At 40.0% G+C, this 253,854-nt stretch overlaps 20 protein-coding genes and 3 long non-coding RNA genes across 32 annotated transcripts; 13 read left to right on the top strand and 10 right to left on the bottom strand.

Moving 5' to 3' along the window:
* The first annotated feature begins 15,658 nt into the window (after positions 1–15,658).
* LOC117901600 (60 kDa heat shock protein homolog 2, mitochondrial) lies at positions 15,659–17,673 on the top strand. Its single transcript, XM_034812412.1, has one exon. It carries the CDS (start codon positions 15,659–15,661, stop codon positions 17,378–17,380), a length of 1,722 nt encoding a protein of 573 aa, XP_034668303.1. The 3' UTR covers positions 17,381–17,673.
* A 6,978-nt stretch (positions 17,674–24,651) lies between these two features.
* On the top strand, positions 24,652–25,292 carry LOC117901012. The gene is made up of 2 exons (XM_034811611.1): positions 24,652–24,788; positions 24,850–25,292. The coding sequence occupies exons 1-2, from the start codon at positions 24,761–24,763 to the stop codon at positions 25,215–25,217; spliced, it is 396 nt and encodes a 131-aa protein (XP_034667502.1). The 5' UTR covers positions 24,652–24,760; the 3' UTR covers positions 25,218–25,292.
* Positions 25,293–30,134: 4,842 nt separating this feature from the next.
* Positions 30,135–30,726, top strand: LOC117900755. Its single transcript, XM_034811237.1, has 2 exons — positions 30,135–30,177; positions 30,236–30,726. The coding sequence occupies exons 1-2, from the start codon at positions 30,150–30,152 to the stop codon at positions 30,595–30,597; spliced, it is 390 nt and encodes a 129-aa protein (XP_034667128.1). The 5' UTR covers positions 30,135–30,149; the 3' UTR covers positions 30,598–30,726.
* Positions 30,727–56,089: 25,363 nt separating this feature from the next.
* On the top strand, positions 56,090–57,953 carry LOC117900570 (beta-1,4-glucuronyltransferase 1-like). Its single transcript, XM_034810977.1, has 3 exons — positions 56,090–56,815; positions 57,334–57,646; positions 57,743–57,953. The coding sequence occupies exons 1-3, from the start codon at positions 56,094–56,096 to the stop codon at positions 57,920–57,922; spliced, it is 1,215 nt and encodes a 404-aa protein (XP_034666868.1). The 5' UTR covers positions 56,090–56,093; the 3' UTR covers positions 57,923–57,953.
* A 1,390-nt stretch (positions 57,954–59,343) lies between these two features.
* Positions 59,344–59,651, bottom strand: LOC117901915. Its single transcript, XR_004649344.1, has 2 exons — positions 59,560–59,651; positions 59,344–59,422 (listed from the first exon to the last, which is right to left on the bottom strand). It is a non-coding gene; the product is annotated as an uncharacterized LOC117901915 (long non-coding RNA).
* Positions 59,652–74,764: 15,113 nt separating this feature from the next.
* On the top strand, positions 74,765–86,406 carry LOC117901914 (cyclin-dependent kinase-like 1). Of its 5 annotated transcripts, none has more exons than XM_034812882.1 (4): positions 74,765–75,172; positions 84,970–85,156; positions 85,220–86,092; positions 86,152–86,404. In XM_034812882.1, the coding sequence occupies exons 1-4, from the start codon at positions 75,105–75,107 to the stop codon at positions 86,287–86,289; spliced, it is 1,266 nt and encodes a 421-aa protein (XP_034668773.1). In that variant the 5' UTR covers positions 74,765–75,104; the 3' UTR covers positions 86,290–86,404. The 5 variants fall into 5 exon arrangements, with proteins under 5 accessions (XP_034668773.1, XP_034668770.1, XP_034668774.1 ...); XM_034812879.1 differs by lacking the exon at positions 74,765–75,172 and adding an exon at positions 78,564–78,704 and having other exon boundaries at positions 86,152–86,406; XM_034812883.1 differs by lacking the exon at positions 74,765–75,172 and adding an exon at positions 81,965–82,132.
* A 2,643-nt stretch (positions 86,407–89,049) lies between these two features.
* On the bottom strand, positions 89,050–90,210 carry LOC117901504. Its single transcript, XM_034812274.1, has 5 exons — positions 90,136–90,210; positions 89,939–90,077; positions 89,771–89,856; positions 89,562–89,715; positions 89,050–89,507 (listed from the first exon to the last, which is right to left on the bottom strand). The coding sequence occupies exons 1-5, from the start codon at positions 90,208–90,210 to the stop codon at positions 89,050–89,052; spliced, it is 912 nt and encodes a 303-aa protein (XP_034668165.1).
* Positions 90,211–90,515: 305 nt separating this feature from the next.
* On the top strand, positions 90,516–91,611 carry LOC117901093. The gene is made up of 5 exons (XM_034811720.1): positions 90,516–90,590; positions 90,652–90,790; positions 90,849–90,934; positions 90,989–91,142; positions 91,199–91,611. Exons 1-5 carry the CDS (start codon positions 90,516–90,518, stop codon positions 91,609–91,611), a joined length of 867 nt encoding a protein of 288 aa, XP_034667611.1.
* Positions 91,612–92,597: 986 nt separating this feature from the next.
* LOC117900853 (beta-1,4-glucuronyltransferase 1-like) lies at positions 92,598–94,105 on the top strand. Its single transcript, XM_034811373.1, has 4 exons — positions 92,598–93,366; positions 93,435–93,726; positions 93,780–93,955; positions 94,014–94,105. The coding sequence occupies exons 1-4, from the start codon at positions 92,651–92,653 to the stop codon at positions 94,099–94,101; spliced, it is 1,272 nt and encodes a 423-aa protein (XP_034667264.1). The 5' UTR covers positions 92,598–92,650; the 3' UTR covers positions 94,102–94,105.
* Positions 94,106–94,109: 4 nt separating this feature from the next.
* On the bottom strand, positions 94,110–100,509 carry LOC117900852 (beta-1,4-glucuronyltransferase 1). Its single transcript, XM_034811372.1, has 4 exons — positions 100,025–100,509; positions 96,180–96,672; positions 94,863–95,637; positions 94,110–94,447 (listed from the first exon to the last, which is right to left on the bottom strand). The coding sequence occupies exons 2-4, from the start codon at positions 96,599–96,601 to the stop codon at positions 94,247–94,249; spliced, it is 1,398 nt and encodes a 465-aa protein (XP_034667263.1). The 5' UTR covers positions 96,602–96,672; positions 100,025–100,509; the 3' UTR covers positions 94,110–94,246.
* A 142-nt stretch (positions 100,510–100,651) lies between these two features.
* Positions 100,652–103,737, bottom strand: LOC117900851 (septin-interacting protein 1). Its single transcript, XM_034811371.1, has 3 exons — positions 103,544–103,737; positions 101,220–103,486; positions 100,652–101,158 (listed from the first exon to the last, which is right to left on the bottom strand). The coding sequence occupies exons 1-3, from the start codon at positions 103,650–103,652 to the stop codon at positions 101,027–101,029; spliced, it is 2,508 nt and encodes an 835-aa protein (XP_034667262.1). The 5' UTR covers positions 103,653–103,737; the 3' UTR covers positions 100,652–101,026.
* Positions 103,738–105,190: 1,453 nt separating this feature from the next.
* LOC117902149 (neuroguidin) lies at positions 105,191–164,307 on the top strand. Its single transcript, XM_034813286.1, has 4 exons — positions 105,191–105,844; positions 162,986–163,665; positions 163,726–163,913; positions 163,973–164,307. Exons 1-4 carry the CDS (start codon positions 105,836–105,838, stop codon positions 164,110–164,112), a joined length of 1,017 nt encoding a protein of 338 aa, XP_034669177.1. The 5' UTR covers positions 105,191–105,835; the 3' UTR covers positions 164,113–164,307.
* LOC117902147 lies at positions 108,796–110,743 on the bottom strand. Its single transcript, XM_034813285.1, has one exon. It carries the CDS (start codon positions 110,711–110,713, stop codon positions 109,409–109,411), a length of 1,305 nt encoding a protein of 434 aa, XP_034669176.1. The 5' UTR covers positions 110,714–110,743; the 3' UTR covers positions 108,796–109,408.
* LOC117902143 (ABC transporter G family member 20) lies at positions 119,098–128,624 on the bottom strand. The gene is made up of 10 exons (XM_034813279.1): positions 128,361–128,624; positions 122,066–122,196; positions 121,575–121,997; positions 121,422–121,515; positions 121,001–121,356; positions 120,529–120,938; positions 120,278–120,464; positions 119,766–120,031; positions 119,620–119,706; positions 119,098–119,553 (listed from the first exon to the last, which is right to left on the bottom strand). Exons 2-10 carry the CDS (start codon positions 122,167–122,169, stop codon positions 119,342–119,344), a joined length of 2,139 nt encoding a protein of 712 aa, XP_034669170.1. The 5' UTR covers positions 122,170–122,196; positions 128,361–128,624; the 3' UTR covers positions 119,098–119,341.
* LOC117902146 (phospholipase B1, membrane-associated) lies at positions 136,635–138,902 on the top strand. Its single transcript, XM_034813283.1, has one exon. It carries the CDS (start codon positions 137,400–137,402, stop codon positions 138,744–138,746), a length of 1,347 nt encoding a protein of 448 aa, XP_034669174.1. The 5' UTR covers positions 136,635–137,399; the 3' UTR covers positions 138,747–138,902.
* Positions 142,455–157,735, bottom strand: LOC117902152. The gene is made up of 3 exons (XR_004649365.1): positions 157,585–157,735; positions 155,835–155,843; positions 142,455–142,472 (listed from the first exon to the last, which is right to left on the bottom strand). It is a non-coding gene; the product is annotated as an uncharacterized LOC117902152 (long non-coding RNA).
* A 2,310-nt stretch (positions 164,308–166,617) lies between the features above and the next one.
* On the top strand, positions 166,618–182,267 carry LOC117902153. The gene is made up of 3 exons (XR_004649366.1): positions 166,618–166,953; positions 172,735–172,745; positions 182,254–182,267. It is a non-coding gene; the product is annotated as an uncharacterized LOC117902153 (long non-coding RNA).
* LOC117902150 (protein obstructor-E) lies at positions 167,899–172,717 on the bottom strand. Of its 3 annotated transcripts, none has more exons than XM_034813289.1 (2): positions 172,514–172,717; positions 167,899–168,745 (listed from the first exon to the last, which is right to left on the bottom strand). In XM_034813289.1, the coding sequence occupies exons 1-2, from the start codon at positions 172,566–172,568 to the stop codon at positions 168,072–168,074; spliced, it is 729 nt and encodes a 242-aa protein (XP_034669180.1). In that variant the 5' UTR covers positions 172,569–172,717; the 3' UTR covers positions 167,899–168,071. The 3 variants fall into 3 exon arrangements, with proteins under 3 accessions (XP_034669180.1, XP_034669178.1, XP_034669179.1); XM_034813287.1 differs by lacking the exon at positions 167,899–168,745 and adding an exon at positions 168,823–169,675 and having other exon boundaries at positions 172,514–172,712; XM_034813288.1 differs by lacking the exon at positions 167,899–168,745 and adding an exon at positions 168,824–169,669 and having other exon boundaries at positions 172,514–172,711.
* Positions 174,845–239,657, bottom strand: LOC117902144 (beta-1,4-glucuronyltransferase 1). Of its 3 annotated transcripts, XM_034813281.1 has the most exons (8): positions 239,478–239,656; positions 232,308–232,365; positions 207,959–207,978; positions 177,830–178,082; positions 176,859–177,763; positions 176,605–176,801; positions 176,429–176,541; positions 174,845–176,372 (listed from the first exon to the last, which is right to left on the bottom strand). In XM_034813281.1, the coding sequence occupies exons 4-8, from the start codon at positions 178,073–178,075 to the stop codon at positions 176,175–176,177; spliced, it is 1,659 nt and encodes a 552-aa protein (XP_034669172.1). In that variant the 5' UTR covers positions 178,076–178,082; positions 207,959–207,978; positions 232,308–232,365; positions 239,478–239,656; the 3' UTR covers positions 174,845–176,174. The 3 variants fall into 3 exon arrangements, with proteins under 3 accessions (XP_034669172.1, XP_034669173.1, XP_034669171.1); XM_034813282.1 differs by lacking the exon at positions 207,959–207,978 and having other exon boundaries at positions 239,478–239,657; XM_034813280.1 differs by lacking the exons at positions 207,959–207,978; positions 232,308–232,365; positions 239,478–239,656 and adding an exon at positions 180,486–180,505.
* Positions 200,923–201,700, top strand: LOC117902151. Its single transcript, XM_034813290.1, has one exon. The coding sequence runs from the start codon at positions 200,981–200,983 to the stop codon at positions 201,692–201,694; it is 714 nt and encodes a 237-aa protein (XP_034669181.1). The 5' UTR covers positions 200,923–200,980; the 3' UTR covers positions 201,695–201,700.
* Positions 239,658–242,327: 2,670 nt separating the features above from the next.
* Positions 242,328–243,724, bottom strand: LOC117901901. Its single transcript, XM_034812865.1, has 2 exons — positions 243,445–243,724; positions 242,328–243,387 (listed from the first exon to the last, which is right to left on the bottom strand). The coding sequence occupies exons 1-2, from the start codon at positions 243,654–243,656 to the stop codon at positions 242,694–242,696; spliced, it is 906 nt and encodes a 301-aa protein (XP_034668756.1). The 5' UTR covers positions 243,657–243,724; the 3' UTR covers positions 242,328–242,693.
* A 664-nt stretch (positions 243,725–244,388) lies between these two features.
* On the top strand, positions 244,389–246,337 carry LOC117901659 (myb-like protein AA). Its single transcript, XM_034812498.1, has 2 exons — positions 244,389–244,887; positions 244,954–246,337. Exons 1-2 carry the CDS (start codon positions 244,568–244,570, stop codon positions 246,137–246,139), a joined length of 1,506 nt encoding a protein of 501 aa, XP_034668389.1. The 5' UTR covers positions 244,389–244,567; the 3' UTR covers positions 246,140–246,337.
* Positions 246,338–246,515: 178 nt separating this feature from the next.
* Positions 246,516–251,695, top strand: LOC117901408 (venom dipeptidyl peptidase 4). 2 transcript variants are annotated; one of them, XM_034812142.1, is made up of 6 exons: positions 246,516–246,693; positions 249,214–249,308; positions 249,369–250,285; positions 250,350–251,086; positions 251,147–251,358; positions 251,430–251,695. In XM_034812142.1, the coding sequence occupies exons 1-6, from the start codon at positions 246,531–246,533 to the stop codon at positions 251,547–251,549; spliced, it is 2,244 nt and encodes a 747-aa protein (XP_034668033.1). In that variant the 5' UTR covers positions 246,516–246,530; the 3' UTR covers positions 251,550–251,695. The 2 variants fall into 2 exon arrangements, with proteins under 2 accessions (XP_034668033.1, XP_034668032.1); XM_034812141.1 differs by lacking the exon at positions 246,516–246,693 and adding an exon at positions 247,041–247,360.
* Positions 251,696–253,854: the final 2,159 nt, after the last annotated feature.

Here is a 253,854-nt window from a genome sequence, read left to right as displayed (position 1 = left end):
GCAGGAATCTCCATGAGTTGCGGGTGAACCGCATGTTCCTGCATGCAGGCAGGCGCTTACTTTAACTATTACTAGAAGGGGATTTAGTATTTCCAAGAAAGAGGTTAAGTTCTAAATTATTATTTGTTTGAATTTTAGAATAAATAACAGCTTGATTAACAAGTTAACTAGGACCAACCTAGTAATTTTCTTAGCTTTCTTGACTCTCTTTTCAAAAGTTCAAGTTTAATTTATAGTGATTTATAGCTGCATTAATTTATCGATTTATATGCAAAAATTTCAACTCAAATTTTGACCATTCAATCATTTATGGTGCCACACACACTCGTGGCCTCTCATCAGTGCCGAAAATCAAACATTATTTATGCAAATTACAAGCCATTATTATTAAAGCCACCACAACAACAACAAATAGCATCGACAGTTATAGCAACAAGGACTAGAAGAACCACAGCCCAGCAATCATATCCGTCATCCGGCAGTACCAACACTAAAAGCGAAGAGAAGAAGGTCGAGTAAGGGGTGCGGAACGCAGACGGACTGCCAATACTTTGGGGGGAACCAATTTGGCAGCCGGCGTAACTACATTTTTACTTAATGTAGGTCAGTAATGCTAAAAGCGACTCTCTCTCGCACGCTTTCTGTTGCTATCTCTTTGGCATTGCGTGCGCTCTTTGTGGTCGCAGTGTGTTCTCTTAAGCGTTGCGCTCTCTTGTCGCCAGTTCATAAAATATGCTACAAAAGTTGCTGCTATTCCATCGAGTGTATTCGAGTGTGTGTGTTCTCTAAGGACTCCACTTGCATAATGCAAACAGCCAATGATATCTCCATGAATTCTATAGAAATCTCATTATTCAAGCAGCAACTCAAATGACACATTCCAGCAGTCTGGGCAAAGAAATTCGCGAACATTTAAAGACTGATATTTTGAGGTTTAAGCCTAAGATAAATGCAACTAGATCCATTGTTTAACATTTAAACAGCTTTAATATAAAGTATAAGGTAATGGAAGTATTTTTACCACAGTCTTTAAGCTTTAATTTTAAAATTATACCTTGAAATTCCACTCAAAATTATTTTGTTCCCCTTTAACATCGGCATATAGCCACTTCAACACTTGCTGCCTTCCCTCACCTACTATTAGTTGGCTTTTTCATTAGTCTCATCGCTTGTTTGCCGCACACCGGTCAGGAGAGTCCAAGCAAATTAAAACACGAAACCTCATAACAGGCCCTATCAGTCGGATCATACAAGGAACCATGCACGATCCTCCACACTTTCGTGGCTCACAAAAATAGGAACAATCCAGCCAGAGCGTAGGAAATTCCTTTACTAAACTGCAGCTAAATGTAAGATTTGTAACGCAATAAATCAACTATTTTGTTTTTAATTTTTTCATTTGATTATCCCCTGAGATTTTAGCATTTCGATTTCAATACTTTTTGGTAAATTGCTTCGTAAAAGTCTCTCCTTAATCAAGATCTAAAGCGACTAACGGTACTGGGTTAAAAGTTTCAAGAATGATTCCTATCACCAATCAACCGGGCAACCAGCTGGAAATGCACCAAAAACTTGACAACAAGTGGGAGGGGGAGATGGAGATGAGGATGTGGGGGGATAGACCATACACAAAGTCCGGTTACTGTTGCATTTGCCTCTGTGTGTGTTGTGTGTGTGTGTGTGTGGCTACATAAATAAAAGACGAAACCGAGACACACTCAAACTCAAACACATCTACACTTGGCTACCAATGGATTTCACTGCGTAAGTTGGCAGCTACTCTTGGGCTCCTCCTCCACAAAAACACCCTCCCACACACACCCACACACTCACATCCACACACATCTTGTTGTAACGCATCCTGCAACGCAAGTTCGGTCCAAAAATTTATGTACAAACTCACTTAGGCAAGAATGTTTATGCGTTTTGTACGTGTTGGCTGGTTGTTGGCTGTCTGTCGCTCATGTCCCCACTTCTTTATCCCCCCATCCCAGTACCCACCACCACCAAAGTCCTGTCGTTTATTTTGTCATTTCGTATTTGTGTTTTTTTTTTCCACATTTTTTAATGCTACGTTCCCTGCCGAGTGTAATGAAATTTTCTGCTCACTAATGACTTAAATGCAAAGGAATTTATTCCTCAACGTTCGCATTCGAGCGGCAACTAATTGCCATTGCATTTGATGAAGTTTCCAAAAGAATTAGATGAAAAGTTAAGGCCAGCTTAGGATAGAAGGAAAATCTACACTGAAATATACAAAAAAAATGTTATTCGTTTTTGGTGAAGTCTTTAAAAGTCGAAAGTTTCCAAAGAAGTGCCAGAAAAAATAACACTGAGTGAAAATGCATAGCTGAGTAAAGGCGTTGCCAAGAGTAAAATCCAGTCACGCTTTGACAACTTTTACTCTTTCCTTTTCCTGCACAGAACAGCTTATTATTCCCTTGATCACTTACTGTCTCTCAACACAGTGCCTCTCACTAGTCCCTCTGCTAGTATGAGGGCCAATTATCTGGGGGCACCTTCAATCCTCACTTCAGAAGTGGCAGATATTTACATATAATTAGAGCCCCCACGCCTATCCCAACACTAAACCCAAATGGCAGGCCACAGCAGCGGCGGCATCAGCGATGTTCTCTCTATTTGCACAACGCTTTTCCTTTCTTCATTTTTTTTCTCCTTCCTTTTGCGGATTTCTTTTGCAGTCTTTCCACTTTCCAGCGCCCCCCAAAAACTTTGACAATGAAGTTGCAATGATGGCGATGCCAAAAAAAAATAAATGGGAGCAAGCAATATCGTTGGCATGCAGAAAAAGTTGTTTGCCTGGAGATGGAAACATCGCGGCGTCAACTTAATAAGGCCACCAAAAGCCGCTCAGCGGGGGAGGTGTGACGGCGACAGGCATGCAAAGTGGCAGTGCAACAAAGGGAAAAATTATTCCCTTTGATGCAACATTTCACACTCAATTGATAAAGTTCCAGCATTGAATGCATTTTAAACAAAATTTTATGCGTAATGTGGCGCTAACCGGTGTTGGATCAACGCTTTTTGACACGTTAACTAGCGAGAGGCAGGATTCGGTAGCGCCGCTCATCAAATTGATGAGCGAAGCGATGAAGCGCCCGGCAGTCAGCCAGCCACCATTGAAGGTAACTCAGCCACGGACAAGGACGATGTTGCTGATGCTCCTGCTGCTGTTGTTTTCCCTCAATCCAATTATGCGAGAACAACCTGGCACGGTTAAGTGTACACTCTGAACCAAGTCCCGTCTAGGGTACACCTCGAGCCAAAATCTTTTTGGTTTGAAGTCAAAATAAGTTCCGACTTCGTTGCAAAACTTCCTACATACCCCACAAAAAAAACGTTCTATTAAATATCTCCGCTGCTTTTTACAAACCCTAAGCAATAGCCAAGCACACATTCAAATTGGTATTCGTAGGCGATGGTCAAACCGGCAAAACCTCGCTGATCAATCGCCAACTCAAAGGAACTTTCGATGAGACGATATGACGTCACGCTCCAGCTACGATGGCGATCGTTCAACAATTTTGGAACAAACAGTTTTAAAATTAGACAGAGATTGGCCATGAGCTCTACCAAAATCTCTCTTCGGAGCTCTTTCAAACCGATTTCCATGCCTGGATCTTCCTTTTCCAACTACATTTTCTACATATTCTTCATCTAGATCCTGCCTTCCTCCTCCTGTATCATTTTTAGACATGGACGCCCAATGGCACAAGACATGAGACTCTGCCCAATCAACTGATAGAAGAGACTGTGAAATGGCACCTTGCAGTTATTGTTGTAGTTACTCTTCACTGAAAATTGGAACTGCCACGGGCACACGGTATAGCTTTTGTAGACACGACGATCCGCGAAAATCTCTACCTTATTGCCGCACAGCCGCGATGCCAATAGGCAATATCGTAGCTGGAGCATGAATAAAATACAATTTGGAAAGTAAATTGAGGCTTTTTATTGATGAAATATTATTTTATTATTTTATATTTTTATGCATCAGAGACCTCTTCATCTTTTGTAGGAAGTAACTGAAGGCGAAGAGCCACAGGAAAGGGATTATTCCAATGAGTTTTTATATTTTTAAATGATGATTCCATTGCTCCAATAATTCAGAAACAATCAGTAAGTAAAGTACTCTCTTAACTCTCTTTAAAAGGGATTTTTTAAAGGGAATCTCCCTCATCATTAGTTCAATAACTTAATGAACAACTAAAAGTGATAATATTTATGTACATATGTACATACATATGTAAGAATGTATGTATATCAGTCCCCTCCCCTGTGCCGTGTGTTCTTTGTAGAGGCTAACGAGTCACCGTAAAAGTTTTCATTGATTGTTGGGATTTCTGTGGCTGTGTGTGGGGAGATTGAGTTGCAATTTATGTCCATTCCAAGTGCAACATGACGAATAAATATTACCTCTGGATTACCCTCTGTCCCTCTCTGACTTTCAGTCTCTCCCCCCAAAAGCCGCAAATGTTATTACAATTTTATGCGTGCTAAAAAATTAAATTTCACACCCCAGTGCCTGCAAATTGTGTGTGCTCTCTGCTACTTCTACTACTTTAACTCTACCATATGCATATTTGTATGGCCCAGTCTCTCGCGGGACAACGACCAAAAGCAAATTGTTGTCCGTTTGGTGTTTGTTCTAGTTTTCAGCTCGCAAAAGTTCGCAAAACCTGCACTAAAATACGCACCCAAAAATATTTGCTTAATGGCTTTTTATACTGATACATTTGCCCATACATACATATATCAAAAATTGTATCCATGCTTGCTTCATGGATAGATAACGCGTATCCTGTACAAATATTGCCAATTGTTTTAGTTTTTCATTCACACCCGGAGTGCCCATTGAAATGTATTAATCCGGTAAGAAAAATAAGATTTTGCTTATTTATGGATTTGGGGGAAAGTGGTTTTGAGAAGAGTTCAACTATGTGCGGTTTTTGGTTTAGAAGGAGATGCAGTGGTAAGACAAAAATGATAAAACTTATGGTTATTCATTAATCTAGAAGTCCGTATAATTTTTATGTTTTTTTAATTCAAACACTGTCGAGTAGAGGCTCTCGTGGCTCCACAAAATTATGATTATGGCCGTATAAATATAGTATTATGTGGCATGATATTACAGACAGAACAGTGATATCTCTTTTTCTCAGTGATATAGTCACGTTTCTTCCTAAAATGCATTACATTTCCCTAAACATTCATGTAAACTTATTTTAATTGCCATCAATTTGCACATTAATCAATTTTCACTTATGATTTCTTGCCCGACATTTGCCAACAAGTGAAAGGTGAAACACAAAATACACAAAATCTCAAGTAAGACATCTTACTCTCATTCCCCTCACCTCTTTACCACCCTGTTGTTGTTAGGTAAATATGTTTTTGTTTTTCGCCCATTTGCTATTTATATTTATATTACGATTAGGGCCAAAGCGAAACAGATTTGTTGACGCCATCCCAGAGTGCCGTAACATTAAATGAAAATTAATTGAAATGACATGGAAGGCCAAGGCGTCGTTTATTACGAAGCTGCCTGCTGGTTCTGCTGCCTGCCATAAAAGCCACAAACATAAAAGCTAAAGGAAGCAAGGATGGAAGCGCTTGCAACGGATGCGAATGTGAATGAGAATATGTGTGGGTGTTAGTTCCAGAGAAACCTTAGTCAATCAATCAATCAATCAATGCTGGGTTTATATGATTCTATAACCATAAAAACGGCACTTGTAAAACCAATCAGAAACAATCAATTCTCTGCATAAAATGTGATACTTTTTACACTAGAATGGGCAACAAAAAAAAATAGCGAAACTGAATATAAATTGCATTACGAAAATTGCCACAAATGTTGAGGCAAGCAGGTCGTTTTGCCACTCAAATGAAACCAATTAAATAGTGGCACATACCCGTGCACTATTTATAAGGGAAAATTCTTTTAAAATAGCATTTTTCCACATGAGCAGGGGACTAAGAGGCCTCTCTCTCTCTCTCTCTCTCTCTCGCTCTCGCTCTCTCTCTCTGAAAAACGTGTACAAAATGTCTGTCTAAAGGAGAAACGTGCTGTCAATAAAAGATTTGCATCGACAACGGATAGACATTGGCAGATGCCAGAAGGAGTTCGTTTTGGTTCCTTACCGATAGAGAGAGAGAGAGAGAACTTGGGATGTGGCAGGAATTTATTTTTTGCAACATTTTGCAAGCATTTACCGAACGTGATTTGAGTTACTTATCGAACATAAATCTTGCTTTTCCATGCACTCACCTTTTACGCCTCGCAGGATATGTACATATGTACATAAGATGTGTGCCACACACATCCCTCCATTGTTTGGCTTAGGTGTGTGCAACACATGTATTTTTTTCCGGGCCAGCAGCAATTCGTATAGAGAGAGCCTCTCGCTTATTGCTTCCATCTAAGGTCCAGTGGATATTTTGCATGCCATGCAAAATGAAGGATTCTCGGCAGCTGCACGAAAAACTGCAATAAAAAATATACAACAAAAATGAAATTCATGCTTAAATTGGGGAATCGGGAAATATTCAAAGCTCTTTGAATAACCAAAATATAGTTCATTCGTTTAGAATTACATATGAAATATGCATATGCATTTAAATAACGTTAGGCTAATGGATAGAAATGGTTCAAAAAATATGACTCATATAAATATTGCATACAATTATTTGATTTTAATAAGAAATCCAATTTCTTAAATGTTTCCACAGCTATGCAAAAATTTAACGTTTTGGTATGGGGCTGTGATCACCCGATCACTCCTCTCCAACTGACAGGCGTACAGGTGGAGTTTTGGGTACAGTGCAGGCGACTGCTTCATTGAATTGGACTGGAATAACGATGTCACAGCTCCAAGTGACACATGGTGGACTTAAAATGCAATGGGAAGTACATTAAAAGTGAAATTGATACATTTCTGATGACACAATTGGGCGACTTTACTGGAGCAAGACAGGGACGAAATAGGGTGCATTTTCGGTTCAACTGATTAATATTAAATGTTTCGTTATGTATACGGCTAAGTGTGAAATATATGTACAAAAAGGTAATTGTTAATTATTTAAATAAAAAAAGGTTTTACCATTTGCTTTGATTTGTTTGATGTTTAATTATATGTTTTACATTATATTTAAATGATGTTTAATTCAAAGTGAAATTAATTCATATAGAAATAATAGTTAATTATAAATATAAATAATTTATAAATTGCCACATACGAATATTCCTGTAATTTAATATTAAAATCCAAGTCTGAGTTTAGCCAGAAGCATAATATTAAGTAGGTAGCTTAATCTGAATTTATTTTTAGTAAATACTACGCTTCTCAGAAATATCTCCACTTGGAGTACATAAGGAACCTCAGCAGCAGTCTCAATACCCCAAAATACGCTTGTTCCAACATAGCTTGACTTTTTCTAATCCATAAATGACCCAAATGCTAAGCTAAAAAATGCTTTTTTGTTGTTGCTAAATGTCTAAAATATATTTCATAATTTTTGTAATGTGCCTCAAACTTAAGACAAGCTAAAAGGCATTTGTCATAATACTTAGTTTGTAAAAAAAAGAATTGTGTGCTGACTGAAATATGATAATCATCAAAAGAAAACAAAACGGATTACAACCTGTAAAAATATGTGAATAATCAAAAGGAAAAAGGAGTGAGTAAACACTACTATCTTCCCCCCTGAGCTTATGGTTTCTTCATTCGTTTTTTGGTGTACCTTAATACCATTTGTCTATACCCGTAGTTATCCAATTTATCACACATTGATTGAAGTCTCGACATTTTGCAATTGCAGTGCACTTTATTGACTTTTATTCCAACAACAGCTGCAGCAGCTACAACCCCTCCGAAAACCCTTCAATTCGTGGAGTTTCCACCCATTTCAGTGCTTTCTATCAATGTTAATTGCCTCAAATGTACCACTCCCATTTCTGTGCGTGTATTTTCGATTTTAAATTGCCCTCGAAATCGGTTGAGCAACCCCAAAAAATCATTGAATGCAGCCAAATTTTTACTGCAATCGAATCAACACCCACAACAACAGAGCTTCCTACTCCTACTCGTTTTTACCCGTGCCGCGGCATTCTTCCTTCTGATCCTTTTACATTTAATGGCAGTCAAGAGTCAAATTGAATTTTATTCCCCAGCAACCATAACTATTACCCAGCGAACCCAACGAACGACCCACACAGAGCCCATAAACAGAGCCAGCAGTCCTGGCCACCAGACCCACAGTCATACCCAGTCCGAGCGACAGTCATAGCCATAAGCAGACCCATCAATAGACCAAGAATTCAACCTAAAAAACACCCCCCGCCCTCGCACATCTACCAATCCAATGCTGACCCAAACAGTTTTTCAAATTGCCAGGCCTTCAATTAGCTGCATAAAGTTCAAGTTTCATTTTCAATTTATGCATTTTCATATTGCAAAGAAAATAGACCTGCAAAAAATATTTAGTATATCAAAAAAGGCAAAGAAAAATAAGTGAAAATCGCTGGGTAGAGAGGAACAGTATGAAAGAGGGAGGGAGAGAGAAAAATTATTCATAATCGCTGGAATGGCTTCCGAGTGTTTCCCAGTTCCAACTGTTTGGCTGTTGGCCAATGGATTATTGAATAGGAAGGAAGAACAGTAAAACGGCTTAGGCGAAGAGCGAAGAAGAAGCCCCCAGGGGAGGCAAGGGAGGAAGCTGAACTTGTTGCCATTTTGCAGTCTAAAATGTACACTGAAAGATATTTCTACGGGGAATAATAAAAATTCGTCTCTGATTACGAGACCGCTGCCCTGATTCGCTTGTTCCTGGGCAGCCGAATCGGACTCAGAATTTAACAACAAGGCACACGGTCTTTTGACGAATCTTTGAATCACACTCAATGCATTTATTTGATGGAGAATTTATAGTTTTTTAATTTGAAATCTCACCACAATATTCTTCTTTAATCATACTTTATTTTCATTTATTTTCCCCTCCCCATAAATCACTTCTTTTCCACCAAAAAAAACTCCTCTGTGTACTTCATAATTATGCAATGTGTTTTTGGTCCACACAAAAAGGAATTTCATGCCTCGCCTTGTGTTGCCACACACACACACAAAAGAAATGAAAGAAAGATGGCAAAAGAGAGTGTAAAGCGGAGAGAAATGGCACTGGCAACCGGCAAGCGGCATCAACAATTGCAATTGTTTCAATTATGTCAGACAACTTCTCGACTTTATATACCCGCCACCCAAAAAATATATACATACATATACTTGCATGCGCTTCAGTGCAGCTGGCAAAGTGCATATTGCCACTGCCAGCAGTGTGCAATTATGTCAGGATACGGCAAAGGACACCAAACCACATCACTCCATTTTGCAGACACACATTGCTGCTCCGCCTGTGAAAAGCCCACATCTTTTGCGCTGAAGAGACACAATATCCTCACAGAGCTACATCCCAGTGGCAAAGTCAGGATCAGAGTCAGAGTCAGAGCCACACTCCAGTCTCGAAAGCCAAAGAGCTACATACACACATCACAGTCGCAGGACAGCACCCAGAGCTACATACATCCACAGACTCCGTTCAGACTCCCCAAGAGCAGAATTACTCTTAACGCCATTGTTACTTTTCTTTGTTTGCTTTTGTTTTTCATATATTTTCACACATCTTCACTCCATCCCTCGGCCCCTTTCGCACTGCTTTGTTGTGTCTACTGTATAAGTCATATAACTTGTATATTTTGCGTATTATAATTTGCATAAATTTGCTACTCCAAAATGGCCACACACACAAAAAGAGCTGGCATTCGGTATGAGGTGGCGTCGGCTCACAAAACAATTTAATAACCAACAGATACAAGTGACAAAATGAATTATGTTGTTATTCCGAGACACAAGAAAACACACACACACTCACACTTATGAGATAGAGACCAAGAGTATCTATGTACTTGGCTGTAGAGTTTCTTTTTCAAGTGTGGCATGAAGAATGCAGTAAGCCATCTGGGATTTGTGTGGTATGTTTGTGCGACTGCAAGTTGATAGCAGATTGTTTAGATTTGTGTCTGCATTAGAATAGTGTATGTCTGGAGGAATTTGATTTAACTACAACCATTCCCTTTTATAATTTCTAATTTGATAACTTGTTTTAGCTCCACTTTTAAATGATTTACCGTGGCTTTATATCAAATTCATTGATGAGAGAAAGGGTAAGATAAGCCTCTAACTTGACTCACAATGATACTACAAAAGTCTTGCCACATCGATGATGTCAACAATTGTAAAACGATAAATATTAAAAATCCTGAGAAGAATAGGGCTTTACCAGGAGTGCAGAGCAAAGAGCAGCAGTGCAGAGCAGAGGGGTACAGGACAGCCCAAAGGACTTTCATTTTGTGCAATGACAAGTTGTTGTGATTTAATGTACATATTGGCAGGACCTTTTTCTCTGTGTTGTGGTCTCTTGTTCGCTCTCTCTGTGCAATATATATTTCTTATATTGCTTTCCATCTGCTTACTCCCCATCCCAGCCATTTTTTATGGCTGTCGCTGACGGATATATTAAAGCTTCGATTATGCCATCATCATCAGAGGGAGAAGCAGCACAGGGGACTCCGCTATGTGTTTTCCCATGTGTATGTCTGTGTGTCTGCTCGTCTGTCTCTAGATCGGTGGGGGGAGCGGTCCTGTGGCATTGAAGCAGACAACAAATTGTTAGACGCTACAATGAACATTCGATGCGATTGATTGAAAAGTCAGCCAGCAACAAAAAAACGAGATAAAATGCCATTGGTTTATGCTGTTATCAGGACTCTCTCTCTCTCTCTCACTCCTTTATGTTGTGTGTCAACAAGTTTTGAGGACAAACAATTTAAATTACAAAGCAAACTCAATAAAAATGTTAAAAACTTTTTCGGCCTGCAACAACAACAACAAACAACAACAGAGATTTTGTTTAGTTTTTTGTTGTTGTGGAGGTCCTTGACATGCATAAGTTATGGCACAAGACACAAGAAGGGATACAGGATGAGCAAGAAAGTTTTATAAGAAAAACAAATCGCATCGCTTATTTATAAGCCTATAAACAGATTTTATGAGCCAAAGGCCGTTGGACACCTTCCGCCCCGCTCCCACAAAAAAATTCCCAAAAAGCGGCAGAGCGGCAGGAAGTTACAGGACGAAGGAAGGAATAAAGTTGCAATCGTTTCGATCGATTTTTTGGGCTTCCCTTTCCACTGTTGTTTCCCCACCCTTTTTTGGCCAGTTTTCAATTTATTAAAATGACCGTCAAAAATCGTTTTTCACTGTGCAAAAAAAAAACAAAACCAAAAGTTTCTGCGCGCTTAACCTAAAACACTTTTTGGACACTTCCCACTTCGTATTTTTCTCGTTTGTTTTTTTTTTCTACTTTATTATACCCGGTACTCGAAGAGAAAGTAGGGTATATTGTATTTGTGCACAAAGTGGAGGATGTACATATATTCAAAGCCACAATCTTGAAGATAAAACGACATTCCGTAAGGAAGGACAATATCTATCAGATCACCGAATTGGGACCATTATTATAGCCAGAATGAAGAAAATAATTTGCTGTGCCACACCCGTCCAGCAGCTTTTTTTTGCCTGAGTACCGGGTATAAAAGTTGTGACGCGTAAGAAGCGGCTCACACGTCTTCTAGTTTTTTTTGTTTTTATTTATTTTGTGTTGCTTTTCTGGCCATTTGGCGGGAAAATGTTGACTGGGTTAAGGCAAAACTTTTGGCTTGGACAAAAGTTTATCCTCTCTCTTTTTGGTAAGTATGTGCCTGAGCTTATGATTGCCTTCGGGTCGCATCATCTTCTCTCCCCACCCACCCGGTAGTTGTTTTTCCACTCGCCCCAGACATCAGCAGCCACCAGACAGCAGCATAATTTTTGATTGGGTAACTTTTTCGTCTGTCTTGTGTGTGTGGGTGAGTGTGTGTTTGTCGAGAGTTGATATCCTTTTTTTCGGTTCATTTCTTATGCTGAAAAATCCCTCACACGCGGTTTGTGCGAGGCAGTGTGACCTTTTCCACCTGACTTCCGGCGCGGAAAATGCGTTAAATTTTTACTCAAACTATAAATAATAAATGGCGGCAGTCCAACGGGGTGGGGGTTCATTGGAGTGAATCAGTAGCTGTGAGGCCGCAAACCTAAATACCGGAAATGCCATTTATAATGCGCTACCGGCTCATGTGCGTCGGGGTCGCTGGGCCCTGACCAGACGACGGGTAGTGCTGCTTCTGTTCTTCCCGCAAAGAGTGGCGGCAAAATGTTAAAGACCAAAAACCACAGCCATAGCCAGAGAGCTAGCCAATGCCACAGCCAAACGTCCCACGGGCACACGGGCAAGCCGTTTTGGCTAATCAAAATGTGCAGCCAACTGCAAAACGCGCAATGCGAACAGAGCCGCGGGTGTGGTGGGTGTGTGCGCGTATAAGGGGGAGCATAGTGGGGAAGTTGTTTGACCGCACACACACACATTCGTACACGCTTTTGAGCTCCATTCAAGTTGCAGGATAAATAACAGATTTTTTTTTACTTTACTAAATTATAAGGAAAAGTTAGCTACTTTTAAATGAAATTTGGGAAATCGGTGATCCATTTCAAAGAATTTTTGACAAACGATTGTTCGATTAAAATTATTACTTTAGAAAGAGAATCCTTTTTGGATCATTTTTACATTAATTTTTTTGTTCCTAAAGTTGAACTGTTCTTTGAGCTCAGAAATGTTATTCAATTTTGTTAACTTTCCATAGATATGACAGTAGTAAGCACTTGTCACACCATTATTCTTGCGGATTAAATCTTAATTACTAAACTTATCCCTCCACCTCACATCTATCTTCATTGTTCCTCCCCAACTGTTGCATTTGTGCCGCTTCCTCATTATTTAGCTTCAATTTGTATAAAAATCCCCCACGCACCTATACATAATAATTTACCCTTTGTTTCTTTTTATTCTTTTCTTATGTGTTATTTTTTGTTCTTTATGGCCCAATCGACTAATCAAAACCTTCTCCGAAAATCCGCTTATAATTTTCCTTTCAACTTTCCACATCGGATTGCGCATCGAGTTTCACTTTAACCAAACAAAAGGCCGAGCAGCAGCAGCCAACGAGCACCAAAAGGCCGCGGCACGTATTTTTAATTAAACTTTGTGCCATACCATTAACCCCTTTATACTTTAGGCTCAGACAGAGACCCTCCTGTTTGACCCCTCACCCTCTGTCTCTCTCTCTCTCTCTCTCTGACCCGTTGCGTGCAAAGTTCTTGCGGTTAATTATCGATGAGAGCGAACGAGAGCGAGAGCTGGAGCATCGCTCGCATCTGGCAAAACGTCCTTGGGGCACGCCAAGGCGAAAAGTTAAATGAAGTGCAAAGTCGTCGGGGGCACATTGTTCCAAAAAAGAGAGTCGAGTCTATACAAAAGCCTGTTGGACAGGGAGGGGCACTGGGACCATCAATGGGTTAATAAGCAGCCGGCCAGCAGCTGCTTCATCAAAATAATGAATAATGCTTTTGAGCTATTGTTCTATGTTGAGTTTACAAGAGGAGTCAGCCATTCATTATGTTTATCAGATGCAAGAATATTTCCCATTCCATCTCTGCACTCTCTCTCTCTCTCTCTCTCTCTCTGAAGGACTTGAGGGGTAAAGCTACATTTATCCACAAAAATAATCATTACTCCCAAGTATCCTAAAGTCGCGGCACTTTTACTTCCATTAGTTACTCTTAAAGTCCTTTCTGGCAACTTTTACTCTGATTTATTCTTGAGTGTCATATGTTTGCCGCCTAAAATAATACTAATGAATCCCGTTTGCCTAATTTATTGAATTTCTTTTGCACGCAATCGCAGACAGTGGAGAAGGTCCTTTGCTTCTCTGTCCTTCTGTCGGGTCATTTATTAATTGCGGTCTGTGTGTGGTTGCGTGTGCTAATCTCTTCATTATGCGATATCATAATGGATTACATTCAAATAAATGTGTGCCTCATTTGCCAGCTTCTTCTACTTAGGCTTTTCCTTTCCTTTCCCTTGCCTTTGTTTCTCATACCATTGCCTGCCCGTCCCTTTGCTTCCCTTCCATTTGATTCCCTTCCTCGTGCTAGCCCTTCCTTTCCTTTAATTTCCTTCAATTTCGTTGCCAATTTGCCCCTAATGATGGCGTCATGAGTGGGCTGGGTGCTCAGGGTTAATAGGTCAGCGCGCATTCTGTTGTTCTTATATTAATGTCTACTAATTTTCGGGCGGCTTTTGTAATTGAATGAGATGCATCAGTCTCAGTCGTGTGAAGTTTTAGAGTTTTTGGGTGGTATATTTTTATGGCAAGTTTTGGTGGAGTCACAGCTAATATCTCTACAGAAACTAAGCTGCAAATGCCCTCAGCTAACCCACTCTGAATTCCAGATCCAAAGATATAAATCCTTTACCCTGAGCAATCCCATTCTAACTCTGCCCCACCCCTTTTACCTGTGCGACAATTTGTAACCCGAAAAGTGAAAGCCATTTAAATAGTCGTAAAAATGTGCGACGACAAGCGACAACCAAAGTACAATAAAAGCCAAAGTTGTGGAATGGGTTCCACATCCTTCTCAAGTAACATAAGCTCTCTCTTTGCCGGGGAGGGAGCCGAGCCTCCCTCGGAAGTATCTCTGTCAGCTGCTCTTACAAGCAAGCGGCGAAAATTGAAAACTGTTAACGCAAAATTGGGTCTGGGGTTGGGGGTTGGTTGTACTCAGCAGACATTGGAGCAAGACAAGCAAAAAACGACAGCGACAAATGGCGCGGGCGCTTGTTCATGAAAATTTAAATTGCAAAATGGCTTTGCGGGCTCCCTCTGCCACTAAAAGTAACGCCCACTTTTGCTAATATTTGTGTTTTAATTACCTGGGAAAAGTGTCAGGCCAAGCTCGGGGCGCGCTCCAATATCGAGAGAGAGAGAGAGAGAGAGAGAGAGAAAGAGGGGCTAAGGCTCTGGAGGTAGGAGTAAGGAGTGTGTCTCAGTTCCTGATATCCCCTCAAGTTGTGTGCAAATTTGTCCGCCATCCTGTGGCAACAGTTTGCTGAATGCCAGTCAATGATGTGACCAGACATTGTCTTCTTTTAATTATAATATTTGTTTATAAAAACGCCGCAGGAAATTTAAAGAAAATGTTGAGTTTATATGGAAAACTACATCAAAGTTAAATGGTTAAAGCATTCTTTTCTTTAGTCCGTTTTATGTCTACGATTGTAAACCCAAAACCTACTTGATTTGCCTTCAATCTATAAATTTGTTCCAACTATTGTTTACAGCTTCTCCAATCTAAATCGACAAGTAGGCTGTGACTGGCCTCCAACTGGCAGCTAACAAAATCTCGTGCTAACATTTCTCAGTTCGTTTTGGTTTCTCAACCCGTTAACAACTATAAAATATTATTGCCAAAATCAAAAAAATAAATAAACAAAAATCAAACAAAACAAAAGTGTAAAAAAAATTTGAAACCTAAAGCTAAATTAAAAAACAATTATATCAGAAACAAATTTTAAAAAAAACAAATGTGAGTTCGATTTATCTTTCGAAAAAAAAAACTTATATTTAAAATCCAAAAAATCCTTTCGGCAGATGGCAATGCTTCGCGTGTTCCAACGAGGTTCAAAGACCAACTCAATATTAACCGGTAAAGGCTGTCGTTACTATGCCAAGGATGTGAAGTTCGGCCCGGAGGTTCGTGCCATGATGTTGCAAGGAGTGGACGTCCTTGCCGATGCCGTAGCCGTGACCATGGGTCCCAAGGGACGCAACGTTATCATTGAACAGAGCTGGGGCTCGCCCAAGATCACCAAGGATGGTGTGACCGTAGCCAAATCCATCTCTTTGAAGGACAAATTCATGAATATAGGCGCCAAGCTGGTACAGGACGTCGCTAACAACACAAACGAGGAAGCTGGCGATGGCACCACCACCGCCACAGTGCTGGCCCGTGCCATTGCCAAGGAGGGCTTCGAGAAGATTTCGCGTGGCGCCAACCCCGTGGAGATACGTCGCGGCGTCATGCTGGCCATCGACACGGTCAAGGAGAACCTCAAGAAGATGTCACGCCCTGTGAGCACACCCGAGGAGATCCGTCAGGTGGCCACAATCTCCGCAAATGGCGACGAATCGGTGGGAAATCTCATCAGCGAAGCGATCAAAAAGGTGGGCCGTGACGGGGTCATCACGGTGAAGGATGGCAAGACCCTCAACGATGAGCTGGAGGTCATCGAGGGTATGAAATTCGATCGTGGCTACATTTCGCCATACTTCATCAACTCGACCAAGGGCGCCAAGGTGGAGTTCCAGGACGCCCTCCTGCTGTTCAGCGAAAAGAAGCTAAAGACGACACAGAGCATCCTGCCCGCTTTAGAGTTGGCCAACGCACAGCGCAAGCCGCTCGTTATTATAGCGGAGGATGTAGAGGGTGAGGCCCTGAGCACCTTGGTCCTCAATCGCCTCAAGTGCGGCCTTCAGGTCTGCGCTGTCAAGGCCCCAGGCTTTGGTGATAATCGCAAGGAAACTATTGAGGATATGGCCATTGCCACTGGCGGCATTGTTTTTGGGGATGAGGCGAATCTTGTGCGCCTCGAGGACATCAAAGTGAGTGACTTTGGGCGTGTGGGCGAGGTCGTGGTCACCAAGGATGACACTATGCTGCTCAAGGGTCAGGGCCAGCGTCCCATGATCGACCGTCGCATCCAGAACTTGCGCGAAGCCATTCAGGACACCAAGTCGGAGTACGAGAAGGAGAAATTTCAGGAGCGTCTGGCACGTCTCTCCTCAGGCGTGGCCCTGCTGCGTGTTGGCGGCTCCAGCGATGTCGAAGTCAACGAGAAAAAGGATCGCGTCAACGATGCACTCAATGCCACACGAGCTGCTGTCGAGGAGGGTATCGTGCCGGGCGGCGGCACCGCACTCCTGCGCTGCATCAGCCGCCTTAATGACATCAAGGGCGCCAATGAGGATCAGAACATGGGCATCGAAATCATTCGTCGTGCCCTGCGCATGCCCTGCCTCACCATTGCCAAGAACGCAGGCGTCGACGGGGCCATGGTGGTGGCGAAAGTGGAGATCCTCGACGGTGACTATGGCTACGATGCACTGAAGGGGGAGTATGCCAACATGATCGAGCGTGGCATCATTGATCCCACCAAGGTGGTGCGCACAGCTATCACGGATGCCGCCGGAGTGGCATCACTGCTCACCACAGCCGAGGCTGTCGTCACGGAGCTGCCCCTCGAGGATGCTGGCTCGGCCGCCATGGGCGCTGGCATGGGCGGTGGCATGGGTGGCCTCGGTGGCATGATGTAACTTACACTTTGTCCGGCGGTTAAGATTACACTACACATTACACCAAGCTACACCCAATTGTTGTTTCGGCAGGCATTTTCGGTAGGCTGCACACATTTTTATTGATTTTTCCCACACTATTAACTGGATTATTCATCTTAATTGGATTATTCGTCTGATATTTAGACTGCACACATCGCACTTGCACACATCACACTTGCACTCACATATTCGTCGTTTTTTCGTGCTATTATGAAGGATTATTCTACAAGGATTATAAATACACTATAGACAAGATGTTAGGTAGACTGAGAAAGGAACACACAAGAAGAAAAAAAAACACAAGAAAAACACATATTAAAGCGCTACGCCTTGTCCCAATAATCGTTTGTCCGATTAAAACAATTCAAACACAAATATTACCGAAAACATTAAGGAAATAAGTTTCCTTTTAATGTTTCGCAAAAAATGCCAAAAGAAACGCCGAAACAATTGATTGGCTTGATGCACACACTTTATTCCGGCGAAATTTGGCGTCTCCCAAATCTTGAATTTGGTGCTTGAAAATTTACACAAAAAGGACACAAAAACCAACTTTAGCTCCAACAAATTACGCCACTATAAAAATAATGCTATGTACGTAACTCAACACAAAATTGACACTAAACTTCACATACATATGTAAATAAACTAATATAAATCAATGCAAACATTTTTCCATATATGGGAGTGATAATGGTAATTTCGAGCGGGGTATATGCTAACAATATTCCTAGATAAACAAATCTCAAGAAACAGCTCACCCTTTTTCTTTGACCCAGCAAATGCTGGAATCTTAATCAACACGGAAAATTAAGCTTACGATCATAAAATGCCAAGAAACATTATTAATTCCGTGCATCTAACTATAATCAGAATAAATAGTATTCCTAAAATGTAGCAAGTAATAGCTAATAGTTTAGAAATATTTCCTCACTCAAGCTAGAATCCTATTCAGTTAATTGCCACATAAGAAGGTTAGTCCTAAAGGATGCTGTGGAAGGAAACAATGCCCGCAGAGGAAAACCGGACTCGACTTGTTTGTTAATGTTTCCTTTGCTCCTCTCCTCTCCTTTCCCCTCGTCTAACCTCTCTTCATGCTCTATTCATTTTTTCTATGTTTTTTCCATTGTTCTCCATCCTGGAGCGGTGCACACTCCCCAGCACTCTCTCCCTTTCTCTGACAGTCTGCTTTTGGCCAGGAAAGTGTACTTTTACACATGTCCTTGGCTGTTGTGTTAACCACTTGTTGTAGTTTGTTGCGTTGTCTCCTGTTTCCCGGTTCCTGTCTCTCTCTGTTTCCTCGGTTTTACGTTCTTGTTTTACGCTATGAAATATTACCGTGTCAGGTCACAATGTACCCCCAATGGACTGAGTTTTGGTCGCTTCTAATTGTTCTGAAGAGCCAACCGCCACTTGACTTTCGTGCATTTTCTGCTTAACATTTCGACATTTATAATGGGATTCTAGCAGAGCTCCCATTTGATATGATAGCCTTGCGCCTAAGCGTATGCAAAAAGGGACAAACACTTGAGGCATGGGGTGCAGGGAGCACTTCTCTGCCTCCTTTGGGCTCATCATCATCCACCCTAAAAAACGACGCAGGCGTTTGCAAAAATCTTCTGGGTAACAGAGCGTGCTTGGCAATCTCTTTCCTTCAGGGTGGCCACGCCCCTTTATCCCCTCTCAAGCTCTCTACTATATAAGGCTTTTCGTGCATAATACCCGCGGCTCATCCTTGACGCTTGCCTCAGCCACTCGAGTTGCAACATTGCTTACTGCATGCCCCTGCCTGCCTGCTTCGGCCTGCCTTATTCTTGACTCTGCTGCACGTCTGGTTGTTTATGTTGTCAACGCAAATTGCACTTTCAGCTTTCCGTGTGATGTTCAAGTGCCTGTTAAGCAGAAGATGATGATCCCCACACCCAAACTCCCCACGTGTCTTAATGATGCTACAAGAGATGTTGATGCCACAAGACGACAACGACGTACAAGCCCAAGGGCCCCCCTGAACAATGCTGCGCCACTTAATTATGAAAAAGGCCGCGTCGAGTGTCGGCCCAGAGTGTCTGTCCGGGGTCCTCTGTGTCCGGTGTCCTGTGTCCTGACACCATAACGCCCCATCTAACGGCAGATTTACGACACTGGCTAATCTCGCTCGCTTAGCGCATTAAATCAGCTCCGAAATGGCCATAAAATTGCCCTCGACCATCAACCCACTGCCCACAAGGCAAACATTTCAAAAAAATTGACAATTTATTGCAACAGTTGTGTTTCCACGGGGGAAGGGCTGTGGGAGGCATAACGCAGGGTTATAAAAAATATTTCCACGCCACACCACGGAAAGAGAAATTAAAGTAAGTCAAGTTTGCGCTTGTTTTCATCACGAATTTTTGATACTCTGCTGGTTTTGGTTGGTTAAAATTTGCGGGTGGGCAAGGGAGGTATGGATAAGAAGGATTAAATGTTGAACATCGAAACTTAAATGTAAATTATTGTTATAAAATGGAAGAAAATATAGTTACTGGGTTAAAAAAGAAATTAAAATGTTTAAAAGATTGAAACATATTAAAAGAAAATATCCTAAAGAAATATAGGGCTAAATATTGAACATATAAAATAAGGAATAAATTTCACATAAAAAAGTTTATAAATATCCTTCAAATTTTATGAATACGATTTGGTATTAAATACATATAAAAAGTTAATACTTCTGTGAAATTAATTACAATAAATAAATTTCTTTGCAACTAAAACTCTTTAAATTAGTTAATCTATAATTTTTTACCATATTTTCCTTTTCAGTTTATATCCTTTATTCATTTCTATAAACACTTTCCTTCCCTCCTAAGCTTTTAAAAACTCTTTAACTTTCCGTAAACCTTCACTGTCCTGCACCCTTACAATCCTTGTTTTACATCTATTAAGCACTCCACGACAAATGTACATGCATATCCTGAAAGATCGAACTTAACAAAGGTCCCCATAAAAATCTCTCTGGTCACTGCCATTCTCCTGACGACATAGTTCATACTAAAGTTGTCCTGTCCTGACCAGAAGTAGCTGGCATCTACCGTACCCTGCGCTTCGTTTTGGTTAGATTTATACTGCATTTGATTTTGATTTTGATTTTTGTTAGTACTGGTACTGTTATGTGGTGTGTGTATGCATGCAACATGCAGCCGTTGCAGTCGCCCCTTGCGCGTATGCAAAGTACATGTACAATATGGCCATTGTTATGATTTATGTGGCAGAAATATTTCAGGCGCGTTTCCTGCCAATGTTTGCCCATTTACAAACGCGAGGGACCATCTGAGAAGAGTCCTGGTTGTGGCGCAAAAATAAAAAGAGTAATGGATGGGAGTCGAGCCGCGACTACTACAACATTTTGTTTTAAGCCTGGCCAAATTCAATTTCAATTTGCACCCCATCAAAACATAAACAAAAGTCTTTGAACTCTAGCCATAAACATATTTTTCGGGGTGTATATATTTTGGGATATTTCTTTTGTTTTTTTGTTTGCAGTCCCGCAGTCTGCGACAACATGTGGAGCGAAAGCAAACTGTGAGACTTCGACTTTTCGTGTCAGTTGCAGCAGCTTTTAGGGGCGTACCCGTCTGTGGTGGCTCTGTCGAAAATGTTGTCGCTGTTTCGGTGTCTGCCCACCATACAAAATTCGCTTTATTCATTTACATGAAAGTGGTGTTGGGGTGTGTGAGAAATCGTAATTGAATTTCATGTTTCTGCGCCTTCAACTCTTTGATGTGCTCTTAAAGTAATCATTCAGTCGGGGTCTCCTAATGGACAGAATACCCGAAAAATAAGCTAAGTGAGTGCTTAAGAATGGCAACCAAAAGTGGCCTCTGGAGAATTGCTATTCATAAACGGAAATGACAGTCAAACGTGTTGTCCCAAGTCCCCCGATTCCCAAATGCAACTGTTGACCGCCCTCGCATTTTGGATTTTTGGTCTGCCATTGTACACGTCTGTATCCCTGTGCCTGCCCCTGTTTTTGTGTCCTGGTCACCAAATGGCATGCGTTTCTAATTTCCTGACTGGATGGCACACTCCCCCTTCTCCTTGTCCTGGCCATTCGAAATTGTAATTCAGTCAAATTTATACAACGATATTTTTGGGGCTTACCCCTGTTTTTAATGCGGGTTGCTGGGTTGCAAAGGGCTGCAGCTGCCCTCTCCTGCCCTGCCTGCCACTTGCATTACGATTAATTGAATTTGCGATGGCATTGCGAGCCAACTGACAGACAGACAGACAGTTTGCCTGACAGATACGAGTATTCGTTTGAGCGGACAAGAGAGACTGCTGACTGCTGCTGATGATGATGATGATGATGCATGAGAGGCAACAGAGCAGAAGCAGATGGATATTAGGATTATTAAAGAAAACATAGGCGCCCCGGGCAACGTGCAACGCGGGGCAATAGTACCATGGAAACTCGGACTCAGAAACATTGCCAATTACGCATTGTAACATACAAATAATACACAAATATTTTAATTAATTACTCTCTTTTAAATATAATCAGAGGAATACTTAGTAAAATTATATTAAAAACACTTGTATGTATAATTATTATTCAATTTTAAAATTATTCATTGAAAATATCAAAGGTAAATGGCATTTAACAAAGAAAATAGACTCATATTTTCATTAAATATTCGGTTTGAAAATACAAACTAAGTGAAATTAAAAAGAATTCACCATGAATTAAATAAAACTGTTTTTGTATGACCTTAACAAATATATATCCTCTTAAAGTACATAATAAATTTATTTATGGGAAATATATTTAATAGAAATATAAAAAATATTTAATTGCAGTTAGAAATATATTTGCATTTGTAAGTATAAATCACTTAAAAGTGAATATCGTATATTAAGGGATGTTAAATATATTTAATTTAAAAAAAAAAAAAAGCAATTACAATGGGAAAAGTATTTATTTAAAATATCAACCAAATGAGAAACATTTGTGCAAGCTTTTAAATCTATGTACATGTTTAAATATTTAATTTTCAGTAATTTTCCATCAGTCAATAAAGGTATTTGTTCTTTCGAACGCTGGAAATGGCTGAAATTATATTACAAATGTGATGAAAAATGATGAACGACTTTTTAGTAGTCTCTTAAAATCACATAACGATCTAGCCCCTTCAAAAAGTTCCTCTCCCAGCATTAATCCGGTGTAATCAACCACACTCGATATTCGTTGATCCCAAGCGTTGATCAAAAGCTTCACATACAATCAACTGCATTGATTGTATGGACAACAATTACCGCAGAGATTTCAGCGCTTCTTGTTTTTGTCGCCCACGCTGATTTTTATTAATTGCCGACTGCCGACGGCCATGATTTCTGTGGACTTTCGGTGGAAACCAAAATGACCGCCAACAGACAATTAGTCAATTTGCTGCTTAATAATGATGTTGAAGGCTGCAGTAGTCAAAGGTTAATGACAATCAAATTGAGTGCCTGCCAGGCCGAAAATTTACTTAAATTTCTACTTAAAGGAGGGCAGATTAAAATCGCATCACTCGTAGGTTTTGGAAAAGTGTTTTTCATTTTGGTTTGAGAAGCAGCAGTATGGCTGATGTCAGCTGCTGCTACGCAAAAGGCGACATGACAACTTAGGCGCTCCGTAGCCTGCCTTCATGTTGCATTCAGACCCAGTGGGGGCGTCAGCTGGCGCCACATATCACGATACAGCCGCACCCCAAGGACCAACCAGTTATGCCTCTACAGCCCAAACGAAAACCCAAACTGAACTCTGGCATTTTGCCTCATTCTGTATGCACTCAACGCATTAAGTGGCGACATGTGTTACACTGAAGACAGGCGACACTCATGGCAGCAACATCGAGGCAGCAACATACATTCATGCAACAGAAGCAGGAAAAAGAAAGCCTCATGTAGGCTGCATATGGTGTGTGTGTGTGTGTGTCCTACTGGGGTGTTAATAGAATCCATCTCTGTGCTGTGCTGCATTCTAATGCAATGCCACGCTCCCACATTAATCAACAGAAAAACAAAAAAAACCTCAGAAATCCAGAAAAAACTTCAGCCATGAAACTCTAATGATATCCGTAACTCTTTTGCCTGGAATTATTGTTGGGAATTTTGCTGTTGACTTTTCATGCTAATTAAGTGGCGGCATCATTTCCATGCCAACTGCAGGCAATGGACATGCCGCAGCAGGAGGACCGAAATCCTCAAATGAGAAATTAACTCGGATATTGGAACCGCAGCAGAAGCACTCCCACTGGATGCCACAGAGCTGTGTGAATCTCCCGCTGCGTGGCTATCAAAAATCCTGCTTTAGAAACAAACTTGTATCTCAGCTAAGCGCCAGAAATTCACAGTCCTCTTTTTGTGCGTAATTTATTTATTAAACAGGCAAAACAGAACCAAAAAAACAGGCAAACAACTTTTTTCCTTTTGCCAGCAAAAGTCACGTAGGAAATGCATAAAAATTCCGTAAAATAAAGTAAAGTCTTTGGCCATGCATTTATGCAGAATGTTGGAAGACATTCACCTTCAAGTGCTTTCTTTTGCCTCTCTGCTGCTGCTGCTGCTGTGCGTGTGCCACTAATTTGAAGCGAAAGGAAAATGTTTTGCCTTTTTTTCTCCCAGCACGCACCTCATATAAAAGTTTTTTTTTCCGTAGGGGAGAAAAAGATGGAATTGCATGTCCAAAATAGTTGGCCATGTTTGCTGCTTTGCATAATTTACAGGGCATGTGACTTGATGGGATAAAACGGAGCCAGCGAGAGACAGAAAGTAGACCAGCGACCCGAAGAGAGTTCTCCATTATTAAACTCCATTTAAAACCATTTTATAGGACAAGACACCGCAAACATTCCCATAACTAATTAAAACGAAAATTCCTAAGCAATCGAAATCCAAATTCTCTGGCACCGCAGACCACAGTCTTGCCATCTGTTGACAGATAAACTTTGCACTATTTAACCATTATTTTTCCCCAGTTCCTTGCACAACTATTTGGTTAACCACAAATTCTGTCCGAATCGATTTCAAGGGTTCGATTAGAAGTAACCATGAGTACTAAAAGTCAAGAAATTAACAAATTAAAGAAGTTTTAAGGCGCTAAATAAAGTAGAAATTGGCTGGAAAAGTTGCCAAGAAAATTCCATTAAAAGTTCCTCTGAAAAACAGTCCGAGAATCGCCGAAAATATTCCGAAAAAGAGGTAAAAACCATAGATCACAGTTTCCTTGAATTTTATTTCCCAGTAAACCTTTTCCAAAAACCCTTTTCATATTCCATTCAAACCCAACGAAACAATTAAACCAACAGCAAAAATTCTGTGCCCAAAAATCCGACAAAAATGTCTGACAATTTTGGTGCCAAAGGAGGTTTGTTAAAGTACTTAATTCAAATTGTTGCCATTGTCTCTCAATTAATAACTAATTTCAGCACTTGATGGCTTAGGCAGGCAATCACCCTACACTCAGATTTGTATTGCCGCTGGCACTGGCCTGTTCATTGGCTACGTTTTCTTCAAGGCCAGCAAATCCGTTGCCATTGCAGCTGGAGGATCAATACTGCTGGCACAGCTGGCCATTCAATCGGGATTGATCAAAATCGATGCACTGGAGACGATCTTGTTACATGGAAACCCAGGCATTCGTGGCAACATTCATGTGCTGCCAAATGTCGCTAATACAGAGACCATGGAGATAATAATGGAACGGTTGACCAAAGCCTATGATATTGTAGCTAGCAGTAGACGACTGTGCGTGGCCATGTTGGGCGGTTTCTTGATGGGTTTTGGCTTGGCCTAGACCCAAAATAAATATTGTTTAATATTGAAATTTGTAAATTAAAGTATGTAAATGTATGTCTTTTTTCTCCACCAATGTATTTCTGTTAGCTTTCATATGTAATTTGCATCTTAATTAGTTTTCCGAAACAGACAAACTATTAAGCTCGATGTGGACCCAACCCTGCGCCTTGTGTCAGTCAGAAAATTGCGTCCATCACTTGCAACTAACAACATGGCGTGCTCCTTGTACCCCTCTCTCACTCTGTCTATCCACTGTAGCGCACCGCAGTTAATTTGTTGGATCAGAACACACACACAAATAGTTCTCGGACTCGTTCTCGTACTCGTAAAGTGTGGTGGGAACATCGTTTGCTTTGAGCCAACTCTGAGCAAAACTCTTTATCCACTAACGGACACTGGGGCCACTGCACTGCACTGGTTACTGACTGTTTTCAAATTTACAACATGTCAACAAGGCATCAGAGGCGGGCTCCAGAGATGCTTCACAGAGTGCAGTGTCCATGGTCCAGCTCCCAGTGGATTTACATCACATTAACCATATGTTGGGTGTGTTCGGCTCTTGGTTTGCTTTTAGAATTGTGTGAATAAATATTACCCATACGTTCACGTTGGACGTGGCTTTCGTTGGTGTGTGTATTTTTCTTGGTCAAATTACATACGAAAAACCCTAAAACTACAATTTGCCAGCATGCAATCATGTAAAAGTTAACGCACAATTGACTCACAAAAGGGAGTGGAAAAGTGCTGTGGAACGTACAGTTGTCTGTACACTTGCAATGCTGTTGCAAGTTAAGCTATTCATGAATAATGCTGTGGTTGAAGTAGATGGATTCTATGGATGGATTCTATGAAACTATTCAGGGCTTTGCAAAAATGGGGATTAGGTCATTAGGATGAACATTTATAAACAAAACTATAAGCTAAATATCTTGTCCATTTATAGGTTTATTAGACCCAATTTATAATGGTTTTTATACCCCGTACTCGATGAGTAAATAGGGTATACTTATAAACGGTTGTATGTAACGCACAGAAGGAAACGTTTCCGACCCCATAAAGTATATATATTCTTGATCAGCATCAATAGCCGAGTCGATAGAGCCATGTCTGTCTGTCCGTCCGTCCGTCCGCCCGTCTTGTTGAGCGCCTGGATCTCAGAGACTATAAAAGCTAGAGCCACCAAATCTTGGATCCATACTTATATGCTCACACTGTTACAAGTGTTTTTCTAAAATGAGCCCCGCCCCTTCCGCCCCCGCAAAAGAGCAAAAACCTCCCAATTTTGAAGATAAAAGAAAACTAAAAACGCCATTCTGTAGGGAATGACCATATCTATTGGGATCCAATTGGATCATTATTATAGCCACAATGAAGAAATTAATTTGCAGTGGCTAAACCCACCCAGTCCCGCAGCTTATATTTGTTTTTTGCACATTCTCTCATTCACACTCTGCTTCTGCAGTCTGCAGTCTGCGGCCTCTGCCTCTGCCGTGAGTCTGCAGTGTGTGAGAAGTGTTGAAGATGTAGATGACAGATGAAAAAAATATTATAATTTGACAAATAACCGCTAAGGTACAGATGTAGTACTGAGTGTCGGGTATAAAAGTTGTGACGCGTAAAAAGCGTCTCACACGTCCCTTCTCGTTTGTGTTGTAATTGTTCCCCTATACCCAAATTCCCCCTAAATATCTTATAAAAACACAGTTCACTAGAATATGATTACCAAAATACAAATTTGATTCTCCCTCATGCAAAGTAAAGTTGTGTTCACTTACCTGTTGATACTAACTAAAGCTGCGCCCCGTATCATTATACATTCATTAATAACCCATCATTTGCGCTCACCTGGAAAACTCTTCAACTTTTGCATATAAAATGGTAAATTTACAGAGAGCTCACGTATTGTAAGTTGCAGGTAAAACACCGACATTAAACAAAAGCTATAAAATCAAAGTAAAAAAAAAACACACATCGAACTGAAGAAAAAGCGAAAAAGAATTGTTTAAAAGTAAGGTAAAGGAAATTTCCTGAAGCAAAAGATTTTACCGCATGGCAAACACGTTTCGCATTGAAATGTTACTCGTGTGTGTGTGCATGTGTTTGTGTGTATGTGAGTGCATAGGGGGTATGGAGGAGCTCTTGATCTCCAAACTTTATGGTCAAGTTGCAAGTTACTGTTTCATTTATATTTCATGTGTGTGGTGGTGTGGCGGTTCTTTGTTTTCCAGCAATACGATTGCCATGACCAGACAGTTTTCCCATTTTTCGTTTCCCATGAATGTCAATTTAAATGTTGCAAGACTTTAGTTTTCGTTTTTTTTTTTTTTTTCCCCTTTGTTTTTGTTTTTCCTTTTTATACCCGGTACTCGAAGAGTAAATAGGGTATACTTATTGTATTTGTGCGAATAACGGTTGTATGTAACGCACAGAAGGAAACGTTTCCGACCCCATAAAGTATATATATTCTTGATCAGCATCAATAGACTAGTCGATATAGCCATGTCTGTCTGTTCGTCTGTCCGTCCGTCCGTCCGTATTGTTGAGCGCCTGGATCTCATAGACTATAAAAGCTAGAGCCACCAAATTTTTAATCCAGACTTCTATATGCTCACACTGTTACAAGTGTATTTCAAAAATGAGCCCCGCCCCCTTCCGACCCAGCAAAAGGGCGAAAACCTCCCAAATCTACAATTTGGAAGATAAAAGAAAACTAAAAACTCCATTCCGTAGGGAATGACCTTATCTATCAAATTGGGATCCGAATTGAGCATTATTGTAGCCACAATGAAGAAATTAATTAGCAGTGACCAAACCCACCCCGTCCCGCAGCTTATATTTGTTTTTTGCACATTCTCTCATTCACACTCTGCTTCGCGCAGTGCCGCGTCGCTGCCTATGCCGGGAGTCTGCAGTGTCTGAGGGTTTAGGGAAGGGGAGCGAGCTAAAGGAGCGTGTTGGTGGTAGAAGTGTTGTAGATGTAGATGACAGATGAAGAAAAAATGTAAAATTTGACAAAACACCGCTAAGGTGCAGATGTCGTACTGAGTGCCGGGTATAAGTTGTGACACACGTTCCTTCTCGTTTTTATACCCGGTACTCGAAGAGTAAATAGGGTATATTGTATTTGTGCGGATAACGGTTGTATGTAACGCACAGAAGGAAACGTTTCCGACCCCATAAAGTATATATATTCTTGATCAGCATCAATAGCCGAGTCGATTGAGCCATGTCTGTCTGTCCGTCTGTCCGTCTGTCCGTCTGTCCGTCCGTCCGTCTTGTTTGTCGGCTAGTTCTCAGAGACTATAAGAGCTAGAGCCACCAAATTTTGGCACCAGACTGCTGTATGCTCACACTGAAACCAGTGTATTTCAAAAATGAGCCCCGCCCCCTTCCGCCCCCGCAAAAGAGCGAAAACCTCCCAAATCTACAATTTTGAAGATAACAGAAAACTAAAAACGCCATTCCGTAGGGAATGACCATATCTATCAGATCACCAAATTGGGATCCAATTGGATCATTATTATAGCCACAATAGAGAAATTAATTTTCAGTGGCCAAACCCACCCCGTCCCGCAGCATTCACACTCTGCTTCGCGCTGTTTATGGCCTGGCCCCTGACACGTCACTGCCTCTGCCTCTGCCGCTGCCGCTGCCTCTGCCATAACTCTGCAGTGTGTGTTTCTAGGGGAGAGTGGCGAGCTAAAGGAGCGTGTTGGCGTGAGTAGTGTTGTTGATGTAGATGACAGATGAAGAATAAATGTAAAATTTGACAAATAACCGCTAAGTTGCAGATGTAGTACTGAGTGCCGGGTATAAAAGTTGTGACGCGTAAGAAGCGTCTCACACGTCCCTTCTCGTTGTTTTTATTACAATGTAAAGGTCCAAGGTTGATATATTGTATTGGACAAAAGCACTTAAAGCTAACTGCATTACTAGATAATCGGTAGGTACCTTTGCCACTGCATTTCCCGCAGTCATTTGTGGCAATTTGCGTGCTCATTGTTAATTTGATTTTCAGTTTACGATAAGGAAAACACCTCGAGAGCCGTGCTATGAAGTACTTTGCTATTTGAAGGGGGTAGAAGCAGAGTCCACTGCTATTTGGAGAGTTCAAGGCGTGGCTTGAGCGCATAATTAAACAATAAATTAAAAGACCCCACTGTAAAAAGACCCCAAAAAACGAAATGCATTCAAGCGTAGCAAGTGAATTTTATAATCGAGAATTTAAGACAGTACACCTACAGGAGAGCACTTTGTGGTGCACAAAATAACACAAAATATTATCCGTTGCTGAACGTCCTTCAATGTTGGTCTAAATTAATAAGCAATAATTAAAATTAAATATTTACGCAACACATTAAATTCCAAGAAAGTCAATATGCCACTTATTTAATCCCATTTATTTTAGTATTTAAGCCAGCAATTTCCAATATGCATTACAACTCAATTTTATTGCGAAATTCTTGCATAAATAATTAAATATTTGTCCACCTCAGGCATACGAAAATTAATTAAAACATACGCAAATATCAAATCGCTTTGAAAACCCAAACCAAAAATATTGTTTTGATAATTTATACTCGTGAAATATCATAATATACCTATTTAAAAGCGTTTAATAGTTTTTCTCATTAATTTAAACCTCGTCAAATATCTAGCCATCGGCTTTTGGTTTTTTATCGGCACGGTTTGAAGGTAATTTTTACACTTAAATGAAAGCTGGGGGTGTGAGAAGGGAAAAGGAATATGCTAAGTACATGGAAAAGTGCTGAGAGGAGGCCCCCAACGAATCACTAAGTTCCTGAAAATATGAGAGCTCAATATGCCTGGAATTTTCATTCATTGGAAAGATATTCCTTGCGACAGCTACAAAGTAAAAAGTAAAAACCAAAAAGAAAATCAAAATTTGAGTATTCAAAAATTCATCTAAATGTCTGAAAGTTTGGATACAAAAGGAGGTTCGTAAACGTTAATGCGAAATCGTTATAATGTCCATCAATAATTGTTTGGTCTCAGCTCTTGATGGCTTAAGCAGACGTTCACCCTACACACAGATTGCCCTTGGTGCTGGCACGGGTTTCCTCACCGGCTACGTGCTGTTCAAGGCCAGCAAGGTCGCTGCCATTGTGGCAGGAGGAACGATATTGGTTTTCCAGCTGGCAGTGCAAACCGGAGTGATAAAAAGTAGCCCCCTCGAAACGATCGTGTTACAGGGGCACCCTCGCAATGCAGGCAATGTTCGTGCACAACCAACCGATACCACCAATTCACAGTCGCCCAGGGAACAATTGAACAAGGCCTATGATGTCATAGCTGGCAGTAGCCGGATCTGCGTGGCCATGTTTGGCGGTTTCTTGCTGGGTTTTGGACTGGCATAATATCATGTACATATATAGAAAGCTCTGGTTGATCGAATACCATAGAAACTCGAAAAGCTGTCCTCGTCTTCCGATGAATCGGACTGATATTCGTACGAGCTCAACATTTTACATGACAAACAAAAACAAAAACGATTTACACAAACTTAAAAATTTACAAAAATAAGAAAAACTAAAGAGAAAACTTAAAGTTGTAAATTCGGAGCAATGGATGATACTCGAACGGATGAAAACTTTGAACTCATATAAGTATATTGTAAATTGTATAAATTAAAGTATGTTAACGTGGCAGAAAACTGTATTCCGCCTTTTTGACCATAACCAAGGGAAATGCAACTGCAACTTTCCATAACAAAAGCCTTGAAAATTTTATGGAAATGCTCTTAACAAATAGGCGACTCACCTACACGCACACTTATACTTACATACATATATTAAAAAGCTTTCTCGCAAAAACTTGAAAGTTGTAATAACATTTTCATGCGCTTTTAAACATTTCAATTTTTTCACATCGAGAGAGAGAGAGAGAGAGTGGGGATGAAAATGTATGCATAAGCAAAAGTTTTTTATAAAACACAGGGCAATAGCTTAGGAATGAGATTATTGGCAGTGTCACAGAGGAAATTTCCTACATATATACATCCTTTAGTTTCCATTAATTTCTCAATTTATTGCTGGTGCCATATGAAATATTCTTGAAATTCATTTGAAATATATTTGTGTTTTGCATTAGCTTCTGTCTGTCATACAATATACATACATACAAAAGTAGTTCGAGGAATGCCTGACCGTCACGTTTGCCCAACTGTTTGACATGTGGCTGGCTCATGCCGCATTGGCGAGGATTTTTATCTGTTTTCTTGCATCGGGCGTACTGCATTCTGCATCCTACAGCCTCCTGCGTTTCCATGGAAAGAAACCAGAAATAACGCAAAACCCAATTTAAATCGAAACCGAAACTCCAAAAAATGCTGCACCCACACACACACAATCGAACTACGCAATCGAACACGTACCGTGCGGTAGACATACGGGGGGGGATTGGGTAACACATGTCGTATGAGAAATAAAATTTGCATTTCCAAAAAGCCACACAAAAATTTCATGTTCTATTCTTTTTTGTCCTTGCATTGGAAATCGAATTTAAATGTCTGAAATGGAAATTCCCACTGGAAGAGCCAAGTTAAATTTGACATTTTGATTATGCAAATGCAAATAGATAATCCCAATTAGGAAGGTCTTGAATTAATTGAAAGAGCTGGGGAGGAGGAGCAGCTCCTCTGTGTCCACCAGTCGGAAGATAAATGAAGTTGAAAGTTTGCCTTGTGATTAGCATTTGATTTCGGTTGCAGGGCAGAGTAGAGAGGGTGCAAGTGTGGCGAATGGAGAAGCTCCTGCAGCCCTGGCAAGTTTTTCAAATGAGGTCGAATGTAGGAGCTGCTGTTGGCTTGGACTTTTGGAAAGAGTTGAGAGTCAATTAATTCCAGCTTGCTAATTGGTTTGCTAATTGGCAAAGGTTTCACTTGTGGCCAGTTAGGGAGTTTCCCCTAAAAGAAATAACGAAGAGTGATTTTAATATGAAAATAATACTCGAAAAACAGGCCCCGCAAAACGCATCAGGCATCACTCCTTAAATCAAATCAAACATAATTGTTTATTCAACAAAGCAAACCAAAAACCCCAAAACCGAAATGCATAACCCAACCAAAACTCCACACAGAATATGATTACACGTATTGTAAGCACTTTGAATACAAATTTGTGCAACATTTCTAACAAGCTGAACCGAAACCTCTAACCGCAAATAGCGTAAATTGCAAATGATTGCCGAAATTATTAAATTGTTTTGCTGCTAGAGTCAAGAGGCGGTGCATTTAATTGCTGATATTCTGGGCAATAACTCGATTAAATCATAAACAGCTCAAAGCAGTTTCCCCCGGAAAAGCAGCAGCTCCAGCTCCAACTCTGTCTCGGAATCCGTTTTTCGAATTGAAACTTCAAAGGTTTTTGCAAAATGCTGTTGCCACGGCTGCTCATTAAATTTTCATGCTTGCCTGCAGTCAGTCCAAGGTAAAATACGAGCATCGGCATCGGCATTGCAATTGCATCGTCTCGCATAGCACAATGCCCTCTCCACTCACCACTCCACCATCGTTTCCCCATTTCCACGCTTTCCTTTATATTCCGCTCAGCCTCTTCATTTGCTGCCTGCCTGCCGCCGCTTTTGTTAACATACAAAACAAAAGCAAAAACAAGAACAACAAAAACAAGGACAGAAAAACGTGGCAAAAACACACAAAACGAAACGGGAGGGGGAGGGTAACTTCAGGGCAAAGGCATTTTCTATCTTCCTGGGCTTTGACCCATGGCGGAGACAGGAACAACGAAACTATTAAAGTGGAAAAGCACTTAAATTTAAATAATAAATAATAAAAAGAAATCTCTTTAGATGGAAATTTAATGAAAAAAGGTGGTGAGTTAAATGAATACGAAGGACTTTTGTGGGGTGCTAGTTATTAATTTTTGGGGATTTTAAGGGCTAAGAAATTTATGTATATATGTACATATGTATTTAGTTAAAGCTCTTAGTCTGTAGGAGTGCGGTAGGGAAGTAAAAAACAAGACTTTGACATATGAATGGGTGAATGTACGAATTCAGGTAATACGAGAGAATATTTATTTTCACTCTTTTGGTTTGTGAGGATTATGAATTACAGAGAAGAAAGAAAATATCACATTGAAGAAAGATTTATGTAGACTTTTACTGAGTTTTAAAGAACTATAATTATATTTACATTTAATTTTAAATCTTAGACCCCCTGCATTGGAGTCTTATAACCAAAGCTTTAAATATTGGAGATACAAAATTGTTAAATGAGCATAAGGACATAATATGTCACTTTAAAGTATCGTTGGTTTTTCAGTATGGTTAATGCGAGTATTTCATATTTGCCTTGCCGATCGCCAGCCTGCAGAGCGTTTGAGTGGTTCATCAAAGTCGAGGTGTGTATCGCATTGCTGCCGAGAGAGCCAGATAATGAAAGAAAGTATTGAAGCGCGAAAACATACGACGCCGTTAACTCTGCTCACTAATAAAAAAGGGTCGAACGGGCGACGCAATTGCGACTCTCCTGCACTGCTGGCAGAAACATCTGCAGCAATGCACCTGACAACAGCCACAAGCGATTGAGGTAACAGCAAAGTTACACATATCTAAACTCTCCATCATTATGTATGTGGTATGTAAATACGTATGTATGTAATTTGATGTATGTATGTATATACATATGTATGTATATATGCATTCATAAGCTTAGCTAAATAACTGCAAAACCCAAAATCAACTCTCGGCTTAGGCATACCATCAAAATATCAACATCAACAGCCATATCAATATCGAGTCGGTAACCACACATAATTTAATTTATATTTACACCAAACTGCACACGAATGGGAAGCCCCATTCACCGACAGAGAGAGAGAGACAGAGACAGGGAGACAGAGATAGGGAGAGAGTGAACAAAAGCAACCACAGGTTTCCCGGACGAGCGGAGGAAAATTCCGGTAAAATTGATTGATAGTTTTGATGGCAGAGAGCGTTGGCTATAGCTCCTCCTCCTCCTGCTGCTGCTGCTATGACAACCCACGCCAACGTTTTCGTCGCTTTCACACGCTTGATGCCACACACTCTCGTTGATTGTGCGTTTGCTTGGATTAATTTAATGAAGTTATTAAAATCATAGCCTACGGTCGGCTCGGTAAAGGCTGAAACTTTTGGGCAGCATTTTCAGCCACATTTTGGGGGGTCTTAAAGCTGAGATGGGTGGGTTGTTTCAACTTTGAGTGTAATTTTCTGGCCTGGTCACTTACTGGCGGATGTAATTTCCCACTTAAATTGGCACTGACTCATGCCACCAGCTCCATGCACATGAACTTCCTATAAATCTAAGCCCAAAGTGGGCGTGGCACAGCTTACTATCAGGAATGCCCCATCTGTCTGATGTCTGATTGTCTGAGTCTCACTGCCTGCGTGTCTGCCTGGTCTGTCTGTCTGTCTGCCAGAGGTTCTCTCTGTCTTTCTGTCTATCTGCCTTAGTCTGGTAGCGCATTACGTGCAAATAGCTATGTGAAATTATTTCCGGAATCGGTAACAAATATCACTTTGTTTGAGTTTCCACTCGCAATGAAGTTGCACCGAAGTTAGCTGCAAGTTTGCTCCACTCACACACACACTGCAGTTTTTAGGGCCCTTTTGTGGGTAGAGGTACAAAAAAACTCCGAGCTTAAAGTAAGTCGTAAAGACTTTGACATGTAGCAGTGCCAAAACTATTAAAGTTTTTCCCCTTCTCAAGGGAACAGCTATCTGAGTTGCATTTGCAGCGCGACCGAAAAAACTCTTTTTCTGACTGTCTGCTACGAGTGTTGCCACGGTAGCATGGCTCTCAAACTGTCGCCATAAATGTTAATTAAATTAAAACGCTAATAGGCGTGAAATATGATAACACACAGACGCACACACACAAGCAGCAATTCTGTCACAGAAACGAGAGCGTAAGAGAGCCCCGGAGAGCAGAGTGAGAGTGTGAGAGAGAGAAGAAAGCAGGAAGGGAAAGACCATGACAGGTGGCAAAAACAAGGAAGTGCCTGCTATTATGGTTACTAATTCGAATATAGTGTACCCTAACATTTCGATAAAACTATAGAAACTTTTTAGATTTATTTCTTCTGCTTTTAAAATGTAATCCAATGACAATGCATTTTGTAAATTATTTAAAGAAAATAAACGAAAACAATTCAAAGAAAATAAGGCTCTATTCCTTTGAAATTGTGGACATCAAACGATTGTGTATCAATGAGATAAATTAGCTCTTAGAAGCTCTCGGGACTTTCCACTTCCACATTCCAGCATACCCTTCTTGCCTAAAAACCCCCAGATATCACAAGTAAGAAGGTGGCAAAAAATGGCAACAGCTGCCACACAGAGAGTCGTCTCCAGGGCTTTTTCGATGGCGATGAAGAGATACGGAAAAGGGAGTATGGGAATTGCCAAAGTTCCAGAATAATACTCGTAATAATTTAAATGAAAATTAGAAATGGGCACAGTCGAAGCATCTGCCAAAAAGGAAGAGCAAACAGACAGCTAGAGGAGAGACGCAGAAAGAGAGAGAGGTAGAAAGAGAGACACAGAGAGGCAAAGGGAAAGGACCACCTAGGTGAAATTTGCCTTTTGGTGTGGCGTCTAATTAAAAGGGATAAGTGCCTGGGCAGGTGTGAATCTGTCGAGGGGGTGCTAAGAGAGGAGCAAGAAGTGGCATCAGAGTGGGCTGAGAGGGGCAAAGAGGGACCAAGAAGTGGTCTAAGAGAGCAGGGTAGGGCAAAGTAATTGCTAATTGCTGTGATTATGGGGGTCGAAAGGCAGAGCTGAAATTCGCTTGGGTTACTAGATAGATTTTCGGTTAGGGCAGAATATGTTTTATGGTGAGAAAATTTAATAGTTTCGACAGGAGTTTTTCCAAGTGGAGAAACTGTGATTTTTTTAATTTAATTTTGCTTACATTTGTGCTTTAAAATTTAATAAAGTGATTTGTGGGCCTTTTTTGGTCAATCGGGAGAGAAACCTAAAATCTAGAGATCTTTTAAATTTTAACTCTAGAAGGATTTAATTTAAAGTTCATTTCGAAATAATATTTACTGGCAATGAAAGCAAAAAACATTTTCATACCCGGTACTCAAAGAGTAAATAAAGTATTTGCCCCCACGTCCGTCCGTTCGTCTTGTTTGTCGGCAAGTACTCAGAGACTTTTCCTCGGAGAAATCGGATAAATTTAATGAATGATCAATTTAGATATTTTACTTAAAGGCAATGAAAGCGAAACTGATTTAGAAAATACCTAAAATTTTACAGACAACCTTTCCTAGGAATTCCATTAAAAACTTTTGAAACAACCCCCTCCTGTAGTACACTCTACAATAAGCTGTTGCTTAGCCGCACTCTTGAGTCACACCATACACAAATTCACATAGAACACACACACGAACACATAAAATACAGAGAAGACTCTACAGCGAGCTGCTCAGACTCAATACAGATAGATCTCTATCAAAAGCCAAACCACCTGCGGGCAGCCTCAGCTTCTTGCCCATCATTTGATGTTCCTTCCAAGACTCTCACCCTATCCCCTCTTGTAGCCATCCAATATGTGTGGTGTGTATCCTTCTGCTTAAGTGCTATTGACAGGCCACACCACAAATGTCAGGTGGTAAATGCAGAGAGAGAGAGGAAGTAGGGGCGGCCGCTTAGGCAAAAGGGCACATCCCGGCCTCCTCTCGAGGGCTTTCTAATTTGAGTGTCGCGTGTGTCACGGATTCGTTGTCCGTTGTTCCCGCTACCCGCCATTAAGATGATGAAATGTCCCTGAAGGTCACTAGGCAACACCACAGCAGCCCGGACAGCCCCACACTTGTTGCCTCCTTAATTGATATTAATATTTCACAATGTATTTTTTATTTGATTGCGGTCGAGTGGAGTACACTTTTGGGTCTACCAATGAAACAGCGGGGGAAGAGATTTTCTGGCAGAGTCTCGCCTGCTGTTTGTCCTTGTGTGTGTCTTAGTCCTGATAATGCTTAATTTGCTATTTAATTATGCAGAGAACGAACATTCATTGTCTCTACTAATTACAGTTGTTTGTTATCTGGCAGTGAACACTGTACACTGAGCACACCCCTTGCCCATGCCTTTAAAGCGGCTTACGATGGATTCTATACATAATTTTCCACTTCTTTTGCCACACACACACACTCCACACTCCACTCCACACTGACAATTTACCATTTTGGGGCAAACAACTTAATTTGGGTTACATTCCAGTTCTCAGCACTCCTACCCCTGCCTGCCTCTCATGTAAGTTTTTGTGTTGGGGGATTACAAATGGCCAAGCTGCGTGTAAATGTAACTGTCCTGACAGCCGAAACACGTTCGAAACACATAAACAGCTTTGGGCTCTATTTGTTTTTTTTTTGTGTTGCTCTCAGTATGTCTTGCTGAAGCTCTCTCCTTGTTTCTCATTTGAGAGAGAGAGAGGAGCCTCATAAATTTCAAATTTACTTTTGCCTCAAGGGACACAACAACAGCAGGACAAAAAGAGGCTTTCAATGTGTGCTTGAATATTGTATGCGAGAAATGAAACCATAAAAGATGGGTCATGTGCGATAGGTGGGATGATCACTTAATGAACTATAAATGAATTTGGAAGGATGTTTGCTTACAATATGAGAAGGAATTTAGATTGGATATATTTACATGCATTTGACAGTCAAATATTTAAGGTATAAAAAGATATGTAAAATCAATCGTGCAGCCATAGAGAAAATAGATACTATTAAAGATAGAGTGGTTATATAGAGATGAAAATAGTTTCCAACCGATTCGCAGACCCTTAATATGCAACAAAAACTTCATAAGAAGAAAACACGAGAATTTTATATAAAAAATATATATAATATACATATATATCAAGTATAGATCATACAGGTACAATATAAATACGAGTACATTTAATCAATTGTTGCATTGAATATGGCAATTGAAATAAACATGTTTCAGAACTCATAAACTTTAACTCATAAAATACTTTTTTTTCTTTACAATAAAATATCACAAAATCTACGAATATTTATCTCCAAAGCCCCCTTCAAAACCACTACAATGCCAGAATTTAGCTGCCCGCAGCTCAGCTCCACACTTTGTCAGCCTTATTTACGAGCATATTGATCAGATCTCTGGTAAAATGCCGCATCATTTGGCGACATAAAAACAGCCGCAAAAACGCAAAACTTATTTTTGGACCGCACATAAATCTCAACCATCTATAGAAATTATTTGTACTCTCCAAGGATAATAGGGATGTATCCACAAAACTGGCGCTTAAAAGCCGTTTAATAAGTCTGACCACATACAGAACACAACACATGAGAAATGTATCCTGCTGCCACTGCATTGTGGATGGTAAGACACGGAGCTACGAAAACTCCAGGCTGTTGGTCGATTGGAGCCTGCATTGGCCATAAATTTCCTGGGCCGTTTCGTTGGCGTATTGAAACGTTGACATGGCACAGATACAAGCACTCCATGCTCGTATTTTGTCGCATAATTTTTGATAAATTGTGGTAAACACCTAAAGCAAATGAATAAAGGGAAAGAGAGTGGTACTTACCAAAAAATTGGGCATACAGTGAAGGGTTGCATATCTTAAAATGTACATATGTACATATGTATGTACTTACATATGTATGTATGTATATGAATCTAAGATAATAAATAAATATAATACAAATATAATTAAATATAATATAAATTTAATACAATAAAAAATTAATTTCTAGAAATGAGCTATTCAAATAATATCTATTAAATATTATATTCTTAATTCTATCCCAAATTAACAAGATATACAAAAAAGCAAATTATTAAATGCAGAACCATTAAAAATATGCATTTCTACCAGGTTGCAGCATTTGGTTGCTATCGGTTCAGCCAGAATAAGCAAATACCACAAGTAAATTGGATGTTAGAAAACCTGGCCATTACTCATAATTAATGACAGAGCTTTGGCGCTTTTGACATGCATAATTTTTGGGAACTTTTTTGACTTCTATTATCTATAAATATTCAATTAAATATTCAACCAACTCTCAAACCATTAATTACATCGCCCTTGAGCATTTACCTTCCCAGATGAATTCTCTGAAATAATCCAAAAACCGAAAGCGTAAAACCAATCAAACACTTGAAGACTAACATCCCATAGATAAATAGGTAAACGTTGTGGCGCCGCAAATCCATTGAGCTCATTCACCTTTTCAACTGTGCCACAGAGCAACATGCCACACAGCCACTGGCTTCAGTGCATCACAGCTCCATGGAGTCCCACTCTCTCTCTCTTTCTATCTTTCTCTTTCTCTTCTGGGGGCCACAAGTTTATTTGCTCATTCAGCTCAATCACAGATCAAATAGCTGGGAAAAAGTGGTGCAATGAAAATACCTGGCAAACAATTTGAACTACGCTCAACCTTTAACCTGCACAAAGAAGGCGAGGCGAGGAGCCAGTAAATTGCCTTCCTGCTGCCACCAAGGAGCAGAAGATGAGGTGGAGAAGAGAATGTTCGAGTCAGACAATTGCCGCAGGTGGAGGAGGAAGCAGGGCAGGTCACGGACAGCCAGGCAGCATAAATTGCTCCGACACGAAAGCAACTTGGAAGGATTGTTGAGGGCTAAATCTAAGGCTAAGGCTAAGGCTAAGCAGCCTGCTCAGCTTCCTGTTTCTCACTCTCACCTTTTGTTTTTCCAGCAAACAATTTGCCAAATCCGGCTCAGAGAGATTGAACAAAATAAATGCATATGCATAACTTTGTGCCCCACTTCCTGGGATGGGAGGGATCCCCACTTCTATGGATGGTTGCGTGTCAGTTTTCGACAATTCCTAGAGGTGCATGGCAGCAAGTGAAGTCTCACTGGGGGAAAAAAACTCGCAAAAACCTTTATATGTTATTTTTTTTAAATATTCCCAAAATACCTGCCATCTCGCTACCATCTCCATCTGCTGCTCCCCCAGCCCATTGTCTAAAGCCCTAAATGGTAATGCAATTTTATGGAGGGCCTTTGATTTCCCAATTGGATTTTCACATATAACTCACATGCTTTCAACGCAGCGAGGAAGAATTGTTGAATGGGCTAGAGGGAAATGCATTTAGATCATTTTAGCAACGACATCAAATGTCCGGGATATTAACCCCCGAACCTACCATCAATTGGCGTGGCGTATTGGCGTATACACTCCCAAATGGAAAAGCAGCTAAGAAAATGATTAAAACAACTGTCAAAGTGATTGACAGTGGCGCCCAAAAATGGGAGCTCCGCTACCTGCACGTATTACCAAATAAATAACATACATATTATTTATTTTATATCCATCGTTGCCTGGTACTATCTATCACCCGCCAGCCCCCCTGGAAAATTATGCAGCGATAACTTGTCGAGGTGTCGCCTTGACAGCCCCGCCCATAATCAGCCCCAACACAAATAACAATAACTAAAGGATCCACCAACTGGCTGCTATCTATTAGATGCCCTTTGGATTTTGCTTCAAAGCATTTATCTCAAAAGAGTTTTAACAGCTGCTTCTGAATCTAAAAAGTATCTAAGCTTTACCATTGTTGATGGAGTTTCAAACAGGCAAAAAGAAAGCCTTTGCTGCTACAAAGCCGTGCAGAAAATATGTAAATATAAAGAAGAAGAACCTAATTCTGTGAAAGTTCGTGGGGCGCTGCAGCGTATTGCGGTGTAAAACTACTCGTAGTTGAAAGTGTGATAAATATTATCGAAAAAACTAGAATAAGTTATTAATTGGAAACTTATTATGGGACTAAAATAGAATAGAATATAATAGAATAGAGTAGAATATAAAGGAATATAAAGTAAAATATATATTTAAACTGACTTCAGTAAGGCATTCGATTCTGTAAACCACTCTCTTCTTGCACAAAAGCTCGACCTTCTAGGGTTTCCGCCCAATCTGTTGAGATGGATTTCTAGCTACCTGTGTTCTAGGTCTCAAAGGGTCCTTTTCAAAAACTCCTTATCTTTACCTGTTATGGTTACTTCTGGAGTACCACAGGGTAGCCATTAAGGCCCCTTACTTTTCACACTCTTTATTAATGACCTGCCTTCTGTCTTAACAAATTCTCGAATACTTATGTATGCGGATGATGTTAAGCTCTGAGTCCAATATAAGGACATTTCATTTCACTCTCGCTTGCAATCTGATCTCAATAGCTTTCAGTCATGGTGTTGTGCAAATATGTTACACCTCGAAGTGCAAAGTAATGACTTTTCATCGCTCCAGCCCCTTACTGGCACCTTACACCCTCTGCGGTAGTTCTATTGAGAGAATTACATAAGTTGATGATCTTGGTGTTAAACTAGACCCCAAGTTAAAGTTATCTGAACACATTTCTACCATGGTAAATAAAGCCATGGGTGTGCTTGGGTTTATAAAGAGGTGGTCAAAGGAATTTGATGACCCCTATATAACGAAGACTCTCTACATCTCGCTTGTTCGCTCCGATTTTAGAATACGGCTCATGTGTATTGTGCCCTCAGTACAACATACATCAGGACCGTATTGAATCAGTACAGAAAAACTTTTTATTATTTGCCCTACGGGGCCTCAACTGGGATGCAACTGTGAGACTGCCATCCTACCGTAGTAGACTTCTTTTAATAAGTCTTCCATCCTTAGTTAGTCGTAGAAAAATGCTTGGTGTAATTTTTATGCACAACTTGATCAAGGGGGATGTAGACAGCCCTGACTTGTTGAGCCGCGTAAACTTTACGATTCCCATTAGACCCACTAGAAACTATATTCCTTTGTTCCTTCCAATGTGTAGATCGAATTATGCCTTGCACGAGCCCTTTAGAGTGTTATGCTCGGATTATAATTCCCTCTATCACATTATATCCTCCCCTCACTCCCTTCCTCTTCTCAAATCTCTTATACTAGCCTACCTCTCCTGTAGTTAATTTAATTTTTGACTTTGATAATTTTGCTTGCATAGCTATAGTTGCTCTCGTTTAGTTGTGTTTAGTTCTAATTTTCCTCGAATATTAGCCTAACATCTATCTTTCCTGCATGCTCGCGACCGGTTCGGTTAATCGCGCCGCGCGGCATGCGGCAGCGCCCCTCGGTCGGTTGGGCGGGAGGAGGGCTGCGTTCTGCTGGGTTCCGCGCGTAACAGGCTTTGGCTTGGCGTCGCATGGGCACTTGATGGTGCAGTCATTGCATTTCAACGTCCAGACAAAAATATATTTGGTTTAAAAAATAAATGTAAATGTAACTTTAATATTTTAGATAAATACGAATAAACAAAAAAAAAACGAGAAGGGACGTGTGAGACGCTTCTTACGCGTTACAACTTTTATACCCGGCACTCATCTGTCATCTACATCAACAACACTACTCACGCCAACACGCTCCTTTAGCTCGCCACCCTCCCCTTAGAGCAACACACTGCCGAGTCAGGGCAGAGACGCGGTAGGGGCAGAGACGTGTCAGAGGCGGAGGCCTCTGCCACTGCGCGTAGCAGAGTGTGAATGAGAGAATGTGCACAAAACAAATATAATCTGCAAGACAGGGTGGGTTTAGCCACAGCAAATTAATTTCTTCTTTGTGGCCATAATAATGATCCAATCGGATCCTAATTTGGGATCTGATCTGATCTGATAGATATGGTCATTCCTTACGGAATGGCGTTTTTAGATTTCTTTTATATTCAATATTGTAGATTTGGGAGGTTTTCGCCCTTTTGCTGGGTCCGGAAGGGGGCGGGGCTCATTTTTGAAATACACTTGTACCATTGTGAGCATACAGAAGTCTGGAGCCACAATTTAGTGGCTCTAGCTCTTATAGTGTCTGAGTACTAGGCGCTCATCAGGACGGACAGACGGACAGACAGACAGACATATGTATGTAGACTCGGCTATTGATGCTGATCAAGAATATATATACTTTATGGGGTCGGAAACGTTTCCTTCTGTGCGGAACATACAACCGTTATTCGCACAAATACAATATACCCTATTTACTCTCCGAGTACCGGGTATAACGAGAAGGGACGTGTGAGACGCGTTCTCTGCGTTACAAACACCCGTTACCGGATATAATTAAAGCCCTGATAGACTATCAGCAAAAAGTCGGTTTGGATCAAAGCGTAAATAAAAAGTACATTTTTGTCGGGTAGTGTGGCTCGATATTCTCTCTGAAGCCTTGAACATAAGACACCTGTTCTCTGATAAAATATCAATTTATCTGACATACCCACTCTGCTTAGTGGTTTATCATCATCAGGTTTCTAATTTTTAATCATTTTAAAGTGCTTGACTACCTGAACCCCCCTATGCTTCCCTTGGCTGCCATTAGTTAATTCCATAATCGATTACCGCTTGACCGATTGATGCAATGGAATGAAGGAAGTTGCAACTCAATCAGCTTTTCACTTTCACCCGCACAAAAGGAAAGATAATAGCAGGAGAGAGGGAGAGAGTGGGAATGGACTGCCAAAGGAGCTGCTGTTCAGCACTTAATAAACGCAATTAATCCAATTAAAATGTCATGTCCCATTAATGCGAATTAAACACAGCACCCAGCAAATGTTGTGCAATTAAATAAATGCACTTAAACCAATGAAAAGCACAGACGGAGAGAGAAGCCAGGTGAAATGAGGCGTGCAAAATGCACATATCAATAGCATAAAGCCGCTTGACACTTGAAAGATGAAAGAGCGTTGGACAAAGGAGAGTGCGCGGGAGGGCCAAAGGCAAGCGGAAAATCAGCAACCGAATGAGCTTGGCAAAAATTCACACGCCACAATAAACATTGCACAATGTACAATTAAATGTGAAAGCAATGCAAATGCCAGTTTTGTGGCTCCTGTCATGAGATTCTACTGTAATTTTCCCATCCCATTTTCTCATTCCCATTCCCTGACTCTCATCAACATAATCGACTGTGTCAACGCTTTCTGGTCAATTTTCATCCCCTTTGGTGGGTTGTCCAACTAATTAAATGCGACAAATATATATACAATAAACTCCCAACAAATAATAAATGTGGCAGGGCTCCATTTCATACCATTCCCTTCTGTGGCTGTTGCTTGGGTTAAATTTTCCATTTTTCATATTTATTCATCATCATTGGTATTACAAACAGAGCCACAACAGCGACATGGAGGCATGCAGCATGAGGAAGGAGGCATGCAATTAATATGCTTAATTTACATGTTGCAAGGATACATTTTATTGTTTGCCATGTGCCAACAACAGTTTGCTGGTGGCATGCTGCCGAAGTAGAGTGTGGCATTTACAACAGGGGTACTCATTGTGGGAAAAGGATTCTTTAATGGAAATTACTTTTATTTGCATGAACATTTCTGAATATTTGATTATAATTATCATAATTATTATTAGAATCAGTGGAGAATTATTTAGGATTACAGCGACTCTCCAGAGTAGCTTTAGACTCACCTTGGACTTTATTTTACCTCTTTTTATATCCTTTTTGAACCTCTTTTAAAAAGCTTTCTACATATGGACATCCCCAAGAGACCACCACTGCATGACACGTAAAAACCTGGCCTAGCCTAGCTTCCAAAAGTTTCTTAAAATTCAGTAATCTATCTTCAAGGGTATTAAAAGGTTTGAAATCTTCATAGCTTTGTATCATCGATATACCAAACAAATAACAAATATTTAGTGTTATATAAAACACTTTATCAGACAAACGAAGAGCATTTTGATACACAAATTGGTTCTGGTGAAATATTATCGACTAAGATGTTTAATTGTTTTAAAAATAACAAAAGATTGGAACCCCATTTTCCTTCGAGCTACCAATAAAAAGAATGTTATATTAAGAATTTAAACAAGTCACTGCTCTTCATGTCTTTGCAACAGGTACAAATCTGTCAAATTATATAGATACAATATATTTTTATATATGTAAATACCCATAGTCAAATATCAGGCCCAAGCCATTCCCATGGCAACATTACCCCCTTGCTGGGAAAGACTCTGCAAAAGTTTTGTGATGCTTGTCTGCGGGCTTTTTGTGGCATAGTTTGTGGCATTCTTCATGGGTGTGGCCTTGGTGTTCGTTTTTGCTGTCAAATTATTGCATTACAAAATTCAGAACACAACAATTTCCTACTCCTGCCACCCCCCAATGGAAAACAGTTTTCCATTGTCACCTTGAAGAATTGCCGTTCGCCAAGACAAGCGCAGCGCAGAGCTCTCCATAAAATAATTTACTTTCAGTCAAGTTTTTCCCTTATTTTTTAATTAGTTGCTGTACATTTTCATGGCATTTTCATTGTCGTCTGCTTTTGGTGGCTGTGTGGGTGGGGTGGCACTTCTCTTAGGCTTTTCCTCGGAAAACCAGCTACTCCTTTCCCTCGACTGTCGTTTTCGAGTGCTAATTGCATTTTGTTTTTGGGTTTTTTTTGTGTTTGGTTGCCCATTTTCACTGCTTTGTTGCTTGGGCCATAAATGCAATTAGTAAGAAGTTTTTCCACAGTGTCAAATGTTGTATAGTCAAGCAGCTGTGTAGCCTGTAGACAGCTTTTCAGGCGATTGCTTAAGTCTGTTAAAAATAGCCCTTTAATTGAATTAGATTTCTATCAAGTCGAACCCTTTTTTTGTGTGTGCTTTTGTGTTTATCTCTGACCTACACAACAGAATAAACAATGTACAGTCCACACAGCACACACAGATACACAGTTACACACACAGAAACACAGTTATTCGCATCTACCACAACTTGTGTATACAAATATTTGTAAAACGTGTTCATCATCCTGTTGACAAGGTCGTTTACAGAATAAATTCACTAAGCAAAATGTTTTTATTGGGTTTAACTTTTGTTTGCAGTCTGTCTCTCTGCCTGCCTGTCCCTCTGTCAGGCTGTCTATACATAGGTGTGTCTGTTGGTTGCTTAACATATTATTGTTTATTTTTGTATGTGTATCTAAAGCATAGGCTACAAATACAAAATATGTTGTTGCCTTTTGATAGTTTGTTTGGCTTAATGGCTTTATTATGGCTTATTTATCCTGAGATTTAATATACAGGTTAGACAGGAGGAGCAGCTATAATTATGCTAAAAGTCACCAGATGTATAGAGCTATTAGATGTTCTTTGTTAAGTGTATTCTGTTTTTTGCGTAAATGGTAGAACTTTAGGGGTTTAATGGTGGATAGTTCCACCAGTGCAGTAGTGCAGTAGAAAAAAGTTATATAATTTTCTCTACATTTTCTTCCACAGATTGTAGGATATCCATAGCTACTCTCTCTCTACCTATCTATGTATCTCTGCACCTACCCACAACTACACAGCATCCCAACACACACACATTGGTCCCACATTCCATTCCCTAATTCCTTGTTCTGGTCATAATTCAAACAAAAAACAGAACCACTTGCTCCACCATATCCATCTTTTGGGGGCAGGTTAATAAAATATAAATAAGCATAAATCACGCACGAACAGCGCCGGAACACAGCAACGGAACATGATTAACAAGGTCATTTAACGGCACTTGTTTTTGCCAACAAACTCTCGACTCTCCCCTAAAAGTAGGCGTGTGCCTTACCAATAGAAAGAACATTAGGCCATGGCCCAAAGGCTTAACCACTACCGCAAAATAAATGCCCGCCAAACATATGTATGTAAGGAAATTCGATTATTGTGTGTTAAGCGTCCCTCCATTGACCCCACAAAAAGAATAGAAATAGAGAGAAAAAAAGGAAAACAGATTAGATAAATATATTATGCTCTGGGGAGACATTTGATAATAAGTTGCGGCTTGAGGCGGATGTTTGTCTATAATCAGCATAAGTTAGACAACTTTCGGATTGTTTTAGTTGTTTTTCCAACAAAAGCTAAAATATATATCAGCCAGAGGGTGGAGAGCGGGCTGCTGACTGGTTTTTTGTGGGCAGAACCATCTATATCGGAGAGTTGCAAACAGAAAACATATACATTTATTTTGCGGGGCAGTGTCCTGACACGGCAAAACATTAATCATTCGCATGCGGTTTGCCCTTTTTTTCGGGTGGCTTAAAACAAGTCAATTTTTGGGGCTGGAATATTGGCACACAACAGATTTTGGTTAGGCAAATTAATGCCAGAAAAAAAGGCAACACAATAATCAGCAGTAAATATTTTGAAAGCTTCAAGAAAATTTAATAATGAGTCTCTGAGAAAAACCAAAGAAAACTTGCAGCGACTCCAAAAGTCTCTCCAAAGAAAAGATATAAGCAGCATTAAATGATGGCTTTGTCATTGGTTTTTGGACATTTTTGCAGTTGGCAGTGTCAATTGTTCGTGGATTTTGAGCTGCCACATGCCACTGCTAATGGCACTGGCGCTGGCATCCACTGCCACATGCCAATCTCTATAGAACTTCAGTCTTTCATACGTTTTTGTGTGGCATGAAAATGCATTGACATGCGCATTTCTCAGCTTAGAGATTTTCCCTCCAGCATTGCAGCGACGCCTCAAAATGTTTGTTGGCAGCTCAACTTTTGTTTGGTTTGGTGCACTGGCAGCAGTGGTTTTTTGCCACCCGCTGAGTGCTTGGCGTTGCCTGCTGCTTGTGCTGCACATAAAAAATTATGTTGCATGCCACATGGCGCGTCTAATGTGCTGGCGTTTACTACTGCGGCAACAGAGAGAGATACTTACTCGTAAATTTAATTTTGGGAAAAGAATCATAAAACAAAGGAAAAGGCAGAAAAGTAAAACGAATTTAGGATGGTCTGACAGGAAATGATCTAGATTGTTCTGAGAGTTCTAAAATTGTAATTGTGAAGGCAAAGGCAACCGAATAAAATGTAAGTTTTTTTATCCACAGCTTCTGATACAAATCGAAGATCTTCCTTAGAGAGATTCCAGCCCATTCTTTGAAAGTTTTTCTCTTTTCGTCTGTATACTTGTCTTAAGCTTTCACCAATCCCATTACATAGCTCATATTACCCTCCGTACTTACGTTACAACAAAAAGGCCCACAATTTACGACTGGTTTCTGTCTGCTGGGCACACACGCTTCTCACCTGATCTTTATATCTGGCAGCGTGCTACACACATGCCACTTGTCCCCCGCCCAATATTTTGACACACGATTAGATGCCAGCAACAACAAAATTTAATGCATCAACAAAATATAAAATTTATTAAGCATAAGGCATAAAAAATTGTGCGGTGGTGCGTTGTCTGTGTGAAAATATAAGTTTATTAAGTTGTGCGCTGAAATGGAAATTTGTTAAGGTAAAACGAGAAGAGGAATGTTGCAGAGGAAGAACGGAATTCGTAATGGTGGGAAGAGAAGCAGTCCTACAGTGGGAAGTGGAAAAGAGAGTGGGAGATTGCGCAAGGGAGGGTAAGATTGGGTATGCATGAGCAAGAGTGAGCCAAGGGATCAATGGGAGTCCTAGTGGAGGAGGTAAAACCCCTCCCGTGCCTTTAGCTGTGCAAAGAAAAACATCTTTTTACCATTTTTCATTTCAAGCGGCGCAGCACACACAGGCATACTACTACACAAGGCGAAAAAAACCAAACACACCACCCACACACACACTTGCAAAAGGTAACTGGTGAAAAGTGAAAGCAGTTAAAACACACAAATATCAAACATGGGATAAGCGACGGCAAATACAGCTCTTTTCTATGTGTGCTCTGCAAGTGCATGTGTGGGAGAGTGCATATATGGATGTGTGTGTGCAGCAGTGTGCATCCATGTGTGGGGCAGGTCGGACGTCGGCTTGTTGCACTTGTTGCAAAATCGCCTTTTGCCCACAAAACGCTGGGCGTAAAAATGTTTCCAGCAAATAAAATGCACAGTTGAAAGAGTAAAAGAGATGGAACGAGTGAGAGGAAGAGCGAGATAGACTATAGATAATAGATACAGAGTGTGCTGGCAAGGCATGAGGTAGATAGTGTGCGACTGGCGGCGCACACTCCGCCAGCGGCAAATGAATTAACAAATTAAAAGCGTAACAAATTGGCTAAAGGCATAAAATGGGGCGGTGGATTGGCGGGTTGCGCTGCACCATGTTGCATGTTCCATGATGCTGCAAGTGGATGTGGCAGTAGCAGTGGTAGCTATCGCTTTAAGTTGATTTTAATTAAATTAGAAACGAGCGCAGGCAGCGGACAGGCAAGCAACACATGACAGTGATATGGAGATGTGAATGGCAGCAAATTGAAGTGTACTTTGCTGGAGAGGGAGCATAGAGACACATAGGGAGAGAGAAGCTTGAGAGAGAGAGAGAGAGAGAGTGCAGGTGTTGCGTTACGACTGAAGGAAGAGTTGGCATCTAGGAAATTTCCTATAAAATATGTGGGGTTATGGGAACTACGAATTATTTCTAGAAGCTCTGCTGACTCCTTTTGTTTCTGCGCTCTGGTGGCTCTTCCGAATTAGTTTATGTTCTTGATACTTTTTTCTACCCAGAAAATTGATTGATTTTAAGTATTTTGCCGATAATATTTCTAGAAAGAAAAAACACCGCATCTAGTGTCAACAACTAAATAACTACTAAAACTACTAACAACTAAATACAACTAAAATTAAAAATATGATCCCACGATCAGCTTTCAATCCTCCAACCAACTTTTCCTTCTTTTTTCCTACACATATCTTTTTCATTTCCCTGCCTTTACACACCCCCCTTATCAAACAGTGTACACCCTTTAGCGATTTTTGTTCACTCTTTTAGATTCTTAAGTCAACTGCTGCTAAGTGTGCCCCTGTTCCTATGCCCTGTTCCTGTGGCTTTTCCATTTACCACCCAGTTAATGGCTTGCCTTAATTTCCGGGCCCCTAAAAGCAAACACAAAAGTTGGACCGTTTCCCCATGGCCGAGTGCTGCACAAATTTAACTTTAGTTGACTGGCAACACTTGCACTTGCACTCAACACTTCATCAGAGGGACATCAATGAGCCGCCCAATACCAATCTGCCACGTTGTCAATGCGCCCTAGTGCCCCGTAAAAGTTCAGGCGTCCAAAAATTGCCGGCAGGCTGTCCGGCAAAACGGCAATTCCAATGTTTGGTCCAAAGCGCTTGAAGGACTGTTGGAATTGCCAGTTATCCATGCCCCTATGGTCGAGTGACTGCCTCACCGCTTCACTGGGGGTTTCCGCGACTGTATCCACATCCGGCATTCTGCTGATGTGCAAATCAAATAACAAATGATTGTCTCTACCAAACTGAAGAGGCGACTCCTCCAGCGGTGACTCCTGTAATCGGGAGAAAAGAGGCAACGAAGCGACTCCTGTGACTGGGACTGGGCCTCCTGTGACTGGTATTAAGGATGTGCTCCTGTGACTGTAGATAAGGCTGTGCGGCTTGACAGCTGAAAATCCTGGACTCTGCATGGAGTTATCCCCACACACCAATTCGAATATTCTATATTTTCACTCCCGTTGTATTTTTGGTTCGCAATCAAAACAGCTTGTATTCTCGCTTTTGTCCAGCAGCAGTTCAATCAAAAGTTAAGCTTTAATATGGATTGCATTTTTCAGGTGGTGCTTGTGCCCGAGAGATAAGCCGGATTTTCATTTCTAATTATTTAAAAACTTTGAGCTTTAGGGAAAATTTCTACACAAAAAATGCAGCTTTCTCTGTGGCTCATAAAATTGGACAAAACCAAACGAAAGAGCTCTAAGCAACACAGAAAAAACAAATAAAACACTCCTTCGCGCATATACAGAAAAAGAAATGTACATATGTATGTATGTATGTATATACATATGTATGTATGTGGCTATGTACATACAGATATAGCTAAGTACATATGTACGTATGTATGTACAAATAAAAACCAAAAGATAAAAATGCAATAAAATGCCGACGGCGTCTGGGCCAAGTTACAAATGTTCCCGTTGTGTATTGTAATCACTCAGTTGACTTCCCTCCCACTCTGGCATTCCTCCCCTTTGCCCTGGAAACCAAATTGTGGCTGCATTTATCTGAAGTGTTCTCCTCGCGTTCTGGTCTAGGCGGGTATGGGGGCAAGGGTTGCCGCCTGTGGTTTGGACCCCAGACAATCGCGCTAGACAACAAGTTCCAGGGAGGTACTGCCGCCTGACCATGAAACTGAAAGTGGGGTCCTTTTTTTGGGTGTGTGAGGAAGAGAACGAGAAACAGAATGGAATATTTTTGCGAACGACTTAGAAAAATGTAGCTGAGAAAAATACATAGAATGGGAAGGCAACTTTAAAGTACAAATTAATACAAAACAATTTTAGAACAATATTATGTCAAAATTAAAATCTCCTCTAGAAGACTCTTTATACCCTTAAACGACAAAAAGTCAAAATATGTTGATAAATATTGAAAGTAATACTTATCCCTTTAGAAGGGATTTGTTGTTGGCCGTAATCTTTTATTTAAATTTTCCTATTACCAAAAACCATTCATTAAAATTGTAAGTACATATTATCCATGCAATTTGTGCTGTTTCTATGCAATCGCAAAAGTTTAAAAATTTAATATTTCATTTTCCCATTTGTCTCGCTCTCTCTGCCTCTCTTTGCTTTCTCTTTCATTCAATTTTCAGACTGTTGCAATCTATGCAAAATGCTCGACTTTTCTTCTGCTGAAACAGTGTCCAAGGCTTAGATTTGCTTTCGCTTTCTGTTACGCTCTCCCCACTTTCGCAATCATCCATTCATTCCGCTTTTCTGTTATACCAAAAACTTTTGTTTTATTTTTAAATTTGCTGTTTTTTTGTGTTTTTGTTCTTTTGCCTGCAACCAAAAATCACAAGTAAAATGTCTTACACAAGTTGGAATTTAAGTTGAAAACTTTTCTAATTAAAATTAAATAGAAACTTCGTTTCAGTCGCCCCAGTGAAGTTTCTGATTATTATTTGGATTTTTGTTTTTTTCATTCATTTATACAATCTATTTATTCCGCTGCATTCTTTTAAAATTTTCATTCAGCACCTCCCTCCCACTTAAGAGTGTCACTGAGATCTTGCTAACCCTTGAATGGTTAGGGGTGCAAAACCAAGAAAGTTGAGCAGGCAAAAAAAGCGAAAAGAAAGTTGTGTGGACGTTGAGGTCTGTGAAGGTCAGAAGGTTCTTTGGGGATAAACTGAAAATGTTGAAAACTTCCGAAGGGAAAACTGCATTTCTTGGTCCGAAAGTTGAGAAAGAAAGTCTCGCAGCTTAGGGTGAAAATAACCAAGAGTCAAAGTGGAACTCTCATTATTAGAAATGGCTATCCATGCTTCTGTGTGCGTGTGTTCCATCAAGCTGCAGTGTTGATGAGCGTCTGAAGAAAGATATTTAGAGATTAGCAAGTGAATTAAAATTATTTAATTTAGGAATGGATTGCAGTATTATTTTATTTTTCATGGACTGGCCTTGTGACACTGCTAGATAGCAACTGACAGTCTTACATGAAGAACATTCAACTACAATTGAAAGTTATCTTTCCATATGTAACCGATCTTAAATGTCTAGAATTTTAAAATAGTTCCAGTATTGACTAACGCCTCAGAAATCCTTGACTCTTCCTTAGTGCTGTATAGTGGCCTTGAAAACAACTTAAAACCAGACCCTTCATAGACCCAGCTTATATTTTCAGCCTCATTTCATTCATTAATAATGCTAATTTGTATTTAATTTAATAAAAATCCTTGCGCATTCACGGCCATAAATAAATGTTGACTTCCAGACAGGCGCTCCAGACACACCATTCGCGCACACACCACCCCCAGGACTCTTTAATGAAGGCCCTTGAATAAATTTTCATTTTCCACACAGAGATTTTTGTGCGCCTACAATTTACATAATTTATTAACGAGAGTTTGAGCGTCAACTTCCGCCAAGGGAAAGCTCACTGGAGAGCGGGGAAGATAGGTGGGCAGGGCGATGTCTGAAGCGGCGTGAGAGATCCCATGCATAATTAAACACGTAATTAACCATTATTATCAACGTCTGATTCGAGTCCTGGCATCCTGGGCTCATTGGCCAGGCCGCCGCCGGACCTAATGAGTTTCGCAAAAGAATACTTGGGGAAAAGTTTTCCAACAGAGGCAGCAGAGTGTTAGCGGCAGTGGCTCTACTGTTGTTGTGGCAATCAGACAAAAGCCGCACGCATTTTGATTTGTATCTGAAAGTGTAACTCAGACCAGAGACTGTGCAAAAGTTACGGCTGCTAATGAACATTAATTAATTAAGGAGCGTCTCGAGTGGTTGGTCGGGAGGGTGGGGTACCTGCCAGGTAACAGTTTCTCCCCCAGCTACTAGGAACTCTCTGGCCAACAGGTCAATTACGAAGATACTTTGAGGCGTAGCTCTCCGCTCACGCTCTGTCGTCTTAGTGTCACGTCTAAAAGGGTTTTGCCACGTAATTGTTTTGGGATTGTTGGCAATAGATACTCGAATTGGTGAGTAACATTTAAGTGGCAAAAAATAGACTTCAATGGAATGAAAATCTGGTAGAAAATTGTGTTTCAACGAATGCTGGAAAATTGCTACTTATTTTTTATTATATTTAGTAATAGTTTTGTGGTGGATATTTCAGAGGGGATTTTCATTGGGAGAAGGTACCAAATATACAATTAAATAAATAATTATAATTAAAAAATATATTAACAAATAACAAATAAATGATAACTGTCGTTAATGTGTTATTTATATTCTTGAATTTAACTATTTATTTATTTTAAGTATCTATTATATATCTTTTTATTAATATTTATTTATTTATTTTTTGTATTTTGTATTTACAGCACTATTTATTATTATTTATTTCTTGTTTTATTTAATCAATATTTTTTTAAATATGAAAGTTCTAAAATCCTTTCTCTTACGGGAACATTTCTACATCAAAATTGAAGAGTAACAAAAATCCTGTCCAACCGAAAATCCATTCGATTCTATACATACATATGTACATATGTACATACATATATTTATATTAATTAAAAATATTATTCCCTGGTTTTTGTGTTTTAGAGCAAAATAACATTTTGTTTAGTGTACTATGGAGGCTGGCTAATGGCAGTTCAGTACCATTTTGCATTTGATAAAAGCCTATTTGGCGGGCCATTAATTAGGCCCCAGATTTGAACGAATTTGAAAATCCAACCAAAAACGAAAGCTCCAATACCCACACCAAAGCTACAAAAGTAGGCCAATAAATGGGACATTTGCACGGCTTGTGGAGTAATTAAATGGGGATTTAGCAAATGTTTCGTTTCCATTATTCGCATTTATTAAACGTATCCATAATTTAGGAATTACACACAGCCAGAAAAATACTAGAACTAAATTTAATATATGCAACGTGTTTTAGTAGCTACATTTTTCTTTAAATGTACACACAGTCGTAGTCTACATTTGTATTAATTTTCTCTCTCACATTCTTTTCAGCACATTTTTCACAGCTTCTGTTCGCGCGGCCTCCCATGGCGCACATCAAAGCAAATGCCAAGGCACACCTTGTCCGCCCCGCCCGCCTCTTGCTATTCTTCCCACTGGTTCTGTTGGCGCCCCTGCTGCCACCTTGGACTCATAATTTCCACAATTAGCGCTGCGACAAGCGCTGCCTAGGAATTTACATTTGGTTCTAGGTACAAAAAAATTTTAATTTAAAGCAATTTGTGAGCAAATAAATCACTCTAGCAGGTGGTGTACAGGGGAGTGAGAGGTGTTGTAGGTGAAGAAAAATGCAAATCTTTCACGAAAATTCTAAGTTATTGATGAAATATTATATATTTTTAAAGTAAAGAAATTTAGAATACTTTTAGTAGCTAAAATTCAAAACAAAAGCATTGAAAACTAAAAACATTTTATTACTTTACACCAAGAACATTTTTTGTGTTAATTCATGTGAGTGATGAAATTAACCGAAAACAATATTTCCATTTCCTTTTAATTTAAAAATGTAAACCCATTTCCCGAGGTAATTACCTTGCACACCTCGCCATACAATTGAAAGTAAACGTCGTTTTGCTATTCACTGAACAAATTTAATGAAAAATTGTCCGCGTGCTTCAAGTGCATACAATAGTTGCATGCCTCTTTGTCATCATTGTGGGTCATAAATCATGCCCTTTACTGGCTTTGCAACGCCTGACTGGCCTGGCCACAATTTATTTTAAATGCGTTTTGTGCGCGTAATTGCAATCTCACGGTGATTTGCATCTATTCTTTGGGGGTTTTTTCACCAGAAGATCAATGCGCAAATGTCAACATAAATCCGTTGGCAAAAGAAGAGGAATGCGCAAAGGAATTTTTCGTTGCATAACCTATTAGGAAATTTCTTGGGTCCCTCCCTATCCACTCTTTTTAGCCATTTTATGATTAACACTGGGCAAACATGCAAAGCTCGTTGTAACATTTCTGCTGTCATTAGGCGGGAAACGGAGGGAGGAGGCCTCAGGCCTTTTGCTCCTCCAGGAAATCCTGTCAGGAGGAGCTCTCTTACAGGCTTTCCCGGTCTGCCTGTCTAACGAACATTTGTCATTTTCCCTGCCACTGACATGCAGGCCCCCGCCCCCGGTTTACCCCCTTGAACATTGGCAAATAGTTGGCCCAGAAAGGCCACCTTTTTGGCGCTCGTTATGGCTGCCGTTTCGCTGTAGGTGTGAAATTATAAATTGTAGAGAATTTATGAGCCTATTTCGCTGTGTTACCACTATCGTAGGTGGTTATTGCTTCTGGCTAGTGCCTACTGACTGTGCCTCACCCTGTGGCCCTCTTTGAGGCAAGATTAATCGCAGCCTTCGTTGGAACAAGCTGCCAAAGGTAGCATTTATAAAAAAAATTAAATAAACACAACTGCTCTTCTAAATACTTCAAATATTATTCTGGAAAAGTTCCATAACAAGTTCCAGCTACAAATTTGTATAGAAACCAATTTAAAATGTTTTCTTTTTACTGGCGACGCATTTTCCTTGGAAAAATCATCATCTTTATAGCTCTCTTGGTACTGGGCTTCTATTTGTTGTTTTTGAGACTCACCGCACTACCGTTTATGCGACGCACCTTCCGGGATCGCAATCTCTTCGAGAGGCCGCGCTTTCGTTTGCAGCAGAATGGAGATTATTGGATCGTGCACGACTATATAGTGGCTGAGAGCTCGGAATTGCACGGCAATCAAAGTGTGACATTGATCAGCCATGGCAGATACGACGACTTAAAGGATCTAGAGTGGTTGATGCTACGCTGGCGCGCACCCATCAGTCTGGCGGTGTTCGTGGGTGCGGATGACTTTGAGCCCACTTTGTACAGTCTCCAGCACCTGAAGTATTGCTCGATTTATGCCTCTAGCTTCATCAAATGGGTATCCGTGCAACTGGTCCTGGACAATAATCATCTAACGGATGAGGTGCGCCGAATGGAAACGACTCGAACATGGGGTTTTAAATGTCTTTCACAAGCGGAAATGGATGCCAAATATATGCCATCCATTGATATCACTGACAAGTGCAAGTATCCCATTAATTTGCTCAAGAATGTGGCACGTCAGAATGCCCGAACACATTTTATATTTCCCTTGGAACTCAATTTGTTACCGACACGAAATTTTGCTAAAAGTTTTCTTCAATTTGCACAGGCGGCACAGCTGCGAAACCCCTTTCGAAGGTGAGTTTTTAAGAGTGTCATAAAACCTGAGTTAAGCTATATGGAGATATTTTAAAGGTAAGCGCTTGTAGGGTGTCAGAGTGAGGGGAGAGATAGGAGATGGCGCACAGATAGGAGTCAGATAAAGCAAAGAGAGCAGCGTGCTAAAGTTGGGAGTGAGCTTAAGCGAAGAGTGAAGGAAGTTAAGCTGCAGCTTGAGCGTTTGAGCGAAAAGAGCGAAACGATTTATAACGATGAGAGCCAAACAATTAACAGCGAAGAGAGCACAAGCAAGAGAGTGGAGTGTCTTCGGCTTCGCGCTTCGTCTTGAGCTTGTTTTGCTGTTGCATTCAAAGCTCAGCTGGCATTTGTTTTTGCGTTTCCTATCATTCATAAAACGAAAGAGCGAAGAGTTTCATCAAAAAATCGAACGCTTAATCGCTTGATCACACTTTAAGCGGATCACTGCTTATTATTACATTTCATTACACATTTTTTGTATCCCTTTCCTCTAATATTAGTTTAATTTCCACAACTAGCGTCTTTTGTGTGCCCATCTTTCCCTACAACAGTCACATCCGACCACCACTCACTCCACCCAAATGGAAATCAGATCTATTCAGTTATGTGCAGCCCTATCTCAATGGTACCGAAGCACTGCCCGCCATTGAGTATTACAAACGGAAAGGTCTTGAAGGTTGGCTTTACGCATCCGTCAATGAGGGCAAAATTAGTGTTTTTCAAGTCGGAAATTCACCCGAAAATTGTGCAGCCTATGTAAGCACGAGTTTCTATGAACCGATGTACGATCAGCGAGATTTGGATTCTCCTTACACAACGGATAGCGCAAGGGTGAGTCATAATAATCGGAGAAATCGAGTGAGATCTCTTAAATTCTACAAAAGTGTCTATATCCTCTCTGTTCTCGCAATTTTTTTTTCTTCACAGCTGCAAGTTCTCGTTGGCCTGGAATTTGATTTTGTCTTATTGGATGGTTCCTTTCTGCTGCATCGCCTCGGCATTAATAAATCGACGATGTTTAGGAGCAAACATGAGTATGTTCAACCGAATCAAAATCATATACGAGAAATAATCATGCTAAACAATCTTATAATAAAAGGAGTATAAGAATGACGAACTTTCTTCTCCACAATTTTGATCACAATAATTCTTAATGATAAGACTTTTATTTTCAAGTTTATACAAATATTTTACACTTTAGTAAGCAAGGAAATTAATTCGATTTGAAAGCAGAAAAGTTGACTTTCTGTTTTATTAGTCAAAAATGGAAATTTTTATACCCGGAGTAAATAGGGTATATTGTATTTGTGCAGAAATATAATGTATGTAACGCACAGAAGGAAACGTCTCCGATACGTCCCCATAAAGTATATATATTCTTGATCAGCATCAATAGCCGAGTCGATTGAGCCATGTCTGTCTGTCTGTCCGTCTTGTTTGTCGGCTAGTTCTCAGAGACTATAAAAACTAGAGCCACCAAATTTTGCATCCAGACTTCTGTATGCTCACACTGTTACAAGTGTATTTTAAAAATGAGCCTCGCCTCCTTCCGCCCCAGCAAAAGGGCGAAAGCCTCCCAAATCTACAATTTTGAAGATAAAAGAAAACTAAAAACGCCATTCCGTAGGGAATGCCCATATCTATCAGATCAGATCAGATCCCAAATTGGGATCCGATTGGATCATTATTATGGCCACAATGAAGAAATTAATTTGCAGTGGCTAAACCCACCCTGTCCCTCAGCTTATATTTCTCTCATTCACACTCTGCTACGCGCAGTGGCAGAGGCCTCCGCCTCTGACACGTCTCTGCCTCTACCGCGTCTCTGCCCTGACTCTGCAGTGTGTTGCTCTAAAAGAAGGGTGGCGAGCTAAAGGAGCGTGTTGGCGTGAGTAGTGTTGTTGATGTAGATGACAGATGAAGAAAAAATGTAACAAATAAATTTGACAAATAACCGCTAAGGTGCAGATGTAGTACTGAGTGCTGGGTATAAAAGTTGTGACGCGTAAGAAGCGTCTCACACGTCCTTTCTCGTTTAAAATCTAAGCGTGGAATTAGGAGATAGAAATTTGTATAATTAAATAGTCCCCTTTACAATAATTCTCATAAGAAGCGTTTAAGTTACTGGAAAAAATTGTAAAATCTGACCAAGGAGCATCCAATGGTCGCGCTTTTATTGTGGCTTTCTTATACCATTACTTTAGTTTTCATTTTGGCTGTCATTTTTCATTTTCCCTAGTGTTGTTGCTAGCTTTTCGCACACTTTACTGCAATTCTTTTTGCTATTCCCTTCACTGTACTCCTTCTCTTCAGCATTTCCCCACACTTTCCTCCTTTAATTTTCGGTTTTCGCACACTTTTCTCCAGCTTTTGCGGGGTGCTAAAGACGTTTTATAGATAAGCCGCGGCGGTTTTCCTGCTGGCATGACCCTTTTCTTATAACCTTGCACAATCAATAAGTAACCCCTTCCCGTAACCGATGCTCCCACAAATAGTTAATTGGCAAATGGGCACAAGGAAGGCTAACAGTGTTTGCTGTAAAATAATTCCGATTGAGAGATTTTGCCACCCATGGGCCATGACCACAGAGTAACAATCTAATTGCGACTGATATCCGAACCGAGTATTATTCCACAGATACAGACACATATACAATAAATCCAATCATTTAATGGCATCAATGGAAAAATCCAATTTCAATTAGCAACCTAACCAAATTGTCATAATTTTGACACTGAAATAACCCACGAAATAATCAGCTTAAATTTTATTTTACGCTTTCCCACACTTTCTGGCTTTTTAAATTGTAACCAAAAATCTGGTGAAAATTGTGGGGAAAAAACGAACATTAAAATAGTGAAAAATTGTGGGGAAAATCTCAGCTTTCAAACAGTGCAAAATTGATTATGAGAACTAACTGTTTAAACGATGCAAAATTGTGGATGTAAACTGACTCTGAAGAGTCTCTGAAATTGTGGTGAAAAGTCCAACCATGCTCGTATTTTCCAAGCTACTTTTGTTACACTTCATAACTAATAATTTAATATTTTATGCATGACTGGAAAAATAAACAGGAATTCTGTTTTCCGGCCAAAACTTTTCCTAAAAGAAAAAAAAAGGGCAAGAAACTGAGCAGAAAAGTTACAAAATATTAACGAAAGGCAACGCGGACGCATTTGGACTTAATTTTTTTTGCTTCTTTCGCTTTGCTGCTTCCTTTGGCCATTTTGACGCCAAACACGTAGACAGCTTTTCCACATTTTCCCCACTTTTGCACCATGGTTTTCCCTCTATCTTTTCTTTGGCCTGTGTTGTGCTGCAAAATCTTGTTAGGGGTACTTTCTGCTTTATTTGCATGAATCGTTTATCTCTTAAGTATATTTTGTTGTGTAAATTTTCAATGTGGCGGCCTCTGTGGCATACAAAACATTCGCCACGACTGTTCCCACAAAGGAATACACAAATACAATGGAATATCGAGGGCAATTAGAATGCCATTGTTGGATGGTTGCTGAAAATCGCTCATATTTGATTTCAAGGCTGTTTTTGAGCGGGTAAAAAACATTTTTCGGAGAAATGTGTGGGAGAACAAAAAATGGCCATTGAATTTATAATATGAGTAGGGAAATGTTATAAGCGGTGCCTTATTGAGTAGCTATTATTTATGTACCATACATTTGAAATATTGTAATAATTGGGTAATTTTTACAGGGCAGAATGGTGGAATATTTGTAGTAAAAGAATCAGAGGATATCAGAGATTATAAGAGCTAGAGTCGCCAAATTTTTGATGAAGACTCTCACTATTGATATCAGAAACGTTTCCTTCTGTGCGTTACGCACATTGCTCCGACCACAAATACAAAATACCCTATTTACTCTAGTCCCGGGTAAAAAAAGCTTATTTTTAGGCCGGATTCAGCATACTGATACCTTTAGCTCCCTTACCATCATTCAAACTGAAAATATTCACCGAATATTCAAAGTAACATTTAATCTGCTTTCGGCTAACTTTTTCGCCAACTCATTAAGATGGCAGGAAGGGGAGGCGACGCTCACGACTGCAGTGCGGCTTAATGAGAAATGCAAATGATGGAAGTAATGGCAGTAATGGGAAAAAAGAAAACCCCGAGGAGAGGCCGGGGCTAAAAGAAAATACATTGTTGGGGGTGATATTTTTTGCACTTGTAAACAAAGTGCAGCTCAAGGATATGTGAACTCTGTGTGTCTTCACGGCTCTGCTGTGCTCCGCTCTGCCTGTCTCTTGGCGAATATTTAATTATTCATACGCCCCGCCCCGTCTGCCCGCAAAAGCCAGGGGACACAGAGTCGACTCCAGTCGAGTTGTGTCAGAAACAGAGACCAAGTCGAAGACGACAACCAAAAGGGAAAAGTTTTTACCTCTGCTCTGTCCCCCGACTTAAAGTTGTTGTAAACAATATAAGTGGGCGTGGCCGGGAGTGGGTGGAAAGGAAAGTTAGCTGCAAGCAAAATTGGAAAGTGCATGCTGCAAGTGAAACAAATATGAAAATTTTCAACTTGTAATATAATTAACTTTTGTCTATGTGTGTGTCTTTTTTGTGCTACAACAACAACAACGGGTGTCCACGGCGGCTTCCAGGCAGAAGTGAAAGCTTATTTTGGTTGCTGAAAATAATGGTAAAAAGTGTTAAAAAATATAAGATAAAAGAGGGGCAGAGTGTTATGTTATTTTCGGAGTTTTCAGAGCGAAGTCTATAGTCCCTTAAAATTCCTTTAAATAATTACTGAATAGTCAAAATACATTTTAGCATTTTTAAAACCTTTCTATTTGGTTATATATTTTCAACTTTGTAAGGTTTTTCCCCAAAACTATTCATTCAAAATTTGTATTGCATTTTTATTACGCTTCTTTCATCATTTCTTGCCCCGCTTGATTGCACATTTTTAGCACTAATCCCCCACATGATCCGCACACACCCCCTTGGACAGGACTTTAAATTGTCAACACCAATCGACACTGTCGTCCCTGTAGTTACCATCGTTGCCTTTTGTATTATCAGCTATCAGCACGTTCATCAAGCAGAGTATTTGCTGCTCCCAGCTGTCTACTTTATATAAAATATATATTTTATATATATTTTTTATACATACATAGATATATTTAACAACCACCCGCACGCTTCACTCGTTGGCTGCATTTTGATGTCCTTCACACATCATTCAGCAACAAATTGCTGCAGGCGACCGAATGCTCACATAGCGGATGCTTGAAATCTATTTGAAAGACAACAACAAAAAACAGCAACGAAGACAAACAGGAGTGAAAATTAGAGTATGGAGTAACGACAAGGGGTGTTCCCTTTATTGACAGAGCGACTGATCGAACTCTGACTGTGCCTTGACTCGGACAAAGTTTTTAAATATTTTGTTTTTAATAAATAGGAACTCATCATATCACTCTTTATGGTCTTGCACAAGCCCCATATACCCTACCACTTCTCTGAAGCACCAAGGAGGGTATACGAAATGCTAGAAAGGAGTGTGGAATGTCAACAGGCAACGGAGAGAGTTGTCTGGGATGCGTGACCAGGCGCTGCGTGTCCATTGGAGTCAGCACGTGCCACGAGCTTTTTATTATCATGAGCTGCAAGCCCTGGCAACTTTTTATTATCTTTTTCTTTTCTTTCTCCCTTTCAGCGTATTCTCCCTTTTTCTCGGGTAACTTTAACACTTTCTATCCGAGAGACGGCGAATATTCCTCTAGCCTCTCGAGAACTTTTCTACCGTAAATGTGACCTAATGGGGGAGTTGAGTTTAAAGTTGTCCGAAAAGGCCATCGCCTGGAACTGGCCTGCAGTGACCTGTGCTGGTTTTAACGATCTGAGGTTCTTCATCTACATTATCGTAAAAATCTACTTTCGATATATTTGAGAGTAAAGTGTTGGATGGGTGGTGGCCTGAACATAAAATGCAACTGCTTTTAGCACAAATTTCCAACACGTTTGCTGCAAGTGCTGCCCGCCATTAACACAGCGCCCGATTGCGATTGAGCACTAAAATTAATGTTTATCTATGAATTCTAGTTAATAGCATTAAAAACGAGAAGGGACGTGTGAGACGCTTCTTACGCGTCACAACTTTTATACCCGGCACTCAGTACTACATCTGCAACTTAGCGGTTATTTGTCAAATTTTACATTTTTTCTTCATCTGTCATCTACATCAACAACACTGCTCACGCCAACACGCTCCTTTAGCTCGCCACCCTCCCCTATAGACACACACTGCAGAGTCGTGGCAGAGGCAGAGGCAGAGACGTGTCAGGGGGAGAGGCCATAAACAGCGCTTGAGCAGAGTGTGAATGCTGCGGGGCGGGGTGGGTTTGGCCACTGAAAATTAATTTATTCATTGCGGCTATAATAATGATAAAATCGGATCCCAATTTGGTGATCTGATAGATATGGTCATTCCCTAAGGAATGGCGTTTTTAGTTTTTTGCTAACTTTAAAATTGTAGATTTGGGAGGTTTTCGCCGTTTTGCGGAGGCGGAAGGGGGCGTGGCTCTTTTTTGAAATACACTTGTAACAGTGTAAGCATACAGAAGTCTGGATGCAAAATTTGGTGGCTCTAGCTCTTATAGTCTCTGAGTACTAGGCGCTCATCAGGACGGACAGACGGACAGACAGACATGGCTCAATCGACTCGGCTATTGATGCTGATCAAGAATATATATAATTTATGGGGTCGGAAACGTTTCCTTCTGTGCGTTACATACAACCGTTATCCGCACAAATACAATATACCCTATTTACTCTTCGAGTACCGGGTATAAAAAACGTAATACGTAATTTAATACGTAAAGGACAATAATTTGTAATGCATATTATTGGGTTGTTACCAACCAAACTTTCTTTTGGAAATATTTTCTTATAAGAAAATGATTTAAGCCTTTAAGCCATATTGTGTCCATAATTCTTTGGCTATTTTTTTTATAACAACGATATTTTCGTCTTGTTTTTGGCATGAGCGTAGCCACAAATAAATTGCAAAACAAAATTCAATTACTAAATGCAAATCCAAGCCGCTGCCTACTTCTCTCTTCCTCTCGCACTCACAGTGAACTCTGAACTGCAGGACACCCCTAAGAACCCTTCCTGCAAATGTATGTCAAAAGCCAAGAGAGCAAAAAGGCTCTTTCCCCCATTTACTTAGCATATTTTGTATTTTGTAACACATTTTCGCATTTTTTTATCCGCATCGTGGGCCAAGTGTTGGGCGTGTCGTCATCTTATTTATATGCTTATAAATACATATATCGTTTGAGTACGAGAACGATTACATATACGATACATACGAGTACTCCTTCAGATTATTGAAAAGAGTTCAAGCGGCTTTTGTAAGGAACTTGGCAACGCCTGGCGGAAATTTGTTCTTTGGCTGCGTTTTCTCTTCTTTTCTTTTTTGTTTTATTTTGGGCACCGGAAAACCCGACAAACGGGTGCTCAGAACTTTGGCAAATGCATCGAAGAGGCTTTCCTCACTCCTTAATAAATAAAAAATATATGTATGCATATACATACATTGTATGTGTATGTTCAATTGTATTTATACTTAATTGCAGCTACATTTCCTGTGTGTGTGCTCCATTTAGTTCTGGGAATAAATCATAGTTTAAATGGTTTTTTGTGTGCTTAACTGAAGCCATAAATTAAAGCATTTAATGAGCATAAAATGCAGCAAAAAAAGCGAGAAGAAAATAGATAGACGGAGTGAGAGAGGAATAATCGCTTTACTAAAATCCCAATCAACTCTTCTGTTTTTTTCCACTTTTCCTTTGCCTTTCCGCATTTTCGATCCAATTTTCGCCTGCTTTTCTTCCGTGTGTGTGTTAACTCGAGACCAAACATTGGCCAGAAAACCCCCGCTCGATCCCTGTCGATGCCGGGAACTTTACTTCTCTTGGTTTGTTGACCGCATATAAACAACACCCACAACAAAAACGACCAACAAACAACAGGCAACAAACGCCAAATGCTGTTTAAAAACTTTATCCAGAGCTGCTGCTGCTCCAAAGGGAAAAAATGAAATGAATGAGGGAAAATTTGCAGCTTAGAGTTTGAGTTTTTCCGACAGTCCGACTGGCCTCAATGCGCATTTCAATTGCTTTTTGGTCTGGCCTCCCCCATGTCCCTCAATCTAGCTTCGCACTTCCGCTCTCACTCTTTTACTCCTTTGGTAGCCCATTTAAAAAGTTAATCAAGTGCTAAATTAACTAAATTGCACTTAGAGCTAAACGGCAGTCATACAAATTGTTTGCTGCTTTTTGTTCATTGTTCATTGTGATGCGGTGGCGTTTGCGAAATGTGTGTGTGCAGGGCATACATTAAGTATACGTACAAAAAGTAAATAATTGAGGCGGGAAAATAAAAGCATAGGGACAAGGGGGAAATGTATGCAGAGTTTTTGCTGCATCCCAAAAGGAAATATTTGATTTCAACGGAGATAAATGGAACAAATACCATCCCAAAAGGAACGTTCCAAGAAAACACCTGGGCGTAGCTGTACCTTCTAAAAACCTACCAATATTTCCCTTAAAAATATATTTCACCATTTCCCCACTCCAATATTAAGTATACGTAATTTACAATAACGAAATAATGTAATCAAAAGCTCAGAATGCCAAAAGGTACACGAGTCTGAGTCTCCACCATGTCGATGTCCTGTCCCCCATGCATGAATGAATTTCCGCCCCGAAAACACCTCTTAGATCAACAGAGCGTGTCGTACGAAGGACAATTGCGATATTTATTCGCTTGACCGAAGCGCCACTCTTCAACTTGGAGTCATAACAACAGAGGAATGGCGACAACAATAAGCACAAACCAGACAACACCCCAAAACAAATACAGGCCGGCATTTTTTCCCAGATTTACCCCTCCTCTCCACACACACACAGAACAAAAGTTGTTTGCATTATAAGCTTGTCGAGATTGTGGGTGCGCTCGCCAGTATCCCATTTTCCTGCCGGAAAAGCAGGGGAAAAGCAGCTTACAAGTTACGGACTATCTAACACAGAGAAAGACACTCGGAAGATTACCGTTACCCTCCCTTAACAGCCATCGCTTACCACCCAGCCAGCCAGCAAATAGCTTAGTGCGTGCTAATTATTACATAATGATTATGTTTCATTAGCCTCTCACTCCTGCCAGTGCCTTCTTCCCGCTCTTTGGAAAATGTGAAAACTTTTCCCATATATATTTCATGGCAATTTTCCTGGATGGAAGAGAGAGCAAGCGAGGGAAAACAACATTTAAAGCGCTCTTCGTGAGAAAAGTGCAAGTAATAGTTGGCCAAGCGGAGGCGCCACCGCCGCAGCATACCGTGCGACACATTTTCATAAAAAACCTGTACAATTTTATGGAGACCTCACAACAATCGCGTAAAAAATCAGCAGACAGCAACAGAGTAAGAAGATCCACAGCAGTGCGAATAATAAGAGAATATGCGATGAAGATGAAGCAAAGTGCACAAAGCCTCAATGCACAAGAGACACTGAGAGAAATTGAAGAACAAGAAAGAACAAAAATTAAGCATAAAACCAAAGACAAAGAACAAACGAGGCAAATTTAATCCCGTTGGGTAATGCTCAGCCAGTGAGGCCTAAGAGAGCGAGAGCGTCATCTTAGATGAACGCACTCTAGTTGTTGCTGAGCGAGCAGTGAAAAGACGGTTGTACGTGTGGCGCTTACAATCTCATTTCACGCATACAATCTCAATGATTCACAGAATATCAAATCGATTAAGATATTTGCGCGAAGTCATGGGCTTGGTGCTTTTCAGCTATGTCTCTCTCGTTCCGCCCTCGCCTGTGATCCAAAATGCATGCCAAATGATTCCCCGTATGAACAAAGCGTGCATCCTCACATACATGAAAGCTCTACGTGAGTCCGACTAAATCGTCTAAAACCATCTTAAGAAATGCAAAGCATGCCAGCAGAGAAGATCATAAATTACTATATAGACAAAGAGAAGGATCCACAGGCGGAAATAATTGCGGCTCCGAAACTTTTCTGACGACTTTTCACGTGATGCTGGACTAGGCGGAACATAAATTTTAAATAATAATTGCTGGCAACTCAGCAGCAGTACTATCCCACTTTCTCTCAGTGCAACAACATTGAACACAAAACAACAACATTCCTCCCCCGCAGCAGCTGTAGCAGCAGCAGCGGCAAGAAGTCCAACCTCATGGTGCAGCACTTCGTAAGCAATTTTCGCCTGTGCATTGAGCTGCAAATAAAATGCCGAGCACTGCACATAAATGTCACTAAATGCACACTCACACATGAACACACAAACACATACATATGTATGTGTGAGGAGGGTAAGCATGACAAAATGGCGGACAAAAACAGGTGTCACATTGTTGTCGCGCGCTGACTGTTGCACTGCTGTTTCCTTGCTATTTCGTGTGTGTTTCGCTTGTCCTGGTTTTTTATGCCATTTTAACGTTTCCTAATGTATGGTGGCATATTATGGGGCCACAAAAATAACATCAGCGAAAGAGCAATAGCGAACAAAAAAACTATTCCAAAGACAAAACTTGGCCAAGAGTAACAAAAAGAGAATGAAAAACTAAAGCCACAGTTATGACAGCTATACAAAGCACTTGCAACACACACGAGTGGTGGTACTGCTGCTGCTACTCATCCCGGTACTCACACGAGTACTCATCCTGGCACTCGTACTCATACTTGTGCAAGAGATCTTAACTAAGTTCATCTTTGCCTTTTTTATGCCTCTCGAGTGGATGAGGATATTATTGAGCCATTTTGAAGATGACAAAGCGCCAAGAAAAAGCAAAGAGTCTTGGGTGCATGCCATGTGGCGGTGTCTTGACAATTGGTTACCCTGTGGTAAAAAAATAACTAAGGCAGGAAAATTGTCTCCTGTATTTTATTCTAATTTAAATAATTATGAAAAGAGCGATTGATATTTTTGCTAAGGTGGAGTTATTTCTGAGGGCACTGCTGCAGCTTTTTCACAAGATTTTAATAGAGTCTGAAACTAAATTATTTGCTTGGAAAAAGAGAATAAAATGGATATAAATGTTCTAAGATTTATCTACCATTTTTTCTAAACATCTAAATAATATAAATTCGAATTAAACCTCTACCTAACCCGCAAACAATATACCCCTACAAATTCCTGAAAAACCCACCACAAAAATGCAATTCAATCTCCGACTGGTTATACAAAAAAAGACTTTAAGACATGCTTCAGTGAGGAAAATTCAACTCATAAATATCCAAGAGGAGAGAACTACTCGTACTGCCAGAACTGCAAAACTATGCAGGAATATCAATGGAAAAAGACTCGATAAACTTTTGCCCAAAAGCCCACTCAATTAAACCAATAAATATTCAGTGCCTGCTCACAGAATTCAGTTTTCACATTCTGCTGGAAAAGTCAACAAGTGGCTAGGGCAAGTCGATGAAAGGATAGGCAAAAAGCTAAAAAAGAAAGACTCCAATTTTGAGACAATAAGAATGGCACACACACAGAGAGGCACAAACCCAGGCGCACACATAACGTAATGCAATTTAAGTCAAATTTAATCAATGCGCAACAAAAGCATTTCCAGCTAAAGGACTCTCGACTCGACTCCCAATTCCTCTCTCTCTCTCTCTCTCTCTCTCTGTGTGAAAGTTTTGCTTCCATGTTTCCGAAACTCGTATCGAGGCTCGTATGATGGCTTGAGGGATAGATTGGAGGATTGAATGGATTGGGGGAATGGGGGGCGACGTACTTCAATAGAGTCAAAAGTTATGCTTGACTGCCTCTGCTGCAAGCGCAATGAGTGGTGCTGCTGTGTGGCGTTGTGTGTGGTGCGGCTTCATTGTACTTGCAGCAGTAATCAAAAGTAGTTTTTGGGGCCGCAGCTCAAAATGCAGGAAACTAGCAAAACCCAAAGCGTAGTAGTGCCTGCCTCTTGAAACTTTTACAGCAGCAGCCAGTAGCAAGTATGTGTGGAGTGTGTGTGTTTTATAGGCTCCTCGATTCACCCCCCTAACATGTAATTTCTAGATTGCAAGCACAACAATGCATTGAGGAAATGTGCATTTGAAAAGCGGGGGGTGGGTGGTAGCTTATTGCACGCAGCTCTATCAAAATTGTTGTAAACTCTGTGACGCCTAATGAGTGAGTGCTTTTTATTTGCGGGTAAATTGTTTGCCAACCAATTTTGCGAAAGGTTTAAGCCTTTGGGGCAAAGCTTTCGACTTGGTAAAAGGCTCCCTCCTTGCAGGCACAAATGTTAACAAAAGTGGTAGCTTTCGTTGTTAACAGTCAAGCTTTATGGTAAAGGTAAAACCCAGAGCTTTTGTGGCATTTAAATCATTAAAAACTGTTTGGTAACAGCAGGATTTGGCTTTGCTTTTGCTGTAGCTCTCTGAGCTCTCCAACACTTCCAAAATGATTAGTTCGTTTACCAACAATATTATTTTCTCTTTCTGAACCCCTGCCTTTAATACATATCTTTATTGTTTCAAAAACCAAAACTCAAGTATCAAGCGGCATAAGTATCCCTAAAACTTTCTCGCTGGCAAAAACCTTGCTTGGAAAAAGTTCCATAACACAATTTATGCGCGTAACTGGGCGTAGTGAAAGGAAAACTGTTGAAAAAGAGCGGGCAAGGGGTCACCCCCAACCCTTGGTGCAACTTTTAAATAAATTTCTAAATACTCGAGTGGCGCTCCTCCGCCGCTGGGCGAACCAAACGATCGCGCAGGTAGTACGTGGCACAAGTTTAAATAGCTGCAAAAGCAAAATGCTCCACATTCTGGCCCAAAAGATGATGATGATGATGAGGTGGTAAGACCAACCAAGCCCACCCCAAGACTTTTGACTTTTGCGGTGGCAAAGTTTTCTTCATTTTTTTTCTGGGGGCCAAGAGTTTTCCTCGACACACAAAGTTCGAGTTTCGGTTTCGCCTTCGCTCGTTGCTGTTTGCACAAGAATTTATGTTAATAACTTTTCGTTTAAGTGTTGTGTGTGCTGTTGTTGTTGTTTCGGTATTTGTTGCTGTTCTTTGTTGCTGCCAAAGTTATGTTGCGTTGGGCTGATAATGGCATTGATAGCGTTGTAAATATTTGCACCGCACACACTGCGATATATACGAGTCGTGACTTTCAGTCGATGCCACAGAGATGTCTGGATGGCGTTTGGCTCTTAATAAATAAGTTAGTGCAGATGAGAGAGGCGTTTTTTTTGTTGGTAAAGTCAAAGGTAAAATATTGTCTAAAGTTGGCACTTTTTATTGGTGGAAATTTGAAAGCTTTTTAGGCGCTTGCTTCCAGTAGTCTCTTCCTCAGCATATTCCTCAAAGTAATTCCTATTCAGACCGACGGGATAACACTTGTACTCCCCCCTTTTAACCCCTTAAACAATCGAATCGGCTTAAACATAAAGACCCTCAGAGACCCCTCTAGAGACCCCGAGCTTCATTATACACAATTTGCACTTGCCCCAAAGTGCCTTCCAACTGATTCACCAACAGCATCGAAATCTGGTCTGGGGTGCTGACTGGCACGCCTACTACATCATGCTCCTACTCCTACACCCCCTGCTGCTGCTGCTGCTGCTGGCTGAGTGGTACTCCCCTTACCCATGGCCCTTGTTTATGGGCGGAAATTACATGGCTATCAAAACATAAGCGCCAGTTGACTCCTGTTTAGAGGCCCTATGCCTATGCCTATCCTATGCAAATGTCTGCGGTCAATGTGCAATACCCACACACCTACCCTTCGAAACAAACACACACAGAGCAGACGAGGGCAGACGAGACGTCCGAGATCCAAGGGCCCCAAAAACGATAACTGACTGTTGGAGATGGTTGCGTGATTTGCTGAAGGAATGGGAACTATTTGGGGATTAGCTGGTGATAGAATGCGGGCTCTATTTATAGGGATTGTCTGGTATTGAGAACTCGGATTTTAAACTATAGTATTAAAGGGAATTTAAGCTTAATTTTTGCCATTACATTCACTCAGATATTTTCTTTATTAATTAATTCCCTAAAGCCTCACTTTTCCCCCTATATTTACTTAGAATTTGATATATTAATTAGCCTCCTAAAGGCTCCATCATTCTCCATCACACTCTATGCACGTGCAGTCAGGACCCTTTTTCACGCTCATTTCAATTCGCCCATCTCTGACCAATGAAGAGCTATAGACAGCGAGTCCTCTGGAGAGCGGAGAGTTTGCACTGAATTCTCTTCATCCTAAAGCGTGTGGGCAGCATTTTGCATTAATTGCTTTGCCGTGTAGATGAGAGGGGGACAGATTGGGGGGCGAGGGACGCGAGCCAAGTGTTATGCTGCTATGACGTTATGGTTTATGTATCCCAATCGATGTTATTACCATTCCAGAGACCAACACGGAGCGACATAGAAAGAGTGAGTGCGAGCGATGGGCATACTTGTGTTGATGGCCAAGTGTGAAATGTGAAGAGCGTTGGATATGTTTGAATGCAGCTTATGCGAAAGGCAACAGCTGAGATACAGAGACTGATACGGATACAATTTAAATTGGTTTTCGTGTATTTGCCTCTTCGACACTCAATTAAGGAATGAAAAGTCGTAAGACAAAGGATGCAGTAAGACGATTTCTTAGCTATTTAATTGATGTGGAACTCTCAATGAAAGGAGCAGCACCTGAAAAGCAAGAGTTTTAACACAGCTTAAGGGAACTGTTCTCCTCCCACGTAATAAATCCACTTGCCACTGGAAACTGTCATCTCCAGGCAATCTACAGAAATGTTTCATCTTCATATAAGCTAGAAGGAGGGGGGACATTCCCCAGATAACTTTAACTTTTTATTTTTGTTGTGCAACGCCACCAATTTCAATGCAAATGCAAATTGTGTCATGGGGCAAGCATAAGCGCACTTTCCATTTCACATTACGACTGCGAGTATCTGTGGCAAAGTATAATTTTACGTTAAGTCGCCGCTGGCTCTCAGTCTCTCTCTCTCTTTGACTCTCTCTGCCATAAGTTGGGGGAAAATGCATTACAGCACACGAACAATTTCTGCGCCACGCAAAAAGCTTGTAAACAAACACAATAAATTCGAGGCTTGGCTGCCACACGGCCACATGGCCACTGTGCTGCACACAAAACAGGTGTTAATCCTGCTCTACTGAAGCTTTTCTTCTGCTGCCACTTCTGCCAGTGGCAGTGCCACTGCTGCCACCAGTGCTGCTTCCGTTGCAAATGCGGCTCCTTGCTGCTATTCCAAATGCCGCAAAGTACCCAACCCGACCCAAAACGTAAAGATCTTTAAGCTGCCGGCAAAGTGTGTGTGTGCCAGAGCCAAAAGCAACAAGAAAAACAAGAAATTAGAGAGAAAAATGTGCGAAAGTGGTCGAAGCCAGCAATATCCTTTAAATTTAACCATATTTAACCCCATAAACCAGTGATATAGCGCTCAGACCAATACTTTTTCGACCCTACTTCAACTATAAAAATTCAAGCCATACTTCCAAGTGTCAAAAGACATGCAAAATGAATCATACTCCATTTTAAAGCGCATCCAAAAGGGGGGCTACCAAACAAAGAGGATAATCATAAAAAATTTGTTGCACATGGAAAACAATTGCGCTCATTTGTAACACGTGAGTAAAAGAGACAGTACTCCAGAGAGAGAGAGAGAGAGAGAGAGAGATAGAGAGAGCGAGAGAGAGAGGAAGAAAAGGGAAGAGCTAGGTACAAGAGACATTGAGAGAGGGGAACATCTAGTAGAGAGTCGGACAGAGGGTACTCTGCGAGAGGGCAAGCGTAGAAATAGAGACATTGAAAGCATAGAGAAGAGAGAGAGAGAGAAGGCGCAACACACAATTTGCATTTGGTTTTTGGGTTTTTTGCAAGCGCCTTTTGTCGTTGTCCAGGGCAACGGTACTTTCCAGAGAGCGTAAGCCCCTGAAGCACACAAGAGCGAGAGCAGACTAAGCAGACGTCCAAGAGAGAGAGAGAGTGGGATAAGGCTACTGGAATTACCTTTACACACACACACATGTGAGGTAGAGAGCGGTGCACACGAACTTGCAGTTGAAGTTGGGCTTGGGGGTAGTATCCCTTGGTTGCACATTTGGCTCCTAATGCCATTATTTAGTTTTAGCATACGAGCAGCCAGCGTTTTAAAGGTTATCTCGTTTTGGCCCCTGCTTTTGTGTTGTGCCCGCTGTAAAATTGCTTTAAAAAAAGCAAAACAAAAGCTCAAGCATAAAAAAGGAGTACAAGCTTAAAATCTAGCATTCAACAAATAAAATAAAACAAAATAAAACAAAGATACAAATGTGTGCGGGCTGATCTCGGATACGTTGTCTTTTCCACCGACAGTTTTGTTGTGAGAGTGCAAAGAAAGGGGATCACAAAAGACTATATTCAGTGGCTTCAGCGCGGAAATTGCATAAACCATTTTCGTTATAATTTCAGTCAATAATTTTAGGTGGAAAATAAGTGTATCCAAAAGGCACCAAAGAAGCGTTAAGGCGCCTTTTAAAAGAAAACAATTGAAACTGAACAACAAATAAATAAATAAAATAAAACTAAATAAACATATGAAAAAGTAAGCTAAAAAATCTTTAAAATAATTAAATAAATAAATAATAGTGTAAATGGTGTCAGGGAATGTACGAAATTCAGTCACACGTGAATTTTGGATGTTATTTTTATTCCAAAAAAATCAGCAAAAACAAATTCCCGTCGCTGAAACACCGATCGTATTCCTGCCATTCCGTTAATGTTCTTATGTGAGAGTGTATCCAGCATAAAAGTTTTTTCTGCCATATGCTGACCGGCTTTTGGTTTCCCCGTCACCCGTGCAGCCCCTTCCTTACACGCATGTATTTGTTTCCTTTTCCTTTATCTGCATACCCGCTTTTTGGTTTGTTGTTGCCGGTGTAGCAGTTACCACTCTTGCCACTTAGCTATTTGCCGTTACTTTGACAACCGAAAAATGCTTCGGGGGGTAAAAGGCATTGCCAGGCTTAACAAATGTGTCACTATTGGCAGTACTTTAGTCTTGGTCTTTTGGTGAAAGCTTTTCCACCATTCGACGCTCTCTCTGATTGAGCAGAACAGACACAGAGCTCCCTGTCTCATGGTGGCTTCATAGATAAGCTTTGATTGTGGGGAATGCAGGGATTTTGAAAAATGAAATAGAGGATAAATGGAGATTGGGAATGTCTTGTGGGAGAGCAAGATATTATAAAGACAATAAATCAAGAAATTATAAGGAAAATAAGTCAAAGATCTCGGATTGCAAGCAATCTTTTAGTTAAATTTTCTCTTAGGTATTTAATATATTAATTATAAATTTCTGTACATATTTTGAAATCACTAGAGTTTCATTTATCTAACTCCCTCATTTATAAATCTTCTCATGTCAGAAGAGATCTGTAAAAAAAGGAAACGTTTCAATTTCAACAACAAAAACTTGAAGGTTAATACACTTCTTTTTACCAGATAATCTCCCACTGACCTTCACTTTGACACGCTTAAGAATTATCCCTGATTACACCTCCATTGAACATTAAATAAAAAACAAACGTAACCGCTTTCCGATTTAACCAATTCCATCAATCAATTCTAATTATAGACCCCTCGAAACGTGTGTGTAATGTAATTGCAATGTAATAGCTTTCCAAAATACCAGTCTGTATTCCATCACCATTCACGCAATTTTCCCGACACCCATTCCCAAAAAGGAACACCCATAGACACTGTATGAATATTCGAAATCAAAGCGTAAACTTTTCTACAAATTTTGTTGTTTGTTTTTAATGACAACAGGATTGACAACGAAACAGCAGCAACAACAGCAGCAATAATAACAACAACAACTATAACAACACTATTAATAACTTAAATATATGAAAAATAAGACCCCGCGCCGGGTTGCCGTTGCCAATGTCAACCGTCGCCAACACCCCAACAAACCCCCAGTCCTTCCCGCCCTAAAGCCCCACCATTGACTTCTTCTCGTGACTGTTGTCGGCTTTTTTCAATGCCGGCGCATGTAAAAAAATTCTACGTGCTACGGCTACGCCTCTCTGTGGCATATAAACAAAGTTTGTTAATATTTCTTGGCCAACGGACGCGTAATTTTCGCGTCTCGCATTACGCGTGTGAAAAATTAACTCAAGCTCCGTGTGAAATGCTGGAAAATTGGATGACAATTTCAAGAAGAACCGCTGACAATTAAAACAAATTTTAAGGAATTTTAAATTAGTGGATCGCTTGTCTATGGACAAATGGTTTGGAGAGAAACGTCTCTGGCTGTTTGGTAATCATCTTCCACTTCTGCCCAGAAGGTAAGTTCTATTTATTTTAACATTTCTTTTGATTACGCGCTGCTGTTAAACGATGCGTTTTTACCGACGGTGTGTTATCGGAAGAATATTTTGGCATTTAAATCAGAAATAGAAAGTGATTTAAATTTCATTTGGGAAACCGTTTGAACATACTATTTTCTACTCCAAAATTATTTAACTCCACATAACAAAACAAATACTATATCAAATTTTATAATAAATAATAAAATGTATCAAACAAATTGCACTAGCAAAAAAAGTTTTAAGGCAGAACTAAAAATTAAAAAACAAACGCCTAACAAAAATGTAAAGCAGAACCAAAAATTATTTCAAAAGTTAAAACGTGAAACTTAAAATAAATAAAAATACCATCCTATATGTACTTGAGAGTGTAACAATGGAGCCGGATATTTGTCTTTGTTATTTTTTTGAAATCCCGTCGGTAGAATTCATCCCTCAAAAATATTCCATTTAAATAGTATTTCTACAATCCTCATTTAAATCCCGGATCTTGTAACAGCAAATCGCAAATTTTTGTACGCTTCGCATTGCTTTGCATATGAAGGATATATTCATCACATCCTTCAAGAAAACCCTGAAATATTTATACATAATTTGTTTCCACCGAACTTGAACTTGAAGATTGGCGGGACTGATAACTCATAAGTTTTTGGCCCTGATATTGTTTTGATTTAACCTCAAGAGAGACCTTGTTTTGTACTGGCATTCAGTCGGTTAGAGGATACCGCTCCAGTTGTGTGCAAGAAGTTAGGGTATAAATTAACCTCAAGGCTAATACTTTATTATTCTTCTATTAAAGTCTTTGTCCTAAAGTTAATTAAGGTCCTTCCCCTGGAACCTCCCACAACTGACAGCTAAATGAGCTGCATTCAAAAACAAAGATACTCTTGTAGGAAAAGCCCCCAAAACCCCGACAACTATTCAACAAACACAAAAAACTCCATCATCGAAAAAAGGATGGGAAAAAAATGGGGGAGAAAAGCTCCAATCAAATTGAAATTCAATCAAAAGGAAAATGTGCAGGGTGGAAAAGGGGAAGATGAAAAAACAGAAGAAAAGCAAAGAGAAATGCGGGAAAAATAAAGAAAAGAGCTGGTACACAGACATCAAAATGCATTGATATGCACTTCGTCGCTTTGTTTGACTTTTTTGTTTGGGTTTCCCCATCCTCCAGGACACAGGATCAATACAGAAGCCCCGACAAGCAGCAAGGAAAATTGCATACTTATGGGCAGCGCTAGTAGCAGCAGCGAATGATTTAGCGGTTTTTAATGCTTCTCCGGACGGATAGACATTCGACAGACACAACAGACAGCGAAGGACTGGGATTGGGAGAGTTGGGAGAGTTATACCCCCTTCGGGCACATGTCAACGCCATTTGCACTGCAGCTGCAACAGAAAAATATGGAAAAATATCTAGAAAGTTGTACACGTTGTATTTGTGCTTGGCAATATTTATGTTTGATTGAAATCATTTTAAGCAGCAATACCCACAGCTTACAAGGGAAACTATTTATTGTGGTTTGGTTGCAGATGGAGACGGAATGTGATTCTGAAGAGTGCAGAGAACTGTGGTTTGGATGGCAGAATGTGTTTGTAAATGTAATATATATTCTGAAATGTAGATTAGTGGGTAGATGGACAGACCAAAGATATAAAAATCGATCTAATGTTGTATGAAATAATACCTCAACTACAAAAGAAGGTCCAAAATTGTAAACTAAAACTTGTGATAAGCCAGAGAAAAATCCATTCCCTAAAAGGAGCAAAAATTTAATATTCAAGAAATCTTTTATGTAAATTATAATGTAGAGTCTGGAGTATTATTAATTACCTTGCATTTAATGAATGCTCGAAAAGAAAAACACTCATTGAGGAAGAAATATCTGATTTTAATCTTTTTGGATCTTCTTTTCCCCTTACGAAATACAAATTTACAAAATATTGTATATTATACTTTATAAAATAATATATAATATCCACTGCATTTCTACTGCTTCTAATGCTCAACAGTATATACAAAGAGCGCCATGTTCCGTCGCTCTTAAATCCCTCTTTGTGATGTTACGGTTCTCCTTCCGCTGCGGAAAGTCGCTGCTTATGTATATTTTACATTACGTTTTTCACACTCGTTCTTACACTCACTTCTTGCCCTTGCACTCCCTCCCTTACTTGCACTCACTCGATCGCAGCACTTCGCTCACATTTTATTGGCTTTATTCACATGCGCTTACACTTCTCACTTTTACTCACTTTTCCTGCATCTCGCCTTCCTTTCCTCTATGGAATACCTTACCGTCTGATGCTGCGATCATTTATATCCGGTACTCAGTCAGTATATTTATATGTATTTATGTATCAATATACATATGTACATACATATTTGAGTTTATATGTATTTATGTATGTATCAAAAGGAATATGTACATACATACATAAATACGTACTATGTAACCTTATGATTATTTCGAATTTTACATCTTAAACTTTATATTTTTTCTACATCTCTCCCCTACATCCCTACTGTATACATCTCTTCCTAACTGCGCTAATAGTTTCCTCTTCTCTTTAAAATTGTGGATATAAGATATTTTCGCTCATTGTAGGGACGGAAGGGGCGTGGCTAAATTTTGAAAGAAACTTGATTCAGTGCGATAGGTATCACACGAGTCTTCACACAAACTTTGGTGACTCTAGCTCTAACGCTATAGTCTCTGTGAACAAGGTGTCAATCAAGACGGTACTCATCGAGTACCAGGTATAAAAACTGCCTTCCTGTAGCATAACTTTTATAGGAGATATTTCAGTATCGAATAATTCAAGATCATTTCCAAAACACTTTCCCGGAACCGCTCTTTAACAACTCCTGCCATAAGTAGCTTTGACTGTAGCTCCCATTCGTAGGGAAAGCCTTTCAATGGAACCTATTCCTCTTTTTCCTTTCTTTCAGCTGTGAGCTCATATTTGCATGTGGCGAATTCTGTTTTTTTCCTAGAATCTGTTTCGTGTGCCCTTCTTTCCGTTCTTGCTCTCAGTCTTCTCGCATAATGGGGGGTCAGGTCTTGGATTCATTTGCATGTGCCGGGCCTCAGACACCTTTGCATGGGCACCACTGCCGCTTGTTTGCTGACCCAAAAAGAAAGAAGGAAAAAAATGAAAGGAAAGACGGGCTTCCAGCACGACAGACACGACAGAATCAAAGCTGCTGCTACTGCACCTGTCTCTGGGGGGGACGGCAGGAATACAGCAATTCAGGCATAAAATATTCAGTATGTTCCGATGCATTTTAAATCATATTATTCCGTATATCGATAAAATAAAAGAACAGACAGCCGCAGGGAAGAGCCTTAGTCATCCGTAAGCCCTGCAGCCGAGCGTACCTCTGGCAGTCACGTGAAATGTTTCAGAATTATTACTTCCAGCAAACATTTCAAAAATCATTTCTATACCGCCTCATACAGAAGATTCAAGTGTGCAATGAGGAGGATCTAAATGAGGCACGGGAGTACAGGTGGGTCTGAAACTACAACTGAACCTGAAGCTACAAACTTTTATGGGGCCTCTAATTAGCCTTGCCCGAAACTTTATGCGGCTGCCAAATGAAAGTGAAAAATGTTGTGCTGAGACAGAAATAACAGAATGGGAAGTACGGAGCTTTGGAAGTCGAAGGTTTAAATACACTTTTCTTTTGTGTTATTTTTGGAAAAGCTAACTAGAAAAAAATATAAGACAAAATCAGATGTCCCCAAACTAATTTCACGATAATTTACCTTAGTCGTTCGGCAAACAACTCTTTTTTGAGTTCAAAATTTTCAGTAACATTTTTTTCTAATACTTATTCAACATAAACTGAAGTACCTGGTCAATGAGGACTCATCGTCTGCGACCAACCAATTTCACTGTGGCGATTAAATAACAAAATAATTTACCTTAGAAAATATTCGAAATAATCCAGGAAATACAATACAATTATTAGATATGGTGGTAAATAAAGGCACAAACAGAGGCACAGAAAGATCAACGCGAAAGTTCAGCTTTACCTTCTATAAATCCTGAACCACCTTCAGAGGGTATTTTTCAAAAAAAAAAAAGAGAGAGGATAAAGTTTTATCCAATGACATTTAAGTCGTGGTCGTGTTGCAGTGGCCTTGGCCTTTGTTTGCACACGCATATGCCTCTGCCACATACACAAACTGCTGTCTGCCACTTCTGCCACTGCCTCCGCAGGGCCCTTATTTCTCCTGCTGCTGCTCCTTTCAGGCCATGTGTTCTCCATAAGACCCATCTACTATGGTACCTCCCCGAGGGTCGTCGAGTCGCTTAGTGCGTGTGCAAGCATTTGGCATTAATAGCTTGTTATTTATTGCATTTTACGCTTGTTTGGCCACAAGGCCACGTCAACACAACACCGACCATAACCAATGCCCAGTTCCCCTGTATCCTCAACAGGCCCCCCTACCCTCTCACGTATCTGTTTTTACGCCTGGAAAATGCCAGCGTTTGCAATTTTTCTCGTACTCGTAAAACTTTTCATTGCCTGGCAAATATTTATTTCTATTTTTTGCCGCCAGCAAGGGAAAAGTTTCTCATTGCACTGCTTATATTTTGGAGCCCGGTTTGTGCTGTTTTTAGAGCAGTTTATGAAATGTGAGCGCTGCGGTTTTTCTCTGCTCTCCAAAGGGCAGTTTTGAGGCCAAGAGGTCAGATAATTGATACGGATAGAAGGTACTTCAGCAACATCTAGAAGTGCATAGAAAAAAAGGTTTTAAATTATTTACATTTGAGTTTAAGGGCTATTTACACAATTAACAATGCTAATATAATTTGTATGCTTTACATACCTTTGTATTTATGTAAGCAAGAAACAATTGAAATTCAAGCAAATTAAGAGAGCGTAGCCTTTTCCAGCTGCACTGCATTGTTGTTGTTTCTGAGAAAGATCTAGAACAAAGGAGAGTTTCGAAGCTCGCATGCATTGATGTTGTCTTTCAAATAACCTACGACGTTGTAGGCTCTGCTCTCGGGCCGGGCCGAGCTCAGGTTGCGATCGTTGCGATCGTTGCGGCCTATCTCTTCGACATCACCGCCTACCTAGTGCGTAATTCAAAGCGAAGCTTGGAAAAGAGGGTTGAACGGGCGACGGAGTTGCGAATCGCCTGCACTGCAGTTAGCAAAACCTACAGAAATGCACATGCAAATAGCAACAAGCAAAGAAGGCTCTATTCGAGCCCGTGGCTGTGTACAGCAAATGCAAGCATCGGAGCGCGCGTTTTATCTCATCTTATTTTAACACCAGACGTTATTTTTTCCTTGTTTTGACTATTTCTACTACTGAACGACCTTCTAGGGTTAAAATGGCACCAAACGTTGTTTTTAAAAAATTAATTTTACATCATTTCTGTCGCATCTAAAATATAATTTAAACACCAAAAAACTTTGAAAATCCAAACGAATTCCCACTAAAATGCACACTGCATTAGCTTTCATTTCCAAACATCAAAGTCCTTCACTCAATTTATTTATTTATGATTTCCCAGACACCGCGAATAACATTTGAGCAACTTTTATTTATTTCGCACTCTTCAATGTACCGTTTTCTGCCCCTTACAATTACTACGGCGGGGCAATCAATAGCACTACAATTGAGGCGCCACCAAACAACAATCGCAGCGTTCCGCCTACGAGCCAAAAGCCAGAAAGTTGAACAGCCGTTGACCCCAAAATAAAATCGAAATGCAAATATCACGCTTAATAGAACAATAAATACAACAAATACAAATGGCCTGCAACAAACAACAGCCAAAAATACAACAAATATCAAGAAAGAGGGCGAGGGCGAGAGAGAACAATAACGGTACAAAAAGAAGCATAATTAAAAGCAAAAAGAGCGCCAGCGGCAGCGTAGAGGACGTAGAGAAAATTTGAAAGTATTTACACGGCAAAACAAAAGCTGTCAAATATATGTACTATGTATAAATAGCCAGAACAAAAGGTACAACGAGAGACGAGCGAAAAGAGTGGGCGAGAAAAGGTGAAAAGTCGAGAAAGGAGTGGAAGAGAAGCAGAAAACTCAAGGAGGAGTGGAATATAATGGAGGAGGCGTTCTCGGTGGATACTTCACTGTAATTATGCAAATTAAATTGCAGAAACCCACTTGAATGGTGTGGCTTTTGATTGGATTAAGGGTCCGGCTCTCTTCATAGGTCACTCCATCAGAAAGGTCAAAAGATGAAGACAAACTTCACGAAGAAGAATTGCCTTTTGGTACCCTGTAAAGACTGCAGTAATGTAGAGAATTCCAGGGGTATCAAATGAGTCATCCCTTTACAGATAACCTCTGCACCTTCCTTTCTGTATATCTGACATGTTCTCCACTGCGTATGCGTGTTTTCCCCTCATATTTCATATTGCACTCCATCTTCATTGCATTTTTTTAATGCATTTATAATGCATCACGCGACAAGCAAAACAAACAAAAGAAAGAATTGGAAAATCAACATGAAATCAGAGTCGCCATCGTCCATATGCAATGTCCATCCGATGCATGCCCCGTGGCCCAGGCTCGTGTCACTCTTCCACTGCCACTGCCACTGCCGCACACTTACATTTCCGTTTACCATTTCGAAACTCCTTTTCGGGCCTTGAGCAAAGGCTGAACTGAAGCGAACTCTAGCTAAAAACACTACCTGCCTACTGCCTGCTGCCTTCAGTTGTTTGCCGGCTCTTGACGTTTCCACATCGTCGTGTGTTGTCGTTTTCAACAGTGAAACTCGCCTTTCGCGCAGGTCTTACTCCTTCGAGAAGGTCTTCCTCAGCGAGTGCTCAAGGGAGGCTCATAATAAATACAATCTCTATAACTAGAAATGTGCTGGAGTACTTACTCGTTTTTTTGTTAGCCATGAAAATGTTTGAGATATCCAAACTGTTTTCTTTAAGAAGGTAAGAAAAGGCAAGCTTTCTAAAGGTTAAATATGTTTGGGAGTACATTAAAAGAGTGAAATAAATTTTGAAAATGGTATAGGAAATGTATTTTAAATGGCAAAAGTTGTTTCTCATGGAATAGATATTAGACTGTATGCGAAAAGTTGTATAAATCAGAAAACAAACCAAGAAATTTGCTACTACTCGTATGAAACTTCTGTTCAATAGTACGTTGAAACACTGCAACCAGTTCACTTTTGATGAAGCTCTTTTCTGTTTAATACACAATCAATAATCTATGAAAAATACTAGTTAAAAAAAAGGGATGAAGAGTGCATAAATATATTATTTAAAAGATAAAGTTCGAATATCATATTTTACATAATTTTAATCAAACGTAAGCAATAATATATATGCATGTATGTACTTCCCATGTGCATTAAATACCACTTTTAAAATCACTTTTCAATCCGGCTTAATACTCGTAATCTTTAATTGACGCCCCTCACTTTCTTTCCCTAACAACCATCCTTCAGCAATTCCTTACCCAACAATCAAAAGTGAACAACAATTTGCATAATTAATGAAGCATTTTGAAAGAAATTGTCAAGTAGCTTCGAATAAGTAGCTTCCCTGCAATCATCAAGCAGAAAATGCACTTCTACCCCAATCACCATTAATTTCCAGTAACAAGTGCACCAAATCAACATTAATTTGTCTGTAATAACCGTCCCATAAAGGCAATGTCCAGTCAGTCGTAGAACCCTATAAAAGTAAGTAGAACCATTCCAAGTACAAGCAGTCCACCTGGAGCCCCCTTCTAAAACTAGAGCCCAAGAAAGTATTACCGAGGAAAAGTAACCTTAATTAGGGTATACATTTCCCTCACATTTAACCATTAATAAGTAATAAAAGCAATCCAATGAAAACACAGACAGACCTACAGACTGACACCCTAGTGCACTGCTGCACTAGTTCCTGCTTTTTACAAGAAAAGCCCAGTTTTCCTTCGAGAAAACTTCATTCCTACCATAGGTAACCTCAAAAAATACACAGAGAAATAACAGGGTCTGACTGGGGGGTGGAAGAAATGCAAAAGAAAGGCAAAGAGCTACGCCTCAAATTCCTTCCGGTTGTCGTTAACGAAAAAAAAACCACAAATGGGGAATGGTATGGGGGCACCGCCACCGACTCTCACTGAAGGGTGAAAACTTCTTGTAGAACTTTTGTGCGCATGGTTTTGGCTTTTGTTGTGGTTTTTTGTGCTTGTATTAACTTTGGTCGCATTGCTATGACATTGGCCAGCGGCAAAATGGAGAAAGACCTAGGGAACCCAGGACCCAGACCCAGGAACGATAGACAGTCGTTGGCTGTCACTCATAAAAAACAAACGTCCAACTATCCGCACACAGAAAAAAGTATTTATTCTCCATATTGATTGAAGAGACCAGAAAGGGAAGTTTAGAATTGGCGCATGGTGTGTATCGTAGATTTATTCCCTTAGAAAAATGTAATCAAAACTTAACTTCATTTGAAAAACCTGCAACAATTTAGTGGCAAATTCGTCAGATATTAGCCAGATGGGTTCCTAGGTAAGTCACCTGCTTGCCGCATACTCCCCTATCTCTCTGTCTTTGTTTGTTTGTTGTGTTGTGTGTTTTTTCCACCCTGCACCTGAATTCAATGTTTAATTGCATGTTTTGTTCTTTACTCTGTTTATGACCTACACACATGTTAGGAAAACTCGTTGCGGGAGAGCCTCTCATAAAGTTCACTTACCTTCCGCTTGACGGTTTTGGCATTGAACTGACATCAGAGGGGACTTATCAATCGGAAAAAGCTGCTCTCAAAAGCCATGTAGTAGTGACTTTTTGAAAGGAAAATTCTCTATTTTGGTAATCGATTTTGGTTCCGTGTTAATGTTTGCCAGGGGCGGAGCTATGTCAGTTATTAATTGGCTATGTATCTATTTGAAGTTTATACAGTAATAATATTGATTTTTTTCTGGGTGATAATAGAGTTAGAAAAGGAATAATAAGGGTTACACCCCCATATGTATACATGTATGTATCTACGTAGTTATTTGATATAATAATTGATAAGTTAAGGCTTACTGCAGTCATCAAGGTATTTAAAAATTGAGTCCTACGCTTAACTGAAGTTTTATGAGTTGATCATAAATACCTCTAAGAATATATCAATCCCCAAAGAAATATAAATCAACAAAATTCTAATCCCTGTCTACCACTTAACACAACGAACAAAAACATTTTTAGCCAGCAAAATATTCTTTTAAATTGCCTCAAAATATTCCTTTAAATATTCCCAAATTATTCCTTTAAATATTCCCAAAACATTATTTTAAATATTCCTTTGAATATTCTCATAATATATTTTTAAATGCCACAATAAATGCAACCAAATTTACTCATTCTAAAACTGTTTCTCATTTGTTACTTTTTTTCATTTCATACAAAACATAAACTAAAAATCATACAAAATTATGGGAAAAATCGTGTAAATATCCTGCAACAACAAACAACAACAACAGCAACAAAAATTCATCGTTTAAACCATAAACAAAACTCCATTCCATATATCCTCTCGTATATCCGTAACTCTGTGTGTTTCATGTGTTCGTGTCTGAGATATCAAACAGAAACATTTCTAAACATTTTATGTGGTCAATGCAAAGCAATGCGACGTGCAAACATCAAACGTGGGCAATGTTTGAGCCTAAGGTAAACGTAAAAAAACCCACTCAAAAACTCAAAAATCTAAATGTTAGAAATATGAAAAATCGCCAAATATCTACAATAATGTTTGATATTTGATTTTTTGCAACTTTTTTATAGACCACAAGGTAGCAGTAAGATGGATCGCTATGAGAAGCTGAGTCGTCTGGGCGAGGGTTCCTATGGTGTGGTCTACAAATGTCGGGATCGTGAGACGGGCGCTCTGGTGGCTGTGAAGCGTTTCGTAGAGTCCGAAGATGATCCGGCAATACGAAAAATTGCATTGAGAGAAATAAGGCTTTTGAAGGTAAGAGATTTCTCCAGATCTCTCTCATTTTATATCTATTTTCTTTTATATGTTTTTTATCAGAACCTCAAGCATCCAAATTTGGTTTCCTTGCTGGAAGTCTTTCGTCGCAAGCGTCGCCTGCATTTGGTCTTTGAGTTCTGCGAGCTGACGGTGCTCCATGAGCTGGAACGTCATCCACAGGGCTGTCCCGAGCATCTAACCAAACAGATCTGCTACCAGACGCTGCTGGGCGTGGCCTATTGCCATAAACAGGGCTGCCTGCATAGAGACATTAAGCCAGAGAATATTTTGCTGACGGCACAGGGACAGGTGAAGTTATGCGATTTTGGTTTTGCCCGAATGCTGAGTCCGGGTGAGAACTACACAGACTATGTGGCCACCAGATGGTATCGAGCGCCGGAGCTGCTCGTGGGCGACACACAATATGGCACACCCGTGGACGTGTGGGCCATTGGCTGCCTCTTTGCAGAACTAGTGCGCGGGGAGGCCCTGTGGCCGGGACGCAGCGATGTGGATCAACTGTATCTCATAAGGAAAACGCTCGGGGATCTCCTGCCACGACACATACAAATCTTCGGACAGAACGAATACTTTAAGGGCATAACGCTGCCGGTGCCACCAACGCTGGAGCCGCTGGAGGATAAAATGCCGCCTAAATCATTGCAGAATCCCCTAACCATTGACTTTCTGAAGAAATGCCTAGACAAGGACCCCGTGAAGCGTTGGTCCTGCGAAAAGTTGATCAAACATTCGTACTTTGATGACTACATAGCCAAGCAGCGGGAGCAGGAGCACGTGAACAGCTTGGAGGCGGCCACCCTGCGGCAACAGCAGCTTGCCTCACAGCAATTTATGCTTGCCACAGCCGCACAGCAGCTACAAACGGGCGCAGCACAAGCGGCGGCCATTGCAGCGGCGCGTGATAAATCAAAGGTGAGATTGCGAATGCAACTAAAAAATACACTTAATAATTTAATACTTTTTTTGGACAGACTTCAAACACCTCATTGCCGCTGTTGACCGGCTCCCAGCATCATCATCATCAGCATCAGGACTATATGAAGCTGCAGCCCTTGAATAAAAACGGGAATCTCTTACATCGTACAGAGCATCATCTGCCCACCATTTAGGCAGGGGGCAGAGTGGGTCTCTGATTACTAATGTTTCCTTTTATTTGTTTTTTTTTTCATGCTTTATTTGTGGTAATAACTGTGTAAAATGTGTAAGAGAGAACAATCATTTGGGAGGTGGAGGTTTTTAGAAGCAAAATTCAAGGAAAATTCCTAGAAATAAATTCAGCAAAATCTATGCTCATTGAAATTTCAACTACTTTTACTGCTATTTGCTTATCATTCTCACAAAGAGTTGCTAGTTGGTCCCAAGTTAATATCGAAATCACTTTGCATCAGAGCTTTGGGCGCCAAAAAATCCTTTTCAGCCTTGCACATACACGCACATTGAATTAAAAGTCCTTGCAAGTATTTTGCGAGGAATAAAAGGGGATGTCTACCAGGCCCCCTGCAGTACATCCACTTGTTGGCTCTCACCCCCCCTCCCCAAAGGTAAATGTCAAACATCGTCTTTGCACAGGAGCGGACTTGAAGGCTTTCCCTCAGGGGCGACAAAGCGACAAGAAAAGGCAACAAGCAAGATGGAGAGGGAAAGAAGAACGTGGACACCGAGAAGAAATAGAAACAGTGAAGAAACCGCAAAACATTCAACTCGTCTTTCTCTTACCTCTGCATTGCAATACCTCTGTTATTGAAACGATTAAGGATATTTAACAATATTTTGTTATTATTTTAATGTTTTTTGTTGTTGCTTTTTTCACACTCAAACGAGCGAACGATTCCGCAACATAACGGGACAAGCAGATGAGAAAAAAAACAAAACAAACAAAATCATTCACTTTGACACCTTTTTACGAAACTTGTTTTAATTGATTTTTCGAATTTTTATGAATTTAACTCCTGACTTGGAGCTAGTTTGTGGCACGCGCAAATTTCATTTAGGACCGTGGGAAATAAACTTAGGAAAAAGCGTTCAGCTGCGTAAGCGGCTTAATGCTCGCTCTCTCTGATTGCAAATTGCCATTAACTGGCTCTCTCAGTGCAAATCGTCATCGACTGCCTCGTTGCTAATTCGAAGGAGAGCGAGTACTTGTTGGCAAGGCGGAAAGAGGATTGCTGTAAACTTGCGTTGGCGACCTGCATTTCTTTTGGTTGCTCTTGCTAATCTCTCTCTCTATCTCTCTCTCTCTCTACAGCAAGGTGAATAATGAGAGAGCGCAACTGTAGCGTTAGTTCTCGTCACAATTAAAGGTGCTCATTATTAATGCCTCGCTCTCTCTGTTTTTCTCTCTTTTTCGCACTGAACGAATCGCGCTCTCATGGTATCCAGTTGTAGTTATTTTATGAGTGTGGAATCTACATGTATTATAATGTTTGCAGCTTGTGAAAAGTCGTTGCAACTTCTGTTTCTATTATTCCCCACCGGATTCCCCAAGTCCGCTACTGGTGAGTACAACTCCAACGCCCCATGGAACTTTCCTATTCAGTCTCTCTCGCTTTTGGCACGTTTTTTGCTTCTTCTTTTTGGCAACTTAATCCCCTGCTAAGCACACGACAGATAATCAGCGACACGTAGCGACTTACGTGTGTCCGTGTCTCCCCCCATCCACGTCCTGAAAAGTCCTAACGTGTGCTGGAGAATTGAAAAATGTTTGTCCCGATTTTGCCTTGATTATTCCATTAAATGATTAGGAAAATGGATGTTAGAGAATATTGAAATGGCAGGGCGAGAGAGCGGCTTTAGCTTAAACTTTAAAGCTATATTTTTAATTATTCGTAATAATTCCATTTATTTCACTCAACTTTTATTTGATTGCTTTCTGCACATTTCTGCATAGAAAAGGCAAGCAATTATTTTTTGACACAATTTTTGAAGTCTCAGTGGACCATAAAACGAAATCCCTCCACTGATTGACTTGGCTGTGTGTCATATATTGTTGTGGTCCTGTCCTTGTTGTTTTTTAAGTGAAAACTTTTAATTAAATTAGAGCAAAAGTTGTGCACAGCAACAGGGCCAAAACCGGCAGCCCGGCAGCCCGGCAGTCAACAAAACTGTCAGCACACAGCAGCTAGAAAATCTCCTGAGGACAAGTCGTGTCCATGTTGTTGCCCCTCACACACAGCCAGGGAGACCGAGAGATAGAGGTAGAGAGACAGAGAGTGAAAGAGAGAAATTGAGTGTATCGTTGGTATCCATCCCCCCACCCATGGCTTTATCCAAGAGAAGGCTCATGGTCCATTGCATCCGTCGCCAATTGTTAGACACTTTGATTTTTTGGTTGTGGTCTTTTTTTGGTTTTCTTTTTTCTTGCATCCAAAAACACAATGGTCCAGCGGCCATTTCTTATGGCTTCTCGGTCTACCTCTCTTCCTTCTTCCATCTCTTTCTTATTTCTTCCCTTTCTTCATTCCCTGAAGCTTTCTCTTTCTCTGTTTATTTGCTGCTTTCTCTACCGCTGCTGTGCATTTTGTTGGTTGAATGTAAAATAGCAAAAAGCATTTGTAAGTCGAATCCCAAACCATTGAAGGAACCCCCCGCAAAACCCCAAACACCACCACTTCCTGTTCGTCGTTGGATATGCAAAGTGTCCTTCCCAGACAGTTGCATAATCTGTAGTGTCGTTTATGCACAAAAAAAGAGTGAGAGAGAGAGGAGACCAGAAATCGTAAAAGTTTGGGGGAGTGGAAAACCAAGGATAATGTAGAGGAGCTTGTCTCACGATTGTTAAGTGCACAAAAGAGGAATCGATGGTTTTTATTGAATAAGTTGATAAAGGATACCCCTTACAATAGTTTAAGGTGACCACTGAGGATGGCGTCCTAGTACCATCGATGCATTTGACTTTCTGCATAGCGACGATTCAGTGCATTTTTTCGCTGCACTTCACCACCCACGCCATTGATTAGCTCCGACTGCTGCCAGTTACGATAGACAGCGGACGAGTCCAGCTGCAGCTTATCCTGGCCCGTGTCCATGGCCTGTAGTTGCCACCACTTGAGGGCTGGATACGGCGCCTGCACAGGTATTACGGAAACCACCTGTGGATGTCGACGCGGCCACAGGCCCAGCTTGGACAAACGCTTCTGCTCATCAATGTCCGTGTCATTGTCGGTGTCCATTTTGAGCACACGCAGCTGCTGCACAGAAGTGTCTCGTGGCCTCGTGGCAAGCGGATGAAACGGATCATCGCCATAGAGCTCTCGATACTGAGGGCTGCGCACCAGCGAAATGACTTGAAACATGGCTACACAGGTGATGGCGTTATATCCAACAAAAACTGGTAGTAACAAATGTTTAATTGAAGTGCTGGAAAAGATTATCGGACACTCACGTATATAGAAGCTGCCTATGAGGGTTAGAATTATAAGCAAACCCAAATTGATTTGTTTTTTCAGCATTATCATAAGAAAAATGTGTTGAATGGTAAACTGTAGAAAGTACATCAACTCAAAAGAGGCCAAGGGCATCACCAACCATTTTTGTAACTAAAAAAGGAAGTAGAAGAATTATTTATAGAAGGATTTGGGGCATAAGTAATACCTTTAAGGAACCCCAAATGCTCAAAATGGCTGCAGCAATGTGTGCATAAAACATGATCTGCATTGTCAGAAGAAAATCTTCAGGCGCTATAAAAGAAAATGCCTTAAAAATTATTAAAAGAAATACATGCCAAATAATTGGCATTCAAATATCAATTATAATACTTGCAATTTTCGATCCAATTGATTAGTTTGCGCACCAATTTGCGATCCTTATAGTCCGCATCGTGTTCGAATAAATCGATTAAAGGTTCAAAACATTTAACGCCCAACACAAACAGCACAATGCTCAAGGACATGCATCGTAGCTGTGGGCAAAATATATGTGAAAAATATGAAAAAGATACCTTTTAGGGGTAGCCTTACAATTGTTAGTACCGCCACAATGATGACACCCAAACGCACTGAGCAATAGCACATATACGATTCCATAAATAACATATTACTATTAATTTTGTCTGTAATATTCAAACATAAATCAAGCGTAAAATTAACCAATTTCCAGGACAGCAAACCAAACACTGACAGCTGAAAACAAAAGGTGTAGCAATTACCCCACACAAATGACAAAAACATGTTCAAGAGATGCCAATCTGGAATGGATACCCATATGTATATGCATGGGCGGTAATGGAGTTTATGGCTTATAAAATATAGCCCCACATTTATCATTCGTTGGCTGCAGCTCTGACTGAACAGTTGTCCCCAAAAAATGTCGGCGAAAACAATAATAGTTTGGAGCCAACATGGTGCTCATGAGGAGCTATTTCTTTTGCGCTTCAGTGCGTTTGGGTGTTCTGATTATATGTTTTTTTGCTATGGTAAACATGTGATTTAAGTGAGTATTAATAAATACATGTTTTTATATCTTCTATTTTGCAGTGCAAGAGCGTCATCCTTATGTATGTTATCTTTGACAATGGCACGGCTTTTATATTTTCCGTGATTCGGATTTTTGAAAATGATTCACATTATCGTACGAGTTTTATTGTACAGGAATCCATAAATTGGGTGGAGAAATGTAAGTGGGAATATCAAGTGGAAAATGTAAACTAAAACTACTATTTTTAACATTGCAGATCCCCGGGAAATTATGATGTTTGCACAGCTCTACAGCTTTTGCCATATATTGTCCTGCATTCTGGGCGCCTTCGGTGCTTATAGGGTGAGGTTTTTCCATTAATCTCCAACTTCTTTCTAATGTTTGCTTTTTCCATAGCTCAAAAAGTATCATGTTTTGCCTCTGGTTATCTTTGAATTCTTTTACACCATACAAATAGTTGTGGTAGCGGTGATTTCCCTGCGCATTGCGCGGCATGTAGTGCCCTTAACTACATTAATTTTATTAACACTGATGCTCACATTCTATGCAAGTATGTCACATAAATATAACTTAATGAGTCTTTACATATTTATGTCAATTTTTCAGTGCTTGTGGCCTATGATACTTTGGCCTTGATTTCGTTTATAGAGATTATGGTTGTGGTGCATAGCGAAAAATATCAACGACTTTATGGCACAGATCCACTAAATCCCATTGTATACAGAGAGCAATTAACTGACAAATCTACGTTAGAAAATCCCCCGCCACAGCCACCGATTATTATCTATGTAGTGCCCAAAGTTGGTCAAAAATTGTGGCACTTACAGCCACAGAAATGGTGGAAGGATGACAAAGCTCATTTAATGGATTCGGATTTTGATTCTTCGCAGCATTTTCACAGACAGGAACTTGTCTCAAATGTTTTGCTACGTAATGCGGCCAATGTTGAAGGATTTTTGTATGGAGAAAATGAACTAGTGACTTCCAGCACTTTTCATCGCTTTGGTAAAGATTCTTAGAAGAGATTTTTGTAGGTAAAGCCTGAAGGAAGAGGGCTAGAGAGGAAACAATTATATTTAGATTCCCCAATTAATGTAATTATACCCGGTACTCGAAGAGTAAATAGGGTATATTATATTTGTGCATTCACTCTGTAATGTATGTAACGCACAGAAGGAAAGGTTTCCGACCCCATAAAGTATATCTATTCTTGATCAGCATCAATAGCCGAGTCGATTGAGCCATGTCTGTCTGTCTGTCCGTCCGTCCGTCTGTCCGTTCGTCTGTCCGTCTTGTTTTTTTTATACCCGATACTCGAAGAGTAAATAGGGTATATGTATTGTATTTGTGCGAATAACGGTTGTATGTAACACACAGAAGGAAACGACTCCGACCCCATAAAGTATATATATTCTTGATCAGCATCTATAGCCGAGTCGATTGAGCCATGTCTGTCTGTCCGTCTGTCCGTCCGTCCGTCTGTCTGTCCGTTCGCCCGTCCGTCTTGTTCTTTTTCTGTATGCTCACACTGTTAAAAGTGTATTTCAAAATTTCGTCCCGCCTCCTTCCGCCCCCATAAAGATCGAAAATCTCCCACAGCCACTATTTTGAAGATAAAAGAAAAACGCCATTCCGTAGGGAAGGACTATACCTATCAGATCGCTGAATTGGGATCAGACTGGATCATTATTATAGTCAGAGTGAATAAATTAATTTGCAGTGGCTAAACCCACCCCGTCCAGCAGCATTTTTGTGTACGTCTCTGGAGGAGGGGGGCGAGCTAGAAGAGCGTGTTGGCGTGAGAAGTGATGTAGATGAAGATGACACATGACAGATGTACCACTGAGGACCGGGTATAAGAGTTGTGACGCGTAAGAAGCGTCTCACACGTTCCTCCTCGTTTTATTTACATTTGGCTTCACTATTTCCACTGCGACAACTCAAAAACGGCTGGTTGGGTCAATAAACAGTAAGTAAGAACTAAACAACCGTAGCCAAAAGTAGCCTTTTGCTACTCTGTATAAATATGAAGTTTTACTCAAAAAGCTCCAAAGGAAAATGTCTCCCTTTATTGGAAAAATCCTCTTGATACTCACTCTCGTACTCATTGGCTATGGCCTCAAGCTGTTGCTTCAAAATGTTCAAAACAATTTCGAGCGAGACAAGGCTGAAGCGCGCCATGATCCAGGGTATGTGCGTCAGCATGGGGAGTACTGGGTATGGCATAATTATATAGTGGCGGGCGAGGATTTAATTGCGAATGAAAGTGTGACCCTGGCCACACATGGCACCTATGCGGACCTGAAGCTGCTGCCAACTTTGCTGATCAGATGGCAGGCGCCCATTAGCCTCTCGATCTATGCCAATGGTGAGGATCTGGATAAGACCATCAAAGGTTTGGCCTACATCAATAGCTGCCTGCAGCTGGGCGTCCTTATGCGTCGCTTTGTCAGCATTCATTTGGTGTGGCATCAGCAGCACATGCCACGGAATATCCGACGCGGCAGCATGGGCGTCACAGCCGATCCCTTGATGTGTGATGCGGCCCCAATTTATCTAAATTCGTCACAGGATCAGACCTACTGGCATCGCAAGAATCTGAATTATCCCGTGAATCTGCTGAGGAATGTGGCACGTTTGAATGTCTTAACGTATTATGTTTTTTCCGTGGATATGCAAATGCTGCCGCCATATAATTTTCCCAAAAAGTTTGTGAATTTCGTTTTGAATCATGATGTGTGGCGTTATGCAGATATATCACTGCCCTACACAACGTGGGTTTGGATGGTCATTGAATTTTCTTTGGTTCTTTGTTAAAATATCTTTTGTATTTCCTTATCAGTGTCTTTTGTTTGCTGACATTCCCGCATGTGCTGGAGGCACCTTTGGCGCAGAATAAATTCCAATTGGTTATGATTTTGAGGGATTTCAATATCACGAGTCCTGTGTACGACAATATCGATGTGCAAATGAAATGGCTAAGCACTCGGCATAGCAGAGATGATTTATACATATTTAGTCGCTCAAAGAAAATGGATACGTGTGTGGCCTATGTGAGCATCAATGAGCTGGAACCGCTCTACGATGAGAACAATCAAATGGAGTCGATTTATAAACATGGTGCTAATTTAAAGGTGCATGAAGGTGCTTCTCCCATCCTTCATTTTTAACTAATTCTCTTCCCTAGGCCCAAGTGCTAATGGACTTGAATTACACTTTCATTATCCTGGATGGTGCCTTTCTCATACGTCGCACTCTGGACAGCTGGCAGAACATTAAGCCCGATGATCATGTAACTGTTGGCCAAGACAGAGGCTCACGTTTGTGGCACATCTGGCATTTGTTCTACCATCAAATGATAAGGTTCGTAAAGTGAAAAATCCCCCCTCTACCCCACTTAAAGTCCCTCCTTGAATCACAGCTTAGTGCCCAAGGATTTTGCACAGAACTGGTATACGCGTTCGCGTCATTCGCGTTATAGTCAGTTAATCAAACAACGCTACGATTAACACCTTAAATGGTTATATTTAAAATGTAAATAACAAAACGAACTTATGACAAAATTGCACTATTATAAACAGCAAAATAAATGGAGGAGAATATCACTTTCCGTAACTAAATTCCGTTCTAGTTGGAGCTTTTCCCCAGCTCGTGTCACGTTGTGCAGCTCTTTCGGCGGCCATACAAGACTCGATATTCGGGCTCGATTTTTGTTTTAATGAAACGCGTCATATCTCGGGCGTATATCTGGCGCGTTGATTGCGTGCCATTGTTCTTCTTGATGCCAGGACTGTGGACGAGGAAGGCGGGATGAAGTACGTGATATTCATAGCCCAAGAGGCACATGGCATAGTTCTGAAAGAGGGAGAGATAGTTTATCGATTTATCGATTATTTTTAAATATTTTTCGATTAGTTGTCGAACAGATTATGGAATCTTACTCGAATTGCGTTAGATTATTTATCGATAAGTTTATATTAATAATCGAAATGGTATCGATTCATTTAAGATTATTTTTTTAAAACAATCTATCTACAATTAATCGATTTTCTTGGCACATTTTTTTCCAACCGAATGTTTTTATATCGGTTAATCATAAATTCTGTCGATAACTAAATAATAAATCATTGATAAACCTTTGATCACTTATCGATCAATTGCGCATGACATTAAAATATTATCGACAAACTGTATATCCTTTATCAAACAATTTATCCACAATTAAACGATTAATTGTCGAAAATTCATCTAAAACTCTATCGATATTTACCTGTATCCGTTTGTTGGACTGCCCCTCCCACGTCACTCGCTCATCGAACATTGGCTCCTTGTTGTCGCTCACATAGAAGGGCTCCCAATACCTAAACTCCTTCTCCCGCAACGCTTCGCTCCACACGTGCAGCTCATCCGTGACGCTGGGCGCACGATTCAGCCATTCCTCTTGCCCCGGCACCTTGTGGCATGAGGCACACATCTTCTTGTGAAACGTTTGAGCCAAACCCTCACGATACAGGGCCAGCAGCTGCGTCTTGTCATTGGGTACGGGTACACCCGCTTGCAGCTCAAAGACGGGCAAAGGATAAACTCGAGCTGGCTGCTGGGGGTCCAGGGCCAGAATGCTCTGATTAGCAACTACCATATCGAGAAACTGGTCCACAAAACCCACACTGGGATACAGTTCGATGTCGCAAGCAAAGATAAAGTACGTATTGGCCGCCTTTCGTGCTATATTCCGTCCGACATTGATCGGATATGTGAGATTTGCGGCCACCTTGTACATAGCCTCGCGCGGCCTCAAGGTCCATGGCGGCGGTGCTTGGGTGCCATTTTTTAGCTCACAAACAAAGGGCCGTTGCAGCACCTCTGCCTCGTTGTGTGGCACATTTACGGGCATATGCAAGTTCGAAAAATACAAATGAAATGTGACAAAGTCATTGATGTACTCGCTGCCAGGCAGACAATTTTTCACATATTGTATGGAGTCAAGTGTGGTGTTTAGATCGTAGCCGGGTGCGTGGATTGCAAAGCTAATGGGTGCGCGCCAGCTGTAAGAGAGAGAAAAAGCGTATAAATAAATATAAATAATAGTTAGTAGCAGGGCAACAGATTGTGAATTATGGGAATAATTGTTCATGGATTGTTTAAATTTTAAATTGTCTTCCCTAGGCCCAAGTGCTAATGGACTTGAATTACACTTTCATTATCCTGGATGGTGCCCTTCTCATACGTCGCACTCTGGACAGCTGGCAGAACTGGCACAAGGCTGTTTCGAGGCTGTTTTTGAAACATTTTGTGTGTAATATTGGTCCGTTTGGCATTATTTTTGTGTAGCAAATAGCTAAGATTATTATTTATGATGCTACATATCGATATTACCAAAAGTATAACCTTTTACTGGTATTTACCTAACCTCTAGGTGGCGCATCTAAGAACGTCCACGTTCACTTTCATCACCGTCCATACCCCCAAAAAAATGAATATCAGCTTTTATATGCCTATCAGTCAGTCATAAATTCAGCACACATCGCAATAGACTGTGTACCTTTATCACTAAATAGTTTCAAGGACCCCAGCGATAAGCACTCACCGTTCTGCCACCACTTCCAGATTATCGAAGAACGTATAATCCCCATTGGTGGTGTATGTGATCGAATCAGTGCAACGTATCAGTCGACTTTTGCGGCCAACAATTAGATTCAGCAACAGCCAGTATTCGCCATGTTGCAGCCGCTCAAATGTCAGATTTCTCGTGCGGCATTTTAGCAATTGTTGCAACAACTGGCCGCGTGGGGTGAGCGGTGGTATGGGTGGCTGTTCCACTTGCTGATAATCCTCCGGATACTCCTCGGTTGTGTACAAAGATTCATCAAAGGTCAAATGGGATCTGCCTCGGCTGGATATCTGCGCTTGACTCAGATGCTTGGCCTGTTGCAAGTTGCGCCAAACGAGCACCAGGGCCACTGTGAGTAGCAGCAGAATGGGCCACATTCGGTTGCCACACTTGGCCATGGCGCTGCGATTTCTGTCCGAGCTTCTCCGATGTTCCTTAATTTATGGCCTCACAACGTTGTTTGTGAGCTCTAAAAAATAATGGAGAAAAAAACATTGACACACTCCGCAGGTTGATAAGGGCCAGGCCAGGGCGGATCTCATTACCAGCCACCCACAACCCTTTAATGGGGGAAAAACTACTCCCAATACGTGGCGCGGTGCCAAACGAGACTCGTAGCCAAAGGTCGTGCCCGGGCTTTGGTTGCCTAATTGTATGCCTTTATGTGCCATTATTATGCTATCGATAGAGTGCTAATTATTATGGATTCTCTCTCTCTCTCTCTCTGTCTCTCTCTCTCATTCCCTTTTCATACAAAAAAAACACAAAAATAAAAAAGAAAGGCCCGAAATAAAGAAAGGGCAGAGGGAAACCTGATATGTACACGTTTTCATAGATAGAACGAATTTATTTATGGCAGTTTTATATATAACTTATATTTTTTGTATTGGTTATTGAGCTGAGGTGAAGCAGACTTTCAATGGTTGCTCTAAAAAGGCTCTAAACAATTTCAAGTACTCACTAAAAACACTACATAGAATATAGCTAAAACATTTGTATCAAAGTCGTAAAATTGTAATAATTGAAGTTGAATTATTGTTTAAACCAGGATGTTTGAAAAATCTTAAAATAATATTACTAGATCTCAGCATAATTGAGTATAATTATCGTAAAGTCTTATTGGATTTATAGCAGCCAATTCCAGGAAACAACCTCTTCAGAAAACGTGAAAATAATTCGAATCAAAGTATTTCCCCGTTTTGTGGCTGCTTCTGAGAGCTATTCCAACATTTTTAGATGCCTGAAGGTCGATGAATAAATGAAATGAAATTTGATTTGCAATTTTTTATAAACTTCATTAATTTGTAAGGCTATAATATGTATGGTCTAGAAGAGTGGATAAGAGTGGCCGAGAGTGTTTGCCCCGATTACACTACCCGACACAATTTTTCCGCTTCGAACCAAACCAACTTCTTTCGAATTGGGGCTTCAGAGATGTTTTATAATACATTTTTTTTCTTAGGCAGAACTTTTGTTTGAAGCCAGAATACATCAACGTTCCAAAAGGTATTTTTGTGGGTTTTATATATTTTTATAGTTAGCTCAGCCGTCTCTACATAGATTATAGTCAGCAATATCTTAAACGATATCTTACATATACAAAAAACGAGAAGGGACGTGTGAGACGCTTCTTACGCGTCACAACTTTTATACCCGGCACTCAGTACTACATCTGCAACTTAGCGGTTATTTGTCAAATTTTACATTTTTTCTTCATCTGTCATCTACATCAATAACACTACTCACGCCAACATGCTCCTTTAGCTCGCCACTTTCCCCTAGAGCCAGACACTGCAGAGGCAGGGCAGAGACGCGGCAGAGACAGAGACGTGTCAGAGGCACAGGCCACAAACTGCGCGAAGCAGAGTGTGAATGAGAGAATGTGCACAAAACAAATATAAGCTGCGGGACAGGGTGGGTTTAGCCACAGCAAATTAATTTCTTCTTTGTGGCCATAATAATGATCCAATCGGATCCTAGTTTGGGATCTGATCTGATCTGATCTGATAGATATGGTCATTCCTTACGGAATGGCGTTTTTAGATTTCTTTTATATTCAATATTGTAGATTTGGGAGGTTTTCGCTCTTTTGCGGGGGCGGAAGGGGGCGGGGCTCATTTTTGAAATACACTTGTACCAGTGTGAGCATACAGAAGTATGGATGCAAAATTTGGTGGCTCTAGCTTTTATGGTCTCTGAGATCCAGGCGCTCAACAAGACGGACGGACGTACGGACAGACGGACGGACGGACAGACAGACATGGCTCAATTGACTCGGCTATTAATGCTGATCAAGAATATATATACTTTATGGGGTCGGAAACGTTTCCTTCTGTGCGTTACAAACAACCGTTATTCGCACAAATACAATATACCCTATTAACTCTTCGAGTACCGGGTATAATAAGTAGACACAGGAGTTTCCTGAGTTTTTAAAGTCAAAATTTCGTCAAAAATAACTCACAAAATCATCTTTTGCATTTTAAAGCTTAATATTTTCCAGACGGTAAACTAAAACTACAAAGTTTTTGGGTTCAATTTTTAGCTGCATCATTTAGCCTTTCAGCTTGGCAACGTTTTTTTACAACCAGATCTAAGACACATAAGTTATGTGAAAACGGAACCGTTACCTCTCAAAACAGCAAACCAAAAAAAAAAATACGTTTTGAAAAATTCTGAAAAAAAAGTTCTGTTAAAGAAAAAAACCGTAATTCAATAAACAATTTCAATGTCTCAAATCTATTAGAACAATTTGGTGAAATGTTGTCGAGTAGTGAGCAAATGTATGTACATACAAGCAGAAATGTACATATGTAGGTATGTATATGCCATTGGTTCATACATATTTACATACATGATTACATACAGTGATCTCTGCGTTTGATGCTTCAAATAACAATTATTTTTATGACTTTACAAACGTTTCCTTATGTATTTTTATTCGTTGGCAGATCTGCTCTAGATCTAGAATATCTTTCTATGGCATAATTATAAGCTCTAACGAGTGGCCTGCTTACTCGACACAGACTTGAAAGTAAGGTGAAAAATATGGGAATATTTCCACTGATCTTTCTATTTATGGAAATGGCAAAGAGGTATAAGAAGACTGGGGAAAAGTGGGTGTTTTCCCCAGTCTTCTTATACCTCTTTGCCATTTCCATGTCTTTTTTACAACCAGATCTAAGACACATAAGTTATGTGAAAACGGAACCGTTACCTCTCAAATATATGTCTACTTATATTCCTTTAAGACATATCTGTACAGTCACGATTGACACAGAACAACCGCGTTTGACACCCACTTTTCCCCAGTCTTCTTATACCTCTTTGCCATTTCCTTTAAGACATATCTGTACAGTCACGATTGACACAGAACAACCGCGTTTGACTTCTGAGTATTAGCCACAATCAAATGGGTTTTAACAGTCAGACAATCTGTGTTGATAAAGCAATCAAAAGTTGTAATTTTGATGCACTTATAGGGAAGTGTTTGATACGTTTTTATGACTGGAAGCTTATCAATGACGTCTACAAAGTGCAACAATTAATCAAACTGTGGCTGGATTTACACGCACTTTTTGTTTATTTTATGGATAATTAATTATACACTTTTGTGTCATATTTATCGCACTTTTCACCGCGTTCCAGGCCTGCACCTTGTCCAAAAATTAATATCAATAAATCATCTGATAGATTGCATTCATTTGTGACAACTTCCACTTTAATCTTATCAAAAATGTAGAAATAAACGACAACAACTTGGAACAAGACATAAGTAGTTTTACGTTGTAAGCACTTGAGTTTAAATAATTTGGAATTACCAGCGAGAAATCAATTGATGATTCAACGTTTGTGCGTTTTTATGATCGCTGTGATATACTGTGTGTAGATGGTGTTGAAAAATAGGTCCCATATGGTCCATAAATGAGCGAGCAAACGCGCCTCCAAACACCCTTTGTTATGAAGCTACGAAATCCAACTGAAATCGAAAGAAAAGCAGGTAAGAGGAGGCACCAAAACAGCACCAATCGAAGCAATCAGCAATCAGCATAAAGATTGGAGCTTCTATCAGCTATCAGTAAACAGTCTTTTCCTTTTAATCGTCGACTAAAATAGCAATCCAAATGGGTGCTGCATATCAGAACGCTGCTTATGGCTTATAGTAATTTGTAGCTGGTTTTTATCAGTAACAATCAAAAGGTATGGACAGCATATGGGTTGTTTGCATTTAAACTTTTGCTTACTCGAGTTATGGGCCTTAGTTTTCTTACTCTTGGTTTCGTTTTGGGGCTGATGGCAAGTGGCGTTTGGGCCTCTTTATGCTGCTTTTAATGCAGTTTACAATGAAAATAAAATGACTCTTCTTATAAGCTTAAGTTAATAATTGAATTTTTAACACAATTCACAGCATTTAATGACTGCATTTGGCTGCGTACTACACGTTTAAAGAGGTTTCAAATATTTAATTTCTAAAGCTAATTTGTAATTTCTTTGTCACTTTGTAATTTCTGCTTTAAGGAGCGTCTTCTAAGGGTCCAAAATCTGTTTTTTATCTAGTAATAAAGACAACTAGCATATAATCTGAGCAGCTCCGAACTTGCTGCAGATTCTAAAAGGTTTTCTGTGCATCTGAAGTGGGTTTTATTGGCAAGTTTTCTGCTCTTCCAATTTTGCGTTGTGGTTGCCACTTTCCTTTAGCTTTCCTCACGCTTTTATTTGCCATTATTTGTTCCGCGTTCCGAGCTCCAACCATTGCAGCAGCTGCCAGCCTCCAACATCCAACGATCTCTGGTATTACCGCCACTACATCCCACCGCTCTTGGCTAGAACAAACCCGTCTGTGTGCGTTCCAGCAGATGATTGAGCGCTACTGGCTGCCAGTTGCTGAAGGAACTATCGCTCAGCATGCAGACATTGCGATCGATGTAGCAAAAGAGCTTGCCCACGCGATAAATCTACAAAAATCGAAAGATAAGTCAAGGAAAAACTGAAAGTTCCAAACCCCCGCAGCCTTACCTGCTTGCCCATTTCTCTCCTCCCTGGTAGCGGAGCAAAGATGATGCCCAACTCTGCACATTTCTGCGAGACCAACTCCTTGAACTCCAGCTGGGTGGGCGGTGCCACATCCATCATCATGAGTGGCGGCAGCAGACCCGCCACAGTGGGCGGTGCTGGCGGCGTGGGTGGTGGCGGTGCTGCCGTGGGCTGCAGCAGCGCATCGCTGGCTCGATGCATCATTTCGAGCGCACGACGTAGATGCTCTTTGACGCTGGGCTCCCTGAGCAGCGACTCATTCAGCATGCTCTTCCAGCCGGTGTACCAGCGCGAGATCTCCGCATAGTCGGGCGACTGGTTAAGCCACATGACGAGCACCTGCATCCAGCGTGGGAAGAAATGCTTGTCCAGCAGCTTGGCCATGTGCATGGGCGGTATGAGCTCGTGCCACTCCCACACCTGGTTCCATTGCTCCAGGTCCTGGTGCAGCGGATTGATGATGAACTCGGAGAGCACACCCTGCAGCTTGGGCGTGATGTGATGCTGCAGAAAGTCAACCATTTCCTCCTCCGGAAAGGCCTTGGCCCAAGGTGTCAGCATGGCACGCGCGGATCGATCTTGTGGAGACCATGCCTGCAGCGCCACGCCCAGTTTGCTGCGTATCTGCGGGTAAACCGACTCCTCCAGCTTGCTGCCGAGAATTGCGTGCCAAGGCAGCACCCAGCTGTGGATGGGCACAGTGTCCGTGAGCGGATCCCAATCGTAGACGCCCGTGACGAGGCGCGGCAGCACCAGCTGCTCCAGCACAGAGTCCAGCACCCACGTGGGCAGCAGCGGCGCCCAGGCATCCAGTAGGGCAGCCATTGGCGGATGCTCCTTGGGCTGCCAGAGCGCGGCACAGGCGCGGAACGAGGGCATCACGCCCGCCCAAATCAGCGACGAATATGGATCGAAAACATTGCGTGGCTGCTGCTCTGCGGGCTCCTCGCGCTGCAGCATTCCACGCCATTTTTTGATCAGCTGCAGCGGCTGTGTGGGCGCCTCGAGGGGCTGCCACGAGACCAACTCTCGCTTCACCAGCGGCGCAATGACGCCAGCGGCGAGATCAGCCAGTCCGAATTCCTTGAACTCTGCGGCATAGTCCTCCAGCAGCTGCAGAAACAGCTGCTCCGCGGCATGCAGCGTAATGTCAGGATCCTCGCTCAGCCGCTCCACCCTCACGAGCACCGCCTCGAGAGTGCTGATGTGATTCCGCTCCAGGTGGACAATCTCCTCAAGCTTTTTGTACTCGCACTGGAGCGCCGTCTGCTGGCTCTCCGACTCCCGCTCCGACTTGTCAATGGCAATGATCTGCTGCTCGCACTGGCTCACCAGCAGCTGCAGGTTGTGCGTCAGCTCGGGCAGGGCGAACACGGGGACGGATGCACCGCTTGCCTCCGCATCGTAGAGCGACTCCTCGGGTGTGATTTTGGTCTGCCCGAGCGCATGGTAGCCGCTGAGCACACGTTTTTCCGGTCCCGTCATATCGATGACGGGCACGTTGCCCAACTGCTTGCTAAGCTTTTCAGAGAGTAGGTGCGTCGATTTCTTGCCCTTGGCTATTACCTCCTCCACGGATTTGTAGTAGTAGCGCTTGCCGGACTTCTCCTGCGGCTCTGCCACGCCTCCCTTGCGCCACTTGTTCATTTGCTCCTTGAACTCCTTCGCCTCACGCACATCCTCGTCCACTTTGATGGCCTGCGCCTTGCCGCCAATGCTGGCCGCGGTCTCGGGGCCATACGCGCCAATGGCGCCGCGTCCTTTGCGCACGTGCGCTTGCACCGGCTGCGAAATGCCTTGCAGATCCTTGCCCAGACCCTTGCCCGGCTCGTAGCCCATCTGCAGCAGCAATTTGGCGCCAATGCCGCGCGTATGCTGCTCCCAGGCGCCCACATTTCGCGTGCCAGCGATGTGCGAGTGATGCTGGAACGTGGGTTTCGCCCTCATTGAGGGTCGCTCCTGCTCCTGCTCCTCCTCGGAGCTGTTTGAACTCGGGTCACTCTGCCCAAAGGCCGGGCGTCCACTCTCCCCCGAGTCGTCGCTCTTCTCGGCTGCTTTGGCGTCGTCAGCCTCCTCCTTGCCGGCTTTTTCTTCACCCTTGATCAACTTTTTCTTCTTTTTGCCCGCCTGCTGTATGCCGCCGGCCACAAAATTCACGGGCATTGTGTAGTCCTTGGTTTGGCGGCCATGCCGCTTCTTGCCGCCACCTTCGCCGGGGCTCTCCTCGTCGCTGTCGTCCGCCCAAATGCCTAGAAAGAGGTTTTTTTTGATAATTTTCCTGCTACTGGCAGAAAGAAAATCTTTACCATAGATCTGCTGATGCTTGCTGTGCCGCCCGCGTGGTCTGTTCGTATTGAACTCATTGTCCAGATCGTAGTCGGTGATCTCAAAACGCTCGTACTCGTTGTCCGACATTGTTTAATCGCTTAATTTGGCTTAATAGATGATAGCAACAAAATGTAAACAAACAATTCGGCACGGCAAATTTTAGTGATGCGCAGGCAGTGAATTTCATCAGGACTAGAGATGCACTGGTTTCGATAGTTGGACGGGCATGCTGAAAAACAACTTGAATTTAAAAAAAATGGTATTATTATATTAATTCTTCAAGAAATCGATGCTGAATCTATTTTCGATTTTGATAGCAGCTGGAACATGCTTTTAGAAGATTTTTGGATCAGTCTTTTCTTTTTTTTCTGGTTGTGACATCGATAGCTGCAGTCCTTCTTCTTCGTTATGGTATCTATATATCGATACTTACACATTTTTTCTATCGATGGCTGCGTGGGCTTATTAGAATTCAAATGCCAAAGGAATAAAATCATATGATTTCATTTACCGGTCGATCGAAGATTTTGGGCATCTGAGTACTGGGCTTTAAGAAGAAATTCCATAAGAAATGTAAAATATCACAGTTCAATGCATGGATAATGTTCCATGAAGCATAAAATCAGCTGAAAAATCAGGTATATATACGCAGAGAATTTTACTGTTACTGATACTGTTCGTCTTCCTTGAATTCCTGTCGATTAGTCAAGCCATTTTTTTGCCCATTGCTGCTCGTCCCAAGCATAAAATCGGTGAAGCCAGCTCTCAATAACAAATTTCGAATTCAAATTCAAAAACGATAAGTGCCTATGACATATCGATAGCTGAAATCGCCGAAAGTCTCACTGCTATGACACTCCCACTCCGCTACTATTCTTCTATAAAACGAGGCAAATTTTGGGTGCGTTCACCAGGGCAAATTAAACACCGATCCATGATCAATTTGTTGTGGTCGTACTGGTGAACCCAAGCACTAACCAAATGGTATATACATATACTATTTGGTTAGTGGTAAAACTATTGAAATTTCAAAGAAAATCATAAAATTCATTGCTTAGGTAAACAAGTTCTTAGCGAAATGCATAGCATTTTGAAGCGATTTAAAGCCAATTACAATTAACCAATCAATCATTCAATCAATCAAAACTATTTTGTACTTTACTTACTAACTTACTTTACATACTTTTTGTGCTCATGTTTAAAGCGCAAAAATGAGTCCCAGTGTGAACGTATATTATTGCTGAGCTCATATTTGAAACGCAAACGTGAGGAGAGAAAGAAAGGAAATTGCAGACATAATCCTTTCTTTGGAGGTGACGTCGTAATAATCGGTATTTAAAGTATTTGATATCGAACTCTATAATTTAGAGCTAACTTAGGATGAAATCTTAAATCAACAACTTAAATGTTAATTAATCCTAGTCCTTAGGTGCTAGTCCCTGAGGTCCGTCAAGCTCCCCTACATCCTGAGCAGCTAGCTGAATAATTTGATGGCTGCCAACCTGTGCGGCATGTTTTTCTATCGATTCTACCGATACATTTTAAAAAAAATACATCGGAGGGTGAAACGCCGGGTGTAATTTACCTTGCAGCCTTAGAATTTATTGTGAAATTTTACTTGTGGTCGACACCTTACATTTTCTGAACCATTTCGCAGCTGATCACAGGGTTGTATCTGAAATCTGTTTTTAAAAATTTCCACAATCACGACGTTCAGTTCTCGCACGGAAAATCCAGCTCGCAGCCCGGAAAACGTGGAAGTCGCGTAAAAGTGCAGCAGCCCCAGCGAACGAACATCAAGATGCAATGAATTCGCGCAACAAAAGCAACAGCAAGCACACACAGAACCCCAGCGACAACAAGAATTAAATATAAAACGCAACAAAAGTTCTCGGGCCGCCGCGTGTTTTATTGCTGCATTTCTCCCGCTCTTTCCCGCTTCCCGCTACCAAACTGCAATGTGTGTGTGTGTGCGCGCGTGTGTTGATATTGAATAATAATCAAAAAGAATACGAATAAACGGGGAATATTAATAATAAAACAAAAGTGAAATTAGCACGTGCTACCCGTTCTTTCTCTTTCTATCGCTCGCGCTCTTTGCCCAATCTTCAAGTTGTGTGCGTTGTTGCTGTTGTTGTTGTAACTTTGCTTTTCCGTTTTTTGTTTTGTCCGCAATTCGTACGCTCGCTCTCTGTCGCTCCACTGACGTCGGTTTGCCGGTTAAGGCGCTTTGATTTACCGTTTCTGGATAATATTAACGTAGCAGAAAAATGGTGCAGGTCAGTAAATTATAGAGGATACAAAAACACCTAGTACGCGTACAGTGGGACTTGCAGTTGCTTGAAACAGAAAGAAGGAGAGAAAATATTCTCAATCTAAGACATTTTTGGACAACAAAAACTGAGGAACACTTATTTTTGATTGGGGAAATTCTTTGACACTAAGGTGCACTTTCTTTTGATCCCAAAAGAAGGGAAATTAGGAAAATTAAAAAATTTATAAAATTCATTAAAATATAATTACTCTTGAAAAATAGAAATATTGGAAAATATTAATGAATAAACGTTCCCAAAATAATATTAAATAACAGAAAATTATTCTTGGAAAGGCTTTTAGAACTTGTTCAAAAATTGTTTTCTTATTAAGTTAAAAATTGTCAGAAATGAAATTAAAATGAATAAAGTGTGTATAATTATAAGATTAGAAGCCAATAATATTATCTGTTGGATATGGAACTCCCGAAGCAGTGACCCCAAGAAAGACTAAGCGTTGGATTCTTTCCTCTAAAAATTGAGAAAAGCACACGAAATCTATTAGGAGAGTCATTTAAGAATAAATATGCGCCTACAAATATTAAGCAATATTTCTGTACATTTTCTATTTGTACAAAATATCCATCTAAGGATTTTAGCCGAGGAAAGGATGTATGATTGTATTTAAGTTAAGGGAACTTCCATAGCTCTTGCTTATTTTTGGCTCCATCTAAAAACTCTCCCAATTAAGGTACACTTCGATAGATTCTTTCTGGTCCCAACTTCCACAGTTACAAGTATCCTTAGGAGGACAATACAACTGAAACAAAGCTTGTCCTTTAATGTCGTTTTCCCTGCTTTGAACACTTTAAAAAATATTCAAAATACCACCAATAATTTCCTGCTTTTAAACCATAAATCCGCATTTTGACTCCTCAAATCACAGCGTAAAACCCCTCCAAAGTCAAGTTTTACAAAGTTTTCAAAATCCCTAAATCAAAAAATGGAAAACATATTTTTTTCCACCCCATGGAATAGGCCGCTGTCTCTGGCTGACCTTTTGACGTAACGTTGTGATACGGGGATACAACCCTCTGCAATTCCTGAATGGGATACAAGAACTGGAAAATGCACCACCACCCCCATCGTACCCGATACACGCCTCACCGCCACCCCAAACGGCTAGAGCGCCCCACTCCACACTCCTTGGCAATGCAGTGTCCCAAACGGGAATCAACCACCACCAAAACTGACAAAACAGGCGAAAAAAATTGAATATTCCTATCTGGAAAAATCCCAATTGGGTTCGGGAGTTGCCAGGGAAATTGCAGGACCATTAGAGCAGATATCCTGCCTGCTGCGCCTCTCTTTCGAAGCGTAATGAACACCCAAAAACGTTGCATTTAGTCAATTTTCCATCCACCAAAGCGGCGACACGGTAAAAGAAAAACATAAAATTTGCTTTTGCTAGCTTAACAAGGACGCGACTGTGGGGGTACCCTGGGAAAAAGTGGGGAGTAATGGGAAACAATTTATGGGAATTGTTAGTGTGGCGAAAAGAGGAACAGAAGGAACAGAAATTGTATTTCCCAAATTAATTTTTGCTTAATTTAATTATCGCAATGAAAATATTTATACAATTTCCAAAAATGTTGAATGCCGGAAATATTATTCTTGGATTTATAATTCCCATAAAAATATAATATTACGTTGCTCTCGATATTTGTTAAAACCAATTTTAAGGCTCTTCCCATTTGTTACCCTACAAAAACCAGTCCTCATCTAGAGATTCACTATAGTTAGAGATTTCAACTCGAGTCCTACCTGCCGCGCACCTGCCCCCTCCGCCGACGAATGACTGAAGTTCCAGTTTTCGATTTGAAGTGCGTTTTTGCGACCAACTGTTCTCCACGTTTCACGTCCACGTGTCCTGGCCGGGTGGAGTCCGTGTGGAGTCCGTGTGGGGCACACATAGAGAACCAGGTCCCGCTCTGTGCCGCCACCCCCAGTCACACACACACACAGCCGCCGCTGCCCGCTGCATCCACGTCAAAGCGCATTTTGCACATTTGCATTTGCCGAGGAGGCCTAGACCTAGAAGGGGGAGTGAGAGAGAGGGTGGATTGGGTGGTACAGTGGGGTGGTTCGGTTCGGTTCGGTTTTGGGTTGCGCTTTGGCCTCTGTTCAATAGCTAAAAACGAGGCATTTCTGACGTTTGACCGAACTTTGTTGCTGTTGTTCCAGTTGTGCCCAGCAAGGAGTACTCCACCCTCGAGTCTCCTGCCAATGCTGCGACTCTCTGCTCTGCCAGAGCCTCTGTTGCTAATGGCATAGCCAGAAACAGAGGGAGAGCATGGGGCAGGGTAATAGGCACATTTGTACACTGGACTTTGTCCTGTTCCCACTCTTCTAGGGAGTCTCTTATTTTGTAGCTGCATCCCCCGGTGGAACCCCCCCTCGGGACCGACAAAATTTCAACGAGGATAACAGACACGGGACCCATGCTAATCAGGACAATTAAGTTAATAGTGGTACTAGTGTGTATCCGTGTATCAGCTACATATGAGTGTTTGTATGGCTCCACAGACAGCGAGCTAAACTATTAAAAAAGATATATAGGAAAGAGATATGGAGAGTCTGAGCTATTTCATGCCCACTGTAACGTGGAAAGACGTTGAATCGCTGTACAAATGTGCCCATAAGCGAAAGGAGACATGCCATTGGCATGGAATCTAACTGAAAATAGTTTCTAAATTACGAGAAATCATTTAATAATAATCCCTTAATAATAAAAACATAATAAACCTTGTACCATTTGTGTTTATTTTGTTTATAAAATATAACAATTAATAATACATTTCCGCCTTTTTAACAACAATTTAGCATACACTTTTGAATCCCTTTGAGGCCTTCTTTCGCATTTTCGTACCCCTTTGACATTTCCTTGCCCATTTTCGTATCCCTTTGATGAGTTTCTCTCTCATTTTGCCCATAATTATTTCAATTGCCGCTGCCATTTGTATGCCACGGACTGTAGTTTTAGGCTTTTTCCTTGAACCCAGGACTCTACTTTGCTGTTCGCTTGTGCGGCGGGTCGGGCCAGTACTCCTGCTCGGACTCCGTTTTGTGGCTGCTCTCCTTGGACTCCACTTTGTGCTGCCTTTCAAATCACTTTGCCTGCCACGCCCCTGACCCCCACAGCCTGCCCCCTCGCTCGTGCAGTTTCCATGGCAAAATGTTGAAATGTTCCTTTTGGCTTCCGATTCGATTTCTCGTGTCCTGCCTCGTCCGTCCCGCTTCCTTGAGGGCATTTTCCACTCTGCATGAAAAGGTTTTTCCCTATGCACATGATGTGGGTTTTCCACGTGTGCTGCTGTTGCTGCTGCTGTTGCTGTTGCTGCTGCTGCGTTCTGTGCGTGTGTGGACTTTGCTTTTCAATTATCAAATGCATTTTCCTTTAGTTTTTTCATCTTTCTTTTGTTTAGCTTGTGCTTTGCACCCCTCAAGTTGTTCCTTTCTTGGTCTTCTTGGTGCATTTTTACCCGCAGTTTTCTTGTGGTTAAGGTGTAGAGGAGTTTCTTTTGAGCAGGATCACAATTGCTCGCGTGTATCCCCCATGGACTCGCGATAGTTCATGTTGTAGTACAGTGCAGTCGTCGAAGAAGTTTGACTCGGACGCTGACTCCCTACCGAAGTGAAGGTTTCCTCGTTGGGGTCAAAGCGACCCCGAAAGATGGTTCTGGACGTGTCTGCCATGTCGTGGCCCCTGAAGATAAAACCAGGTGGATGGGCTGCAGTGCCACGCTGAATTGTAGGCGTAGAAGTCGCGCCAGCTGCCTCAAAGTTGCGATATGAATTGGAGGGGCGCGGCGTGGCCAAAACAACATTCTCGCTGGCCACGTAGTTTCCTTGGGAGATTTTAAAGATTGCCTGCGACGCCTCCTGTTGGGCCTCGTTGAACTGGTGCCTGTTTGGTGGCGCCACTATGAGGCGCAACACTTTGCAGCAACCCCAAAAGGGATAACGTAAGAGCAACCAGATCTTGGTGTAGAAAAACAGGTACAACAGACAGTAGATTCCGACTTCCGAGTGATCCGAGGCGCTGTAGATCAACCAATAGGCAATGCCTCTGAGAATGAAACGATGGACTTGACGAAAGCGGCTGTGATGGAAAAAAATATGATCAAATCGTCTACAGCCCAAGGCAAGGGCATAAAAGCAACCAGTAAATGCCAGAGCCATGGTGGAAGGCCGCTCGTAGAGAATTTCCTGGAAGGCCGTCCACAGGGAGCCCTCGAGCACCAGGCGCAGATGTCCAGTGATGTAAATCATAATCCAGGTGGCCAGTTGGTAGCCCAAGAATGCCGTCACGCTGTATAGGCAGCAGTGAAAGTCCTCTAGGTGTGGTGCAGCCACCCAGAGAATAAATCCAAGCGAGAATTTGCTCAAACGCCACTTGTCGGTGGCGGTGGTCTCCAGTGTGAGATTGTAGGCCAGTTCCGTGTGGATGCCATAGCAGGTATTGGAATTTTTCTTCAAATCTATGTACTTATCCTTTCCCGACACGGCCTTGCCCTCGGTCCACTCCTTGCGCTGGCGATGTGCCTGGTAGATCTCATGCGCGGTCTGCTCCTTGTACTGGTTGTAATCCGCTCCATCTTCGATTTCCAAATGTAGGCGATTGCATTGAAAGATCTTCCAAAAAGAAATGTCCTCATGTGGCTGGCAAAAGATTTGCACGCGATTTGTGTGTGTGAACTTTTGCATCAGGCTCTGTGCCTCCTGGCTGTGCGTCTCACCCGGCAGCAGGAGCTTTGCCACATGATAGCTGAATCCCTTTTGCAGCGCTAAGATTGGCAGCAAAATCAAAAGAAAAGCTAAAAGTTTTTTCAACATTTTTTCGTTGTGATTTTACTTATTTATGAGCAAACATGTGTCATAGCAGAGATACATATGTACATATGTACATATTTACGTTTAGGTTTGACAGAAGAATCAATGATATTTTGTTTTTTATAATCCTTTAAAGCAAATCTGTAAAATGATATGTCTGAAAATTTGGTTTATGTTCTTTTGTGATTTTATCTACCATTCTGCCAAGTTTAATCAAAATCTGTTAATAAATACAAACTTCAATTTACATTCCATTTATTTTCCGCTTTGGTATTCAACGCTCCATCTATGTCAATGTCTTTCAGGACAAACAAGCGTGCATGTGCGTGTGTATGCGTGTGTGCCTTCCTTGAGAAACGCATACAAAAGCGAGAGAAATATTTGCCTACGAAATTGTGTCTCTGGCATTTCGAATGCTTCTTTTTGCTAGCTGTGCTTTTTTACTGTCCATTTCTCAGAGATCCTTTGTGCCACATTTGCCTTCAATACGCGCTGTGGCAGGACTTCCCTTTCATGAATCCTTCGTTCTATTTCCATTGCCACTTCTTTTTTTTGTTCTTTCTGTAGCTTTCTACGACTGATGACTGACTTGGAAATAGTACGCGGCGTACTATGGCTTAAAAAAAAGGACTGCTACGCGCCATGTACATGGCTACATACACATGGGAGAAGGCTTACGCTTACTCCTTCTTCAGGGACATGGCAAGCAAAAGTCAGGGGCGAAAAACCAACAGAAAAGTGGCAAAAAATTGAAAGGGAAAAGTGGTGTGAACCATTTACGAATTTCAGATGCCCTTTCAATAGGAGAAAGAGTTGAGAACATTTTATTTTAAACTCTTCTTAATATTCTGTTAACATCGGCCTTTAGGAGTTTTCAAAATATTGTGATTTTCGTTAAAAACCTTAAAACCTGCATAGTATGTGTGTATAAAAATATCATAGAACCGTCTTCAAAGGGTATTCTGAAAAGGAAAAAAATACATTTTCTTCAATACATTTATCAAAGTGAAAGGCTTGGCGGCGCAGGAGGAATGCAAAAACACGTACAGAAACGTTTCACTACAAAAAAAGAAAATAAAGAGAGCTCACAGAAGCGAAACGAAATTGAGAAAAATAAGGATGAAGAAAATCCACGCACAAAGTGGCAAACACAAAACATGCATTATGACCAAAAATCGAACTAGAATTTGTGCAAACTTTTGTTGTTGTTAGCTCGTACTCTAGTAGCCCAGTAGCTGGCAGAGGGTATGATGATTTTTAAATAGCAGAAAGCAAAGGCAGGAAACAAGTAGTAAAAACATTTGTAGGGTATTTAATATAAACTTAGTTTTTCCAAAGAAAATGTACTTTCATTTGTTTATTTTTTTAATTTTATAAAAACCGCAGTCAAATAAATATGTACATATGTACAATGATTTTGTAAATATCCACTTTGCAGGGTATCAATAGCTTTGTGCCACCGCAAAAAGCTCTAGCCTACGGTTTCTATTCTGCGCCTGAGTGCTTTGCTTGCTGCTGCACTGCCTCTCCACAGCTACACTTCTGCTTATCCCTATGCCACTCTCTTTGCCGCTCTCTCTGGTGCGCTCACTGCTCTGCTGTGGCTATCATTGCGTTTCGTTTGGAACGCATCGTTTTTTTTTGCTTGTGGGTATGTACTGGGAGGACGGCGAAGTAGTGCACAGGGGGAATAGTGTATGGCTGTGTGCGTGTGGGGTGTGGGGGTATGGTAGGCGGCAGGCAGGCCTGCAGCCAGCCTTTCCTCATGCATTTTCCGTGTTTCGTATTGTGCGCAAAATAAATTGGTAAACAAGTGAGAGAGAGGAAGAGAGGCAGGAAGACATGATGAGCGAGAAAGAGAGCGAGATAGCAAGAGTGTGGTGTGAGAGCAAGGTGGGAGGACAGGCCGGTCCGTCCTGGTCAATGGCAATACATGACATCCCATTTCGTACATAGTCCACTCTCTACCTCTCTCTGTCTTTCTGTGTGCGTGTGTGTTTTGCTCTCGTGTGTATTTCGTCCTGTTTTTCCCCCCGGACTGCATTTTAGTGTGTGCACGACTGTGCCTGTCCATTGTTCATTTCTCTTGCTGCCTGCCCTGCCGACTCCGCCACTCTATTGCTGACTCCCCAATCTGCTGCTTCCTCCACTGATGCTTCTGCTTCTGCCTAAGCCGCCTTCTCTGCACTTTAGCCTATGCCTCTGCCGCTGCTTCTCCCTCTCACGGGTATTGAATTTTGTGCGTCTGCTGCGTACTTGTCCCTGTCGGCTGCTGCCCTCTATACCCTTTCCACCCCTTTTTAATTTTGTTGGTGTTCCCGTTGCACGGGCAGCGAAATAGGCTGCGTCGCTGCCATCGCCGCCGCCGCCATGTCCCACCATGTTTGCCACGTCCCCATCACCATCCTTATCGTTACGCACCGCAACGCAGTCTCCACCCGCTGCTTCTCTCTCTCCCTCTCTCACCCCTCTCTCACTCACACTCTCCAGCCCACCTACTCTCCTGCTCCACGCATATATTGCTGTTGTTGTTTTTTCGGTCGCTGCATTGGCTGGCGCAATTTTTGCATTGCCTTTTGTGCACAGTGGCGCGAAATGGGTTGGTCGGTGTTAAATTGTACTGAAAGGAAATTTAATTAATTTTGATCACTAAAAGGGTGGAGGGGTTGAAGGTTACATAAAGAAGAAGAACATCAGATTGAATGCGCGAATATATTAGTTAAACTGTTCATAAATTTACCTAAAAATAATTTTCTTAATTGTATTGAAGATATTTTCTGATTTTTCCCCATAACTAATGTTCCCAAAATTCCTTCTCTTTTTTTCAGGTAAGCAATTCGATCAAAAAATCCACCGTTTCGTTCCATTGTGCGAACCCAATCAGCAGTTGCGCCATATAAAGCAGCGCCGCGATGCTGTCGCTGCCACTGCGACTACCCCTGTGTGTGCCAGGCAAAAGGCCAAACGCATGTGTGGCCAGGACCCCAGGACACTCTGTCAGCCCCTCTCACACACCCGAAAAGCTGCATGTACAACATGCAGCAGGACACAGAGGCAACAGTACATAATGCTAGAGCGAGATGGGTGAATGCAAATCGAAGAAAAAGCTTCACCGAGTGAATGAAACGAGCCTATGTACATATGTATGTGTATGTGGCTAAAGCATATACGTATGCACATACATACATATGTAAGAGAGCAAAAAAGAGTGTGCCCCCCCAGAGTGTGTGTGTGTGTGTGCGTATGTGTGAGAGACGTTGCATGTGCCTACGAAACGGTGGCTATCCCGTACACCTCCATTCACCCCACTGCCATGCAACCCCATCTCAAAAACGGCAAACGCATCGAATGCGCATCGAATCGAAGACCCAACGTTGATTGTATTATATTGGCAGAGTTCAGAGCGAGAGCGAGAGGAGTCAGTCCACCTGCAGCAGAGCCCCCATTACCCCACTCTCCCCTTCTATCGTACTGTTCTGCTTGTCTATCAGACATCAGTAGAACGTCGTGTGGATTGTGGATGTGCTACTGCTACTGATGCTGCTGCTGCCTGCAACCTCTGGGGGCGATACACATGCCAGCAAATTGAATAAACTCTCGAATCAAATTTTTCTCCCAGCCAGAAGAACTTTGACTGACACGCAAGAGCACCACCCAAACAGTACATATATCGCATCCCTATACTTATATCGGTATATAGGCGATGCGACCTGTCCGTGTGACGTAGTGCCATATGTATGTATCTGTGTGCTGGAGTGCCATCTGTATCTGTGTATCTTTGCTATTTAAAGGGTCAATGAAATGCAAAAGTCCTTTTTGGCCAGAGAAGCTCCTCAGATTGTGCAGCCGTATTGTGTCATCTTTCATTTTTGCATGGATGTCCTTCGGCTGCGTTTTCAGCTTTAGTTTTCGCCAACAAAATATGGGTGGGGTCCAAATAGATTTATAATTGTTTTTAATTTAGCTGCCAATATTTATTTTGTCGATCAGGGTAAATCGTTTCTGCAATTGTTTGCTATTTGCTGAAGAGTTTCTAACCGAAAAGGGGGTTTTCTTTGAAAAGAGGAAAACTGAAGACTTTTAGGTGAATATTTTGATAGTATATTTAGATAAAGGAGAACTGACAACTTGTAAGAAGATAATATTTAAATATTTAAAGGAAATTTAAGATGTTTTGTGGGGATATATTCTTATATTCCCCGATAGGTGAGCTAAAACTAGATGATTAATATAATTTTGATATGTTTCAGGTATAAATTAGCAGAATTTCATGGAATATATATCCAAATAGATGGATATTAGAAGGTTCCAACAAGATAAAAACACATTTAAGAAGATTTTCTTATATATTTCGCTTAAAATGAATAAATAAAAACATTTCCCTCTCGTACATTCACCTTTAACCCTTAAAATTATGAATTTTCCAAATCTGAACTCTATTCTGCAACTTCCTTTGTTACCACACCTTGTAAATCCGCCCCAAATGGCCACCCATTGCACCCATTATTCACACAATTTTTGGTCTAGAAAACACCTTTAGTCAATGAACCCGAAACGAATGCCAGTTAAAGCTGTAAACAGGAAACAGGATGCCGGAGTTCAGAGCAAACACAAAAGCAAAGACTTAGTACACGCACACACACTTATACAGACAGAGAGAGAGAGAGAGATATTTGTAGACAGACACACACAGATGGAGATTTTTGGGGAAAGCCCTGAAAATGTAAAGACAAAACGCAAACAAAACACACTTTTACCTTCATTAAAATTACGTTTAAATATTACACTTTTCGCCAGGAGACTCTCTAACTCGGATTGTACGAATGTGCAGCTGTATTTGTGTGTGTGTATCTGTGTGTGTTAAAGTCTGCTGTGTGCGGTTGTATCTGTCTGTTTGTGCTTGAGTTTGTTCAACTTGTTTGAAGGTCAAATTACGAAAGCAAGCCACAAAAATGTATCCAACTTTTCAAACTCCAATTCCTGTCTCTTTGTCGTTTTTCCTGGGAAAATTTTATATATGCAAGAAATGAAGCAAAAGTTGTAACACAATTTTCTCGTTAGACTAGACAAAAAAGAGTATGGCACATTGGGGGGGATTGGGGAGATTGACCTTCGGACTACCCACAAAATGTGTTTTTAATGTTCGTTGCTTTTATTCTGTTATTGTGCAAAAGGTCATAGAATTTTCACTTTTATGTTGGCCACAAAATTGTGTTTTTATAGTCGAGACAACACCGAGACCGAGAGTCGAGGTAAAACTTTTGCCTTTGCCTACATTTTGGGTGGTAAAAACTTGACCCACTGCTGGTGAAAACTCATGGCAAACTCTGTTCTGTTGTTTGTCTGCCTGCCGTCTGTCCCTGGGATACCCTGGAGATAGTTTTTATGCTGGTATTCCGTATGTGTGTGTGCGTGTGTGCCAGAAATTTAGCACAAACTTTTCTCAAGCAGAACTTTTGCATAAATTAATGTGGAATGAATATGAAACTTATTTAAGTTTAAGAGTCAAGGAAGGATGCAGGAATTTAGGTTGTTTTAAGAGGCTTTTATTGCAAAATGTAAACGAATTTGTTGTAATTAAATATTTATTAGGGTATTTCTGATTTAAAGAATGAAGGACAAAGCCATAAAATCAAAGTAAATGTATTTAAGGTAGAAGAAAATCACTTTAAAGAAAGAATCTTGCGAAAATTCGCACCCTTTTTTTCTTAGCTAAAAATTAAACATGTAATTTTCTATAAATATTCCGCTTTTTTAATTCACTAAAAAACTGCCGTACACTCTTAAATCCATTTATTTCCCCTCAAAAGAAAATCTCATTCGCTCTGTATCATTATGTTAGACATGTAAAACTCCCTTAAACATGATAAAGGTATTAGTTACAATGCTAAAAACTAATTTTTGCTTCTGGCTCTCACTTCCAACAGCAATTTGCATTTGTAAAAAGCTAAAAATATCCCCTTAATGGAAGGGTAACAAGTTCTCCTCCACACGAGTGCCTGCACTCCTTCAACTTGTACGCACACTTTCTGTGCCAACAACAATTTTCCAGTTTTGCACATTTTATGCAAGTTATATATAAAATGGCAAACGACACTTTGGCACCCAACCTAAAGAGCCACCCAGCCATCAGGCAGACAGGCAGTCACACAGATACACCACACAAACACACACCCACACACAAACAGTACATTGGCTTTTTATATATTTTTCCTCCTTCTCGTCGTCGTCATCATCGTCGTAGTCGTCGTCGTCGTCGACGTTGGTTTCGTATTTGGCAAAGATAAAGTTTTGTAATAAAAACGTCTGCTCGCAGACACCCGGCGGACGGAGTGGTCTGATGGGGAAAGCCGTGGGGACCAGCTGGGGACAACTACGGGGAAAACCCAGCCAACCGGAGCAGACTTTCTGTCTAGCATTTTTAAGGCCCGAAGTGTGTCAGCAACTTTGCCACGTCCTCGACATCGTCGTCGTCGTGTACGTGTCCTTGTCCTTGGCCCACACACACACACAGAGCGTACCAGAGACTATTTTATATATAAGATATATATGATGCATACATACATATATAAATCTGTGTGTTTTTTTTAAGGGGGTCAGAATGTTTAAGAAACTTTCGCTTTAGTTTTGCGCTGCTTTGAATTTCATATGAAAACAAATATTGAGAAAGCTTGTTGACTCAGTGGGGTGGGAGGGACATTAAATTACTTCTTTCTCTCTGTTCTTTTATGGGGTTTACTCTCTGCTTAACTTTAAGTTGAAATTTGTTAAGCTAAAAAGGGTTTCAGGCAGTTAAAGTAGATGTTCTGGTCTACAGAGGATGTCATTCAAATATGAAATAATTATGGAACACTGCATTTTGAGTGTAAAAGTTGTAATTAGTGTTGGAGAAAAACAACTAATTGAAACTTTATTGCGGAATAGTCTTAATAAAAAGACTTGTAGTACATGTTTTACCCTAGTCAAACATTTTAAGTAGATCAGTAACCCTAATCAAACAAATTTATTACATTTATTATAACAATAACACAGTTTCGGAACATCTTTCTGTACACTTTTATTGGGTAGCAGTTTACATTTATTTTTATACCCGGTACTCGAAGAGTAAATAGGGTATATTGTGTTTGTGCGAATAACGGTTGTATGTAACGCACAGAAGGAAACGTCTCCGACCCCATAAAGTATATATATTCTTGATCAGCATCAATAGACGAGTCGATAGAGACATGTCTGTCTGTCCGTCCGTCCGTCTTGTTTGTTCGGCTAGTTCTCAGAGACTATAAGAGCTAGAGCCCCCAAATTTTGAAACCAGTGTATTTCAAAAATTAGCCCCGCCCCCTTCCGCCCCCGCAAAAGGACGAAAACGTCCCAAAACAACAATTTTGAAGATAAAAGAAAACTAAAATCGCCATCCCGTAGGGAATGACCATATGTATCTATCAGATCACCAAATTAGGATCCGATTGGATCATTATTATGGCCACAATGAAGAAATTAATTTGCATTGGCTAAACCCACCCCGTCGCGCAGCTTATATTTGTTTTTTTACACATTCTCTCATTCACACTCTGCTTCGCGCAGTTTGTGGCCTGTGCCTCTGCCACGTCTCTGCCTCTGTCTCTGCCGCGACTCTGCCCTGACTCTGCAGTGTGTGTTTCTAGGGGAGGGTGGCGAGCTAAAGGAGCGTGTTGGCGTGAGTAGTGTTGTTGATGTAGATGACAGATGAAGAAAAAATTTAAAATTTGACAAATAACCGGTAAGGTGCAGATGTAGTACTGAGTGCCGGGTATAAAAGTTGTGACGCGTAAGAAGCGTCTCACACGTCCCTTCTCTTTCATTTTACAATAAAGTGTACTAAATGTACTAAATGTGAGTACACCCGAAAATAAATTATATGTACCTCAATTAACGTAGATTTTTTGTTTAGCACACCAATGGTAAAAATAACAGCTGTACTAAAATGTAGTACACACCAAATATTTAATTTTTCACTCAATTTATTTAGATTTGTATTTTTGGTTGATTTAAAATTTGCATTTAAATAATTATACATTTTAGTACACATTAATTTAGTGAATAGATTCGTAGGTTTCTGTTGTTTTCTAAATTCCCTTAGCAAAAATGTCTAATCTAATAATTGTGAACAATCATTATTCCTTAGTACATGTCTCGAATCGACTTGCATTCGAATTTTTATTGGTTTTGTTTTTTCTTTTAATGAATACGATTTTTGTTGTGCAGTGTAGTATAAATATTTTTTGTGAGACACCTTAAGACCTTATTTCAAGTTTATTTTGAGTACATTCTAACACTTTTATTTTGCACAACTTTTTCGCACAATCAAAGAGGTGCATTTCGATGGTATGAAAGTTTTTTCTTATGTTTTTTGTTTGTTTTTTTTTGTTTGATGAGAGGTCTACAACATGCGAGTGATATGCTTCCGATAATTATTAAATTACATAGATACTACAACGATACGATATATGTATGTATGTGTGTGTGGGTGTGTTTATGTGTGTTGTGTGTGTGTAATATCGCCTATAAAGAAATGCTAATACAATACGATCTAAAGTGTAGGCCCCCTGAATAAATTGTGTGATTTAAAAACCCAAAAACGAAACGATCCACACTCTACGCCTTGCGCCTGATGCCAATGAGGCAGAGAACGAAGAAAATGATCGTCCAGCCGGCCATCACAAGGAAACCATTATAGACCTTGGCATTGGTGATGGACCAGCCCTTTTCGATGACATTTCGTGCGGAAATGGAGGGTATGGTAAAGGGTAATACCATGACAAGATCCTGCAAAAACTGTGGCATGCTCTCCAGAGGCCACAAGAGACCTACAAAAATAAATTGAATATAATTTAAAATGTTAAAAATATTTATTATGCATTTTTTTTACTTACCGCAAAGTATAATCATGGGATAAAAGGCGCCAGTGGCCACAAAATTGGCCTCCGTATGTGATTTACAAAATACAGATATAAAGAGGCCTTTGAGGGAAGAGAATTTAAATAAATTTAACTTTCGTTTATTATAAATATTTGCTTACCAAACAACATGCCACAGAATGCCGTTAGTGTGAGTAACCCAATCAGTGTCGTTGTATCCCCATTGTTGTATGTATCGAAAACAATGCCAATATACATGATAACCTCAAACGACTGAAGGGCCATGATGATCAATTGGGTCAAAAGATGAGCCCACAGCATTTCCGTGGCCGAAACTCCAGCCAACAAAGTACGATCCCAAATGCCATCCATGCGCTCAGAAATGAAAACGGCAGCCGTCATCAAAGTGGCCAAAAAGAAGACCATGCTAAGGAGGGGATTTATGGATAGTTAACGCATTAAAATTATAGATTTTGGCAGAGTCTTGGAACCAACAGAATCGATCAGAGGGATCTTCATTAAGTGCTTCCTTTAGTTCCAAATAAAAACACTCAAAATACTCTTGGGAAAGCGGAAAACCAATGGAAAGGCAATGAATTGTAGAAAGTTGTAGAAAACATTAGAAATTGTCCAAGAAAAATGATCGTTAGAATCGTGCTGGATCTCTACTCACGTCATGACAACACCGGGGGCACAATACTGCTGGAATTCAATATCCGCACTGCCATAGATGGGTTCCTGGAATTGAACGGGTAATTGCGCCAGGGCGGCAGAAACATTACAATCCTTGACCACACTGCCCATAAAAGAAGCAAATTTATCACGAAGTTTGCGCTGAATGAAGTATGCCACTTGTTGATCTACAACAGAATTAAATAAACTTTAATTTAATGAAACAAAATCGAATTTAAATCAAACTCTCACCCGTCATATCGATGTGCACACTCAATTCGGCATGATCCACAGCACCATCGCTGGCGTAGCGTCCATCTTCGAGCACCGATGATATCGATTCACTAAAGTTGTGGAAAAAGTGAATGTAGCCCACAGTCAGTGTCTTTTTGGCATCCCTCAGGGCATCCGCCTCGCTGGTATAATACTTCCGCGTAGCCACATCATCGCCTAGTTCTCGTATGTAGCGACAGGAGAGTTTGTGGAATTTGCAGGTGTCATTCGCACCGTAAACGGTGATCAGATTATCATCAAAGCACTCGCTGTAGCTCTGGACTTCACCCGAGTATACGCCCAACTCGAGATTTTTTGGGGTTTTGCCGATGGCCAAATAAAAGCAAGACAATTGGATGATGGGAAACAAAAGCATAAAAATGATGCCGCTAAAAATGAAAGAAAAATGTGTTTGGAGAGGAAATCTTTTCCTTGTGTGCTGTACACTTACGATGGCTGTCGAAAGAGCTGCACAAAATTCTTGGTCATCAATGCCTTGAGCCTGCCTTTGGTCGTAAAAAATACCTTCTTTCGATTCTCATTCACAGGCTCGTCGTGGGGTATGGGTGGCTTTTCCAGGCTCAGGCCAGGGTCATGTGTATCGATCACTTCTGTGGGTAGCACAGCCGTGGGCAGTGCCTGCTGCTGATTCTTATTGCGATCCATTATTTGAGCCAATTCATCCTCATTGCCCTGCCGCTGGCTCAGTATGAGAAAGGCGTCTTCGATCGATTGTGTGCCAAATTTAATCATGATATTTGTGGGCGTATCCTCCGCCAAGAGAACGCCATTACGCATTAGACCAATCTGTAGGGGAGAAGAGAGAATCTTACGAACTATTTGCTGAAGGAATTTATGGGTATTTTGCTTACACAATTTGCCTGCTTGGCCTCTTCAATGTAATGGGTGGTTATAATCACAGCCAATTTGCTATTTCTGGTTGTCTCCACAAGAAAATCCCAGATTCTGCAAGATAATTAAATCATTAATGAACCGAAAAATATGGATTACCATCTGGCACTCACTTCTCACGCAACATGGGATCCAAACCCACTGTGGGCTCGTCTAAAATTAGCAGCTCGGGATCGTGTATCATGGCACAGGCAAAGGACAAACGTCTTTGTTGTCCTCCACTGCATTGTTTGATCATTTGTCGTGCTGGCGGAAGCTGAAGCAATTCCTTCAGAAGCTTGAATTTCTCCCTAATCCGTTCATCCGTCAGGCCGTAAATGCGACCAAAATAAAAGATGGTCTCTTTGACGGTCATCTCCTCCACCAAGGCAATTTCTTGGGGCATAAAGCCCACTCGAGAGCCGGGTACACCGCTGCCAGGTTCTCCTGGCTTAACGCCCAAAACATTGACCTCGCCGCCATTGAGACGCCGCTGGCCAACCAGGCAGGAGAGCAGCGTGGTCTTGCCACAGCCCGAGGCGCCTAGCAACCCATAGCTATGGGAAGAAAGTAATTGATTAAGTATCTGTTTAAATTGGGAATTGGAATTTCGTATGCCACTCACATGGAGCCTCGCATCACGTTCATATTCAGTTGATTGAGCACAATCTTGGGGTTCGATTTGGAGCCATAGTACTTATAGCCATTCCTCACTTCCACGGCCGCCATCTTGAGAGTTTTCGCTTATGTTTGTTGCTATCAAATAATTAATACAAAAAATTGTAGAATTATTTAATTATTTTTGAGACAGTGGCTGAGGGAATCGAAATTATTTGGGAGGTATTTTGTATTCATTTGAATTATTTTAGGCTTATTATTTGTTGTTTTTTTAATTTTAAATCATTTAAAAACTGTATTTTTATATGCGATTTGTATTTTTTTACATTTAATCTACATTTCTAGATCTTTCTTAATTTTTTACACTTTATGTGTATTTATATACCTCCATTTAAAAATTATCTTTTCTATATAAATTATTCCATCTTTTTTTGTGTAGTTATTTATATTTCAAAAATTACCCTCTACGCCCCTGTTCGCATCATCATAAATCACTTGCGTCAACACAATTCTCATTCACATTTTCTTGATTTGGTTATGTATTTTATTGATTTGCTGCTTCTGGTTGCCTCTTTATGACATACACGTGCCGCTCAGCTCAAACCACTTGCCCGATCCATAATTTATTTCAATTTTTAGATTTCAGATACAGATGCTATGTGCTATAGCATCTATGGGTGCTATGTGTAGGAGTGCTACGGCTAGTACCCTGCTAATTAACCAGCCCAACGCTTGACTGAAAGTGAAATAAAAATTTGTGTAAATTCTATAAGCCAACTAAATGGAAGTAGCTGGGCAGTTCAATAACCTCTTTCTGGGGGAGAATATACATAGAGTAAACATTTAGGTACCTTTCATGTCTAAACAATTTTGTGAGAATTATTATTGTGTAGATTATCCCTCGGAATATTCCTCATAAAAGTTATGATTTTCTGGAGTTTAAATTGAGATTGCTTTGAGAGTTCCGTAATGTTGCATGACACAAAGTTGTTTTTTGTGGCAAAGATTGATTCGAAAATTGCTCCATTAAGTTTGCGATTTAGTGGAAAGCATAGAAGAAAATCAGTGGAGAAAATAAACCAAACGATTTGCTAGAAAATGTAGAGGTTGTTCAAGTGACTTCCGCCTGTTGAAAACCCTCCATCGAATACTTCATTACAACCATAGGGTAATTTTAGAATAAACAAATATTTGTGGAAGAACAATAATGAATCATCTTCAAAGTTAGTAAAGATCGCACTTTAGCTTCAAAGTAAATTTCTCAATTTATCTCCAAAGTTTGTAAAGTTTTCACTTTATTCGCTGCACAAATTTATTAAGCAACAAAAGCGTTCCGTTCCTACTTGACAGATATTATTATACAAGTTCTATAAACAAGGAAAAAGTGCTGGAGAAAACTTGAGCTTTTTGTTAAGTGTATATTTGTAAATTGAGAGTTGAGACAGGCAGCACACACGCGGAACAATCACAGTGACATTTGAAGTGGCAGGGGAGACACAGAAATGTATTGAATAATAAGTTGAAGGGGGAATATACTATATAGTTGAATTTCAGTGTGTACATATATACTGCCTATATCTCAACGTCAGAATTAATGCATTCTGAATAAGCAAACACCTTGGAAGTGGAAGTGGACTGTAAAGTGGCTGCGGCGAAATGTAACTCGTGAATTGTGTTGAATGCGTCAGAGAAGTGGCAGCTGCTCTTGGCTATCCAAAAGAAAAAGAAGAATTGTGAGAAGAATTGTAAATAGTTATATGACTTCCAATACACTATATATAAATATGCATCAGGTGGCGCATTATACACTGGATATATAGTGGGTGAAGAAGTATGTGACGAATGGGAAAAATGGTATTCGTCTGATGACCTCTTTTATGGGTTATACCCAAGACAAAAGCACACACGAAAACGTTTGGTTTTTACAGTTTTTTTTCGATGTATTTTTATTTGAAATATTGGAAATTGTTTTGACGTTCTTTTTTGTGTACAAAAAACGATTCTGGAAAGGTTTTTGCGGTACCAAAACAATACAAGAAATTGTTGTGCTCTATTACGGGCAATAATATTTATTTTGGGAATTTAATTAGCGCTTTTACCCGATTATATGTCTATAAAATTGCATTTCTAAATATTGAAAATAAATAAATAAATAATGTAACACTCTTCCTTTAATACCCTCTAAAAACTACCCAAACCTTCTTCAATAATAACTGACTAATAACCCTTTCAATTATGGCGACTTCCTATTATGATATCGTATACGACTTTCGTTCAATGCTAATTTCTAGTTTTATTTAAACAATTTATTTTAATTTTGATGTTGACTCCTCAACATCTCTTGCTCTTTCTCACTCACTCTCGATCTGTTTATCTCTGTCTTTCTTGCTCGTTTGCAGTCTCGAAAAAATTCCCGTATACAATATGTATTTTTTTTCGTGTGACCTTGCTAATCAGACTTTGACCCACTTAGAGTGCCGACTCATGTTTTAGTCTCTCAAGCCCCCCAAAAAAATAAGCAAGCAACTTCATTGAATTCGTATCTAGCTGCTTAGCTCTCTCACACTATCTGTATCTGTATCTCATAGATACATTATCAAATGCGCCGGCAAAAAAAAATAAACGAAAGAAAAAAATCAAACACAGCTCATAAAAACGCGCTCGTTCGAAAGTTAAAAAGCCCGAAAAAAACGAAAAAATAAGTATACAAAAATTGAGTAAGGTTAGTAACACACCAACAATCTCCTGGTCATAACTTAATGTTGTTAACGTTTCTGCCTGGCCGGCCAAGTTGCCTTTTTGTTGGCATTTCTGGTATCTCTTTTGGCCTGTTGTTGCTGTTGTTGCCACTGTTTGCTTAACATTGCAGCGGATGACGCAAAGGACAACACAATTTTGTTTTATTCAACCTGATATCCAGGTGTGTGCTTATATTTTTTACACTTATATTTCTTTATGATGCGGTTTTTTAGTTAAAATTGAGAGACAGGCGTAAACAATTGTTGCCCTGGGGGTGCAACCTTACTAAAATATTCATATAAATTTAAATAGGTTTAATGTCTGAGTGTCTGTAAAGTGCGTCAGAGTTGGGAAAAAACATTGAAGACTTTCGGCGAAAAATATGTGCAAAAAGAAAAATATATAAGTTTGGAATTGAAGAGATTCAAAATGTATTTATAGAAAAAAAATAAAATTATATAATTCAATCTATAAAGATATGCACTTTATATCCATCTTTTCGTCAAAAATTTATTAGATTCCATCTATAAAAATCATATAAATAAATTCCTAAATGCGTCTTTTGGAAGCTCTTCTTCTGTCTATAAAATTAAAAAAACTATAAAACCTCCCACTAATTCTTAAATAAATTTCAAGACATGATTTCCCATGCTAAATTTCCTCTGCATTAATTTTCTCCCCGAAAAAACTTAACAAATCAAACCTATCAAAACTACAAAAAACCCAAAATAAATTAATAAAACAAAAAAATGCCGCCAAAAAAAACCGCAGCCACAGAGGAGACGCAGCTCGTCAGCAAGGTTGCTGGCGACTGGTTAACGGGGGCTGCCGTGGCAGCCGCTGCTGCTGACGTTGTAAAGTGGTTCCGAAAATTGTGTCTATATGGTTTATTGATGTCTTTTAGACGTATGTATTTTCAGTTCGTATGCAAGCTCCGCATTTTGTTTGCCATAGAGTTTTTCGCAATGTTTTTCGCAACGGCCCTGAGCTGCTTAGAAGAGTGGTGTGTGGTGCAGTGGTGTTGGTGCCCCCCAAAATGCGGTGGTGCAGAATATTCGGCTGAGCAATCTACAGCTCGTATATAAAAGGTGGCCAATGGGCGGCCACGCCCCCCCTTGAGCCCTGGCCAACACGTTTTCTTTTCTGTTTGCTGCCTACCTTGATGCAGTTTAACGGCTTATTTAACAGGCCAAGCATATCGGCCAAGTCACTAACTAAGATCCAGAGCTCACCGATCGAACGAATCGGCGTGTTGCAGTGTTAGTGGGTATTTAGTTCGTGCAACATGTGGTTGCATCGTCTCTCCAAAGCCGCTCTCTTTGCGGCTCTGACTGCCTGCTTCCTTCTCTCTCTCTTTTCGCGTCGTGTCTTTTGGTGCCGTCTTTCTCTTTCTTAAGGGGTTTTTTTTTCTTTTTTGTGGCATGGCCACTTCTTATATAATGGCACCGACAATCATTTCGGTCAAGCTGCAACAGTGGTGCGCCACTGTTACCCGTACCCAAAACAACAAACCCAACAACAGCTGTTTGCTTGGACAGTGTTTAATATCATTCACCTTTTCGGTGGCAAGTGGAAGTGAATTTAATTCCAACGCGTGGGTTCTTCGGCAAAGAAAGTTAATAGAAACTGTACGAGAGCTTTATCGGAGATTTTAGGTAGAAAGTAATTTAAGTGGAATTAATAGAGCTTGAAAATAGTTTAAAACAAGTAAGACAAAGGGCTGTGGAGCCAAAAACAGTTTTTTTTATTTTATATAGGACCTTTGGAGGAAATTATGGTTGGTAGGTCTACCAAAAATGATTACCCTATCTTATAAAGAAGGACAACTATAATACTATATAGATATTCCAACTGTTGTAGTTATCCAATCGTGATGATTTCAGGAATTTAGATAAATAATATCATCATCAATAAATCCACCGAAAATCCATCTCCCAATTCCACAACTCTAGGCTCCACAGCGCTTCCCTACATGAATGACTTATGCCAACACATCTCGTCGCGGAATGATTTTATTTGTTTTTTTTTTTGGTACTAATTTTAGTTGTCCTCATTGCATGGCATGTCTCCGTAGCTTGGGAAGTCTCTTTCTTTGATTATAATTTCTTCAAATTACTTTGCTTTTGTGTCGCTGTCTTTGCTGTTTGGTTATGCTAACACTTGGCTTTTACTTCTTATTCAAGTTTTTCCTTTAGTTTAAAGTTTTGTGTGTCATTTTTTTACTTGTTTTATTTTGCTTTTGTTTTTGCTGTGTATAATTATAGACGGTTGCATGGTAATAATTGCCTTGATAATGGGGCTAGGAGTGTGAAAAGTATATAAATTATGGGAAGTAGGGGAAGGAGTTGGTGTTGCATTCGAGAAATTACTCAATTGAGGAGAGTTGTACATGGCATTCAGGCATTTACCCAAATTATCTGCCTCTAGAGACAACAGCTTTTGGGCTCTCAAATTATATCGCTGATTTCTCAAACAATTTTCCCTAATGATCTACCATATGAAGACAATAGATATCCACTGAACGACTGGCGTGCCTTCATTTAATTGAATTTTCCGAAATTGATTGAACAAAATTGATTGACAGAGAGAGAGAGAGAGGGAGTGAGGGAGAGGCACCTGTTGCAATCTCTTGCATTGCCAAATACCCTGCGCTCCCCACTAAATTTTCTGTAGAAATACAAACAGAAATGGCTAAAAAAAAGTGTACAAAGTAATGCTCTATGGATTGCCATTTATGGTTTTTTTGTTGTTTCTGTTTCTCTGGCAATTCCTTTTCTGTTTTTGTCAAAAATTAACACGAAAGAAACATTTTGACTTTACTTCTGCTAGATAATACCCTACATTTAAAGCTGTACAATTTAGTTAACAGAGTGGATAGATAAATCCTATCTAACAGCCATATTCCGCTTCATGCTTCATGCGGCATGGCGCTCAAGTTTGTGTCTTGAGTCTTTCGTTTTTTTGTTTCGTATTTATTTCGTCTCTATTTTCCATCATTTACTGTGTGCTTTTCCACCATAAGATAACACTCGAGCAAAAGGAAATACCCCCAAAAAAATCTCATTTTCTGCTGACTTCACTTTGAATGCGGAAATTTGTGTGTTTTGGTGGCACATAAAAAACTGAGATGATTTTCAAGTTTTTCATAGCAAAGAAAATGTAATAAAAAATTTGTTTGCAGGATAATACAGTTTCCACAAACAAACATTGCAAACATTTTAAATTTCTGCAGTTACATATTGTTGATAAATAACTATGTTGTTTTTTGTACGTTTCAAATCATGTACAAATCCCTTTCTATATAATTAATATTTAAACATAAATTCCGTTTATCCTTTCTCAGTGTCCAATATTTTGAGAATATATGCCACATTTAGTTTTGTTTCACTTTTCATTTTCACAAGTCAGTTTTCATATCGAATTTCAACACAAGTCCAAAAATGAACATTTATTTCAACATTTCATTGGCTTTAGCTCGAAGCTTACACTCGAAAATCATGAATAATCCAACATACAATATTTGTGGGTAAACTAATGCTAAATGCATTAACCATTAACCGTACCGTATTCAGCGAGTGATTTTTCTTCTATTTTTCCCTCTTCTAGCTCTTTTTTTGTTTGGTTGCGCACGCGCGCTTTTTGTGTTGCAATTTTCGTGGCTCTTTTTCTTATGTCTTTTCGCTTGTTTTTTTTTAATTTTTGTTGGTCTCTCAAGAGTGTGCTGTGGCCTGGCCTTTTCCGTTTTTCTTATATATTTTAGCGGTTACTCGCGCGTTTTCACTTGGCCCCAAGTGCTGCTCGCAAGCTCCGGTTGACGACTGAACCAAACCATCGACGGATCGCGCACTTGCAAGCTTTACCTTAAGCGCCTGACTTTAGAGCTTTCCGACGGGACGGTCGTCGATCGTTGAGCGGCGTCAGTAGCAGCAGCGGCGACTGTGATGCTTTTTTTTTTGAGCGCGGCAAAAAAGAATTGAATAAAATGCAAAAAAAATGTATACAAAAAATACACAAGATAGATTGTCTTTGGAATGAAATTATTAATGCGGCACAACACAGCACTTTTTTGTGCACCTTTTTTTCTTTATGTGTGTCTGGGGAAGTTTTTTCTTTAGCAGATTTGTTTTCTGCCATCGGGAGGTTACTTTGTAATGATATTTCGTGGAATGCATGAGTGCTGTGACTAGTTTTAGTTGATTGATCAGTGGCTGGAGGGGAGCCATCGTGAGTAATAGAACATTTTGTAAGCATTTATTGAATGAAATTGCATATAAAAACAATGAAACAAGCATTGGAAATGTTAAAGTATTGATAAATATTACGATTTAATTCTAACCATTTTGAAACTTTTTTATTTTATGTTTATTTTATCTTGAAAAAAATAAGCAAAATTTAAAGATTTCGAAAAGCTTGACGAATAAATAGTACATCATTTATTTAAAAAGTAAAAACACTATTGATCTATGTGAAACTGAACTATTGAAATATCAAACTGGATCATTGATGCATTTTAACTTGATGTCCTTGATGCAAAACATTTATTTGTAAGTACGTATCCACTCAACTAAAAGATACTCTATGGTTCCCATAAATACTCGTAATTTTCCCACAATTTCCAGCCGCTTTATTCTCGCCTTCAGGTCTTGGCATTTAGTCAATAAGATTAATTGATTCCAATACTTGTACTAATGTGCGACTAGAACCAGTTTCGCAAGAAATAATTAGTCGATTTAATTCTAATCATTTTTAAACTTTTTTCCCTCTCCTTTCAGGTATGTAAATGTGGCTTAAATACAACGGTTTTCTATAATTATAACAATTATTATTCTGCGGTGAGTCTCCCATTTTGATAAAAGACGTCAACTAATGGCGCATTTCATTATGCCTTTTATAAGGTCTCATTGTTTCATTGATTTGGCAATCATTGTTTTATTTATGATATAAATTAATTATATCCATGTCATTTGGCATTTAAACAATTCAGGAGTAGATAGAATTTGTTTTCCTGGTTGCATGTTTTCTCATGTTCTCAATTACAACATGCAAAAACCTTTTCAATTAATTTTATGACCGATTATCATGTTAATTGGACTACCACGAAAATTACAGACTTTATGGAGAATCATTAGGTGGTTTTAGCGCAACGCGGGGCTAACCTTTGAACCTAGACTGTAGCCAAATGTGGAAATGATCTCTGGTCTGTCTCGTGATATCCAAAAGTTATGAAAATTGTTAGCCAGATTCAACAATTTTGACTTTCAACATAACTATTTTCGAGTGGCACAAACTTCCGCATGGAGAGTGTTTTAAGGCGTTTTTTTCCCTAAAAAAAAGGTCTACACTAGCTAATGTTGGAATAAGGAGTGTAACGAATAAAATAGTGGAGCTTTGGATGTAGTAATATTCGAGAAGAGCTTCTTATAGTCAAAGATCATCCAAATTGTTTTTACAAATTGTAAAAAATAGATGAAATTGAATTTAAGTTTCTCCCAAAAAAAGTATAGACAAAGTTAAGAAGAAAATTAATGAACTTTTGGATTGAGCTTAGATGTTAGAGAGCATACAATTTATAATGTTCCCATAAAACAAGAACAAAGTACAATCTCTACAGACAGACATATTTAGGGGTCTTTCAACTTTCAATTTAGCAGAAAATATAACTTGAAAAGTCTGAACTCTATAGGTTAAAAGTTGACAACAAAAACTGCTCAAAAAGCAACCAAAATAAATGTGCTCAGAAAAGATGACTTGTGGCTAATAAACTTCAACATTTACACTATCTTTTCCTGTATGTTCAAGGCCAAAGTCTGACACTCTTATTTGATTTAAACAATTGTGCAAAACTTCCTTTATTACCCCATCGAATCGAACCGAACCCTAAAACCTAAGCCTGAGCCACTTTTCTGATACAAATCTCCATACAATTAACCCATTTGCTAACCATTTAACCCCAATTTAACACATTTTTAACCATTTTTCTTATGTGTGCGCGTTTGTTTGGAGATGCTGTCGCCCTCTTGCACAAGATTTGTATTTTTTTGCAAACTAAATTTGGTTCGAAACATTTTGGCTTTTTCGTCTATTGCAGGGGTTTTCGTCTTTCATTCATAGTCTTACAAAAGCATAAAGTTTATGGCAATTCAAAATATAAAAAAGCTAGGAGGGACGTGTGAGACGCTTCGTACGCGTCGCTACTTTTATAACCGGTACTCCGGTGGTTTTTTCGAATTTTACATTTTTTCTACATCTGTCATTACATCACTTCTGCCGCCTAAACGCCCTTTTAGCACACTGACGCACACTGCCTGAGGCAGAGTTTGCAAGCGAGAAAGAATGAGAAACGAAAAACAAGCGTAAGCAAAGCTGCTGGACGAGGTGGGGGTAGCCACTTGAAAGTAATTTTTTCATTCTGGCTATAACGAAAATGCAATCTAATCCCAATTCGGTGATCTAATATATTAAGTAATTCCTTATGGAACCGCGTTTTTAGTTTTCATTTATCTTAAAATTGTGGATACAGTTTTCGCCATTTTAGGTGGCGTAAGGGGAATATACATAATTTGTGGGGTCGGAAACGTTTCGTTCTGTGCGTTACAAATGTAAGTCCACCTTCGAGCTCAAATACAATATACCCTATTTACTCTTCGAGTACCGGGTATAAAAGCACTCTGTTTTCTCACAGTTTTTGTGGATGTTTCGATGGGTTTTGGGGTTTGAAACAAAAGAGAGCATATCCAAAGTGGAGTTTCGGTCTTTTTTTTCTTCATCCCGAAACCATCTTTTCTGCTGCTTTGACGGCTGCTTCATTCACCATTTAGCCATTGGCTTTTAACATATTTTCGTTCGTGTTCAAGGCCATACAATGGCGCTTTCTTTTACAATAGGCGACCTTGACGCTGCTGCCGCGGCTGCGACTGCGCAAGAGCCCCCCAACGCGCTTCGTTGTCGTCGTCGCTTGGCTCTTTGGGCCTGGCTTGTGATTGATGGCGTCTCTGGGAGTTTGCACGCCGACTGCCTTTGGCCGTGTCGATTTTTGTTATCACAGAGAGTCGCTGCGGACAGACAGACAGACAGACAAATTAACCCACTTAGGGTATGTTGAACGCATTGACCACTTGCCTGGTCTGCTGTTCACCTGTGGGCTCTTCTGCTGTGGCTGCCTCGGTGGCTCACCTGTTTTCATGGCCCTCTCTCATTCTCTCTGCCAGTCTCTCTTTGTGTCTCTCTGTGATTTGGGATCCTCTCCTCGCCCCCTTTCGGGTTATTGATCAGGGCAGTCGTCTACAAATAGCAACGTTTAATTTTTTTTCTGGCTTAAACGCTGACCAAAAATGTCGCAAACATTGTTGTTGTTGCTGCTGTTGGGGTTGTGCAATTGTTAACTAGTTTCCCGCTCCAGTCTTGCCCTCCGCCTTGTAGCGCAACGATGGAACGCTCTTTAGGGTCTGGGTATCATGAATGCCCTTTGATTTCGCGGCATATGGAATATGACAGGTGGTTGGATTAAAGATAATATTTGAGCAGAATGTAGAAAGAAACTGAAATATCAGTAATGCCAAATATGCGAATTCCTTACAAAATTAAAATTTAATAGAAAGAGTAATGCTAATACGGAGTCTCTTTTAAAATAAAATAAATTTTTATATGCAAAATGAAAATGCCACTTTTGCTCCGCGCTCTCTGTCTGCGGTCTCTATTTCTTCAGCTCATCCAATCGCTCTATCTCTCTTTATCGCTTCTCCTCTCTCTGTCTTTTCCGCACTTTGCTGCTCCCTCTGGCGCTGGACAATTGCAGCGCGAGGTTATTGGAGTTTTGTAATAATTTATGGGTTTGTTGTGCCCCCCGCCCTGACGCGAAGTCTGCCTTTCAATTGCCTGCATTACGATTATTAAACCAATCAAATTCAAACAAAAATAATGGTGTATAAAATATAAAACATTATTTTAGTTTTATTATGACTACGCCCTGTGCCATACCTTCCATCATTTGTCGATTATAATTACAAGCCATTTTCTCCCCGAACTGACACGTTTTTCTTCTTTGTCGCTCTTTCGTTGCTTGTCTCTCCATCTCTTTCTCGCTTGCGCGTTCTTGTTTTCCCTGCGCTGATAAATCGCAATATTACAATAATTAAACTGCAATTAAAAGCTGCATTGGGTAAATAAATTTGTAATACTCGTAACACAACGTTTATTTATACAGGCTTTGAACAATAACTAATGCTCGTGTTTTGGTTTGGGTATTTTTGTTTGTGTAAATTGTTGACATTTGTTGAGGATTTTCGTTATGGTTCAAAGTTTTTTTTTCGCGTCGTATTTGTCAATTGTGTATGCTATGTGTAAAAATTTGCTATGGAATAGAGAGATTTGAGTAGGTTTAAATATGAATAAATATAAATAAATAGAAGATATGGAAAAGTAAAACGGAAAACTTGTCATTTGTCAATTTAAGAAATGGCATGGAACATAAAAATAATAAAAACTCATATAAAATGATGTATAATTAAAAAGTATTAAAGATAATAAAAACTATTTATTTATTTGAAATATTTAAAGCCTGTACCATTTTTATACCAATTATAATTATTGTCTTTTAAAAACAATTCTATTAATATTAAATCGTTTTCAAATACAATTTTTCCCGCTCTTCAAGCGATCTGGCAATGTTTTTAAGCTTTTTCCCCACGCTAACCGAAACAAAGCCGATCTTCAAAGCTTTCGCTCTTTAAAGCTTTTGTGTAAGCCCCAGAAACGACTCTCTTAAATCAGCTGCCAAAAGCTAACCGGAAATGGTGTTGATTTCTTGGACAAACACGGAGCCCACCAACAGAAGCTGACAATACGCCAGATAACAAGCTTGTTTTCTAATTAAACCACAATTAGCATTACAATATAATCACGTGGAGCTTTTGCCCTAGCAACAAAAGCTCTGCAACAATGTGGCCAGTGGCAATCCTCTTAATGATCCCTCAATTAAGGTTTAAATAAAATGAAACTGCTGCATTTTGATCCACAACGTAGACGACAGACAACTCCACTCAGCCAGCGAAGTGTCATTTATTTAATTGAGACTCATTTGACAGTAAAACTCGAACGGGGAAAAACTAGAGGAATGTTTATAGATCAGACACCGCTGTGATTAATTCTACAACTTGTGGAATATTTATATTCTTTAAATGAGAGAACTTTAAACCCTAATTGCTCATTTAATCTATGCATAATAATCCACTTGACTCGATTTAGTAGTAGTCTTATAAAAGAGCAGTTCGCATACAATTTAGTTCCATGCCATAAAAGTTCTCTGTCCAGTTTAACGCTCAGATATTGTTTGTGATAATTGATATTGCATTTGTATAATAAGTTAGTTGCTAGAAAGTGATTTAATCGATGATTGATTTAATCTACGAATATCTTAGACAGCCTGTAGCTTAAACCAATTCATGGAATTCCTTTTTCTTTATTTAATGACTTGATTTTATAGCAAAAGGTTGCAAACTTTTTAAATTATTATTTAAAGTAGAATAGTTACCGATTGACTCAGATTAAACGTATTTTACGTACGTTATCGTCTGGGGAAGAGTGGTAAAAAAGGCAACCTGACTGATACAGACATGAATTATCTTTACCATTAAATTTTAACCTGAAATACCCTTAGTTAAATATGTCCTGTTATACCGAAACTTTCAACACATTTCTTACTACCAATTCAATCCCTAAACTCTCTGACGGCTTTTTGTTTTATTTCTTGAGAACAACACTTTAGCACTCTAGTGACGACCATTAATTCATCTCGAAGAAAAGTCGTTTAGTTAAACAATCACTTGAGTTGAGACAAGTACTTGTACCTTAGACGTGTTTACTGACTCGTAAATTATATAAAACAAACACAGAACTGAGTGTAAATAACAACAATTTAAGTAGAAGTACAGGTAGAAGTTCTCGGCTACTTTGACGTTTGTGTCGCTTTGCTTTTTGTGTAGCGGAAGGAATGTAGAGAGGCCCGTACCTTTGGTTCAGGGTTCAAACTCTAAATAATAACTACAGAATATTTTTGTGAATGAACAACGAGGCAAAATAATTTAATTTCAATTAAGAGCAGAAACCTGATATAAATTTATGACAGAGCCCTTTCATTATCTTTATAGTTAAGATTGATAAAATGGAAGGAGACGCGATCGTTTTCAATCAGCTTATTTATTATTTAAGAGACCTTTTAGCCCTTTTAATGACGCACAACCTCTGTAGGACCTGCCAATGAGTGTTTTTCCATTCCATGTCTTCTGGAGGGTCTCATTACAATAAAGGCGTCACCACAGCACTCTGAGCAGCACTAGATCTGCGCAAACAATAATACGTAGGCAACGCACTGTACAAAACCCGTTACCCAGGCACTGGGGACAAGCGGAAGTCTCGAAATTCCGACACGCTCACGGGCCCCTCTGCTTCGTTGATGATCGAGGAGTCGCAACAGCAGCCTCAGGGTATATTTACTGCAGCCTTCATATGACACGCCTCGAAAAAACAAGAGACCCCTGCCGTTGAGTCATATATTTATAGATCACTTTACTTTATATTATTTTATTTCAATTATCTTCCCGGGCAATAACCTCCATCAAGTTCGTGCCAAATAAGAGTCACCGTCTCAAGTGTATCTCTCAAGAGTGTATCTCTGTATCTATCTCTCTTGAAAGATCTAAGCAAACAATTAGCTATTCATATTTCAGTCTATGAGTGCGAGCAAGCAACAATTACATTAGAAAACTTTAGTCAAAGCAAAGACTCAAATGTGTGCAAATATTTGGTAGGTTTTTGTTGTTTAAAAACTGATACTTTTTTTGGTTTTTGTTTGGCTTTAATGGAGATGAGATCTAAGGCGGTAGATGCGGGTAGACGACGCAAAGGCGTAGGGAATAGGAAAGAGGGGGACGATTAAAGATCTAAACAGTGGCGCTTTGACTGAGAATCGGGGGAATATTGGTAATAAAAGTCATCATATAAATGGGTGAACATTTCTTAAAAATGAATCATTCAACTCAAACCCCATTCATGACTTAAAGCTCTTAAAGTACTTCATTCAGAATATTATTTAATGTCAAAACTCAAATGTATTTGTAAATATTATAAACTAAACCTTGACAATGGAAATTAATTGTAATTTTGACCCATTCCTGACTCTTGGGGGAATCACCACTAGAAAGTGGTTCTCAAAGTTAATTTTCTAGCCTTATGATCCCTTTTAATACGGGTCTGTTTGTGGCTGAATCACACGACCAACAAACCCGAAATCATTTTGACCCAATAACCCAGCTAAATGGACATGAAAAACCCCCCTTCGGGATGAGTATTCCTTGTCAGCTCAAAGTCTACGCCTCTGCGCATGCGTGTCTGCGTTTTGCCTCTTGGTGGAGCTCCAATTTTTTAATATTTATTGTTTTATATAGAAATATAAGTGTACGTTGTCATGTTGTGGCGATGGCAGTAGCATCCAATGTTTTTTCCCCCCTCCTGCTTGCCATCAAGGTAATTATTTTGTTTAGTAAACTGTATATTTTTTCGGAGGTTTTCTGTGGTTTTTATCTTTGAACCCCAGAGGGCACTTTGTGTGCTGCTATCAGGCGGCTACTCTGGCATTTGTTGTTGCTGTTGTTGCTGTTTTATGATTGTTAATGTCTCGGTCAACGCTTTTAAGTCAAGTTCTGAGCCTGTATGTCCCCTCTCTCTCTCTCTGTGTACCCCTCTCTTTTTCTGAGTGAAGTTTTTGTTTTTGTAGTGGAGTGAAGTCTGTCTGGTTCCATGTTCAGAAAACAATTTATGCGGTGTACAAAAACGATCGACGTATACGCCTGGCGTATGAGAACGCGTTCAGAAGTCCATCGTGTGGGATGCGGAATAAAATCTCAAATAAAACGTTTTGAATAACCAGCTTCAGGGAAAATTGAAGAACAGAAGAAAGTGTTTGCTTCTTGGAAGAATTTTTCCTAGATTATTCCGAGAAAAGTGCTTAATGGAACTTAAGTTTCTTTCAAAAACTTTCAAAAATAATAAAACAAATTCTTTTGGCATAGACTTGGACAGTTTTAAGTGGATTTAATTTATTGTGAAGAAATAAAGTGTGAAAAAACCATGCTAATGAAAGTAAGAAATTGCCCAAAGTGGATTATAATGAACTAATTTCAAATGAAATTATCTTAAACTTGAAATTATCATGGTGGATAATCATGAGCAAAGTTCTAGCTACAAACTACGAGACTATTTGAACTCACAACTGAAGTTTAAAGTTCTTAAAGTTAATGATAACGAGCCGAATATTCATTTACAAACACTCACAAAACACCAACCACTATTTGAGTTATTTGAGTGAAAGATTTATCGACAAAAATTTGCAGTCCAAATCCAAAACTGAAGTTTAAATTTCGTTCTGTAAAGAAAAAGTTCTCCAATATAATACGATCCACAACTACAACGAAATAAAGGCGCCCAAAGTTTTTCCACTAAAAGACAATGAGCAAAGTTCTAACCACAAATCCCTAAAGATTCCGACATAAAAACCCTCCGAAACCCCTTAAAAAATCCTGAAAAAACCCTCCGAAACTGCACTCAAAATGACAACAATCGCCCCCTGTTTGTGGTTGTGCTCAATATTACTCCTGATGAGTCCAATTTCAACATCAAACAGTCGACGCACACGACGACAGAATCGCTCCGATCAACTCCTAGCGGATATAGGAGTCCATGCGCAGAGCTACGATCCCAGAAAACTCGAAAACGGTCTACAACAATACACAAACTTTGACAGAGATTTACGACAATTATTCCTGGGCACACGACGCGTAATGTTAAATTTTGCACTGCGAAATATTGAAGATTTAAAGAATCGAAACATGCGAGAGGGCAAGATACAGCTGCCTATCTCCAAGAGGAAACCATTTCCGTGTCCCATGAACAATACGAGATCGGAGAAAACACCCACCTCCGTGGAGAAGTTACGCCCCGGAGATATCGATATTATAGCGGCTTTTGGGGACTCACTATCAGCGGGTAATGGCATACTATCGAATAATGCCATGGATATGATCAATGAATTTCGAGCATTGAGTTTTTCCGGTGGGGGACTGGAAAATTGGCGTAGGTATCTGACGCTGCCGAATATTCTAAAGATATTTAATCCGAAATTGTATGGCTTTTCGGTGAGCAATAGTCTGGTGGTTAATCATCGAAATTCACGCTTCAACATTGCCGAACCGATGATCATGTCGAGGGATTTGCCATTTCAGGCCAGAGTCCTAATCGAACTGTTGCGTCGTGATCCGCATGTGGACATGAAGCGACACTGGAAGCTGCTGACAGTTTATGTAGGCAATAATGACATTTGCTCGGATCTGTGCCACTGGGATGAACCGCAGGCGTTGCTCGACCAACATGCCAGCGATCTGAGGCAGGCCTTTCGACTGCTCCGTGATAATGTGCCACGTTTGCTCATCAATTTGATTGTAGTGCCGAATATTTTGCTCACTCTGACGACCATGAAGGAGATACCCTTTCAGTGCTTTGTGGTGCATCGTGTGGGATGTCACTGTCTGATGAACGATCGTTTGAATCGCACGCAGCGGAGTCAACGCATGGATACCCTGCGACGCTGGCAACAGGTGGATCTGGATGTGGCACGTCTGCCCGAGTTTCATCGCGAAGACTTTGCCATTGTGGCGCATCCGATGCTGGCAAATATGACGGCACCTCGACTGGAGAATGGCCACACCGATTGGCGTTTCTTTTCGCACGATTGCTTTCATTTCAGTCAGCGTGGACATGCCATCGTCTCGAATATGCTGTGGAACAGCATGCTGCTCCCAGATGATCGCAAACCACGTCCCTTCACCATTCCAGGGCTATTCGAGAGCATTGTCTGTCCCAGCGAAGAGCAGCCCTACTTTGTGGTGAGACCGGGATAGGGTCCGCTTCGCTCCTGCCCGAAGGTTACTATGGGGTTTGGGTTACATTGTGGGGACTACTGTATCGAAAGTTAAAGCTGTGTCTGTGTCTGATATAAGGTCACGTCTTAAGGTTTTATTTGTAAGTTTTGTGATTATTAAAAAGAAAGAAAGGAAGAGGTTGTTTAATTATTTGAGATGGTTTGGGGGGGAAAGATTGATGTAATAATGAAAAGAAGAGTCTAATTTTTTTGGCCAGAAGAATCGATTTGTACTCCATGAAGTTTGTTGGAAGATTTAGATTACTTTTTGAGTTGAAGATCATGGAAACAGACCAGTTCTTTATAGCCAATAAAACCCTGGAAAATAGATTTCCGCTGGGTAACGTTCATATTCTCTGTACTCGGTACTCGACGAGTAAAGAGGGTATTTTGTATTTCTGTGCGTAACACACAAAAGGAAACTTTTCCGATGCTATTAAGTATATACATTCATACATATATTCTTGATCAGCATCAACATCCGAGTCTATATCTGTCCGTCCACCTGTCCGTCCACCTGTCCGTCCGTCTGTCCAACTTGATGTGTAGAGTAGAGTCGGCATTCATTCTGTGAGGAATGATCATATCTATCAAATCACAGAATTACTAGATTGGATCATTATTATATCCAGAATGATTAATTAATTGCCAGTGGCTACCCCCACCCCGTCCATCAGCTTTGCTTATGCTTGCCTATTGTTGTCCTCATGCAGTTACCTCATGCAGTACACGAAACTTGGAGAGCTAAAAGGGTGTGCTGGCGGCAGAAGATGACAGATGTATAAAAAATGTAAAATGTAAAATGTAAAATTCGAAAAAAAGGCACAGATATACTGACTGAGTTGTGGCGCGTACGAAGCGTCTCACAAGCGTTCCAACTCGTTATATTTATATCTATCAAACTTGATGGAAATTTGAGAACTTTACCATACCTCAAAGTTGCATAAAATCGGAGTTTTCATATCATACCTTTTAAAAATATTTTCCTTGATTTATCCAAAATGTTCAAAGTTCTCCAAAATATTTAAACCCCTTACTCAAATCCCAAAAAAGCTTAACCGTCTCGCCGGCGCTCTCTGCAGATATAATCCCCCATTTTTACTGCCCTTTCCCAAACTCATCTGCTTCCTTCCATTGCCATGTGCTCTTGTTTTAACTTCTCTCCCCTGCCCCATTTGCAATTAAAATATTATGCAATTTTTAATTTATATTTTTAATTAAGTAAAATGCACTAAAAAACAATATAAACCAACGCCCACCCCTCGAATCGGTAGTCGTACACATATAAAAATTCATTTAAAAATACAATTTTTGCTTACGGGGCAGAAAAAAATATGAATAAAAAATATTTACTGGGAAAAACACCTTCCATGAACCCATGACCCCCCTTAGCCATACTGAACACCCCTCCTGCCAGCATTTTATATGGGATATGCCCCTTGTCCTCATGCTGTATGGGATATCCCCTCTACCACGCCCTTGCTGCGTGGAATATCTTCCCTATCTTCTTCCCTACCCCGTTGTTGAATATACCCCTGGATCTCCCATTCTTATAGCTGGAATTTCCTCTTGGATCCCCGTACCATTCTGCATGGAATATCCTCCTTCTGCCGGACGCTATGCGTGACAACATCGCCTGCTTATTACGTACTTCACCCGTCCCACCCCACACACTGTCACACCCAGCAACCAGCCACTACCAGACCCGATTTTAAAAATTAAAAAGAAAAAATACAAATAAAAGCAGCGCAAAAAAGGAACAAAAAAAACATCTGCGAAAAAACACCATTCGCATATGCAACGGCAACGGCGGCGGTCCACAGGCCACCTGCAAACCGGACACTTGCCAATGGGCGGAGACCAACCCCCAAAAAGGAATCTCCGGAAACGGACAACACAATATAACAAAAAAAAAAAAAATAAAAAAGAGTACAAACAGCAAAAAATATATATATGAGAAACAGTGAAAAATGTATATACACACGCCCACTGCAAACAAGGCTGCGAAAGGGGAGATGGTGAGAGGGCGGTAACAAAAAAATGAAGGCAAAAAAACGAGAAATCTGAAAAAATTGCATGGTGAAAATGGTAAATGGGAGAAGAGCAGGAAGAACCGGGCAACGATATGGAGATGGAGAATGGGGTTGTAAAAATTATATTAAAAATGCACTGTCCGAAAAAAGGGCGTAACACAAGCGTACACATACACACAAACACATAACCACACATGCACGTGGCCGCAGAAAAAAAATGTAATAATAAAAGTTGCAGTTTTTTTATACCCGGTACTCGATGAGTAAATAGGGTATATTGTATTTGTGCACATAGTGAATGTATGAACGCACAGAAGGAAACGTCTCCGACCCCATAAAGTATATATATTCTTGATCAGCACCAATAGCCGAGTCGATTAAGCCATGTCTGTCTGTCCGTCCGTCCTTCCGTCCGTCTTGTTGAGCGCCTGGATCTCAGAGACCATAAAAGCTAGAGCCACCAAATTTTGCATCCATACTTCTTTATGCTCACACTGTTACAAGTTTATTTCAAAATTAGCTCCCTTCCGCCCCCGCAAAAGGCCGAAAATCTCCCAAATCTACCATTCCGTAGAGAATGACCATATCTATCAGATCACCAACTTGTGATTCGATTGGAGCATTATTATAGCCACAATGAATAAATTAATTTGCAGGGGCTAAACCCACCCCGTCCCGCAGCTTATATTTGTTTTTTACACATTCTCTCATTCACACTCTGCTTCGCACAGTTGGCCTCTGCCTCTGACACGTCTCTGCTTCTGCCGCGTCTCTGCCCTGACTCTGCAGTGTGTTGCTCTAGGGGAGGGTGGCGAGCTAAAGGAGCGTGTTGGCGTGAGCAGTGTTGTTGATGTAGATGACAGATGAAGAAAACATTTTAAATTTGACAAAACACCGCTTACGTGGAGATGTAGTACTGAGTGCCGGGTATAAAAGTTGTGACGCGTAAGGAGCGTCTCACACGTCCCTTCTCGTTTTTCATGGGGTTGGGCCGCCATGGCGTTGATACCTCTTCATGCCCCCCGTATGCATATATCATATATGGCATCATGATATATCTACATATTACTTACATATTAAAACATTTTAACGGCACAGCAGCAAACCAAAATCAGCGACAGAGCCCGAAAACCAAACCCCAGACCCAACCCAAACCCCAGACCCAACCCAAACCCCAAACCAAATGTCCCGTTGCCGAAAAATATGCACGGAAATGTGTGCTCAGAGAGTAAATAAACCAAATGAAATCGCAAACAAACGACGACGACACTCTCATTAAGGATATAAAAAACCCCAAACAAATCTGTGGATGGAAAATTAAAACCTGGAGTCTTGATTAACCAAAAATGAGAGGCATTAGTCAGGCGAAATGGCGGTTAGAAAATATTCAGCTAAGAGAAGTTTGAGGAGAGACAATCAAAATAATAGCACACACAAGGGGGTTAGGAGGAGGAAAGAGGATGGAATTGTTAGCGTTTGATAGAAAGAGAAAGTACGGAAAGTCAGCTAGAAAGTTAGGAAGATTGTTAAGAGTTAAATATAAAGAATAAAAGTTAAGAAAAATAGAAAGAAAGATAAAGTGTAAGTGGTGCTCCAGAAGGTAAACACGGAAAGGGACGTGTGAGACGCTTCTTACGCGTTACAACTTTTATACCCGGCACTCAGTACTACATCTGCACCTTAGCGGTGTTTTGTCAAATTTTACATATTTTCTTCATCTGTCATCTACATCAACAACACTACTCACGCCAACACGCTCCTTTAGCTCGTCCGCCTTTCCTAGAGCCACACACTGCAGAGTCCCGGCAGAGGCAGAGGAACGCGAGAGGCAGAGGCCGCACACTGCTGAAGCAGAGTGTGAATGAGAGAATGTGAAAAAAAAACAAATATAAGCTGCGGGACGGGGTGAGTTTAGCCACTGCAAATTGATTTCTTCATTGTGGCTATAATAATGATCCAATGAGATCCCAATTTGGTGATCTGTTAGATATGGCCATTCCCTACGGAATGGCGTTTTTAGTTTTCTTTTATCTTCAATTTCAAATATCTTCAATTGTAGATTTGGGAGGTTTTCGCCCTTTTGCGTGGGCGGAAGGGGGCGGGGCTCATTTTTGGAATACACTTGTAACAGTGTGAGCATACAGAAGTATGGATGCAAAATTTGGTGGCTCTAGCTTTTATGGTCTCTTAGATTCAGGCGCTCAACAAGACGGACGAACGGACAGACAGACATGGCTCAATCGACTCGGCTGTTGATGCTGATCAAGAATATATATACTTTATAGGGTCTGAAACGTTTCCTTCTGTGCTTTACATACAACCGTTATTCGCACAAATACAATATACCCTATTTACTCTTCGAGTACCGGGTATAATAAGAAATGGAGAATTTTTTTTCCCCTCAAACAACATTCACGTGTGACGGGCAATATTAATTACATTTAGTATCCAAATCAAAACAGTTCATTTTGAGCACTAGATATGTGTACCTCAAAAATCGAAGTACAGCAACTGATTATATTTATATCCATTACAGTGGAATATTTGCCATCCTCTTTAATTAACTATGTACATACTTATTTGTAGCCTATAAATAATCCTACATTACAACTACAAAGGGCTTTAGGCTGAAACACAAACGATTTTCTTAATTTTCCACAAATTATACAGATTTATTCGAATTTATTGTATCTATTCGTTTAGGATAACTTTTTTAACAAGGTACCAGTAGAAACGTGACATTAGAAAGCAGCATAGAAATGGAAAACGAAGAGCTACATACAGCGAAATCCAACAAGCATAAATAGAGTCCGCGAACTCCCGCGAATGCCATAAATATTATATGATTGCGAGAACAAAAACAAAATCCAATTTCTGTAGCCATTTGAGCTTGTCATTTGTACAGAGCAGCTGAATATTCTTTTGTTCTTTAGGTTTCTTTATTTTGTGTTCCGCTGTGCTCTGCTCGCGGCAACATTCTATCACTCCCCTCCATTGTATGTCCTGCAACCCTCCTGCTCTTTCTCAGAATTTTGGGGGCCCGTGCAGGATTATGCTGCCTGCGAGTCGAGCTGCCTGCTATCCAGATAAACCAGAAAAACATTTAGATACGCTCCATCCAAAAATAAAAGCATTTCTGATGTGTTTTTCTTTTTATTTGTTATAAATATTTCAGTGGCCAGCGTAGACGGCTTTAGAACTCAAACAAAATCTATGAAAATATAGATTGCCAAATGAAAGGAAATTGTGGAAAAATATTACTCGAAAGAGAGTATAGATAACAGAATATAGAAAATATCAAAAGAATTTATTTGGAGTGTTACAAAAAATACATTAAATGGGAACAATTTTGAAAAGAATTTTGGCTGCGCACACTGGTCTAAAATCTTCTCTAAGTGTCCGCATGCAACCAGAAATTACTCTTTGAACATAATCGTATGAAGGTTCACTTATACAGAGAGTTTCGGACACCCTAAAAATATGAGTATTTAATAAAAAAATATTTCCATAAAAGTTCCATAAAATGCACCCAAAATTCTGGAAAATCAATTTTATTACAACCTCTAACCTCCATCAAAAAACCACTTAATCCGCTTCAATCCGTAGTTGATATTCGCTATAATCTCATGCTATCATTTCGTGGCAATTCAATGCCATCAGCAGTCGCCAACGTCCGCTGCTGTCTGAAGCACTTCCTTCCTTTCCCCCAATGCTTCAAGTGACCACCAATTGAGGCTTAGACCAGACAAATCCATCAAGACAAGAGACGCGGGCAAGCCAGCAGATGCTTTCCCGTTTTTACCGCCAACGCAATGGGCATGAAAACGTGTCCTGCCCTGTCCTGCTGGTTAGAACCTGGACGCAAAAAAAAGACAGAAAAAAAGTCAACGTTTGACATTAAACAGCGACAACATTTTCGCTTTGCATGCAAAATGCCAGGACACACACACAAAAAGGGGACAGGGACAGGGGACCCACACAGAGGATGAACGACAGGCGGCGAAGACGGCAGAGGCAGCGGCAGCGACAGCGAAGGCGTCTCATAAAGCAACTGACAACCGCATTGGCGACTCCACCTCGCTTACAGGAAATCCTTGTACCCCTGCCACAATGCTAACGACCCGCGCGCTAAAACGTCAGCCAGCAGCAGGAGCCGCGACTGGAGAGCAGGGCAGCAGAAGGAGCGGCAGTGGCAGCACGGGACAGGAGCACCGCGACGTCAACGATGGCGGAAATAGAGCAAAAGTTTCCTCCCCGCCGAAACAAAAACGTCAAAAACGTTGGCGGTGGCAACAACACAAAAACAAAACAAAAAACGCCATGCCACACAAGCTACTTGAGCTTGAACCGGCGACGCTTTGCCACATCCCATGGCGGCTCCTCCCCCCAATGCCTATATATTTGCTGGTACTTTTTTTTTGCCGCGTCCAGGCATGTGGCTGACGGGTTAAGGCGGGACTCTTGACCACCACACTTGGCCAAGTGGATGATGGCTATGTGATGGCCATGGTCGGTCGTTCGGTCGTCTTTTCTATTGTTTGCTAGGATGATTGTGTGTCCTGCAGAGTCCTCCCCCCCATGCCACTCGTTTCTCCAGTGCAGTGGGACCCATCCTCTTGGATAATGGCAATGATTTTGACGTCTGTTTAGTTGGCCCTTTGGCCTTGCGCTGAACTTTAGCTAGAAGGCTGCGAGGCACTCCAACGCGAAGGATTGCATGCTCTTCATCGCGAATTCTGCTTAGGGACTCCACGCCATGCGAAGGCTGCTTGGAGGGACTCCACTTCATCCTGCAGGTTGCTTGGGACTCCACTCCATGGCGAATGCTGCTCTGCTAGTCCTCTGCACCATTGCGAAATCTGCTGCTTGTTCCTCCAGGCTTTGAGTGGGACTTCACTCCATATCGCGAAGCTCCGTGTCCGCCAGCTAATGGCCATTTCTGTCGGTGTCTATTTGGATCGGGGGCTACCTTCCAGTGGGAATCGAAACTTCCTCTGCGGCGGGATATGCGTCTGTCGTGCGTATGGAAATGGAAACGAATGGAAATGGAATCAAATCGTATCTATGTGGAGGTTTTTGTTATGTCCTTTTCCAACATACATATGTGGAAGGAGCAGGGAACATCTCGTGGACCATTTGCTTGTGCCTTTTTGCCATTGTTTACGCTACACTTCAACGCACTTTCGTCATTGATCCGAAGAGAGACGGAGAGGCATGCAACGAGCATGGGATGCTCTCTCTATGTGCACCCCCCACAGTCGCCTCCTCTACCCTGCAATCAAAAATGGAAAAAAATGCAAAACCCAACAGCGACAGAGCAAAGTTTTATTTTTCCTGCATTTTATTTTTTCATCTTTTATTGAATTTGCTTTTGCTGTCGCTCTCACTCGCTCCTCAGCGCTCTCTGCTATTCACTCCTTTACCCTCTCCCTCTTGACCAGGACACATGGTGGGGTAGTGGAGTGGACCCCTGGCGACCCCTGCCACCGATTTTGTTGCATTATGCTGGGACATACGTTTTGAAATTCCATTCCTGCGTAGGGATTTTTTTTCCATCTACCATTACTCATATGAATGTGTGTGGGGGCGAGGAGGGAGTGGTACTTGTATTCATAGATGAAGCGACGGGAGACTGATGCCAGGGAGGGTTGGGGGCGGTGGCACGTATGTTGCCAGGTTGCCCCAATGGTACTGGTTGCAGGGGAGGGACACGGCGCTAAGCTTTGACTTGGGATTTGCATTTTTTACGCGCCGAACGACCATCCCTCATTCCCCTTCTATAGCATCCCATGTGACGGACAGTGGACGAGGGGAAGCACGTGGTGGAGCCGAGGAATGGGTTTCGTTTCCACTTTTGCTGATGTTGTGATTCTTTTTGCGTACCCTAGACGACGGGGTAGGGAGTATTAGACTAATGGGAAAGATCAACAGAAGAAATGGAAAACGTCAGAAGCGTTTATACAAGTTACCAAAAGAAATTTTGTGTTAGTTTTAATACAGATAATGGTAAGAGAAGATATTTTGTGCCTAAAAGGGAGTTAATCGCTGACATTTAGGGTCTATTAATACAAGAAAAATAATATTAAAGCTATGTACAGGAGTATTTTCAAATATTGTTTAAGTTCCACTCACTTTTTCGACAGTTTTCGACAGTATACAGTATTAAATGTGGTATTAAGTGGTTTTAGTCGATAAGTATTGAAACTAATCTAAGAAAAATTAATAAAAAGAACTAGTTTCCATTGCAATTTGCTGTGAAATCATGCTTCAAGTGCCCATTCTCTCCTTAAATTTATAAACCAAAGCTTTTTCCAATATACTCTTAACCGGCACTTTAAATGAGTATCACCATTGTCTAACCATCCTTGCTCCATGTCCTCTACTGTTGACGTTTTTTGTTATGGGTTATCCTGCTTCCTGCGTCTTTTTTCCATAATTCTTTGGGATGCAAAGTCCCTTTCCCGCACGCTCTTTCGCTCTCTCTGTCCATCTCTCCTTCTCTTGCCTTCATGTCCTGTTTTGGGATAAAAATCCATTTCATCATCAGGGTTTCCGCTCTTCGCTGTCCCCTGGTTCTCTTTCTCCTTGCCCTCCTCCTCTGTGCCGCTGATTCTGCTGCTGCTTTTGTCTGATCGCGTTGAAATTGTAATGAGATTTTCTGTTTTGGGGTACGCTCTTTTTTATATTTTTCCTGTGTGTTGATATATATTTATATTCTATTATTTTTTTCTTGTTTTCTGGAAGGGTTTTCCAGCAATTTTACGGTAATATGCTTTCATATATGTGATGCTAGAGGAGAGGGGACGAGCAGGATGTCTATTTAATTTATGAAATTTATATCTGCGACTCGCATCGTTTGGTCGCTTCATTCTTTTTCCCATACACCCCCGTATTCCCCCCCGTACGACTTGTGGTTGTCAAGCTGTGGAAATGTGGGAAATGCATTCCTCGCTTCTCATTCATCACTCGAAACTAAGTTGGCGTTTCCCTGTCTATCTGTCTGTCTGCCCTTTCCTTATCCTTATTCTCATGTCCCTTTTGCCGTGCGGGTTCTTTAATAGATTATAGACGCATACTTTTCGTGGCACTGTTTGGGATTTGGCTCTGGTTCTCACTTCATAAACGAGTCTTTTGTTGGGGGTTTCGAAGGGACTTGCATATGAGTGAGTGGATTTGGCGGAACTTTATTTGGGAGTTTGGGAGGTATCCTGAGGGTTTTGTCTGCCACAAATGAATGGTTGTTCCTCCTGTTAAGAAGGTTAAGCGCCTGGACAGCGTCTAGGTAATTGCGTTAATTTTGTTTTCAAAGGGGGAATTATAAGTGGTTTGGGTGGCTATTTAATTAGTGGTTTGATGTTGATATTCATTTGAATAAATCAAATGTTTGGGGAGGATATTTTGATATGCAGAGTAGCAAATCGTATAGGCTTTAGCTGAAATTGAAACTTTCTGCTCATTGTTTCATGTTTAGATTTTCTGTCATGTTTCTCAACTGAAAAGACTCTTTTACTGATTAAAGTGCATCTCGGTTTCAACTGCAGTGTCCTATTTAAAATAAGGTGCATTGGCAGCACTGTTGCACCAAATGGCAGCACGCGAGTCCTATCGGTGCTATTTTGCGTGAATTGGCAGCACTAACGCATCCAAAATAAGCGCTGCCACCTCTCAAACGTCATCTCTAATCTTTTCTTATAGGAATTAATAAAATTGTTAGTTATTTTAAAATTTCTTGTATAGTTTTGAGACCTGCCACTCTCCTCTTTCCGTTGAATTTCAGCAAATAAATATTAATCCTATCTGTACTATACAAACTCTATAACAATTTAATCCATTTTTGTATGACGCTTTTTACTCGTATCATAACTTTATTTCGCTTAATTAATATTCCAATTGAACCGAAACTCAACAACCAACAACAGGGTTGATTTCAAAAATAAATAAAAGCTTTGCTGAAAAAGAAAAAACCAACTATATTTCTATCTACATACAGATACATTTTTCTGAGCGCAAATGAAGTGCCGCATCTACCTGACTTTTCTATCTCTCAGTAGAGTCCCAAAACTCCACAAAACCCCCTCTTATACATAGGTATATAGAGGAGGGAATACGTGTATACATATTCGCGTTGATTTCTCCCATTGGGTGTGTCCATATTTTTGCAAACGTCGAACAAAAATTATTTATAAAATACACCAAAAAATATCCAATTGTGTACATACCATGCCAATATACTTACACACATAAAACCTTTGCACTCGCTCTCTCTATCCATCTATCTCTTTCTTTCGTTAACAATGAGGGTACAGTGAAACTCCACATAAATTTACGTGCCAATAAAATAAACAAGCACCGAGTTTTTGGTGATTTTTGCGAGTGGAAATAACAGCGCGAGAAAATGGGGAAAATTGGTATGGGTAAAGGGAATACAACACACGAGGCTTTTTGCCATTTATACAATATACACACACAAAGAGACAGGAAACAAACATACACACACACACACACAGAGAGAAAGAGATGGAACTCCTCCTGTTCTCTGCTGTTTCTCCATGCATGCATAAATCGCAAATTTTTAACGTTGATTGTAGTACGGGAATAAAAATAACCGTGTGGTGGACACAGGAAAGAGCGGAGAGAGAGTGGGTTAAGGGGAGTGAAAGAGCGTACCAGCACACACACAAACATTGTCACAACAAATGCCATCCGCGAATTTTATATAAATTTTAAATACAATTTGGTATTGAGCCTCCCCTTCGAAAAACATCAGCAGCACAGGGCTCCCCCTGTCCGCTGTATATCTCGGTAAAGGAATTGGAAACCGGCAGCATATCGCGGGGTATGAAGTTGGCAGCCGGCAGTATTTGGCAGGGAACGAGTTAGACAGTCCTCTATTCATGATAGCTGCTTGTGCGGACGGAGAGTATTGTTGGAAAACGTAGAAATAGGTCTGGGGGAAGTGCACAAACTGTCGCGTAATTGGAAATTGTGTATTGGTTTGAGAGCGAAAGAGAGCTATACGAATTACATATGTACATACATATGTATGTACATATATGTTTTATTTGCGGAATATACATATGTTCATATGTTCCTATAAGGTAGACAAGGAGTTGGTAAATCTGATAAAACAACTAAGAGACTAAATAAGAGATTATAGCTATTTAGATTTTAATATATTTAGTTTGTTGTCAATTGATTTAAAGTATTTTTATTTGGATTTATAATCGATTTTGAGAATTACGGCACTTTAATTTGTATATTTTGAATTTAAATGTTCGAAATGATGTTTGATGTTCATAAGATTTATTTACCGCCACAAATAAGAAATATTGTGGGATGCAAATTTGAAAATCCCATTGGTCTATTATCTACCAGTTCTACCAGTTCATAGCCATATATTATCCAACGTTTACTTCCGATAAACCGTCTTCAAAGTGTATTTTTTTTAGTGAAAGTCCCTGAATTTGTAGCTGAATTTCGTATTTCGAAATTTTTAATTTATAGTCTTGGTAAATAAATAAAATTGTTGTATTTTATTTTTATTATTTAATTTTGTTTGTATTTTTTAATATCTTTTGTGTAATTTGCTAATTTAAAAATATTGTTCGTATTACGTTGAATATTTAATATTTTTGGTAGTGTTAATTTAGTAATATTTAGTAAGCTTTAAGCCTTATCTCAGAAGACTTATTTTAAAGCCACATTATTCCCTGCCATTCTCACATTTAAGAGAATTAGTAAGAAATCCGTTATAAAAGAAAAACCACTTTTAACCAGATTAAGGCCACCCTCTCTGCACCCTCGTTTCACTCTCTTTTGTCTGTTTGTACCTTGGAAGCTCGAACTAAACTTGATTTAGTGATTAATTAGTGCCAGAAGAGTCTCAATTTTCGTACGTATGGAGGCATTTCTATGGGAATTCTCAATCACATATTGTCCCAATTCCATGGGACGCTGCCTTTTAAAGCCCCCATAGACCAAGCAGCAAGGCAGGACCTTTGCTGGGTCCTGGATCCCTATGCAACAATAACTAGCCCCAGCGCGAGGACACAGAATATGGGCAGTGAAGAACAGAGAGAGAGAGAGAGAGAGAGAGAGAGAGGGAGAAAGGATGAGGCAGAGAACGGGTCAGCATCATCATCAATATGCAAAGGCCTCTCTACCAGAGAGATGCGAAAAAAGAGAAAAAATCATGCAAGAAAGGGACATAGAGGGTGTTTGAGAAAGATAGACAGAGAGAGAGAGAGGGAAATGGAGAATTGTAGCGCTGCCACTGAATGCGTCTCCCATCTCTACCTTGTGCCCTCTTGTCTCCTGTGTGTGTGTGCGGCAGCCGGACCACGTACCATGCTGTCCAATTATGCCTCACACATGGAAATGCAACGTGCAGCAGCCTCCATCCCTTCCTCCACTTTGCCACCCAATCATTCGACGCGCTTGTTGTGCCCGCGAGGCTTTTGGCCAGAAGCGGCAAAGCGACACGACACGAAACCAGGCCCAGGGAACGGCCCAGGCCGACCGACCAAACGACCAACGAACAAACGACACATGCCCGGTGGAAAACGGCAGGATGTGTGGCAGGGAGCGATCCCCTGTTTTCATGGGGGTCGCGGGACTCAACTCTGTTTCAATTTGCACCCACACATACACAGACGCAGCAATCACTCAGCCGACCGAGCCACTCGCTGCCCCAAGCTCTCCCACTTTTCTCTGCACCAAAAACTCCCAAAAACTCCCACTTTTCACCCGCCTCTGCCACCGCCACCTAGTTTGAACTGCCTCAGCCTCCCACTTTTCACTGCCTCTACCTCCTCCCACCTTTCCCTCGCTCTCTCCACTCTCCACTCTCCACTTTTTTTTGCTTTTCGCGAAACGCAGAATTTTGGGCGCTGGCTCTGGCTGGATTGGGGGCTACGTGTATAAGTGGCAGCGAAGGGAAAGAGACAGCCAGCATGTTGGTGGCTCTGTCATTTGACGAGACTTCTTTTGTTGTTGTTGTTTCCGTATGTTTATGTGCCCTGTGAAACCAAGTGGGTTATATTAACTGGAAGAGAGCTTTGTAATGTTGAAAATTCAGATTTGTAAGACAAAAGGTGATCCATGAAAATTACACAAAAACACAAAAAAAATCTTGAAGATATTTGGATGAATCTGAAGCACAGACTTTTGACACTAATGTGTTTTTTTTGTACTATAATTATCAAGCATTTTATAGTCTATTGAGAAACTCATCCACAGTCTGAAGCTGTAGAAAGCCATACAAAAGTTCATCAGAATTGGTTAAACAAGTTAATAATTCCACATATAACCATGTTTTTTCAAAGTGTATCCTAAAATTCGACTATCCAAACTCATGCCCTCATGTTGCTGATGTTGTTGTTGCTGTTGTTTTCATTTCTGTTTTTGCCCTGTTATTTTTGTTGTTTTACTTTTCCTCTCTCGCTCTGACTCTGCTGCATGTGCGTTTTTGTTGAAACAATCGATTTATTTTCGGTTTCATTTCTGATTGGCAATATTTCATTCCAATGTCGTTGCTGCATGCCTTTTTTTGCTTTTGTTTTTGGCTCGTGTCCGAATGGGTAGGGCATGGGCCACGTAACAGAGAAGGGTGGAGAGACTCTCTCTATATATGATTTCGGCGTCTGTTTGTTTGTTTGTGTGCATTGGATATTTGCATTTTTTAAATAATAAAGGACAGCAGGCAGGCAGCAGCAGCCGCCCGAGTATGAGACGGAATATGGAATACATACATACATATGTGCTCGTTCAGGCGTGTGTGGGAGGTTCTGAGTGGATTGGGCGTTAGATGGATTGCTAGATATAACAGCGAAATAGAATATTCCAATACACATGGGAAAAGCCAGCCTATAGACCTGATGCAAATGTCGAAATGTCCAGCGACACTATAGGCAAAAAATAAAGGTTGCCATTTGGAAGCCATAGATGAGAGGGGGGAGAAAAAATGCACAACTAAAATGCAGGCTTTAGGTATTAGATACATATGTGCAGACATAAAGCTGAAGTAGCGCTATGATAGCACTAATCCTTGAAGTTTTTCTGAAGTCTTTTGCTGTTTAAAGAAATCCTTTACAGGCATTTTTACAAGCAGTGGCAAGAGGTTTGTATCTTTGCTATAATTGTAACAAGAGACTGCAGAAAACGAGTTATTTTAGTGCATTTCTCATAGCTCTAGTGTCGAAATATCTATATTCTGCCTTCCAAGATAATTAAAGTATTTAAAACTATCTAATGACTATCTATTATAAGACATGGATAACGCTCATACATTATTAGACAAGCGGCCAAAAACAAAAAAATCAATCCCTGCCTCGGTCGCTTAAATATGAGAGCGTATAAATCTAAAATTAGAATTCGCTTGCAAGTGTGAGTATGGACAAGCTAATCAGACGATTTTCAAGACAAATATATTTTGGATTTGACAAAATACATTCTTCATACCCCAAATGTACTTCCCTCTCTTTAAAATAAATGCTCTCATGTCCGTTTTTTATTAGATTTGTTTATGAAATTATCACCAAACAGAAAGAACGGTAGAAAAAATTCTTTAGGTTTTTTTTCTGTCGCTGTGGGCTGTGCCCTTCGTTTGCTCTTTTCGTTTGTATACAACACGACCCTGGGTCTAGATGTTTTTGCAATGGAAATTGCTTTTCCAACAGCGACATTTGTCCATTGACGCCTACGAAAATGGGTTGCGCACCCAGGAAAAAGAGGGAGAGGTAGAATGTAGGTGGAAGTTGTACTGCCAATGAGTGGGCGTGCGACACTGTGACACTTTGTTGCCTGTTTATGGGGGACGGAGAAAAAAAGAATTCGAATTAATATCCAACACTGACCTGACCACGCGTTGTATAAGCAACGTATGAATGCTGCTGCTGGTACTATTCGCCCACCTTTCACCCACTTTCGCTTCTTTAAAGGTACTTTTCCAGGCAAACAAAAAAAATGCCTCTGTTTGACTTGTGTCTGTCTGTGGGTCCTGCTATCATTCCTGTGTTCTCGCGGTGGATTCTGGCCATCATTCCTCTATTCAACGACAATTTCGCTTTGTACTGATTTTTTCTAAGAGTACTCCTAAAAATTTTACTTGTGCCTCTCTGCGTTTTTGCTCTCTACATCTTGTCCTCTTCCTTGTTATTCTGTTGCTTGAATTTTTTTTGCAGCATAAAATAGGGATGGGGTGACGCAGAGAGCGAGGGTGTAATGGCATTGCTTTCATTTAATTGGAGGAAATTCGTGAAATGGACAAAAGAAACTCAGAAGTCATGCATAAGAGTAGTGTTTGAACTTCAGTAGTTCTAGAAGGAACTCTGAAGCAGAGTTGGGTAGAAACGTTTGTAAAGTCTTCAAATAATCGAAAAAGATTTTAATAAGGTAAATAATTGTTTCTTCTAGATAATTGTCTTTCTTTAATAAAATCATCCAAATCTTTCAAGGATGGTTCCGAAGAAAAGATAAAAGATGAAGTAATGAAGAAAGTTTAATGTCTTCATCCCAATTGTCACTTTGCGAACATTTCCAGGATCATTTAGGATCATTTCTTTAAATTAGTTTTAAATTTCTGTAATTTATTTAAAAGTTTCCAATTTTTTTTAGATTTTACATATGTATGTTTCGGTCTGATTTGCTTAAATTTAAGTAATTTTTTTAATTTTCTAGACATTTTGTTAGTGTTTTGTTTATACATTTTACATACATATTTTATATTCATAGTTTCCAAATATCTTTCTTTCACTCTAACCCTCCAACTGTCTATTCCTGTGACTATGAATCCCAAGCCAAGCGCCGCTGCAACAATCCAATTAGTCTGCCCCCAAAAAACCCTTCTCAAAGAAACTCCACCCCCAATCGATTACCACCCGTCGCTGGCAATTTTTGCTATTTTATATTTAATTTATTTTTTATTTTTTGGTAAGCCAATTATTTAAATAAATAATTGCTTTGCTGAAACGTTCTGTTTGGAATTTCCACTAGAGTGCGGGGAAAATGGGGGAAAATGCAGGAAATGGGGGTAAAAATAAATAAAGCAATGAAATTGAAAATCGCCAAAATGCCAATTGAGGCGGCAAATGGTGATGTTTGTTCGCTGTTCACTGCAGTATAAAATATGCAATTATTTATGGGGGAGTGACTGTGTATAAGGTACATTATGTACTATAGCTATCTGCTGGTGCCTGGCCATGCTATATACATTTATGGGGTAGTAGGGGTACAATGGGTAGAAGTGTTTGTCGCATTTGCATTGCGCGAACCGCAAAAGTTTCATTTCCGTTTGTGTTGAAAATCCCCTCCAGAACTCATTCTCATTCCCATTTCTAAACATGAAAACCAATCCGATTCGCACTCGTGTACCCATTCCCTAACCCGCGGAGTTCCAACAAAATCGCTAGCAACAACAACAACAATAAAAACATATAAAATGACATAAACAGCGTCAAATGTCAACCATTTTTGTCAGCATGCAACCTTTTTTTGGCGTGGGGTTTTTGTGGTGTCGAAACCATCGACAAAAAGGTGTTGTTCTGGCATGCCAATTCGCTTTTGAAATGGGAGAAGGTTTGACAAGGATTCAGTCCCTACAATCGGAAAAATATTTCAGAAAAATGCCAAAAAAATCAGCAATTTTAAAAACGAAAAAGAAAAAAAATTATATTACGATATATTATATATTCCATTTGTTGGTACCGCCTTGGCACTACGCTTCGAAGTCATTTTAAAGGCTTTGAAATCTGAATATCGGTTCAGAACATGTTCCAAAAAGATCAGCTACATACATACATATGTATATCATTATCGCTTCTAAACTTAAGATATTTCTTCACAAAATTTTAGACAATTCTAAAGAAATTGAAAGAAAACCAGAAATGCTCTTAAAATTACATTTCAGATAAGGAAACATTGAAATTCTTGACGCTGCTTTACATTAACAGATGTAATTCCAATTTTTTTCACCGGCTTTTGATTTCTGCACCAAGAAATGCCATAAATATTTTATTGGTGTTAATTCTTAAATTTACCTAAAAGTACTCCTTTCCCTAACACTATTTTTTCTACAATAAAAAATGTCTTCCGTTAAAAACCCTCTTCGAAATCGCACCCCAGAAGACCCTCACATTTCTGCTGCTCGTTTTTGTCTGTGGTTTCATTTTATTAGCGAGTGGCGCTGGCAGGGCCCAGAAATACCCAAAAATATCCACTGAAAATACCAACCAGCGTCTAAAGCTCCAACGAACGCTCTATCTGGCCATAAACTCTAATCAATATTTCGTTTATTGGCAATGCAAAGACAGCATGCGGCATGCTGCAACAACAGCAACTGCAACAAAGACAGCGACACGTACCACGAAACGTTGCATACATTTTTGATGTCCACACGGTCTCCTCTTTTTTCTCTGTTGGAATGAGTCAAATTTTTGCCATACCACTCGTACGTACAACTAGCTTCGTGAGCGGAGTGACGCTAGATGGGGGGAAGGGCCTCTGAGGAGTGTGTGTGAAGCGATGTATGCTGCGGGTTCTGGTGTGTGCGCCAGTCCGAGGGCGCGTATTTCATCAGGAAGCCGCCAAACATTGTCGTTGGCCCCGACAAAAACTCCTTCACGGCCTGGTCATATTTCGAACCAACTCTCTCTTGACTCCCCCCAAAATGTGCTCCCCCTTGTTATTTGCAGTTGGCACTGTAGTGGCTGTCCAGCCCCTACATATCCACCCCATATTGTCGCTGGTTCGCTGGTTTAACGTTAATTTGCACAATTTTTGAGTTATGTCAATCGATTTCTAATGGGCGTCGTCCGCGTTCGCATCCACAGACATCGGGGGAGTGGCTGGGGGGTCGGAGTGGCGGAGTGGCTGCAGAATGCCGAATGGGTGCAGCCCTCTTTGTGGGTGGCATCAGCCCTCAATTTGTAGTTTTATAATTGAAACAAGTGATTCGTACGGTGTGCGTAGTCTCTCTCACTCTCCCTGTCTCTACCTCTCTTTCTGCCTCTATGTGAGAGGCTGCGTGACGCATCAAAATGGTTTAAACTTTTTCCCAGTGGTTTGGTATCTCGTATCTGTCAAAATGACTTGGCTCTCAGGTGCACTATGGTCCAGATGACCACTTTTCTTGGCCAAATTGAATAACTCGCGAACGGAACAAGATTTTTTGATTTAGTCTTTTGATATAAGTTAAGAATAGGAAGAAGAAGGTTTTTTGAAAAAAAGGGCGTGGCAGCTCCTTTTTTTAAGGGAAAATCGGTTTTTAATTTTTTTTCTCAAAATGTTAAAAGCAAAAAAAGGATGGGAATATGTTTAGCATATCAAGATTCTATAAAAAAAAGTCGTAGCACGAATTAAAACAACTTAAAAATCTAAGATAATCGTATTTTTTCTGCCACAGAGCATGCTCTTCAGCAGATTCCTTTCAAAAACAATATTACACTGGCTACACTCTAGCCCTCCAAAATAGCTAGTGATTAGTACTGTGGCTTAAATGCAATGCAAAATGGTACCCTACATCACAATTTTCTTCTTCATTGTGTTCCAAACGGCAAAAAACATTGAAAATTTTCATTTGAGGTTATGATCTATAAATGCAAATTGTTAGAGTTGTGGTCAAATGTGGCATTTGTGACTATATACATTTTAACAATCATTTATTGGTCTACGACACACAATAGGTTTCAAGGTGGGACTAGGTGGCACTCTATTAAAAAAACTTTCTCAAAAATTAGTCTTTACTACGAACTGACACGTATTGAAGGCCTCACTTTGACATACAATTACGAAGACATCGCCAACCACTAGATACCGTTCGCATTACAGAACACGTAGTAAAAACCCTACTGAATAAAATGCATCCAAAAAATTGGATCAGTTAATCGTATTTTTCAATTTATGAGACATTTAAAACAGCAATAAAATTGGTACTTTTTCAATGCACGTTCTTTTCAATAGTGACCGCTGGGTTTCACAGCTGATTTTGCGAAGGTGGCGCCATCTATGCAAATTTTTGGTACGCAACATTGATGGTCACTCTTTTTCTAATGCAGAGCCCCAAAAACCACGTCTTGGTTTTAAAAATTTTAAAAATTGCCTTTTGGCCAAGAAAAGTGGTCATCTGGACCATAGTGAGGTGTATTGAGGGGTCAGTGTGGGTGTGTGTGTGTGCGTGTGCGTGTGCTCGGGAAATGTTGTGGGGCTTTGTGGGCTAAAATGTTGGTACTTAGTTTAAAGACAGCTAATGTACAGCTAGAGAGTTGGCGAGGCTGTAAGGTTAGGTATTTACAGGAAGAAAGACATTTGGATACTTGCAGACTTAGAATTTCGAATAAATATTAAATGAATAGTTCTGGAATGTTATTTAAAATTAGCTGCTGCAAAACAATCCATCCGTGGAAAACCCTCGGATCAACCTAAAACGTCATGCTCTTTGCATTCATTGAAGTAATATTGTCTGAAGAGTGAATTAAATACATTTGGTAATGATAAATTCTTAGCTAGATCTCGTGTTTTTATGTCAGCATTCAGACTGATTTATTTTCGACCAAACATGTATTATTTTATTCTCTTGTGTCAAAAATCAACTTTTCTAATCATTGTACGAGTCTAATTTTTATACCCGGTACTCGAAGAGTAATTAGGGTATATTGTATTTGTGTGGAAAGTGGATGTACATTTGTAACGTAGAGTGTTGGAGTCCGACCCCATAAAGTACATATACAATTGATCAGCATCAAATCGAAAGACAGACTTATGGAAATTGTTCACTCTACAAGATATACATATAAACACTTTCTTCCATTTTCTCCCCTTCTACACCTCTCTTCATACCTTACCTATTATAAGTCTATCGCCATTCTGTTTTGGCTATACGACATCCTCCTCTGCCTTTAATGCCACCTCTAATAATTAAAGTCCCTCGTCTATCTACAGTTCTTTTAAAAACTTCTAATGAAACATAGTACTACCATCGACTGTCAAATATTAAAAGCGAAATGTGAAATGTGAAAATGCCAATTTAAAATCAAGGCCCATAAATATGCAATGGATTTGCGCAATTATCACAGGCGCACACATAAACCAACCCACTGAAGGTGGTTTATTGCAGTGCACTGCAAAAACACAATCGCAAATACACACACATTACTCCCTACCAACACACATATGCATGTATACAGTGCCCCTCCGCAGCACTCTTATGCACCCATTTATTTATGACATTAATGCATAAAATAATATAAATATAAATTGGAAACCAAAAATGCTGCCTGCCCAATGATAATTGCAGACGAGACACAGCATTAAACCACAGCAGCAGAATGGTGGGGGAAAGAACTCTAAAGGGTAGTGGGATATATGGGAGGAAGGGATGTTTGTGCAGTGGGGGTAGTACGTTGCATCAGACAGCATCAACAATTTTGTCATTAAATTCAGCGATTTCGGTGCTTGGGGCGGGTATTTTTCCTTTTTTTTTGGCGGCTGCTGCCACTGCAACAGAAATTGCATTTTATATTTTATTCATGATGCACATGGTGGGCCCTACCAAAAAGTACAACAAAAAACATTTGGTTCGTGCGAAAAAGATGGCAGCTACGAGAGCAAAAGGTGGGGGTATATGCCAGCCAGCCATTCAGCATATGGTCCGAGTACATATGAATGTATTTACAGTCGCCTCTCGCCCAGGGGCCACCCTCATGCCACAGCCACCATTACCGCCATTCGTAGGACATCCTTCCCCCCTCCATTCGTAGCCTCCCCCTGGATTCACCCATCGATTCATTTGCACACACCCATGAATGTATTCAATTGCATTTTCGCATTGCCTACTTACTGGCGCAAATGTTGGGCTTACGTTCCGGTCCGTTTCATTTCGTTGTTTTTGTTGTTGTTGTTGTTGTTGTTGCATGTTGCACATAAAACCCATTGCTAAATAACGGTTAATGCAAAACAGCGAGAACATTGCAGCAGCGATAACAGCAAAGTCAACAACAAAGTTATGTTGCAAGAGGGAGAGAAAATCGGTTGTTAATACATACCCTGTAAAGGAAGGGTGTTATGTGTTAGAAGACATGTTTGTGGGACGCTGAATATTATATACAATATTATACAATATACAGGAGTGATATAGTCGGTTGAAAAAATTGTTGCTGTATGTAAATTTATTTATAATTTATGTTCAATAAATATAATCTTTCTTCAACTAACCAACTTTATGGCTAAGATGGTCCAAAGTTTCTTTCACCTGTGGCTTGCATTTCTACAAACTAGCTTCCATTAAAATCTGATTACAATATCATGCAAATAAAAGAAAAAATATGGGTTTCGAGAAATCGTTTGGCAGCAACACTTGTACTTCCTTTGGTTAAAAACGACTTCAGGTTTATATCTAAAATTCCCTTCTAGAGGTCATCCACATCTTCGTATCTCTAAATTGGGCACCTCCTGCGTTTCATTGTTGTTTTTGCTGCATATCGAAAATTACACAAAACGCTCTTCGAATTTAAAATCATTTCGGCACAGACACACCCACGCACACACCATGCAGGGACCGAAAAGTGCGGTAGAGATAATGCCAGATAGGAGGTGCAGAGGCTGTGAAGTGCGAAAAGGGTAGACTATAGGGGTGATAGTATGGGATGGTAGAAGGGTGTATGCGTGTGCCATAGTTTGCCATTTTGTTGTAATTGCTTTTGGGCCCAGGCCCATATACAAAATAGCTCTGGGCAGTGCGTAGAGTTGTTATAGCACTGTGTTACGGGGCGTCAGTTTATAATGGCAGCCTCGTTATGCCCATCTCATTTTGGGGTTATTTGTGGGGGTCTCAGTGCTGTGCTGCATTTCTGCAATTGGCTGTTGCTTTTTTGAACTAAAATATGCGCCGCGTTTTATTTAACGCTTTGTTTGGCACTGCCAGAGAAGAGGCGCAGAGAGGAGGATGTGACTATTTTCGACCGATGATGATGATGGCGGCAGTAATTGCGTTCATATTGCTGCAGCCTCTGCTTATAACGCTTTGAAAAATGTTTTCTTGTTTTTTCATCAAATTTCGCAAATAGAGAATCGAATTTTTGCGGTTTATGCAATGGTGGGCTTTGTTGGGAGGAAATTTCGTATTAGTATTTAGAATGCGTTTTCAGTAGTGAGAGACTGTATGAAAATTTCTTAAATTCACATACAAGAAGTTAAGCTTAGTTAATCTTAAAATGTTTGCAAGTACTGGTATTTCTTAGGAAGTTATAGCGCTTATCTTTGCATTTATTCCTTATATTATCCCAAATACATACATATGTACATATGTATGTACATATATTTGAGTTGGAAAATTTATATTGATAATTTTTCAGGAATTAAAAGTGCATATAAAACTATTCAAAATATATTCATTTATGCTTACTTTTCATGAATTAGTGTGTTAGCAGCTATAGTTACAGTTTTAGATATTTATACATATTCCATAGTTGAACTGTTTTAGCTTTATTTATATGTATATATCACTCTCATATCAACATCTATTGAAAAAAATTCACCAAAAGCTGATTATTCTACTACTTAATGGAAAAAGTCTGTCCAGAATACCAAGGAACTTTCAAACATAATCCTTAAGAAACTTTCAAACATAAACTTTAAGGGAACCTTTTCATCTTCCCATTAAAAGCCTTTGTAACAACTGTACAGACATGTAAACAATACAAATGTAGCCACCTCAAAATGGAAAGCATAGACAGATTGTTCTCCGCACAACCTTTTGACACAACTGTACCCACAAAAATATTCCACGCAATGCAATATGAAATTGTATTGTTTAACATATGGGCTATGGGTTTTTGTCACCACTTCACATTTTTAGCCACATTTCGAGTGGAATTTCACTTTGTTTTAGTATAAAGCCTGGCCACAAAATGCAATTAAAATAATTTGCCAATAATAATATGCAAATTTTTGCAGAGCGACAGAAAGTGCCATAAAATCTGCGGGTTGTACATAACCCTGCGCATCCTGCATCCTGCATCCTGCCACTCGATGAGCAATTTTCGGTATCTAAATAATTATTTGGTAAATTGTTTTGTAAATTGCCGACGACGCAAATTCACAGGCCACAAATGACAAAAACAAACTAAATTAAAAAAAAATAACAACCGAGAGATAAATAAAATACCGATCCATGCAATAATGCAATTAATTTCTAAAATATACCCTGCAAACCCCCCGTATTTCAACGCACAGCCCACTCCATGTCCATATGCCTTTCCTATCCCTAGTTCCATATGCGAACTGCTTTATTAATATTAATTGAAAATAAATGCACCATAGGCCGCCGCATCGGTCAAAGAGCAGCAACAGCCCCATTGGGGCCATGGAGGTTGGACACTCCAGTGAGTGGGGAGTGAAGTGGAGGCTGTGTCTGTGGCCAAAAATGTTGTAAAATTGCGAATAATTAAATGGCAACCAATAAAATATGCAAATGAGTTGAACAAACGATACATAACAAGCATGGAGGGGCAAATGTTGTGGGATTGGAATGTGTGTGTGGTATTAAATGAAATATTGTGTGCTTGGAGCAGAGCCCACGAATAAAGATTGAATAAAGAATATATGAAAAATAGAAAGCCTCTGAATTAGACGCTTTATGGGGTGCCAGAGAGAAATTTCCCACTGTAAAGAACATTCTTATGAATATTCGTACCCAAGAGATATTCAATAATTTTGTAATTAAGTCAAGCATAAGCATCATTAATGAATCCAAATTAAAAAACAGAAGTCCTCGCATTCTGAGAAAGAATTATATAATAAATCTTAGAAATAATTAAATAATAATTCTTAGAAAGAATTAAGTAATAGTTCTTCAAAAGAATTAAATAATAATTCTTAGAAAGAATTAAATAATAGTTCTACAAAAGAATTAAGTACGAATTCTTGTAAAAGTAGCAACTAAGATTGAGGTGCAAAACTCTACCTCAATCAGCTTGCCAATTTTTTCATACATTTTCCATCACTTACCCAAAAGAATTGACATAAAAACCAACTATTTTTTAAGAACATTTTCAAACATTAAAATCCGTAGGTTGACGTATTTTCTTTTAAGTTTAAAAACTAGCAATAAACATCATGAAGGTTCTGTCAGATTTCTCTCTCTCTCTCTGCCTTTTTATTAATAAATAAAATTTTATTGTATTAACCTTTGCAGGCATTGGATTACGATTGTGAGGTGCAGGGCCAACAGGACATCCCGCAGGCCATCCAGCTGCTGGGCGAGATGAACAGCAATGTGAAACAGGTGACAGATCTTGTGGAGGGCATGTTGCAGCGAGTGAAACGCGGCGAGTTGACCACAGAGTATGGATTGAGTTTCCTGGAGGTGAAATATCACATGCTGCTGGACTACTTGATCAATCTGACGTATGTGGTGCTGCGCAAATGCTCCGGCGAGACCATCGAGGGTGATCCCTCGATCGAGCGTCTTATTGAGATACGCACTGTGCTGGAAAAGATCCGACCCATTGATCACAAGTTGCGCTACCAGATCGATAAATTGGTAAAGACAGCCACCACGGGTGTGTCGAGCAGTACAGATCCCATACTCTATAAACCGAATCCCGATGAGATGATGAGCAGTGCCGCAGGAGCAGAGAATGATGATGACGAGGACGAGGACGATGATGCGGCGGCAGACAGCGACAGTGATGAAGAGGAGGATGATGATAAAGGTGAGGCAGGATCTGCGAAAAAACCACGAAAGGCGGCAACAGCAGGCAAATCGGGCGTCTATGTGCCGCCACGCATCAAACCAGTGTACTACGATGGCGATGAAAAGGATGCAGACAAGGAAAAAAAGGCACTGGACAGGGCCAAGAAGCGGGCCATTACGTGAGTTTTTGAAATTCTATTTTTCCGAATCTCCGTTCACATTTTCACTTTTCTTTCTAGTTCCTCCATGCTGCAAGACCTCAAAGAGGAATATTTGGATGCACCCACAGAGATTTCATCAGGCTCAAGGGCCCAGCAGATACTCTCCAATGCCCAAAAGGAGAAGCAAGAGTACGAGGAGACCTATTTGATGCGTCTGCCAGTGACCAAAGCGGAGAAACATCGCCAAAGGAAGTTGACCACGTTGGGTAAGACACTAGTAATACGCTTTAAAAGGACAAAAGTTTATCCTTACAATCCATAACAGGCACACTCGGCGATGAGATTTTGGGTGAAATCAGTCGCGAATCGGCGCTACGTGGCGATGGCAGCAAAAAGCGCAAGTTGGCCAAATCTCGTGGCAAAGGCAAGAAAAAGGGCAGTGGAAAAAAGCGAAAATTTAACTAATCGGAGAAACTATGATGAGCACACAAAACCACTTCGAAGTGGCACAAAATTATAGTGTTTAAACCATTTTTTAACACTCAACAGTTTTTATTGATTACTTAAGATCTTCCATTAACTTTTTCCGTTTAGTTAGAAGCCGTTTATATGCATTGTTTTTCCATTAAAGAACCTTAGTTGATATTTTCATTGGATAATGTTACGTTTTTTATAATCAAATTTCCATTAAAGTTTTCTTATATTTTATCAAAAACTACAAAAATTGTGTTTTTTTTTATCTAATAGTTGTAATATTTAATTTAATTGTTTTTATTTAAGAGTTTTAAGAATAACCATAAAATATATTCCAAAGAAAATAATATATAAAATATATATAAAAAAAAAAGAAAATGCGCATTGTAAACTGCATACAAATTTAGGCCACAAAATTAAAATTTTAAGTTTCAATTTTTAATATTAAAACAAACAAAATTATGCAAACGTAAAACTAAATTAAGAAAATTTTAAGCAAAACAAAAAACCTAAATTCCAAATTAAAAACTTTGTCTAGTAATATATTACAAAAAAAAGTATATATATAAAATTTCAAAATTAAAAATGTAACACTTAAGGCACAGCAAAATTAATCTTAAATGATAACCAAAACATATTTCGTTGTTTTTAGGAGTCAAACCAAAATCCAAATTAAACAACTTTTGGGCAAAAAGATATCTTTCGGCAGAAGCTTTAGTTTTTTTCTGGAATAAAAATCACCTGAGTTGAAATAGATTAAATGAAACCACAAAATTCCAAAATGCAGACAAGACAAGAAATATTGTAAAAATAAAAAAAATAAATAAATTCCAAAATGCAAACAAAAAACTAAAACAAGACAACAATACAAAAAACGAACAAACTTCAGTGACAAAAAGCAGATGCCTTAACAAGAGACCGGTTTATACAGTAAGAAAAAGAAAATCGAATGAAAATATCGAAAACAAACAAAAAACGAAACAATTTTGACAACAAATTTTTATGTTGGCGTATAGAAAAAGAAAAGCAATGAACGAAAGAAAGAAAGACTATATAGAACTATAATAACGTAAGCCCCAAAAAAAAAAAAAAAAAAAAGATGAAAGAATAATTATAAAAAACAGAGCAACTATTTGAAAAAAAGCAAGAAAAAACCCGTGTGGAAAGTTCTTTTAGTTTGAAAGAGAAAAAACTCCTAAAAACAACTGAATTTAGACACAAAATTTTATATATTTCTTATATATATATAATGATTAAATTTAAAATCAATCAAAAACAAAATTTTGAATAAAAAAAAAAAATAAACGAAAGAGATGCTACGTCCACTTGAAAAGTTTTTAAAATTATGAAAAAAAAACAAAAACGAAAAGCAGTTTATGGAGAATGCGCGCAATTGATGGTTGGAAGGAGGAATGTGAGGAGAAATATATTAAAATATATAATAATTACTCTCATTAAATGTAAAAAAAAAACCATAAATCCTAGCACTAAGATTATATAAGAAAGCAAAGAAAAGCAAAACTTTTGGCTTTTACAACCAACTTTGACAAAAAAGAAAAACGTGAAATTTTTTCGAAATTTTCTCAAGAGAGACAAACGAACTTTGTCGTGTTTTTGGCTATAAACTTTAACTGGACTTATGAAGGAGAGGACAGGGCGGACATATGTATGGATGGATGGATCGTAAGGCAGACTCAAGGACAAGCGAAGAAAGAAATTACCACATAAATGCAATAGAACTCGAAATTATTTACAGGCAACAAACAGGCAGAACAGCAAACAGCAGAAATGTTTTCTTAAATCTAATCCAAATAAATTAATTTAATTAATTTATTTATGTGTTGAAAGCTGAAAGACTGAATATGTTAAAACGAACCAAAACAAAACAAAACAAAATAAGAAAAACAAAACAAAATGTAACGAACGAAAGGAAAAAACGAAAACGATAAAATGAAAATGAAATGTAAAACTTTTTTTCTCAAGCGATCGATCGATGTGTACGAACTTAAATAAATTTAATAGCCGAATTTCTAGCACCAATTTTACTAAAAAAAACCAAACTTAAAGATGACTAAAACATGGTATTTTTTCTCTATCATTTTCTATCGACAATTGCAAATCGCTTTAGATTTTTATTCTAATTTTGTTAATATTATTTTCATTTGAATTTCCATTACAAATGCAAAATGCAAATTGTTCCTCTTTTTGTGTATGTAAATGAGAAATGTGAAAATGCGGTGGAAAGAAAGAAAAGCATAAGAAAATATATTGCAAAAAGTGTAAAGAGAGCAGAAAAAACGAGAAGAGAGAAACGAGAAACGAAACAAAAGTGAAAAACAACCAAACAAAAGTCGCCTTAGCCAAGCACCACAAAGCAAAAACAAAAAATGATACGATACGAAACGAAAGAATCTTTGTAAAACATAAAAAAATACTATACTAAAATAAAAAAATATACCAAAAATGAACACATTCATTTGTTGTATTTTAAAATTATCGAAAATAACACAACACACGCAACAACAAAATAGTGCAAAAAGTTCAACAACAAACATCTAAACAACAAACAAAAAAATGTAATTTAATTTTTATAGCCAAAAGAAGAAGGAAATCTGTAGAGGATGGAAACTGGATGTGGTACCCATTGGTGGGTAAATGGATCGAATGGATCATTTAGTTCTTAAGAAGCTGAAAAAACAAAACTCTAAGATCTTCTGAAACGTGAGCAATTGGTTGACTTAGTGATACAAAAAATGAATGCATTAATAATATTCGTATGCGTATGTTTTTTAATCAACACCACAAAAATTCGAGCTTAAATTATTTTCAAAAGTAAAGAAAAAACAAAATGAAGAAAATTAACATTTGGCAATTGGTTCTACAAAAGATTGTTTTAACATAAAAAAGAATAAATGTTGTATAAAAAAACACGGAATTCGATGAAGAATGGATGCTGAAACAGTATGGAGGAAGGAGCATGATGATAATGATATGATGATAAGTTTACGATGTAATAATGTTTAAATGTGTGCAAAATGGTTGGCCTCATATGTAAAATTGATCTACTTATATAAGTTTAATTAATCTACCAATAACTAATAAGCAAAACAAACCTTTAAAACCATAACTATAATATAATAAATTCTAAAACACACAAATACAAAACAAAACCATAGCCGTAAATCCGAAACGGTTGATAAATTACAAATTAAAACAAAAACTAAAGAAAAAGTCGAGATAGTTTTGTTTTTATGTGTAGTGTTGTTGGCAGATTTTATTGCGTTACAGGTAAAAGCATACAAGATTTGTGCGTATATGCACATACATATGGACGTATGTAGATCTGGATCATTACTAATTTAAATATTTAAGACGGTGATGAAGGGCTAATGAAGCAGCAATGGGATGCAGCCAGTGCTAAGGCTGCAAGAATTTACAAGATCCGAAGAAATAATCAACAAAGTGCAATGCCCTTACTTCCAAAATTCACTTCATGAATACACTTATGTAATTCAGTGCTAGAACCGGGGACTTTGGTATTTTTTTTTAAGATTTCTTCTTTGGATTTTTTTCGACTCTTAGCTATGCAATCCTTTTCCTTTTCACAGCTGAGAGAGAAAGCACGTCCCAAGGAAACTCTATCTTCAACTCTATTATAAATATATTATTCCTTTATGTCTTTCCTTTATTTAATTTTTTTATTTTTGGCTGTCCGATATTTTTCTTAATTTACCTCCCCTTATCTTTTCCCATTTTTTTCCCTGATACCATTATTCAATTTATTACATATACAAATATTTTACTCATTTATTCAATACGCAAACAACACAACGTCACAGTTACATATTTACAAAAAATAAAAAATAATTATTGCACAGGAAATGTTAAGCTGTCAGCCTCTCGCTGGGCCAAAACTTTTAGGGCTCTCTCTCACGCTGTCTCTTTCCCCCTTAAAACTTTGCTTGCTTCTCGGCCTTCAGCCGCTGCTTTTCCTTGAGCAGAGCATAGCACTCGGGCACCTTGTTGTAGAAATCGCAGAGTTTCGACTCTGAGTTGAAGGCCAAATACTTGCCACAGTTGTACAAACGTGGATGTCCATTCACACAGACAAAATATTTCTTGCACGTCTGCGGATGACGATAGTAGCGCAGCTCTCCCTCGGGACCGACATCCACCTCAGGTGCAATGGCATCCACGGGCTCAGCGGCAGGGCAGTTGAAACCCAAAAAGGCTTCGGCATTGCAGCTACCCACTAGATCGGGCCAGTCGCACTGGTACGTCTCCTCGTTGAAGGCCAAACCCTCGGGGCACTTGGTAATGCTGGCCACACCATGGGCGCAGTTGCGGTACACACCGCACTTGGTCTCATCGCCATTCGGATAGAAACCGAACTGTCGGGGGCATTCGTCTGTGCCGTTGGCCGGCTGCAGGCGAGCTCGCTCCTTGCAGGTGGAATACGGCGCATAGGTGCACTCCCCAGTGGCTTTGGTTCGCTGATGGAAGAGCAGACCGTCGGGACAGAGTTTCGCTGTGGGCACATCATCCAGACATTCTGTGTAGGCATCACATTGATCACCAGAGGCAAAACGACCATTTGGGAAGGGGCACTCGGGTGAGCAGAGCACTGAAAGGAAAGAAAAATGATATTGAATTTTAGCAAGGGAATTAATTTGAATATTTTTTACAATTAAACGAGGATTTCTTCATTTTTCTTAACAAATTTTCGTACTTTATTTTTGTGCAAAAAAACAAAAGCTACAATTCAAATCTGTCAAACGATCTTTAACTATCGACTAGAAAACTCGAGCAAACGCGTATGCCACATGTTGCATGGCTTTACAATTTGTTGCATGGGATTAGTTCTCCTTTTAGTTCTTTTGGCTTCTGGCATGGGCACGTGCCGCCTTGATCTGGGCGCCCTTCTCCCTGATTTCGCTGCTGCAATTCGGGACATTTTCGATGTCATCGCACTGGTTGAGCTCCTGATTGAAGGCCTGATCCTCGCCACAGCCAATACGACGTGGACGTCCCTCAATGCAGATGAAATACAATTGACAGTTGTCCTGTGACGGATGGAAGGTATAGTCGGCCTCCTGTTCGCCGAGCAGCTCCGATTTGAAGGCTGGCGCCGGGCAGCTGAAGCCCAAGAAGGCCTCGGCATCGCATTCTTCAACCTGATCGGGCCAGTCGCATTTGTAGGTGGCCGGATTCCAGGCCAGACCCGCAGGACAATCGAAAACAAATCCCTTGCCCGATGCACAATTCATGAACTGTCCACAGTGGCTGGCATCACCCATGCGATAGTAACCAAACTGATGAGGACAATCCTCCGTGGGTTGAGCAGACTGCAGACGGGACTGTCCCTGAGAGCACTCCACATCAATGGGATAGCCGCAGGGATAGCCAGTGGATTTCTCATTGTAGAAGAGGCCATCGGGGCAGAGCTTCTCCTCGGCCACTCCATTCTTGCACTCGATATAGGCATCGCAGGAGCCAGAAACAGGAGCAGTTCCATTCGCCTCGCGACACGCACCACCAGCAGCGGCAGCTGCAAAACAAAAACAATTTGAGGTTCAATATGGTTGGTTGGTAGGGGGCGGGCGAGCTTACCTCTAATGATATTTGTATGATGGAGATGCTGCCTCTATTTTTTTTTCTTTTTTGAAACTATTTTTTATGATAGAAACAATTCGCGGGGCCCGGGCCAACGCCCATTGACATTGTCTTGTCGTCTTTTTTTTATTACAGCGAATCTTGAAATTATAATGAATTGTATGCGGCACTGCACACCCCGTTTGTTGAACCCGTGTGGGTTTTTTTTCAATTACTTTTACGAAAGAAATGTGTTTGAATAACACGCTTCGACTATTAGCTTTTGGGTTCAGTGTGGGGATGTGGATGGGCCTTTGTTGCATGAAATTATCTAAGGTTTGTCATAGTCAAGACGAGGTTTCGATTGAGCAGTTGAAATATTGATCTTGGGAGTGTATTTTATAAACATTTAAGTGCTTATACAGATGCGAGAAATGCTGTTTGACGAGCAACAGGTGAGAGTGGAATGAGGAAGAAAAACGTGAAGCATTTAAGCTGAAAAATTGCTTAAATTAAATTAATAATGCGTCACTTTATTCATAATTTAAATGAATTTTTGACACATTCCAGTGAAAATTAAAAAATAATTATTGGATTTTAAACTCCAAAATTCTGCATAGTACGTTTTATTCCTGAAGTTCTCCTAAATTCCGTATAAATTATAAAAATTTATACTGGATTTTAAACTAACGGAATTTAATTTGTTACTAATACTTTATAATTATAATCTACTAAATTCCATATAAATAAGGAAGTAATTACTGAATTTTTTACTTTGAATTTTCGTATAAATATGGAAATAATTACTGGCTTTCCGTATAAATAATGAAATAAATAGCGACATTTTATAGAAATTACAAAGTAATTAAATGTATTACTAAATATTTTAAACAAAAATTAACAGAAGGTAATGTTTGTTAGTGCTCGCGTGCAGAAAAAGCCAAGGTTTGTATATCAAACGATATATGTACATATGTATGTACATAAATATGTACATTCTATACATATGTTAACAGCCTGCAGATTTTCCCACACATAAAGTAAACCTCAGACGTTTTCCACCAACTGTAGATAAGTTTCCCTGCACCTTAAGCCGTTGTTCGCCATCTGCACTTCTCCTTTCAAACACCCCACACTGACCACCAATCCGTGCTTCCCCCTTCATTTAAGCCACAAATTGAGCAACGTGCTCGAATGTTGGACTAAATTCAATAAGATTTCTCTCTGTGACTCCCTCCGCTCCGAAAAAAAATCAAAAAGAAGCTGCCAGAAGACGTAGCAAAGAGACGCTTTAAAGGTCACATTAACCGGCTATGGGGCACGCATCGAGGAGATGTACCTCTCGGACTACACACGACAAATACGAACGAACGGCTAAAACCCGTTTTAGCTTTAGCCAAAGGTTATGCAATATTGATCGGCAGACACCGCGTGTGAATCAAATTTGTACGAATAAAAAATGTTCATCGATTGACCTTGAAATATCGAAGAGTTTTCAATGCAATGAAGATTCCCACAGAAAAAGAAAAATAAAAAGTTTGTCGCCTCAGTCTTTCGTTTCGTTCGCTTTGCTTTCCGCATTAATTACTTTGCATTTTTTTAGCCACGCTTTTTTGGATTTTTTTGAGAGTTTCTTTATGATTATTTAGTTTTTTAGACAACTCGTGCGATTTCCTGGCATTGTTGGGAAATCTTTATATCTTTTGGTTTCTGCTCCCTTTGGTGGCAACGCAATCTTGAAAGGGGCATGCCACTCGACTGGCATCTGCCGTCAGTTGCCTAATGACTCGCAGTGACGCGGCTGCCGCTGCTCAATCAACTGAATTATCGCTGCTGTTATGCAAAATACGAATAACTGTGGGAAGTGTGAGGTTTCACTGGCTACACACAGATATGTTCGTTGCGGGTGCGGGAATGCCACTGCTGTATTAAAATTGCGGTGGCGCCTTCAAGCAGTGTGTAATTATGGAGGGGGTGCTGATTAAAAGGTTTGACATGTGAATGAATTTTGAAGGAGAACTAGTTGGAAATTAAACGAGGCAGATTTTTAGTGGGAATTTTAGGGAAAAGTGTTTAAACGAAGAAACTAGAAGACTTTGAATAAATGTAACCCATTAAAATCACCATGTATTTTTTCTTTCGGAATTGTTCTAGGCACAACTTTAATTCAATTTGTTTAATATATTGGAATTATTGGAATTTGCTTTAAAAGTGTAACAATATAATTATTGAAGGAAAACCCACTGAAAATATCCTTTATCACCATAGCTCCACTAAACATACACAATTAATTCACGAAAATCTAGTCCTCAGATCCTTAAAATTTTGAATAATTACTTCACAGAATATCCTACCTAAAATTTAAGTAAAATCTAGCCCTTCCATTCAAATGTATTAAGCATTTTTGTTTTTCCTAATTTTTAATTAAACATTCGGAGAAATCATTCCAAATTATTATATAGCATAAAAACTTTAAGTTTCATTATTTTAAAGTCACTTTCATTAAAATGTGTTCCCATTCCCGAATTCTATAATTGATTTCTTGCTAAAAGTAACACTTTTTTAATTGAATTTGAAATGAAGATGATGCAATGTGTTAAGTAATTTCACAAAGAAATATTGTCGGTATTCAAAATTGTTTTTGTCACCTTTTGGCATTCAAATGTACATATATGTTGTCTACGCTTTGGAAATACCACTCGTACGTAAAATTTGTATAGTGTAAAACACAACCGATTTGCGTATATGCAAAAGAGTAATTCGCTTTGGTATACGATTTGATCCTTAAATTAATACTAACCCATGGAGCCAAACATGGCCAGGCACAACAAAGCACTGATAACTATTTTAGCCATATTAAACGAATGTGTGTGTGTAGGATATATCCTTGTCCCTGTGTGTGAGGGAGCACTCGGAATGTGTAAAAATGTATAGAGCGAACGCGCTTTGCGATGCTCTTTCAACGAGCTGACAATTTCGACTGTTTAGCGCTAGAAACGCAACGCAGATCTTAACTGGTAGCACAAAAAAAAGTCCAAACCCGAAGCGAAGCTTGAAGTCGTATGCCGGTAAAGCCTCAGTCCCCGTCGTCGCTTGATCTTCTTCTAGCAGCAGGCAGCAGCAGCAAAGATTGCGACAGCTTTCAGCCTCAGTCGCTGTCGCCGTTGCTGTCGCTGGCACAGCCTCAGGTTGCAATAAAAACCCAAACATGTTCATAAATAACAAGTAAACACAAAAGCAAAGCAAAGCCATCGAGATGGCATAAATTTCAGGCGAAAATAAAAGCTTGAGAGATGAGTCAGTGCCAGCTCCATCCTCCTTCCAGCAGGTTCTGCGCTAGCAACTGTCTGAAGTATTAATCAAATATCAGCCACGAATATTTATTCAATTTATGTTAATGTCTGCTCTTTCTGCGGATTTGCATATTTCGCACTTTTGTTTTCAATCGGCCAACAAATGAAACCTGAAAATCGAAAAACTTAAAGTCAAGGTCGGGCTGCGCCCAAGAGAAGAGGCCAGGCCAGGCCAGGCAGGCACCGTACCAACCACCACAAATTTGGGTTTGATAATGATCGCGGTTTTTAGGCTTTAGGCTGCGGGTTTGGGATTTGATTAAAGAATCCAAACAAGTTTTAGAGACAGATTTAAGCATTGAAGATGAATATTCAAGCGCTTTAGATGAAGTTTGTGGTTAGAGGAACTCGATTATTGATATGTAAACAGGTTGAAACAGATATAATGACGACAGCAAAAGTAGTGGAAAGAGATACAAATTCAAAGAGGTGTTTGAGGGCATTTATTAATTGTATGTATATTTTAATATTTAAAAATATTTAAAAAATTATTTAGCAGAGATCAAGCTACAAATTATTTAACCCCAATAAAACTGACAGGAAATAGTTTTGCTTCAATAAATGCTTTGGAAATGAATTGACGATGTCTCCAATGGGTGTCCAACTTCCATTTTATTGAATATTCTTTTGGATAAAACAACTCCATCGATGATCTCTCAGCAAACATCACACTTCCAGGCAAACCATAAATATCCATAAGTTACCGAGATGCTGGTTCCACCAAGCCAAATAAAAAAGTACAAAATCTCTGATATATATATTTTTTAAATTGATTTTTGTCTTTATTTTTTACACTCATTCTTTACATTATATACCCTACCATCTCTCATTTCTTTCATCAGTTTTATTTTGTTTGTTTTGTGTGTGTGTTTGTTAGCCTTTTTCTTTAAACATTTTCAGCTCTAGTTCATGCTCAGCAGATTTATTTTGTTTTTCACTTAACTCTTACAAAAAATATATACTATATTTATGTGTGTGTGTTCTATTCTCCATAAGCGATAACTTAGGGGGGCGAAAAACATGCCGAGTGCAAATCTATAAAGAATTAAACGTATAATAGTTGGCAGGCTAGATATCGCATTAAGAAGACTAATTAAATAGGAAAGAAATACGTACTTTAAATATGCGTACTTTGGACCCCTGACTAAAGGCGCCCCAAAAACTATAAATTAATTTTTTCTATTCACAAAATATAAATGTACCTACTCGAAGCTTAACCTAAATATTTTTGTGTAAAAAGTTTTTGTATTTATGTACAAAAATAATGTGGAAATTAGGAAAATGTCTGGTATTGTGATCATTATTTTTTCATGTCTTTATATAAATATTTAATATTCTTTTCATTTTGTCTAAGGCACTTTAATACTTTTTACTTCAATACAAATATATTTTTTTTTATTTTTAAATTGTATATTCTATATTTTAATTGGTTTTTGTATTATTTCTTCTGTCTACTTTATCAACAATGGGCATTTTTGGGTTTTTTTCTTTATGTTTTTAATGATATTTCTTTTGAGTCTTTGCTAAGTTTTGTTGAGCGCATAAAACAAAGCGATTAATTCAACTAAAAAACTTATGGGCTAATAATCCAATAGATACACCGCTGTATGTTGTTCCCAAGTCGCGCTCAAAAAACTAATTTATGTTACCCATTAACAGCTGCTTAAACTTTATTTTATTTCGTATTTCTCTGCAGTTTTTTTAAATTTTTGTATTATTATTTATTTCGATAAGGCCTATTCAACAAACAAAAACCTTCAGCATTCGTTCGATTTTTTAGTTTCGATTTAGTTTCGATTTTTTTGTCTTGATGTTTTTAACATTTATATGTGCACAAGTTTGACTTAATGTTCAACACTAATAAAAAACATATACAAAACTAATTTTAAGTTTGGATTTTTTTATTTAATGTTTTCTTCTCTGTTTTGACCATTTGTCGCTTACACATTTAACGTTTCTCCCTCCATCCCATCTCTGGCGACTCTCCCGTCTCTCTTTTTACTAGTACAAATATCACGGTTTTTTATTTTTTCCATTTACGCTTATTGAAATGTGTTTTTTTTTCTTTCAATTTTGCATTAACTGCAATGCGGTTGCATTTGCTTTCTTTGTTTTTCATCTTGTGTTTTTTTTTTGCTGGTAGCCCTCTAATTTTGTTTTCTTTTTAGCAACTCTCAAAAGTCTATGCGTAACACGTAGTTTTGTTTTTATTTTCAACATTTCTCTGCGAAGTTGTTGAGTAGCTACGTTTTGGTCTTTTGCAGTTAAGTCTACAATTGCCCATATGCATAAATAATATTGGCCTAAAACAGAAATGTAGTACCTACAAGTTATGGCCCAAGACAAAGCTTCAGAACAGTACAAACCATAACAAAATATTTAGATCTCATCTCTCTCGTTTCTGGCATACAAAAAGTTGAGTATTTCGAAAAGAGACATTAAAAAAGAACAAACAAAACTCAACTCAACTCTTGTGAATGTTTATGGGTTTGAATTCGGCTAAACTAAAATATAAACTTAGTTGTAAAGAGGCTAGAGTAAACGCTTAACTTAATAGTAATTGAATAATGACTGCCTATGAGTAGTAGTACTCGTATTAGAGATATTTATCCAACCAAATCCTCGAGTGTCTGTCTACGGTAATGAATAATATTTACAGGAAGCTTAGATGAAGGAAGTATGCAAGTAGGAACCATACTACCCCTTCTGGTTCCACCGATTTTACGGAGCAGAATTCAAAAAAAGAACACACATAAATCGAACTACGTTTAACGTACTTAAGCCGGGCTCTTGCTCTTACGATCACTCGATCACTGAAGGCTGATCCCATACCCTGGAAAAACAGATCTGATATACTAAAGCCTATCTACGCTAATGCTTCATCTCTCTGCCTCTATTAAGTCCTAGGGCTAAGTCTCTAGCTAATATTTTTTAGAGACGCGCACTTGTAGGGCGCATCTAATGCCATAGTTTGGATAGATAAAATCTATCTTTACATTTCTGCATCTATGGCATTGCAAATAGTAATAGTGTTGCTGGTTGTTGCTGTAGTCTTTTCGCCTTTGCCTTGGCTCTCAGTCCGCTTAAATCCGGCTTTAGAATTAGTTACTATATGCCACAACCCTTGCGCATGCCATACATGATCTTAAGTTCGGGATAAATGATCTTTCGTATCAGTTGATTCGTCTTGCCCGACAACATGGCACGTCGATTATCCTTTTTCAGCACTTTAATGCCCGGTTTATGCACCAAAAATGCATTATCCAATATATGGAATTCATAATCCAAAACGCACAGCGCATAGCCCTGAAAGAACGCATTTTATAGATTGAGGTTTGGAGATATACTCATGGGTACCATACCTGTGGCATTTTGTCACTTTTGCCCTCCCAACTGAGCCGCTCATCGTAGTGGGGATCTGCATGGGTGCCTATATAAATGGGCTCCCAATGGATATAGTAGCCAGTGCGTTTGCCTATGGATGGAGAATTTTCTGTGAGTAATTTATCGGCTTTAGGAGCGTGTCTTCTTGTCCTACCTATGTGAAACACACTCAATTCATCCGTTTCATTGGCCGCCATCCATTCCTTGGACTTGGGCACACCATGGCAGCTGGCACAGACGCGTTTATGGAAGGGTATCGCCTTGCCTGTGCGCAAGAACTCCTGCAGCTCGGTTTTGTCATGAGGCACAGGGGAACTCTCCTCCACCTCGAAGATGGCAAGGGGAAATACTCTAAAAATAAATGAATATGAGTCTTTCAAGATATTTCAAGATTGTGTTAAACCCCACCTTGGCGCCTTCCTCCTTAAATACTGCTCATTCCGAGCAATCATTTCAAGGAACTTCTTGACCAAACCCGGATTCGGATACAGCTCTATGTCCGAGGCCAGAATAAAGTGCGTCAGTGCAGAATCGCGTGCTATATTCCGACCCACGTTCACTGGATACAACAGTTTCTTCTGTGCCTTATACAGATGGCCCGACGTGATGTTAAAGTACGGTGGCGGCAACGTGCAGTTGTAGCCCGTCTTGAAAACATCCTGGGGCTTGGGCACCGCACGGGGTATGTGCTTTGTGCCAAAGTATATGTGAAAAGTGGTGTAGGCACGCACCAGATGACTGCCCGGCAGACACTCCCTCAGATATCGAATGGAGTCCACGGTGGGCTGGAAATCTGTGCCCGGCGCATGCATGGCTATGCTCACGGGTGCACTCCAACGCTCCAGCAGCGGAATGAGATTGTCGAGGAACGTGTAATCCGCATGGGTGGTGTACGTGATGGATTCGTGGCACTTGACCTCGCCGTGCTCCGCTCGCACGTAGTTCTGCAGCACCCAAAAGTCACCGCGTTGCAGCGTCTGCTGATGATAGTCACGATCGTAGCAATTGATCAGCGATCTCACGCGCTCCTCCAGCTCCTTCTCGTCTCCGGTGACGATGTAGCTGTCGGATTGTGTGTTGTTAAGTTCGGGATTTGGCACCGCATTGCCGCCTGCACCGATATTCCCAATCAGCTGGTTGGGATCGGTCAGGCTGGGTGCTCCACCGCTGTCGTTCGCTGGAACAGGAAGCGCCGCCTCAGCTGCTTGTGCCGCCGCAGCTGCTGCCGCTGCTGCTGCTGCCGCCACCTCTGCTGCGCCTGTGGCATCCGCATGCGCCAGCAGTCGCTCCTCTGCCTCAAATATCGCTGCGGACTGAAGGAGGATATACATATTTGGTTAGTTCTGAGATATTATTGGATTTCGGTTTAAGCGACTTACATTCTGATTCTTGGGCGTTGGCTGCTGCTGTGGCACTTGTGACGCTGCTGCCATTTGTAGCGCCGACACCATGGGCTGTTGCTGCTCCTGCAGCATAAAGCTTCCGCCATTGGCGAAATTATTGCCGCCGCCAATCATCAGCTGACTACCAATATACAGAATGACGGCAACATTTATCAGAATGCTGCAGCGCAACAGCCAATTTCGGCGCGTGAACATTTTCTGGCCCAACGGCTCAAAGCGCATGTTGTAGCTGCAAAGAAGAAAATGAGGGAAAATTGGTTGATTAATTGAAGCGATTTAAGAGATTAATATAGGCGGTAAAGCAGGGTATATGGCGGTGAAGACTGCCATCAAATGTTTTTGTTAAAACTGAGGCACTTAGTGGACGAAAAACATCTTTTAAGCTTTTTCAGCACATATTTCTAAGAAATAACTGGCTGAAGGCCACACAAAACTCACAATTATGGTAAAATAATCGCCATAAAATCATATTAAAGACTATCTTTAATCTTGCCTACAATTAAAATTTATTATGGTCTAATAACTGCTCATTACTTCTCATAACAGACCCCGTTTTGTTCGAATTATAAGAAAAAGCTGGATAACTGCGTAAGATAATTCAGTTATACTACAATTTGTATATGTATATTTATATTTCCTATAAAACAAAAGCAGTAATTAATTGCATACAAATTACTTGAATTCTTCCATTCACACAACAGGAAGAGAAATTACAATTTATTTCAACAAATTCTTACCGCAAACAAAATGAGTATTAAGGTCAAAACCTGTATACCCGGTCCTCAGTCAGTGTATTTGTATACTCATATTTATGTACCCTTAGTGTAATTTTGATTTCTTCAAATGTTACATTTATAATGTTGTCTACATCTGTCATCTACAGATCATCCCCCAGAGCCGCTCACTGCATGAGGCAGAGTGTGCGAGCGAGAAAGAATGACAACAATAAACCAGGCTTCTGGAAGGGGTGGGGGATATTACACAAAAACAATATACCCTATTTACACTTCGAGTACCGGGTATACAAATTATGGACAGAAATTCTGTTCACAAAAGATAACTTTCCCTCAACATAACACTGTTAGCTGCCGATAACATAACTGCTAGCAGTGTCGCCATCTGTGCTAGTTTGTGCCAAACTTCACGTGCTTTGTTTTCCACTAGGTGGCGCTTTGTGTGCGAAAATACTAGTTTACAGTTTTAGAGTGACTGCTACAGTTTTTGAATCATATTTTTGGAAAGAAACTACAAAAAATGTATGATTTTCAAAGATTCACTAATTTTTGGGGTATGTGTATCATGTGGTGCTCACATCGCAACACCCGTTGCTTTGGCGAAACTATTAGCGTGCCAGAACATTCGATTCCAAATATATGTCAATCGCATTGCAATAGTAGTGCCACTCTCACTTTTCTTCCACCCATTAGGCCCCATGCTCTTCGACTACCTGCGTTGGGTAGAAAGAATCAAAGTCAATCAAAATCCCAGCACAGCATCATGTTCGTGTAGCCTCGAAAAAAATTATTAAAACACGTAGAAGTCGCGCATGATAAATATTTATATTGTGAAAAGTGAATATGTAAGTATGTACATATGTATAACGCGGAAAATACGGAAAATGGAAGCACATATTGCAATAGGAAAGTTGGCGCGCTACCTGCATTGGGCAGAGCGAATCATGGATAAAACACAGTGATGATCTCATCGAAGTGCTTTTGATAAGTTGCTAATGTACAAAGTAAAAACCTCTCGAATAATTATCAATATTGTTTTTGTGAAAATCCCGACAAACTTGTGTGAGAAAAAAAGCTCAAATTATATGTTTTAGCATTTCAGCATTAGATTCAAGGTATTTATTATACAAGACGACTCATTATTATTTTGCACATTTTACACCACATACATATGTCCTTATGTATGTACATACATATGTATGTATTTCATTATTACATTACATTACAATAAATTAATATGCTTGCATATCCATTTTTTTCGCGTCTTAGGCAAGAGAATAGGAGCCCTATATTTTTATCTGATGTTATTATTTTGACATTTTGTATAAATGTACATATGTATGTATGTAAATGCATTTGTTCGTTTTCTCCTAAACCTCAACTTTTAGGGATACTATTTTATGAATTGATTTCTTCTTTCAAACAACAATCGATCGATTTATCTAACTACCATCTGTCGCTCTACCTACTTATCTATTTTCAAACTGATTTAAAAGTAGATACGAGTGTAGTGGAATATTTTTTATAAATCAAATTAATTTCAAAGCAACAAAATATACGGCAATTAAGCAAAACGTAAACATTTATAATCATCGCATTTTAGAGCACAAATCAATTCTTATCAATTGCTCTAAGTCGATTCCTGTGTCGATATGGATAGTTTCGAAACTAACTGGCTGTCCGCACTTTTTTAGCCTTTATCATAAAAAGTTTTATCCACAGTCAAAAAATCGTAAACACAGGAATTTATTCATTAACACTCGGGTTTGAATAAGTGTGAATCACTTTACGCGCGATGTTCAAAATTTATGTGAGGCATAATTAAATGAGGTTCCACTCCGAGAGAAAATAACAAAGCCTGTACGCCTGGTTAACCAACGATTAAATTTGAGGAGTACCTCTCTTGTCTCTTGTGGGATTCCATGTTCCGACTACGACGGACCGCAAGGTTGAGCACTTCACACGAAACTGTTGGACCTTTTGGCTTTGCAAGTGGATATATCTTTTTTTTCACCGCTCACCAGCTTGGACAGCAGCACGTCTTTTCTACTTACGTAGCTTATTTACGTTTCTTATCAGAATAACTTGCGCTGGCACTGGCACTGGTTATGTTATCATGGCTAGCGTCATTAGCCATAGCAAAATGTCGCACAGGAAGCGCTTGCGTAGGTTACGGTTTTGACGGGAACTCCACTCTGTGCTCTAGACTTACATATAAATAGACGCAGATGTGTGCTGTTTAAATGTCTCTTATTTCTGCGCATTTTCCGGATGAGTTAATGGCGTTTAAAGTAGATTTTAAGTGCAGTTGGCGCGAAAACCCCAAAGCCACAATTCGTTCTGACACAGCAACAACAAACAAGGTGGTCGCGCGAAACGAGTTTTGCATTTAATTTTGCGTGTTGCTCCCGGTAAAAAAAAAACAGAAAAAAACTGAATGGAATGGAATGCCCCTGCAAAACGAGAGTGCAACGACATTTGATCACTGTCATCAGCCATTAGTCACAAAAAAAACGTAAAATTTCGCTGAAAATTCAATTAACATGTCAGAGATTTTTTTTGTTTACAAACAAAACGGTTACAGTAGAGCGAACAGGATATACTTTCAAATGCAGCTGAAATGTGCAACTTTTTGGATTGATAGTCATTTGAAACAATAAGCAGAAGTATAGAATTTTATTGTTGATTTAAATATCCCGTTCTACAGTCCGAAGAAAAGCAGCTCAACATTTATTTATCATTTTACCTGCACTATCAGTAGTTGCACGAAAACAATTTAAGTGTTGTTTTGACTTGAGTCAGAGAGGATATTTACGAGTATGTCTCTATTTTCCAATTAGACCTTTCTTGGCGGGTGTAAGTGTAAGTTATCAGTGCCTTTTCTTAAAGTATGGGCACTTAAGGGATATACATATCTATCAAGAAACATAGTCGAGGGGGTAGCCATTAAGATTATAAAATATTATCCATTAAGAAATGTATCAACCAAAGAACAATACTCTGTTTTTTAAAAGCTGAATTTATTGCATAAACTCTGGGGAAAAAAAACAATATTCTCTGCACAACTAAAGTATAATTGTGCAAACCATTTTAATATATCTAACTAAGCCCCGATTACGAGTATCACATGACTACGTGAGGCGAGGCTTTACTCATCCGAAACTGCAGTTGTGTTTGTTTGCTTGCAAAAAAGTACTAAAACGTTTTTTTTAAGCTGCTTTTTGATAGCCGGCCAACAGCAGCAAGCAGAAGCAGCAGCAGCATAAAAAAATACTCATTTGAGGCACGTATTCACGTATTTATTTATAGAAATCGCCTTTAAAGTGCTTGATTCCCCTTCCCAATCAATTCCCCATATAATGCTCTCATTATGGCAGAAAGTTTTCACACCACTTCCTGTAAAAAACTTTCTTTCATTTTCAGATAGTCACGCAGCGCTTGTCAAACTTTTTTGGCTGCTGTGAGAGGCCTTAAAACTGTAAGAAGAAAAAATCTTGCAAATATTCAGCGGGAACACAAAATTAATTTGCAAAACACGCAGCGAGTGTTAAATAAACAAAAAGGTTTCAAAACAAAAAAATTACAATTACAATTAAGAACAGGCCACGCCCTAAGAGCACTTTGTTGCCCCCAAAAACGATCCACGTTAATGGATGTCTCTCGGAGCTAAAGATTTCTATGAAACACAAATTTATTGGGCGCCTGGTGCGGCTTCTGGACATCAGATCAAATTCATTCATTCATTAGTAGGTACGGACGGACGGACATTGCGCGCCCCTGGGGGTCCACACGAGCTAGCTCTGGAAATCTATCTGATGGATTGTCTGAGCGATGGTTTCTTCTGGAGTGGAGTTCATTGCACCATCGACAAGTGTGCTGTGGTAGTGTGGCGTGATGCGAGGGCCGCCTGGAGAGTTACCCAAAAGTGCCACCGGTTTTCTCTTTCTGTGCGTGTGTGTGTGGCTGTGTGTTTTTCTGGGGCTTTGTCGTACCTCTCGTATGATGATGAATTTGCATAGCCCGCGGCGCGGCTAGCATTCAAACATCACATATGAACAACTCCCCAAAGTAATCCCGACCACATCTTTACGCATACAGGAAACCTACAACTACAAGAAACAACTACAATTTTTGCGGGCAACAAGAAAACAGCCAAACAGCATCACAATCTGCGGTCTGACCGTCGGACAATTTGATAAAAAAAAGCTTGAGCTCTCTGGCAGCAGAACAGAACAGAACAGAACCAAACCTAACAGAACAGAACACTCGGCAACAAGTCTTTTTTCAGACTCGGAATCGGTCTTGGGCTTCACTTCTCTTTTTTTATGATCACATTTGGCATCATAATCGTGTCTACGGCCCAGACTTCAATAGCTGACAGTTTTGCTATGGTTATTCAATACACTTAAAGAAGGTATAATGAAATTTGGAAGACTTAAATTCAGTAGAGACTTGGGTACCCTTAGATAACAGCCAAGCAGAAAGTATTCCAAGTAGGGAGCTGACTTCTCGAGATTATATGGGTTTCATCTACTTGTTTGTACTTGTTTCTTTTTATCTTCTAATTACTTAGGAAAACCTTAAAATCGGTTTCCATTTACATATATAGAAGTCATAGAAATATTAAATTAAAAGAAAATCTACAATCTCTTTTTCCTGCTTTATGATACTCTTCCAAAACACACAAATCCAAAGATTTGATATTTTAGAATCGCCGAAAAAACTAAATAAATCTTCATGGGTATCTTAAGCTTCGTTCCCCCAAAAATCTCTACTTTCGTTCTGGTTTATGATTTTTTCTTGTTTTCTGCTATTCACTCTGTCTTGTGTGACTTGTAGTTGCTTTTGTTTGTTCGGTTGGCTGCTGCCTATGGAGATTATGCAAAGTACTCGCTTCAAATCAGTCTAACGTACCGATTTGGAGCAAAACGTGAGAATTTTTATGAGTTTTCAATTTGCCAAACCAACGAAAAACGAGTATGAACGTTTGTGAAACGCTTCGTGCAGTCAATATATGTATATGTTTGCATGGTACCAAAGTGTACATATGTACATATGTATGTACATGCACTTAACAAGAATTTCGTAATTTTGGCTATAATAATGAATATCTATCAGAATTGTTTTAGTTTTCTCTTATCTTCAAAATTGTGTATGTAGCTGATTTTCGCCCCTTTGTAGGTGCGGGAGTCGGTTGGCGAAATTTTGAAACAAACTTGATTCCGTGTTATATTATATGAGTCTTCACACAAAATTTAGTGCCTCTAGCCTTTATGGTCTCTGAGAAAGAGGCGTCAAGCAAAACGGACGGACAGAGGGACAGACAGACATTGTTATGATCTCGGCTATTGATTCTGAATATAGGATCCTTTTCCGTTTCCTTCAATGACTGTTACTTTTACCGACCACAAATACAATATACCCTATTTACTTTGCGAGTACCGGCTATAAAAACTCAAGTTGTATGTGCCCCCAAAAAGGAGGTAAAGCTCAAGTGCGAGACACACGTTTTGGTCTTTTGGCCACACAATAAATTCTGAAACGAAGTGTGGGATGTATGGCTTGGAAATTACTCAAAGCTTTAAATTAGTTGTGTGATAAATTGTTCCAGATATGGTTGGTTTTCTTGTATTTTTTTTTTGGGTGGGTTTTTGGCTAAAAATAGGTACACGGACCTAGATTTCAATGTTAGATACGAATATTTGGAGTGTTTTTTGAGTTTTTGAATTGTACAAACGTCCTCGAGATCTCAGCTCTCTGGTGTTGTATCTATTTAGAACACAAACAATGATGACTCAGATCCCTAATATATTCAACACATTCCTTATGATAATTTTCCATAACATTCTAAAACATTCTTCAACTTATAGAATTGACTTTTCAACCATTATACGCGTTCTTGGCTTTCGTTTTTGGTTTCTAACATCTCTATGCCATGATGTATCTTAACCACATTGATTTCATTGCTGCCATTGACTTTTGGAGCATTAAAAACGCCCACTGGCTGCTGTTCTACATACACTAGATGTTCTCATATAAAAAACTCCCGCAAATGTGCGAGACTTCTGGTTGCTTTTCCCTTTTAGCATCCGGATGCCTTTTGCTCTGTAAAGTCATTTGCCATTTGTGCTGCGTCTTGTGTTACGACTTTTTGTTGTTCCTCCTGCCCCCCAAAAGCTAACTCTAAACAGAAAAACAGATGATGAGGCAGACCCCAAGAGGAGGAGGAGAAGGAGAACGAGAAGGAGGAGCAGGAGAACGACGACGACTATGATGATGGTGGATGGTGCAGAAAAATTCATCGAAGAAATGCCAAACTGCAATTGACTTGCATGACCATAAAAATTAAGTTATATACACCAACCGGCAGACCAGAGAGACCACGCAGAGACCCCGAAGAGACCGAAAGAAAAAGACCAAGACCAGACCAGGCCAGACCAGAGACTCCACCAAGGCAAAGGCCTGGACGATGGCTGAAACTGGAGAGATGAGAGTTGTAGCTAGAGCCTGGACTGGCGCAAAAATAAAGTCGAGTGAAATTGCTGTTGTAATATATTTTAATAGCACAGAGCGAAGCACAGGGCCGGAAAAACTCTGGCGATCGACCATACAGAGAGAGGAAGAGAGTGAAAGAGAGAGGAGAGGGACTGCGAGGGGATTGAGGTCTCCCGCTTGGCAACATTGGAGCAAAACAAAACAAGTCTTTGGAAAAAAAAGGGGAAAAAAAGCGTTGCCCTCAGCTGTTGGCCGTTTTGTATATTTCGGTTTTAGCTGTGTTTGCCTTATTATGTCTAATTAGATTTCGCTGTGGCCCGGACCGCTGTCGGCTGGAAGGATGGGTAGGCATCGCTGGAATGCCTTATTATTATTTTTTTTATTTCGCCAGGCTTTGCTTTTTACCCATTGCCCTCTTGCCCACTCTCTGCCGTTTTCTTAGAGAGAAGAATCGTTTATGAAAACGCGCTGTTTGCCTTTTGTATTATGAAGTGATTGGCTAAATCTTCACTGGTCTCCCAGCTGGTGGTGGCGGCGGGGTTAATGCCGAGGTTCCACCAGGCTGCCCCGAGGATCGGCAATGCATAAATAATGGCTGCTGCTGCCAGCCAAGCGAATGCAAATTTTCGGCAGCATAGGAAAAATCTCAAAAATGTAGAAAATTTCTATATTATTGCAGTTGGTCGCACTTTTACAGGGAAATTTCAAATTTAGTAATGAAGTAATGAAGGAATAAAAGCCTATTTTTAAAGGAAGCACTTTTAATAAAAACTTATTTTTAAATTCAAATAAATATATAATTTACTGCCACCAAATTTCTCCCGTTTTTATACAAAAAAAACCTACTAAAAATCATTATACCCTTCGGCCAGGCTGCGTAAAATATTTTCCCATCACAAAATCAATATATTTTGTAAGGGTCCATGCCGCACTGCTTTTCAATGGTTAAACACACATAATTATCTATAATTGCACATTCATAAATATCAGCGAGAGAAACCAGAATGACAAGAGACGCGACTCCCATAACTTGCCGATAGCCAGAGAGCTTTATGTGAATTTAATGATGATACTTGGGCCCACATTAATGGGTCTAAATGGTTTCGCATACACAAAGGGCAAACTGTCACATTAGCCAACACGTAACTGAGTGATGAATGAGTGAATGAATGAATAGAACAGCAAACAGTAAACAGCAAACAAACACATAAACACACACATAAAATATTGAATTTATATTAGAACATTTCGCTGGACAACGGAAATGACAGTCGAGTGAATTATAGCTGCGAGAGAACGCCCATCCCATGAGAGAGAGGATGTTGGAATCTCATAAAAAAGCGTTCCTTCTCTCCACCTTAACGGCACTTGTTGGCTGGGGCCACTCCACTCATTAGACAAGCCAATCTGCCGTGCGCTAAAAATAGCGGAGAGGACGTTAAAAGACACCTCTCTCGAAACACCCAGCGATTAAACTACAGCTCAGAATGTGGCTTGAATTTTTGTTCTGTCTTGAATTCTTAATTAGCGAACATCAATCTTTTGAGTTCAGGCGACGGCGGCGGCGGGGTAATAAAATTGTGGCTGATGTCTTTCGCATGGCATTTAACATACAAAATTGAAGGTAGAGTTTATTTTATGACATCAGCGAAGATTAAATTCAAAATGGAGCTCAAGCATCCACCTAAAATGTAATTCCAGCTGAAGAGCTAAGCCAATAATGTATCTAAATGCAACCACGAGGCTTAATTACAATGCGTGCCACACCACAACGCACACAAACAAACATACAGCACACACACCACAGCGAGCACACACACACAAGTACACGTTAATTAAAGGCCAAGAAATGGGCGGCAAGAAGGACACAGAATTGGGAAAGATTATGTTCTAAAAGTAAATAGGAAAATGACTTGCATATTTTTTCTCTATTGAGGGCTGTGTTTTTTTGGCAGCTACAATTACATTATAAAAATCAATTTTAAGCTGAAAAATGCCTTGGGCAACCACATAACAAATTGAGATATATTTAATAATGTTACAGAATAACGGGCTAGAAGCCCCATAATCCTGAACTTCAAGGATGGAGTATTTATTCCTTCATCTAGGTCATAACAAACGTTGATTCTCTACCAAAAAAAAACCGTCATATACACTGTCATATATTGAGCCACCCCTGCCTGAGTAATAAGAAAGAATAACTAGACCGTAACACAAATACGAGGAAATCGAGGAATCAAACAATCCAGCAATCACAATGCTCAAAATGTCATGAATAAAAGAGGACACAGACCACACAAAAAACAAGGAAAACTATTTAAATACGAAATATACAACACAAGAAATGGGTCAACACAAAATAACTAGAAAATAGATGTAATTGTCATTGCGACACAACAATCAAGTAGTTGATGTTTTTCCGTATTAAATATAGACGAAGAAAAAAAGCAAACAAGTATTGATTTCCCTGCACAAATTTCAATCTAAATGGACTTCACGTGGGCTCGCTGCTCTCCAGTAAGTCCTCTCCTATATACAATGTATCATGCCATATCTGGTTTTAGTTTTCTTTTTTATTGCTATAATTATCTGGCGCACAATTATTATGACCACAAACACAGGCGCACAGAAAGTCAGACGGGCAAAAAGCAGACGAATATAATGACAATGGTCACGGAAATATCAAATCAAGAAGTGACTTCCCATCTTTATATGGATTTTTTTGTATTTCAAGCAACAAGGACTTTGTCCATGGATTAACTCGCAAATTTTGTTGCGGTTTGTTTAGGGACCTTTACAGGGCAGGAGTTCTGATAGATTTCCACTTGCCTTTGCATAAATTAGCAGCTACTTACAATTTTCAAGGGCTACTTTTTTGTGCCAAAACATTGCGTGAGATGTTTGTGGGATGAGGCTGAGTCCTGCACAGAAGCAAAGTTTGGGGGCTGAGTGTAGCAGGAGCCGCTCTTTGTAGTAGGAGAGTTTTGGAGGGCTCTCTGGAGACTAAGCGTAACTTTGGGTAATGCTACTCCCGTTGCCACTTTTGGGATTATAACTTTTTTTCGGATGTATTACGGGTCAAGCCTCCTGGATGCCCAGCTACCCCAGGGACTTCTGCCACCCCGGGAGGGTTTGTGAGCTCTACAATTTATTTTAGTTTAATTTCAACTATTTTTTCTTTTAGCCCCTTTTGGGCTGCCCCTGTGGTTATATCATCAGATGGAAAAATAACTTGTGGTAGATTGCTCATACGCCACGTGTGAGAGCCTCTTTTCATTGGAGCGAGAGAGCCCGTTTAAAATGTGTTTCACTGGGCAGCACGTGAATGTCTGGGCAGCGGGAAAAATGCGAGTGAAACTGAAAATGAAAAAAGGCATAAAAAAGCAGAAAACAAACACAAGAAGCGCAAAAAAGAAAATCGATTGGTTTTGACCTCATAGACGCCTAACACAATTCGGCGGCGGCGGCGCCTGAGGAGAGTGCATTGGCACTAATGAACAGCGGACCGCAAAAAAATAATAAAAAAGAGTAAAGAGTGTGTGTGCAAAGAGAGGAGGGGAGGGCATAGCCAAAGACTCAACGGCAACGAACGACAAACAAAGCGACAAAAGCGAAAGGCAAACAAACACGCCATGAGGCATAGGCATTATGAGGCGGTCTCTGCGGTCGGGCCGGGTCGGCTGGGTTGGGGAGTGTCTCTGCGCCCCCACCCACCGATATTTAGGCCAGACAGAGTCCCATATATACCACACACACACACACACATGCCCAAACAATTTGTACTTCCTTTTTTGCCTATTTAACGGCGCGCATGCAACACGCGACCAAGAAAAAAATACAAATAAAACAAAAGAAGCGAAAATATATAGTAGGCCGAAACCAATAAATTTTGCGCAACACCCAAAAGTGGGAGCATCGGGGGTGGATAAAGAGGGGAGATTCAACTTACATAGATAAAACCAAAAAATCTCCTAAATAAAATAAAACGAAGAACTGCAGCCTAAATTCAGTGTCATAGAACTCTCATTTAAACATATTCCGCCGTACACAAAAGCGCTTCAATCCAGACCCCATTTAAATGTAACAATCTGTAACAAAAGTGTTCCACCTGCTTAAACCCGAACAAAGGACAGTAATTCACTTGCTAATTTCTACAGAACCAACTGCCTCATGGCCTCCCCATTGAAAAAGAGTCGGCAATTATAGGCGATTACATTTATCCGCTGCCCCTCGACTAATATGCACCCATTGTCAGACGTTTTGCAGCATGGAATCATCAATTTAATTGCAGTCAGGCTAGCTTCCATATTTTCCACATCATCCACCGGGCAGGAGGAATATTCAGGCCCAAAATGCAAATTCGTGACGTTAATGCGCATAATGTGAGTGACAGACAGAGCCCCAAAACCAAACCCAGGACCGAACCCTACACCCACTTGCAATCGACCTGCCAAAGGCAGAAACACACAAAATCGTGGCCATAAAACACGCACACTCTGGGGGGCAAGGTGGCAAAGCAGCGCCCGGGTAGGTGCGATTTGCAATCGATTATCATGCGAGAACCTACCGCGCTCCAGGGGAGGCAGAACTATGCTGGAAAATGTAACGCGAAATGCGTTGATAGGCATTCCACACATGGAACCAACCAGCCCAACACCCACCACACATTCATTCATTCATTCCGATACAAAGATACATGCACGCAGCTCGCAGATACAGATACAAAGCACCCTTCTACGGCTACAGCTACAGATACAGACACAAAGCACGCTCGCAGTTTGTCAGCTTAATTTTATTAATTACGTTCACTCCGTTCCATTTCAGTTGCCGTCTCTGTTGCTGTTTCTATTTCGTTCTTTTTTCTTTCCTATTTTTTTTTGTACTGTGTGTTCTGAGGGAAATGCGGAATGTATCTGCATCTGGTGTGTCTCCTCGTTCACGCTGTTGTTTCAACGGTTTTTGCGTGTGGGCGCCACGGACTAATGTCATTTTCATTATCGTTTACATGCATTATGTGATTTGGCCCATTAATTGATTGGTCCGCCAGAGAACGAGGAGTGGAACGGAGAGCAGAGCAGAGGAGAGGAGTGTAGTGTGTCCCTCGTGGCCTGGAGTGTTGCAAATGACGAAATCGATAAGGCACACACAGACAGACAGCGAGAGACGGAAACGGAAAGAGTGAAAAGGGGGGGCACTTGCCACTTGAAATACTTGCAATGGATGTTACGCTAATGAAATTTCCTCATTCAACTGTTGACTTACATGATTAGCACTTCACTTCGCTTCACTTGGCTCTGTTCTTGTGTGGATGAGGAGGAGCAGGTGGGGGAGCTACTAATTAGCAGGTTATTCGATGGGAAAAGTGCACTTTGGGAGCTCCTTTTTATGTTAAAGAAAAGCGTGGACAAAGGTGTCCTCTCTTATGGCTCTGAGAAGGGTAGACAAAGGTGTCCTTTCTTATTCTTCGAAGAGCGTAGTCAAAGGTGTATTCTCTTTTTCTTCAGCGGAAAAGTGTAGACAAAGGTGTCCTTTCTTTTACTGTTGCAGCAAGCAAATTACTTCGCTGAGGGATCTGTATTAGCAAGGGAAAATGCAATAATTTCTAAATAATTTGATGGACAAAGAGTTGCTTGCTCTTGGAGGAAGGCAAAGCACAAAAAAAAGAGAGATATTCCTAGAGGCAGGCAGATGTATTCCTCAATCTTTTGCTCCACTTAAAGGTTTCACGCTGCTAAAGAAAGATGTAAACATTGCTGTACAAAAGTGTTAACTCTGGCATCAATTACAGCTCAAATGATTGCTTCGCTCTTGTACAAGATTATAAGCATTTTTCTATACAAATTGTAGAAGAGGGAATCATAATCTCTGCGTAAAATAAACCTCAATTTCAATCCATCTTTTGCTGGTTAAGGAATTTCTTAAAGCTCTTAGTCTCTCTGTCTCTCTGCATGAAGCTTTCCATATTCCTGTCGTGTGTACCTCCATGGAAAACTTAAAAACAATATTCTTTACTCTCTTTCTGTGCGTTTGCGGCACACGCAACATGAATATAATATGAGGAATACTCGTATAAGGTAAGTGCGTTTCCACAACAATGCTGATGACAACCAGAGGAGCAGAAGGAACAGCCACAGCATCAGAAGCCGAGGGAACAGCCAGGAAAAAGCATCCAGAAGCAGAGGGAAGTCAGGAAGTGGCTGTCAAAATCAGAAGCAAGAGCCAGAAGAGGTCCCAGCCAGGAGAATGAACCAACGACAACCAGGACAACCGAGAAGCTGGATAAGCCAGCAGCAGAATAAACCCGAAGATGGACACCGGGCTGCCAAACACCCCAACAACGCCTTTAAGTAGGCAACAGTGTGACAACAGGCAAAAATAAGCAACTTTCTGTGGCAGAAGCCACAGCAAGCAGCAGCATACAGCAACAAAAAAAAGACACACAGAGAGTTCCAGGAACAGAAACAGTCAGCGCTGAAAGTCAACAACCGGAGACAGTGGCACTGGCACTCTCGGCACATTTATTTATTTATCAAGCCATACAGAGAAGGTGAAGCCAAAGCGATTGGCAGGAGGTAGGCAGCAGCAGCACGTGCAAAATGAGCTCCACATTTTCTCTGTCTTCCCAATTTTCCCTCCCGCTTTCCGCGAAATCTGCGCCTTTAAGAGCAACATTTAATATCACTTGTTGGCTGGAGAAACCCCAATCCCACCACACACTTTCCACTTTATGTGTGGCAATGATGAAAAGTTGTGTGTTGCGGGCAAAGGGCCATTTTACGTTCATGTCGAACGTCAATGAAAAATGTAACTAAAGTTTGAACAAAATTTGTGTTGAAAGTTGAGGAAAAATCTTTATTTTTTTGCCATTGAATATTATTTACGAAGGTATTGTTGGTAAACTAATAATAAATTTATTTGTCTTCAATTATGCTCGAACTTGCAGGAGTATGCACTAACTTCTAGAAATAAAACTAAAGTGATTGGTGTTATATGCAGGCAATTGTCTGCCCTGCCTCAAGCTACTTGAGAAAAGTTGCAACGGAAAAAACTTGTTGGCAAAATGTAAGGCAAATGCAATGCAAAAACCTGGGTTTTGACGTGAATTTAAAAGATTTTTTCCATATACACATATTTAAAAGGAAACACGCTGATTCAGCTTTATTATTGGCTTTAAAAAAAAGCATTCGAATTGTTTTATGGGGTTGAAAAAACGCACAAACGATGTGCCTTTAAACCCAACATGCTAATGGCTAAAGCTCTGAGCCTGGCTACGGGTTGACCTTTGCACTCTTTTTTTTTGGTATGCAATTCCCCTCCCCAAAACCTCAATGCTGCATTCTATCAACCGTAGTAATGTGGAGCATCCCAAAAACCAATACAAAACCAAAACAAAAAACCCAAAAAAACACTTTGCATTCAAGTATTCCAATGGCTTGTACCCATATTTGTAGAACATTTTTGGGGGGTGATGAAGTTATATCCTGCACATTGTTCATCCTATTTTAGGAGGGGTCTTTGCCATCGATGGCACACAGCACATTTTATGTGCTTTATTGGTTATTACTCTTGGTGCTAAAACCTAACAGGAGAGTAAAGGGATTTAAGACAAATCTTAGGGACCTCTTCTTTTCCTCTGAAAAAAGTCGAACGGTTTTTCTGTATAATTATTTTGCAGCAGGAAAATATTTATTAAATTATCTCAAAAAAATTAGAGCATTCTACAAAAACCATTCCAGGGTATCTCTCGCTTCGACATTGGCCTGCATCTGCTTCTGCTTCTTGCTTGTTTTATTTTGATTCGGATTTGGTTTTAGATTTTTGCATTGCCATTGTATGCGTGCTGTCGGGTGTATTTGCTGGGGGATATTAATCCTATCAGCCAGAAGGATTCCCCAATGCAACAAAGAAACAACCACCCACCCAAAGACAGACAGAAGAGCATAGAAATAGATACAAGAAAATATGTTGGATGGCAACTCAATGAAGTGGAAGGACAGCCCCCAGTTTGCCAGACACAACGACCTTCGTGGCTTTATTTGTTTGGTGAATTTGTTGCTGGCTTTATGATCATTTTGAAGGTAATGAAATGAACGCAAATCGCATTAAAAGATTCATAGATAGATAGATATTTGTTTGCTTGTTTGGTTGGAGCTTCCATTGTGTGGAACAATCTGCTGAGTAGTTAATTCTCTTGCTGAATTGGTATTCCCCCCTCCAAGATGATCTGTGGAGCATACAATAATTGGAGGTTCAAGCTCCGCAACAGATCAGATATCTCGGAATGGCATCCATGCGTGTGCGTCCCCCCTCCCACCAGTCAAAGAAGATCCCACAAAGAGTAATCCGAATAATACGATTCAATTGCCACTTTTCCAGCCATCTCAACGTGCCACAAATCGAGCTCAGAAAATTGTTTCAGTGAAATTCCACAAAGAGATACTATTGGTATCTTGGGTTTCAGTTTTTGCGGTCTGCAGAACCAGGAAGTCCATTAGAAAATTCCTACATTTGTGCGCTTGGAGGGGGGATGTGGGTGTGGGTGTCTCTGGGTGTCGGTGTGAATGTGATTGGTTGTGCGTGGCCAGAACATTTGACCAATAATCGGTTGTCCCATTATAATAAATATTAGGCCTAGAAGTCATTAGTGTGTGGGGAGAGAAAATGATTGCAAGGGCAGCAAAAGGTCAGAGACAAGCAGCAGAGAAATGTGTTGAAGCCACGAAATATATCACAAGAGTTGAGTAAAGAAAACCCCTAAGAATTTAAACCACGAAACCCCTCGACTAGCAGAACCCTAGTCGATCCATTAAGCGAGTCATAAAGAAACTTTTATGACCCAAAACACAGTGAAACAGAGGAACGCTCGCGAAATGAGTCTCATTAATGGCCCGAGTGTCATCATAAAAAAACGGCAGCAAAATTTGAATAAAATATTCTAGGAAACCCCTAAAAAGCCCAGTAGAAAAGCCAAAGTCATGGCTAAAAATGTTTCCTGTGGGAACGGCTTGTATCTGCGTCTGCTACGGGGCATTTAGCTAATCACCTGTGCATGCAACTCCCAATTACAACGCCTATTAATAGTTGAAGCAATTTTCGCGTGTGCAAAAGCCCCCAACCCCCAACGAACGGACGGCTGATTATGAAGATGAAGACATTATGGCAACGCCTGCCTGCCAGCCAGCTGCAGCTGCTGTTGCTGTTGCAGCGGCTCCATATGGTCATAAGGCCAAGTAGGAGGCAGGCAACAGGCACTGCAGCAGCAGCCAACGAACGGCTCCTCATTTCATGCGCATTTAACTAATCTGTCATCTAATCCGCGTCTGCATCGCACGCTGGAGCTCAAGGAGCCGACAAGGCCAAGACTTTTTTTGCACTCCACTCTACTACGCTCCTTACTGCCAGCGAGTGCAGAAGTGCACGCGGAAAAAACAACAGAAAAAAAGAATTGAGGGGCAAAGCGTATTAGTTGCTGAAAGGGATTGATGCGGGTAGATTTATGACTTAAAACCCATACACCCCTCATTTACAGGGTACAGCAAACGCCTTGGACTTCGAACAAATGTAAAATGTAATTGAAAACACTCCCCAGACAGATGTTACTTTAACTACTGCCAATTCCCCACCAGAACAACTTTAACTCTGATTTTTCTTTTACTCGCCACAGAGCAGCTTCCTCTTTGGGCTCTACTGCTTTTTGTTTGGGTATAGAATAACGATTACCTTGTTGTCTCGTTTGCAATTACATAAGTACAATAAAATCCATTAACTTGTTGCCATTAATTTCGAAAAGAACAAAAGCCAAGCAGCCGCTGCCGCGGCCACCACTGGGGTTACAAAAACAGGAAACGTAATTGTAATAGTTACAATTTTCTAAATAGAAAATACACTTGAAAGCATTTTGGATGCGCTTGTCTCTCAGCGACAGAAAAACACACACACACGAACACGGAGAGAGAAATCCCCCCAATGGCACTGTGCACTGGCCACAGATAGAGATACAGATACAGATACACTTGCATAGAATCCCTATGGTATATCCACGTCTGCTGGTCTCGGGGTCTGGGAGGTTTCGGTGTTCTGTGTCTCGCGCTACTTTCATTTCACAGACGAGTGCGCGGACCGGGCCCGGCAGTCTGGTGTTTTTTTTGCTACTCTTTTTTTCTCGGCTTTTTATCAGCTGCCATTGTTTGACCATTTCCCCAATGGAATTGGAGAGGCAGCAGTAGCAAAAGGCAGCCACAGGGGCTGTGGAAGTAGATACAGGGGCAGAGGCAGCCACAGCGGCAGTAGACGCAGCAGAGGCAGAGGCAGAGGCAGCCGCAGCTTCAGCATCAGCAGCAGAGCCAGCCACAGCGGCAGGCAGCAGTAAGATAAGAATCCCCTATAGTTCAAGCGGAAGAGATTTAGATCGGGACTCAAGTTCTTGCAACCATATGGCAGAGCCAAGTTTATCGCAAGTGATTTCTGTACGAAAATTGAATAAAATATGTGGTATTAAAAGCAGAAAAGGTAGAAAATTTATGATGGTTAAAAATATATTAAATATTCTCAGTAAATTATGAATATGAGCAGCTAAAAGTCACTCAAAACTCTCAACAAATATTAAATTACAACAATAATTAAATTTATACTTTACATGCCATCTCAAAGGCTGTGCAAATAAATGTATCTTTTAATTGAAAAGTACTCCAACTTCAGCATTAACTCGAAAGCGTGGCCGTGGCCTCCTCTTCAATTGATCTTCCATGACCCCCTGTGCCTTTCCTTGTGCCTGTGGTTTGGGTTTTTCCACAATTATCCTACATATGAAGAACATGTGTTGCATGTCTCTGCTATGCAGTTCTTCTCCGATATTTCCCCAGGGAGTTTCTTGCCCCGTTTTACCCACAGAACTCCGCATCGACAACAAATCTTCCCATTGCTTGTTTTTGTTCTTTTTTTTACTGGCCTTCAATTGGCTTCCCTGTATTTTTTGTGTTTTTTTCCAGTATTTTTTGTTGTTTGCTTGCTGCTTTTTGTTTTTGGTGGCTTTGGTGATTAGGCTCCACCCTAAAAGATTTTTACAACTTGCAATTAAACATAAGTTCGTTCCAGGCTTCGTCTTGGTATCGTTCCCCTTCCACCTGCATCTCTGTGGCCTGTCCTCTGCCCACTGTTGCAGTCTCTGCCTCCCTCTTCGTCTCTCTTCCTATCTTTCGCTCTCAGTGTTTTTTTCTCTATTTATGGCGCTAACATTACTCACAGACGCTGGCTGTACTTGAGAGACAAGCAATTACAAAAACAACAACAACCTTGGCTTTGGCTGGGGGCCAGCGCCTCAGCAACGACTTTGGTTCGACTTTGGCCAGAGGCAGGGGCTGGCAGGGGCTCGGGGCTTCTCCGACTCCGATTCGGACTGCGGCTGTGGCTGCGACTTCGACTGTGGCTTCGATTGCGGCTTCTCTTTTGGCATTGCGTGTTGCGCATGCGCACTGCGTTTTCTGTTTGCCTCCTCTTCTTTTGATGGTTTTTTAATACCCGGTACTCGAAGAGTAAATGGGGTATATTGTATTTGTGCACAAAGTGAATGTATGTAACGCACAGAAGGAAACGTTTCCGACCACATAAAGTATATATATTCTTAGTCAGCATCAATAGCCGAGTCGACTGAGGCATGTCTGTCTGTCCGTCCGTCTGTCCGTCCGTCTATCCGTCCGTCTTGTTGAGCGCCTGGATCTCAGAGACCATAAAAGCTAGAGCCACCAAATTTTGCATCCATACTTCTGTGTGCTCACACTGTTACAAGTGTATTTCAAAAAAGAGCCACGCCCCCTTCCGCCCCCGCAAAAGGGCGAAAACCTCCCAAATCAACCTCCCCTTCAAACAATTTTGAAGATAGCAGAAAACTAACAACGCCATTCTGTAGGGAATGACCATATCTATCAGATCACCAAATTGGGATCCAATTGGATCATTATTATAGAATACAATGAAGAATTTTCAGTGCCCAAACCCACCCCGTCACGCAGCTTATAGCAGCACACTGGCCGTCTGCCGCTGGCTCTGCCGCTAGCTCTGCCTCTGCCGTGAGTCTGCAGTGTGTGGGTCTAGGGAAGGGGGGCGAGCTAAGTGTTGTAGATGTAGATGACAGATGAAGAAAAAATTTAAAATTTGACAAATAACCGCTAATGTACAGATGTAGTACTGAGTGCCGGGTATAAAAGTTGTGACGCGTAAGAAGCGTCTCACACGTCCCTTCTCGTTTTAGTTCGAAACCCTTAAAGCAGAGGGTATAATGGGTTTCAGGAAGTGTTTGCACCGCCAAAAAAGGCTAATAACAGCTATAACAAATGTAGATCGATACAGAAATTTCAGACATTCTTTTGCTATAAAAATAGTTTCAATATTTCAAAATGAAACTTTTGAAACAATAAAATTACATTACCTCAGTTTAAGAAACCAGAAGAGGCTCGAAAAATTACTATTTCATCAAATTTTTTTTAGATTACGAGAGTTCTTTTTAGTAATACATTTTTTCTTCTGAAGATAAATCCAAAGTTCTTTAGTAATTTCGTTTTTAACTTTATTTATTTTTAAAACAAGAGTAAGAAATTATCGAAGTAAAGTATTAGTATTCGCAATTTGCAATATTTTCAAAATCTCAGTCTTTATGAGGAAAACTATTATGAGCCCTCAGTGGCCAGTATAGCCCTTAGTTATCCGTATTTTAATATAATAACCACACAAAATAGTTTTTAAGAGTATTCACAGCTTTGTTTTCACCTAGCTCTTTTCTTCATTTCGTATTTTGTGTTGCCACTGGCTGTTCATGTTTTTTTGGCCCGCACTTCAATGTGCCTTTTTTTAATATTTTATTGAAAATAATAGCCAAACGCCGCTGACTTACTGAACGACTGATTGCTTGACTGATTGAACGACTGACTGTCTTAACTGCTTGACTGATTGAGCGATAGATAGACTATTTTAACCTCTTTTGCTTTAACATTTTAAGTCGGTTTTTATTATAATTTATGGTTGTTTAAAGCTTTTATTATTTTGGGATGTGTGCAAATGGGTAATTTAGTTAGTGACCCTTGAAGGCCCTGTCGGTTAATAAAGCTTTGAGGAAGCAGCGCTCGGAGGCTTACCTTGAGGATGGATGGACCATCATCAAGAATTGTATGCTAATTTGGAATCATTTGCTGCTGTTTTTAGCGCATGATGCAATCGGAAAAGCATTTGATTAAAGGAAAACTTATTGAAAACGATGAGTAAATCATGAGAGAAACACAACTGAAGTCCATTACTTATTTGCGGGCACTGTGCTGTGTGTTTTGCTGTTGTGTGCTCAATTGCATTTCTCATCTGCTGGCAACCAGTTATTTTTTATGGCTCTTCGCTGCCATAGGGCCCTGACCTCACTCCCTTCTCTGCCGGGTACCCCCTGGCTCTTGAGCCATTCGTAAAATTAATTTATGCTCCGCTTCATTTACTCGCTTGTAGCTTAAAACTAATTAAAAAGCCTCAGAAAACTATGCAAAAAAACCAAGAAGAACGTTCATAAAACAGAAAGACTTTTATTGTCATTAAAAACAAAATTGATAAATTGTTATGCTGTCGGTGCTTGCGTCATAATTTTTACACGCAACGGAAATGTAATTAATTATTCTTATGGTTTTTTTTAGATGCTATTACTAAGAAATCTGCTAAAATAAGAAGTTTGTCAGAAATAAGCGACAGAAATTAGTCAGAATTTAGAGAACAGTTTCCAAAGAAACAGTTTCATAGAAACAAAGATAGTAACCTTCGTTTGATTATTTCATAATTATATGACCCAATATAATAATAGATTCAATAATAAATTAATGAGAGAAAAATAACTCACATCAATCGGGTAATAGTGAAATGATTGCAGCAGACATGTGTGATGTGTGATTAGGAGTAATCCATATAATTTCATGATCACGATCTCAGCTAACTCGATCGAGGCCTATAATTATAGCCACCAGATGAGCTTCGAATTTGTAACAGCAACTACCGTTAAGCAGTTAATGGTTAGTTATAACTATATTTATGGCAAGAGCACCTGTAACACCTGCGTTGAATAAAACGTACTTAACGACGGTTTTCTTTTATTTTGTATGTGCCTGTTGCTTCACTTCCGTATTGGCAGTTTGATTTATAGTTGAAAGAAAGAGAAGACCTTGTGCTTCGCTTTACCCCCTGCCGCTCAACAGGCACACATCAAAATCATGTTAAACATTTGGCGAGCACTTAAAGATGGAGACTGGCTCAAGATAAACCCCAACCAAAATGGTCTTAAAGTGACAGCGCAGAGAAGAAGATAAAGAGAGAGAACTTTAATGAGATGAAGACTAAAAAATTGTCACAGGAAGAAGGAATCTACTACGAGGAATCTCCGCTAGCACGCAGCAAAGCGGAGAAGTCGGAGACTCGGTCTCAGCGTCATGATCTCAGCTTGGCGATAAATACAGACACGCAAGAGGGCACTTAGGCCAAATATGTAACAGCCAGCGAGCAGCATCACGACCAGAAAGATATTCAAGAAGTTAAAGATGCATTTGATAGATTAGGCCACGCCGCAAAGTCTCCTAGCATATTCCGTACACGTCGCCGTGACAGGCGTTTGGCATGGGCAGCTATCGATTACCGATCCACTGAGATGTGCTAAAGATGCGAGACGCGAGTTGCGAGTGTGGGGAAAACTATTTTTAAATAACCATTGGTGCAGCAGCAGCGCACCCTAAATGAACGCTCATTGGACACGCTGTGTTGCATGCTTCAAAGGCTAGTAAAAATAGATGCAACTCTACGTACTAAGTATTATAATGAGATGAGAAAGTTGTTGGGGCAAGAGCAGGTTTAGTTGCTCTTTAACCGATTTATAGTATAATGTTATAGAGGGACAGTTTCTTTGGGATTAGAGAAGATCTTTACTGCCGTTCTCGGGCTATTAAAATGCACCAAAAGTATATGTATCTTCTTGGATCCATTTTCTGATTATTTTGGGCCCCTTTATGCAGCTTCTTTTTCAATTAAAATTATGTAAATAAATAAATTAAGCCACAGTTTATCTAAGCAAGAGTCACATGTGTACCCTTTATTCAAGACTTTAAACAGCTCTAAATATACAAATGTATCTTTCTATCCATCTTCCAGGCACTTTCCGTCGTCGAATGCCACGCAGCCGGCCTGCCTGCCTAAATAAGACATGGAATGCCGCTTCGTACAGTCGTTGATCCCTCAATGAGGGCCTTATCATGGAAAGATTTTGATCAGAATTATTGAAATATTCTTTTTGGCTGGCGAAAAGCCATTCTTCTGGTCTATCCATCCACACCGTTCGGACGGGTCACTCTTTTGGACTCTGTTGGGAGCTATCATTAATGGCGCCGCTTGTTTGGCCCACAAACCAAAAGAAAAAACAGAAAGAAAACAAGGGGAAAGGGGATAGAGGCAACTCCTCTATGTACAGCTATACGAATCGAAACGAGTTTTCTCAGTTTGTTCTTTTTCTTTTTTTTGTATTCCTCTGGATTCCACTTGGGATAGGCGAGCGTTTTGTTGTCCACGCCTTTTGGGTGGCGGCATCAAAATTGAACGACTGCCCCGCCGTCGATTGCTGTGGCGGCTGCTGCGTTCAGGCGGTTTTGTGCTGCGGTTCTGGCCGCAATTTTTAAGTTGGCCAAAAGAAGAAGCAAAAGCAGCAGCAGGAGAAGCTACAACCACAATTAGCTGAAGGCAACAACTGCCTGGCTTTGGCACTCATCCTGTATAGCATTGACTTTGAGGTGTGTTGTGGGAAAACTGGGGAAATTTTCTAGAAAAAAAAACATTTGAAATCAAAGTCAGTCTTTGACTAAAGACAAACTCAAAATAAATTTCATTCGCCTGTTCAATGCTTTCGGCTTTTTTGACTAAATTAAAAAAGATGCCAACCTTTAAGATGCGCCTAACCCTGCCCTCGCGTCGGTTATTGGCCAATCTGTGTGTTTGTGGTGCCATGGCCTCCATCTCGGGCTTAGCCTATCTCCACTGGAAGCTGGAGGATCGGGTGCGTCAGGCGGACTACTATCAGCTGGCCATCAAGACACTGCGCCAGCATGGTGGTGCTGTACGTCTGCTGGGGGAACCCATTAAGGAGTCGGGCATTAGTTTGACCAACACACAGAACAGCTGCGACGGCGACCGTGCACAAATGCAGGTCTCCGTGCATGGCACCAAGGACAAGGGCACCATTTTCTTTTGGGCCACAAACAATCGGGAGAAGGGCGTCTGGCTGATTGATCGTTTGGAGCTAGAAACAAAACAGCATCCCAATACGCGATTTCTGCTCAAGAAACCCATGGACAAAGCTCTGGACGACATTGTGCATGACGAGGAGAACGAGCAGGACCACGAGCACATCGTTGTACCAGAGCCAAAGCCCATTCGGCCGCAGATGAACCAACATACCGAGCAGCCAGCGCAGGGGCAGAACCCATATGACCATCCAGGCTATCAAGAGGGTGGAGTTGGTCAGAAACCCAATCAACCGAAGACACTGCATCAGCATCAGGGACAAGAGCCAGCCCCATACATTCAGACAGCAGATGGCGGCAGGATGAATTAGTAGACTTCGATCTGAGTCTGCAAAACTTTTTGAGGAAAATTTAAATCAATTTAAATATGATTTTCTATAGTAAACTGATGTAAGTTTTCATCAATTTGAAGAGATTTTTTTGTTGGTTGACATTTGCTATAAATGATCTTATAAAGGGTATTTCTTAGTACGGAAATAATGCTGGAAAGGCAGTGATTATATTTTGGGGTTTTTTCTTAAGTGTTATAAGTCCACCACTTTTTTCCGAAATATTTGTTTTGGTCCGCTGACAATTATTTTGCAACAGCTACTTTCAAAGACTATTTTCAATTTTCATCTGCCATAAAATACTATTCCCATAGCACAGTTAAAGACATTATAAAGTGCTTTTAAATCAATGCCGCAATCATTAAATAATTTAAAAAATGCACTGTAAATATTTAATGCACAATTGAACAAATATATATATGTATAAATAAATATTAATTCCAATCTATAAGATATTGAGCTGCTTTCAATGCAATTATGGCACACACACAAGCACTCACAATATACACCCTAAAACGCACTCAAGCAATTATAAAATCCAATTATTTTCATGAAGTGCACTTTCGACCACACAGCAGCAACAATAAGTAATATTTGTAGACCCAAAAATAATAGCATCATAAAAACAAGAACGAGCTTGCTTGCTTGCATGTTTAGGACATTTTAATTTACTTGAAATGTGTTATATTGTATTGCCTTTTTGTTTGACAGTGTTTATAATACCATTTAGTTTTTGTTACGGTTTCCGCTTGAGTTTCGTTTCACTTAATTTTCGGCTTATATATATATACATGAATTTGATTCAATTTAAAACTTATATATTTTGCACATCCATTTTTAGTCGGTTTTCTTGTATTTTGTTTGGTCTTGCTTGGGGGAAGTGTAACATCATGCCTGATGCGGCGGATGATGAGATTTAGAAACAGATAAACTTGCACGTCATCATTGGGTCTGGGGCTGTGGTGGGGGACATTGAAAACATTCAGAGCAAGACGCACAAAATAGAAGAATGGGTTGTGGCAGCGGGGGACAGTGGGTCAGACATGCCTTTTGATAGTCAGGCATGCGGAAAAACTATACTAAGGAAATATATTTAAAATTTAATTTATCTATTTTATTTAGCATTTAGCAGACAGCAGCTACGTATGGGGAGATGTGTGGAAATAGGTGAACGATTTGCATGACATTACAAAAAATAAAAAATAAAAATAATGAGGATTACAACAAAAATTGTATTAGCTGGAATATTTACATATTTTTCACTAATTAATTAATTATATGTATGGAAGAAAGAAATGGGTAAACAAATTCCCAATAAAAGACAAAAAGATTTAAATTTGTATCCTTTTTTTCTGATCATTTCTGACCTACCATAAATTGTATATCTTTTAAACAACATTTTCTCTTAAAATAAATAACAAAAAATTCACTTGGCGCTTCATTTCTTTCCAAACGATTGTTTTTCCTCCCAAATTTTATCGCTTTATTTGGAGGCGCGTTGTTATCGTGGATGCGTGGTAATTAAATTCGTAATTTAAGTAATTTCTTTTTATTTCCACTTTACCCGCAACACCTTTTTATTTGCTACTGTGGTTGTGGAAATTTCATTTGCTTCGCAATGTTATTAAAAAGATAATCGCAATCTAAGACATTTTATTTGGTTCCTTTTTTTACGTGAAAATTAAATAGCCAGCGTGGAGGAGGAAGTGGAGGAAGAGGTGTAGGGGTGGCACTTCTGGTTACCTTGAGAGTTCAGCAAAGAGCCAAAACGAAAGACAGGAAAGCAACAGCCCAGCCACCAGCCAGTAGGCAACAACCAACACAAAAGTCAAAAGCAATTAAGCGTTTGTAATACAAACAAGAATGGAAAAGGTTAGTTTTTGCCTAGACGAAGCATTAGATACACTTTAAGGTCGATTTTTGAGATATAATAACAATTTAAAATTTTTCTAACAGCACAAAATTGCAGGCAGATGGAAAACTCTATGGACTGAGAATATGGAAATAATGTTTAAAAATAAAGAAAGATCGAAGAAACATCTATCTAAATAATTGATAACCTTCCAAACCTCTCTAGAAAATACTTACATCCCCTCTACAGTGTATCAAACAGCTAAAAACACAGGCCAAATAGAGAGTTAGCCAGTTGTCAGAAGGAGGCACAACTTTTGTCTTGCATAGTTAAACTTTACATCAAAACGCAGAAAAAAAAATAATAATATAAACAAAAATCGACGTTTGTGCCTCGTACTATGTGTAGATTTTAAAGGTCGTTCGGGGTGCCTTTTGTTTGTTTGTGCCACACAGACATTTGCAATTAGTTGTTCAGCAAATTGAAGGCAAATGATGATTTTTATGTTTTTATAGGGAACAAGCAAACAATGCCTCTCAAACGTTGTATAAGCTATTATGAATATTTAACAAGAATGGGCAGAAGGGGATGCGCTTTGTTTGTTTTTTATAGGAAACTCAACAAAAAATTAGAGGCATTTAAAATAAATGAATTAATAGACATCATTGAATAAATGGGTAAATGTGTGACTGTGGGTTCTTTTAAAAATCTCTATTACAAAATGGAATTGTTTATTTTTTTTGCGAAAGATTCTTAAAAACATTTCAATGACTTATTACACGCTATCCCATGCCACAACATAAAGGAATTCACACTGTGCTCTTGTGTCCAGAGAAAGCCAACGAAAAGTCATGTCAAGAGAGAAATCTGTGGGCAAATGAAGTAAAGGTGTCAAGAACTTTATTGACAGGCAGGCCCCCAAGCCACAGACCCAGAGAGGGAGACAGATCTCTTCCGTCGTCCGTGTGATGTAGGAAGCAACAAAAAACCGGCGAAAGAAGGCAAATAAAACAAAAGCAAACCCCCACAGAACGTGACAAACAGCAAAGACAGAGGAAACCATAAACAACAAATAAGCAGCAAAAAAAAAACCACAAATAAGCAGCGCAAATGGTGATTTGTTTTTGTATTTTGACAAATGAGCTACGTGAAAGTTTTGCCTCCCCCGAGAATCTCTCAACTGTTTGCATCCAAATCCCAAGACATTTCCGATTCATTCAGTAGGCGATTTTTAGTTTTAATTGAGTTTTGCTAGAAATCCAAAAGCAAAACGATTAACACTTTTATTCAGTTCAAAGTCAGTGGGAATTGCAAGGCGATAGCCACGCACAAAACTAGTTTACTTGAAGTATGCGATAGGTCGACATACTTTCCGCAGTCACTGTCATTGGCAGGTAAATAGAGCAAAAGCAAACATGGCACTGAGCGCTGGCAAAAGTTAGCGTCTACAGAGCAGATGCACGGAGAGGAACGGGAAAGCGGGGGAACGGAGAGCATAGGAACAGTAGAGCAGGAGGAACGTGGAGCAGCGGAACGGGGTGCTACTTAAGTCACAGAGCATAATTAATGTGCAAACAGGTGGAGCAAGGAAAAGACAGACATTGCGTGGTGCAGCAGCAGCACCAGGAGAAGCGGGTGTTGGTTGATGTTGTGCCACTGCAACCAAGTCGGTGGCAAGTGGTTTGGTTTTCTCTTTAATTATGGCTTTGACTTGAATTGGCATTGAAATATTAACAATTAGACTTAATTTTAATGTGCATTTAGAATGTACGTAAAGAGAATTGAGTAAAAATGATTGATTTTTATGGAGCATATCGATATTTAATGGAAATTTTAATGAAAATATCAAATGTGTCAGCGATAAAAGAGGGAAATGTTGAATAGGTGATTTATTTGAATTTATTTACTTAGCGGTTAAATTAGTTTTGTGTACTTTTTATCATTTTGCAGCAGTTTTTTTATGCTTTTTTATTTTAAAATGCAAATGATTGCATTGATAGCTTTTTATGATGTTAATTTCCTTTCTATTGTGTTATCCCCATCTAACTGCTCCTTAGTTCATTGTACAAAAAATCTTATAATCTAAAACATACTTAGTTTTCCTGCTGAAGATTACCGATATTTCCTTCCATCTCTGATTACTTCTCCATGCATCAATCTATCTGTAAACGACTTAAGGCCAAACACTTTCCTCTGGTAGCAACCAGAGCATTTGAAAGTCGTTACTTAGCCCCCCTTGGCCTCATGGTATCCCATTTCTAACTCATCCACTTTACTTTTACGTTTCACGGGCGGCCCAGAAACTCATTTGCAGCTGATACCAACAGCAGCAGCAGACGATGTGGCAGTCAGCAAGTTGTTGAGTTGCAATATCAAACTACGTGAACGGGAACGGACTGGATGGATGGGTGGATGGGTTTGGAATGGATGGATGGTGGCAACTGGCTAGAGCCATGGTCAATATCAGAGACTCCTCCTCCGGCTCCCATGTCGCATCGTTCGTGGCCCTGTCTTTATGCCAATGCGGTTGGCAGAGAGACAGCAGAAAAAATATTACAGAAAATGAGCAGAGGAAAACGTGTGCCACAAAATGTCACTCTCATTCGACGATGATGATGATAATCATGACAACAAGGCAGAGAAGAGCAGAGAGAGGAGGGTTGGGGGTTTATGGAGGGGAATGGGATGCCAACTTGGCCAATTGCATTTATGTTGGATAATGACGAATGTCAGCGGCACACGCTAATTAAGGTTAATGAAAACGACAATCCGATACAACAAAACGAATGCCAATAAACTCACCGCAGGCGAATGGATGATTATCGAGGACAACCAACGAGAAACTAAAAATGGCAATCGATATGGAGACAATAGAGATATGGTCAAATAATACATATATATAAATCTTGTGTCTAGAGCGAATTTGCATGGCAAAATGGAAATGCCAGAAGTAGTATCTGTTGCCACCAAAGTTTTTATACGCGGTACTCGAAGAGTAAATAGGGTATATTATATTTGTGGTAGGAACTGACATATGTACAGTCCATCCATACGCCCAGAATTAAACCTTTCAGACCCCACAAAGTATGTAAAGCCGAGTCTATATCTGTCTGTCCGTCTGTTTTCTGTCTGTCTGTTCTGAATCAAGTTTGTTTCAAAATCTCGCCCCGCCCCTTCCGACCTTCCGACAATTTTGTAGATGAAAGAAAACTAATGGTATTAGATTGAATCATTAATATAGCCAGAATGAAGAAATTAATTTCCAGTGGCTACCCCCACCCCGTCCAGGAGCTTTGCTTATGCTTGTTTTTTGTTGTTCATTCATTCTCGTTCGCACACTCCGCCTCATGCAGTGTTCGTCACTGGTGGAGAAGTGTTGTAGGTGTAGATGACAGATGAAGAAAATATGCAATATGTAAAATGTTAAATTCGAATAAACCACTAAGGTACAGATATACTGACTGAGTACCGGGTATAAAAGTTGTGACGCGTACGAAGCGTCTCACAAACTCGTTGCCTTTTGCATACCCGAATGCATACCCACCTACAGAATGGAAAGGCTATGAAGTTTTAGTGCTAAAAGCAATACTCAGAATCACCAGACTATTGAAACTAGAGGAAAACAGAATTTGAATTTTTGAAGTCTATAATAATAAAGAACAATGAACATCTTTAAGATATACCAAGGGGCCTCTTTCTTCTTAGTAAATAAGGAAAAAGTTTGAGGCTGCCACAATTTAAATTATAAAGTTCTAAAATGCCGTTAAACTATGAATAAAGACATTTTCTCTCTATTCACCAAAGATCATTAAAATCCCATTAATTGTACAAATAAAATGATTAATATTCCCTGCTTCAGCTTCTGCACTCATCCAGAATTCCCATTAGCTCATTACCCATCACTCAGTAGAAAACAAAAACCGTTGCCCAAACGGGGTATTCCACAGTCGGAATTTCGTCGAAATTTGTGTGGGGAACACATTCCTACTGGTTTCGTTTTTATAGCACGTACCACACACCACACACCACACACTAGTCGAGTCCGTGTCGCTCTACATAAATCAAAGCTGTTCGCATTGTAGTGTCTACCCGTCACTAACTAAATGAGTCATTTCATTTTTGCACCAAGTGTCTGAAGCGAAAGGAAAAGTCAGAGACTGTCAGACAGCCAGCCATCGTGGTGGCCTTTGAAGTTTTCCTTTTCACTCGCTCGAGACGTCTTCGCTCATTAAAACTCACTTGAGTAGCACAGCAGCAGCAGGGGAGTTTTACGCGTAGGATGAAGGGGGTGGAAATAAAAATCTTGGGCAATTAAATGGTTAAAAAGAAAATGGGGGAAAGAAAAATCTTAAGACCTCCAGTTGGATGAGTGATGAGTGGGTGGAAGCATTTACCTGATTTATTTTGCTGATTGCTGCAAAAAAATATAGACAAATAATTTGAATTAATAAAGTGGGATTTAAGGATTGAAGAATAATAATTTTTGTGGAATTAAATATGGATTTTTTATATTTTATAACATAGAGGGAATTTTCATGACTCTTTGCGATTTCCACCAAGAGTTTCCCTACAAAATCTTTTAATATTTCATAAAGTATACAAGAAATGTCCCCAATGCACACATTACCATATCTCTCACATTCAAGATGTAGACCAATGCACTTCCGATTGTGCTGCTGCGGCACCTTTACAGCTTCTTTTGGCTGTGAAAATCTCTCTAGTGGAAAATCTTCACCAAACCCCGACAACGCAGTGCAAAAGAAAACGACAGAAAGTTTTATTAAAAAATTCATGAAATTTTTAGTTGCATTTGCAGTATTCAAAAATTAATGCGCTACAAAGGAAGCACATGGAGATGGAGGGATGGATGGAACACAAAAGAAAAGCGCATGAAGAGCAGAGCAAAGAAGTAAAAGCGACTCCAAGATGAGTTCTCTCTGTTTGTCTCCCTCTTTGTCCCCGTCTACAGCATCCTCTCTAACTCCCAGTTGCTGCACCAACGATGCCATGCCCCAAAGGACATATTCTGAGACACGCTGACTCTGGCACCAAAAGCAGTTAACATTTAGCAGATGTGTCCTCTGGACGATAAAATGTACAGTTTGAAGCTGGTTATAGGTTGTGAAAACTATGTTAGAACGGCAGCTTTGCGTGAAATTTGGATAAGTTTTAGTGCGACAAGCTGTGAAAGCAGATCTAAAAACCTTTAAAAAGGAACATCATTTGCTGCATAAACTAACAAGTTTTGGGGCAATTTTGTCACAATTTAAGGAAAGCAAATAATAAATATGAAAATGATTATAGGCGGGATAAGGAGAAGATATTGTAGTTGGCAAAATTTGGGAATTATTCCATTTAAAATATATTTCATTAAAAAATTAGTGCAAAATTGATCGAAAGTAGACAATTTCTTTACCAGAATCTCACACTTAAATATTCCACACTCCTTTAAAACCCATAATCTGCACAAAATCTTTCAAAATTATTTAAAAAGCGAGAAGGGACGTGTGAGACGCTTCTTACGCGTCACAACTATTACATATATCATCTACATCTACATCACTTCTCACTTCAACACTCTTGTATAGCTCGCCCCCCTTCCCTAGAGCCGCACACTGCACTAGGCAGAGTGTGGAATGAGAGAATGTGAGAAAAATAAAAAAAGCTGCTGGACGGGGTGAGCGCAGCCACTGCAAATAATTTCTTCATTCTGGCTATAATAATGATCCAATCGGACCTGATAGATGTGTTCCTTTCCAACAGAATGGCGTTTTTAGTTTTCCTCTAGATTAAAAATTGTGAATACAGCAGATTTTCGCGATTTCCGTGGTCGTAAGGTGGCGGGGCTAATTTAAATACACCGGTTTCAGTGAGAGCATACTGTTCTTATAGTCTCTGAGATCCAGGCGCGCAACAAGATGGACGGACAGACGGTCAGACAGACATGGCCATATAGACTCGGCTATTGATGCTGATCAAGAATATGTATACTTAATGGGGTCGGAAACGTTTCCTTCTGTGCGTTGCATACATATGTACATTCACTTTTCCCCACAAATAGAATATACTATTTACTATTTACTCTTCGAGTACCGGGTCTAATAAACAAAACCTGCAAAATAGAAAATTGAAAATATAAAATTGCAAACATAGAAAAGAGTTCCAATATATATGGCGAGCTAATGACCAATAAAATCCCCAAGAAATTGCAGTTTAAAGGGGGTAATACAGAAAGGAGTGCAAACGAAATAAGCTGCAAAAAGAAAATGTAATATAATGTGGAAACCCATGCGCCACTCTGTGTGGCACTTGACGACAGATGTGCAGGGGGCAGGGGTGGTGTGCGCACATTATATTGGTATTTTGTTGATGCCACTAGATGCGGAAGTTTTTAAATTGTGCAGCGATTTTTATTCATTCTTTCTTATAAAAATGCTCGAGTTCGCAGACTCCTTGGAATTCAGAAAGGGAGGCCCGGCCAGGGCTCACAGAACGGCTCATCTCGGCTCAGCGGCAGTTGCCGCTTGCCACTTGACTTTTCGAGTGGCATAGCACAAGCTCGGGCACGGTGTGGCATGGGGCATGATGGGTCGTGTGCCGGCTAAGCAAACAAAGTCATTTGTTTGGTTGAACTCGCAAGTCAAGTGGGTGGGGGGAACGTTGCATAACACTATGGAGATTTTAACCACTTTTTCTGGCCAAAACTAATTTTCCAAAAGTCAATCAAAGAAAATTTGTTTACCCGATTAACTTAACAATATTAAATTATACGTACTCAAAAACTTAACATTTTGTTAAGATAACAGCTGTTAAAGTCAGCTGTTTGAAATGAACAACCAAAAATTTCGAAGCAATCGTTTTTTTCCTCAAGTTAAAATTTAAAAAAAGTAGTAAATTTAACAATTTAAGTGTAGTTTTTACAATGGGATCGATTCAGGCAGGTATTTAAAATGTGTGATATTTTAGTGGAGTTTGATATGAAAAAATTGACCCCGTAATATATTTAGTGGCTAGTTTTTTAACAAGCCTACATTTGTGACGAAAATAAACTGAATAACTAAATAAAACAAAATATTCTTTGGTTTGGAAGTTCTTAATTTTGCCACAAAAAGTGGTCAAATTCCCCATAGTGCTAGGCGGGTGGCAAGGAATTGTGGGCATGTGGGGGCATTTGTGTGTGCGGGTCAAGAGCAATAACGTTGAATAATAAGATTTCCACCCGAGATTTTCCACCCAGCAAAAAGAGAGGATTGAAGTTCGTTCCTTTTGTGTGTGTACGTGTGAAAATACGTGCAGTAAAGATGCGAAAGAATTTTTTACTTCAAATCAAAAAACATAAATCACAGTCACAAGGAAATCCACTTGGAATATGCATTTTATAATTTAAATATTTAAGGAAGTGTAGAGTTTTGTGCAGAAAATAACATACAAAATATATTAAAATGCAAAGAAAAATATATTCTGCATTCCCCATATACTCTCAAACAAAAGCATAAACTGTCAGCACAGTTAAAACTTTATTTGAAAATACTCCACATGAACCACTGCTCAAAAACTCACAGAAAAAACGAGCGAAACAGAACTTGCAAATGCAATATCGTGCTCTACACATAACTCTTTCACTACTTGGGGAGCCCCTCAAAGGACAACTGCCAAAATGCCAGCTGCCAAAACAGAAAAAGATAAAAAAAATAGCTTTGCAGTCTAGGGAGAAAACTGTGACACAACTGCACAGCCTTCAAAAACTGCACTTTCCCGCAACACAGAAAAAGTGCGTGAGAAAGAGCGAGAGAGAGAGAGCAGAGAAAAAGTCATAAAATATTTAAAGCTCATGCAACGCCAAAAACACGTAGGAGCGGACACAAAAAAGAACGGTACATAGTGCTGGCAGGGATATTAGTACTGTGGGCTACCCTTTAAAACAAATTATTATGCGCTCATTGGATGTGAAATTTTATTAGTGGAAGAATTTTTTATGTTCTTAATACAATAATATTTTGTTGGAGATTGTGTTTTCTGGAAGCAATTTTTGTACGACGATTCTATGTATTAGGAGAACTTTTTTTAGTACGAACTCCATTGATATATATTTATTGCTGATCCCCCTGCTAAGTGCTCAGATTCTACAAATAAACCCTTTATTTCCTATGGCTAGGCACACATATCCAAAACAACAATAAACCCTTACATTCTCCAGCTTTCCACAGGGAATCAAGGCATGCACAAAAATGCACACAACTTAGTTACTCTACTTTTCGTTTTGTTTTTGTACTTTTTTAAGCATGTCATGGAATTTTAGCCTCAAAGAAACGCCTGCTTTATGGAGCAGCAGAAATTCAAACTCCCCTTACCAAAGGACTACACGTGGATTTGTGCCCTTGTTGTCTTTTGCAATTTAATTAGACTTACACTAAACTAATGGCCAACGAAAAACAGAACGAAAATGTGACAACACTTTCGGGAGAAAAAAAAGAGAAGCGGAAATTTTCTAATGCTGCTGGCGTCTATTAGGGAAAACTGTAGAAAGCACACCCACCACAAAGGGGACACGGACATCAACTGAAGAGGAAGCTGCGAGTCTTTCAGTAAAGGAAGTGTTCCACAACTCTATCCTCAAAGTTGCTTCCTGTGCCTATGTGTGTGTGTGTCTGTGTGTGTTCGAGGCTCAGGAAGTGCTCATTGAAAGTTTATTCCTCGATGGGAGGCGAGGACATGTGTGGCGACATGTTGGAAATTTGTCAGGCCTCCCTCTCTCCCAAAAAAACGAGAAGGGACGTGTGAGACGCTTCTTACGCGTCACAACTTTTATACCCGGCACTCAGTACTACATCTGCACTTTAGCGGTTATTTATCAAATTTTAAATTTTTTCTTCATCTGTCATCCACATCAACAACACTGCTCACGCCAACACGCTCCTTTAGCTCGCCACCCTCCCCTAGAGCCACACACTGCAGAGTCAGGGCAGAGACGCGGCAGAGACAGAGGCAGAGAAAGAGGCAGAGACGTTTCAGAGGCAGCGGCCGCAAATACACTTGTAACAGTGTGAGCACACAGAAGTCTGGATGCAAAATTTGGTGGCTCTAGCTTTTATGGTCTCTGAGGTCCAGGCGCTCAACAAGACGGACGGACGGACGGACAGACGGACAGACAGACATGGCTCTATCGACTTTTATTGATGCTGATCAAGAATATACATATATACTTTATGGGGTCGGAAACGTTTCCTTCTGTGCGTTACATACAACCGTTATTCGCACAAATACAATATACCCTATTTACTCTTCGAGTACCGGGTATAAAAAGTATTCCAAAAGCTGAACATGAGCCGGCGCTTGTTCTGCCGTTGAGGGATTTAGAAAAGTTTTTGAATATTGGTGTGGATAAATTTTAGCTTGGTCTTAAATTCAAACCAATTTTCTATAAAACGCAAAACTAATGAACAATTTTATTCAATTATTTTTTATAAAAAAAAAAAAATATAACCATTCATGCATAAAACCGTTGAAATTATCATATATTTTCATTAAATTTGATGCCACATGTTCGCGCTTGTGGCGGGGCTCGGGTTCATTGGCTTGCACACTCACTCGAGTGTTTAGTGAGTATTAAATTGCATAATTATTAATAAACATAATTGCCTTTCCAAAATGTCATTCAATGGAACGTAATTGAGTGGAGAGTGGTGTGGAAACGGTGGGGACTCGGGGGGTAGCTTTGCCTATGCAGAAAAATCAACAATGTGGAACGACAAGATGTGATATTAAATGTTAATCATACTACATGTGCGCCCATGTTTTATTGTGTGTCTCGCTGCGTACGCGTGCCACATGGTGTTCTTGCTGTTGCTGTTGTAAGATGCTCGTGCTCGCACTTAAAGATTAAAATTGTAGAAAATATACTTGACATTTATTAGAGAATTTTGCTTATTAAATGAAGGTTCTTAAGCTGCATTTAATTCATATTTAAATAGTATTTTTTTTAAATTGAATTGCCTTTATTTATATTTGATTACTTTAAGCGAAACAGAAATGTAATAAATTTAATATTATTATCCTGATGGCCGTTCAATTAAAATTTCAGTTTGTGTAAAGCCAAATTTATTTATATTTCTTTTATTTGCAAATCTCTTGAATGACTAAATGCTGTTTGATTTCTTAAATTTATTTTTTTGCAGCTTTTTTGTTTCTTTTTGTATTTCTGCATGATTTAATCAGCACTTTGAAATGTTTAAATCGCATCTAGAAATATCTTTTCCGTAAAATAAAGCTCTTAATTAAAGTAAATATTGTTTGCAATGCGCATCTACTTATTGGATGTGGGCAAACATGTCATTAAGCTTTTTTTATGGTAGTTTTATTTGTATGACACGCAAATATTGCTTTGTTGTTATTTTTTGTGAATCTTTGGGGTTCTTCTTGGGGCAATTATTGAAATTAATGTTTGTACGATTATATCATAGGATTTCTCAAGTATTTCTTCGATGCTTAGATCTTTAGCAGACAAATATTATGTTTAGAAGTCGTTAAACATTTTTAGAAGAGTATTGAGTGTAGTCAAATAATATTTGGTAGCGCATATTGAATGTAGGCAAATATCGGTAGTAGGCAAATGGATCTGTAGGCAAATATACTCGTTCACTTGTTTATGTTTACTATAACCAGATGCTTAGCATTTTAATAGTACCCTTGAAAGCAAGCTAATTTAATATCATAAATACTTAAGCTTTGATCAAGTATTTTCATGATAAAACATTCAAATAAAGGAAATATCGCAAGTATTCCCATAAATTTCATATGAAAATAGGCACAGAGATCAGAAATGGTTCCACTTTCCATTAATAAAACTCAAAATTATTCGTGCAATCCGAACCATTCAATTTTAAGTGCTTTCCTTTTATAGGATTTATTTATGTTGCGAATTTTTTCAACAAGCATAATTCATTTTTAATGTGCAACAAATCAATTAAAGTTTCCTTTTTATGTTTCTGGTGTTAAAATCCGCAAAATGTTGGTAATTAAAGCAAGGGGACAAACAGAGGCAGAAAGTGAGAGAGAGAATATCGAGTAGCTGACCAAGGGGAAAATTTACGGCCAGGCATGACAGGATCGACTGGGGAGGCATTGCGGCACAACTTATATAATTTACGCTTGGGTAATTAAACTAAAAATAATAATAATTACACACAGAGATGGGCTAACAAAAACAAAGTAAGAGAGGCATAAATTCGCATAAGCAAATAGCCAGAGCAAAAGCAGCAGCAGCACCAGCAACAACAGCTCTGTGATGTGTCACAGAGAAAGACAAATTGAAGGACACTCCCAGAAACAGGACAGGACATGTGTATTGTGTGGAATGTGCTGCCAGTTTTCGGTACGGCCCGGCTCTGGCATTTGGTTGTGCCCAGTGCAAATATTTAACATGAAAATTACACGAATATTTCAAGTTGTCACAGAGACAAAACAGTTGAGCTTTGAATGTCTGTTTAGATGTGCGTCAAGATGTGCGTCCCTACATAAATGTGTGTCTGACCCTAAGGAAAAGCACTGCTGAAAATATGTCGGTAAAAAAAGTGCCAAACAATTACAGATCAAAGTACCTCAGTGCTTACTGGATAATCAATGTCCTTGCATTCCATTCTAAGAAACCAAAAATAGTGCCTCATACCTGTAACATTGTTTTATCCTACAAAATATTAGGTATCTGTGCCGCTCCATAAATATTCCCTCACTCAAGCGCTACATCATTTGGTCATTCCTTACTGTGAGTTTGACACCTCACAAATCTTATTAAATATAAATTGGATCCCTTTTGCACATCAGTTAACAGCGTCTCCCTACATTGTATCCTCTCTATCCTTGTAGTGTCTTCTGTCCTCATATTTTCTAATCAAAACCCTTGGGCGGGCGGAAGCAGAGCGCAGCACAAAATATCAACGTTTTGCTTCCACCTGATATCCATTTATTTATTTTTTCCGTTGTAGTTTACGTATTTTTCATAAACCGAGGGAGTTTATCGGGGTGAAAGGAGTTTATCGAGGGGAGAAAAGGAGAGAGAGAACTTAAAGGAAATTGCAGGGAAATAAACTTTAAGGATTTGCACATAATTGCACATAAATTTTGTCTGTCCTTGCATGTCGTTTATTCTATTGCTGTATCGTTTCTCTGGTCCACTCGAAAACTCTTTCCCATTGCGCGCTGTCCAGTCATTGTACATATGTAGTTTTCCTTTTGCTTATTTATTTTTGTATGACAAGGGAAAACTTTTCATAGTTTCGTTTGTTGAAACAACAAAAGTTTTTTGTGTGGCAACACAAGAAAAACGCTAACATCAGCAGTTGTCATAATCATGAACAAAGCATTTCCATTCCGTTAGAGAGATGATGGGAGTGTGTGTGTGGAAAGACTTTAAATTGCATTAAATAATTTAACAGATTTTCCATGGCGTTCATCTGCATATGAATTTCCATAAAATACAAGTGATTTGTTATTTTGCCCAGTGCCAGATTTGATTTTAGTTTTTCATATATTTGCCTGCAGCAGGAGAATCATCCATCATCTGTTATGCAGGCACGTTCTATCAAGCATGATAGTTCCCACATGTGGACTGCAGTTTATGAAAAGTTGTTCTGATTTCTGGTTTTATGGAGATGAAAAACGTGCGAATTTTAAGATATCTTTGAAGTTTTCCGCAGTTTCGGCAGTTTCTTTAAACAGAAACACGAGTTGGGGCAGCAGCAGCAGCACACAAGCAGCCAATAAAACATGAAATATTTGGCATAAAATAACGCGCATACGCCGGGACAGCCAGAGCCTTGTATGGCAGCAGAAAACGACACTGTGGTAGTGGCAGTGTGGCACACATAAGCACATCTACGTGGCATTCTGCCTGCCCCCGCTGCTGCCACAAGGCAATATCCTCGAGTAGCAGGTAAATGTGGCGCTCGAGCAAACGCCGCACACAATGCAAAATTTATTAGTTTCGAAGGCAGAGGAGCAATAAGAGGGCAAGAGTTGAGGCTTAAATACCCTTACATTTAGTGGAATTTCTGTGGGGAAAACTTGATTTATTTCTTGGGAGCTTTTGGCTAAAACCTATAAAAGAGTTTTCCTAACTAGAAGTTTTATTGCAGCCAATAAAATTAGAGTTTCATTGGAGTAAATGATGCCATATTTTTCATGGAATACTCTATTTTATATACCCTCTGTAAGTGTATTAAAAACTGCAGCCTGCGGCACTGGCTGTGGCAGTGGCTGTTGCTACTATAACAACTGCAGGCAACTTGCTCTCAATTGTGTTTTCCTACCTTTTTCGGGTGCCCCCAAAAACTGCAACAACAACAAGCTACAGCCTGTGTATCTGCATGGCTTGGGCTTGAGCTTATGGTAAAAAGCAGCCTAGATTTCGGCATGCATAGTGGCAGTACGAGTCGTACAGTAGATACAATATTTTCAAAGGACTGCCAGGAGACAGTGGACCGCCCTTCCCTGTCATGCCCTGCCCAATTCGCTATCCAAACTGTTTGCCTTGTGCCCTCGATGGGGACTTTGTCGTCCGTTATTTCGTTTTTTCTTTTTTGGCAACTCAAAGTAGATGGCAATAAAAACCAAAACGATTTGCGGCCCCTAAAACTTAAATATCTTCGAGGTACGAGTTGGTGGGCCACCAGCAAACCGTCCTTCTGTTCAGTTACTGAACTTCCGTGCCATACCATAACCATACGTGCCCTCAAGCATGGGGCAAAAGGGTTAATTAAAATTCCTTTATGGGGAAAGTGCAACCAGAGGGCGCTCTTTCTCTTGGCATTGTAGCCCTTGCTCCTTCTTTTAGCCTAGACCCCTGCTCCGTTTTCTCTTGGAATGGATTTATGCTCAATATCGATTGAGGCCTAGTTTGCTTTTGGTTTTGAGTAGACAAAGAGAGAGAGAGAGAGAACTATCTGTTGACTTACTAAATTCAGTTGGTAATAGATTGGGCGACCATAGGTCTTTGCCATGTCCATCAATTTGCTTACCTGAAAAGGAAAAAAAAGGAGTTGACTGTAAACAAAGTAAAGGCAAGTGAAAAAAAGGAAGCATAACTTAATAAATACAAAATTGCTATACAGCTTTTGGGCAGAGAACAAAGTTTCAGCACTAAATAAACCCACAAAACTAAAACCACAAAGTAAAAGTCAATAAAGTCTGACTGCTGTCTAACCGAATATCCAAACAAATTTTGTATTTAACTGCCGCCAAAACAAAAACGGACAAAAACAATAGCAACAACACAAAATCTGCCACACTTCCAAATGTTTGTCCGTCCATCGTTTCAGACGCGTGTAAATCTCGTAGTTTTAATTAAGAGCTCAAATAAATCGTGAGGTTACTCCCCTGGGATAGTGATGCGTTCACTTGACTAATTGAATGTACACCGATGACGACGACGATGAGTGGCGGCTGTCAATATCAGGGGACCCATAGATAATGCCACATAGCCACACACAGCACTCGGTCGCAAATGTTTGCCCAAAGAGCGAAGGAAATTGGATTGTCGAATGAGCTTCGACCGTAGCGAGTGGCGACTCTGGTTGGAAAGCTAATTAAAATTTGCATAATTAATAAACTTTTACGCATCAACAAAAACCACAAAAAAAACACACGCCCCAACGGAAATTCAGAGACTACGGAGCGGAAGAGAGAGACTCCAAAAAGTTAGCGGAGAGTGGAAAGAGTCCAGGATCCAGTTGCAGTATCCGGGGCCCAGCGGAAGTAAAGATGCCTGGCTAAGTGAGACGCCCTCTCGGCACAAGTGCTGCACTTAAAATTGCATTTGAAATTAATTGAATTTTGCAGCCCGAGACTCTGAAGACTACAATATTAATAAGCTGCTGTCAGAGCAGCGCTCCTGTCTCGCCCTCTCTCTCTCTATTGGGCTCTGACTGTTTGCCTTTGGCCCTTGAAAGTGTGGCCAAGCATCTCGCTCCACTTGAAGTCGGACATCTGCTGGATTCTCGATTGCCCGCACGCAAGTGGCCGGCCCCCTCCAATAGTTGAGAATGTCATCAACATGGTCTTAATACGCGCTTAATGTGCGAACAAAAGGGGACAGCGAATGCTACATAATGGAATACCCCTTTATGTAACACAAGAATGGTTGTATGAACTTTGGATGACATTTTGTGCTGTTTTTGGTATACTTTGTGCATGTGCCAGAGATGAAGAGAAAGCATCACATTGAAGAGGGCTTTGAATTATTGAGTTCTGTCGAAGAGAGCGAGGGAATAGAGAGAGAGACGACAGCGCTCGTCAGCAACGATCGCTAACCTGAGTTCGGCCCACACCGTAGGTAGAGCTTAGGGGCGTCGTAGGTTATTTGTAAGTCCAATTCTGTCCGCCCTCTCCTTTACTTCTTACTACGCTCTATGCAACCAAAACCTACATTACCTCCACTTAAAGGGTATCTAAATTCTTTTAACCCTTTACATTTATGTACTCGAAAAACAGTCCACTCACAAAGTTAATGTACGCCCGCCCACTGGCACGAATGAGTTGCCAAAGCCAGCAGCACTCAGCCTGGTGGACATTTTCAGCAAACTCATTAGACGGCTTCTGGAGAGAAGAGAGAGAGACCCTTGCCAAAAGCAAGTTATCCCACCCTTTTTTAATTGCTGTTGTACTGCTAAAGGAAGAAACTTACTAAAATTAGAGTACTTCCTGTTATCACAAAAGAGAGAAAGAGAGGAAAAACTTGTGTGCCTTGTCAAGAGTGAATTTCTCTTATCAAACATAACTCCAAAGCTAATAACATTTTCGAAGTACACTGTCAATAATTGGGTTTTAGCCATACGGAACAAGATCTCTGATAAATCATCGAAATTCAAGCAGGTTGTAAACAAGCCATACAATTATTAGGCTTGTAAGAAACGGTCTCGTAGGCGCAGATAAGCTATCTAACAGGTGGGACAAATCGGTAGTGCTGCTACATGGGCAAAGGCAAAACTTCTGCATCATTCAGTGATAAGAAAGGAATTTTCCAGATACATATGTAAAAAGGCAGACAGCACTGACTGATTTATGTCCATCAATCGGTTAAATCATGTACATTAAGAGCCTTAGCACAGGCATTAAGTTTCTTTATTATAATCTAGAAAATATTCCATAAAAATAAGAAATCACAGCTGATAACTTTAAAAGCTTTGAGGCGCACTTGACATTGACGTATGCACATCATTGCGACTACTTTAGTGGATTGGAAAATGTTCATTCCATGTTCCGTGCTTGTTCCCGCTCATATTTCACACTGCACTGAACTTTATCTACTGCAAAGAGCAGCTCTTCAACAGATCACTTCTCAATTTTCACCTGGGTTTTTCAATTAATCAACGAGCCAAGCAATTTTCTAAATGCAACACAATGCAAAAACAAATACATATGCACATAAATTTCTCATGCGTTGAACGGAAGTGCAGTGTGTATGGATAGGTAGGGTGCTCAGGTGCGTTTGATTTATGGCTTCAAGTGGAGGCACAACACAGTAGTGGAAAGCGAAACTGTAGTTCCACGAATAGTATCTGAACAGAATCGCTTATCTATTTGGAGTATCTGAAATCATTATGTGCTTTGCTGTTGAAATCTTCATTAAGAGATTACAGAAAAATTAGAAAAAAATCAAAATAAATATGAAGACTCATGTGAAAAAGGTGTTTTGTTTTAACTTAAAAAAAGACAATGTTTAAATAATTTATATGTAAAAATAATTCAAATTGAATCTGTATTTCCACATTTTTATAACTGCTCTATCTTGTAGTCACACACTCTTTCTTGTTCGTATTTTCCAGCCTTATCTCCAGATAAGAATGACTCATTTGAAGGTCAAAATTACGCACAACAAAAAAATTATCATAATAATGTGGCCCATCGTCTGGCATTTCTTATCGTTTTATATGTGGTTTATCAATTATTTAACATTGGGCGCAACCCAAAAACCAAGGTAAATAACCAGAAATAAACCAGACAAAATAGCGTAAACAATAAATAATATAATTTCAAAACGCATTTGACATACAAATATTTATTTCAAAATGTGCGGTAGGAACTGAAACGTGCTCCGCACAAAAGTCACGAAACAAAAAAAAACTTGCAAGCCACCAAAAAATTCCAATAAAAGTGCAATGAAATAAAGGTTTAGAGATTGTCCGTTACTTTTAAATTCGTCTTGGCAACAGCAACCACAATGCTGAAGACAGGCAACAAGACAGTGTGGCACAAAGTGTGGTAATGTGTGGCTTGCAGCACGACCCTCAGTAATTTTGTGTGTCAACAGCACAAACAATATAAGATTATGCTGCTCTTCACCTCTCTCTCTCTCTTAGACCTCTCGTACTAGCACTTGTCTCTGGGGTGGGGCACAAAATATATATGTATTTAAAATGTGCAATGAATCGTTTATTTTAATTAGTAAATACATAACTTCAACCTTTTTTTTACTAAACTTCATTAAGCAAACTGTTTTTTAAAGTTATAACCACCTTAACCTCTTGTTACTTATGCAAAATTTAGCATTACTAACTTTAGTTTTTGGCACCAACCTAATGCATTTTTTTGCCTGCATTTCTGTGGGTAAAATGCTAGTTCTGGTGGGGACCCGCCCACCGCCCACCGACCGAATAACCAAGCGACCGACAACCTTGAATTTAATTACATGCATACTACAGGGGCATAAAAGAGCTTGTTTTAACCAGAGTCGAAAAAAAGGTATACAACAAAAAATTGGTTCACACAAAAAACCAAAAAACACAACAAAGCAGGCAGCAAGTCAGTCACTGGGTACTGGTCCTCAGAAGCTATACAAAAATGCACAGAAAAACAGCTTACTCATTTAGTACGGGGAATTTTAGGGGGTGCTGGGAATGGGAATACGCGTAATTCCCTTGGGGTCTGGTGGAAATTACTTCGAACATCAATTAAAACTGCCATTTCATATGCAAATTTAGATGGATATACGTACGTACATGCGGTGCCCCGCGGCGCGTCAATCACTCACAAGAGCCACTTACAGTTGGCCAAAAAATCGAGCCAAAGAGATCCATAAACATATGACAGCCGTGTGTTTGCTTGACAAGTTGAGAAAGCCCCTCCCCATGTCCCACCACAAAGCAAACAAACAGCAAAACGCTGCTCAATGTTAAGTACTCCGCCTCAAGTGTTCTGGGGTTATACCCAATTTGCATACTCGTACCCCTACCCCCGCTTTAATTTTATGAAATTTCAAATATTGGTTAAACGTAAATTATTCATTAATTTCATAGGCACAAAGAGTGGTGCCTCTGTGTAGATTTTTGCGCTTTGCATACATTTTGTAGAATTTTTGAACGCGAGGCGTGAAATATTTGATTTTGTCAAGATGTTTTGAATTTCTAATTAAGTTTTGAGGCGACAAAAGCTAATAAGACACGTAGGTAATGGCTTTAATGAGTGCCAGAAAAGGCTTCAATGAATGGCAGAATAAAACATGTACATGTAAGGAAAAATACCATCAAAAGAAATTGTTTACAAGGCGCCGACAAAAACGAATCTTAGTAGATATTTATTAATTGGATGTCTTCAATGAAGGGCTTAATAAAAGATCTACAAATGGCGATACATTAGGCATAAAAAGACTTTGTTTATAAGTAGCCTAAATACGAGTTTTCAGTAGCAATTTCCCAGCTCTTCAATGGTTTTAATTCCCAAAAATTATTGATGTAATCGTACAATTTAAAAGCAGCTTAAAGCAGCTGCACGAAACTTTTATAAAAGATCTTCAAATACAATCATAAAGCCGCAACGAAACCCATTCATTATACTTTCCCAATAATACGCGATGTTGTAATTTTCCTGGAATTCCCCTAAGTAGATCTCTTAACCGAAGCACACAGCTTACCAATTAACTAAATCACATTATTGTTGTGGCAAAGCCCTGCAGCTTCTGTTTAATTAAACGCCCATCAGCAATCGGTCTCAGACTGGCTGGCCCTAGCACTGGCTCCACTCTGGAGTTTCCCACCCCAAAAACCCACCCACAGAGTCTACGGAGAGATGAGATGAAGCCGCTGCCACAGCAGCCAACTTGGCGGCAAATACGAGTACTCGCGGCTGCACGCAACCTTGGCGCTGGTTCCTACCTGCGTTGCTTGGTTTAGCACTTAATTAGTTACATTTTCCGTCACATTAGGCACCTGAAATCTTATCAAAAGAGATGGAAACTGCCGCTACACAAAAAAACACTAGAGGAAGTCTCCGAATGGACAGAAAGAAAGCACAGCAAATAAAGTGCGAGTTATGTCACACGCATAGGAAGAACCCCCTCATGACGATGATGATGATGATGAAGTGGAATGCCCAACCGAAAAGATACAAAAGAAAAACTCAAAGTCAACTTTGCCAGAGAAAAGACGACTGACTCTCCAAAGTGACGAAGCGAAAAACGCAGATAAAGGATGATGGCATTACAAGTGTCAATGATTTTAGGAATGGAATGGAGTGGAGTGTTGGTTTTCCCTTTCCTGTTGTGCCCTGGGAAAAATCACACAGATAGCATTACAAATGCCTATTGATGAGACTCCCCCCCCACCACCGTATCCCCGAACAGTAGCTCTTTTTGAAGGCACAAAAAAATAATTTTTTTCCCTAAATGTAATTCATGGACGCTGTCAATTTTCAACGAATTGACAAGCTGACGCTGCTCGCGCTTCTTCTCTCTCACTAAAGCGCAATCGAGCGCAAATGAGTCTCAATATAAAATGCTATATACAGAGCAAATATATTATATACTTAAGCACATATATCTGTAAATCTGTGTACGAAAAAATGACAGCTGAGAGTGGGGAATTTCCGCTGATTGGGTAGCCGGAAGGAATGGCACAAAACTTTTATTAGCACCGACACCTACCCACCTCGCTCAGGGCGCAATCAATGTGGGTGTAAGACGCCCCTAACCAACGGTTAAGCTCGTGTCAGACTTATAGCGGGGTATGATAAAAACAAAATGGCCTCCCAGATTGACATTAAAGCTGATGAGCCGTAACATGCGCTGCAAAATGCGGGCTCTCTCTCTCCTTCCCATCTACTCAATTATGATGAACGGTTAACGGTTTGCGATGCGTTTTTACGAGGATTCTGGCTTAAGGATTAAGTTTATAGACGGGTATTTCAGGTGGAAACCTTTGAGGTTAAACTTATGGCCATTAATCCATATGTAGTTTTTTCAGGGTAGAAAGTGTTTCTGGGATTTCATTTATGTGTTGGATTATCAGTTGTTTTTATAACCGGTACTCGAAGAGTAAATAGGGTATATTGTATTTGTGCACAAAGTGAATGTATGTAACGCACAGAAGGAAACGTTTCCGACCCCATAAAGTATATTTATTCTTGATCAGAATCAATAGCCGAATCGATTGAGCCATGTCTGTCTGTCCGTCCTGATGAGCGCCTAGTACTCAGAGACCATAAAAGCTAGAGCCACCAAATGTTGCATCCAGATTTCTATATGCTCACACTGTTACAAGTGTATTTCAAAAATGAGCCCCGCCCCCGCAAAAGGGCGAAAACCTCCCAAACCTACAAGATAAAAGAAAACTAAAAACGCCATCCCGTAGGGAATGGCCATATCTATCAGATCACCAAATTGGAATCCGATTGGATCATTATTATAGCCACAATGAAGAAATTAATTTGCCGTGGCTAAACCCACCCCGTCCCGCAGCTTATATTTGTATTTTGCACATTCTCTCATTCACACTCTGCTTCGCGCAGAGTGCGGCCTCTGCCTCTGCCGCGAGTCTGCAGTGTGTGGGTCTAGAGAAGGGGGCGAGCTAAAGGAGCGTGTTGTCGTGAGAAGTGTTGAAGATGTAGATGACAGATGAAGCAAAAAATTTTAAATTTTACAAAAAACCGCTAAGGTACAGATGTAGTACTGAGTACCGGGTATAAAAGTTGTGACGCGTAGGAAGCGTCTCACACGTCCCTTCTCGTTATTGCTTTTGGAACAAAAAATGTCGATGCAAATTTTGAGGGGTATTTACTACATTTTATTTCGGAGACATTTTATTATTGTCAAACATTTTCATTTCAAATTCAAAAGCTACTAGGCAAATTCATAATGTTCAAAAATACTCTTACAGAGGGTTCATTGAATTTATTTATATCAATATGTTAAGATTACGCCAACATATTCTCAAAAATACTAATACAAAAATAAATAAAAAATAATAAGTAATAAAAACAAATATAAAATAACAAAAGCAAATATAAAATAATAATAAAAAAAATCATCTAAATAATATTAAACAAAAAATCTATTCAAACGTTTGCAAAGTCTATAACTATAACAGTCTATAACTATAACAGTCTATAACTATAACAGTCTATAACTATAACAGTCTATAACATAAACTATCCCATATGTACATAAATGTAAATAAATAAAACCTGTATCTATGAGCGTATCTCCAGCTTCGACTGCCCCCAATTTCTACCATAAATATTCGCATTAATCCCATTTTTCCCCAGGGATTTTCCGCACAGAGCAAACAGCACTCGCCACAGTGCAGTTTTCTGTTTAACTTTGCATCCATTTGCTGGCCACTGTTCAGTCCATCCGTCTCTCCCGCCCTTTATGCCAAAAGCTATCTCGCTTACTCATCCCATTTTCGGGAGATTTCCTATCAGCTTGTTGGCACCTCTCGGCTGCCCCCTCTCCGCTTACTCCCTGCCCGCCACAAACAAAATTCAACCTCAAATAAAAATTGCAATTTTATTTTTACCATTGAAAGCGGTGGGAAAGCGGTTTGGGTTTTGTTAGCTATAATCCACCGCCCACTGGCAGCCCCGATTCTCTGTCTGAATGTAAAAGCAATAAATTGATTTATGATGTCTGCCACACACTCTGTATCTCCCAAAAAGTTATGCAACAGCAGCCATGCCGCACCCAGGGAAGCAAAATGTTTTTCCCAGCGACTGCCACATTCTGTTGTATTGAGCCCTGGAGACCTGTAGTCCTCTCCTGTATCACAGAGCTTGGGGCGTGGCCTTAGAGTAGGTGTCAAGCATTACGAGTGGGCAGTACCCCAAAAAGTATGCTACACTTCCGCATCCTGTGCTCGGTCTCTCGCCCCTCTCTCTCGTATTTCTTTCACTTTTCGGTCACGCCAACGGACGCCATCATTTTTTATTAACAATCATAATTCATATTTATTAATGTGCTCAATTTGTTTTTAATGATATTACACACCCGACTGCATGCCAGCCTGTCTGCCAGTGGGCTGTGTGTGTGTGTTTGTGCGGCAGGACCTCCAGCTGTTGTCATTTTTGCGCCTGTTAACTGTGGGAATGTGCCTGGGTGACACTTTGATTTACCGATTGGACCCATGAGGTGTGGGTTACCCATTTATATTTCAAGTCCTGAAAGGTGTGTATCGTTTCTTCCTTTTTTTTTTGGAGGGTTTACATTTCGAGAACTTAAACAAAGTTGCAATCCTTGTCACAAGTTTTGTTTATACATAAAATAAATGTGGGTAAACAGGACATAATAAATGTCTAGGAATATAGATTGGTATTCAATATATTGTATTGTGCGGGATCCAAGTTCTTGAAGCAATGATTTATATTCAATTTTAGGGTATTCATCATAGGGAGTTCCTTAGAAGCAGATACCCACTTCAAACCGAACTTCTACAGGATAAAAGGTGAAAAATGTGGCAATATTTCGAGACACAAAATTATAACCTAAAGATGCTTTAGACTACTAAAAATAATTTTCATACCCACATTGAATCGTAGGCAATTCATTTTTATTTAATTTATTCCCCAGAAACTTTAGATTCACTCCTTATAATTTTCGGCATGAACCACTCCTTAATTTCTGCACTTTTTACTGTGTTTATTTCACGGAAACCCTTTATCTTCTTAACAGCACTCAAATGTATCTACTTTTTCGTTAGTTTTCCACTTTTTATTAAATTGTATCTACTTTTATTAACTTGTATCCTACCACTAATGGATAGCTATCAATAGATCTCAAATTTCATTGATAGCTAAAAATCGAGTCCCATTAGTTGCTCTCTTTCCACCAAAACACAGTGAGAACTGTTAGTTGGAGGGAAAGCCTTTAAAAGAACTTAAAAGTGAACCTAAGGAAAGGGAACAAAACCTAAAAAAAAACCCCGAAAGAACGTTCAATTACTAAAACGTTGCCGGATCAAACACAAGAAAAAACCCTCCCATATGATTTGCAAAGAAATCTCTGAATACAAACGATAACAAAGGTATTGGGGACCGCACAAAAAGCGCCCAAGACCGAGAGCCAGAAACATACAACAATGTGGCCTGTCCACAAAAGAGAGAAAGATGAGTTGCCCAAATGAAAAAATAAAATAAGGCAAGAAAAAAATATACAAATAAAATAAAATGGCAAGGAAAAAACATACAAATAAAAACGTCGAGCTAAAAAGTCAACCGAGCGGGCGAGAGATATGCTAAACGAGAGCGAAATTCGGTGTAAAAAGTAAGGAAATCCGATTCCCAACACGAAGGGGGGAGGAGAGTAGTTAAAAAAGGTAATCCATTTAAAATATTTCAAGAGGTATTTTAATTAAAATTCTTTATCGTTTAGCTTTTTCTGAAATAATTGTACTCGTTTTTTTAAGCCAACTTTACGCGTTGCTTAGCTGCACAGGGAGAGAAACATGTGGAAAAAATAATGAGGAATAAGAAATTCGGAAGAGAGTGGAAAAAATGGGGATAACTTCTCTCCTTTACAGAATCTACAGCGGTTTAAAATTGAAAACTACTATAGGTCAAGTGGATATAAACATTTTTATTTGGATTGAGTTGGTAAAAATTTAACCAGGACTTTGTGAAACGATTTTTAGATGCTTTACAAATGTTTTACTTCTTCCTGAAAAGGTATCGATTTCAGTAAGTGAAATTTGGATAGATTTACTAACACACCTCATTGCATTTTTAAGCGGATCGGGGTTTTACGTAGCTGCTCTTAAAGTGCTTGGATTATAATGCCACAGTAATTAGTAACCGCATAATGCCTCTCTTCTTTTTGTACTACACACATAAGCATAATTCCCCACTTAAAAAGAGAGTTATCCCCCCAAAAAAATATGAGATCTCTCCCAACACAAAACAAAAAGTCTCCCCCTAGTAAAAGCGAGAGTTCTCCCCGTGAAAGCCTGAAAATAAGAGTAATACAGAGGATGCTGGAGTGTGATTGTAGGAGCAGGCCCCCAATTTGCAGCAATTTTGGTCAAGGACTTTTTCATCTGGCATGCAATGCTAATCCTTTTAAGCAGCCGCCCGGCCATTTGCCTATTCACCAGAAGCAGCCTGCAACTACAAAAAAAAATAGAGTTCTACATACTTACATAAATATGTACATATGTACATATGTATGTGTATGATGTGTACATATGTACACATAAATATACATATACATATGTATATAAGTAGTTGTTTTTGTAGGCCGCTTGGCGTCTCTCATGGGCATAAATTAAGGCACTGGCTACAATAACGAGTGGAAAGCAAACACAATGCACAAAATAAAAAATATAAAAAAAATTAGTAAAAATGGGTAGAAAGTTTGTGTTGCTGATGGTGCAGTGGGAAAAGTTTTTTATATTTTTTGTTGTTGTTCCTGTTTCAAATGTTTTTTCCTACTGCAGTTTTCTTAACGATTTTCGTCGCGCAGGAAACAAAGCGGCGTAACATAAATTACACATGCACACATTTATTTTCATTTCCCACGAAGAGTTCTCTTTCACTTTTTCGAGCTTTCACTCTTCCAGACATAGTTGGAGGTTTTATTTTCTATTTTTCCTTATAACGCTCTGTCAGAACTGTCTTATTTCAGTTAGGTTTTTGGGTGGGGGGGAAAACACTTGCTCTTAAAATAAAGTAAACTCCTATGGCATATTCCAAGGCGTCACACTGCACATGGGGAAAAATCTGTAGTTTTTATACCCGGTACTCGAAGAGTAAGTAGGGCATATTGTATTTGTGCGAATAACGGTTGTATGTAACGCACAGAAGGAAACGTTTCCGACCCCATAAAGTATATATATTCTTGATCAGCATCAATAGCCGAGTCTGTCCGTCTTGTTTGTCGGCTAGTTCTCAGAGACTATAAGAGCCACCAAATTTTGGCACCAGACTGCTGTATGCTCACACTGAAACCAGTGTATTTCAAAAATGAGCCCCGCCCCCTTCCGCCTCCGCAAAAGGGCAAAAACCTCCCAAATCTACAATTTTGAAAACTAAAAACGCCATTCCGTAGGGAATGACCATATCTATCAGATCACCAAATTGGGATCCGATTGGATCATTATTATAGCCACAATGAAGAAATGAATTTGCAGTGGCCAAACCCACCCTGTCCCGCAGCTTATATTTGTTTTTTTTTTCACATTCTCTCATTCACAATCTGCTTCGCTCTGTTTATGGCCTCTGCCCCTGACACGTCTCTGCCGCGACTCTGTAGTGTGTGTCTATAGGGGATGGTGGCGAGCTAAAGGAGCGTGTTGGCGTGAGCAATGTTGTTGATGTAGATGACAGATGAAGAAAAAATTTATAATTTGACAAATAACCGCTAAAGTTCAGATGTAGTACTGAATGCCGGGTATAAAAGTTGTGACGCGTAAGAAGCGTCTCACACGTCCCTTCTCGTTTTTTTCCTTTTTGTGCGCCTCTGAAGTTTTAATGAGTTTTCAAAAGCACAATCAAAACGGAAGGGAAAGGCATGTGGGGGTAGTGTTCGCATGAAGGCAATTTGTTGGGTACTTATGTGCGCTTCAAGTAACTTAAATATGTCGGCATATTTCTCTAGTTCGCTCATTTTCTTTCTCTCTTTTTTTGGGGTCGGAGGCAGGAAGGAAGGAAAGCAGCAGAAAAATGGCTTGACAAAGGGACATTTAGCTCCGAAAAAGGACTTTATATACTTATCATAGTCATACAATTGGTTTCTAAAGAATTTTGTTTTATTTTTTTAGAAAAATTGCTTGCTGCGGAAATTGTTTGAAAGGATCTAAAGGATGTGCATTTTTCTTTGCAAGGTAATTTGCACTAATTACTAGTTTGAAGGAATCGTCTAGAATAGGAGATAACCAGTTGGTTGAGGCTGTTATAAATTATCTATTTTTATTTAATTTATTTTTAAAAAATATTGAATGCGAATATCATGATTTATTTAATCACAAAAAACCACCAAATAAGTCCCCAAAATGGAGGATATATCGATTAAATCAAACATTTATAAATGTTTGTCTTTATATCGATTTTATACTATTATCGATTTTTAAACCGATATGTCATCGATTAAAGATTATTCGTTATAAAATATTTTTTTTTTTTGATATTTAATCGCTACAGCGAAATTGGTTGGTCGCAGAGATGAGTCCGCATTGACCAGATACTTCAGTTTTGTGTTGAATATTATAAAAAGTTACTGAAAATTGTGAACTCAAAAAATAGTTGTTTGCCGAACGAACACTAGAATTAGAATGCGTTATAAAATAATGAAGACAATTGCCTTAACGATATTTGTTCGATAAAAACAGTGATCTTCTCCAAACAAACACATCGACTTCACAATCTACACTTAATTAAATCTATAGCTTAAATTCCTGCAACTATTCAACGTTTTCAAGGTAAATCATTTCGGGAACAACTACGAAAAATCGAAGAATCTCTTGCTCAGTGCATTCTCCCACACTTCTGCTGTTCAATGAGGCTTAAGAAATTGAAATGCTCTCAGTACTCTCAGCGAACATTAGAATGAACATTCCACTGAAACCGAAGGTCCCCCCGCTCCCTTTCTGCATCTTATAAATCGATTTGTAAAGCAACCAAAAGGCGTTTTTCCTGTGTGTGTGTGTGTGTGTAATACCTCGACGAGTAGGCTTGAGTCAGAAAAGTAAAAGCTTTTAAGTAATCAAGCAACTGGGAGGAAAACGCACATGCAGCTGAAAATTATAATGTATTTTCCACTAATTCATTTAAAAGGATGCTCGCAGTCTTAACCTCAAACTTTTGTGTCACGGAATGGGAATAAGGGCGCACAAGAAGCACAGGGGCGCAGTCCCACAGGGGGTTCTGCGCTAAGCATTCCACATTGGACAGTAGTCGTAATGGTTTTCACATTGTAGGCCATGCCTCTGCGCCGCCCGTATCCCGTGCCCCATGTTAGGTTCTTCTGCCTCTTGTTGTTGGTCGCTTGGTGGGCCTTGTGCCTCTTGTTTGTTGGCCTCTTGTCCTTGTCCTCAGACACACACATACCCATACACCCATCGTATATCCACACGCCTCAGTCGATGTCAAGTTTGAGTGTCGTCTGCTCTGTTCATTCGCTCATCTCCCCGCCAGGCACTGGAAGGCACCGCCACAAGGAGGCACTGCATCGATGGCACTTTCCCCCTACCCTCCCACTTGGATGGCTGCCAAAAACTACACCCAGAAGCTGCTGCACAGCTCGTGCTGCTGGGGCCAAACGATTTCTAATTAAATTTCAGACCAGCCCATCTTCCAAAAACAGAGAGAGAGAGAGAGACAGACAGACACTGGTTACCAAATTAGAAAGTTGAAATCAAGGGTTTCCCTAGGGTTTTTAAGTTGTGGGAATAATGATTGATTTTGTTCGATTTTTGTTAGGAAACGTTACGTTGAAGAGGGAAATTGTCCATAAATTTGGCAAAGAAGTTGGAGATTTGAGTGCTTACAGCTGACTGTTGCTGTGATATGTATTACTATAGAGGACTATTTACCATATTTCTCTAAAATTGTTTACTCTTTGAGGACCATTTTTCTTAAGATAAACTTAAAGTGAAGTCGTAGCAAACGCTGCAACATTCTTTGTACATAAACTTTGACCCTTGAATCAGCTCTAAGACCTCTGCAATATATCGTAAACTTCTTAAACTAAAAAAACCCACAGAAATAATTAAATTCCTAAAAACAAAACCAAAACTTTCAAAAGGAAAACACACAAAAAGCAGATCAAGAAATTAATTAAAATAGTTACAAAGTTGAGCTCTGATCTCTGACTTGTGTTGTGTTGTATGTAATTTCAATTCAAGAAAAAACCAATGTGGCAATTAAAGCAAAAACTATGTTGCTGAGTGTAGTGCGATGTGTGTGCCTTGACTTAGGCTTGGTAAGGCTGTGGACTTTGCACTGCATTAAAGGTTCAATTGAGTTTAAAACAAAACAAAAACAACAACTGTCTGTAGGGTCGGTCTATCTGTAGTCTGTCTGACTGAAAGGCAACCCTTTTTGCATAACAATTAGGCAACTTCTAACGCTCTTAACCGATGATTTGTGCAAATGTTTCTGACGTTGCGTCTCTGCTTGGTTTTTTTTTTTGCATTGGCATATTAATTACAACTAAAATACGCTGCTGCTGCTGTTGCTGCTGTTATTATTCTGTGCAGTTGTATTTGTTGTCGGTTAAGTGCTGGTAAGATTAATTATGGATTTAAGCGACGCCTGAAAGCAGGCAAGCGCTTACGGCAAAGCACTCACCGCAATCAATGACAGGGCGGGCTTGTGGTTTAATTAATCTGCTAATTGATTGACTAGTGGGTGGTAGGGATTAAAGAGTGGTTTAATATATATATTTAAAGCTTCCACTCACAGTAAGAAAGCCTTGTTATAAGCTCTAATTGTAGAGCGGATCTTTTATTTAAAAACCCATCAAATAATTTGATGTTTAATATAAAAACTCACCTTATTAGTGTAGAATGTGAAGCAGTATCCGAAGCTTCTTGGGCCCTGTGGAGTTTATCTGAAAAAAATTAAAAATTACAATTTTTTGTTAGTCATTCGCTAAAAATTGTAATTAATTATTGAGCTAATATTTTTACACATGCAAAAAGTCGCATAAAGTCGCCACAGCCATTCAACAAGTGTCACACATTTCCAGTGCTAATTGATTTTTTATCTTAACGAAATTGACATAACGAAATTGCACACCAAAACAAAACATTTAAATGTTTCACCTGATATTCCACTTATATTCTTCTTTAAGCAACCAAAAAATCGATCGAAAAACTCATTCCAATTAAGTCAACAAGTTTTTTGGATACCAGGGATCATGTTCCAAAAATTATTCCTCCCTCTCGGCAGCAACATTAACATAATTACTTTTTTCACACACTACGTGATATGGATAACTTTTTTTGGGGCTCCAAAACTATTTCTTTTGTGTCGTAAACATCATTAGCGCAGGAAAAATGGATGGAAATGCAAAAGAAATGAAATGGAGCCGAATGGGGGGTGGGAGAGAAACAACTATGCAAATTTCAATATTATTTTCATTATACTTGTTCTTGGAAGAAAGTTTGTAATGAATTACAGAAGTTTTGTGAGGAGGAAAATGTAGGAATCTGCAAATCATTTGGAGTGCTCTATAGCCTTTTGAGAATACCTATAGATTGATTAAAGAGATTTTAATATTTTCTATATTTTTTTCCCATCACAAATTCGATGCCTTTGAGCTAACTTTCGTATTTTAAATCAGAAATCAGGAAACCTTTTCTTGTGTAGGCTATTAAACCAAAAACGAGCAAGAAACGGAACCTCAATTTATTGACTGTGTGCCGCGGCGGAATAAAAAAACCAGATAGAAATGCTAATTTTGTTGTTGTTCAAACCTTGAACTTGACTGCGGGGCCCCGAGAATTTTAAATCCCCAGCTAAATGGCCAATTTATGGCCTTAGACTGAGGGCTTAATTATGCAGATACGTTTACAGGGAATTTTGATAGATAAAACCAAAGATTTGATTTTAAAACATTTGGTAAGCCGATGAAAATATTAATCAAGAATTGTACAGACAAGCATACACGTGAAACATTACATTTAAATATTAAGCAGTAAACTTTTAGGTATTTGCTTTGTTAAAAATAATTAATTAATAATACAATTCATTGCAATAACTTAATTATTGCTCATTTATGCCACACCTAACACCTTTGATTAGCCTTGGCTTAGGTTGCCTTGGCACCATTTCTCTTTGTAATATGTATGTTACTTTGGACACCCTTATCCTGAGGGGTTAAGCACATTCCATGCACATGTCATGACCCACCAACGCACCACCCATTCCGACTCGTTTCAATTCAATCAACCATAAAACATAAGCACCTTCACTCTCCGCCCTCCACCCTATTCTCCTGGAAGACCCACACACGCATGTCATGTTGACGCTGACGCTGACATGCCCTATGGCCACGCCCCCAAACCGCCCATATGCTGTTCTGTGCTTCAAAGGTGTTGGCGCACCTGCCACCCCCACGGCAGCCAGCCCCTAGTTGTCTGACTGACTGACAGTTCTTCTGCGGACCTAATTGTTAAAGGAAGTGAAGAAAAAACAATTCGTTGTCATGCCAGACATAGCCTGGAGGTTATAAAGAGGGTCTATAAATGAATGGTAGAATTAACCAAAGTTGAGTGCATTACGAAATTTAATAAATTACGAAAACAAACGTAGGTCAGAAGAGAACCAACTCCCAGAAAGGAAAACTCCAGGAAGCCTCTCCATTAAGCTTCAGCAAAGTGTGAAACATTTGAAAGGAAAAATGTGGGGAGACGGGAAACCAAAGCGAATATATTGATGAGAAGTCCAATACCCAGAGACTCAAAAACGAAGCTGTCCAAATGGAAAGAATGCCAAGGGTCAAAAACAGGAGCGGATTTGGTAGGAAAGCAGGGAAAGGTTTAAGCAACAATAGAATTGGGGCTCATTATAAAGTTCAACGAATTTTCATGTATGGATCGATTTTTAGAATAAATCGATTTTGAAAAATGTATTAACGAGTTTTCCCATAGACTTTTCATTCAATTAAATTGATTTTATAGCTTTTTCTTTTGTTCTTGGAAAAATCTTTACCCAACCGCAGCCGCACCTGTCCTTTCAACCTAAATCCTAAGACCCCACACAGAAGTTAAACTTTTACAAATGACTGAGTTTCTTACCCCCTTAATAGGAAAAAGTGTAAAGAGAAAAAAGAACGAGAAAACAAAATGCACAAAAATGCTTATTTGCGGTTAACCACAGAAAATGGTAAGCCAATACCAATATCGAAATGAAAGGCAAGTAAAGGCAAATAAGTGGGTTGTAGGGTAGTGTAGGAATGCCGGAAACCACCTCTTAACCAACTCGATCTAAGCTTTATTTACATTTTGATTCTCAAGGCATTTCACAGCCAGGCAGGCAGCAAGAGCAGACCTTGGATTAATTCAAGTGTAAAGTGCAGTTGTTTTTCGTGTTTGGTTTAGACACAAAATGAAACCATTAGTTAAGTATTTTAGTAGGTTCTGCAATTAGGCTTGAAGGAGGTGTCCCACGCTTGAATTCATTTTGTGTTTTATTTTGTAGATTTTTGAATGATGAGAAATCTTATTGCTTTCATTTTTATTCCAGACTTTATAAAGAACTTTGTCAGAGACTCTTCTTCACTGACACTCTTTTCTTTATCGCAAAATACATGTAATAATAGAAAATAATTATATTGCAGAAATCATTTCTTTTGCCGTACCACTTGACTGACTCTTTGATTAATTAATGACTATAACTTGTGAAAAAAACCAAAGAACAGAAAGAAAAAATTCAAATTAATGCAGCAGTTAAAATTTCCAGACAGTTTGGCAAAAATGTTGGCCCCCCTGTTTGACCCCAGTGAACCCGCCGAGTGACCCCTTAGATACCAAATCCCCACCACCACACCACCTCCAGCGACAAACGACACGAGCGTTCTGAAAAATGATAAATGTTTGTTATTGCTGCTGCTGTTGTCGACGCTGTTGTTGTTGTCGCCATGACAACACACAAAATTATGTGTGAATGATGATTTGAATGATGTTGTGAATAAGTTACGTCCGTGGAGAGAAGAGGAGTCTTCTTTGAATAAGTAACCAAACAACATTTAAACTAGTTTCGGGCTTAAAAATGGGTCAACAGGCACAGGCAAATGGAAAGGATTTTTAATTATTTCTGAAGAGTTTTTTTTATGTATTTATTATTACATTGAAAATGTTACTATAGATCTAGATATCTATAGTTTTAGCTCTTAGCTTTTAGCTTTTAATTCAATACAAATTTTTCTCGACATCTTTATCAAATGTCCAATGATCGTGCAGATATCTAAGATTCATTTCACTCTCTTGGAACTTCGCTACAACGCTGGAAATTCATATCTTTCACACTCTCTTGGCTACAGATCCACTCTTCCCTTTCCCAGGGTCATTCATTTCCACAACATCTCTTGGGACTACATTTTGAACAGCCATAAAGTGACTGCCTTTTGCTGTGGACTTCCGCTTAGGTCTTTTATTTATGTACATATGTACATACATATGTATGTATGCGATGTACTTGTATAATTGTTTCCCGTTTATCAAGAAACTAGAAATGATGCCGAGCGCTTATCGAGGCTGGGCGACGGCACTCTACGAGTGGTTTCCCTTCCTCTGGTCACCCGAGTGCCGACGGCAGCGACCACGTAATCCAAAACACTGCAATGCATTGGTCTCCAGTCAGTTGCTTCTCCTCTATATTCTTCTTATCAACATTTATGCGACACGGCACTGGGAGGGAGCGGCAAGCAGGCAGGGGCAATAGCAACAAGAATTATATATGAGGCATCTCCCATGTCCGATTCTGTTGCTCACGTGCTTGGCAAATATTTGTCAGCTCTTGGGAAATGAAAAAAACATTTGTTCAATGGCTTCTTTTATTAGTCTATCCTTGGATGATCTTCACAAAAGGTTGGGAACACACAGAAATACACACAGTCTGTCTACTTGTCTTGCAAATATTTAAACTAGTGATCAATAAAGATGTTTTCCCACATTGTTCATAGTTAATTGTTGCAACAAAATATTGATTGCATATTCATTTTTTTAATGAGTTGAATGTTTGATAAGGAGTTTTCCTGATGAAATTTTGAAAATTTGTAATCGAAATAATTTCTGATAATGTGCTCTCAAAATTGCATTTATTGATATCTTCATGTATTTTTTAACAGCAACAAAAATGTAAAAATGATCAGTAAAGAACAAAGAAATGTGTTCAACGTGCCAATGGCATTCAATAACGAAATATTTGAATAGATATTGCACAAAAAAACTCAATAATAAAATAGGCAATTAAAATCGAAATCAAATCAAATTATGTACTTCCTCTAGTATTCCCATAGTTTATACTATACCCATAGGTATATTTACCGCACCTCATTTTAATTCAATATTCAATGAATTCTTTTTCTATATTTGTTGCGTTGTCTTTCCATCAAAATCTATTTTTAAATGACGCGCGCATACATTAAAATTAAATTCTGCTGTACAGCAATATTAAGTCGCAGATGATGGAAAGATTTATGTGTGTGACCCTATGTCTTTTTAATGGCCTTGTTTGAGTAATGATTAAACACATATTTTTAATGTGTTAACAAATGTTTTGTTAATGTGAAAATTGGCTGGGCAATTGATGAGTAAATTGATCAAAATTGTTTGGCCCCAACCATGAGCCTCCTGAAGACCTACAACAACATTTCTCATTAACGCACACATTTTTTTCCATTATTGTTCTTCTATAAAATTTACAAGTGGGTGGGCGGAGTCTTTTACTTCTTATCATTTTGTTCATATAGTTTCAGAAGGGAAAAAAAATTATTATGTTTATCTAAGAAATTCCCCTTGAAAGACACTCTGCAATGTCGTGAAGAGGTTTCACCTGATTAATTATAGAGTGGCCTCATAATTATCTCTAAAGGCGTATAAAAACAGTGAATGCTCTTTGGGCATTCCCAAGGGCTATACTAAGTATGTAGAATTTGCATTCAAAATATCTGATTAACATGTAAAAAAGCTTTTAAAGCGGCAATTCACTTTCAGTCTTTTTAAAACTATAGTCTTTTTGTTGTCAAATGATTTTCGGAGTCGTAAAACATTTAATTGAATAGAAAGGCAAATATTTGTTTGTTCTCTTCTTATTTCTATTGTTTTTTTATGTGTTCCTAATATTTATTTATATTTCTTTCATTCTTTCATAAAAAAATCTTATACAAAATTTAATGTGCAACTTTAGTTATTTGAGATGCTTCTTTGGGGTTCTGTATTATTTTCCACACATCTTTCTCTAGAAATTGTAGCATTTAACGACTAATGGTCGCAGAGAAAATTTGGAAAGGAAAACTAACTTGTGAGGATGACCATCAATACACAAACATATATAAATATATCGAATGCATGAATGAATTAACTTAACTGGCGATAAAGAGACTGGAAATATAAAGCGATAGACTGTCTACTTTTTCCAGAGTAGTATAATAAAAGTCTAGTGGAAAGAAGAGAAAGAGTTTTCGGACCACCATAAAATGCAGCTGCTCTGCGTTGTATTATTTTGTGATTGCTTTCCTCGTAGCTTCATTATTCCTAAAACGTTTGCCAAAATCTATCAAACCTCCTCGTTCAGAGAGTATCAAAAGACTCCCCATACTCCCTCTCCCTCCCCCAAAACCAGCGGAAAACGAAACGAAAGTCAAATGAGCAAACAACAACAAAAATTGGTGGCAACCCAACAATAGCGCCAGTTATACATAATACTCGTAGTCGAGATACCATTTTTTATTATTTTTCTGTTTGGTTAAATAAACTTACATCACACAAACACACACACACACACACGTACACGTGAACACGTGTAAGAAGAAGCAACAACCCAAATGACAGCAACAACAAATATTGGCGATAATAGTAATAATTTTTTTATTTGTTGTGTTTGTTGTTGCACGAATTTGAAACTTGATTTGTTTAATTTTTTCTGCGGTTGTTTTTTATTTCATTATTTTTGTTGTATTTTTTTGGGTGAAAATAAAAGAAATCGCGTTTGTTTTCTTGGTTGTTGCTTTTTCTATGAATGAATGTATGGCAAGGGGTGGGGGCGGTGGGTAACGGGGCCGGGCGATTAAATAAAGCAACAACAAAAACCACATAAAAGGCGTGACGCTAAGAGCAAGAAGAGCGCGCGAGGGCAAGAGAGAGAAGGCGAAATGAAACGGGTTTTTGGGATACCATTTGGCGGAAGAGAGTGTATTGGTTTGATATATTCATTTGATTAGAAGTTGTCAAATCAGGGAGGATGGAAGGTATTATTTTTTATATACTTGTGATGTCGATAAACACTTGCGGTACTGGTTTAATTGCAGCCACTGGATAGGGAAAATTCGTATTTTCACCTAAAGATATTCCATACAAACTTTCAGAGTTCTCTTCCCAAACATTTTCTATTTAATTCTGATCAACTAAATAAAAACTCCCCGACTTTATTCAAACAGCTCTGCCATTTGCCAGGGTAACACAAACTTCGACTCCCATCGCTATGCTGCGTGTTCTTTATGTTGTTGTGTGACTTTGGCTTAAGGAAATGAGAGAAAGAGAGAGATAAGCTTAGATCCAGAACGTAAGCGCAAAAAGGAAACGATTTTTTTACACCCAAATGCTAAATCAACGTGGAGGGGGGAACACAAAGAGCGAGAGGGAGTGCCGATGGACAGAGAGAGGGGTGAGACAGATGGTAAGAGAGTCGTCGCCAGCTGATGCAGGCGGCGGCAATAACAACCAAAAATTTCTTATTGAAATGCCAGGCCAGTTTTTGTGTTTGTTGCCTAAAGACACAAACCAAAAGCAAACACAATCAAATACAAAAAACATACACATATACACACACTCAAATATCACATTTAAATTATTGCACTGCATTTGTTTGTTTTCTTTTGCAATTACGGTTTTGGATATTTGGTTATATTTTTGGGTTGTGCGAAATTAATTTAAGAGCTCTGCCCGTCCCGTCGCTTTGTCACGCTTCCCCTTTTTGGCTTTCTCTCTCTTTACACACCTTTGAAACACACACGCACTTGACGCTGCTGCAGCTGCTTTCTCTCTCTATTTCGCTTGTTTGTTGTTTTGTTACGTTGTGGCTTTTGTGTTGTTTGGCGTAATAAACATTTTCTAATTTCGCACGAAAATGTCTGTTCCACGCGCGAATAGCGAAAAACGCCCGCACGACCGACGTAGACGTATGAAAAGAAGAGAACCAATTGAATTTGTTTGTAAGCTTGAAAGAGATTCACGGCATAAAGTTAATAATAATGGGCTGCGAGCGACCGCAGGGCTTAAGTTTATTAGGTGCGGTCAACAAATCGCCTCTTATTGAGGGACATAAATTCGGGTTTACTCAGAGTTTGCCAGCGTCACAACTTTTATACCCGGTACTCAAAAGTACATCTGAACCTTAGTGGTTTGTTTCAAATTTAAAATTTAAAATTTTACATATTTTCTACATACGTTATCTACATCTACATCACTTCTCACGTCAACACGCTCGCAGAGTTATTAGAAGGGTGTGGAATGAGAGAATGTGAAAAAAAATAAGCAATTTGACACGGCATATTAATTTCTTCATTCTGACTATAATATTGATCCAAGCGGAGCGGATTCGGTGGTTTGATAGATATGGTCATTCCCTACGGAATGTTCGTTTCTTTATTATTATTATATTGTTTCATATTGTTTATCGTGAGTTTCTGTTCTCTGTTCACTTTTGAGCCCTGTACCTACAATTGTTGTTCCTTGCGTTTGGGATACACAAGAGCGCGAAAGAGAGTGTTGTAAGAAAAAAGAGAGCAAGTGACTGCTTCTAAAATGTGGTATTTTCTCTGGTATTTAACAGCTGTTGCTACTTTGATGCATAGAGGGCACTCTTGGCTTTAGCCGCGGGGCTTGAATTTAGTTTCTTTGATTGGATTTATATAATTTTCTTTTATTTAAGCAGAATTTTACATTGTCGTTGGGAATTTATTAAGTAATTTATGTGATTTATGGATGTTTTTGTTCGTATTTTTGTTAGCAATTATACGAAAAAGCTTCTTTCTTAGGAGAACAACTTTTTGAATCCCGATTTGTTTCTTTATCCTAGTCACTTGGCCACTTTTCCCACATTCGAATTATATTTCCTGTTTTGCAGATCTTATTTTGCCTCCTTTTAAAGTTTCGTGCTGCACAGATATTTGTCTTGGCGATGCAAAACTATCAATTAGAGCATCACTCAAATGGCCACAGATTCCTCCACAATCTCTAATTGGACGTGATTGGCAGCGTTTTGCATTTTGCGTTATGCGTTCTCTTTATCTCTTTTATCCATCTCCAAGCCAGTGTCCCCGCGTTCATGTTGATGTATCATTAGCATTGGTGCTTCCTTTACCACCCCACACCACACCCCACTACTGCACGGACCGGCAGTCAGTCAATCAATCAATCATTGCCTCGTTAAGCACACTTTTTTGCAACTTAACATTTCAATCTTTTTCGCTCTGATGCCACAGAATGGAAGAGATAGTAAATAGTAGATAAATGTGGAGGCTACGTTTTCTTGACGAAGGAATAATGGAAATTTAAGATTGGTTTCTGATTTAATTTAAGTTTTCTTGTCTTCTTCCATTATATTGAAAACAATTACAAACCAATTTTCTGAACAGCAGAGACTTGCCCGCGAAACGAAAGTACTTTCAATTAAAGCCGGCTTGACGTTCTAAGGTCTCTTATCAAGAAGGCAATTAATTTGGCAACCAAAAAAAAAAAGAAAATATCCCCGCCACAGGAAAATTACTTTCACACGGCCCAATGGGCATATTTATGTGAGCGGGGGAGTGTGAGGAAGGGTCAAAATGTAATTGGGGCAGACAGGTGTTGCTTTAAAGAATTCTCCAAATGTTGTGTAGGGCTTGGGGGGTGGTGCAGGAGCAGAAGGGCACCAATAGATGAAGATGGTACAGGTCAAGATAACCTCAGTTAAAGACATGTCTAAGTGGGCATTTTACACCTTTGTAATGGTTATTGGTACCAGTATCTATAAGCAAACAATCAAAACCAAGAACAGCTCTAATATTTTCTGATAATTTATAACAAATTATACATGTCGAATGTAGCAGCTTCCATACTCCTTGGTGAAAAATTGCCAATGCCTATAAATCGGATCGGACATAAAGAATAGATCTGGTTGGCAATAAAAACCCAAAAAATAAAATAAAGTTCATTTTAATTATAATGCAATTATCTATTCAATACATACTATACATATGTACATACATATGTATATATCTCGCTGTCTCCACTAGTCCGGTTCTCATGGGCAGAAATAACCTACAAAATTCCATATTTTAACTCTCAAAATAAACAGAGTTCTGATACTTGTAAGGTAGCTTTTCAAAGGCTGAGGTACCTCAGTCTCTCCAGGATCTGAGATTGCGGAACTTGCGGACTGGTCAGGAAGGGTCAACCTAGTCGACACCGGTCATCCGGTGGTTAGCGGGAGCGCCTTCTGGCAATGTAATTGCCCCTGTCTGCTCCGACTCGAGTGCCCCTGGTTTTACCCATGCTGGCCATTCCGGCTCGCGCTTTTTCTCGCCCAGCTTCCAGTGATTTCGGCTCGCTCTCTGCTCTCCGCTGCTTCTGTTTCGCTGGGCCTCTAACTTAAATTACGACCTCAAAATGTAACCTAACAATATAACTTCCTACTAAAACATAATAGTATAACTCCAGAATACTTAATACTAACAACTATAACTACTTACATACTACAAAAAAGTGCATCGCCACATACTGATTGTCTGCAATCCAAGCCACATATCGAACAGTTTTATTTACATATTTATTTAGAAAATATCTCCAAAAATGAAAAATTAGTTTCTCAGCATTCACGCACGCTTTTTAAGCGCTTAAATTTTAATTCTCTTTTTTGCTTGCTTCAAATTGTTGTTGGGTCTTAAATATACGTAAGTTAATGGAACTGAAATTTAAACTAAAACTGTTTCAGGAAATCTCTTGTGTGTATAGTTTTGCGAGTGTCAATTCAGTTTGACTAGTTACAGTACTTAAATGTGAATTTAAACCAAAAAATAATGAGAACGTAAGGGTATCTTCGGTTCTTCAGTTATAGCCTATAAGGTGCCGTTTTTTGTACATTTCGCATCGAACATCGAACTGGAGAGTCCCACAATTAAAGCTAAAAACTATTCACTAGATCATCGAGCACGGGGGTTTCGGGGTTTGGGGGCTACTCATCGCTTTTAAAGCCCAACCGATCAAAGTGCAGCAGAAAGACCTCCTGCTGGTGCATCCACAGGTCTAGGGTCTGCTCCAGCTCATTGTATTGCCGCTCCTTGAACTCCAACTCCAGTTTGCTGTTCTTGTTCTGGCGCTCCAGCTCTCCGTTTTGCAAGCGCAACGCCTCCAGTTGGGCCACGGAGATCTGGCCCATGCGCGGCAGTATGCTCCGGCGTCCGCGACGTCGCTTCGCCGTAGACTCCATCTGTCCATTGACGCTCAAGTCCATGCGCTCCTCCATGGGCTGCTGGAAGTTGACGGGTGTCAGGGGCGTGCGTCGCATGGCGCTCGGACTGTCTGCTTCGTCCGCCTCAAGCGTCTTCGGTTCAGTCTTCACTAAGCTCTGCTGCAGCTGCTCGGCAAGGTACGATGTTTGTGCTGGTGGTCCGGGTGGTGCCTCCAGGAAGGCACAGCCATCCGGATCGCGCTCAAATTTGACATACGGCGGCCGGGACATGGAGCAGGGAATGTTGGGAAAATCCGGTTGCTCGCTGCGCACTCGTACGGCCGCCGACTCGAGCACATTCTGGGCGAGCTGTATGTCCTCCGTGGGACGCTCGGGATGGAAGAGGCAGTCGACAATCGGGTAGAGACGCCATTCCAGCACATGATCCGGATTGCTCTCCACACGACTGCGTTCAGCTCTGTGGGGGCGGGAGATGGTTAGTGGTTAGCAGTCTCAGTTCCCCGGTTGTACTCACAAATACTTATTCCGATAGTGATTGATGCGACGACGAACCTCCTGTTTGTTCAGTCGAATGCCGCATTGCTGCATGCTGTGCGAAATGTCGCTAAAAATTGGTAAATTGTCGCTGTAGGAGGGAATCTGGCCGACATATTCGCGCCACACACGCACCATGGTCGCCTCTTCCATGGAGCTGTAGTAACGCAGGCGCGAATGTTTGCCGCTCATTATGTTAATTATTTGTTATTTTGTGATTAATTTTGATTCCAAACATTTTTGTACGTGACTTGATGAACAGTGTGACCACGGAATTATGGATAAAATATACCGACAGACCCTCGGCAACATACCGAAAAAGACCCTTTCATTTAAAAAAATGTACTGTAAATATACCGTTAATTGAATCATCATTCAATTATCCACAAGATTGGCTGACTTTCATGACTTATCTGTATTGGCCCACACAATTTATTTGGGCAGACGGACAGATTAACGGATGATGTTTACGCCAAATAAGCGCAAAGGGCACATATATGTAATAGGTCAATATCGATAGAGAAAGAGGAAAAACATACATGTAATAGGTGAAAATCGTATATTGAAAGAAGAAGATTATTAAATTGATTGAATTCCGACTCGGTCGAACCAGCAGCACTTGGCTTTCTTCTTCGAGATTTTGATTCCGAACTGGTTGCGAGGAGTTGCGGAAACAGATGAAATTCATTAAATATACCATTATACATATGTACATATGTACATATATGGAAATGCCGTAAATCCACATTGAACTCATTATCGTATTTAAAATATCCCCAAAAGTATGTAACAAAAAAGATCGGCTGGGAAATACCTAAAAATTAAAACTCCGGAAACAAATCAACGGAGTGCTGTAAAATTTGTGTTTATTTGGTATCCTTGCAGTATTTTTCTGCCGATTATCGGTGCATCTTTTATCGATTGACGCGCGGTCACACTGTCCATCACTGTTGTTGATTTTTTGTGCAAAAAATCTTTTTGGCTTCCTCAAATTTCGAATGTCTCCAACTATTGTGTAATTCTGCGTGTGTACACCGAAACGGAAACGTTGAATACACTCACGACCACAAAGTAACGACGCACCAAAGACTGCAGCGGTGTCTATGGACTACGGCGGTGGTGGTGGTGGCAGCGCAGCCGGCAGCGGGACGAACAACGCGTCGGAGGCGTCGGATCTCAACATGTGCGGGGGTCAGGATATGCTGGAGGGCAAGGCCAAGGAGAAGGCGCGCCGCTACTGGACGCCCAGCGAGGAGGAGCGCTTGTACGAGATCTGGGGACGCGACAATTGGCGACTGACACGAAATGGCAAGAACACAATATTCTTTGCCCAATGGGCGGAGGAGTTGCGCGAACGTTTCGGTGTGGATGTCAAGCCCGAGGAGATACAGATGAAGGTCAATCAGACGCGGGCCAAGTTCAGGTGAGTTTCCAGTCGGTTCTCCCATGTGTTTCAATTGATTTATGGATCCTATGGCTTGGTTGTTAGGTCCGTGAAGAAGCAACTGCTGGCGGATCCCTCCAGCTATAGCAATCGCTGGAAGAAGTACGACATAATCAATCGGATACTGAAGAATCTGCACAGGCCGAAGGATGCCGAACCCTTGCCACCGGCTGCAATGCTCAATAATCGGGATATGACACCTCCCCGCGAGGATATGACGCCGGAGCAGCTGCAGCTGCAACAGCGACAGCAGCAGCAACTGCAACAGCAGCCTACAACACAGCAGCCAAGGCAGCAACAACAACAGCAGCAGCAGCAGCAGCAAGGACTCAATCTCACCACAGAGGCGGCGGCCAGCAGCTTCTACAACAACAGCAGCAACAGCAACAACAGCAGCAGCCACAACAACAACAATAACGCCGCTGGTGCTGGCGGTGGCGGTGGTGCTGCCGGTGGCATGAGCTTCAACACGGAACTATTTACGGATCAGTACGATGAGGCGGTGAAGCAGGAGTACGAGGACGACGAGTATCGCTCGATACCCTTCCAGGAGCCACTGCAACAGTATTCGCCCGCGGAGCCGGCACAACTGCTTGAGCTGCAGACGCCACAGCAGCTGCAACAGCAACAGCATCAGCAGCTGCATCAGCAACAATTTCAGCCGGGATATGGGCAACAGTTTCAGCAGCAGCAGCAGCAGCAGCAGCCATTGCAGCTGCCAACAGAACAGCAGCCAGGAGCACAGCCAAGTGTCTACCCCAACAGCAGCAGCAGCAATGGCACCAACAGCAACGCTTCTGCCACCACACCAACCATCAATCATCAGCCTATCACTGCTGTGGCGTACATCAACAGCAGCAACAACACGATCAGTGTGGCCACCAATGCCAATGGTGGGTCTGTAAGCGGAATGGGCAATGCTTCGCCCGCACCAGCGCCACGGAGACGTGGACGTCCCTTTGGTTCGTCGAATACCTTGTCCGCCGACTCACTGGAGGCGCTCTACATGGAGGAGGTGCGCCGGAATACCCAACTGATGGCCGAACAGACAAAGATCTCGCGGCAGCGGCTGGAGCTGGAGGAGCGTAAGCTCGACTTGATGCAAACCTTCTTCCCCAAGGTGCTGGAGAATCAAACGATGATCCTTAATCGATTCATGCAGTGGGAGTCGCCACCGCAGCCGCCACAGCAGATGCACCACCAACAGCCGCCAGATTCCGGCCAGCAGTGAGGCACCGCTCAGAATTTTTCGACAATTTTTCTAAGCAAATCGAGAGAGAAAAGTTTTTGTAGTTTTCTGGACGCGCGCGATGCCTTGCAATTGGATGTGTTTTGTGTGTCCCTACAATTTAATTAATAACCTTAACATCAAAAGAGCAAAATAATGCATACAATACACGCGCAGGCAAAAAAGTGTTAGGATTAAGATAAAAAAGTAATAAAAATTAAAATAAATATACATTTAATTAAAAATCTCTGCTCTTAAAAGGCATTCCCTTATTCGTGGCTCCGAATACTCCTCCCTTGTTTTATATTTAAGCAAAATCTGTCCTAAAATCAGTTGCTTTCGGTGAGCCAAGCATTAAACAACGTGTTGTTGAAGCGAGCGACCGTGTTGAATTATGCGGGTGGAAATACATTTATTTGTGCTGCTTTTGCTGCCAATTGTGGAGTTTTTACCAGTTGCTGGCTCTGTACGATCTGCGAGACCCCAGAGCCCCTGGGGTCTCAAAGAGGCGCTCTATGGCGAGCGATTTAAACGTTTTAAGGGCAAATGGTGCACAGGTAAATGCTTTAAAAATTGATTTCGGGCGCGCCTTATCGAAATCGATTAACGATCAGCGAGCAAGCTCACAGAACGTGAGCGCTGACACATTCAGCGATGTAAAACAACGAATCAAATATTTACAAATGAATTAATATCATTTATTGGTGTTATAATAAACACAAATTCAATTTAGATTAATAAAAAGTAAAATGTATAATTGTTAAGCTCTCACCTCACTGCATCGATCTGGCAACGCCCAGCGCAAGCTTAATGAGCGGCTTACAGTTATCTTTCTTGCTCTCCCTCTCAATTATTGTTATTGAATTGTTCTGCTTCGTGTGCGCTGTTAATTGTTGATTTCAATTGATTTCTGATTTCGATTCACTCGCGTTTTAACCGTGTACCGTGCGTCGTGTGCTTTTTACCTGTTGCGCGTTTTCCGGGGTGGGCGAATTAGTCGCGCTTAATTTTTGGCGTGTAACAAGTGAGAAAATCGTGCATACAAAAAGATGCACGTGAAATGGCATCTAACGGGGCTTGCGCTGCTGCTCTGTCTCGGCCTCTCGTATGGCGCTGTTCTCCATAGGAGGGAAGAGAGCGGCACGAATCAAACAATCTGGGATCTTACGGAGGCCCTAGCCGGCACCGCGGGTCTACGTGGTTTCAGTGGCACCTGGATAACAGGTTAGTGTTCCGTTCGATGACCCTCCCGCCCAGAATTGTGCTTGTTTACGTATCATCCTAAGAAGTTCCCCGCTGCTTTGCATCATCCTATGGAATTCCCCCATGCAGGTCGGACGGGGCAATTTTCTACGCACAATCAGTGACAGTGCAACAGCGGGAGCGGGAGTGGGAGCGGTGCTGGCACTGCGTGCCTTTCTTATCAACGTAAACTCAATTATGTAGTCTATTCATGTGTCGTCGTAGGGGTCATTTCCCTATGGGGAATTACTTTCCCTCAAGCTCGGATCGTTGGCTAATGTATCGCCGTTGTTGCTGTTGACTTCTGCACACTCCTTCCTCAAGAGCTATATTAGATTATAGGCATTTTAGTATTTCAGGACCCACAATCTAATCTTTCGATGAATTACGAGCACTAGTTAGTGGTTTTTCTTCTTATCGCCGTCGTCTTGTGGTTTATTATAATGACGGTGTTCAGATAAAGCCTCTTATTGCCTCTTACTGCCTCTACTTCGCTTTTTTTGCTATTTCCTTTATCAAAATTTACTAATGGAGTTCCAACTCAAAGTTCTGTCTCAATAATTGCTTTAAAAGTGTTTGTAGAATGTTTGTAGACTTGTTATAAACAATTCAAGCATGACTCCCGAACTGGTTTTAATCGTCGAATTGTGTGTAATTCTCTTGGCACCCCGCTGAAACGTGAAGGTACTCAATGTAATGATGAGTCTGTTAAAACTTTTGTTCCCTCGGCAGCTGACATGGGCTTTTCATGGAGTTGGCAGATCGAAATCTCATACAAATTTAACAGGAATGGCAGTTGGGTTGTGTGTAAATGTATTTTTGGGCTTTTTATGCACGATCACGTCAGTCAACATCGTACATATGGGCATTTCCACACAAAAAGATTTACTGGCACTGATAAGACTTGATTTGTGATTAGAGCGCGATTGTTTACAGTGTAGTGATCCGATGTTGTGGGGTTACCGAGTTGCTATGTGCTAATTTTAGTTAATAAGAGGGTAAAAAATATCACCTGTTACTTCAAATATAATAACGTGGTTAATTAACTATTTATCAATAAAACAAGAATTACATTTTTTAAGGAAGTTATATAATTTATTTATAGACAAACAGCTATGGTACAGCTATGGGTAAAGTTTCGAATTAATATTACTAATGAATAATTCATTAAATAATTAAATTTTGTTGGGTGCTAGATAGTTTATTTATAGATAAACATTTTTTGGAAATATAAAAATGTAAATTAGATTGAAAATTGAATCTCATTTCATTATTTACATACATATGTATATACATATGTATTTATTTGATCAATTTCTTTTATTGTTTTGTATGTATTTTTTCAAGCCCTGAAAAGTTTTTTTTTTTTTGTTGGGCTTTTTCTGGCAACTGATCAATTGTTATTCAGATTACTGGCAGTACTTTGATTTTTATCGACAACAGTGATTGAAATTTGGCAAGGCTTTTACGGTCTTTAAGTTTGTGTTTTTGTACGAGCTGTTGTTGTTTGTGCTTAAAGTTGTTTGGCAAAGGGCAAAACGACGATTTGGAGGCTAACCACATTGGCAGTTAAAGCCGAAAAAATTTAAAATATATTACTATAATTTCTTTATTCATTTGAATGGATCACTAAAGCTCTCATACCTCGAAACAAATTTTATATTGTATCTATCCGAAAAAAGTATAAATAAATTGAAATAATAAATTTTAATGTATAATTTCAAATATTTAGCTCGAGTATATTAGCTGCATTTGTTGACTTTCTCTATTAATTTCCATTACTCATTTTAAATATTTAGCTCTCATCTAATATTTCTTCTCCATTTTTTTTGCAGCTGAAGAATTCTATTACACTGCCCCCGACAGATCCATACACAAATTTAATGCTGCCACCAAAACGGATGCCATATTCCAAAATTCCACTTTTTTGGTAATGTTAAAATCGCCTGCAACTATCAGCAACAGAGATAAATAATCTATAAAATTTCAGAATAATTATGTGGGCGCCACATTTACGCTCTCGACGGACAACACGAAAATCCTCATACGACACAATCTGACAGAGAAGTTCCGTCACTCGTATATCGCCCAGTACGATGTGTACGACATCGAGACGAACACAACTATTCAGATCCACAAGGGCGAGAAATTGCAGTACTGTGGCTGGTCACCGCTGAGAGATCGCCTGGCGTATGTCTACCTGAACAATGTGTACATCCATTTCAATGAGAATCTGGAGATTAGCATCACGGATGATGGTGTGGATGGGATTGTGTATAATGGTGTGCCCGATTGGGTGTACGAGGAGGAGGTGTTGAGCAGCGGCAGTGCCATTTGGTGGTCATCGGATGCCACAAAGCTTGCTGTTGGCTTCTTCAACGACACCGAAGTGGAGACATTCAACTATTTCCTCTATGGCGATGGAGACACCACTTTCTATCAGTATCCGCATGAGGAGCATCTCAAGTATCCAAAAACGGGCACTAAGAACCCCGTTGTGAACCTGCGGGTGTACGATTTGACCGACAATGACCCGACCATGCAACGTATTGTGGCACCCATTGATGTCGTGGGCAGCGATCACATATTGCAGAATGTTGTGTGGTCAAACAACACACATTTGCTCATCACCTGGATGAATCGTCGCCAGAATTTGTCCTCCATTCAGAGCTGTAGCCATTTGGGAGTCTGCGTGGAGGTGAAACGTCTGGAAGAGCCTCAAGGCTGGGTGGACATAAGCACACCCAAATGCCTGGGCAGTGGACAGAGCTGCATCTTTGCCTACTACATCGAAAACTGGTATCAGGTGTGGAATTTGAATTTGGACACGGGCGTTAATAGCTGGCAGTCGAGGGGCAACTTTACGGTGCTCAATGTGTATGGTTACGATGAAGTGAATGATAAATTGTGAGTAGGGTCAATCGAATCTTTGCTTAAGATATATTTAACCTCTTTCTTATCTCTATTTTAGATACTACCAAGCCACAAAGGCGAATGATCCCTCGGTCTATCATGTCTACAGCAATGACGATTGTCTGAGTTGCAATCAAATCGATGTGGATGGCCAGGAATGCTTCTCGGCCAGCGCTACCTTTAGCAAGTCCTTTGCCTACTACACACTCTCATGCAATGGACCCAACCCCTCGTATACGCGTATCTTTGAGGCAACCACCAACACGCTGGTCATCGATTGGGAACTGAATACAGAGTATCGCGCCAGACTGCAGGAGAAACTGCGTCCCAGTTATAAATTCTTGAATGTGACGCTGGCGGATGGCAGCATTGGCATGGCCAAACTGGCGTTGCCCCCAAACTTTGATGAGACGAAGAAATATCCACTGATTGTGGTGGTCTATCAGGGGCCGAATTCAGTGCGTGTAACTAATGGATTTGTAGTGGGTTACGAGGCGTTTGTGACGACCGCCAGGAATACCATTTATGCGTACATCGATGGCAGGGGCACGGGCAACAAGGGCAAGGATCTGCTCTTTTCGGTTAACAATGATTTGGGGGATCACGAGGTGGAGGATCAGCTGCATGTTACCGAGTGGATGCAACAGAATCTACCCTATGTGGATGCCGAACGTTGTGGCATTTGGGGCTGGTCATATGGCGGTTATATGACGGCCAAGACAATCGAAAAGGATGACAAACGCATCTTCCAATGCGGAGTCTCAGTGGCGCCAGTAACCTCCTGGTTGTATTACGGTTTGTGCGACCTTTAGGCAGCCTAAAACTTCTGCTAATTTCGTGTCCTCTCTTTTGTAGATACAATATATACGGAGCGTTATATGGGTCTGCCCACGGAGGAGGATAACTTAAAGAAATACAATGAGAGCAGTGTCTTCCAGAATCTGGAAAACTTCAATACCCATGACTTTCTATTGATTCATGGCTCGGGGGATGATAATGTACACTATCAGCATTCGCTGCTGCTGGCCAAATTGCTCCAAAGAGCGGACATTCAGTTTGAAGAGCAGGTACGTGACTTTGCCTCTTTCTTTTTTATTTCTATACATGATTGTGCATGAAAACTCTCCACAAAAAATAGACCTATACCGATGAGAACCATAGCATTGGTAATGCGCTGCCCCATTTGTACAATACCATTGACCATTTCTGGATTAACTGCCTCAACCTGGAAGTCCTCACGCCCGAGGACACCCTCTAAATGGATAATGTATTCCTTCTAGTCAAAAGTATTTTTAAATGCTAAATGTTTTTCTGTATTGTTTTTTTATTTTTGTATTTTTTTGTAAATCAACCATGGAAGATTATGCTGGGAGATGAATTATAATTGTAAATATTTTCACTGAACGAGATGGTTTTTATTTTTTATTTCTATATTCTATGCATAGATACAATTCTAGACATTTTTGTGTGTTTTGGGTATAATAATCTAATTGTTTGTTTCAATATTAAGATGAGGGTGTGGATAAATTTAGTGAGTATTTTAAAAAATGTTAAGAAATAGATTTGAGTAATATTTCTTTTGTTCACTAAAACTACTACAAGTACCAAAAGAAACAATGGATATGGGCTAGGTAAAATGAAACACACAAATGGTTCAAATAAATACTTGTTTCTTATATTCAAAATAAACTATACAAATTAAAATGGATTAAATATTTTGGTTTTAATGAGAACAAAAACCTAATTATCCGTATTCATGTAGAGCTACATACTTATGTATAGTCAATGTACGTTGGGACAACGGACTAAGAGATAAAATATTTTAAAATTTTAAAATTTCTAAGAAATAAACTTAAATTATTGAATTTACATAGATTTAAAGAATATTTTTTTTTTAGATAGAATATATATTTAAATTTTAAATCATACATATATAACTATTTATATAACTATAAAATATTTAAATCTTAATCCTCTCTTCTAAAAAACTTCCGCTGAAGCCATTGATTTTTGTCTTTTTTTTGCACAATTCCCACCAAATCAAGAACTAGCTTACGTTTCCATCCCCTCTTAGATTTGGTGGGTTTTCAAAAGTATCCTGAATATTTCACACCGCCACTAACCTAACCCTAGCCTTGATAAAAATAACTTTCCGCTGTAAAGCGTAAAATTCACGTGGCAGCAGCATATCCAGTGGACCGGCAGGGCAGGCAACGTGGATTTGGATTCGTTGCGCAAACTATTCTTTTTTGTTGGGTTTTTGGAAAAAGTTGGACAAAAACTCTCGGAACGGGTCACATGGTGCCGCACACGCAGATGGGATTTGGGGTTAGCTAAGCGGCTTAGTGGGCTTTGATGTTTTCATTCATTCATTCTGGGGGGTGAGGTGAGCTCTGTGACGGCATTCCTGGACGATGTACGAAAGCAGGAAGGGCGTTATTCTCGTGATTAAGTTTGTTGGAATCGTTGCCTCTTATCTTTTGACTTCTTTACATAGATTAATTATGAATACTCCTCAATAGTAATATCCCCACAAATATTAAATTAAAATATATTTGCACACTCTTACATGCCATTAAAATGTAAAGTGATTCCGCTGATTCGATGTCCCAAGGCCTGGCCTCCTCTGGCCATTGATTTTCCCAGTTCACAAATAAAAATATATAAAAAAATAGCTGCAAACAGATAACCCTTGCAGCATACAGAGGATGACCCAGGATTCCTTTCTTCTTTTTTTTTTAATTATGGTTGCGCGGACAGAAGCATCACAGTGACACCAGCAGCAGCAGAAGCAAAAAAAAACAACAACACAAAGAGAGCAAAACAACTGTCAGATAATTTCATTTCCGCCATGCTGCTCCTGCTGCTGCTGCTGGTGGTTTGTGTCCTTCGTGCGGCAGTGATTACCACCTTGACAACTTAATTTAAAAAAACAACAAACTATCGGAGAAATGTTGCATAAACTGTGAAAAAGCGAGAATTCAACAAAGGGCGACTTTAATTTGGTTAACCCCCAACTGCCAGTACCCCAAGCGCCAATGGCAACAATACAAATGATGGTTCGTTGCGTGCGTATACCCTGCAAATATCAACATTACAAGATGTGCTTGGTAGAGCAGGGGCTATAGGATGTAATATCTTTGGAACTGTTTTGAAATCTCTTTCTATTACAACACGTCCTTTAGGAAGAAAAACATAAAGAAATACCAAAAGACGTAGGAAAACTATAACAGATGCTCATTTTTTCTGAAAGTATTTGTTAAGAAAGTTTATAAAATATTATAAATAATACCGAATATATGTATGTATACCATAAAATACAATGAGATTTACCCGAAACGAATTAAGTTAAAAATGCTAAATTATATACAAAAATCTAATAAATACTCAAAACTCTTTTTAATAGAGATTAATGTATTCTGCAGATATGATATATTTTAAGATCTAAATCCTGCAAAAAATGGACGGGTATCTTAAGCTTCGACCCCTTTAGGTAGTCTTTTGTCTGTTATTTCTTGCTCTCATTGTAGGTTATTGTTTCAGTTACTTTTTTGTTGGTTTGG

Source organism: Drosophila subobscura, chromosome U, assembly GCF_008121235.1.
Source record: "Drosophila subobscura isolate 14011-0131.10 chromosome U, UCBerk_Dsub_1.0, whole genome shotgun sequence".
NCBI lineage: Eukaryota > Metazoa > Arthropoda > Insecta > Diptera > Drosophilidae > Drosophila > Drosophila subobscura.
The sequence above is the reverse complement of the archived record's forward strand: the minus strand, read 5'-3'. Positions and strand labels throughout refer to the sequence as shown.

Excerpts from the sequence above, each read along its gene's own strand:
- LOC117901600 (XM_034812412.1), top strand. The coding sequence starts at position 15,659 with ATGGCAATGCTTCGCGTGTTCCAACGAGGTTCAAAGACCAACTCAATA.
- LOC117901012 (XM_034811611.1), top strand. The coding sequence starts at position 24,761 with ATGTCTGACAATTTTGGTGCCAAAGGAG. Across the intron at positions 24,789-24,849 it reads CAATTTTGGTGCCAAAGGAG|CACTTGATGGCTTAGGCAGG; the intron begins GTTTGTTAAAGT and ends AACTAATTTCAG.
- LOC117900755 (XM_034811237.1), top strand. The coding sequence starts at position 30,150 with ATGTCTGAAAGTTTGGATACAAAAGGAG. Across the intron at positions 30,178-30,235 it reads AAGTTTGGATACAAAAGGAG|CTCTTGATGGCTTAAGCAGA; the intron begins GTTCGTAAACGT and ends GTTTGGTCTCAG.
- LOC117900570 (XM_034810977.1), top strand. The coding sequence starts at position 56,094 with ATGTTTTCTTTTTACTGGCGACGCATTTTCCTTGGAAAAATCATCATC. Across the intron at positions 56,816-57,333 it reads CTGCGAAACCCCTTTCGAAG|CGTCTTTTGTGTGCCCATCT; the intron begins GTGAGTTTTTAA and ends TTCCACAACTAG. Across the intron at positions 57,647-57,742 it reads ACACAACGGATAGCGCAAGG|CTGCAAGTTCTCGTTGGCCT; the intron begins GTGAGTCATAAT and ends TTTTCTTCACAG.
- LOC117901914 (XM_034812879.1), top strand. The coding sequence starts at position 78,592 with ATGTTTCAGAATTATTACTTCCAGCAAACATTTCAAAAATCATTTCTA. Across the intron at positions 78,705-84,969 it reads AATGAGGCACGGGAGTACAG|ACCACAAGGTAGCAGTAAGA; the intron begins GTGGGTCTGAAA and ends ACTTTTTTATAG. Across the intron at positions 85,157-85,219 it reads GAGAAATAAGGCTTTTGAAG|AACCTCAAGCATCCAAATTT; the intron begins GTAAGAGATTTC and ends GTTTTTTATCAG.
- LOC117901504 (XM_034812274.1), bottom strand. The coding sequence starts at position 90,210 with ATGTTATTTATGGAATCGTATATGTGCTATTGCTCAGTGCGTTTGGGT. Across the intron at positions 89,857-89,938 it reads AATCAATTGGATCGAAAATT|CGCCTGAAGATTTTCTTCTG; the intron begins GCAAGTATTATA and ends TTTCTTTTATAG. Across the intron at positions 89,716-89,770 it reads GCATTTGGGGTTCCTTAAAG|TTACAAAAATGGTTGGTGAT; the intron begins GTATTACTTATG and ends TTCCTTTTTTAG.
- LOC117901093 (XM_034811720.1), top strand. The coding sequence starts at position 90,516 with ATGGTGCTCATGAGGAGCTATTTCTTTTGCGCTTCAGTGCGTTTGGGT. Across the intron at positions 90,791-90,848 it reads CATAAATTGGGTGGAGAAAT|ATCCCCGGGAAATTATGATG; the intron begins GTAAGTGGGAAT and ends TTAACATTGCAG. Across the intron at positions 91,143-91,198 it reads GATGCTCACATTCTATGCAA|TGCTTGTGGCCTATGATACT; the intron begins GTATGTCACATA and ends TCAATTTTTCAG.
- LOC117900853 (XM_034811373.1), top strand. The coding sequence starts at position 92,651 with ATGTCTCCCTTTATTGGAAAAATCCTCTTGATACTCACTCTCGTACTC. Across the intron at positions 93,367-93,434 it reads ATATCACTGCCCTACACAAC|TGTCTTTTGTTTGCTGACAT; the intron begins GTGGGTTTGGAT and ends TTTCCTTATCAG. Across the intron at positions 93,956-94,013 it reads TTCTACCATCAAATGATAAG|CTTAGTGCCCAAGGATTTTG; the intron begins GTTCGTAAAGTG and ends CTTGAATCACAG.
- LOC117900852 (XM_034811372.1), bottom strand. The coding sequence starts at position 96,601 with ATGGCCAAGTGTGGCAACCGAATGTGGCCCATTCTGCTGCTACTCACA. Across the intron at positions 95,638-96,179 it reads CTGGAAGTGGTGGCAGAACG|CTGGCGCGCACCCATTAGCT; the intron begins GTGAGTGCTTAT and ends TCTCTCTTACAG. Across the intron at positions 94,448-94,862 it reads AGTCCAACAAACGGATACAG|AACTATGCCATGTGCCTCTT; the intron begins GTAAATATCGAT and ends TCCCTCTTTCAG.
- LOC117900851 (XM_034811371.1), bottom strand. The coding sequence starts at position 103,652 with ATGTCGGACAACGAGTACGAGCGTTTTGAGATCACCGACTACGATCTG. Across the intron at positions 103,487-103,543 it reads CAAGCATCAGCAGATCTATG|GCATTTGGGCGGACGACAGC; the intron begins GTAAAGATTTTC and ends ACCTCTTTCTAG. Across the intron at positions 101,159-101,219 it reads GGAGAGAAATGGGCAAGCAG|ATTTATCGCGTGGGCAAGCT; the intron begins GTAAGGCTGCGG and ends CGATTTTTGTAG.
- LOC117902149 (XM_034813286.1), top strand. Across the intron at positions 163,666-163,725 it reads GCCAAGAAGCGGGCCATTAC|TTCCTCCATGCTGCAAGACC; the intron begins GTGAGTTTTTGA and ends TTTTCTTTCTAG. Across the intron at positions 163,914-163,972 it reads AAGGAAGTTGACCACGTTGG|GCACACTCGGCGATGAGATT; the intron begins GTAAGACACTAG and ends AATCCATAACAG.
- LOC117902147 (XM_034813285.1), bottom strand. The coding sequence starts at position 110,713 with ATGTTGAAAAAACTTTTAGCTTTTCTTTTGATTTTGCTGCCAATCTTA.
- LOC117902143 (XM_034813279.1), bottom strand. The coding sequence starts at position 122,169 with ATGGCGGCCGTGGAAGTGAGGAATGGCTATAAGTACTATGGCTCCAAA. Across the intron at positions 120,939-121,000 it reads CAGCTCTTTCGACAGCCATC|CGGCATCATTTTTATGCTTT; the intron begins GTAAGTGTACAG and ends TTTCATTTTTAG. Across the intron at positions 120,032-120,277 it reads GCCCCCGGTGTTGTCATGAC|CATGGTCTTCTTTTTGGCCA; the intron begins GTGAGTAGAGAT and ends TCCCCTCCTTAG.
- LOC117902146 (XM_034813283.1), top strand. The coding sequence starts at position 137,400 with ATGACAACAATCGCCCCCTGTTTGTGGTTGTGCTCAATATTACTCCTG.
- LOC117902150 (XM_034813287.1), bottom strand. The coding sequence starts at position 172,568 with ATGGCTAAAATAGTTATCAGTGCTTTGTTGTGCCTGGCCATGTTTGGC. Across the intron at positions 169,676-172,513 it reads GGCCATGTTTGGCTCCATGG|TTGCAGCTGCCGCTGCTGGT; the intron begins GTTAGTATTAAT and ends ATTGTTTTTGTT.
- LOC117902144 (XM_034813282.1), bottom strand. The coding sequence starts at position 178,075 with ATGCGCTTTGAGCCGTTGGGCCAGAAAATGTTCACGCGCCGAAATTGG. Across the intron at positions 177,764-177,829 it reads CAACGCCCAAGAATCAGAAT|TCCGCAGCGATATTTGAGGC; the intron begins GTAAGTCGCTTA and ends ATCCTCCTTCAG. Across the intron at positions 176,373-176,428 it reads AAAGTGACAAAATGCCACAG|GGCTATGCGCTGTGCGTTTT; the intron begins GTATGGTACCCA and ends GCGTTCTTTCAG.
- LOC117902151 (XM_034813290.1), top strand. The coding sequence starts at position 200,981 with ATGCTTTCGGCTTTTTTGACTAAATTAAAAAAGATGCCAACCTTTAAG.
- LOC117901901 (XM_034812865.1), bottom strand. The coding sequence starts at position 243,656 with ATGAGCGGCAAACATTCGCGCCTGCGTTACTACAGCTCCATGGAAGAG. Across the intron at positions 243,388-243,444 it reads CACTATCGGAATAAGTATTT|AGCTGAACGCAGTCGTGTGG; the intron begins GTGAGTACAACC and ends CCGCCCCCACAG.
- LOC117901659 (XM_034812498.1), top strand. The coding sequence starts at position 244,568 with ATGGACTACGGCGGTGGTGGTGGTGGCAGCGCAGCCGGCAGCGGGACG. Across the intron at positions 244,888-244,953 it reads CAGACGCGGGCCAAGTTCAG|GTCCGTGAAGAAGCAACTGC; the intron begins GTGAGTTTCCAG and ends CTTGGTTGTTAG.
- LOC117901408 (XM_034812141.1), top strand. The coding sequence starts at position 247,186 with ATGCACGTGAAATGGCATCTAACGGGGCTTGCGCTGCTGCTCTGTCTC. Across the intron at positions 251,087-251,146 it reads AACCTCCTGGTTGTATTACG|ATACAATATATACGGAGCGT; the intron begins GTTTGTGCGACC and ends TCTCTTTTGTAG. Across the intron at positions 251,359-251,429 it reads ACATTCAGTTTGAAGAGCAG|ACCTATACCGATGAGAACCA; the intron begins GTACGTGACTTT and ends CACAAAAAATAG.